A 288358-nucleotide genomic window follows, 5' to 3' on the forward strand; every position below is an offset into this window, starting at 1 on the left:
ATCGGTATGTGTATACCTGAAACTAACACCATATTGTAAATCAACTATACTTAATTAAAACAATTAAATTTAATTAACTTAAAAATAAAAATTGATTGTTTCTCGTATTTAAAAAGTTAATAGATTTTATTTCTTAGAGCATTTTTAGGTTTACAGAAAAATTGAACAGAATTCATAGACAGTTCCCTTACTTCCTCCCCTCATGCCCAGTTTCCCCTATTATAAACATCTTGTATTGGTGCATTGATGTGGTACATTTGTTATAATTGATGAACCAAGCAATGGCACCCCACTCCAGTGTTCTTGCCTGGAGAATCCCAGGGGCAGGGGAGCCTGGTGGGCTGCTGTCCATGGGGTTGCTAAGAGTCGGACATGACTGAGCGACTTCACTTTCACTTTTCACTTTCATGCATTGGAGAAGGAAATGGCAGCCCACTCCAGTGTTCTTGCCTGGAGAATCCCAGGGACGGGGGAGCCTGGTGGGCTGCCGTCTATGGGGTCGCACTGAGTCGGACCCGACTGAAGCGACTTAGCAGCAGCAGTAGCAATGATGTATTAGTATTAACTAAAGCTCATAGTCTACCTTAGGGTTCACTCTTAGTACTGTGCAGGTCTATGGGTTTTGCCAAATGTATGTCATATATCCACTGTTGCAGTATCATGTAGAGTAATTTATCTGCCCTAAAAGTCCCTTGTGCTCTATACATCTCTTCCTCCCTGCTCTCTCCCAAGTCTTGGTAACCAATGATCTTTTTATTGTTTCCAGAATTTTTCCTTTTTCATATAGTTGGAATCATATAGTATGCAGCCTCTTCATCCTGGCTACTTTCACTTAGCGATAAGCATTCACACATTTAAGGTTCCTTCATGTCTTTTTATGACTTGATAATGTATTTCTTTGTATTGGTGAATACCATTGCATTGTATGGCTTTGTTTATCCATTTACCTATTGAAGGAGATCTTGGACATCTTGCTTCCAAGTGTTTGTAATTATGCATAAAGCTGCTGTATATTATTACATGCAGGTTTTCGTGTGGACTGAAGTTTTCTACTCATTTGGGTAAATACCTCAGAGCATGATTGTTGGATCACATGGTAAGATGTGATTTAGTTTTGTAAGAAAGCACAGAACAACAGAAAACCCTCTAAAATGGCTGCACCATTCTACACCGTCACCAGCACTAAACAGGAGTTCCAGTTGTTTCACATCCTTCACAGCGTTTGGTGGTGTCTGGAGTGTCCTGGAGTTTCGTCATTCTAATAGGTGTGTAGTGTTGTCTCGTTGTTTAGATTTGCAGCTCTTTAAGGACATATGAGGTTGAGCATTCCAAGTCTCTTTTCACCTGTAATAGCTTTATACCTTTCTGTTCCCCTTGCCATGCCATTTACCTGTTAAAGAAACCAGGCCATTTATTTTGTAGAATTTTCACATTCTGACAGATTCATGATGTATAAAGTACATGCTTTTTGACAGAAGTTTAGTATCATCTTCATGTTTGAAAGAGAACACACAAGTAAGAACCTATTGGATGGAAAGACCTTAAGATACTACTGTGCTTAGTTGCTCAGTCATATCTGACTCTTTGCAACCCCATGGACTGCAGCCCACCAGGCTCCTCTGTCCATGGGATTCTCCAGGCAAGAATACTGGAGTGGGTTGCCATTTCCTTCTCCAGGGGATCTCCCTGATCCAGGGATCAAACCTGTGTATCTTGCATCTCCTGTGTTGGCAGGCGAATTCTTTACCACTGGGCCTATATTATACTCTATTTTATATTATTGACAGTTCAATTTAGTATTTTAAAATATATTGCCTACAAGGGATAGACAGGCATTATGTTCTTTTGGAATTCCTCACACATTTCAGATGACAGATTTGTTTCTCTTTTTTGTAAATTTGTCTGATTTCACATTAACTGATAGGGTTAAAAAACCTCTGGCCAATGTGGAGTTTTAAGTCTTTTTAGTTCTTTTCAATAGACTTTTAGTGCACATTAAAAAAAATGTTGAAAATATAACTTTCTAAAATTGCTTTAGGCTAAGTATACATTTTGGAGAAGCCATGTTGTAACTCCCTTCAGGAATAATGAGAGCACAAAGGAAATGCCTGATTTACAATCAGTTCAAGGGGGTTCTATCAGTGCATCTTACTTTCTCATTTACAGTTGATATCTTGGCCATGATAGCTTCTGTTCCTTGAGGCAGTAATTTCTCTTGACAAATAGTTTTTTTTCTAAATGAAGGCTCTACTACTCTATAGTTTATTACTCTTTAATTTCTGCGTTTTAAATGGTAATGTGGAAAGTATTGTCGGTGTTGTTGGTGACCCATGGGCTGATGCACAGACAGATTGAAAATTGAGTTATTAAGCAGACCTCTTTTCTTTTTTTTAAAAAAGATTTATTTATTTATTTTTGGCTGTGCTCGGTCTTCGTTGCTGTGTGTGGACTTTCTCTAGTTGCTGTGCTTGAGCTTCTCATTGTGGTGGCTTCTCGTTGTGGAACACGGGCTCTAGGCGCTTGGGCTTCAGTCGTGGTACGTGGGTTTAATTGCTTCATGGCATCTGCAGTCTTTCTGGAGCAGGTGTCAAACTCGTGTCCCCTACATTGGCATGCAGATTCTCAACCCCTGGACCATCAGGGAAGCCCAAGAAGCAGACTTTTTGAGTTTTTTTTTTAATACACATCTTATCTGTTTGGAAGCAACAAACTACTATAAAAAAATAGGATTTCCTTTAGTGAAGACCTTAAAATATAACGTATATTGTTATCACTAAAGTTCCCATGTCATATATATTTTTGGGGATTGATGATTTTTTATTGAGATGTCTAGTATTTGTATGGAAACTGTCCTTCAGTCTAGGCAGCCCTGCCAGTGGTGCAGTTCAGACCCATTCCTACACAGAAGGGGTCTCTCATTTTTCTGTATAATTTAATTTATTTATTCGCTTTTGGCTGTGCTGGGTCTTTGTTGCTGTGTGGGCTTTTCTCTAGTGAGCAGGGGCTAATCTCTAGATGCAGAGCTCGGACTATTCATTGTGGTGGCTTCTCTAATTGCAGAACACAGGCTCAAGAGTGCAGGCTCAGCAGTTGTGGTGCACGGGCCCAGTTTCCCCACGGCATGTGGAATCCTCCCAGACCAGGGGTCGAACCCACGTCCCCTGCACTGGCGAGTGGATTCTTAACCACTGGACCACCAGGGAAGTCCATGTCATGGAGTTTTGAGTTGATGGTGCCTTTTGACTGCGTATACGCTAGAGGTGAAGCTGTGAATGGGCCATGAGAGGTCCCTGTGATAGATGGCTTTGCTGTACAACAGCGGTCGCCCACCTTTTTGGCACTAGGAACCAGTTTCGTGGAAGATAGTTTCCCACAGACTGGGTTGGGAGGGTGGTTTTGGGGTGATGTAAATGCACTGCACTTATTGTGTGCTTTATTCATATTATTATTACATCAGCTCCACCCCAGATCATCAGGTATTAGATCCTAGACGTTGGGGATCCCTGATGTATTTGACTTCAGATTTAAAGCCTGGGCCCAATATTGTCACTCAACACTACTCCAGGGTCTGCCTCGTGGCTGGCTGCTTCTGGAGATGCCCGACGTTGGGAGATCCCTCAAGTCTGCTCCGAGAATTGTGGTGTGGCCTCATGGCAACCTCTTTTCACAGCGAAGTTCTCAGGACAATGGAAGCTGCATAGAATAAGTAACGTAGTCCTACTTTTGGGTCTTGGAGAGTCTGTTCTCCAGGAGTACAAGGAGAAGGTATTTTTGGCACTAAGCTGAGGTCACCTCCAATTTTTAGTTAGGGAAATTGAAATTCTTTTGTCCATGGTGTTGTCTATAGTGATGGATACAAGGCTATCCACCATCTGGGTGGAAATCTTAAAATCCCTGTGGTCTTGTACTCCTGTGCTTCCTCACATTTCACGTGACTAACTGGTGTAAGTAGAGGCTGTTGATGGTCCATTTCACTAAATGTTGAAGCAGGTGACATTAAAACGCTTGTCTTAGGTAGACTCCTAATTATAGAACAAATGTAAGAATTATACTTATCATCTAAGAATTTTTTTTCTTCTAAGAGTTTTTATCAGTAATTATTTTGTCATTGTCATATTGTTACAGGAATGTTTACTTCTCTCTCCTCCTTGGTTTGACCCAGGAAGCATTTATTCCCAGGCACAGAAAAAGATGAGGTTATACTGTCTGGATCCTGTGGAGACACCAGTAACGTGTTGCATTTATTGTTATGACCAGTAGGTGGCAGGCTGATGCAGAACGACAGTGCCCTGGGAAACTGGACAGTATTCAGCTTCTGGATTATTCTCTGGTCAGAGGGGCAAGCAGGTTTTTCCAAGATTCAGAATGCAAGCTGGACGAATTCAACCTTCTGTCACCTTATTGACCTGTCACCCAGTTACCTTTTCCTCCTTATATCTTCTTTAGACCTTCAAACACAAAGGACTAAGCATCCTATTCCAGGTAATAGAGTTATTTCCATACTATTGTAATGTGACCCAAGGGCCCCCTTATATAGATGCCTAGAACTCAGAGGGGTCACACTCTAAAAGTTTGAGTCCTGTAATGAAAGTTAAAAAAAACATCAAAGAACCCAGAAGTGAGTGTTGGGAATTTATAAAAAGAAGGGTTTATTAACCAACTAGATGGACATGAGTTTGAGTGAACTCCGGGAGTTGGTGATAGACAGGGAGGCCTGGCGTGCTGTGATTCATGGGGTCGCGAAGAGTCGGACACGACTAAGCGACTGAACTGAACTGAACTGAACTGAATCCTTAGAGAGACAATATAGCTTCACAAAATTACCTCCTTTTTTAGTGTTTATGAGAAGTCAAAAAGTTTCAGTCTAAATTGGCTTCCAGGAGTCCACTGCTGGTGGGGAGCCAGGTCTTTTCTCTTTCACTGTATTTTTTTTTTCCCTGCACTGAAGTGGTAGCGCCTACCAGCACTCGGTGTCTCATCAAAACAGAGCCACTCTGTCCCCATTTTTCTTCAGATTGGACAAAGTCTAGTTTTTGTTCAAACCCATCTGCGTTAAATAACTTCCGTGGGAGTGGAGGTGCCTCTGATGCCTGAATCACTCCTGACCCTAGGCTACCTTCTCCTCCTTGCCCCAGCTCTGTATTTCGGGTCCTGTCTGCGGGTCCAGTGCTAGCTTGTGTCCTTGTTCAGAATTCCAGCTCTTCCTTGTTAGTTCTGTCACCATGTTACTGATTGGGCTCTACTACTGCTACCTAAACTTCTTGCCTATTCTTAATCTGTTTCAAGACTCTGATGCTGTCACCATCAAGTCAGTTAAACTTTTTCATGTCACTAGGGTTGCTCGATGGAAACTAATTATAATTGTCTCTCAGTGTCCACGGGGGATTGGTTCCAGATGCCCCATGTAAAAATCTAGGGATGTCCTTATATAAAATGGACACATATATAAAATGGACATTTATATAAAATTTGCATATAATCTATGTATATCCTTCCTTACATATGTTAAAGTACCTTTAGACTACTTACAATATCTAATATTATGTATATACTATGTAAATAGTTGTAGTGAAAGTGTTAGTCATTCATTCATGTCTGACTCTTTGCCACCCTATGGACTGGAGCCCACCAGGCTCCTCTGTTCATGGAATTCTCCAGGCAAGAGTACTGGAGTGGGTAGCTATTCCCTTCTTCAGGGGATCTTCCAATGCAGGGATCAAACCCAGTTCTCCTGCATGGCAGGTAGATTCTTTACAGTCTGAACCACCAGGTAAGCCCTAAATAGTTCTAAGTACCAATATAATTCCTATGTAAGTAGTTGCCAGTTCCTGGTAAACTCATGTTTTGCTCTTTGGAACTTTCTGGAAAATTCTTTTCAAGTATTTTCAATCTGTGGTTGGTTAAATATGTGGGTACAGAACTTGCAGATATGGAGGACCAACTTTAAAAAATTTTTAACTGAAACGTACTTGATTTACAATGTTGTGTTAGTTTCAGGTGTATGAAGGACAAACTTTTAATAGAAAATTCAAGAGATTATACAGATAAACTCTTGGAACTAATAAGAGTTCAGCAGGAATGGTGACTACAAGATCAACATGCAAAAATTAATTGTATTCTTTATACTATCAATAACCCCTTAGGTGGGGCTTCTCTGGTGGCTCAGTGGTAAAGAATCTGCTTACCAATGCAGGAAGTGCAGGTTCGATCCCTGAGTCAGGAAGATCCCCTGGAGAAAGAAATGGCAAACTGCTCCAGTATTCTTGCCTGGGAAATCCCATGGACAGGGGAGACGGTTGGGCTACAGTCCATGGGGTCACAAGGAGTCTGACACAACTGAGTGACTAAACAACTACAATACAATCCCTTAGGTAATGCAATTTAAAAATATCATTTGTAATAATATCAAGGACTATAAATCTGACAAATGATATGCAGACCTTTATTGAGAAAAAGTATAAAATGTCATTGTAGCAAAATAATAACATAGATGCAGAGTTATATCATGCCCATATGATCTCTGAGAGACAACAGTGAGCAGTCTCGAAGCAGAATCTTGTTTCCCTGCCCAGGAATTAAACCTGAGTATCCTGGATGAAAACCAGGAATCCTAACCACTAGTCCTATCAGGGGTTAGAGGCTAGAAGCAAATTCACCCTTGCTTTTGCCCCCATTTGAAAGCATGGATGTTTCGAGGGGGCAAAAAGTATAAAAACAGATCTAAAGTTTGTTATTAGAGATGGAGCACAATATGTGGGAGAGCACACAGAAAAGCAGTTTATTTATTTAAGACAGGAGCAAGGCTTCCCAGGTGGCACAGTGGTAAAGAATCCGCCTGCCAGTGCAGGAGATGCAAGAGAGATGCCGGTTCCATCTCTGGGGCGGAAATGGCCCCCCATCCCAGTATTCTTGCCTGAAAATCCCATGGACAGAGGAGCCTGGTGGGCTACCATTGATGGGGCTGCAAAGAGTTGGATGGAACTTAGCATTTATCTTTTTCAAAAAATAATTTTATTTATTTATGTTTGGCTGTGCTGGGTCTCCATTGCTGTGTGGGCTTTTCTCTAGTTGTGAAGAGTTGGGGCTTCTCTCTAGGTGTGGTTTGAGGGCTTCTTATTGCAGAAGCTTCTCTGGAGCACAGGCTCTCAGGTGCACAGGCTTCAGTAACTGTGGCACATGGACTTGGTAGTTGTGGCTCCCGGCTCTAGAGCATAGGCTTAATGGTTGTGGCACACGGGCTTGGCTGCTCTGAGGCACGTGGGATCCTCCTGGGTCAGGGATCGAACCTGTGTCTCCTGCATTGGTAGATGGACTCTTTACACTGAGCCACCATGGAAGCCCCTTGACTTATATATTTTTATACACTGTGTGGCCTACTTTTCTAAACTCAACTAATGGTTCAGGATGGCTTCTGCAGCTCCAACCAGAAAGTCTACAAGCAGCATTCTGCAAGCAGGAAAGAGGTTAAGGAATGGAAAAGGAATGCTTCCTCTGTTTGAGGACATTTCCAGAAGGTTGCACATATTACTTCCACTAACAACTCATTGGCCAGGACATGGCCACACCAGCTGCAAGTAAGACTGGGAAATGTCATTAATTCTGGTTGCCAATGTTTCCAGCTAAATCCTGCTACAGGTGGCAATACAAATCAATGGAAGAAAGATTCCTTATTTATTATATGTGTCAGGACAGTAGATTCATGAGAAAAAGTAAAAAGTTTTGATGAATTAAAAACCTAAATGTGAAAAATAAAACTTTAAGAGTACTTGAAGAAAATATAGATTATCTTTATGGTTGCAGTAGAAAGATTGTTTAACAGGAGATATGAAAAGCACAACCCACTAAGTATGTCTGACTGATTTGCACACATTGTAATGAGAAGCTTCTATACCTCAAAAGGCAATAAACAAAAAGAGAGGCTAAGAAGGGTATTTGTAATTTATATATAAGATAACATTTTAGCATCCAGATTGTATGTAGTACAATAAATCTGTAAGAAAAAGGCAACCTAATACAAATTGGACAAAGGACTTCATGAGGCGGTTTCCAGAAGATGAAAACAGAATGCACCTAACTGTACCAAATACCCTTCTACCGAGAAAAAGGTTAAAGAGAATTTATTAAAAAAAAAAACACACAATGATTTATTTCTTTATCTGTGGCCGCGCAGGGCCTTGGTTGCTGCCCTCAGGCTTTCATTAGTTGCGGCGAGCTGAGGTTACTCTAGTTGTGGCACGTGGGCTTCTCATTACCGCGGCTTCGCTTATCACAGAGCACAGGCCCTAGGGTGTGCAGGCTTCAGCAGCTGTAGTGTGCAGGCTTAGTTGCCCTGAGGCATGTGGAATCTTCCCTGACCAGAGACTGAGCCCATGTCCCCTGCACTGGCAGGCAGACTCTTAACCACTGGACCATCAGAGAAGTCCTAAAGAGAATTTACTTACCAACAAGTAAAATAAAATAGAAAGGCGATTAATATGTGAAAATATATTCAACCTCACTAGTAAGAGTACTGCATGGAAGAATGCATTCTAAGTTACAGTGATGCTTGCTTCTGGACAGATCAGATCAAATATCTGGTGAGGGAGAGGAATAGGACTGGAGAAGGGAACAAAAGGGGAGTTTAATTTGTTATATAACTCCTAGCCTTAAGTTAAAAAAAAAAAAGAGAGAGAGAAATAAGGAACAAAACCACGCCACAGAGCCTCTCAGACTTTTCTTGGCTTCATGGGCACACTCTTGGGTGGGGCCTGCTGAGGTCTGCAGGACGGAGGGTAGAGGGGGGTGTTGGAGTTACTGCACTTTCTCTCTGCTTTTGTGCTGGCCTTCCTGGCACCATGGCTGAGGAGTGTGGGCCACCTTTTCTGCAGAAGCCCTGTGGCTCCGGTTCTGTTTGCTGCTCATTCTCTGATCTTGCCAATGAAGAGCACACCCTTTTCTCTGACATCTTCAGTCAGCTTCTGCTGCTGTCTGACTCCTGGGGACGTACCGGGTACCGGAGTCACTTTGTTCTCTCTCCCTTGGCAGTCTGTCCTTCAGGCTAAAGCCCAGGAATTCTAACAAAGTACCTGATGATCCCTGATCCATGGGTGGTGCCTAGATAATTATTTGGAAAAAAGGTTAAAGGAGGGGGAAAAAAAGGGCAGTATCCAAAAATAGATTATTTCAGTAGTTGAAAGAGGCATCTGAAATTAAAATATTAGTTGCTCAGCTGTGTCTGACTCTCAGGGACCCCGTGGACTGTAGCCCGTCAGGGTCCTCTGTCCATGGAATTCTCCAAGCAGGAATACTGGAGTGGGTAGCCATTCCCTTCTCCAGGAGATCTTCCTGACCCAGGGACTGAACCCCAGTCTTCCTCGTTGCAGGCAGATTCTTTACTGTCCGAGCCAAATTATTTCAGTAATTGAAAGAAACATCTGAAATGAAATCCTTATTAATATCTGATTTCTTTACATATCTAAACTGAAATCATGGTCCTTCTGGGAGAGCCCACACACAAGACTAGTTTGGCAGTGGCAGTGGTGGGGTCATCTAGGAGTCAAAGTGTGTATCTGGTGCCTGTAAAAGTCAGGAGCTGAGAACAGCAACTGTGAGTCTTTTGGGGGTGAGCTGAGCCCAGGAGGGGAGCAGAGCCAAAATGATCAAGCGTGCATGAACGAACACAGGCTCAGGGTGAGCCTCGAGGTGGGGACTGCATGGTGGAGCAAGCGAAGCCAAGGTGGATGAAATATCAGAGCTGAGTCTGAGGTCGGGAGGCAGGTAGCCACAGAGGAAAACTGGGAACCGCAAACTCAGGGATACCGGTGGAATCACGATTCTGCTTTGTCTGTTTCCATTTCAAGTCATTTTTATTTTTGAATGCTGATTAAGTGGTTTGCATTCTAAATTTATTAGATACAGATTTATGTGTGGAATTCCCTGGTGGCTCAGCGGCAAAATAATTCACTTGCAATGCTGGAAATGTGGGTTTGATCCCTGGGTTGGGAAGATCCCCTGGAGAAGGAAATGGCAACCCACTCCAGTATTCTTGCCTGGGAAAGCCCATGTACAGAGGAGCCTGCGGGTCTACAGTCTGTGGGGCTGCAAGAGTCAGACACAACTGAACTAAACCACCACCACCACCACGTAGATTTATGTAATTATATTTATATAATTTAAAATTTCTTTTTCCTTTATACATTTTCCTTTTGCGAAAATCAGTGATGTGACAGTTAACTTTTGGTGTGTGTATAATATTGACCAGTTTTAAAAATCCTGACACAGTGTATTGGCTCTGCCTCCTTTAAAAAATACAGACAATATAAAAGTTAAGTTCAGTGTTTAAAAAACCACATTTGCATGAAGTTTAAAGACTAAAATAGTTCTACAAGACTTAGAGGAAAAACAAAAGAAAAGCCAGCAGCCCCCTTTACCTATGTTGTTTGTTTCCAGAGGAAACCATTTTATTTTTATTGTTTATATTATCATTTACTTTTTATAGTGTTTATTATTTACTACTATACTACTGAGTGGAGTTGATGTACAATATTACATAAGTTGCAGATGTATGAAATAGCAGTTCACAATTTTTAAAGGTTATACTCCATTCAGAAGAAGCTACTTTAGTATTTTTGGCCACGCAGCACAGCTTACAGGATCTTACTTCCCTGACCAGGGATTGAACCCGCACCCTCAGCAGTGAAACTGTGGCACTCTAACCACTGAACTGCCAGGGAATTCCCCAGTGAAAGCCATTTTAAATGGGAAATTTTCCTTCATGACATTTCTAGCTCAGTTTCCATCTTTTCTGCTGGCTTTCCATATCCTTATTGAGATCTTAACTAGATAGTTTTCTTAGGCTGTGGTAATTTTGGGGACAAAATTTTTGGTTATAATGTTCATGTCCTCTGTTATTACATTATTCTGGTAAGAATTATTAGCCATTTTTCTGTTTTTATTTTTTAGTTTAAAGTGAATTCTCTTGTATCTTTGTATAAATCTTGTTTTGGTACAAGAATATTTTCATTATGGAAAATGTCAACATGGAAGTAGAAAGAAGAGTGCATTGAATCCCCACATATCTCTCACCCGCCTCAGCAACCCTCAACTAATTCCATAGAATTCCACCTGGCCCAACCTGCTTGTCCGCTCTTGTGTTATTATTATTTATAGTAAAATATGTATAACATATTAGGCAGTTGGTAAAGAATCTGCCTGCAAAGCTGGAGACCCTGGTTGGATTCCTGGATAGGGAAGTTCCCCTGGAGAAGGGATAGTCTACCCACTCCAGTATTCTTGGGCTTTCCTTGTGGCTCATCTGGTAAAGAATCCACCTGCAATGTGGGAGACCTGGGTTTGATCCCTGGGTTGGGAAGATTCCCCTGGAGAAGCGAAAGGCTACCCACTCCAGTATTCTGGCCTGGAGAATTCCATGGGCTGTTTAGACAGAGTTGGACACGACTGAGCAACTTTCACTTTCATATAAAACATAAAATTTGCCACTTTAACCACGTTTACAGTTCTGTGGCATTAAATACTTTCACACTGATTTGTAACCTTCACCACCATCTATCTCTAGAACTTTTTATCCTTCCTAAACTGACTCACTGGAAAAGAGTCTGATGCTAGGAGGGATTGGGGGTGGGAGGAGACGGGGACGACAGAGAATGAGATGGCTGGATGGCATCACCGACTTGATGGACATGAGTTTGAGTGAACTCCGGGAGTTGGTGATGGACAGGGAGGCCTGGCGTGCTGTGATTCATGGGGTCGCAGAGAGTCGGACACAACTGAGCGACTGAACTGAACTGAACTGAAACTGAAACTGCCTACCCATTAAGCAATAATTCTCCATGCCCCACTCTCCCTAGCCCCTGGCAACCACCAATAGAATGTTATTTTCTATCTCTATGAATTTGACTACTCTGGGGGTATGTGTTCAGTCACTCAGTCATGTCTGACAACCCCATGGACTGTAGCCTGCCAACTCCTCTGTCCATGGATATAAATGAAATCTTGCAATAGTTGTCCTGTTGTGACTTATTTATTTCACTTAGCATAATGCCACCAAGGTTCAAACATGTTGCAGCATGTGCCAGAATTTCTTTTCTGAATAATATCCCACTGTATGAATAAGTCACATTTTTAATCTGTTAATTCATCAAGGAACACCTGTGTTGAGTTCACCCCTTGGCTATTGTGAACAGAGTTTCTGTGAACAAGTGTGTATAAATATATGTTTTGAGTTACTGCTTTCATTACTTTTGGATGTATACCCCAAAGTGGAGTTACTGAATCTTATGGTAATTCTATGTTTAATTCTTTTAAGGAACTGCCATGCAGTTTTTCACCATGGCTGCACTTTAACTTTCCTACCAGCAATGCACAAGGATTTCAGTTTCTCCACACCCTTTCCAATGCTTGTTATTTTCTGTGGTTTATTTATTTATTTGAAAATAACCATCCTAAAGTGTGTGAGTTCTAAAACTAGTTATAGAACTAACACCCAAAAAAGATGTCCTTTTCATTATAGGGGACTGGAATGCAAAAGTAGGAAGTCAAGAAATACCTGGAGTAACAGGCAAATTTGGCCTTGGAGCACGGAATGAAGCAGGGCAAAGGCTGATAGAGTTTTGCCAAGAGAACGCACTGGTCATAGCAAACATCCTCTTTCAACAACACAAGAGAAGACTCTACATATGGACATCACCAGATGGTCAACACCGAAATGAGATTGATTATATTCTTTGCAGCCAAAGATGGAGAAGCTCTATACAGTCAGCAAAAACAAGACCAGGAGCTGACTGTGGCTCAGATCATGAACTCCTTATTGCCAAATTCAGACTGAAATTGAAGAAAGTAGGGAAAACCACTAGACCATTCAGATATGACCTGAATCAAATCCCTTATGATTATACAGTGGAAGTGAGAAATAGATTTAAGGGACTAGATCTGATAGAGTACCTGATGAACTCTGGACGGAGGTTCATGATATTGTACAGGAGACAGGGATCAAGACAACCCCCATGGAAAAGAAATGCAAAAAAGCAAAATGGCTGTCTGGGGAGGCCTTACAAATAGCTGTGAAAAGAAGAGAAGTGATAAGCAAAGGAGAAAAGGAAAGATATAAGCATCTGAATGCAGAGTTTCAAAGAATAGCAAGGAGAGATAAGAAAGCCTTCCTCAGTGATCAATGCAAAGAAATAGAGGATAACAACAGAATAGGAAAGACAAGAGATCTCTTCAAGAAAATTAGAGATACCAAGGGAACATTTCATGCAAAGATGGGCTCGAAAAAGGACAGAAATGGTATGGACCTAACAGAAGCAGAAGATATTAAGAAGAGGTGGCAAGAATACACAGAAGAACTGTACAAAAAAGATCTTCATGACCAAGATAATCCTGATGTTGTGATCACTAACCTAGAGCCAGATATCTTGGAATGTGAAGTCAAGTGGGCCTTAGAAAGCATCACTACGAACAAAGCTAGTGGAGGTGATGGAATTCCAGTTGAGCTATTTCAAATCCTGAAAGAGGATGCTGTGAAAGTGCTGCACTCAATATGCCAGCAAATTTGGAAAACTCAGCAGTGGCCACAAGACTGGAAAAGGTCAGTCTTCATCCCAATCCCAAAGAAAGGCAATGCCAAAGAATGCTCAAACTACTGTACAGTTGCACTCATCTCACACGCTAGTAAAGTCATGCTCAAAATTCTCCAAGCCAGGCTTCAGCAATACGTGAACCGTGAACTCCCAGATGTTCAAATTGGTTTTAGAAAAAGTAGAGGCACCAGAGGTCAAATTGCCAACATCCGCTGGATCATGGAAAAAGCAAGAGAGTTCCAGAAAAACATCTACTTCTGCTTCATTGACTATGCCAAAGCCTTTGACTGTGTGGATCACAATAAACTGTGGAAAATTCTGAAAGAGATGGGAATACCAGACAACCTGACCTGCCTCTTGGGAAACCTGTATGCAGGTCAGGAAGCAACAGTTACATGGAACAACAGACTGGTTCCAAATAGGAAAAGGAGTATGTCAAGGTTGCTTATTTAACTTATATGCAGAGTACATCATGAGGAACGCTGGGCTGGAAGAAGCACAGCTGGAATCAAGATTGCTGAGAGAAATATAAAAAACCTCAGATATGCAGATGGCACCACCCTTATGGCAGAAAGTGAGGAGGAACTAAAAAGCCTCTTGATGAAAGTGAAAGAGGAGAGTGAAAAAGTTGGCTGAAAGCTCAACATTCAGAAAATGAAGATCATGGCATCTGGTCCCATCACTTCATGGGAAATAGATGGGGAAACAGTGTCAGACTTTATATTTTTGGGCTCCAAAATCACTGAGGATGCTGATTGCAGCCATGAAATAAAAGATGCTTACTCCTTGGAAGGAAAGTTATGACCAACCTAGATAGCATATTAAAAAGCAGAGACATTACTTTGCCAACCAAGGTCCGTCTAGTCAAGGCTATGGTTTTTCCAGTGGTCATGTATGGATGTGAGATTTGGACTGTGAAGAAAGCTGATCGCCGAAGAATTGATGCTTTTGAACTGTGGTGTTGGAGAAGACTCTTGAGAGTCCCTTTCACTGCAAGGAGATCCAACCAGTCCATCCTAAAGGAGATCAGTCCTGGGTGTTCATTGGAAGGACTGATGCTAAAGCTGAAACTCCAATACTTTGGCCACCTCACGTGACAAGTTGACTCACTGGAAAAGACTCTGATGCTGGGAGGGATTGGGGGCAGGAGGAGAAGGGGACGACAGAGAATGAGATGGCTGAATGGCATCACCGACTCGATGGACATGAGTTTGAGTGAACTCTGGGAGTTGGTGATGGACAGGGAGGCCTGATGTGCTGTGATTTATGGGATCACAGAAAGTTGGACACGACTGAGCAACTGAATTGAACTGAACTGAATGTGTGTGAATTGGTTTCTGAAGCAAATCCCAGATATCACAAATTTCACTCACAATTATTTCAGGAAGTATTTATTTTTTTCAATATATATTTCTAGAAGATAAAAACACTTTTAAAATTATCAGTTCAGTTCAATTGCTCAGTCATATCCAACTCTTTGCAACCCCATGAACTGCAGCATGGCAGGCTTCCCTGTCCATCACCAAGTCCCAGAGCTTGATCAGACTCATGTCCATCAAGTTGGTGATGCCATCCAACCATCTCATCCTCTGTCGGCCCCTTTTCCTCCTGCCTTTAATCTTTCCCAGCATCAGGGTCATTTCAAGTGAGTCAGTTCTTCGCATCAGGTGGCCATAGTATTGGAGTTTCAGCTTCAGCACCAGTTCTTCTAGTGAATATTCAGGACTGATTTCCTTATCCATTGACTGGTTTGATGATCTTGCAGTCCAAGGGACTCTCAAGAGTCTTCTCCAACACCACAGTTCAAAACCATCAATTCTTCTGCGATCAGCTTTCTTTATAGTCCAAACTTTCACATCCATACATGACTACTGGAAAAACCATAGCTTTGACTAGATGGACCTTTGTTGGCAAAGTGATGTCTATGCTTTTCAATATGCTGTCTAGGTTGGTCATAGCTTTTCTTTCAAGGAGCAGGCATCTTTTAATTTCATGGCTGCAGTCAGCATCTTCAGTGATTTTGGAGCTCCCCAAAATAAAATCTCTCACTGTTACCGTTGTTTCCCCATCTATTTGCCATGAAGTGATGGGACCAGATGCCATGATCTTAGTTTTTTGAATGTTGAGTTTTAAGCCAAATTTTTCACTCTTCTCTTTCACTTTCATCAAGAGGCTCTTTAGTTCTTCTTCTCTTTCTGCCATAAGGGTGGTGTATCTGTATGTCTGAGGTTATTGATATTTCCCCCAGCAATCTTGATTCTAGCTTGTGCTTCATCCAGCCCAGCATTTTTCATGATGTACTCTGCATATAAGTTAAATACAAGGTGACAATATACAGCCTTGACTTACTCCTTTCCCAATTTGGAACCATCTGTTGTTCTGTGTCCAGTTCCAACTATTGTTTCTTGACCTGCATACAGATTTCTCAGGAGGCATCTAAGGTGGTCTGGTATTCCCATCTTTTTAAGAATTTTTCAGTTTGTTGTGGTCCACACAGTCAAAGGCTTTGGCGTACTCAATAAAACAGAAATAGCTGTTTTTCTGGAACTCTACTTAAGACTATATTTCCAGCCTGAAGAATTAATAACAGGTCTTTAATACCTAGTCACTATGCAAAATTTCAACTGTTTCAAAATGGAATAATTATTTTACCAGTGTTCTGTTTGGATCTGGAGCCAAATAATATTCGTACATTGTCATTAATGTTGTCTTTTAAGTCTCTTTAAACCTATAGTTTCTTTCGGTTATCTTTATTTTTCCTTAAAATTTATTTGTTGAAAAAATTAGATTGTTTGATAAAACATCCCACAGCCTAGATTTTGCTAATACATCCCTGAGGTATTTTCCCCTTCATGGATCACAGCCTTGTGACCAAAACCACCCCAAAATAAAAAGAAATATAAGAAGGCGAAGTGGTTGTCTGAAGAGGCTTTACAGATAGCTGAGGAAAGAGGAGAAGCAAAAGGCAAGGGAGAAAGGGAAAGATGAGCCCAACTGAATGCAGGGTTCCAGAGAATAGCAAGGAGAGATAAGAAAGCCTTCTTAAGTGAATGATACAAAGAAATAGAGAACAATAGAATGGGAAAGACTAGAGATCTCCTCAAGAAAATTGGAGATAGCAAGGGAACATTTCATGCAAAGATAGGTACAATAAAGGACAGAAAAGGTAAGGACCTAACAGAAACAGAAGATATTAAGAAGAGGTGGCAAGAATACACAGGAGAACTGTACAAAAAATGTCTTAATGACCTGGATAACCACAGTGGTGTGGTCACTCACCTAGAGCCAGACATCCTGGAATGTGAAGTCAAGTGGGCCTTAAGAGGCATTACCATGAACAAAGCAAGTAGGAGTGATGGAATTCTAGCTGAGCTATTTAAAATCCTAAAAGATGATGCTGTTAAAGTGTTGTACTCAATATGTCAGCAATTTTGGAAAACTTGGCAGTGGGCACAGGACTGGAAAAGGCCATTTTCATTTCAATCCTAAAGAAAAGCAATGCCAAAGGACGTTCAAATTACCGCACAGTTGTGCTCATTTCACATGCTAGCAAGGTTCTGCTCAAAATGCTTCAAGTTAGGCATCAGTGGTACATGAATAGAGAACTTGCACATGTTCAGGTTGGATTTAGAAAAGGCAGAGGAACAAGAGATCAAATTCCCAATATCTGTTGGATCATAGAAAAAGCAAGAGAATTCTAGAAAAAACATCTGCTTCATTGACTATGCTAAAGCGTTTGTGTGGATCACAGCAAACTGTGGAAAATTATTAAAGAGATGAGAATATCAGACCACCTTACCTGTCTCCCAAGAAACCTGCATGCAAGTCAAGAAACAGCAGAACTGAACGTGGAACAAAGGACAGTTCAAAACTGGGAAAGGAGCACGTCAAGGCTGTGTATTGTCACCCTGCTTATTTACCTTAGATGCAGAGTACGTCATGAGAAATCCCTGGCTGTGTGAGTCACAAGGTGGAATCAAGATTGCCAGGAGAAATATCAACAGCCTCAAATATGCAGATGATAACACTCTAATAGCAGAAAGTGAAGAGGAACTAAAAAGCCTCTTGAAGAGGGTGAAAGAGGAGAGTGGAAAAGCTGGCTTAAAACTCAGCATTAAAAAAACTGAGATCATGGCATCCAGCTCCATCACTTCATGGAGAATAGAAGGGGAAAAATTGGAAGCAGTGACAGATTTTCTTTTCTTGGGCTCCAAAATCACTGTGGACAGTGACTGCGGACTTGAAATTAAAAGACACTTGCTCCTTTAAAGGAAAGCTATGACAAACCTAGACAGCATATTAGAAAACAGGGACATCACTTTGCCAACAAAGGTCTGTCTAGTCAAAGCTATATGGTTTTCCAGTAGTCATGTATGGATGTGAGAGAGTTGACCTATAAAGAAAGCTGAGTGTCAGAGAACTCATGCTTTCAAACTGTGGTGTTGGAGAAGACTCTTGAGAGCCTCTTGGACAGCAAGGAGATCAAACTGCTGCTGCTGCTAAGTTGCTTCAGTCATGTCCGACTCTGTGCAACCCCGTAGATGGAAGCCCACCAGGCCTCCCTGTCCCTGGGATTCTCCAGGCAAGAACACTGGAGTGGGTTGCCATTTCCTTCTCCAGTGCATGAAAGTGAAAAGTGAAAGTGAAGTTGCTCAGTCGTGTCCAACTCTTAGCGACCCCATGGATTGCAGCCTACCAGGCTCCTCCATCTATGGGATTTTCCAGGCAAGAGTACTGGAGAAGGAGATCAAACTAGTTAATCATAAAGGAAATCAACCCTGAATATTCATTGGAAGGACTAACGCTGAAGCTGAAGCTCCAGTACTTTGGCCACCTGAGGTCAAGAGCCGACTCATTGGAAAACACTGACTCAATGGACATGATTCTGAGCAAACTCTGGGAAATAGTGAAGGACAGGGAAGCCTGGCTTGCTGCAGCCTATGGGGTCACAAAGAGCCAGACAGGACTTGGTGACTAAATAACAACAACTCTGAGGTATTTAATATGTTCCCCTATATTTCTTTGCAAATTGGAATGAGATTCAGGTTCAGTCTTTTGACAAGACCACTTAGATGGTTCTAGGTTCTTCTGTAGGGAGACAGGGTATCTGGATATATCCTGTAGCAGCCCTTTATCGTTATGGTTTAGGCCCACATGATCCAATAGAGAAGTCACATGTTGCTTGCTTTTTAAATTTAAATTAATTAAAATGAAATAAAAATCTCAGTGTCTTGGGAATGCCAACCACATGTCCAGTGCTCAGTAGCCTCATGTTGCTCATGGCTACAGTACTGAGGTGGATATGGAACATTTCCATCCTCACTGAAGATTCTATTGTATAGCACTGGTCTGAGTGAGTGAAGTCATTCAGTCGTGTCTGACTCTTTGCGACCCCATGGACTGTAGCCTACCAGGCTTCACAGTCCATGGGATTTTCCAGGCAAGAGTACTGGAGTGGGTTGTCATTTCCTTCTCCAGGGGATCTTCCCGACCCAGGGATCGAACCCGGGTCTCCCACATTGTAGGCAGACGCTTTACCCTCTGAGTCACCAGGGCTCTGATCTAGATCTATTAATTCACCAAGGGCTGTGATATGGTGCTAATTCTAACATACGTTTTATGTTTTACTGGCTGGAAAACTTTTGAAACGAGAGATTTTCCCGTGTCTCCTATTTGGTTACCAGTGATAGAGTTCATGTAGGGAAAGCAGGATAGAGTTTAATACCTCCCCTTTCACAGGATTGATTCTAAGTTATAAATAAGTAAACCATACATAACTTTATGTAATTCTTGTTCACTACAGACCCAACTAATGAATTATGGTTACACTTCCTTTTGTATCTAGTTTTTTTTTTCTTTTCCCTAGAGTTTCTGAGTTTCCTTCCCATCGTTACACAGTTTTACATTATCATAGCCTCAGTTTTCTCCCCAGTTTCCCATCACATTTATCTATTCTATTCAGGTCCCTTTTACCCTCGAGGCCTTATTCTTGGAATTTTACTTTTTGTTGGAACTTCTCTGGTCATTGCTCTCTGGGGTTATATATACTTTTTCCTGATTCTCATGTCTTCCTTTTTCTTGGCTTCTATCATTGGTTTGCTAAATAGGTCCTCCTAAAGTAACTTCCTAAAAAGAGTTTACTGAAGCAAAGTTCCAAAGCCATTCCATTTCTGAAAATGTTTTCATTCTTTCTCCACTCTTGTTTGATAATTTGGTGGTACACAAAATTCTAATTTTAAATTTTGAAATCTCCCAAAGAAAGTTAAGAACAAGCCTCATTATTATTATTCCTAGTTAATTTCAATATCATTTCTTGTCTTCCAGTGGACCAGAATTTCCTCTTCTGCTTTGAGTTAGAAAGATTCTGGTATTCTGTGGAGGATTCTATCTAAATAGTTCTCAAAGAGAAGATAAATGTAAGTAAACATTCATTTCATACATAATATTTCTTAAATGTTATACAGTTTGAACGTGTAAAAATCAGCAACAGACTTGAGGATGTACACTATGCTGTAAATCAGTAACTAATGTTTCTTTCAATGTTTCTCCCGAAACCAGCCTCACTGGTATGAGAACAGAGGGTGGAAATGAGAGTGGCTCCTCTATTACCCCTAGTGACCACTGCTGAAATTTTTGCTTCTTATTTCCACATCAGACTCTGCCGGTTTAGAGTTCTGAGTTCCCAAGAGAGGAATGTTTCCACTGGGTGACACTGCAGCAGTTCGGTTAAACTGGCAGCTGAGCCTGGCCACTTGGGGCTCCTCATGCCAGTAAAACAGTGGCCACACAAGTGGTCGCTTTACCGGCTGGAGTGACTGAATGCTCTTGATTGTCGAGGAGTTGCCATTACACAGTGGAAGTAAGGAGTATTTCTGGAATGCAGAAGATATACTGGGGCATCTCTCAGTCTCCCCAGGTCCTGTGGTTAAAAATCAATAGAAAACAACAACATAATATGTAGAGGACTGAAATGGTTCAGACCCTTCAGGAGTGAAGATCTAGGTCACTCCACCATGCAGAGAGCCGTGCCAGCCTAGGTGATTACTGAGAGCAGAGGTATAGGTAGTAGAAGGTAGTTGTAAATACAAGCTTGTGACGAGTAGCAGAAATAGACTGTAATAGCTACTTGCAGTTCTTTCTTGTTTTGATATACATGTATATATTCTTATATATATCAAAGTATATATATACATGGGCTTCCCTGGTGGCTCAGAGGTTAAAGCGTCTGCCTCCAATGCGGGAGACCCGGGTTCGATCCCTGGGTCGGGAAGATCCCCTGGGGAAGGAAACGGTAACCCACTCCAGTATTCTTGCCTAGAGAATCCCATGGACGGAGAAGCCTGGTAGGCTACAGTCCATGGGGTCGCATAGAGTCGGACACGACTGAGCGACGGAACGGAACGGATATATATACATATTTTCCTTGTGATTCAGCTGGTAAAGAATCTGCCTGCAGTGCGGGAGACCTTGGGTTGGATACCTGGGTTAGGAAGATTCCCCTGGAAAAGGGAAAGGCTACCCACTTCAGTATTCTGGCCTGGAGAATTCCACGGACTGTTTAGTGCATGGGATCACAAAGAGTCGGACACAACTGAGTCACTTTCGCTTTCATATATATGTATGTATATATTATATATATACATACACACTTCATTTCTGAGGCATGAGCTTAACTGCTTTTAACACACATTAGATGGTAGAGAAATGAGAGGGGGAAGGAAAAATATTGGTTAATATATATTAACCAATATTTAAATATCTTATATTTATATATAATATATATTACTATTTAGGGGCTAAAATTACCAGGTGGCTCAGTGGTAGAGAATTTGCCTGCTAAGCAGGAGATGCGGGTTCAATTCCTGTGACAGGAAGATCCCCAGAAAAGGAAATAGCAACCCACTCCAATATTCTTGCCTGGGAAACTCCATGGACAGAGGAACCTGGTGGGCTGCAGTCCCTGGGGTTGTAAAGAGTCGGACAGTACTTAGTGACTGACCATGCAAAATTATATTATAAATATAATATATAGAATATTTTTATTATCATTAGCATTTATAATAATATATAGTATTATAACATTACTAATATAGTAATATATAATAAAATAAATATTACTATGGTATCAATATATCAATCAATTATATAGTATGTATTAATATATTATCACTGTATATTGCATTAATATTAATAATTAATATTACCATATTAATCTATATATTATATGCTATATATGTATTATATAAATATTACTTATAATATAATATTAATATTGTATATATAAACTAATATTTTTCTTCCCCTTCTCAATTTTCTACCATCTAATATATATTAATAGCAGTTAATCTTAAACCTTGGGGAAACAGTGGAAACAGTGTCAGACTTTATTTTTTGGGCTCCAAAATCACTGCAGATGCTGATTGCAGCCATGAAATTAAAAGACGCTTACTCCTTGGAAGGAAAGTTATGACCAACCTAGATAGCATATTAAAAAGCAGAGACATTACTTTGCCAACAAAGGTCCGTCTAGTCAAGGCTATGATTTTTCCCGTGGTCATGTATGGATGTGAGAGTTGGACTGTGAAGAAAGCTGATTGCTGAAGAATTGATGCTTTTGAACTGTGGTGCTAGAGAAGACTCTTGAGAGTCCCTTGGACTGCAAGGAGATCCAACCAGTCCAACCAACCAATATAATATTGTAAAATAATTAGCCACCAATAAAAAAAAAGTTAAAAAAAAAATAAAGGAGATCAATCCTGGGTGTTCATTGGAAGGACTGATGCTAATGCTGAAACTCCAATACTTTGGCCACCTCATGCGACGAGTTGACTCACTGGAAAAGTCTCTGATGCTAGGAAGGATTGGGGGCAGGAAGAGAAGGGGACGACAGAGAATGAGATGGCTGGATGGCATCACCGACTCGATGGACATGAGTTTGAGTGAACTCCGGGAGTTGGTGATAGACAGGGAGGCCTGGCGTGCTGTGATTCATGGGGTCGCAAAGAGTCGGACACGACTGAACTGAACTGAACTGAATCTTAAACCTTAGGTTTAAAGTTACAGGCTCTCAAAGGGAGAATGTGATTCAGCTAGAAAAGGCACCGATAATGTCCAAAAACAGTTGAGGACTTTGTATACTCTTTTGGCGAGAAGGTCTTTTATGGTTCTGTGAGGGATAGTTGCATCATGTTGGGGGAAAGCATGAATTTTCCGTCTCTTGTTGAAGTTAAATATGGTTAAAATGGGTATATTCAGAAGCCAAGCTGATGAGGCATGGACTTTGGTAGCTTCGTACTGTGCCAGATTATCTAAGATGAAGCTAAATTTCTCAGAATTCCCCTCCCTGTATGGTTATAAGTTGGTGTTGGCCACAAGAGACACTTTATGTGAATTTGGAAGCCAGCTTGAAGCAGAAGTCATATTTTTCACTCTGACGGTCGGTGCAGGGCGCTAGGCATTGGCCACCAGCCCAGACTGTTACTGCTGTGTTAACTGACTTGGCGGGTGTGGGGCGGCAGTAGGGCCCAAGGTCCTCTGCTTCTCAGGGGGTCTTCTCCTTGAGCTTTTCTGAATTCTGGGCCAAGTACATATTTAGCTGGCTTCTCCTGCAGTTTGCCCGTGACATCAGAGTTGGAGGTGTTAATAGACACGTGCGTTCCAGTTCACCCTCATGTTTCCTTGTTGTGTTTCACATGTAGCTTTTTTTCCCTGGCTGACTGAGAGTGACTTCCAATCAATACTAGATGCAGAATCAACAGCTGCTCCACAAGCTCCCATAATTGCGTAGGATTTGTCTCCTATTGATTCTGCTTTTCTCAATGAACCACGTGCTAAAGACATGTCGGGGGGACATGGGAACAGCGTGAGGTTCTTATGCCAAAGGCCATTCAGTTTTCATGGGAGAAACATACATAGGTTTTTTGTGTCAAGATTAATGAATTTTATTCCAAAGAGTTTCTAAGATGCTCCCTTAAAGACTACTTACTAAAACAATACCATTTTTATTGTTTTATTTTTAAAAGTTATATATATTTATATACGTAGAGTGTTTGGCAGGTCCAGGTAATTGCCTGGATATGGATAACATTTTGATGAATATCCTTCAAATCTTTCTTCAGTGCATATATATATAATGTATGTGTGTGTGCATGCTAAGTTGCTTTAGTCGTGTCTGACTGTTTGTGACCCCATAGGCTGTAGCCCTCCAGGTTCCTCTGTTCGTGGGATTCTCCAGGCAAGGATACTGGAGTGGGTTGCTGTGCCTGCCTCCAGGGGATCTTCCCAATCCAGGGATTGAACCTGTGTCTCTTATGTCTCCTGTTTTGGCAGATGGGTTCTTTACCATTAGTGCCACCTGGGAAGCCCAGTCTGTGCCTCATTTGTGCAAATCTACATGGCCAAATTTCTGCATGGTTAAGCTTCTTGTGTGTATTGTGAGAAGGAAGGCATCAGCAGGGAGGTTACATCAATTTAAAATATGCACAGACTTCATTTTATAAAACAGCAAGGTGGTTCTAAACTTTTCTCAACATCTTCTGGGGATGCAACATTATCAACTAATTTTTTGGAGTCCTTCTTGTATCTGCCTGCCTCTAGAATGAACCTGAATAGATTGATCCATCTTCTGAAGTGAAGCTTGGAAAGAATTTTCTCCAGTTTCCCAGTTTCCGTTTCTCATCAAAGACTGAGTCTATCTGTAGATCCTCTGTGACCCACAGTATGCTAAAATGAAGTAGAATTTCAGTCTGTATCCCAGACCTGCTGCATCAGGATTTGCATTTTACTGTGATTCTCACGCACATTAGAGCTTGAGGAGCACTGATATAGACTGGGACAGAGCCCACACTCACCCCTACAGGGGTGAGGAGACCAAACAGGCGTTAACAGCCATGTCAGGGACAGCGTGTGTACCCACTGATCCACTTCAACCCTTTTCACTTTACCCAACCCTGGCTGCACAGGAAGTCAGCCACTAAAGATAGGAGCGTGGAGGAGCCATGAGGACACAGGGACTTCTGCAAGCCGCTCAGCAGGGTGAAAAAGGGCGGAACAGGAAAGGGAGGCAAGCAAGTTCCTGGACTCCCAAACCACAGTTTGTCTAGGTGCTACTTTCCCTTATTTAGCACGGAGATCTGTGAAGAGACAACCTTCCGATGACCTCTTTTCTTTTTGCATTCTGCCCTGAATTAAACTGTCACCAGCTGAAACTTTTCTCCATGAATTAGAAACTTGAAGTTGTCAGGGACTGAATGTGCCCGTTTTCCAACGGTTTCTGGCAGTTCCCCGCTTTTATGGTGTAGTCATGGTGAAACCTGAGTCATCCGAAGATGGTGAGAGTGCCAAGGAGTCGGGAAGGAGCTGCAGCCAAGCCAGGACCCAGGAGCTGGGGCTCAGGAGCTGCGGGCCACCCCTGGGCCACGGGCCTGCCTTTGGGGACAGGAGAGCCGCCCTAACCTTATGTTTAAACAAATTGCTCCAAGCTTCACGGTGCTAATGAATACCTTCTGTAGCCGAAGTGTTCCGCGGCAGCCCAGAGTATGGAGCATCTCCCCACACAGCTGCTTCTCAGAGCTTCAAGGAGCAGCACTTCACTCTCACACGTGCCAGAATTTTCTTCCCATTTTTTTTAAACCGAGAAACCCACATTTTCCTGGAGAGGCAAACAGTATACGTGACTTTTTGTTTCAAGCGGGGAGAAAAGTTTTCTCCCGGGCTTATTGATTCATATACATCCAACGGCTACCAGAAAATACACCCCTGTTTGGCGTGTGTTTGCCATTTTCTCTCAGATCCTGACTCACAGTCTGGAGGACAGTGACTGGTTTTTCCCACCTCCCAGGGCGGCCGTGCATTTTCTCCGCACAAGGAGGGGCCTGTTTACGCCCCCCGGGCACCGCCGGCGGAGCGCTCGTGTAAACAGCCCGCGGAGCCGGGGGGCGGAGCGGGGCGGCCGCGCCAGCTCGGGCGGGCCTCGCGCCTCCCGCCTCCAGCCCGGGTCTGCGGTGTCGGCCGGGGCGCCGAGGAGCGCCGCGCCGATGCGGCGGGAGGGGTGGAGCCGCCGCGCCCCGGCCCGGCTTGGAGCCCTCGCCCGGCCGGCGGGCGCGCCCAGCGCTCACTGCTGAGCCGGGAGTCTGGGCGCAGCCGGGAGGCGGTGGCAGGCCACACCCCGCGCGGCCCGCGTATTTCCTCGGGAGCCCGCGGCCGCCGCGCAGACAGCGCCGAGATGCTGGGCCCCCGGCTCCTGACCGCCGCCCGCCTCTTCTGCGTGTGGAGCGCGGCGCTGGCCGCCGTCCCCGGGTAGGAGCGCGGGGCGCGCGGGGCGGGCGGGGAGCGGGGGTCCGCAGCCGGACCTCGGCCTGGAGATTTGAGCCTGCATCGCTTCAGCTCGGTCCTCCCGGGGACAGTTAACTTTCTCCACCCACGAGGTTGTTTAAGCGTCTCCGGCCAGGACTGCTTTCTGAAGACTTTTTATTTTCAGTCCACGCTCCCTCTGAGCTTGTTTCGACTTTTTGCGCCCCCCCCCCCCCCCGTAATGTGCCTTCTTTTAAAGACATGCATGCATATTTTTTCTAAACAAGCTGTCTCATCTTTAGCAATGATAAGGTGTGGCCGAGGTGGTTAAGTATGGGTTCAGGTGCAGACTTTGTAGGAAGATAACCCGTGAGACACTTAAGTAATGGAATACACTTCCTTCCCCCTCAGAGGGTTTTGCCCTGTAGCCCTAATCCCTGGTTTGGGCAGAGAAAGTGCTCTTCTAGCAATTTTTTGTGCTCTGATCCACCTGGAAATGTCACCGCCGACAGTTTAGTTTCAGATGGTATATTTTAATCAGTGATGTTGATTAGATGATATTTTCTTGGGTAGATGCCCAAACATAAAGGTTTGAATAAGAAACAAGCAAAATCCATGTGTGTGTGTCTCTGTGTGTGTGTATTTAAGCCAAGAAAAAATAATTACCCTGGGATGATGTCTTCTATAAAGTTTAGAGGCTTGTACTTTGCCAATAACTTCTACATGTCTCAGTGTAAGCTATCCTGTGCTATTTGAGGTTTATAAAATGGAAATACTAACACAGGCCATCCTCTAGCAGTGCATGCATTACTGCATTAAAATTGATTTATGGGAATGTACAACATGATAAATATAATTAACACTGTTGTATGTTATAAATGAACGTTATGAAGTGAGTAAATCCTTAGTGTTCTGATCACAAGGAAAAAATAAGTATTTTTTCTATTTCTTTAATTTCTTATGTGAGGTGATGATTGTTCACTGAATTTATTGTGATAATCATCTCATAACATGTGTAAGTCAAATTGTTATCTGTACACCTTAAACTTGTACAGTGCTGTATGTCAGTTTTATCTCAATAAAACAGGACAAAGATTGATTTAAGGGAATGATTGTTTTTCCAACAGGCTTTCAGTGCAGTTGCTAAGTGGAGCAGTGGGGCCACATTAATTGAAACAGTTACAGTTGAGACTGTATAGGGAATCTATCTCACCATCTGTGAAATTTGAGGATCTCAAAAGAATGAAGATGTGAGGATAAGAAACTTCATTTTTCTCTTGTTGTTGGAAACTCTCTAGGCCCAGGTTTCTGGTGACAGTCCCTGGGATCATCAGGCCGGGAGGAAATGTGACCATTGGGGTGGAGCTTCTGGAACACAGCCCCTCACAGGTCACCGTGAAGGCGGAACTGATGAAGACGGCAGCGAACCGCACGGTCTCTGTCCTGGAAGCAGAAGGAGTCTTTGAAAAAGGTAAGATACACAGCAGAGCTCCTTCTGCGGTAATAATTGTTGTTCAGTTGCTCAGTGATGTCTGACTCTTTGCGACCCCATGTACTGCAGCATGCTGGGCTTCCCTGCCCTTCACTATCTCCCACAGTTTGCTCAAACTCAGGTCCATTGAGTTGGTGATGCCATCCAACCATCTCATCCTCTGCTGTCCCCTTCTCCTGCCTTCAGTCTTTCCCAGCATCAGGGTCTTTTCCTTTGAGTCGGCTCTTCGCATCAGGTGGCCAAAGTATCGGAGCTTCAGCTTCAGCAGCAGTCCTTCCAATGAGTGTCAGAATTGATTTCCTTTAGGATTGACTGGTTTGATCTCCTTGCTGTCAAAGGGACTCTCAAGAGTCTTCTCCAACACCACAGTTCAAAAGCATCAATTCTTTGGCATTTGGCATTCTTTATGGTCCAAATCTCACATCTGTATATCTGCATTAATAATTGGAGTTGCTAATAAAGCCATGTGCTAGTTAGGGTCATGAAGAAGCCCCACATTTTCAGTGGCTTACACAATACACTTTTGTTTTTTACGCATGTAGAGTCCAAAGTGATGTTCCTGGGATGCTCTTCTAGGGGGAGGTTCTGAGGCCCAGGTTCCTTCCTCTTTGTGGCTCTGTCATCATCAGTATGTGGCTTCCAAGTCTGCAGGGCAGGAACGTGGAGTTCTTCCTGTGGGAGGTCCTTGTGGGCCAGGCCTGGACATGGCTCATATCACCCCTCCTCTTGTGACCACGCTGAGCTTCACAGGAGTCTAGGACAGTGTGTGCCCAGAAGAGGGAATGGGCATAGTTAAAGGTCTGACACAAGACCATATTTGCATATGGTTTATATAAACCATGTGTAACCATATGTCTTTATTGGGTACAGAGGATTTTACTAAGTAGGCCCATGGGAAGTAGAAGAACTGTAGTTAAAATCTAGTTTTATAGAATATGTTTTAATTTTTTAAGTGACAAGAAAAAAAAAAGAAAAATAATGTAAAAGTCGGAGCCATTTGTAAAAGAACCCACATCTTTTATTTTAAATTTGGGTTCTAACTAGGCCCAGGATTAAATTGGGTCAATGAATATCTTCTTTTTCAATACTAAGGGCAAAATAATTTTGAGGGGTAAATAGTTAAATATATAAATTCAATTTTCCACAATGAAACGAACACTTAATTTTTTCTAATTAAAAGAGTAATATATGCCCAGTGCTGGTAACCTGGCAAACACTGTAAGTAAAGAAAATAAACCAAAATCACCTGTATTCCTACCATCCACCTGTAAACACTGTTAACTAGAAGCATGATTACAGGTTTAGTCATAGGCCAGAAACTGAGGCATAAATTCCTATAATGTTGAGAGTTGTCTTTTAAGAGGATAATTTAAGGGCACAGAATGAAGGGTGGGTGAGATTCCACAGTATCTCATTATATAAATGTTTACCCTTTACCAGCAGAGAGAAATTAATACCATCATGAAGTAAGATAAAATCAGTTTACCTGCATTTGAGATTCTTTCTGCATTGGGAAGTTGACTGACTGGGTAGGTAAATTTGGAGCTGGAAGAGGTGATGCGTGCAGGGGCCAGGTCACTTGGTGTTTTGCAGTAGGAAAGACAGGAAAGTGGAAGGCCTTGTCCCTGGAGAGGAAATGTTAGTGCTTAAGAGACAAGATTGAGTCTTAGCACTAGCTGTGTGATCTTAGGCCGGTTACTTAAATGCTCTTAGCCTCAGTGTCCTCATGTATAAAATGGGGATAGTGTAAAGTTAAAATCAGTATCTAGTACCTGTTAGACACTCAGTAAACAAGAGCTCGGAGAAGGCAATGGCAAGCCACTCCAGTACTATTGCCTAGAAAGTCCCATGGATGGAGGAACCTGGTAGGCTGCAGTCCATGGGGTCGCTAAGGGTCGGACATGACTGAGCGACTTCACTTTTCACTTTCACACATTGGAGAAGGAAATGGCAACCCACTCCAGTGTTCTTGCCTGGAGAATCCCAGGGACGGGGGAGCCTGGTGGGCTTCCGTCTATGGGGTCACACAGAGTCGGACACGACTGAAGTGACTTAGCAGCAGCGGCAAACAAGAGCTGTGAATATTGTGAGTAGAAATACTATTGAAGAAGAAGATGCCAGAAGCATCATTTCATATTTACATGGGGGCCAATCTCTTCTTGCATTATTGAATATTTATTCTGAAAATGGATGAAATCTTGGCCTTAGGATAATGGCTAAAGAAAATACTGAAATACCAAGTCACAGCAGGCAACACAAGGCTAAAGAGAGGCAGACAACACTATGCTGGGAGCTTAATGGGTAAATAAAAGAGAAAATGCACTACTTTCAGGGGCTGTTTCATTGAAAATACCATTGCAAGCATGCTCCCTCTTTCAAAGGAGAATGTTAACTTTGTTATCAGGGGTTGTGAGTCATTGCTCTCAGAACAGATGCTTCCTGTAAGGTTAGGACTTAAGGATCAAGACATTTCTCCCTCTCTGTCTTCACATCCTTTGCTTTATCTGATTTCTCCAGTTGTAACAATATGTAGATCAAGAAGGACTTTCTAAATTAATGGGGCCTGAATCTTCCTAGGATTCTTTTTATTCCTTGCAATCTAAACACAAGCAATTAAATACATTTTAGGCCTGCTTATTTCATCATTTTCTCATGGAGGCCTCCAAGAGGTTACTGCCAAGAAAAGATTGAGCTTCCCTGGTGGCTCAGATGGTAAACAATCGGCCTACAATGAAGGAGATACGGGTTTGATCCCTGAGTTGGAAAGATAACCTTGGAGAAGGGAATGGCTCCCCTCTCCAGCATTTTTGCCTGGAGAATCCCATGGACAGAGGAGCCTGGCGGGTTGCAGTCCCCATGGGGTCCCAAAGAGTTATACACAATTGAGTGACTAACACTTTCACTTTCACCTTCTAGCAGAGATGGGTAAGGAGGGGGACTGTTTCTGAGTGGCTGTTTCTAGCAGTTGGGCTGTTCTTAGAAATTTCTTGGGTAGGGCAGTGTTTCACCTTAAGAAGAATGCATTTGAATCGCAGCATATACCTTAATGGGCTTCCCAGGTGGTGCTAGTCCTAAAGAACCCACCTGCCTACGCGGGAGATGATGGTTTGATCCCTGGGTTGGGAAGATCCCCTGGAGGAGGGGGCTGTGGCAACCCACTCCAGTATTCTTGCCTGGAGAATCCCATGGACAGGAGCCTGGTGGGTTACAGTCCATGGGGTCACAAAGAGTCGGACACAACTGAGTGACTCAGCACAGCACAAACCTTAAAAAGTCAGAAAAGTATGGCTTGTTCTCAAGGAAAAGCTCACTTATTTGTTTGGCAGTTATGGGGAGAATTTTGTTTACATTTTCATCCTTGAGGCCAGTAGCATGGACTACATTACCGTTAGTTTATTCATTTGTAAATATATCAGTTTTTTATTTATAGGGGATCAATTATGTTTATGTATTTATTTTTTGGTGAACAACAGCCCTTGAGAAAAAAGTGCTTCTAATAAACTTTGAGGAGTTCTAAGAGAACAGACATGGAAGTGTACTTGTTATTACAACCACCACCATCATCATCATTTCTATGGTGAGTGGTATAAAACAACTAGTTGAGTAAATATAATTGATAAAATTCAGTGGGAAGTAGTTACCAGAGGAGAGAAGATGGAGCAGCTATGGAGGTTTGAAATCAAATCAGACTATCTGTTGGTTGGAGAGTGAGTCTGTCCCCTTATTTCTTACCTTCCGGCCTTTTACCTCTTCCTCTATTGTGTTGTTGCCCAGGAGTTTCACAGCAAATCAAGAAAAAAAAATGTTAAGAACATTTGAATTCACATGTCATAAATGAGAACCAACTCTTTTTTTTTTTTTTTTGTGGTTGTACCTTGTTTTTATTTCTATAATAATTTCTATAATAATTAGCATTGTTGAGCAGTTTTTCAAACACCTGTTGGCCATCTGTATGTCTCCTGTGAAAAGTGTCGGTTGAGGTCCTCTGCCCGCTTTTTTGATTTGCTTTTTGATGTTGAATTGTATGAGCTGCTTCTATGTTTTGGATATCAGCCCTTTGTTGGTCATATCATTTGCAAACATTTTCTCCCATTCAGTAAGTTGTCCTTCCATTTTGTCATTGTTTCCCTTTGCTGTACAAAAGCTTTTATGTTTACTTAGGTCCCATTTGTCTTCGCTTTTATTTCTTTTGCCTTAGAAGACAGTCAATAAAATACTGCTACGATTTATGTCAAAGCATGTTCTGCCTGTATTTTCTTCTAAGAGCTTTATAGTTTCTGGTCTTGGCTTTAGATCTTTTATGCATTTTGAATTTATCATTTTTTATGGTGTGAAGAAATATTCTAATCTCATTCTTTTACATGTAGCTGTCCAGTTTTCATAGCACCATTTGTTGAAGAGACTGTCTTTTCTCCATCATATATCGTTACCTTCTTTGTTGTAGGTTAATTGACCATAGGTTGTGGGTTTATTTCTGGACTCTGTATCCTGTTCCATTGATCAATGTGTCTGATTTTATGCTGCTGCTGCTGCTGCTGCTACTGCTAAGTCACTTCAGTCGTGACCGACTCTATGTGACCTCACAGACGGATTTTATGCTAGTACTTTGCTATTCAGATTACTATAGATTTTAGGTACAGTCTGAAATCTGGGTGTGTGATACCTCCAGCTTTGGAGAACCAACTCTTAAAGCATGTAAAGTAATTGAATTATTTTTGATGTCCTTAAAAACCGTAATTTCTATTTTATTTCCCGTTCTCTTTTTACAGTATGAAATGTTCATTTGTAAACTTTAATTGTTTTTCCTGAATAAGATTTACCTCAAATAATGAAGAATATACCCTTTTCCTCCACTAATGAATTGTCACTGGTTTCACATACCCCTGATAAAAGATTAAAAAAAAACGTAAGGAATCTCCATACTGTTTTCCATTAGTGGCTGCTCCAGTTTACTTCCCATCAGAAGTGTAGGAGAGCTCTGTTTTCTCCACACCGTCTCCAGCATTTATTGTCTGTAGACTTTTTGACAGCACAGGGAACTCTGCTCAATATTCTGCAATAACCTAAATGGGAAAAGAATTTGAAAAAGAATAGATACCTGTATATGTATAACCAAATCACTTTGCTATACACCTGAAACTAACATAACATTGCTTATAAATGATACTTCAATATAAAATAAAATTAAAAACAAATTAATAAAATTTATTTTCTGTCCCTCTTCCCCCAAAAAAAAGAGGAAAGAAAAAAAAAAAACTACTAAACAGAAAATCTTGACTAAACAGAAAAACTTGAGTTGAGTGCTCAGGAGGGCATCTCCTGGCCTGGAGGCACTGCTTATTTAATTACGACACCGAGCCTGCTTCCATCTTCCCACGGAAGGGTTCGGGTGAGGTGGACTCTATGTGTACGTCTGTATCCTTTAATAACTTGCCTTGTCTTCTTGCCCTAAAATCTTGGAGAGTTAATGGGATGTTTATCTCCTATTTTTTAAGGATGACATATTCTTCTTTGTCTTCTCCCATCGACTCTGGGCTTTTTTGTTTTCTATATTGATCCACTGGGATGGGAAATCAATATTTAAAATTTAAGATGTTAGCTGAAGAACTTAAAAAATCATTCAGTTCAGTTTGGATGGCTTTCTGGTGGAAACAAAGCTCCCGAACTTACATTTCATGGCTGGTGGATCACAATCAGTGCCGTGGTTTTTATGAGCATAGATGAATTAGTGTGCTATGTGGGCAGGTCTCCTAGGGAAGGTTTTCACAGGCAGTGTGCCAGTAGAGCTCAGCTTGAACTTGTGGCGACATGAGAATTATTTTTAAAGGGTGTGGGTTCTTCATTCACATGTCTTTGGTATTGTGTGTTACGTGTATACACAGTGCAGGACCAGAGTGTGGTCACAGTGAGCTTGAGCTCTGCAGCCAGGCTACCTGATGCCCTCCCGTCGGTGACTGTGTGTCTGTGGGCTTCGGTTTTATCATCTGAAGAGCTGTGGTTTCTGCTTTGTCCAGTTACCCAGTTATTGTGAGGAAGAAACGAGGTAAACACGTTTAGAGCACTTAAACACCGAGGACCTATTCAAGGAGCTGGTACCTGCTGTTATTGGAAGATGGTGGCAGCAATCATGTCAGAGGCAATTCTTGGTCTTATGTTGGGACGATCTTGAACTGGGAACTCTATAAAAGACACTCACTAGTAAGGGGTGGGACGGGATGTAACATATTAAGTACTGAGTTTCCTTATAGTGTGGAGATTAATGCACAATCTTAACTTCAATAACCCTAGGAGGAAGGCACTATTATCTTCATTTTAGAGATGAGAAGACTGAGGCTGAGAGAGAATAATTTTCCTGGATTAACACAGTAAATGGTATATATCGCCTGAATGTGAAGGTGATGGTTCTGTTGGTTCTGAATTTGAAGGTTTTCCACCCCCTGGAAGAACATGGGATAAGTTTTGCTTGTTCCACTTTGGAATATTGATGCAATATGGTATCAGTCTTCTGTGAAAAACATTTTTCTCGTTTGCTTGTGGTAGTTCAGAGTTGGATCTCATGAAATCTAATCTGGATCTAAGAGTTGCAAGCTGCAGTGCCAGCTCTCTCCCGATTTAGTCTGAGCTCCGTAGAATTTGGGGGAGATGAGCCAAGTCAGTCGCCTAGTTCATGGCTGAGGAGACTGAGGGGTGGTGTCTGGTGACTTGCCCAAGGTGAAATGCCTTTTGGTGGCAGAAACTGGAAACAGATCACAGGCCCCCAAATTTACATCCAGTGCTTTTTCCATTATATTCTAGGAAACTGTCCTGACATATGGGGAACTGTGTGTGACTTAGGATATATTTGCAAATGTTGCTTTATCTGATACAAACAAAATATGGCTAACTAAGAAGTTGAAAAATGCTTACCTGCATTTTTGCGTTAGTTTCGTATTTCAGCTGAAGGTGGAGTTGCTCTTTATGGACTAATGGTTCTGTGTGGGTTGGGGGCCAGGCTAGTTTTAGAAATTCTATTGCTGTGATTCTCAAAATGTGAGTCATACTTATTCAAAAAGCAGATTCATGGTCATCCTCTCAAGACATGGGTGATGTCTGGGAATCTGAACTTTATTTTGAGCAACCACCACAAGTGAGTCTCAGCTGTGCTAAAATGAGAACAACTGCACTTCAGTTAAAACGATTCTCATGGATTGTTAGCAACCAAGTACCGGGAAGCCTGAGAGTGAGAGGCAAGCCTTCGCAAGTCTGTGATGATTCAAGGCAGCGCAAGGCCCCGCCCAGACTTCCCTGTGTGCCTTTCAGGCGGCCTCCAGCCCTCAACCTTGGTGTTAATTTAATGCAATGGAAAAACATGTCTTGGCATTTGATTATGAATCGGTGATGGAGTGACGTTGAAAGTGAACAGACTGATTCTTTACACTCCAAGTTAAACACATTCTGCTCTTCTTCTTCTGACACGGAATGAGTCAGTGAGGGCTTGTGGTGGAAACAGAAATCAGATCCTGTAAGAATTTGGGCGGGGTTGCTGTTTGATCCATTATGCTGTTAAGAAGACTTTACAATGTTGGAACCCCTTGTTTTCCCAGTAATATTTCCCCCTGCTAATTTATTATTTATTGCGTTGGAGACCTGGGTTTGATCTCTGGGTTTGGAAGATCCCCTGGAGGAGGAAATGGTAACCCACTCCAGTATGCTTTCATGGAGAATTCCATGGGCAGAGGAGCCTGACAGGCTTCAGTCCATAGGGTTGCAAAGAGTTGGACAGGACTGAGTGACTGACACATGGATTATTTGCTGTATGTGAAACGAGAATGAGTGGGGCGGGCAGGGCAGAAGGAAGGAAGTTTCAGAGGTGGCAGAAGGAAAAGTGTAATATTAAAAGTGCAGAGGCTGCATTTTTTAAAAAATTTCTTATTTCTTTAGAAAGTTCAGTGTGGTTGGTTAAGTAGTGCTTCTTGTGTGTGACCCTCTGCCTGGTTCTGTTACATTTTTTTACGTGCAGAACTGTACAGATGTCCATTCATGAGCATTCCACCTCTGCTGATATATTTGGCACTTTGTGGGAACAGTTACTTCACAGATGAGAGAAGGGTGTGCCAGAGGAAAGCGCCCGCCTGGGGCTGGGAGTGGCAGGACTGAGGAGACAGAGCTTTGTGTGTATGTTTTCTGAAAAGATGTTACTCTCTGCTTTAGATGAGTGTGGGGAAACACCCTGGCGGAGAGGCCCAGCAGATAGTTTTGAAACTGTAACTAGGGAGAGAGTTGAAGGCATTGTTTTCATAGAGGCAGATCATATTCCACATGTTGGTGGGAAGGTGTGGCATGCCCAAGAGATAACGCTTATGGAAAGAACCAGCCCGGTGACTGGAGCTTGGGAGGCGGAAGAGAAGTCAGTGAAATGGCTGGACAGTGAGCAGCCAAGACAGGGATGGGTTGGAGATGCTGAAATGTCTCAGATGGCAAGGGAAGAAAAAGTACCGAGAAGGAAGTTTTTATTAACTTCCTTTTATTAACTGTGAAGTGTACTAGAAGGTCGGAGAAGAAAAGAACAGAGAGAAAGGCATTGGTGAGCCTCCAGTGAATGAATGCTTTTAAGTTGATGGTTGGGAGCAAAAGCAAGTTTTTAGTAATAAATGGGTGGTGGGGAAATGTAGAACCACTCTTCTTTTAGAAAAGTGATTGCAGTAGCCTCCTTGATTGTTTTCCCCCGCTCCCTGCTGCCCTCACTGATGGCTCTATGGGGCTTCCCAGGTGGCTCAGTGGTAAAGAATTCGCCTGCCAAAGAAGGAGACTAGGGTTCGATCCCTGGGTTGAGAAGATCCCTTGGAGTAGAAAGTGGCTACCCGCTCCAGTGTTCTTGCCTGGAAAATCCCTTGAACAGAGGAACCTGGTGGGCTTACAGTCCAAGGGGGTCACAGAGTCGGACATGACCGAGCACACATGCATGCATCCACACATATCGCCCTGGAGTCTGTTCTCAGGCTAGTGGCCAGGAAGCAGGCCAGATTTTGTCACTCCCCATCTCTGCATTAGCTTACCTCCAGCCTGCTCATGGCCTGCAAACCCTACACCATCTGTCTGATCTCATTTCACACCCGCGCGCCCCCCCCCCACCCCGCCCCGCTCTGCAGCCTCTCAGGCCTTCATGCAGGTCCTGCAGCACAGCAAGAGTGCCCCCACCTCAGGGCCCTGCACTTACTCACCTCTGGCCCCGTGATGCACTCTGCCAGACGTCTTCATGACTCAGCTGCTTCAGGTTTTGATTCAAATATCACCTTTGTAGTACACCACCGGGAAGACCAAATGTCCCTCGTGTAGAAATTTGACGGTTGAAAGGCGAGAGGTGGATTGTCTCTTTAAAAACACAGCAGAGGTGCTTCCCTGGTGGTCCAGTGGTTAAGACTCCACCTTACAATGCAAGGGACACTGGTTTGATCCCTGGTCTGGGAAGATCCCACATGAAAAGTGAAAGTGAAAATTGCACAGTGGTGTCTGACTCTTTGTGATCCCGTGGGACTGTAGCCTGCCCAGCTCCTGTGTCCATGGAATTCTCCAGGTAAGAGTACTGGAGTGGGTTGCCATTCCCTTCTCCAGGGGATCTTCCTGACCCGGGGATTGAACTCAGGTCTCCTGCATTGCAGGCAGATTCCTTACCAACTGAGCCACCAGGGAAACCCTAGTGCAGGTGAGCCTGTGTGCCACAGCTGCTGAGACCTTCGAGCCCTGGAGTCCACGCTTTATAACAGGAGAACCCCTAGCACCACAGCTGGAGGTAACCTGCGCTCAGCCTCAGAGACCTATCACAGCCCCCAATACGTAAACACATAAATATTAAAAAGACCCCCCACAGCACTGAGGTAAAGGCCAGGGGTAGATAACTTAGCATAAGAAGTGGAGTCATGGTCAGGAGCACGGGGGAGTGGGTTATAGTTAAAAGGGTACGTTTTCCTTTGATATAAGAAAGAAATAGAAGAGAGAAATGTTTTGAAGTATCAGCTTGAGATGAATAAAACTGAAATACTGCTTTAGAAAACCTTGCCATAATTACCTCTAAATTGTGCAGATCCGTCATCTCTTTATAGAAAGAGGGGATAAACGTTAAAAGTAGAGGCTCCCTGAGGAGAGAAACACAGCACTGGAGGTATTCCCTGGTGCTGCCCTAACCGGGGTCCCTGCTGGACTGTGAGCTACGGGATGCAAGAAGGGCGGATACCAGTCCTGGCCTCAGGGGAGGGTGTACAGGAGAACAGAGACGAGAGGGAGCTGTTTGTGTGAAGTGTGCCTCACCTGGGGCTTCCCAGGTGACACTAGAGGTAAAGAACCCACCTGCCAGTGCAGGAGACCTGGGTTCAGTCCCTGGGTCGATCCCCTGGAGGAGGGCATGGCAACCCACCCCAGTGTTCTTGCCTGGAGAATCCCGTGGGCCGGGGAGTCTGGCGGGCTACAGTCCATAGGGTCGCAGAGAGTCGGATACGACTGAAGCGACTTGGCACATACGCATGCCTCGTTTGAAGCTTGAGGGGATGGGTAGGGCGTTTTGTTTTCCCTGTGGTTGTAAGTGTGAGACGTGGGCTTGCGGCTCCTCACGTCCTGGTCTAGGCTAAGAGGACCTCATGCCAAAGGTGCAGTGACAGAACTGGAAGAGACGGAATGATCGTGGGTCCTCGACCGGCTGCGTCTCTTCTGCCCTCGTTCCCCTTAGGCGAATCCAGGAGTTGCCTCGCTTCCTTTGCAAGAGTGGGATTGAAGAAGCTGATCAGAAAGGATTTGGTGGAGGTGGAGGAGTAGGGAGCTGGTGGCTGGTCTGTGGGTCTCTAGTTCTGAAGAAATGATTCATGAATCAAAATCTGAAAACCAGAGAGGTTAAGTGCTTGGAAACAAACAAGGAGGGAAGTGTTTTACGAGCGCCTGGTAGCTTCTTCTGGCAGCGTGATGTTAGAAGTTTACGTTTATGAAAATGTAACAGGGAGAAATGATTTAGTATCATAAATTTAACTTTTGCTGAAATAATGTTTTAAAGCTCCTCAGGAATATAGTGAAGACAGGGCATTTACTATTTTGCGAACTCCATTCATTCATTAGGCACCAAATTGTGTACGGCACAAAATTGGTGGCATGATGTTTGGTGACTGCACAAAGTTCCGGTTCTCTCATGCTCCTCACACGGAAGCAAAGCAGGTTTCACGTCACGTGCCAACTCAGGTCGGTGGCAGAGGCCACTCGGAGTACCGCCATGTTGTTGCTTTCAAATAATGTGTGGGTTTGCTGAAGTAGAGACCAGGTGGGTTAGCTGTGTCTGCCATGCAGGGGAGCCAGGAATGTGGTGTGAATGTTGCAAGTGAGCCTGTTGGTTTGAAGATGGATGGTCATCTGGAGGGCTACATAGGGACTTGATCCGAAAACACATGGATAAGAGAAAATATGGAAGAGTGGGTGTGTCAGGATACTAACTTGGGAGTGCAGTAAGCTGCAGAGGCATGACAGGGAAGGAGCATGAGGCTTTTTGGACTGATATTTTAGAAGAACCAGTTGGGTCTGTCCCATGCAGTTTGGGAGACACAGTGGGTCCGAATGGGGACTCCTTAGACACATTGCAGTTCCTGATAGCTCATTGGTAAAGAATCTGCCTGCAATGTGGGAGACCTGGGTTTGATGCCTGGGTTGGGAAGATCCCCTGGAGAAGGGAAAGGCTACCTACTCCAGTATTCTGGCCTAGAGAATTCTGTGGACTGTATAGTCCATGAGGTCACAAAGAGTCGGACACGACTGAGCGACTTTCACTTCTTCACCAGACACATTGGAACTGGGCCCTTACACTGCTTCTTACTACCTCTGTGGCCTTGGGAAGGTCATTCATCTCATCTAGTCTCAGTTTCTTCATCTGCATAAAGGCAACAATAAAGTACCTACCTCAAACTCTGTTGTGAGGGTTAAAGGAGATGATGCCTTAGAGCCGCCCTGTCCATTTTGGGAGCCACTAGCCACATGTGGTTTTTGAGCTTGAAATGTGACTTGTGCATGTAAAGATGAGCTGTGAGTATAAAATACACACTGGATTTTGAATACTTTTAGTGCCAAAAAGTGTAGCAAAAATCGATAGTTTGTTTTGGGAATGGTGGGATAATAATTATTTCAATAGTTTGGTGGGAATATAAATTGTTAACAGCCACTGTGGAAGATGGTAGGGAGATTCCTTAAAAAACTAGGAATAAAACCACCGTATGACCCAGCAATCCCTCTCCTAGGCATATACCCTGAAGAAACCAAAATTGAAAAAGACACATGTATCCCATTGTTCACTGCAGCACTATTTACAATAGCTAGAACGTGGAAGCAACCTGGATGTCCATCAACAGATGAATGGATAAAGAAGTTATTGAACGTGTACACAATGGAATATTACTCAGACATAAAAAGGAATGCATTTGAGTCAGTTCTGATGAGGTGGATGAACCTAGAACCTATTATACAGAGTGAAGTGAATCAGAAAGAGAAAGATAAGTATTGTATTCTAATGCACATAAACAGAATCTAGAAAAATGGTGCTCAAGAATTTACTTACAGGGCAGCAGTGGAGAAACAGACATAGAGAATAGACTTATGGACCTGGGGAGAGGGGAGGAGAGGGTGAGATGTATGGAAGGAGTAACCTGGAAAATTACATTACCATATGTAAAATAGAGAGCCAAGGGGAATTTGCTGTATGGCTCAGGAAACTCAAACAGGGGCTCTGTATCAACCTAGAGGGATGGGATGGGGAGGGAGACGGGAGGGAGGTTTAAGAGGGAGGGATATATGTATACCTATGGCTGATTCATGTTGAGGTTTGACAGAAAACAGCAAAATTCTGTAAAGCAGTTATCCTTCAATAAAAAATGAATTAAAAAACTCATTTTAAAAATATTGATTACACATTTATTGGTCATATTTTGGTTATATGGGCCTTCCCAGTAGCTCACATGGTAAAGAATCTGCCCGTTTGGTACCTGGGTCAGGAAGATCCATTGGAGAAGGGAATGGCAACTCACTCCAGTATTCTTGCGTGGAGAATTCCACGGACAGAGGAGCCTGGTTGATTATAGTCCATGGGTCGCAAAGACTGAACATGACTGAGTGAATAAAATGTTGTTAAAATTAATTTCACCCTACTCTTTTTCCTTTTTTTGGTTTGTTTTAAAATTTTTTATTCTTTTCCATTTTCTGTGGTATACTGCTTTAGGACGTTCACCACGGTGCCTGGCACAGAGTAAACACTTGGGAATGTCAGCTATGTTGTACCGAGCACCTCCCAGCATGCACACTGCCCTGGTGCCTCCCTTGTGAGCGCAGGCCTGTGGCGTGAGGCCAGGTGTGTCTGTATTTTTTTTTTTAATTGCCAGGTGTCTCTGTTGATGGCTTTTTGATTCTGGCTGGAGTGGGCCTTCAGCCTCACTCCTCACCCCTTGAGGAAGGAGAATATATATCTTCCTAAAAAGAACACCGTACTATAGGGGGCAGTAAACTTTTTTCTATAAAGGGCTGATGGTCAGCACAGTAGGTTTTGCTGGCCTGTGGTCTTGGTTGCAGCTGCTTGGCCATTGTAGTATGCAAGCAGCCATAGATGGTGTGAAACAGGAGCGTGCTCGTGTGCCAACAGAAATTTATCTGTGGACCCTGAATTTGGAGTTCGTATAATTTCCGTGTGTCACAAAACATTGTTCTTTTTAAAATTTTTCCCAGCTATTTAAAATGCAAACTATTTTTAGTTCATGAACTGTACAAAAACGGGCATGGGCCAGACTTGGCCTGTGGGCTATAGATTGCTGACCTTGACATGATGAATGGCCTGTATATTTAGCAGCCCAGAGCTTGGCTTAAATGGTTTTTCATTTGTATAGCACCTAACAATTAGTTTATATTGTACCATTTTATTTATTTTTAGTGGGCTTTCATTTGACCTATTTTACACTTTATCAGTCTAAATGGAACAAAACATTGTATATGAAACTCTTATTAAGAAATTTGTAGAGCTTCTGTGGTGGCTCAGTGGTAAAGAATCCACCTGCCAATGCAGGACACGCAGGTTCGATCCCTGATCCAGGGAGATCCCACATGCTTCAGAGCAGCTAAGCCTGTGTGCCAGAGCCAGGAGCCGCAACTACTGAAGCCCTTGTGCCCTTGAGCTGGTTACTTTGCAGAAAGAGAAGCCGTTGCAACGAGAAGCCTGCGTGCCACAACTAGAGAAAAGCCTGCGCAACAGCAAAGCCCCAGTGTAGCCAATAAATAAATAAATAACTAAAATTGTAAAATTCTTTAAAAAGAAAAGAAATTTGTAAGCAAGGAGAAGCAGGAGAGAAGGAAGTATGTAAGGGACCAGAGGACATTTTTTTGTCTTGTTTTGCTTGAAGTACTTCTGTTTTCTGTCTAGAATGAGTTAGTTCACTGAGGAGTTCCTTGGCTTAAAAATGACATTAAATCATGGAGCAGGATCATATTTTAAGGTTTTGCCTTCCATAAATTTGTGGTGGAAACCCCATTTACCACTTTTTCCATTTGTAATCAAAGAAAATGCTGAATAATGAGGGTACTGATGAGAGAATATTTAATAACTTGGTAAAGAGGTCAAATTTTTTAGATAAAAAGGTGATTTCCTTAAGTTCTTTATTGTATATTACTGAACAGCAGAGAGCTGTCGAAAGTAATTTACCAGTAAATACTAAGTCAGGCACATACATGGTAGAAAAATCCTTTTTTTCCTGTAGAGAATATTTCTGGTCCTGGTTGGATTTCCAATTACACACTCTCCTTTCCTTCAACGATTTTCTGCAGAGCTGTTTGGTGAGCACAGATGTCAGAACAGGCAGCCTATGGCATAATGGAGTGTGTTTAAAAAGTTAAGGAAAGGTTAGTTTTTGAGTATGCTTATTACACGATTTAAAAATAGCTTTGACTCTATTTGTAAATCAAATGACGGCCAGCTCTCAGGCCTGTGCCAAGTGTGAAGCTTTAAAACAAGGTTTCTTTTGAGTGGTTTTGGTGGCTCTGGGAAGGCCAAAGCACTGGAGGATGTTCAGATTGACTTTCTGTGGTGGTAACACAAAAATGATCTGAGTTTTACAGAGTTATCTGCAATAACATTGAGAAGGGCTTCACAGAACAGAATGTATGTTTAGTCAGTGATTAAGAATGACATGCAGCTTTTTGGGAGGTGGTTACTATTTCCTGTGTCCGAGTCTCAGCAAAAGGCCCCAGCAAAAGGGAGAGAAAATGCTCACAACAATTTGCAGATACCATCTATTTCATCTTCAACCTGGAATCCCCAGAGAAAGATGACTATTTCTCATTGGCACTCTTACCACGCTGCTCCGAATTTTATGTTTTGCTGCTGTAAATTATTGCTAGAATGTTAGGACTTTCAAATAAGACTTACCCAGTGCCTGGGAGATTCCAAGCTGCCCTTGTAAATTTAGAGGGAAGACAGTAAGTTAAAAAAATGTCAAGTACTTCAAGTTGAGCTTTTAATAAGGACACATGGAACAAGTGAGAGGGCTTTAAGTTGGATCTCTTTGCACATTCTTCAAGTCACTTCCTGAATCCAGCAAGATTTAGGGGTAGGCAGACCTCCCTCCTTCTGCACCCCAGCTTTTGGGGGCAGCTGTGTGTTTCTTGGGTCTGTGGTGGACATGGTCACCTGTCAGAGCAGTGCGACCCAGACTTACAGTCCACCCTCTCTTCCAATTTCTCTCTGATGAGAAAATCCCTCAAAACTTTGACTCTATGAAGAGCTGCATTAAAATTTGCTGTGTGACTCAGGGAACTCAAACAGGGGCTCTGTATCAACCTAGAGGGGTGGGATGGGGAGGGAAGTTCAAGAGGGAGGGGGCACATGTGTACCTGTGACTGATTTATATTGATGTTTGACAGAAAACAACAAAATTCTGTAAAGCAATTATCTTCAGTTAAAAAGTTAATAAATTCTATGAATGGGATTTCCTGCACTTCAAATCTGGGTAGCTGGCTTTGAATTGCTGAAATGCTTGACCTCCTATTAATCAACCTGCTGGATTTATTTGGATTGTAGACTCGAAGCTGCTTTTTTATTTTCTCCTTGCTTAGTGTCATGTAGATAAAAATAAATTATTCCCTGTCCCCTGCCCCCAACACACACACACATACACTCACACACACTCACAGTCTTTAGTCTTTGTGAGTTTGCCAGTGATGGGAGGTAACTCGCTTGTCAGGCCCTGGTGGAAAGGAAGCACATTGTTTCCTTCAGTCATGGGGCTGACAAAATAGGCAACCCTGATGGTTTATCTTAAAGATGTGAAAAATCAGTGACTCTCTATAATCATGCCTACTGGTTTGCTGGGGGAAGAGCTCCTTGCAGTTTAATATTTTTGATTTTATTCCACTGTGGGACACTGTGGTGGGGTGCCATGGTCTCCCTCCCAGAATCAGAGCATCAGGGATGAAGACTTATTCTCTGAAAGCACTGGGGGATGTTGCAGCCCACTGTCTTCTAAACTGACTCCTTGGGGACTGCACCCACTAGGGACATTTGCCCTGCACCCTCCTTGGGGGAGGCCCAGCTTCCCCTCCAGCCCTACTCGGGACAGTTCTCAGGGGTCAGACTGGCTTCTGAGGGCTCCCAATGGATGTGTCTGGAGCCTGCGTTGCATCTCCTCCTCCCCCGTCCTGCCTCCACAACCCCCGCTTCTCCAGGGGCTGGTCCCAGGCGCACGCCCTGCTTTTTCATCACCATCTCAGAATCAGCTTCCCAGGGAACCCAGCCTTAGACACATGTGGTTGTTTCCTTCCAAGGTGAATTTTTCTGATCTTGAAGTTAACTTCAAATGTAGCAAGACTGTGTAGTGTGAACAGGTGATAAAAAGAGCTGAGAAATTGTCCAGTTTGTATCTCTTTTTCAGAAGGTTCTTGTATTACATGAATTGTTTAATGAGCTCCACTACTGCAGCTCCTCTAAGGGCGGGGAGAAACATCATGGAAGTGTCTGGGTTCCCGGTGATGATTAACGTAGAGTCGAGGGGAGCAGGGAGTCCAAGAAGACTGTGATTTTGAACCTGTCTGACTGAGGGAGTAAGGAGTATACACAAAGAGGCTACCCAGGATGTGCAGCTTTTGTGTAATCAAAGGTGGGTAGAATACAAGAACAAAAGTACAACTGCTGGTGGAAACAGAGGCAGTGCTTAGAATCTTGGAATGTATATGTATAACAGAATCTCTTTGCTCTACAGGAGAAATTAACATAACATTGTAAATCAACTATCCTTCAATAAAATTAATTAAAAACAGTAAAAAAAGAATAACTTTTTCTTCTGCCTCATTTAAATTACATACCAGCACAAATTCATAGATGGTTATTTTATTCTGTAGGTTATACTCCATTATTTATTTGAATGTTCCAGTTATCTCACCATTATCATCATAATATTCAATCTGAACATTCACAGAAATGAGAAATTAGTTTTGCAGATTTCCCATATTATTGCTGACACCATGCATGCCTGCTGCTGCTGCCTAGCTTTCCCTATTATCAATATTGCTCATAAGAATGGTACATTATTTTTGTTACCAAGGATGAACCCGTGTTGTTACTTCATAATCTCCCAAATTTCATAGTTTACATGTTTACATTAAGATTCAGTCTTGATGTTGTAAATTCTATGGGTTTTGTTGAATGTATAATGACATTTGTCCATCATTATAATATCATACAGAGTATTTTTACTGCCCTAAAATCCTTTTTTTTTTCTGTCAAAGATAAGTTGATTACCTAGAGTAATGAAATTAGAAGCAAAAATAAACAAATGGGACCTAATTAAACTTAAAAGCTTTTGAAAAGGAAAGAATAAACAAAAGGAAAAGACAACCCTCAGAATTGGAGAAAATATTTTAAAATAAACCAACTGACAAGGGATTAATCTTTAAGATATATAAACAGCTCATGTAGCTCAATATCAAAGAAACAACCCAATCAAAAAATGGGCAGAAAATCTAAACAGACATTTCTCCAAAGAAGACATTCAGATGGCCCACAAGCAGATGAAAATGTATTCAACATCATTAATTATTAGAGAAATGCAAATAGAAACTACAGTGAGGTGTCACTTTACACCAGTCAGAATGGCCGTCATCAAAAATCTACAAACAATAAATGCTGGAGAGGGTGTACTGAAAGGCGAACCCTCCTGCACTGTTGCTGGGGGTGTAAGTTGGTTACTGCCACTATGGAGAACAGCATGGAGGTTCCTCAAAAACCTGAAAATAGAGCTACCCTATGATCCAGGCAATCCCACTCCTGAGCATATATCCAGAGAAAACCATAGTTCAGAAAGCTAGATCCACCTTGAAGTTCATTGCAGCACTATTTACCATAGCCAGGACATGGAAGCAACCTAAGTGTCCATCAGCAGAGGTATGGTAAAGATGTGGTACAGATGTACGATAGAATATTACCAGACTGTAAAAGGGAATGAAATAGTGCCATTTGCAGAGATGTGGATGGACCTGGAGACTGTCACACAGAGTGAAGTAAGTCAGAAAGAGAAAAACAGTTGTCACCTAAAACTGCCTGTAGGTGGAATCTAGAAAAATGGTACAGGTGAACTTATTTGCAAAGCAGAAATAGAGTCACCGATACAGTGAACAAACTTATGGTTACTTGGGGCAGGGGGAATGGTATGAATTGGGAAATTGGGACTGACATATGTACACTGCTGTGTATGAAACAGTGACTGATGAGAACCTGCTGTGTAGCTCAGGAAGCTCTACTCAGTTCTGTGTGTGTGCTAAATCGATTCAGTTGTGCCCGACTCTTTGCCACCCTGTGGAATGTAGCCCCCCAGACTCCTCTGTCCATGGGATTCTCCAGGCAAGAATACTGGAGCGGGTTGTCCTCATCCAGACTCAGTGCTCTATGGTGGCCTAAATGGGAAGGAAATCTAGAACAGAGAAGATACATGTCTAGGTTTAACTGGCTTGCTTTGCCATACAGCAGACACGAACACAACATTGGCGAGCAACTATACTCCAGTAACAAGTAATAAAAAAAATGTCTATTTCTTAGGCTCTCTATTCTGTTCCATCGATCTGTCTGTTCTTTCGCTAGTATCACATGGTCTTGATTACTGCAGCTTTATAGTAAGTCTTGAAGTCAGGCAGCATTATTCTCCACCTTTATTCTTTACTACAGTTAGCTAGTCTGCGTTTTTTGCTTTTCCATGTAAACTTCAGAATCAGTTTGTTGATATCCATAAAATCACTTGCTGGGATTTTGATTAGGGTTGTGTTGACTGTAAAGATCAAGTTGCGAAGAATTGATGTCTTGATAATTGAGTTGTTGACTCACTGGAAAAGAGTCTGATGCTGGGAGGGATTGGGGGTAGGAGGAGACGGGGACGACAGAGAATGAGATGGCTGGAGGGCATCACCGACTCGATGGACATGAGTTTGAGTGAACTCCGGGAGTTGGTGATGGACAGGGAGGCCTGGCGTGCTGTGGTTCATGGGGTCGCAAAGAGTGGGACACGACTGAGCGACTGAACTGAACTGAACTGATTTATGAATATTGAACGTCTCTCCATTTATTTAGCTCTTTGATTTCAAAGATTTTTTATAAAAGTATTTATTTTTAAAATTTTGCTGCATTGGGTCCTAGTTACAACATTATGGTTTTCCCTGCAGCTTGTGGGGTCTTAGCTCCCGACCAGGGATTGAACCCGCATTCCCTGTGTTGCAAGGCCGACTCAGCCACTGGACTAGCAGGGAAGCCTGTGGATAAAAAAATTGAACCTGGAGAATTAGGTAACATGTCAAGGACAGGGCTAGTGGTCTGATTGCAGAAGCCACCGGCCTGACCCCTGCTGCATGCTATGCCTGTCTGTTCCCACAGGGTAGATGCCTGTGGCCTCCAGGAGGAGAGGGACTGTGTCTGTCTTATTTACTGGGTTACCCTTAATAAGTGTTTCTTAAATGGATGAAGACATTGAGGGCCTGTTACCACCTATAAATTCATGTCACTTAGATGGGAACTTCGAATAAGTACGCTTTTATTTTTAACTTGGAACATTCTTCCCTAGCAGTAAATAGATTTGATGAGAAGTTGGCATGAGTTAAATTAGCAGTCTTTGTTTAGTAACTTACATGAAAAAAATCTGCATTGTTTTAATACTGATGGGTCAGTTAGGAGTCCCAGCTCACCCCTGATGTGACTAATGCCTTCCTTTTTTCTGTCTGTCATGAGTATATGAGAAGTGCTCTTTAGAAATGAACCTCAGCTTCCTTTATACACTGTATGAAGTGTCCCTCAAACATGTTTAACCGTAAAACAGCAAGAGGAGTGGCAGCAACACCATCACCAAAAATGAACGTGGAAAAGAGAAGCAGAACTTAGTTTTTGGGAAGAGGTTCACCCACTGATAGCCTTTAAGATCTTAACTCCTTGGCACAAGGATATGTAATAATCTCTCAGGGGTTCTGGGCTTTAGTAAAATTGTTTTGGCTTGGCTAAATAAATTTGTGATTTAGTAAGTTTATGATCGGAGAAGGCAATGGCAAGCCACTCCAGTATTCTTGCCTAGAATATCCCATGGATGGAGGAGCCTGGTAGGCTGCAGTCCATGGGGTCGCTATGGGTGGGACACAACTGCGTGACTTCACTTTCACTTTTCACTTTCACACATTGGAGAAGGAAATAGCAACCCACTCCGGTGTTCTTGCCTGGAGAATCCCAGGGACGGGGGAGCCTGGTGGGCTTCCGTCTATGGGGTCACACAGAGTCGGACACAACTGAAGTGACTTAGCAGCAGCAGCAAGTTTATGATACCCTATGTATTTGAAAGAATATTAGGAGACTCTTAATGAGTTTTATGTTATATCATCATATTCAAAATATGACTGTTTTCTTCCCTGTTTTCCTTTTTAGGCTCTTTCAAGATGCTTATTCTTCCATCAGTAAGTATTTATTTTAAAAATTTGGTTTCATAAATATACATTGTGTCTGTGAAGTGAATTTCCAATTTTATTGACTTTCATATTGATTTACGTGCTTTGTGAGTTTGGCTTGAGTTCAGTTCTACCTTCAGCTTATTTAAGAATAATATTACCCCAGGGAGATTGGTTATTAGCCTTTTCAGACTCATAGTGGAGATTTTCCTCTTGTAAAATAGAGAACTTCATGAGGGGAACTGGCCTGGACTATTCACACAGGGACCTGGGTAGGTTTGGTCCTGCTTCTGCCCTAATAAGCACAACAGTCTTGAGTGTGTTATTATTGCTCCCTCCCAGTTTCTTTGTCCTGGGAAAGGGCAGTGCCTCGCTGAGCAGAATTACTACTTGAGGCAAAACAAACAAAAATCAGTATTGATACTGATCCTATCTTTGATTAAAATTTTGATTTTTTTTGTTTCATTATTTTGTATTGCTTTTGCTATTTATTATTGAGTTTTTTGCTATTATTATTGAGTTACTTGATTATTGAGTTTTTTGGCACACTCTTAAATTTTGCAGTAGAGGCAAGTGCCTGGCTCACCTCACCCTGGTCCCAGCCCTGGAGAAGGGGATAAAAGTGTAGTCTGTTTCATAGGGGCTGCCTTGGAGGTGAAATGAGATGTGGATGTGCTGTGGCTTCTGCTGTAGAAGTGGGAAGAGTTATTCTTTTGTTGAGAGAGTCATGAAACCTGGTTATTCAGTGTTGCTTGTGAACTAGTCCTGCTTCTCATAGCTTTGATTTGGAAGTCTGTCCCTTATAACTGTTTTCTTTTGGAGCTTCACACGTTTATAGCTAAACACAGCATCCAGCAAGAGGATACTTTGGTGTGCTTTTCTGGGACTAGATGAGTAATGGCCTTGACATATTACACACTTACGTAGGGTCAGCATCTCCCGATAAGCCAGGTTCCCCATCACCTCCTGAAGGTTGCTTATCAAGCATGTTCAGAAACCACATTCATTTTGAGGGGGAGTTCTTAGAGATTGGGCTTCCCTGGTGGGTCGGTGATAAAGAATCTGCCTGCAGTGCAGGAGACCTCGGTTCAATCCCTGGGTCAGGAAGATCCCTTGGAGAAGGGAATGGCTATCCACTCCAGTATTCTTGCCTGGAGAATCCCACGGACAGGGGAGCCTTGGGGGTGGGGGAGGTGGGGGGAGGGGCTAGAGTCAGTGGGATCACAAAGAGTGGGGCATGACCGAGTGACTAACACTTTCACACTTTTCACACTCTTAGAGGATATAGTGCTCCCAAACAGTTCTTTCCCCCTGGAGTAGGAAATGGCAGCCTGCTCCAGTATTCTTGCCTGGAAAACTCCATGGACAGAGGTGTCTGGTGGGCTACAGTCCATGGAGTTGCAAAGAGTCAGACACGACTGAGTGACTGAGCGCAAACAATCCGTAATAAAAAGTCCTTGATGCTGTTCAGTCTCTAAGTTCTATCTGTCTCTTTGCCACCCCATGGCCTGCAACATTCCAGGCTTCCCTGTCCTTCACTGTCGTGGAGTTTGCTTAAATTCATGTCCACTGAGTCAGTATTGCTATTTAATCATCTCATCCTCTGCCACCCCCTTCTCCTTTTGCTTTCAATTTTTCCCAGTGTCAGGGTCTTTTCCAGTGAGTTGGCTCTTTGCATCAGGTGGCCAAAGTATTGGAGCTTCAGCTTCAGCATCAATCCTTTCAATGAATATTCAGGTTGATATCCTTTAGGATTGACTGGTTTGATCTCTTTGCAGTTCAAGGAACTCTTAGAATCTCCAGCACCACAGTTTGAAAGCATCAGTTCTTCAGTGCTCAGCCTTTTTTATGGTTCACCTCTCTGTACATGACTCTCTGTACAAGTCATCTGTGCAAGACTACAGGAAAAACCATAGCTTTGTCTCTACAGACCTTTGTCATCAGTGTGATGTCTCTGCTTTTTAATACACTTTCTAGATTTGTCATAGCTTTTCTTCCAAGGAGCAAGTGTCTTTTAATTTCATGGTTGCAATCACTGTTAAAATCATGGCTGCAGTGATTTTGGAGCCCCTAAAAATAAAATCTGTCACTGTTTCCATTTTCCCACCATCTATTTGCCATAAAGTGATGGGACCATGAGCTTAGTTTTTTGAATGTTGAGTTTTAAGCCAGCTTTTTCACTCTATTCTTTCACCCTCATCAAGAGGCTCTTTAGTTTCTCTTTGCTTTCTGCCATTAGACTGGTATCATCTGCGTATCTGAGATTGTCAGTATTTCTCCCGACAATCTTGATTCCACCTTGGCATTTCATATCATGTACTCTGCATATAAGTTAAATAAGCAGTGTGACAATATCCAACCTTGACATGCTCCTCTCATAACTATTGTATTTCTTTCCTATTATGTTTGCACTTGCCTTACTAAGAAATATACTGCTGTAATAGTAGAAAGTAGGGGCAGGGAAGTGGAGGCAAAAGTAGGCAGAGTGGGGTTAAAAAAACCCCCAAACTTAATGACAATAAGATATTAGACTGCATTAATACGACCTCAGACATTAGGTGCTGGCTCCTCATGCCTGTATCCTTACTCTGTTGAAAGAGTATTACAATGAGAAGATTAAAATAAATCCTGTGTGATTTAATTGTCTGATAGCGGAAGGGGGTGAGATTTAAGTTCAGGAAGAACAGCTTGAAGCTCAGTAACTGTTTTCCTCAAAGAAGTCCACAGCTGCACTGGCTGGAGGGTGGAAAGACTGGCAGGAGTAGGCGTGTGGGTGGGACCAGAGGCTGGGATTCCAGGAACCCCCCTCTAAAGTGTACTCGTCCCGTTTATCATGAGCTGCAAATTTCACTACTGTTACTCTTTAAATTAAAAAAAAAATTAAGTCTATTTTTGGCAGCACTGGGTGTTTGTTGCTGCACGTGGGCTTTCTCTCGTGGTAGCGAGCGAGGGCTGCTCTCTAGACAGGGTTCCAGGCGTGTCATCGCAGTGGCTTCTCTTGTTGGGGAGCACAGGCTCGAGAGCGTAGGCTCAGTAGCTGCGGCACAGAGGTTTAGTTGCACACAGGCATGTGGCATCTTCCTGGACCAGGGGTCGAACCTGTGTCCCCCGCATTGGCAGGTGGTTTCTTAATCACCATACCACCAGGGAAGCCCTACTTTATTATTCTTTAAAGGCTTAACTATATGAAATACTCACCCCAATACCTCATATTTGTCTTTAACATTATTTTTGTTGTACATAGATATGGCAATCTGTTGAAAACTTTACTAGAGCTTATATTTAGGACTAAATCCTTTTTTAGTAAAACAGAACTTTAAAGATTTAGTCATAAAGTGGCTGGGAAAATTTGATAATGCTTGGCAAAAATAGAAGGTTCTGCATTTTTATGAGTTTTCAATGAAAACAGACCCATCTTTAAAAGCATACTTGCATTCTTATGTTTGCAAATATAATATTTAAAATTAGTTTTTAAGGTCCTCATGAATTTTTGCTTTAAAATATGAATATTTTGGCTGTATTAAAACAAATGTGTTTTTAATATCTGATTGGCTCATTGTTTCTGCTTCTGATATAGTAAAGTCAGCCTTGAATAAGAAGTAAATAAAAAAAACAATTTATGCTTAACACCAAGGTTGTTTTTTGTATAAAATTTGCTAGAAAAAGTTTCTGTTATTCTCTTTGTAAATAAAACTTAAAATGAGGGAGTGGCTTTTAAAATTAAAATTAAAAAATTTTTAAATTTGATATTGGAGTATAGTTGATTTACAGTACTGTGTTAGTTTCGGTGTACAGCAAAGTGAATCGTATGCATATACATACATCTATTCTTCTTTGGATCTTTTCCCATATAAATTATTACAGAATATTGAGTATAGTTCCCTCTGTTATACAGTAGGTCCTTGTTGATTATCTGTCTTACATATGAAAGTGAAAGTTGCACAGTTCAGTTCAGTTCAGTCGCTCAGTCGTGTCCGACTCTTAGCGACCCCATGAACCACAGCACGCCAGGCCTTCCTGTCCATCACCAACTCCCGGAGTTCACTCAAACTCACGTCCATCGAGTTGGTGATGCCATTGCACAGTTATATCCAAATCTTTGTGATCTCATGGACCGTAGCCTGTAGCCTCTGTCCATGGAATTCTCCAGGCGTGAATACTGGAGTGGGTTGCCATTTCCTTCTCCAGGTCTTCCCAACCCAGGGATTGAATCCAGGTCTTCTGCATTGCAGGCAGATTCTATACCAACCAAGCCACTCGGGAAGCCCCATCTTACATATAATAGTATGTATATGTTAATCCCAACCTCCTAATAAAATTAGAATGCTTTTACTAGAAACTATCATCTTAAAGTTTCTCAATTTTATTTAGAAAGTTATTTGAAATTGGCATTACTTTTGGTAACCGGAGTTATTAGTGAAGTAAAGTAGTATTAAATACTCTTGTGTTGTCTCAGTTTCCTTAAGACAGTTAATCTTTCAGAGAAGGTGAGATGGTTTTAGATGGGCAGGATTAGAATCAGGAATCTGTTGTCACTTTGTACTTTATTGTCCATCAGGGACTTTTCCGAGCATCCCTCTGTCATGTGTTCTGGGTGGAGAGCTGTCATCCACCTGGAGGGTTTGTGTTTATGTCCCCAGAACAGACTTAGCATAACTGAGAATCAGCAGTGCTCAGCTCAGGTGCTGGTTGATATTTTGTTGATCTGAGTCCTGGGGAGTGTACACCCTCAGCCTCTTGTCCTGCTGTCAGACAGTGTCTGTCTGTGGGAACCATGTCTTTCCCCAGCCCCGTGACTTTAGCTGAACACATAGGATCCAAACTGTCTGTAGGTGAGTAATTGGTTCTTGTATAAGAGATAAGGAACCCATTTATTACCCGTTCTGGGAACTCTTTTCAGTTATTGAGGGAGAAGGTGGGAGGCAGTTTACCAGCAGAGATTCAGGAGATTTACACCTTTGATCCTCACCACCGTCGGAGCAGGTTACAACTGACTGTGCGGGTCCGGCACAGGGGGACTCTTTCATGAGGATTGCTAACATCCCCAGTATTTTCTCCAGCCTCCTTCTCACTATGTCCCTCCACCGTTACCAGTGGATGGCCAAGGTCTGTCCTGACATCAAGAGTGACAGTGACAGGTGACAGACACCCTGAGCCGTGCAGGGATGCCCCCCGGTTCATGGGGACATCCCCGGTCCACTCTGACAAGTCCATATCTTTGACTTTCCAGCCCTAGGATCAGCCCCAAGGCTTTGAGGATCCTAAATCGCCCAAGTTTTACATATGATGAGGTGGGATTTCCACCAGGGGAGGGTTGAAAAAGAGAATTAGGGAAACTGAAAGGAGGAGAGAGTCGGTACTGTCTCCTCTTGTGTGTCAGCTCCCTGGAGGAGGATGGAGTAGGAGACAGGAAAAGGCCTTGGACACCTTCGTGTCACTTCTAATTCTTCTAACTCTTTGACTGTTCGTGGTTAATAAGTCTTTAGTTGCAGGCCTCTGCATCAGTAATTTGGTATAAGTCTTTAATCTACTGGGGCTTTCCTGGTGGCTCAAATGGCAAAGAATCTGCCTGCAATGCAGAGACCTGGGTTTGATCCCAGGCTTGGGAAGATCATCTGGAGAAGGGAATGGCAATCCATTCCAGTATTCTTACCTGGAGAATTCCATGGACAGAGAAGCCTGGTGAGCTACAGTCCGTGGGGTTGCCAAGAGTTGGACACGACTGAGCAACTAATACTACTTTAATCTACTGTCTGTTCTAGGGCCTCTGTGCCATTAAAAATGATACCCAAATCATGGAGAGACATTCCATCTGATCCCATCTTTTTAAAGCATGAGCTGTTTATAAATCTGTGGCATATGCAAGCCAATGACATGCTGGTTCCTGGCATATATATCTTTCTGCCTACCTTCCTCTGTGGCTCAGCTGGTAAAGAATCTGCCTGCAATGTGGGAGACGTGGGTTCGATCACTGGGTTGGGAAGATCCCCTGGAGGAGGGAACGACTACCCACTCCAGTGTTCTGGCCTGGAGAATTCCATGGACCTGATAGTCCAGGGGGTCACAAAGAGTCGGACACGACTGAGCCACTTTCACGTGCACTCGTGTGTACATGCTTACAGTATTGAACGCTCCTTTTAAACGAATCTGAGGACTGGAGCAGCATTTGAGAGAAGAGACTAGGAGGTTGCAAGTGCTAGGCTGGGTTCTAGCCCTCGAGGGTGTACATCTTTGGTTCGCGTTGGATTCCAAGCTCGAAGGTCCTTGGTGAATGTTCATTAAAGGAAAGCAAAAATCAGTACTAGAGGTCATTTGAAGGTGATATGACTGTTTCTCCTACCAGTTTATTATGAAAATATCAAGTATCCAAAAACCCTGAAAGGGTTCATAGTAAACAGTCTTGTAGCTACCACTGAGAATCTACTGTTAACGTTTTACCGTACTTGGTTTATCACATGTTTAGTCCATCTGCTCATCTCTCCACCCATGAATTCATCTTATTTTTAAAATGCTTTTCCGTGTAAATTGCAAGCATCAGTACTTTTCTCCCTGTTGTGTTGGCAGTTCATCATGTTTCTTTCATATTCTTATCTATATTATTGGCTTTTTGGTGGCTGCTATTGCTGGAAAGTCTCCTCAGAGCCCTCTGTGGGCAAATCTTTTCCCAAAGGAGGCAGAACGTCGTTTCAGAGTCTCGGGTTTAGGAATATGAAAATGAACTAAACGTCCAGTGTGCTACTTATCTATTGCTGTGTAACCTATGGTTCCCAAACGCTGGTGTGAAACAATCAGAGAATTTTATTACTTCACAGTTTCTGTGGGTTGGGAAGCTGGGGGCTGGGTAGCTGAGCAGGTCTGATGTGGCGTCTCAGGAGACGGCGCTTCCCGTGTCCTAGCTGTTGACCTCTGCAGGCGTCGCCGGGCCTGGGGGTCCCCAGGAAGGTCGCTGTTCACGCGGCTGGCAGGTGGACTCTGCTGTTGGCCTCTGTCCCTCCCCACATGGCCTCTCACTGGCCTCTTGAGTGTCCTCATTGCATGGCAGCTGACTTCCCCCAGAGCCTCGGATCCGAGAAAGAGAGAACCAGGCAGAAGGTATCTGGGTAACGACGCAGCCTCATTCTACTCCTGAGGAGCAGGTCACTGGAGATTTAGTCTCCCCCTTTTGCAAGGAGGAGGGTCAAAGAATATTTGGACATGTTTTGTTTTAAAAAACTTTTTATTTTATGTTGGGCTGTAGCCGATTAACAACCTTGTGACAGCTTCAGGTGAACAGGAAAGGGACTCAGCCATACATACACATGTTGGATACGTGAATGGATTTCTCCCCCAAACTCCCCTCCAGATCAGGCTGCCTCATAACAGTGAGCAGAGTTCCATGTGCTGGACAGTAGCAGGTCCCTTTTGGGTATCTGTGTTAAATATAGCAGTGTGGAGGTATTTTAAAACCACCACATGAAGGCTCTCGTTAGACTATATAGCTCATCCCGGGTCTGAATCTCAGCCAGTGACCTGGAGCAACTTCTTCCACTCTTCCAAGCCCCCAGGTTCCTGGTTTGTAACCTGGCACTTGTTAGAGCACCCCCACTAGTGACAGAAACAGTATCAGTGCCATCAGACGTACCAGGACTACGACACGATGCACACGGCTGGGCAAGAGAGTGCATCTTGGCACAAGTGAGAGATCCTGGAGAGAGAATGGCAAGAAAACCGGTCTTGTGCAAATGTGCCTTTGGGCTGCCTCAGACAGGGCAAGGCTCGGAAGCGCATGCTGAAGGGTGTTCTGACTCACAGTGACTGTACGTGCAGAAGAGTTTGTACTTGGAATAGGAAGTGACAAGGTGACTGCTGACAGGGCTGTGGGGCAAGGCTCCTGCAGTCTGGGAACTTGAGATTTAACTAGAGAGCAAATCCCAGGGTGTTGAAAGAGGGAAAACAAATTTTTTAATTGTGGTGCCTAGGAGTGGCACATTTTTCAACGTTGCAATTACTTTTGATAATACTGTATATTTAAAACTTCAATTCTAACTTACAATTAAAAACATTTTTGAGGTAAAACGATGAGACCTTGATACATCTGATGTCTTTTTTTTTTCCCCTAGCTACCTCTGAACAGTGCCGATGAGATGTATGAGCTCCGTGTCACCGGACGTGCCCAGGATGAGATTTTATTCTCAAATAGAACGCGCTTATCATTTGAGACCAAGAGAATGACTGTTTTCATTCAAACAGACAAGCCCCTGTATAAACCAAAGCAGGAAGTGAAGTTTCGTGTTGTTACACTCTTCTCTGATTTTAAGCCTTACAAAACCTTTTTAAACATTCTAATTAAGGTGAGTGCCAGGTGGAAATGAAACTGGGGCTTCAAGCCAGCTCATGGAGCTCTCTTGGAAGTTCTGCTGACATTGTTGGTCTTGGGATGTCTTAGGATTCACGTGGCTAAACTTCCCTCCTGACGTGGGATGGTTTCCCTAGGAAGGGGATGGTAGAGCAGGGGTTAAGAGCTCAGGCTCCAGAGTCAGCCTGCTTGGGTTTTGGTCCCGGCTTCATCATTGATTAATTCATTTGTCAAACATGTTAAACCTCTGTGTCCTTGATACAGAGGGTGAGTCATTGCTCACATTGATGTTGTATCCCGGTGGGTAGTGGACAAATAATAAACATACAAATATATATATATAAAAGAATAAGTGTATGTATGTGTGAAAGAGAGGGAAAGAGCATGTGTTTGCTGTTTTCAACAGGGTTGTTAGAGAAGTCTTATTGAAACAGAGACCTACAGGAAATAGTAGACTCTGCAAACAGAGGGAATGGCATATGCAAAGGTCCTGTGGTAGGAACTTGTTAGGGCCATTGGGGGAGTAAACTAGCAGTGCACTGGTGCCCAGAAAGTGAGTAGACAATATCAGGAGATAAGTCAGGTATAAGTAGGTTGACTGGAGGAGGGGCTGTACAGGATTTTCTTGGCTAGCATATGGACCTTGGATTTTACTGTGAGGGAAATGAGAATTCACTGGAGAATTCTAAGGAGAGGCAAGATATGATTTGATTTAAGATTTTAGAAGGATCACTCTATGCTCTAAGAAGTGCTTAGAGGTGCTAGCTCTATGACCTTGAGGAAATGAATCAACATCTCTGAGCCTTGGTTTCCTTATTTGTAAAATGCGTAAAAATAATAATAGCTTTGTGAGGATTATGTGAGGTAGTTCAAGTAGAGCATTTAGAACTGTGCCTAGTACATAGAACATGCTCACTAAACATTAGCTGTAGGAACCGCTTCTGGCAGGAAGTCTTTGGCCTCTGCTGCTGGAACACTCCAAGCTCTGAAAGCAGTGTGGTTAGTGGACCGAGTGCTTTCTTGTGAGAACCAAGCTGAAGATGGCCGAGATCCAGGTGGACCTGGTTTTCTACATGTAAGCTGAGGAGAGTATTAGACATTTGATCAATGACATAGAAATAGGGTGAGCAACTCATCCTGGTTTGCTGGGACTCTTTTGAAAAATCCCCTCAGTCCCAGGACATTGGTTACCCTAAACGTTCTGATGAATAACAGGCTGGAAGGTAAATTTAGGCTTTTTATTTCAGTTTCTTCCTATTTTTAGTAGTAGTAGTTGTTGTTATAAGTTAAACACAGAAATCTAGCAAATAAACATGTATACATATAGCTTCAAGCCAAGATGTGTTTGTAGCAAATACCACATGGGTTGGCATGTTCAATGCATATTTCTTGAATGGCACTGGTCTCATTTCAGAGTTTGCAGCTTGGTGAATTTCTGCCTTTTCTGTGTTGGAATAAAGCAGGTTGCCATAGTGAACAGCATTTCTAAATTCATATAACTCTTTGAATGGTGTTTATGGATGCCTTCCATACTGTCCGTCATCCTTTGTCTGCAAATACTGAATGCTCTGTGTAAAAGGAGGATTCAGAAGTGAATGTTGGTCTGTGTCTGGCTGTTCGCATTAGATCTGCCTGTTTTCTGTCTCAGTTGAGTAAAAGTCAGCCCTGGATAAATGGTCTGTTCTAGACGTTAACCCAGAAGGAACCCTGCTGATTCTGTTTTGTGGACTCGTTGGGCTCCTTCAGATTTTGCACTTGGCCTGACACGTTTGTCTTTCCTGGAAGTGCTTGGAGAGATCTTCCTCTTGCTGCTTCTGGTTCCGAGGGATCCTGCTGGCCTGGCTGATGGGTGGCCCCCTTGGTCAAGTGAAGTGAAAGTTGCTCAGTCGTGTCCGACTCTTTGCGACCCCATGGACTATACAGTCCATGGAATTCTCCAGGCCAGAATACTGGAGTGGGTAGCCTTTCCCTCCTCGAGGGGATCTTCCCAACCCTGGGATCGAGCCCAGGTCTCCTGCATTGCAGGTGGATTCTTTACCAGCTGAGCCACAGGGGAAGCCCCGGGGAGGAGAATTTAGACTGAAATTCTACCAGGAACCCACGGTGTTTGGGATCCTGCCCTCCTCCCTCTGAAAACAGTCCTTTGGGCCCAGTTCATCAGACTGTGATATTTCCTACATCTTTCTTGGAAAAATTTCCCAGAAAAAAGTAGGTCTTTAGTGTAGTGAGAGCCCCTGATGTGAACAAAGTTGTACTTGCTAGCACAGCACACCCTGCAGGCGAGTGTGGAGAATGCATCTTGGATCTACATGAGGCCAACTGTTGGGGGCCCATGTTTCCCAGCCAAGAATGACTCGCTGTAGGATGTACCTAAAATATTGACCATCGTAGCATATTCAGGCACTTCGGTGTTTTCCTGAGATCATTGGTTATTTCCCTTGATCTAATGACTGGCTTTCTCAGGAAGCAAAGGGGCTTCAGGGGTAGTATGTTTATGGTAATATAAGCTTCTTTCTCCTAATTCTGGCCGCCTGGAGCTACTTTGTCCTACACAATGGAAATATAAGTGTTTCAACAGTGTCACGGGGGGCTTCCCAGGTGGCTCAGTGGATAAAGAATCCGCCTGCAATACAGAAGACACAGGAGACGTGGGTTTGATCTCTGGGTTGGTAAGATCCGCCGGAGAAGGGAATGGCTACCCACTCCAGTATTCTTGCCTGGAGAATTCCATAGACAGAGCTCTGAGCCTAGAGGGCTACAGTCCATGGGGTCTCAAAGAGTCGGACATGACTCAGGCGACTGAGCATGACAGTGTGATGGTCACCGGCTCGCTGTTTTCTACCCTGCTGCCCTTCCTCATGAGGTTGTTGCTTCTGATACAGGTGGATGGTCTTGTGGGCACAGTAGCTGGCCTGGGGTCCATCCTGTCTGTGGCTGTGCTCTGACACTTTGTCCTGGAGCAGTGGTGGCAAACCCAGAACCTCATCCTTTGCCAGAGGAGGGGCCACCACATTTCAGTGACTTGTTTAATTCTACATGCTAAAATGGCAACCCACTCCAGTGTTCTTGCCTGGAGAATCCCAGGAACGGGGGAGCCTGGTGGGCTTCCGTCTATGGGGTCACACAGAGTCGGACACGACTGAAGTGACTCAGCAGCAGCAGCAGCAGACACTTAATGTGTGTGCGCTGTGCTCAGTCATGTCCCACTCATTGTGACCCCATGGACTGTAGTCTGCCAGGCTCCTCTGTCCATGGGGTTTTCCAGGCAAGAATTCCGTAGTGGGTTGGGTTGCCATTTCCTTCTCCAGGGGATCTTCCCGGCCCAGGGATCGAACCTTTGTCTCCTTCACTGGAAGGCGGATCCTTCGCCACTGAGCCACCTTGTGCGTAACCCAGGACTCCGGAGAGTGGCAGAGATCCTTGCCTCCTCTAGCCAGGGTTAGCTTATTGCTCGAGAGGGCGTGGCGCAGGCAGCAGGCTCTGTGCTGTGCAGAGGAAGCTGACGGAGAGCCCGAGCCGCTCGAGCCGCTCGGAGGTGAGGCAGAGAGCGCGGGGGCCACGTTCCCGAGTCTCCAGGCACGTGACTGTTCCATCTGCGACAGGGCACTGCTCACATCACACTTCGCTGTGCTGTGTGCGTCCCAGCAGGAGGTGACCACAGGCAAATACTCTGCTGTGGTGCACCTGTTCAGGTCCTCGTGCGCCCTGGAAGGACCTCTGGCCTTTCTCTGTTCTCCGTGTCTTCCTGGTTGGTGACATGCCCAGGTCCTGTACCAGCCTGGGACATGAGAGGGATTTACCTCACTCACACCCAACCCCCTAGGTCTTCTAGGTCATCAAAGCCTTCAGTGTGGGTTTCCTTTGTTTGTAGGGCTGTGGGAAGAATGGGTACCTTCACCAAAAGAATACATCAGTGGACTGTGCGCGTTTCTTTGCCTACATTTTAAGCAGCCCTGGGGATTATTTTTTCTTTTTGTCAGTGTGACAGAAGAAAAATGGCCTTTCATTGTTTTCACTTGCATTTCCTCGATTATTCGACAGCGTGTATTTATTATCTTTTTGTATTAGCTTTTCATTTCTGATCCTTTGAGCTCTGGGTGTCACGCCTTGGCAGTGGACGGGAGAGCCAGCTCTGATTGCAGTGCCTGCTCCAGGGCTTGCCAAGCATGGTGACCTTCTGATTCTTGACCTGCTTGTGGTCTTTGGTTTTAACAGTTGGTTTCTGCCTTACTAGACCACTTACTCAGTGGTCAGCATTGTTTTCACCCTGACTTTCATACTCTCTCCTGCTGGAGGAGAGAGATTTCTTCTGACCCAAACGCCACCTCGAGTCAGAGGATACAAATTAAGAATGGAGAAATATTTGATCCCTACTGCCAGGAGTTCATAGTCCAGGGAACAAAGAAACACCAACCCCAAAGCAACAATGGCAAAAGCACCAAAAAGTCTAGATAAGAATGAGAGCCTTGAGCGCTAATAACATGTCAAGAGGGGTGAACTCCGGACGTCCTGAGGTTTCTCCAGGAAGTGATGGCTTCTGCCTGTTGGAAGCGTGTGGAGAAGGAAGAATTTGGAGCTCATTTCAGCAGCTGAACAAGGAAGGGAGGGCCTTCCATGCAGCAATTGTAGAGGCTTAGGTACACTGACGTTTGGAACAAATTACAATCAAATCTATGTGTTGGGAGGAAGATGTGCCTAGAACAGTAGAGGGGTCAGCTTACTGAGCCTGTAAACTGTGCAAGGGCTTCCCTGGCCAAGCGGGAGGTTCATGTTCAGTCCCTGGGTCAGAGAGATCCCCTGGAGGAGGAAATGGCAACCTGCTCCAGTTCTCTTGGCTGGGAAACCGCATGGACAGAGGAGCCTGGTGGGCTACGGTCCATGAGGTTACAGATCAGCTGGACATGAGTTAGCGACTACACAACAGCAAACTATGCAAAGGAGTGTGGCTCTGACTCTGCAGGCAAACAGGAGTCGTCCTTACTCGGTCTGGTGTTATGATCATAGCCAGTGTTTGTTCATCGTTACGTGCTGGCCACCGTGCCGCAGTCTCAGGTCTGTGTTTGGCAGCGGGGAAGGTGCACTGAGGGGCAAGCCTGGGGGAGAGAGACGAGCTGCAGTCGTTGGAAAATGCTAGCTGAACGTGAGGATGGAGAGGAGACAGACGGCAGAGATGTTAAAGGGAGGGGCTGGGATTGGGTTGGATGGATGCTGCACACGGGGACGTGGTCTGGGAGAGCCTGGGAAGACTCAGGTGTTTTTCATGCACCTTCATGACATACCTTTGTTGAATCAAAAGACACATAGGTTCGAAGCCTCAATTTCATCATGTGCTGGTGCCTTGATATTAGACCAGCTGTTTGCGGTTGAGGGCTTATCTAACCTCTCTGGGGGCTGCTTTTCTCAGCTATCATGTGAGGGTAATCCGACTCTGGAGGAGAATCATAGTGATTGAATGATGTGTGAGTAGTTGTGAGAAGGCTGAGTGCCAGACACACGGGGCCTCTTATCCCCACAATGGGGTTTTCTTCTACAGCAAGAGCAGTGGCATGGGTTTGGAGATGGATGTTATAGTGTTTCATGTGGAAGGAAATACGGTGCCAAGAATTAAAAGGTAGAGCAGAATAAAATTAATTCTCAGGAGAATATGATGAAATAATTAACTTTTATTTGCCTTTTTTGGTAGTATTTTTGTTGCTAAGTTGTGGCCGACTCTTTGCAACCCCACGGACTATAGCACACCAGGCTTCCCGGGTCCCTCACCGTCTCCCGGAGTTTGCCCAATGTAGAGCTGACATTTTCCAAGAGCTCCCCCATTTTGCATGTGCCTGGGGGTACTGCGGGACCTTATTCATAACCAGGTAGGATCCACATGTCCATGGCGGGTTTTATATAGTTAACATGCACGGTTTTCGTTGTAGGATCCAAAGTCAAATTTGATCCAGCAGTGGTTGTCAGAAAAAAGTGATCTTGGCGTCGTTTCCAAAACTTTCCAGTTATCTTCCCATCCAATACTTGGTGACTGGTCCATCCAAGTTCAAGTGAATGTGAGTATACATACATTTTGTAGGTGGGGGAGGGGAAGGTTAAAATGTTTAAAATAAATCTGGTGGGGAGAAGATCTCTAAAGTCATTTATTTCAGTGAACAGAAAAAATATTAATATGAGTATCTAGATGATGTAAGTGATTTGTTTTAAATTTGCTGTTGTTATCAGTGGGTTAGCCTGTCTTGTAACATTTTGGAGTTTTAATCATGTTCTTTTTATGTAACATTTGAAGGTTAAAACATTTCACATTTTAGTATAAAGCTGATTCAGTTCAGTTCAGTTCAGTCGCTCAGTCGTGTCCGACTCTCCGCGACCCCATGAATCACAGCACGCCAGGCCTCCCTGTCCATCACCAACTCCCGGAGTACACCCAAACTCATGTCCACAGAGTCGGTGATGCCATCCAGCCATCTCATTCTCCGTCGTCCCCTTCTCCTCCCGCCCCCAACCTTTCCCAGCATCAGAGTCTTTTCCAGTGAGTCAACTCGTCTCATGAGGTGGCCAAAGTATTGGAGTTTCAGCTTTAGCATCAGACCCTCCAATGAACATCCAGGATTGATCTCCTTTAGAATGGACTGGTTGGATCTCCTTGCAGTATAAGGGACTCTCAAGAGTCTTCTCCAACACCACAGTTCAAAAGCATCGATTCTTCGGCGATCAGCTTTCTTCACAGTCCAACTCTCACATCCATACATGACCACGGGAAAAACCATTGCCTTGACTAGACGGACCTTGGTCGGCAAAGTAATGTCTCTGCTTTTTAATATACTATCAAGGTTGGTCATAACTTTCCTTCCAAGGAGCAAGCGTCTTTTAATTTCATGGCTGCAATCAGCATCTGCAGTGATTTTGGAGCCCAAAAAAACAAAGTCTGACACTGTTTCCACTGTTTTTCCATCTATTTCCCATAAAGCTGATTAAATGCTGTTTATTGTACTTAGTTATTGCACGTATTTGAGTATTTTAAAACTAAGTAATGAATGCATAGCTATGATTTGGCAAATCTTATGTCAGAATGATGACTCCTGATGAGAGATTGATCTAACCTACTTTATCTTTGTTTTAAAAACGCCATTGACCTGAGACTTAGAGAATGAACTTATGGTTTCTGGAGTGGGGAAGGATGGGGGGAAGGGATAGTTAAGGAGTTTGGGATGGACATGTACACACTGCTGTATTTAAAATGGAAAACCAATAAGGACCTACTGTATAGCGCAGGGAACTCTGCTCAATGTTATGTGGCAGCCTGGATGGGAGGGGAGTTTGAGGGAGAATGGATACATATGCATGTATGGCTGAGTCCCTTCACTGTTCACGTGAAGCTATCACAACATTTTTAATCAACTAGTGTTGTTGTTCAGTTGCTAAGTTGTGTCTGTTTCTGCGACTCCATGGACTGCAGCACGCCAGGCTTTCTTGTCCTTCACTATCTCCTGGGGTTTTCCCAAATTCATGTCTATCAAGTAAGTGATGCCATCCATCCATCTCAGCCTCTGTCGTCCCCTTCTCCTCCCACCTTCAATCTTTCCCAGCATCAGAGTCTTTTCCAGTGAGTCAATTCTTCACATCAGGTGGCAAAATATTGGAGCTTCAGCTTCAGCATCAGTCCTTCCAATGAATATTAAGGATTGATTTCCTTTAGGATGGACTGGTTGGATCTCCATGCTGCACAAGGGACTCTCAAGAATCTTCTCCAGCACCACAGTTTGAAAGCATCAGTTCTTTGGCGCTAAGCCTTCTTTATGGTCCAACTGTCACATCTGTACATGAGTACTGGAAAGAACATAGCTTTGACTATATGGACCTTTGTTGGAAAAGTGAAGTCTCTGCTTTTTAATACGTTGTCTAGGTTTGTCATAGCTTTACCCCAATGCAAAATTAAAAATTAAAAAAAAATCTCCAGTGACCTTAGACAGCCACATCAATCTTCTGTTCCCCACTGTTCTTTCTGCCCGGCTCCTGCACCTGCTTCCTGTCTTTTCTGCCAGCTCCCCTGCCCTGAGATCTGCAGCACAGGGGCACTAGAACGCCGTCCGTGTCTCTGCCTCAGGTTTTCTCTGGAGCATCACTCTGTGGTGTTTGAAAAGTCATTGAATATTTTCTGATTTTTTTTGAGTTTATTAAAATATATATAAATTCACAAATAGGAGCTTTAAAAAATAATCCTGTTAGAGCTTTTCACTTTTGACGTTACGGTAAAAAATTCCTTGTTGCGAAGCTGGCTTGTGCACTGTTGGACGTTTAGCAGCATCTCTGATCTGTACCTGCTAACTGCCTGTAGCTTCTCCCCACTCCACAGCGTGACAACCAGAGATGTCTACAGACAAGTGTCCCTTTTGAAGAATACCCTCTCCCTTCTCCTTTGGAGAGGGGTTCCGTGGTGGCTCAGATGGTAAAGAATCTGCCTGCAGTGCGGGAGATGCAGGTTCAATCCCTGGGTTGGAAAGATTCCCTGGAGGAGGGAAAGGCTGCCCACTGCAGTATTCTTGCCTGGAGAATTCCATGGACAGAGGAGCCTGGCAGGCTACAGTCCTTGGGGTCACAAAGAGTCGGATACAAGTGAGTTACTAACACACACACACACACATTCTCCATTCGAGAACCACTTTATTAGAAGGAATAACCATTCATTAGCATGCGAGCTGAGGGAGAAGTACCAAGTACTTAATAAATTTAAAATGAGAACAGATTTCCTTTAATTGGCAGGTTTTGGGGGCCATGTCTGGAAAGCAGAACTAAGTCCCCTTAGCCAGCACATGGTTTTGGAGCGTCTGCGTGGGGATGGAGTGCACCCTTGGCCCGAGGCAAGGCTGTGCCGCAGAGGAAACGAGAAAGCCTGCAAGGAGTTACGGGCAGAGAGCGGGGCGGTGAGCTCTGGGTGGCACAGACGCCGAACTTGAAGAGAAGGTCAGGGGAGGTGTTTCATGAAACCTGGGTTCCTGTAGAGGGTGGGAGGGGGAGAAGAGCCCCGGGGCCTGGGGGCTGGGGAGAGCAGAGGGACTCGAGCAGGTCCAGGAGGACGGGAGCTGAGGGTTAGGAAGCATGGTGTGAGTTTTAGGGCGTTAGGACTTTATTCTCTGTCCCCTCTGTTGGGTTTCACTACGGTTTTCCCAGGAGCCTGCCATTTGTCCATCCGTCTGTCTGTCCGTCCGTCCATCCATCCATCCATCCATCCGTTGTTCATCAAATACATGTTGAGAGCTTCCAGTGCTGTGGTGTGAAACTGGGAAGCTAACCAGCTGATCTTTGTCTTCAAAGACTATTATGGGGGAGACGACCAATACGATAAAAGTTAAGTGACCTGAGGGTGATGGAAGAACTTGAGGTTACACAGCCGCAGAGGACGCGTGAGGCGCTCAGTGAGGCCCATCGGGGTCCTGCAGAGGGCGTCTCGCTCAGGCCTCCAGGGGGCAGAGAGGGTGGTGTCTGCAGTCAGCTGAGCGCCGTGCTTTGGGGCCAGCGGCCCCCGCTGTCCCTGAGTCACCTCATTCCCCTTGCTCTTCTCATCCTCTCTGGTCTCGGCCTGGGCTGAGCATGTTCACTCAGCCTAGTAACCATCATCCTCAGGGTCCTGCAGTCAAGCCTCTGCACGGGTGCTGGCAGCGTATGGGTGGGTCACGGGGTCATGTCCATCTCTGGCCCGTTCAGAAGCCACCTCTGCACAGTGGTTGGATGGGACCATCTCAACCTTGTGGTAGCAGCCTCTGAGGGGTTGATTGTTCAGTGAGTGGTGCACAGAATATGCTCCGGAGGAGAAAGGAGACTAGAAGAGTGGAGAAAGGCTGAGACTACAGGGTGAAAGAATGACCGGATTTCCCATCCAGTAGTATTTTTTTGTGGACTTGACCCGTGTTATTGATTTAATAGCCCCCCCAAAAGATAAATGTTCTTAATGAAATTTAAGTGCTTGAAAAATTAGAAAACATTCACAAAATCTTGTCCTTGCCTACCTCTTTGGCCTTGTTAAGGGCTGCTCTCACTCTTGAACGCTGTGCTTCAGACGTCTTATCCCCTAAGTTTCCTGAACTGGCCAGTCTGTCCTGTCCCAGAGCCTCCCTGCTCCCTCTGCCTGGAAAGCCACTTTTCTGCTGTTTTGCTGGCTCCTGGTGTTTATCCTCAGGTGGCGTCTATGATGGCCTGGCCCCTCTGGCCCTTTGTGTAGTGCGCTGTGCGTTTCTTGGTCCGTTCCTGTCACTCGGTTGGCAGGACCTGACAGGCAGAGGCTTGTTTCCCTGTATCTTTGAGACCTGGCACAGTGCTTTTGCACAAGGTGGAAGTCAATGTGTGCTTGTTATGTGATTGCATGAAAACTGTATGACAGTCATTGGTCTTGAACTAATAATGTTCAAGACATTACTAAATGTAATGTCCCCTTTCCACATTCTATAAGCATCTTTATCCTTCTGAAGACGGGCATATTCATTAGGAGCTTGTTATTGGTGTTAAGATGTTTTTTCCTTCTAGCGTTATTGAGATATAAATAAAATTGTAGAATATTTAGTGTACAGTGTGATGAGTTAATATGCATAGACATTGTGAAAGGATTTCCCTAGGTGATAACAATGTTAAGGCACACAAAATGTTTAGTCTCTAAGTCATGACCCACTCTTTTGCAACCCCATGATGTGTAGCCTGCCAAGTTCACCAAATCCTCTGTGGGATTTCCCAGACAAGAACACTGGAGTGGGTTGTGATTTGCTTCTTCAGGTGATCTTCCCGATCCAGAGATCTAACCTGTGTCTCTTGCATTGGCAGGCGAATTCTTTACCACTGAGCTACCAGGAAAACCCAGGGGTAAATAGACCGCTTTATTAAACAAAGTTGCTCAGTCCAGTCCAATTCAGTCCAAAAAAAAAAAAAGAGTCCTCCAATGGCCACCAGAGGTCAGTATAGTCAAAGAAATGTTAGGGGAAGCAACCCAACCCAAGCTTTGGTCTCTGGTTTTTTTATCTTTCCTTGACTCCTGCACAGCATTCAAAGACTCTGTTGCTTATTATTAAATTCTTTTCCTTTTAGCTGTAAATAATGATTATAGAGTAAATATATTTATTATTTAAACAAAATTTTTTCAAGGCAGTGACCATTCTTGGTATAAATCTTTGGGAGGAGAAAATACCTGTTTTTGGGAGAGTGTTTTGAAATCCCATTTTTGTCTCTAGAAAAAAATATGGCATTATTTTAGTATTACTACTGAAGGACAGTGTATTAAAAATACAGGACTTCCCAGAGCTTTGATTTGTAGTGATGTGCAGATAATCAAAGTGGCAGTATTGTAAAGCAAGTCTTGACAATTATTATTTTTAAAAATGGCAACCCACTCCAGTATCCTTGCCTGGAAAATCCCATGGACAGAAGAGCCTGGCAGGCTGTATAGTTCATGGGGTCACAAAGAGTCAGACACGACTGAGCGACTAACACACAAAGTTAGTAAGATTTAGTTAGAAAGCTGACTTTGTTGCCTGATATTTATGCTATACTTCATTTGCATGGTTGCATTGGATGAGAGTAGTTCTTGGCCGCCTTGGGGACTGTACTGCTCCTGAAAACAATCCCCGTCCTGCCCCGCTGTCCAACGCTTTGCTCCCTTCCCTCTCTCCTGGCCCCTTTCTATCAGGTCTCCCTTAGCTTCGTGGAGCACTGGGCTCTCCCCTCAGAGATGCTCCTGCCAGGTGTAACACCCCTTGCTGGTGACATACACATGTATCCATTCTCCCCCAAAGTCCCCTCCCACCCAGGCTGCCATGTAACATTGAGTAGAGTTCGCTGTCCTGTACAATAGGACCTTGTGGGTCCTACTTTTTAAATATAGCGGCCTGTATATGTCTGTCCCAAACTCCCTAACTATCCGGAGAAGATAATTTGTTTTAAAAGTTAGATAGTGCTTGTACTTGAATTTTTTGTAGTATTTCTCTAATTGCTTTATCTTTTGACTGGTATCCTTAGTTCTCCCAAGTGGTTGCAAAATTTTTTATTTGTTCCCGATTTGTGTGTGTGTGTATGTGTGCAGTAAAATATATATAACAGGAGATTTACTGTCTTAAGTATTTTTAGTGTACAGTTCAGTGGTATTAAATACATTCACAGTGTTGTGCAACTGTCACCACCATCTGTCTCCAGAAGTTTATTCATCTTGCAAAACTGAAACTCAGTACATATTAACCAGTAACTGCCCATCTCCCCCCTCTCAGCCCCAGGCACCCACCGTTCCTCTTCCTGTCTCTATGATTTTGACTCCTCTAAGTACCTCTTATAAGTGGACTCATGCAGTATTTGTCTTTTTGTGACTTTAACCCACTTAATTTAATGTTTTCAAAGTTCATCCGTGTTATACTGTGTGTCAGAATTTCCTTTTTAATGATGAATAACCTTCTGTTGTATGTATATTCCAGATTTAGAGGCCAATTTTCTGACATCTGTGATTGTAAATTGTTATTCCAGGTTACTAGAAGGCAGTTTTAGAGCTTTCTCTTCTTCTTCTTTTAATACATTTGAGAGACCAGGAGATGCCTCCTCTGCTTTAAAAATTTTTTTTATTGATTTGGCTGTGCCAGGTCTTAGTTGGCATATGGGGTCTAGTTCCCTGACCTGGGGTTGAACCTGACCCCCTGCACTGGGCGCATGGAGTGTCAGCCACTGGACCATCAGGAAAGTCCCTGTAAGGCAGTATTAGAGGTTTTTTTGCAGAAGGCAATGGCAACCCACTCCAGTGTTCTTGCCTGGAGAATCCCAGGGACAGAGAAGCCTGGTGGGCTGCCGTCTATGAGGTCGCACAGAGTCAGACATGACTGAAGCGACTTAGCAGCAGCAGCAGAGGTTCTTTAAAAGAGAGGCTGGCATTGGTGTCTGAACGCCAAGCTCTTAGGAGGCAGGAGGGATCTTGCCAAGCAGCCTTCTCCCTGTACTCAGCCTAGAGTTCCTGTACTGGCCCAGATCCAGGTATCGGTGACAGTCCTCTGAAGACCTGAAGGAAGGGCAGAGTCACAGAGAGAGCCCCGCTACTGGATGTCAGCTCTGTGCCCTCTTTCCTTGGGGAAAGGGGAGACAACCTGTCTTTCCTCCCAGACAGGTTGGTGTGACTCCTGCTGCTGAAACTTAGCAGTGGTTCCCGAGCGCTCGCATGTCTAAGAATCCGCAGACGGCAGCTCTTGTTCAGGTTATACAACCCAGGCCCCACCCGTAGATCGCTAGGCAGTTCTGCTGGCAGGGACCTAGGGATCTGCATTTTAGACACGGGTTCAATCCCTGAGTTGGGAAGATCCCCTAGAGGAGGAAACAGCAACCCACTACAGTATTCTTGCCTGGGAAATCCCATGGACAGAGGAGCCTGGCGGGCTACAGTCCATGGGGTCACAAAGAGTCGGACATGACTGAGTGACTAAGCAGCAGCAGCATTAGCACTCTAGGAAATCCTGTCTGTTTTCAGGGCTGCGGTTTGAGGAGTGCTGCTCCACGTGCACAGCTTGGCCTCCTCAGTTTCTGTCTTCCAACGGGAGGCAGTATGAGGTCGTGGGGAAGGCCAGCCCCTGACTTATTCTTTGAGCGCCCTGGTGGTGAGACTCACCCTGCAGGTGAGTAGCTCTGCACAGCCCTCTGGCAGCCTAGACTTCCTAACGCGGGTCTGAGGGACACACTCGGTTTCTGCAACAGCCTCCCTGGAGATTTGGAGGTGCAGCTGGCACTGGAACCTCTGAGCCAGATGACCTCCTAATCTCTTTGGTCTGTAGCCGGCTGCAGTTTCTCAAGCCCTTGTTTTGATCTTAGGCCAGCGCTGGGCCAGCGGACAAGACACAGAAAGCACGGTAGTCCCGAGGCCTGAGATCACTTTTTTGGAGCCCTGTGTGCTACTCTGTGGGTGTAAAGTTGTTGTGTAATTCCAAAGCAGCCTGCGCGGAATCGTTCGTTTGTTGGTAACAGTGATATCTCCTTTCTCCTGAGCTGGCTGCTCTGGAAGGTCAGTAACAGGGCACTGCCTGGCTTACAGTCTTTCAGGCTCTCCTTCTCTTTCCACCTCTGCTTATCTTTCTGCTCAACTGTTCCCTGGTGAGTTTGCTTCTGCTCTCAAGGTTTTTCTGGAGCCATTGTCCTTTGCGAAAAAGCACATCTTTGTTTGAACACTTGCTGAACTCGAAACACTCTATAAGTAGTGTCTGGTGACCCCCTCTGGCTGGCGATGACGAATGAACAGGGCACAGACCCCCTGTGATAGGTCACCTGATAGTATATTCTCTCTGGATTGTGGGTGTGGCTTCCCAAATCCTTTTGCCAGCTCTGCTTGAAAGAAGGCTGCTTTTGTGGGGGAGAAGATCTTAAGTTATTGCTTGCATGCGCAGTGAAAAAAGGAAGGGAGTCGGTTTTAGAATTTTGATATTTTAGAGTATCAGCTGGCGAAGGGAAGCACTTCATTCTCCATTCTTCCCTGGGTGCTTTTACACAGCATCTATACTGCAGCACTTACTCATGTAGTTTTCTCTCTCTCTTTTTTTTTTTTTGTGGTAAGGTGTTGATAATATAAAATCTGCTCTTTTAGCCATTTTAAGTGTATGGTTCAGTAGCATCAAGTATCAAGTACATTCACATCATTGTGAAAACATCACCATCAATTTCCACAATTTGTTTCATCCTTCCAAGCTTTGATCAGTGTAGTTTTACAAAATATGACGGCTTTATTTAATAGACTGTGAGTCACAGTTTAGTAACTGTGAGCTCCTTGAAGACTCAAGTTCTTTTTCTTTAATTGAAGTATAGTTGATTTATGATATGTTAATTTCATATGTATATGGCATAGTGATTTGTCTTTTTTCAGATTATATTCCATTACAGGTTATTACAAGATACTGGGTAAAATTTCCTGTTATAAATCCTTGCAGCTTGTCTGTTTGTGTGTAGTGTTGATAGTTTGTATCTCTTAATCCCATGTTCCTAATTTGTCTCCTACCCTTTCCCTCTCTCCTTTGGTAGTTTGTTTTCTGTTTGTGAGTGTGTTTCTGTTTTGTATATAGATTAACTTGTATTATTATTGATTCCACATACAGTATATCATAGTATTTATCTTTCTCTGACCTATTTAACTAATTGTAAAATTCCCTACATTTATTCATGTTATTGGAAATGGCAGTATTTCGTTCTTTTTTATGGCTGAATAATATTCCATCATATATATATATATATATAAAGCTGAAACTCCAGTACTTTGGCCACCTCATGAGACGAGTTGACTCACTGGAAAAGACTCTGATGCTGGGAAAGGTTGGGGGCGGGAGGAGAAGGGGACGACGGAGAATGAGATGGCTGGATGGCATCACCGATTCTGTGGACATGAGTTTGAGTGCACTCCGGGAGTTGGTGATGGACAGGGAGGCCTGGCGTGCTGTGATTCATGGGGTCGCGGAGAGTCGGACACGACTGAGCGACTGAACTGAACTGAACTGATATATATATATATACACACACACACACACACACACACACACACACACACATATGTCTATCTCATATCTTCCTAAGCCAGTCATCTGTTAATGGGCACTTGGGTTGCTTCCAGACGACAGGAGATCCATATGATTAATTTTCACTTCTATTCTGTCCTGCTGTAGGAGCTCATTTATGCTTGTAGGGTGACAGAATGAATGAATGGAGTGATTGAACAGTTTCTCCTAGACTGTTGCTACTGGTCATTATCCTTTGTGAAGTTCTTTGACTTTTAGCCCCACTCTTCTGTATGAGACTACAACTTAGTGGAGATATGTTCGTATATGTTCATTTTGAGGGTATGTACATAATTACTGTATTTGATGCACCTACAGGCCAGTAGGAAACAGGCCTTTTGGATTAATATTCTGTACTTTGTGATTTGAAGATTAAAAAAGATTTCAGTCAAGAGCTGAATATCCTGGTGTGAAATTCAAGATGCACACACACAAGTTTTGTGCTGTTTTATTCCTGTGACTTTATTGGGTCATCTGATCTGCTATTGTCAGTCCTTGGGGGTGCGCATTTTGTTAAATTCTGGCTCCAGGCTCTTGGTGTGAGGAGTTCCTTGTCTCATTCTTTCTCTGGAAGCTACTCTCACGTGGTCTCTTACCGACCACTCTCTTCAGTCAGAAAACTTTGGGGTCAGATTTTTCCATGTCCTGATCCTCAATGAAATGGAGGTCTGAGAAGCCCATCAGCACATCTCGCAGGGCTCTAGTGCTGGAGAGGATCTTACTGAGCCCCTTACTCGGACCTATCTCCTCTTTTGATGGAGGAAGAATCTAAGTGACTTAATTGAATTCAGGTGGTATTATGACAGGGGCAGGACTAGAAGCGAGGTTCCCTGATACTTTCAGTTCTGTAACAGTCAGCTGTTTAATATGTGCAGCAATTGCTGTTTTGAGATGGTCGTCTTTTTGTTTGAATGCAGATGCCAACGGGGATGGCTGGGATTTCCCTGGTGGTCCACTGTGGCTAAGACTCCATGCTCCCGATGTAGGGGACCTGGGTTCGATTCCTGGTCGGGGAACTGGATCCCATGTTCTGCAGTTAAGACCAGGAGAAGCCAAATAGATAAATAAAAAATAACTATTTAAAAAATCAGGGCTGGCTGGATGCAGTGGTGGGGTGGATGCCCACCTCTCTCACATGATTTTCGAGTCACATGTGTCACTTCCTCGTAAGTTGGGTTGTTTCCAAAAGGTCTCAGATTCCGACCACTGCAGGGAGGGCTTTGTGCTTTGGATCAAGGGTTTGGGTCCAGGAGACTCATGTTACAGCATATAGGTTGCCTGGTAGGGACTATGTAATATCTATTAGTGTATTTATTGAGGATTAGTTTGCTGTCACCTAGCAGACTTAGGCTTGGTGTTATGAGCCATAAGATTAATTTTTTTTTTTTTAGTTCTGTGGCGTTAATTTCTTTATGAATTACATCTCTTTATTTAAAATGGAAATAGAACTGATTTACTGTGTTAATTTCAGATGTTAGCATGGTGATTCAGTTATACACACATATATTTATTTTTTTTCAGATTCCTTTTTATTATAGGTTATTACAAAATATTGAATATAGTTCCCTGAGCTGTACAGTAGGTCCTTGTTGCTTATCTATCATATATAGAGTAGTGTATATCTGTTGATTCTGAACTCCGAATTTATCCACTGCCTCCTTCCCCTTTGGTAACCGTAGGTTTGCTTTCTACGTCTGTGAATCTATAAGAAGATTAATTAATTAATTAGGCTGCATTGGTTCTTTGTTGTTGCTCGTAAGATCTTCATTGCTTCATGTGGGATCTTGTGTTGCTGTGGACGGTGTTTGCAGAAAAGTTTATTGCAGGGCTCTAAGTAATGGAGTGGGGGGACCAGCCACTCCAGCTGGGTCTGTGAATTGGGGCGTTTCTAAAGTAAAAGAACAAAGACGCTGAGATTAATGGTCACCTTGTGATGTTTCTTCATTTGCACTCTTGAGGGTCAGGATGTCTCTGGTTTACAGTTCTCTGGCCAGGTGGTCCATGGCTCAGGCATCTGTAAGCTCGTCTTGCCTGGGAGAGACAGCCTGCGTTTGTGTGTTAATGACGATGTCCATAACAGCAGTTTAAGTACAGCAATGATGTTATCAACAACCACTGTGATTTTCGTCGTCTGATTCTGGTTGATTAGTGTTCAGCTCGCACAGGCTTGAGGTCAGAGGGGACAAGAAAGGGAATAAGTTTCGGATTGAGATTGATTAATCATAAGCTCAGTAAGGGAGCTCACTTCTTGCAGCACTGGGTTTCACACCCACGAGGCTCCTGCCCCACGGGGCCTGCCACCAACTTTGCAGCCTGTCCCCTAGCTCTCATCCTCGGTCCACCCCCATCCACTCCACTGGCTCCCTCTCAGCCCTGCAGCCACTCCACCTCCATCCAGTTGACACGTGGAGTTTTAAGGTATGAAGAGGCTTGCAAGTTCTCTGATCAAAATCCTCTACTTTATAGCTGAAGGAACTGGAATTTATAGTTAGAATGGCTTGCCACAGTCTCATGACTCCTCAGTCTAGAGTTTTTTGCATTCATTCTTTTTTAAAAAAAGTTTATTTATTTATTGACTGCGCTGGGTCTTCATTGCTGCCCATGGGCTCTCTCTAGTTGCAGAGGGAGGGGGCTTCTCTCTGGTTGCAGTGGGTGGGCTTCTCATTGCCTGGCTTCTCTTGTGGCAGGGCATAGGCTCTAGGGCATGCAGGCTCAGTAGCTATGGTGCATGGGCTTCGTTGCTCTGTGGCATGTGGGATCTTCCAGGATCAGGGATTGAACCTGTGTTCCCCGGGTTGGCAGGTGGATTCTTGACCACTGGACCACCAGGGAAGCCTGAGCTCTTTGCAACCTTAAATGAAGCTTTCCTTGACTGTAAGCTTCCCTGACCCTATTTGAAAGTAGGAACTGTGTCTTATCATCTTTTGATGTTTACTGACTTGTGTTTTTCCCCACCTAATATTTACAACAGGAAATTTCTATATTTTTAGCTTTATTCGGATCCCTACTAGTATTCCTAATGATGATGATGTTGCTAAGTTGCTTCATTCATGTCTGACTCTTTGTGACCCCATGGACTGTAGCCTGCCAGGCTTCTCTGTTCATGGTAAAGAATTACCACTGGAGCCACCTGGGAAGACCTTAGCCTTAATAACCTGCTACTGCTACTGCTAAGTCACTTCAGTCGTGTCCGACTCTGTGTGACCCCATAGACGGAAGCCCACCAGGCTCCCCCTTCCCTGGGATTCTCCAGGCAAGAACACTGGAGTGGGTTGCCATGCCCTCCTCCAGGGGATCTTCCCGACCCAAGGATCAAACCTGAGTCTCTTAGATCTCCTGCATTGGCAGGTGGGTTCTTCACCACTAGTGTCACCTGGGCAGCCTGATATTTATTCGATAAAAAGTTTAATATGGTTTAAAGTACTAGTGTCGTCAGCTGGTATCAGAGCTTTCTGGGCTTGGCAGGCATTTAAAATGAACACCTTTTCTTCCTAGAGCTCTTTTGTGGGTTCTTTGGACCCCCCTACCATTGCTGGGAAGTCTCTCATCCAAACTGTCTTCCGTGCTTTTGACTATCTCCTCCAGCTGGCTCTGTCCTAACAGCTCCATCCTCAGCTCCTGGCTGTCTGCATTACACCTCCGGCTGCATCTCCTGAGGTTGCCTTAGGCCTCTGGAGGCTGGTTTTGATCGGGAGAGAAGCAGCCTCATGCTGCTCTCTTTTTTTGCACATTCAGTTCAGTTCAGTTGCTCAGTGTGTCCGACTCTTGCGACCCCATGAATCACAGCACGCCAGGCCTCCCTGTCTATCACCAACTCCCGGAGCTTGCTCAAACTCCTGTCCATTGCATCAGTGATGCCATCCAACCATCTCATCCTCTGTCATCCCCTTCTCCTCCCGCCTTCAGTCTTTCCCGGCATCAGGGTCTTTTCAAATGAGCCAATTCAGTTGAGGGGAAAAGCTTCTGTTTTCTTTGCTCTCTGAAACTCTTCATGCTCAGCCTTCTGTGCAGAGGGTCAGCAGCAGTATTTTTCTCTCTAGGATTTTTGGGCATGTCAAGTGCCTGACCACTGCAGCTTGAGGTTGCTCCCGGGGGCAGGCATCCAGCTCTTGGGTTGTCCAACTGAAGCCCTTTTCCTTAGGCTTGAAGTGAGGGGCAAGCAATTCCCACCTGATCCCTGGGGGTAGGGTGTGTGAGACTCCTAGCACATCAGAAACTTTCTCTTAAAATTCCTTTCGGGTTGATTTTCTTTTGGTGAAGAGCTGCAAAACCAGTTTTTGGAGCCCTCCTTTGCAAGTCCTGCCTGCTAGTCTTGCACATTCCTGGGCTTGGGAATGTGACTGTATTTGGCCTCTGCCGTCTTGGCAGGCAGAGCCAAAACTGAGTCTGAAATAGTTCCATTTTAGCAACCTGTTATGTGTGGATGTAAAAACTTCTAGTGCCTTTCTTAATTTTTAAATAAAAATTAAATCCAGACACTGGACATCAATGCTAAAGCAGATTTTTGCGAAGTTAACATGTTCATAAGTGAACATAAATGTGCAACAAAAAGGAGTCCATCCAATCCTTTAATTCTGTTTCTGGCTTTTCTTTTTATTCCAGCAGTGAGAGTTGAAAGAAGCTGACCCACAGTTTTAAAAATATACATCTTTAAGCAGGCAGGTAGTGTGCCATATTTTTTGAGGTTTGTTAAAAAATAAAAGCCCTCTTATAGCAGTTGGATGGCTTCATGGTTAGAGAAGGGAAATCAGTGACTGGAATAGCAGGTTTTAGTAATTCATGTGTCTCCAATTTGCTCTGTAGTCATAGCAGATTTTTTAGGAAGGTAGTAAAAATAGTCTGTTTTCTGTCTTTCCCCTTTCATTTGATTGATTTCCATAATATGCACCATCACCATGAACTATTGATGTAGGGATAAAGGGATTATCCAAGAGCACCTCTGGGTTCTTCTTTTCCATTCTGCTAAATTGTTTAGAAATCAAACTGAGACGGGCTCACATGTGATACAGATGAACATGTGTGCCGAAGAGCAGGTTTCCTAAGGGAGTGCTTTCTCACTGGAAACAGTGACCGTATTAAGGAAAGCAGAGCTCCGAAGACCTCGATGAGTTCTATTTTTTTTTTTTCCTGGAAAGGTGTTTGCTTAGAAAATATGCTGCCCAAGTATTTAAGCCTTCAGGTCAGCTTCTGTCTCTGGTTGCTGGTAGAGTGAATGAGCACAAGCTGTTTCACGAGCTAGAATATATATTAAAAACTCATTTTGAAGCAGATTATTGCTTTGAAGGGGTCCCAGGTGGTGCTAATGGTAAAGAATCCACCTGCCAATGCTGGAGACATGAGAGATGCGAGTTTCATCCCTGGGCTGGGAAGATCCCCTGGAGGAGGGCATGGCAGTCCACTCCAGGATTGTTGCCTGAAGAATCCCATGGACAGAAAAGTCTGGTGGGCTACAGTCCATGGGGTCACAAAGAGTTGGACACAACTGCTTTGAAAGTGAAGGAGAGTTTAGTAAATGGAACTTTACCTCCTACAAAAGGCCTAGGGTTGTTGTTTTGCTTCATGGTTTTAGTTTGATTTAGTCAAATTTAGTTGAGTTCAGCTAGATGGAACAAAATGGAAATAAATTTTAGTTTTTAGACCAGGGGTCAGCAAACCCTGGCCTAAAGACTGAATGCAGCCCAACACCTGTTTCTGTAAATAAAGTTTTGTGGGCACGCAGCCAGTCTCATTTGTTTGTGCTGTCTCTGGCTGTTTTGCATTGTACCAGCAGGGTTGAGAAGTTGTAAGGGGGACCATATGGCTTGCAAGGGCTAAAATATTTACTGCTTTGCCTTTTATAGAAAAAGTTTGCAAAACCTTTTCTGGACTAATGAAAGTATTCCTGTGGTTATCTTCATTATCTATGGCATAAATGGCTACTGATTCTCTGAATTACTATTCATTTAAAGTATTTCAGAATCTTCTGTATTCTTGATTGTATATTTTGTAAAAACATTTTATAAAAAAATACTAAACTTGTGAAAATTGGTATGGCCCGATTACCTAATGACCACATGTTGAGAATGCCAAAACTTATTTCTGCTTTTAAAACCCCTGGAACAGTAAAATAATTTCCTTCTAGATTTGCATGTCACGTCTTATAAACATCCTGGGAAAACCTCATCTGGTACAAAGTACACTATCACCACTCAGTTACTAGAAGATTTATTGATTTATTGGAACAATTTAAATGACAATGGAAAGGAGCCCTTTTCTCCCACATTTTCTTCAGTTTTCTGTGATGACTGTTTTCTTCCACTCCCAGATGTTCATATTTCTTCCAAATGCAGCGCAGAGAGTTAAGGTTACTTCATGGGTCATTTGGCTGATGGCTGTGCCGCCTCAAGGTAGTCTGAAGGCTCTGAATTTCTTGCAGGAGATGCTGTGAGATAACTGAGGCTAATCTGATGAGCCCCCAGTAAGAACCAGCCTGGGGGCAAAAATTAATGTGTTCATTCATTAATATGTATATTCATTCAACAGACCTTGAATGGATGCTGAATCAAGTGCAGTACCCCCAGTGGCTTCATAGTCTGTTCCAGGTGATGAACACAAAGCAGATGGTTATAGTATGTTAAGTAAAATGACTGAGTTATACACAGGATAATTGGGAGAGAAGGGCATCTAATCCAACATGGGGAGAGGTGATCAAGAAAAGCTCCCTGGTGGAGACTAACTCCAGATAAAGGAGTCCAAGACATTTAAAAAATTATTTATTTTATTTTTGGCTATGCTGAGTCTTCATTGCTGAGCACGGGCCTTCTCTAGTTTTGGCCAGCAGGGGCTACTCTGTACTTGTGGTGAGTGGGCTTCTTATTACAGTGGCTTCCCTTGTTGGGAAGCATGGGTCCTAGGGCACATGGGCCTCATTTTTTGTAGCACATGGGCTTAGTTGCCCCGAGGCATATGGAATCTTCCTGGACCAGGGATTGAACCTGTGTCCCCGGCATTACCAGACCAACTTACCTGCCTCCTGAGAAATCTGTATGCAGATCAAGAAGCAACAGTTAGAACCGGACATGGAACAATGGACTGGTTCAGAATTGGCAAAGGAGTACGTCAAAGCTGTATATTGTCACCCTGCTTATTTAAATTATATGCAGAATACATCATGCGAAATGCCAGGTTGGATGAATCGTATGTTGGAATCAATATTGCAGGGAGAAATATCAATAACCTCAAATATGCAGATGACACCACCGTTATGGCAGAAAGCGAAGAGGAACTCTAGAGCCTCTTGATGAAAGTGAAAGAGGAGAGTGAAAAAATTGGCTTAAAACTCAACATTCAGAAAACTGAGATCATGGCATCCAGTCCCATCACTTCATGGCAAATAGATGGGAAACAATGGAAACAGTGAGAGACTTTATTGTCGTGGGCACCAAAATCACTGCAGATGGTGACTGCAGCCATGAGATTAAAAGACGCTTGCTTCTTGGAAGCTATGACCAACCTAGACGGCATATTAAAAAGCAGAGACATTACTTTGCCAACAAAGGTCTGTCTAGTCAAAGCTATGGTTTTTCCTGTAGTCATGTATGGATGTGAGAGTTGGACCATAAAGAAAGCTGAGCACTGAAAAATTGATGCTTTTGAATGTGGTGTTGGAGAAGACTCTTACAAGTTCCTTGGACTGCAAGGAGACCAAACCAGTCCATCCTAAAGGAAATCAATCCTGAATATTCATTAGAAGGACTGATGCTGAAGCTCCAATACTTTGGCCACCTGATGTGAAGAACTGATTCGTTGGAAAAAATCCTGATGCTGGGAAAGATTGAAGGTGGGAGGAGAAGGGGACAGCAGAGGATGGGATGGTTGGATGGCATCACTGACTCGATGGACATGAGTTTGAACAAGGCTTGGGAGTTGGTGAAGGCCAGGTAAGCCTGGTGTTCTGCGATCCATAGGATCGCAAAGAGTAGGACAAGACTGAGTGACTGAACTGAACTGAACCCCTGCATTGGCAAGTGGATTCTTAACCACTGAACCACCAAGGAAATCCAGAAGTCCAGAACATTCTCTAGATCATTCAGGTGGAGGTGTCCTGAAGATGTATTTGAGTCTAAATCTCCAGCTAAAGATTTAGAAGTGTTTACTGTAGAGATGGCAGTTAACACCATGAGAGTTGATGAATTAACTTATGGGAAGAGCATGGGGCTCAGGATGGGAAGGACCAATGTTTCAAGATCAGAAAGGACCATTGAGGAAACAAGGAATCATTCGGAAACATACTCAAGAGTACCAGGAGAACAGAAGATGTAACAATGTCTGTAGACAGAGTGAAGGGGAGGAGACAGTAAACAGAGAGATGGAAAATCCAGGTACTGTCAGGGATGATTGGTAATGTAGGAGGCAGGAAGGGAGACTTCATTTCAAATGTAATCTAGTGTAACGACTTGTGTTAAATAATTGCCTTAGTGTTGATTTCAAGGCTGTTTAAAGGAGGCCCAAATAAATTTTCTACATTTGTCAAAACTAGCACTTTTATTCAATATAAAACATGTTACTTTGAGAACTTTTTTTGTATCAGACACTCTTTTAAGTTGACATGTCAAGGGATAAACTTTGAAGGGTAAAAACATGATCCAACATGGACCTGGCCATAAAGGAACTTGCAGCAAGGGAAGCAATGTACCTAAATATTTAGGATACCAGGTAAAAGTGATGAAGAAAGGCTGAAGTGCAAGGAGGCAGAGAGATTACTTTTATTTTACTTTCATTATTTTTTTTTTCAAACCTTAAACTCTTTATTTTGTATTGGGGTGAAACCATTTACCTCAGGTTGGGACTTGAACCCACGTGGCTGGGACTCGAGCCCAGCCAAAACCCACGGTGACTGGTTTCAGGACCTAATGAAGCTCAGGTTCTTGATGTCGCATCACAGAAAGAATTCAGTGAGAGACAAAGTGATAGGTGAGAAGTGGATTTGTTTAGATTCAGAGAGAAGCGCACTCCATGGACAGAGTGTGGGCCATCACAGAGGGTGAGTGCTGGCTGTGAAATGTGGGGTGGCTAGTTTTTATAGGATGAGTGATTTCACTGCAGCTAGTTTTGGAAAGGGGTGAGATTTCCAGGGACTGGGCCACCGCCACTCCTTGGTCTTTTGACGGTGCCTTGGAACTGTCATGGCACCTCTGGTTGTGTCATTTAGCTTGCTCATTGAGGGTCACAGTCTAATCAAAGTCGACTTGTCTGTCATGTTGGACTCACTTGATTTTGACTGGTTTATGTTGTGTCCTTGGGCTGTGTCATTCTTTCAAAAGTTGTGCCCGGGCCCTTTTCCTCCTGTTACAGGCGTGTAGCCAATTAACAATGTGGTGGTAGTTTCACGTGCACAGTGAAGGGATTCAGCCACACACATACATGTATCTGTGTGTGTGTTGAGTCACTTCAGTCATGTCTGACTGTGTGCTGCCCATGGACTTGCAGCTTCCCAGGCTCCTCTGTCCATGGGATTCTCCAGGCAAGAATACTGGAGTGGGTTGCCGTGTCCTCCTCCAGGGGATCTTCCCGACCCAGGGATTGAACCCGCGTCTCTTATTCCTAACCTGCATTGGTAGCGCCACCTGGGAAGCCCCTGTGTTCATTCTCCCCTAAGCTCTGCCCTCATCCAGGCTGGCACATAACGTTGAGTAAAGTTCCATGTGCTGTACAGTAGGTCTTTGTTGGTTATCCATTTTGAATATAGCAGTGTGTACATGACCTTCCCAAACTCCCTAACTGTCCCTTCCCCCGGCAACCGTGAGTTTGTTTTCTAAGTCTGTGAGTCTCCTTCTGTTTTGTAAGTAAGTTAGTTTATATCATTTCTTTTTAGATTCCACATATAAGGGATGTCATACGATATTAAAGAGATTACTTTTTGATTGGGGATCCAGGGAAGCACATGCTATTTGATCTAGGTCCTGGCAGGAGATTAGAGGTGGAAGTGTGTGTAAGTCAAGCGTAGGGAGCTGAGAGCAGAGGCACAGTGCATGAAAGTCTAGGGTACTGTCTGCCTTGCAGAATTGCTCTGGACTGTGTCTGCGCCATCCTGAGACTGACCCTCTGATGCTGAGGGCTGTAGTTTACCTTTACAGAGCTTCATGCCATGTTTTACATGTAATACTCACTTGGCGTTTGCTATATGAACTTAACTTGAGCAGCAGACATCGTCATTGTTAAATTGCTTGTTCACAGCCTTACCAGTTGTAAAGCAATAAGCAATTTAAAGACTAGAATTCTCACATTATCAGTAAAATGGGTATTACAGGTAGATTACCTTCTTGATTTGATTTTTGAGGATAGCAAATCAGAACTTATGAATGAATCAAAAACATGTAATTTATACCATTCCTATATGTGACATGAAAACACTTTAGGATAGAAGGGACGAATGTGAGATTCTTAAAGACTGATCAACGCAGTTTCTTTGGGATCTACTTTCAATGACCACATTGAAGCCAAGCTTTAGACAATTATTTTGTTGACGTGTAACTAGTTACATTTGTCTTATACTTTGAAATGAACTGTATCCTTTAAGGATTAAAAAATAATTGCTGGTGTGCACTTTATTAAAATTTTATTTTTTATTGAGGTATAGTTGATTTACTATCATATTAGTTTAGGAGATATAGAGTTACTTTAGATTAAACAAATAATGATTTTTTAAAAATGTTATTTATTTGCTTTGATAAATTTAGGGAATCAGAATTGGAATACACATTTCTTTAGTGGAATTTCTTAGCTATTTTGAAGTGGTTCTGTTTAATGTGTTAACTATGATTAGGAATGGACAGATAGAAACATGAGGAGTTGGGAAAAAAAGATAATCTAGGCCACACGTTTTCTTTTTTATTATTGTTGTTTACTTTGGGGAAAGCTCTCTGTTTAAAACAAAGTTTTTTTTTAAACTTTCACTTTGTGTTGGGGTGTAGCTGATTAACAATGTAGTGATAGTTTCAGGGGGACAGAAAAGGGATTCAGCCATGCATATGCATGTATCCACTCTCCCCCAAATTCCCCTCCCATCCAGGCCGCCGCATAGCATTGAGCAGAGTCCTAAGTGCTGTACAGTAGGTCCTTGTTATCCATTTTAAATACAGCGGTGTGTACATGGCTGTCCTAAACTCCCTAACTATCCCTCTGACCATCCCCCGAACCCTGCAACTGGAAGTTCCTCATCTAAGTCTGTGAGTCTGTTTCTGTTTTGTAAATAAGTTCTTTTGTATCATGTCTTTATAGATTCCACAAATAAGGGGTGTTGCATTCTCTTTCTATGACAGGTCACACATTTTCTCATTGATCTTGGAAAAAGAAGTGATAGCTGTTAAAATAGGGTACAGTATATTGACTTAAGGATTATAGTAGACAATGTGATGTGAAGTCACTCAGTCGTGTCCGACTCTTTGCGACCCCATAGACTGTAGCCTACCAGGTTCCTCTGTCTGTGGGATTTTCCAGGCAATAGTACTGGAGTGGATTGCCATTTCCTTCTGCAGGTGATCTTCCCAACCCAGGGCTCGAACCTGGGTTTCCCGCATTGTAGACAGATGCTTAACCGTCTGAGCCACCAGGGAAGTCATAGTAGTAGACAATACTTCAAGCAATTAGGAAGATAAAGGGTGTTGGTCCATGATGATTTTGTATCCTCGACTATTTTACATATTCGAATAGTGTGTAATTTTATTTTCTTCATTGGTTAGCTTTGATAGGGATATACAAACCAAATTTGAAGTCATTTCTTGTTAGTTTGCCATGCTTCATAAATTCATAAATTATCTGATTTAATTTTGTTCTAATTTCACAAATGAGGAAAGTCAGGTTAAGCAGTTTATTTCAATGACCCGCAGTGAATTAAAGAGACAGGTCACCTTTTCATGTTAGTGAATTGTTAAGAAAAGCTCATGAAATTCACAGACTTCATGTTGCAGATGATTAAAAATAAAGTTTTGTAAAGTTGAAATAAATTGTTTTGTTCATCAAATAATTATAAATGTTATTTAAAGTTTTTTCTAAATATTTTTGTGAGGTGAGTAAACAGATGAAGTAATTAAATAGAAACTCATTTATTTTCTTGTCTTTTTTTTCTTTCTCCCAATAGGACCAGACATATTATCAATCATTTCAGGTTTCAGAATATGGTAAGAATTCTTCAACTTATTCTGAAGGAATACACATTTGTTCCTTTCCGCAGGGAAAAGATAAATTTCTAAGAGGTGTATTATTTAAAGTAAAAACCCCAATGGAGGTAAAATCCTGGTATTTCTGTAGGTCTGAACATTTTTTCTCTGTAAAAGATCATTATAAAGAGTGAAGTGGGAGTGAGGTTGCCTGTAGTCCCATGATTCTAGTCTTTCTCTTATGCACAGTGATTCTGTTTTTATATTTTGCTCTATCCTAACATATTTGATTTTTTTTTTATTAAAAGCACAGCCTCAGTGCTTTCCTGGTCTTCCCGTGTTTCACTTGGTCAACACTAGTGAAGATGGGTTTAGCTTGGGTAAATCCTCCTCCTGCGGGAGCCACTTTTGTGATACCGTAGTTGGAGACACGTCATTGTAAGTGATGCGGGACCCATCGGCTTTTTGTCGGTGCATGGAGAGGAAGAAAAGATCCCAGTATTAGTTATACTTTGAACAACTATTCTGAGGTTACACACAAGCTCTGTTGTCTGATCTGTGTTAGTTTTTGGGAGTGTGTCTCATCTGGGCATTAGAGATTCTGGAAAGTCATCTACTTGCACATTTGTGGCTCCAGTCCACATGTCTCTCACAGCATTGTCACAGCTCAGTTTCATGACCGGCTGGAACAGGGAGCAGCAGAACTTTTTCCTATAAATGGCCAGATAGGAAAACTTTATGCTCTGTGGCTCCCATGGCTCTGTGTTAACTACTCAGCTTTGCCACCGTAGCACACAGCAGCTGTAGACAATATGTAAGTGGAAGTGGCTGTGATCCAGCACAATTTTATTTATGGACATGGAAATTTCGATTTCACATGATTTCACATGATTTTCACATGTTATGAAATACTTTTCTTGTGATTTTTTTTTTCCAACCATTTGGAAATGCACAAACCATTCTTAGCTCTTGCTGGTCTTTGTTTACTGATCTCTGGTCTGGAACTGTTTTGTCCAGTTCAGGGGTCACTCAGCACATTGCATACTTGAAATGTGGCTGATCCATGTGGAGATGTGCTCTCAGCATGTAAAATACCCAATTTTGAAGATGGTATAAATAAAAATAGCTCATTAATCATTAAATTATTGATTACATGTTGCAATGATATTTTGGATATATGCGGTTATATAAAATGTTGCAAAAATTAATTTCACCTGATTTTTTTTATTCCTTTTTAAATGTGGGTGCTGGACATATGAAATGACACCAGGTGGCTCACATTTTGTTTCTTTTGGACAGCCCCGATCTCGAGGAATAAGTCAGAGTGGCTGTGACTCTCATAGGCTGTTTTTATGTCACATAGGAGTGGTGCTGAGTGGTTGCATGTTGTTGGAGGAGGTGTGTCGTGGAGGCAGAATGGATCGCCAACCTGTGATGTCTGAGGAGGGGACATTCTGATTTCCTTGTTCTGAGGAAGTTCCACCCCTGGGCGGCCTCGACTTTTGTGCTGGTGCAGAGTCCTGGACTGGTCTTGGACTTGGAGTGTCCGGGCCCTCCAGGGTCTTTCACCTGGAACTGGAGGCTCTCCTGTCCTGCCAATTACTTGGTCGTCTTGTTTCATCTCTGTTACTAATTGTTATGAGATGAATCTATTTCATTGGTCAGTGAAGTTAAAGAAGAGAGTTATGTCTATAGACTTGTTTAGATTGGTAGAAAACATTTTCTTTTAACTCCGGTGAAGTGCTTTGTATTAAGTAATATTACTATTTATAAAATATTTCACAACTTAATTATATTTGTTGTTGTTCAGTCACTAAGTCATGTCTGACTCTCTGTGACCCCATGACCTGCGGCACGACAGGCTTCCCTGTCCTTCACAATCTCCTGGAGTTTGCTCAAACTCATGTCCATTGAGTTGGTGGTGCCATCCAGCCAGATTGCATTAAATAATATTGCTATTTATAAAATATTTCATAGCTGAATTATATAAAGCCAGCCAAAGTAGGGGTTTCTAATTTTGGGATTACCTTTAGGAACCAGTACCTGTTGCACAAGAAAAGCATCATTACTTGTAGCCATATTTTAGTAATTAACTAGAAATCCTAGTACACAACTTTCTCTTTATGGCATTCCATTGTGTTAGACTGTCACAAGATTTGCCTTTGATGGTCCAAAGGGTGCAGATTCTCTGTGAGTGCATGTTTGTCAGCATGCCGAAGGAGAGTCTTAGGGCCTCAAGATGTGCTTTTAGAAACCAAATTGGAACAAAGTCCGCAGAAGTAGCTGTTTATCAAATAATATGGAAATACTTTAACAGGTAGTAAGTGCACCCTAGTGGAGGGCAGTGAATGGAAAGCCAGGTCTTCCGGCACTCAGATGGCTTTGCCCCTAGGGTTCTGGATGCAATTTATTTTTAGTTTAGTTTTTTCTATTAAACTTTTTATTTTGTATTCGAGTACAGTCGATTAACAGTGTTGTGATCGTTTCAGGTGAACAGTGAAGGGACTCAGCCATGCATGTACATGTATCCATTCTCTCCCAAAGTCCGTCCCACCCAGGCTTCCACATAACATTGAGAAGAGCTTCCTCTGCTATGCAGTACATCCTTGTTAGTTATCTAGATTCAGTTAGATTCTGCCAGTGGGAGGCTTCAAAGACATGAGTGTCCACAGCAGCCCTGCCCTTTCAGTGTCTCGTCACCAGCCTTATAGGGTTTCGGATTTTGAGTGACGTACTTTCATCTGTGTGTTAATGTGTATTTGGAGGCTAATGAATTTAAGTTTAAATAATACCAACCCCTTTAGGACAGTTCTGTTCTCTAGTTTGTTAAACTGTAAAATGAGAGGAAAATGGGCTGTTTAAAATATTCTTGCTTTTCTTTTCCAGTATTACCAAAGTTTGAAGTTGCTTTGCAGACACCATTATATTGTTCTTTAAATTCTAAGAGTTTAAATGGTACCGTCACAGCAAAGTAAGTATCATATTGCTTTTTATGACTATAAACTGTTGTGAAACTGCATGACAGAGAGCTCATTATATACTCCAGAACATGAGCGCAACATGTTGCTTGTTAAAATACCCCAATGGACAGGAAGCAAGTTTATAATAAATAATTAGGCATGGAACATGTCTGCACAGGTCTTTGCACCCATTTCTCTGCTTCTAAGCTGATCCAATCATAAAATATTCCCCATAGGCTAGTGTCTTTCCAAGACTAGTCAAGAGATTTACCTTATAGATTCTGCAGGATTGGAAAAAAAAAAGCTTTATCGTTATTTATTTCTCGTTCAGCTGACATGGGTTAAGGCAACTTACTCTTTTAAATGCTAATTATTTTCTCTGTCAATAATGGATGTTGAGACTTTGAGGAGGGGTTTGGTTCTCTTGGGGCTTCCCTGGTGGCTCAGATGGTGAAGAATTTGCCTGCAATGTGGAAGACCCAGGTTTGAGCCCTGGGTCAGGAAGATCCCCTGGAGAAGGGAATGGCTACCCACTCCACTTTCTTGCCTGGAGAATTCCTCGGACAGAGGAACCTGGCAGGCTACAGTCCATGTGGTTGCAAAGAGTCAGATGTGACTGAGCGACTAACACTTTGATTGTTTTCACTTGATTCCCTTATTGCAATTGGCAGATGAATCAGTAGTTCACATTCATCATCCATTTCAGCATGTGTACTCAGAGACTTCCAACCCCCGGCTGTGTAACTTCTGTGGCTTTCATGATTTCATAATTTTGATCCACTGGCTTGAAGAGCACAGCATTTTGTTTGGCTGAGGCAAAAAGCATACCCGAATTTCCAGACCAGTGACTCTTTAAAGTAGAGGGTGAACTTGCCCTCCAGTAAATCCAGCACTGATTACTTGTAGCATTTAAGAATTTTAATTTTTAAAAATTTAGTTTAAAAATTTTTTGTCCCTCCCCATTTCCCAGGGTTTGCAAGGACCTGGCTGGGGCGACACCTGTGACATGGGTCCCTCCTTGGCTACCTGTCAGTGGGCTGGAGTTGGCCTGGGTGGCTAAGGCCTCCTCGGGAGAGCAGCCTGTGGGCTGGGGTCCCACCTAATCCTCTGAGGACCTGGGACCTGATGGAGCATTGCAGTACCCTTTCCTGTTCAGTTGTCCCTCCTCTGTGTCACTTGCATCTCCGCTCCCAGACCAGAGAGCGGTCCCAGTAAACCTCAGCAGACTCCTGGTGACCTCTGCAGCTCTTTTGGAGAGGTACTTGCTTTTCCTTCCCAAGAAAGGCTGTGCTGTGCAGCATTTATTTTGTGTGTGTGTGTGTGTGTCAGTCGCTCAGTCGTGTCTGACTCTTTAAGACCCCATGGACTGTGGCCCGCTAGGCCCCTCTGTCCATGGAATTCTCCAGGCAATAATAGTGGACTGGGTTGCCATTCCCTTATTCAGGGGATCTTCCTGACCCAGGGATTGAACCTGGGTCTCCTGGATTGGAGTCAGATTCTATAACCTCTGAGCCACCAGGGTTTACATTTATTTATTTCATTTTGGATTGTGTTGAGTCTTTGTTGCGGCAAGAGGCCTTTCTCTAGTTGTGGCGAGCAGGGGCTACTCTTCATTGCGGTGCGTGGGCTTTTCATTGTGGCGACCTCGTTGCAGAGCACAGGCTCTAGGCGCGCGGGCTTCAGTACTTGCACTACACGGCTCGGTAGTTGTGGTGCACTTTTGCACGTGGGATCTTCCCGGACTGGGGATGGAACCTGTGTCCCCTGCATTGACAGGCAGATTCTTGTCCACCAGACCACCAGGGAAGTCCTAGCATTTATTTTTCCTGTGTCAATGTCTGTACTCAGGTTTGTGAAGCTTACTTAGTTTCAGAATTTATTTGTAATAGCTGGTAACAACTGTGCCCCATGTAGCACTGTCTCCTCACAATATTCCTCTCTTGTTGGGGGTCTGCAGCAGGGGCAAGCGTGGGCAGTGAGTTCACATACTGAAACATCTGAGGACTCCTGTTTTAGATTCTTCTTGCAAACCAATCATGTGAATCCATGTGACATAAAGGCAAAAATGTGTCTATGATTTGTATACCAAGCTAGTTCAACTAACAGGTAGCTTCCAGTGTGAATGTGGGCACTGTGGCTGGATTTATGGTTTAGAAAACACATAAATGCCTGCTTTTTCATATTATTATCCTGCTCTTGATCTTGGCTACAGGTCAAGCATTCTGTCTGGGTTTTATCTGGAATTCTTTGACTAACACATATAAAACTTAGTGACTGCAAATCCGCATAAACCGTCTTTGGGTACATGGATTAAGCTGAAAGTGGATAGCTTCTTTTTTTTTCTGTTTTTAGTTTTCAGGCAGGTGCCAGGGATTTAAACACAGCTAGTTAAAACAGTGGTTCTTAAACTCTGGTAACTGTCTAGAAAATTCATTATACACTTTTCAGGGAGGGTGAATCCCTTGAAGCCACAACACTGACAGCCTCTTCCTCATGCCAAGCAGAGCCTTGGGGATCTCCTGGCTAGAGGCCTTTCTGTCCCCCATTTCTTGTAGGCAAGATTCCAGGCTCCATGACCTTTCCTGAGTTCCAAAGGGCAGACTTTGGAGGACTTCCCTGGTGGTCCAGTGGTTAAGAAACCACCTGCTAATATAGGGGACATGGTTTGATTCCTGGTCTGGGAAGATTCCACATGCCATGGGCAACTAAGCTCATTCCCACAACTACTGAGCATGCACTCTGTAGAGCCTGTGAGTGGCGAGTGCTGAAGCCCTTGTGCTCCAGAGCCCATACTCTGCGACAAGAGAAGCCACCCCAACGAGAAACCTGCACCCTGCATCTAGAGATAAGTCCCCACTGAGAGCAACTAGAGAAAGCCTGGGTGGAGCAACAAAGCGCCAGGGCGGCCAAAAATAAATAAATACAAAGGGCAGATGGGAACAGTTGTGGGGCAGATTCTTTACCATCTGAGCCACCAGGGAAGCCTGACTATATAACTGCTTCCTATTCACCAGGGAGAAGGGGCACAGTTCTCGAGGTACTGTGCTCCCCTTTTGTCTGGCCAAGAAGTAAAGCCACATTTCCTTTTCCTCCGCACTCTGTCTGCATACCTCTGTTTGACCCTGGCTCACAGAGAGCCAAGGTTTTGGCAGCATGTTCCTTCAGTGCAGGGATCTCCTGATGTCAGGTGATGATGGGCGAACTGGGACCTTACCTGGAAAGAAGAGTGCCTCATCAGGTAGTTAACATCTTCCGTTCAGTGGGGGTTTTAGTTCTGCAGAGACTTTCCTGGTGGCTCAGACGGTAAAGCATCTGCCTACAATGCAGGAGACCTGGGTTCAATCCCTGGGTCAGGAAGATCTTCTGGAGAAGGAAGTGGCAACCCACTCCAGTACTCTTGCCTGGAAAATCCCATCGACAGAGGAGCCTGGTAGGCTACAGTTCATGGGGTCGCAAAGAGTCGGACACGACTGAGCGACTTCACTTAGTTCTGCAGAAGAGCTCAAAGACACTGTTCTGTGTATCCCTTGAGGTGGAACCAGGACCCTGCCCCGAGGCTGCAGTGTTGTTTCTTGACTGCTTCTCCCTTGTCTCTGCATCCTCTCCCTTTCCTGATTAACAGCTGCTTGAACATGTCCTTTGGAAGTCAGGAAAGGGGGACACAGAAAGGTTTTTGTGCCCAGGACCCCCACAGGGTCCCATTTGGTTTCAATTGCATTATGTCTAAAACAACCTCATGCGACGAGTTGACTCACTGGAAAAGTCTCTGATGCTGGGAAAGGTTGGGGGCAGGAGAAGGGTCCGACCGAGAATGAGATGGCTGGATGGCATCACCGACTCTGTGGACATGAGTTTGAGTGAACTCTGGGAGTTGGTGATGGACAGGGAGGCCTGGCGTGCTGTGATTCATGGGGTCGCGGAGAGTCAGACATGACTGAGCGACTGAACTGAACCTTGATTAAAAAGTGCTTTATTCTTAAAGAAGAGTAACCATCATCCGAGCCTTCGGTGAATTGTAATGTGTTTGCAGTAGTGAAATCGATCTCTGATCACAGATCACCACAACAAATATAATAGTGATGAAATAGTCAGGAAGATCCCCTAGGAGAAGGAAATGGCAACTCATTCCAGTATTCTTGCCTGGGAAATCCCATGGGGAAATCCCAGGGGAGCCTGGCGGGCTCCAGTCTGTGGGATCCCAGAGTCCAGCATGACTTACTGACTCAACAACAGCAACAACAACAAAATCCGTCTCTCCAGCCTACATTTCTAGCATGACAGTCAGATCCTATGTCTCACTGCTCTCTGGACATTGTCCGCTGGATGTCCCACAGATGCTTGAAGCAGGTTGTCTTCCCCAGCCCTGGTGCTCTGCGTCCTCCCTTGGTGGACTGCACCTCCTCTCTCTAGCTGCCCAGGTCAGCTGTACTCCTCCGACTCCCTCAGTTCCCACAGCCAGTCAACATCCAGTGCTGGTGGTTCTGTCTCCTTGTGAAAGTCTCTCAGTCGTGTCCGACTCTTTGCGACCCCGTGGACTATACAGCCCATGGAATTCTCGAGGCCAGAACACTGGAGTGGGTAGACTTTCCCTTCTCCAGGGGATCTTCCCAACCCAGAGATTGAACCCAGGTCTCTTGCGTTGCAGGCAGATTCTTTACCAGCTGAGCCACAAGGGAAGCCCTCTCTCTCCTTAATATCTCTCAAATAATCCATCCCCTTTTCTCCACTGGCACTTCCTTCATTCAGGCCGATGTCATCTTTCTTTCTAAAACTGCTGTTATAGTTTCTTAAAAGTGTTTCTTGTCTCCATTTTTTGCGACGTTTAGTCTTTTCTCTACTTTGCATCCAGACTTCTTGTTTCCTGTTCTTTTCCTCCTCTCTCTCTCCTCCTCCTCCTCTCCCCCACAATCCCTACCACTTCTGCCTTCTTTTTTGACTAACAAGACAAAGCTAATTCTATTGCCCTTTTGCATGAAAGTTTTCAGACCACTGCCTTGAGGGTGAAGTTCAGAATTTTTAGTGTTTCTTTCAGTTCAGTTCAGTTCAGTCACTCAGTCGTGTCTGACTCTCTGAGACACCATGGACTGCAGCACGCCAGCCCTCCCTGTCCATCACCAACTCCTGGAGTCTACCCAAACTCATGTCCATTGAGTCGGTGATGCCATCCAACCATCTCATCCTCCGCCGTCCCCTTCTCCTCCTGCCCTCAAACTTTCCCAGCATCAGGGTCTTTTCCAATGAGTCACATCAGGTGGCCAAAGTATTGGGGTTTCAGCTTCAACATCAGTCCTTCCAGTGAACACCCAGGACCGATCTCCTTTAGGATGGACTAGTTGGATCTCCTTGCAGTCCAAGGGACTCTCAAGAGTCTTCTCCAACACCACAGTTCAAAAGCATCAATTCTTTGGTGCTCAGCTTTCTTCACAGTCCAACTCTCACATCCATACATGACCACGGGAAAAACCATAGCCTTGACTAGACGGACCTTTGTTGGCAAAGTAATGTCTCTGCTTATTATGCTGTCTAGGTTGGTCATAACTTTCCTTCCAAGGAGTAAACGTCTTTTAATTTCATGGCTGCAGTCGCCACCTGCAGTGATTTTGGAGCCCAAGAAAATAAAGTCAGCCACTGTTTCCCCATCTGTTTGCCATGAAGTGATGGTACTGGATGCCATGATCTTAGTTTTCTGAATGTTGAGCTTTAAGCCAACTTTGTCACTCTCCTCTAGAGTTTCTTACTGAATTCTTTTCTAGTTTCAAGTGTTTTGAAACATCTCACCCAGCCCCTCATCTCCCCTCCCGAAGTCTCCTCCCAAATTTTACCTGTGCGTCCAAGAATGCACAGTGCTTTTTCTGACCAAGACCCCTTTACATAGGCAATTTCAGTGTGTGGCTTCTTGCCCCTAAGCTTCTGTTCTTGGATCATGTGGCTAGATCACCTCTTTGAGGGTGGGTCTGTGCATGGAGTGGACTTCCAATAAATGCCTATTGAAAGAATAAATAGATAAAACAGTGTGACTCCTGAGATTTCAGTTTCAAGCTGTGTGTAGCACAGCAGAGGCCTCTATACCTAACCAAAAGCCTCTTATTTTGAGTGAACTAAATTAAGGTGTATGGGCAATAGTTTTGGTTTTGTCACCGAATTAGAGAGTAAAGAGTAGGACTTGAAATCTAGTTGTCTCTTGTGTGTACTTTGAAAAATGATTTTTGTTGTCTTACCACTTGGAGAGTTGTTATTAAGTTACAGATATTATTTTAAATATTTCATATTAGCTGTTATAGTCATATTTATGAGTGGATGATAACAGTTTTGGTTACTTTTGCTAGTAGCCATCTGTCCCATCAAAGTATAGCTGATGTGCAGAGGGTTACTGGAAATTTCTTGGAGAAGGTTAACACTCTCTTTTAGTTTAAAAATTTTTAGCTGAGATGAATAAAAACCTGCATTTGTTTATTAGCTTTGATGTGAACATCTGCTCACTATTCCTACCTCATTAAAATAAATAATAGATTCTTCTTCTCATCATAGTAGGTTTAAGAGGATTGTAAAGAAAATAACATGGCATACATCTAGTTACTTCCATAATCCTTGTGGACAGTAGAACTTAAAAAATATTATTTTTATAATCTAAGGCTTATTAAAATATAGTTATTATTTGATGAGTTATTTGTATCCTAGAAATGATATGGAAAAAATGGTGGGGAGAAATATGAATTATAATGATAGGTTCACTGTTTTTAGGTATTATTTTGTAAACCTATTGTGCTGTGGTTGTTTTCTGGAAAAAAAAAAATCCTTGTTTGGTTAATGATATCATAGAATATCTTTGACTTACCTTTTAAAAGTTGTTGAAATGTTACTTTCTGAATGATTAGTTTATTCCCCAAAGTATCTAGATTCTGTTTAGCACAATAAATCAGCTTGGGACTTGGAAGGCTAAATCCATATCACATTTAAATCAAAATTAAAAATATTTGTGTCTGAGAATACTTTAAATAATGTATGAATTCTCAGCTCCCTGTACTAGCATGTGATATAACTTTTAAAATATGATGTTTTGGTGTTCTAGTTATGCATTTATTTAATTTCTAACAAGATACACACAGAGTTAGGTTTTGCAGACTCTTTTGAATGTGTGAATTTGATGCTGACATTGCTATCTGGGGTTTCCACTGACTTTATTGTTTTTGTTTGGAAGGGTGGTACATTTGAAGATGGACTGCTTTATTTTTTTAAATTTTGGAATATGCTATATTTTATTACCAGTTTTTGAGTTGAGTGGATCCAGACAAGGGGATGTTTTCTGTGATCCAGATGAGGGATTCAGGAAGCAGGAGTTAACAGTCACATTTTTAGAGTGCAAAATAAAATTAGCTTTCATGTTTGGCTGAGCATTTCGTAATAGAAATGGAAGGAACCAAGGAAATGCATTTATGGAAGGCTTTCTGACAGTAAAATGATTTACCAAAGACTGCCTCTCCTTTACACGAAGAGACTATCCCATTATGAGAGAGGATACAGTTAAAAAGTAGAATGCAAATCAGCAAGAGAGATATCTTCTTGACTCAAGAAGATAATTTTGGTCGTATGGATAAAAAAAATTGCTCTTGTTTTAAATTTCCTTTCAAAAAGTGAATTTTAAATAGCTATGAGCACATTTGGTGCCCTGGTGTGTTGGTCTAATAAACCCTGATGGTTAATATTGAAACATGCAGGAATGGGCCACAGTGAAATGCAGTCTCAGCTAACATTTTAAAATGTTCAAAAGTTACAAAGTCTCCTGGGCATGCAGTTAATGGGCCAGTCCAGATTTCTAAGAATAAAAGATTTTCATAATCTTTTAAGAAATCTTTCAACAGGAAACTGTCACTTCTAGTTATGATCAGATTTTCTCCAGAAGGCTGGGTAAAGTGTATGTGTTGTGAACTGTTTTGAGGTATTGTAATAAAATAATCTTCCCATTTTGGAGACTGGTATCAAGGATCACCATTTATTAAGCACATTCCTATGTTTTGGTTTTAAAAATTTGCAGTAAGAGCATGTTTTTTAATAGAATTCTTTTAAGTTAGGTCCTGTTTATTATTTTTCAGGTATACATATGGGAAGCCTGTGAAAGGAAACCTAACACTTACATTTTTACCTTTATCCTTCTGGGGTGTGAAGAAAAATATTACAAAAACATTGAAGGTAACTTCTGCAGATATCTTTTAACTTGTAATGGGGAAAAACTATGTGTACATTCCCCAGTAATAAGATTTTATACCAAATTAACAAAAAGTTGAGCATGAGAAAATCAAGAGCTTTCTATCATTGGACAAATGAGAATTTGCCTATTTATTAAAATAATTAAAGTGGAAATAAGACCTTTGTATTTTTGTGACTTAGTTTGAATTTTATTTCTAAAATTTGAAGTGCTAAAGTGAAGAATGAAATTGAAAATTTTTTAACAAAACAGATAAATGGATCTGCAAACTTCTCTTTTAATGATGAAGAGATGAAAAAGGTAATGGATTTTTCGGATGGACCCTCCGAACACATGTACCTGTCTTCTCCTGGGCCGGTAGAGATTATAGCCACAGTGACAGAATCACTTACAGGTTTGTAGACTTTGAAGCATAGGCAAAGCTCTGTATGATGTGCCGCTCTGTCATCTCTTATTATAGTTAGCATTTTCATTGGAGGGCATTATTGCCTAAAGATGCTATTTAATGCTGAAATTGTCATAAATATTAGTCTGACTTGCAGAATGTTTTCATAATGAAGGGGAAACTTATTTTCTTTGAACAACTGTGCTTCAACCACCTGTGATAGGTATTCACAATTTTTCCATCTCTACTATTTTTTTCAACCTGAAAACTACTTGGAAGAGCTACCTTTTCAACTGACTAGCCATCCTCCTTTTACTTTTTTAAAATATTATCCTCTGAAATCTCACCTGCTCCTAGATCATTTTCTCTTTTAATAATAAAGGTTAATTACTTGGATCTTTCTGTTGCTATTGTAATGGCTTTCATCAATCCCCAGAAGTACAAAAAGACTATTCTGTCAGTGGCCTGAACTTGGGTGCACATGTCATTGATAGGGGGCTCTGAAGGCGCTCAGAAGGGATCCACAGAGGACATGATAGAACTGATGTTACAGAGGCTTCTGTGCTCTGATATCCTAGCCCTTTGGGGAGTAGCTCAGATGGAGAAATGTGGTGGATTGAAGCTGATGGTTATATATTACTTTTACTGTCTAAATGGTGCAATTTCCAAAACAGGTATCTCAAGAAATGCAAGCTCCAATGTATTTTTCAAGCAACACGATTACATCATTGAATTCTTTGACTATGCTACTGTCTTGAAGCCATCTCTAAACTTCACAGCCACTGTAAGTTGGCATGCTTAATAATGGTCTAAATCTGTAAGTTCAGTGTAGTGAAACAAGATGGGAGAGAGTACTTTTAGTAATAGTACTTTTAGTACTTTTCAAAAAATTTAAGCCCAAAGTAGATAAATTACTTTTCCCCTTTAGATATATGAGGCACACAGAATTGTTTCCAAATGACCTTTAATTTATTTTTAAAAAGTAGTTTCCAAAATATATTTTCTTCAAAGTATATTTGGTAAGTAATGTAAGTTAGATATTTAGAAATTAATTGAAGGGTTTAGATGCTAGTCAAAAAATTTCAATTTCAAAATTTCAAATTTGAAATTTCAATTTGATTTTTTATGACTAATTTTAGTTCTGTCTAAGATGTAGCATTGAAGATGATCATCTAGCCTGGGACTTAACTCTGCCTTCTAGTGCAGGGGCGTGGGTTCAGTCTCTGACTGGGAAACTGAGGTTCCCCATGCTGCAGGCTGTCCTCAAAAGTTAAAAAATTATCAATTCTATCTCAGTTTTTTGAGAGAATATTGCATTAACATTTATTGGCCAAGTGAATTTTGACAGTCTGCAAGGCGTGCTGCTGGGTGGGGCTCACTGACAGAAGAAGACCCAGGTCTCAGTCCTGGAGTCACAGTATTTGTGATGGTGACAGGAGAATCCACACAGCTGTAGTTCAAGGCAGGATGAATGTGTCATGAACACATTTCTATAGGGATTTAAAACTGGCAAACTTTTCCTGTAAAGGGCGAGATAGTAAATATTTTCAGCTTTGCAGGCCACATGGTCTCAGTCACAGCTGTGCAACTCTGACATTGTAACGTGAAAGTAGCCGGAGCCACTCGGTAACCAAGGGAGATGGCCATGTTCCAGTAAAACCTTATGTCAGAGAGACTGGATTTGGTCTTCCTGCCTGCCATAGTTTGCTAGCCCCTGGTTTAAAGAGAAAAGGGTCAGTTCTTGTTGAGCAGATCAAGACAAGTTTTAGAGTTTCCAGGTTGGTGACTATGGAGATTTGGAGGAAAGAGTGTGCTCAGAGAGGGTTTCCTGGTACCTTGCCCTGAACATCGATCCTCTTCATTTTGCTCAGTATCCGTTTACAATAAACTGGTGATCTAGTGAGAAAAAAAAAGTTTTAGATAGCTCCTAATTTTAACAATCTTATAATTCAGACAGTTTGAAAGGATAGTTAAAAAGAAATCTGCAGAAATGGTCACCCGGGAATCTGCACATGGTAACATCCAAATGAACAGAGGGACAAAGAGAGCCCAGGGAAGAAGAGCTGGCTGGGGGATGGGGCGGGGTCATTGGAAGGGGAAGATTTAGGCTCTTGGTTACAAGATCAGCAGCATTTTCAGTGTTTGGGTGTGTGGGTAGGGAGCGGGGAACAAGATGAGCTGAGACACGCAAGGTGAGAGCTTTGGGTGGCAAGTCAGGGTGCAGTCAGGTGTCCGTGACTGGACCCCGGCGGTGGCTGCAGAGAGCTCATGTCCGGGAGCGGACAGAGAGGAAACAAGAGGTGAAGCTTGGGGATTGCAGAGGGTCCTCCGTGTCCCCCATGCTCCACGGGGATTGCAGAGGGTCCTCCGTGTCCCCCGTGCTCCACGGGGATCGCAGAGGGTCCTCCACGTCCCCTGTGCTCCACGGGGTTGCAGAGGGTCCTCCACGTCCCCCATGCTCCACGGGGATCCCAGAGGGTCCTCTGTGTCCCCCGTGCTCCACAGGGATCGCAGAGGGTCCTCCACGTCTCAGGTGCTCTACACAGTGAAGAGTTGGAGCCTCATGAACGTGGGAGGGATGTTGGCAAAAGCTGGGTTCCAGGGTGACTAGTGGGGTCTGTGTGTGGGAGGAGGGCGGCAGCCCTGGCATGAGGCCATCAGGAGCCCCATGCTGGTGGATGTGGGTGGAGAGCTTATAAAAGACTTTAGGACTTGATAGGCATCGGATTCGGAAGGTGGGTAGAGGAATGGGCAATGCACGGGTATTAAGTATGGGACAACTGTGATATTAGTACAAACAGGAAAGGCAGGATGGTTTCCCAGTCTTAGATGTGTTGAATTTGAGACAACAGGGATGTGCAGGTAGAAATTTCCTTGAGGGCTTGGAGGTACTGAGTGTGAATTCCAGAGCCAGGTCAGGATGGCAGCAGGAGTGCTGAGACCTTTGAGGGTAAATGATAAGAAGGCTTTGACAAATTCCGACAATTCGAAAGAGGGAAGGGGAACAAAAAAGGACACTGATACGATGTAGAAACAGGGGTATGGAGTGAAGGAGGTTATTGTAGAGCCGTGGAAGGCGAAAGAAGTGGAGTGGAGGCTGCCTGGAGAGACCCTTGAACCTGGAAGTTAGGGGACTGCCGATGACTTTTGAGAGTTCAGGTTCATGGGAACAGACGGAAACTGGATTCAATTAAAATTAAATTCTTTGCTTCTGTTGTTTACCTGATTTCACAGTGTTTTCTTTTGACAATTAGGTGAAGGTCACCCGTTCTGATGGTCATCAGCTGACTCCTGAAGAAAGAAAAAATAATGTAGTCTTAATGGTGACTCAGAGAAACTATACTGAGTACTGGAGCAGATGGGACACTAGGAATCAGGAAGGAGGGGCTGTCCAGATCATAAATCATACCGTCCCCACAAACGGAATTTTCAAGATCGAATTCCCAATCCTGGATGATTCCAGCGAGCTACAAGTGAAGGTGCCATCTGTTTCCCATCTTTATGTTACTGCAAAAACAACATTCAAATTGCAGACTGGTGGTGGGCACTCAACTTGTTGGGAGGTTAAAGTGCACAGGAAGTGGACACATTTTTATTTAAAAGAGCAGGAGAAAGGATCACAAGGGATTTAATGGCGGTGGCTGAGGTAGACTGAATGCTTCCTTGTAAATTCATTTTGAAGAGCACAGTAAAATAGTGACCTGAAGATATGATGGAGAAGCACCCCCAACTCCCAGGCTAGGTGATTTTCAATCATTTGGAATTGTATTTTGGCAGGAGCTGAAAATGAAAGGGGAATATATTGTTTTTACATTTATACTCCGTTGCTGAACTGAGACTCCTCAGCCATTCCCCCTCCCTCTCTCTGGGTTGCTTGGCCCTGCCCCAGTGTGGCCTCTCTGAGTTTTCCTCTCCCCAGTGGTAGACTGAATGAGCTGATTCAGTTTCTTGCTGTGTTGTGGGGAGAAGAAAGGATTCCTTTTCCTTTTCCTTCTCTCCTCTCACAGTGTTTCCTGAGAATACACCTTTGTTTTGGAAATAAGTTAGGGTTGTGCGTTTTCCTCTTAGATGATGATGGTGAAGACCATCTAACACATTTTACAGCTATCAGTTTCTTTACGGTATAAGCTATAAAATGATGAAGATCCAGTGTCTGGGGAGTATATTGTTTGCTGTGTGACGGAAAGTGAAAGTGAATTTGCCTTTCAGTGATTGTCCAGCCAGGTCACATTCCTTATCCTGAGGCTACTAAAGATGAAACTTTACGGCTCCCTTTTCTTTTGTTATAGGCCTCTTTTCTCGATAGTGTGAGTAACATGGCAGTTCATGGTATGTTTAAGTCTCCTAGTAAAACCTACATCCAGCTGAAAGCAAAAGATGAAAATATAAAGGTAATGCTTACAATCATTTGTTAATTATAATATAATTGAATTGTTTTGACAGTGATATGTATATATTAATTAAATTTTTTTTTTAGGTGGGATCACCATTTGAGTTGGTGGTTACTGGCAACAAGCAATTGAAGGAGTTAAGTTATATGGTAATCTCTTCTTAAAAATCACTTCCTTTATTTTTAAATTGGTTTTTGACTGTGCTGGGTCTTTGTTGCCGTGAGGGCCTTTCTCTAGTTGCAGAGAGCAGGGGCTCTTTATTGCATTGGCTTCTCCTGTTGCTCGGCACAGGCTCTAGGGTGCACGGACATCGGTAGTTGCGGCTCCCAGATTCTGGAGCACAGGCTCAGTAGTTGGGGTTGACGGGCTCAGTTGCTCCACAGGATGCAGAATGTTCCCTGACCAGGGATCGAACCCATGTTTCCTGCATTGGCAGGTGGATTCTTTACTACTGAGCCTCCAGGGAAGCCCTGGTAATCTCTTACACAATCTAAATTTATGATCTGTTGTAGAATCATCTGAAATAGTGTATATCTTATGTTTAAACTGAGCTTACTGATTTTTAAAATTCAGCCTCACACTTAAAAAAACGTATCTTAATACATATTATACATGTGTAGGCTGTAATATTTCTATACATTCTTACAGAGTTTTCTATATCTAAGTTGTATGTAAATTTACTTTGCAAAACTTTCCATTTTATTCCTTTTCCATAATGGAGTGTTATAGGATGTTGAGTATAGCTCCCTGTGCTATAGGGTAGGTCCTGGTTGTTTATTCATCTTATGTATAATGATTTGCAACCCAGCCTCCCAGCCCATCTCTCTTCCACCTTCCCTCCCCCTTGGCAGCCTCAGGACTGTTCTCTGTGTCTGTGAGTCTGTTTCTGTTTCTTTAAAAAATTTTTAAAAAAATTTTTTATTTTCGGCTGTGCTGGGTGTTTGTTGCTGTAAGGGCTTTCTGTAGTTCCAGTGAGAGGGGGCTGCTGTTCCTTGCAGTTCCTGGGCTTTTCATTATGGTGGCCTTTCTTGTTGTAGAGCCCCGGCTCTAGGTGTGTGGGCTCAGTAGTTGCAGCTCGGGCTTAGTTGCTCTTTGGCATGGGGAATCTTCCCAGACCAGGGATCAAACCTGCATCCCTTGCATTGGAAGGCAGATTCTTAACTCTGGACCACCAGGGTAGTCCTTTGTGTCATATTTTGGATTCCACATGGAAGAGATAGCACATGGTTTTCGTCTTGCTCTTTTTGACGTATTTCACTTATTATACTAGGTGCATCTATGTTGCTGTAAATCAGCCTCATTCCTTTTTAAGCTGCCCATTTTATACTGAAATCAAACTATCTTTTTTCTTTCTTTACCTATATTTGTATTTCCAACTTAAGATGAATAATGAAACTACTTTGCATTATGTTTAAAATTTATATTTTTATGAGGTAAGCCACCTATGTTCATTGTGTGTGTGTGTGTGTGTGTGTGTGTGTTAGTTGCTCAGTCATGTCTGACTCTTTGTGACCCCATGGACTGTACCCCAGAGCCAGGCTCCTTTGTTCATGGGATTCTCTAGGTAAGAATACTGGAGTGGGTTGCCATTCCCTCCTCCAGGGAATCTTCCCGACCCAGGGATTGAACCTGGGTCTCCTGCATTGCAGGCAGATTCTTTACTGTCTGAGCCATCAGGAAGCCCTGTGTTCATTATAGAAAATTATAAAATGTAAGAAAAAAAGCAAACAAAAATTGCTCCCCACAGCCTTGTAATTTTGCTAATCCAGCTCTCTCAGTGGTGCTCTGCATTCCTTAAACTCAGGAATAGATTCTTGTCTGTCAAGTTGTTGTTGCCTCAGTTATGGTTACTTTATCTTATCCTTTTCTAATGACCAGCTTATACTCCCTGTGTTAGTCAGGAAAGTTTATTTGTGGGTGTGTGTATTCAAAAAGGATTTGATGTTGGCTTAAGTCGAGAATTTGTATGTAGGCTTAAAATTATGAAAACATAGCTGATATTGAGATTCTCATTCTCTTTAGCATAAAATGAAACTCATGGACTCTCTTTTCAGGTGGTGTCCAGGGGACAGTTGGTGGCTGTAGGCAAGCAAAATTCAACAACCTTTTCCTTAACACCAGAAAATTCTTGGGCCCCAAAAGCGTGTATCATTGTGTATTATATTGAAGATGATGGGGAAATTATAAATGATGTTCTGAAAATTCCTGTTCAGCTCGTTTTTAAAAATAAGGTAAGATTTAAGGTAATGATGTTAAAAAGAAAACTTCATAAAGTCTGCAAATGTAATATTTCTTTAGAAAAATATCATTAAAACAAATTGGTTAGAAATGTATATTTTTTCTAGAACTATAGATAAAACTCTTCATATTTAATTATTATATATCTATTTTCACATGTGGAATGATTGGACAATGTGGATCTTCTGTGTATATTATTATTCTTGGCTTTAAGACTTTAATTCAAATCCACGAAGCCCTCTCAGGATTTTCCAAACAGTGGACTTGGTGTTGCTCTGGCACAGAGTTGTGTGGCCATGTAGAATGTGTGTGGTGTTCATACTGGTGTGGCAGTGAAGTGAGGGCTGCAGAAGGAAGTGTGGCCATCTGCATTGTTGCGGGGAAGCAGAGCTGGGCTTTGGTTTATCCATTTCACCAGCCTGGAAACTAACCCAGGACAAATTTTCAATAAGCTTGGCTACTTTGCATGTGGAGATCTCTGTGGAGTTTGGTCTCCAAACACAGCAGTGATTTTTTTTTCCCCTACATCCCAGAAATGATATTTTAAAATATTTCTCTATTCCTCTATTCTCATCTCACCTTTGAGAACTCTAATTAGTCTTAGATATATCAGGCACACAGCAGAAGCGACTTAGCATGCATGCATGCATTGGAGAAGGAAATGGCAACCCACTCCAGTACTCTTGCTGGAAAAATCCCATGGACGGAGGAGCCTGGTAGGCTGCAGTCCATGGGGTCGCTAAGAGTTGGACACAACTGAGTGACTTCACTTTCACTTTTCACTTTCATGCATTGGAGAAGGCAATGACAACCACTCCGATGTTCTTGCCTGGAGAATCCCAGGGACGGGGGAGCCTGGTGGGCTGCCGTCTATGGGGTCACACAGAGTTGGACCCGACTGAAGCGACTTAACAGCAGCAGCAGCAGTGCTTTTTTATAACCTAAGGTGTATAGCTTGTATCAGAAAACCCCCTGGCCCCCAACCCTGAGAAGTAACCTGTCAGTAAGACTGACAGGTGGAGTTCAGTTATCTCATGCATATTTAAATGGGCCATTGTTCTCACTAAAGGCTGCTGCCTTCTCAGCACCTCTGAAGCAAAATTAATCATTATTTTAAAGTAATGATTTGCAGAGTACACTTTTCTGGTAGCATCTTCTCCCTTAATTTTTAAAAATTTTGAGAAATGTAAGTTGTGATCCATGCCTTTTTTATTGAGAACTATTGACTCTAATTTTTACTGTCAAATAGAATACAAACTTATTTTCTGTCTTATGAAAAGAATTTTTAAAAAACAGTATTGTATTCTGTTAGTTTCAGAGACTCCATTAATCTCCCGAGAAAGGCAAATTTTAAAGTAGGAGTAAGGCTTAAACCTGGAGGCATTCATCTCTGAAGGTGAGAGCAGGTTCTAAAAAATGTTGCTGTGTAAGAGGCTTTGAGGAAACAGAGCGTATACATAGCATACTTCCAAGAAACTTCTTAGATATGAGCGGTAAAAAATTAGTTTTGGTTGTGTTTGCAAAGATAATTCTTCAATTTTTATATGATAATGTTTACCAAATTTACTCCAAAAGAAATTATATATATGGAAATTAAATGTTTAAACACAAGAAAATTAATGAAGCTTGGTGGACGTTCAGTAATGACTGTGGAATAAATGAGTGGGATGTAGAGGGCAAGAGTTATAGTTTTAGAAACTGTCTGCACAGAAGTGCAGTTTGGAGCTATGGAGTCACTGAGGTGCAGAGTAGAGTGAGAAGTGCAAAGTTTGCGTATTATAAGTTCCCGTTTCACCTTATTTAAGATATGAGTGGAGAAGAGGAAACCTGACACAGTGGCTCAAGAGGCATGTGAAAAAAGATTGTTAAACAGGCAAGGAAGGCTTTATTTAAGACTATTGCAATAGGGGAGAGAGACAACTCAACTCCACTGAAACAGACGGCAGGGAGGTTTTTAAATACTGGGATGAGTTAATGGAAAAGTACTGGAGGATATTGGGGGGAGGGATTGGTCAATATGAGCAGACCATCTGTGAGTTTGTAAGTTAGGCTCCTATTCACCCACAGAGACTGGGAGATCAATCAAGGCTCTTTCTTGATGATTAACACTTCAAAGTGAAAAAGCTGGCTTAAAACTCAGCATTCAGAAAACTAAGATCATGGCAACCAGTCCCATCACTTCATGGCAAATAGATGGGGAAACAATGGAAACAGCAACAGACTTGATTTTCTTGGGCTCCAAAATCACTGCAGATGGTGACTGCAGCCATGAGATTTAAAGACGCTTGTTCATTGGAAGAAAAGCTATGACAAAACTCGACAGCATATTAAAAAGCAGAGACATTTCTTTATTAACAAAGGTCCATAAAGTCAAAGTTATGGTTTTCCCAGTAGTCATGTACGGATGTGAGAGTGTTTGCTCAGTCATGTCTGATTCTTTGTGACCATGAACTGTAGCCCACCATTCTCCTCTATCCATGGGATTCTCCAGGCAAGAATACTAGATTGGGTTGCCATGTCCTCCAGGGGATCTTCCCAACTGAGGGATCAAACCCAAGTCTCCCACATTGCAGGTGGATTCTTTACTGTCTGAACCACCTGGGAAGTTGGTATATGGTCCAATGGATGTGAGAGTTGAACCATAAAAAATTCTGAGCACCAAAGAATTGATGCTTACAAACTGGTGTTGGAGAAGATTTTTGAGAGTCCCTTGAACTGCAAGGAGATCAAACCAGCCAATCCTAAAGGAAATCAACCCTAAATATTCTTTGGAAGGACTGACGCTGAAGCTGAAGCTCCAATACTTTGGCCACTTGATGCAAAGAGCGAACTTATTGGAAAAGATCCTGATGCTGGGAAGGATTGAGGGCAGGAGGAGAAGGGGACAACAGAGGATGAAATGGTTGGATGGCATCACCGACTCAATGGATATAAGTGTGAGTAAGCTCAGGGAGATGGTGTAGGACAGGGAAGCCCGGTGTGCTGCAGTCCGTGGGCTTGCAGAGGGTCGGACACGACTGAGTGAATGACGACACTTCAAAAGGATGGCTCTCAGATCTTTGAGAAAGACATTTCTGTTGGTAAAACTAGCAGGAAGCTGGGAGAAGGTTTCCATCTCAAAGGAGCAGAGAAAACATTTACAGTTGCAGATTTTCTAAGGAAAGGGAAAGCAGGTGGTTAATGTCAGGTAGAACCGTGTCTAACATTCAGGTAAGCTGAGGGGTTCATTCAGTTCAGTCCAGTTCAGTCGCTCAGTCGTGTCCAACTCTTTGCGACCCCATGAATCACAGCACGCCAGACCGCCCTGTCCATCACCAACTCCCAGAGTTCACTCAAACTCACGTCCATCGAGTCGGTGATGCCATCCAGCCATCTCATTCTCTGTTGTCCCCTTCTCCTTCTGCCCCCAATCCCTCCCAGCATCAGAGTCTTTTCCAGTGAGTCAAAAGGCCATGTTAATCAGGTGGTACAGCCACTGGGGCATGGGACTGTTGGAATAGAGCTGGGCAAGATGAACATTGCTAGGAAGAAGAGGCCTTCTGACAAAGCCATTAGGTCCAGCCATGGGTGAGAGGATTGATGCTCTTTAAGAAGTACCATTAGAACCATGCTTTGCTGAGGGTTAATGACAGCAAGTTGAGGGAGCCATCGAGGCACAGAGCAGTGGGCCTGACTGGTGTTTGGTCTGAGGGCCTCCTCCTGGGGAAAGGCACCCCCATACAGTGCAGGCAGTTCTGTGTGTCCCCAGGGGCTTTTACTAGCAGGCGCTCACTTCTGAGTCCAGGTGGCCAACGTGCAGGCACGTTCCTGTCCTCGCGCGTGGATGCTGACTCTCCCCAGGCATGTAAGATGCTGTCTTCTCTTCAGTGCCAACTAGCAGCTGTGGGGTGGGAGGTGGAGAAAGGGAAGGTGAAGGTTAGAGAAGTGAAGGAACACTTTGATATATGCCCCAGTGAGAGGGTCCATGACTTGAGAACACTGTGGGAGTGAAGTTTGTTTTTACTTCTTTCCCTGGAGAAGACTTGTGTATGGTTTTGGAATGTCCCTGAGCCAACACAAGTGTAGACTCTTCGCTAGATTTTGTCATTGATTTGCTATTGATAAGACATATGAAATGCTTTAAAAACGTGTATTATATCAATACTATTTTTTCACTTTCATAGATACAGCTATTTTGGAGTAAAGACAATGCTGAACCATCTGAGAAAGTCTCTCTCAGGATCTCTGTGACACAGCCAGACTCAATAGTTGGTATCGTAGCTGTCGACAAGAGTGTGAATCTGATGAATGTCTCAAATGATATTACAATGGAAAATGTGAGTTTAGCCATTTTTTTTTATTACAAAAATGCACATTGAAAGAGAGAAGAAAAGAAACTTTACTGTGTTACTTCCAAGTTTTAAAGGAAATTTCATTTTCAAGTATAAGTCAGTAATAGTAAAGCTTCTGAATGAAAGGGATCTGCATTCCAATTGTCATGTTGGAAAGTCTATTGTGGTCAACTGTCTTTGCTGTCTTACATGAAAATTGTCACCTAGAGTTTCCCCTCATTTTCAAACTTTATTTTAACTGAAGACATTTGAGAAAGTACTAGGAATTGGACTTGCACATTTATGAATGACACTGGAGAGAGCTTTAGGTAATTGTAAAATACTTTCTATTTTGGTTATACGTGATAGTTATAAATAATTACAGTCCTCACTGAATCAGGAATTTGCAGTATGTTGAGGGAGTGAAATCATGTTAATCTTCAGAAAACGTGCAAGAAATATATGAGCATCTAGTGTTACATAAGCTAATCCCCTATTCATTAGTTATTTAATTTTTATTTGTAAGTCCTTTATAGATCCTTGGCAGTGGAAATGTAGACTGTGTGAACTATACCCATTGATTGGTTAACTGTAGTGATTAACAACACTTCAGGAAGAAAGATATATGTGTATAGGCTAACTTGGGCATATTGATGTAAAATCAGTCCATTTGAGAAAAATTATCTATTTTTCTTCATTCTATCCAGCAATTTTTTCTCATTTTCTTAAAAAAAAAAAAAAAGTAATCCTTTAAAACCCGTTGGTCACTTTTTTCTCTTGACTTTACTTAAATTCATTCATTCTAAAAAATCTATAGCATTTTGCACTTGATTTAACTGATGATAGTATCTTTCATTTTACAACTTGCTAAATATCTTAATAAATACATTATTTCATTTTTTCTTCCTTATATATGTGTACACACAGAAGTACACACATGTGCTCTCCCTGCGTCTCTGTCTCTGTATCTCACTGTGCATTTATAATAAATTCTGTCATATGTAAGATTGCTATCCCAGCTTTGTTTTGGTTCACACCTGACTGATATGTTTTTCCATCTTTTTATTTTCAGCCTTTTGTAAGTTTTTGAGTATATCTTGCAGACAGTGTATTATTGTATTTAGCTTTTGTTTTTTTAAAACTAATCTGACAGTATCTTTAATAAGCTTACTTAACCCATTTACAGATTAGTACTTGTTCTAATTAGGACTTATTTCTGCTTTTTTATTTGATAATTTAGACTGCTTCCTTTTTGTTTCTTTCATTCTTCTTTCCGTGGTTTTGGAAGTTATGCATTCTATTTTTGATCCCATGATAGATGTCCTTATCTCATGAATTGTGCTCATGTTTGTTTATCCTTTTGATTTTCTTTTGTATCTTTATCTGACAAGTCAAATGTTTTGGTGTGCCCTCATATTCTTAGGATCCTTTTTGTCTCTCCCTGTCCCCATCTCCTTCCCCAATCCTGGCCAGATCATGTTGCTATTGTATAGCATTTTAGTTCTTTGTCATGATTGCCTCTTCAGGCTGTGTTGTCCCTTAATTTTTTGATTCTGGAAATTGTTTCTTCCTGTAGTTCCTCTTCTTTCCATTTCTTCTCCTTTTCAGAGATTGGCAGAGATTAGCATGTTGACTTTTTTCCTCCATATTTCTTAGCTTTTTATTTTATATTTTTTTGTCTCTTTCATCTGTCTTCTCTGTATTTCTTTGGGTGAGTTCCTCAATTGACTCTTTCAGTTCGTAGATAATCCTAGTTTTATGTCGGCTATTATATTGTTAATGTCTATTATTTTCATTGTTTTTTTCCTTGTTTTATATTGCTAATATTTTCTCTATCTATATTTACTATGTTTATTTTAAATTCTTGAGCTGACTTTTCAGTATTCAGCTCACATGCTGTATGTTGTCTGGTTGGATGTCTTTTATGGAAACTATACTTGTTGGATATCTAGTTGATTAGGCAGCTGTTCTGTCTGTTGGGGAAGGCTGAACAATAGGCTCCAATCCATGTAATTCTTGTCAGTTTAAAGAGAGGGGACGGGTTGAGCTTCAGGGACTATAGAACTACTCTTGATTCTCCCTGTGTGCCGCCCCCTTCCACTCGGTGGTTCATTTTTAAGCTGCTAGGGAAAAGCAGCCCAGGAAGAGGTAGTCTCCTGAGGGGGTGACCCGCCAACTCGGAGGGGTGGGAGGAGTGGGGAGGGAAAGTGAATGCTTGAAGGCCAGGGGTCTGTGTAAATGTTTCCTGGTTCTTTCACACCAGAAGGGCAGAGGTGCTCACCTGGTGTTATCCTGGCCATTATTATCCTGCTGGTTTGGGCAGTGAATTGCTGGGGATGTCCTAAGGCTGCCTCCAGAAGAGAAGCACAAGTAGAATTTAAGAGCCTCTTCCAGCCTGCTGCGTGATTCAGCTTTCTACCATCTGCTTCCTCCAGCACCCAAACTGGAGATACCCTTTGCTCTTCTGAGAGTTTTCTTGTTCTATTTATATAAGTTTCTTGCTTGCTTTTCTTATTTCTCCAGTATAGGCTCTAGAGGAAGGAATCAGGAGCCTATGATAATGGACCATTTTCCTTTCTGTCATTTTTGTTAAATTTATAGATGCTGTCCAGAGACTTGTGAATGCCTTGGAATAATTTAAGTGTCCTAGATCTTCCAGGACTAATCTGCAGATCGCAGACTTCCCTTGCTGCAGCTTTCTCTCTGAACCAGTGAGAAAAAGAGCATCTCTCTTCCTTATGCAGGAGATGCTTCTTCCTAGATAATTCCGTTGATTCACACCTGCACTGCACATATAGGTCTTCTGTGGCAGAGTTTGAGTTATGGAAGAAAAACTTTGCTCTCCATCCTGTCTGGCTCTGGCTTCATTGTCCATAGTTGGGCTAACTGTATTGGCCAGCTTGTTGAGGTATTATGGAATTTTCTGTTTTCTCCTTCTTGATGCCTGTTCTAGCATCATGTTTCCTTACCATGGGTGTAGCAGTGCTGTTGTTAGTAAAGCAGAAGCAGTGGTTTGGGTGTTTAATGTTAAACTTGATATGTTTTTAAACTTAGAATCTTCCATAATTCTTTTCCCTGTCTTAATTTCCCAATCTTAATGCTAATGTAATTGAGGTAAATGTATCAAAATAGTTACCAAAAGGGTATAGCATCCTAACTTTTTTTTTGCCATAGTAAAATATATATAACATGAAATTTTCCATTTTAGCCATTTTTAAAAGTATAGTTCAGTGGCATTAATTATTCATCATATTGTACAACCATCATCACTGTTTATTTCCAAAATTTTCATCGCTTTAGAGAGAGACTCTGTGACCATGAAGCAATAACTCTTTATTACCTCCTTCCCTTTGCAATACCTCTAATCAAATTCTGATCTTATGAATTTGCTTATTTTAGATATTTCACGTGAGTGGAATCATGCAATATTTGTCCTTTAGTATCTGCTTTATCTCACTTAGCAAAATGTTTTTTTAATTTATTTTTAGTTGAAGGGTAATTGTTTTACAATGTTGTGTTGGTTTCTGCTTTATAACAGCGTGAATCAGCCATACGTGTACATGTGTCCCCTCCCTCTTGAACCTCCCTCCCACCGCATCCCCCGTTCGCCCCTCTAGGTCATTACAGAGCACTTGGTTAAGCTTCCTGTGTTACACAGCGACTTCCCACTAGCTGTCTGTTTTACACATGGTTATGTGTGTGTTTGAATGCTACTCTTTCAGTTTATCCCACCCTCACCTTTCCCTTCTGTGTCCGCAAATCTGTTTTCTGTGTCTGTATCTCTACTCCTGCTTTGCAGATGGGTTCATCAGTAGCATTTTTCTAGATTTCATAAATGCGCATTAATTAATTTTTCTCTTTCTGACTTCACTCTGTATAACTGGCTCTAGGCTCATCCACCTTGCTAGAACTGACTCAGATTCTTAACTGATATTTTTTAAGGTCTTATGTTAACCATCACGTTAACCCTATTTATCTTTGTCAAAAATATGAGTCATTTTTAATGCTGATCTCTATGTGTTGGCTTTGTTAACAAGCCCACACTTCTTAGGAACTCTTGATTACTGAACAGAATAAAAATAAGTTTAAAGAAGAAGTGTAGTTTTGGCTGATTGAATTATGAACATGGCATCGACATATTCATTATTCCTCCGTTTGTGTCATTTTCAGATTTGATAAGCATATGGTCTGTTTGATGTAGTACATTTGATAAGCATGTGTACCTGTCAGCTATTAGGGTACATGTCAGAAATATTGAGAGGGCAGAACACACTGATATGGATGCTTTCATTCTGTATATTTTATCTTCTTCTTAGGTGGTCCATGAATTGGAACTTTATAACACAGGATATTATTTAGGCATGTTCATGAATTCTTTTGCAGTCTTTCAGGTATGGTTAGTTTGCTATATAATTTGAAAAGATATTAATGTATTTACTGCTGCAAAACTAATTTCAGAATTAATGATCTGAATTATGAAATGTTAACATCTTAAATGTGTTGCTAAAGTGCAGTGTGTTATATAAGTGTAATTTGAAATTGAAAGATGGTCATCCTTCTAGTCTTAAAAGCAAATAAGTTATTTCATCATTAGAGAAATAATGGAATTACCATTAAACAAGTAATTTCTTTCTTTTATATCACTTTCCTTGACTTTGAAATAGCTCTTTCTGCATGTGAGAGTGTTTGTTTGTGTGCTTGTGTATGTGTCTTGTGAGAGACTGTATACTCATGTATGTATTTAAACTCTCAAAAATGAGCAAGAGTTAAAAAAGCAAAGGGAGAGATTTTCACATGTGACACAAAAACAAAACAGCAAGAGTGAATTAGGGGTATAGGCAACTGACAATTTAGAGGGAGTTTAAACTTTTATTTTAAAAGAAAATTAAAATGATTCTTTCTAGGAGTGTGGCCTCTGGGTATTGACGGATGCAAACCTTGTGAAGGATTACATTGACGGTGTTTGTAAGTGAAATCTGGCAAAGTGCTTTTTAAGTAATTAAGTCTTTCATCTCAGGTATTTATAGTTACTTATGTAAGTATGAATACATTCTGGTTGAATATGGATATTGTGATTTTCATTTTCTGTTCTCTTATCCTATAGTGTTTGGAGTTTAGTGTACTTGGAAGTACATCTGGGCCATGACATGGAGTGTTCTTCAGCTCCTGTTTAGATCTTTCTAATGATTACTTTCCATTTTCTCTCTGTAACTTTTTGACATGGTTATATTTCTGGACATATTGAAAGATCTTATGCCTCCAATTTGTATTGTAAACTGCGATGTTACTTTGGAATTAGTTAAAAGGAGGCAACATGTTTTTGAAACATTTCTGTTCTCTAGCTTTTTATTGTTCACCTAGAAAATAGCCCAGATGCTGTGAAGTATGCTGTACACACACACACACACAGATGCCGTGAAGTATGCTGTCCACACACACACACACAGATGCCGTGAAGTATGCTGTACACACACACACACACACAGATGCCGTGAAGTATGCTGTACACACACACACACACACAGATGCCGTGAAGTATGCTGTACACACACACACACACACACACAACTTGCACACACACTTGCACACTCACGTCTCAGTCTGCGTTCTTCCCAGGCAGGATCACATCGCACATCCCTGTTCCCTGGATTGCGAAGTAGAGTTGACCACCCAACTAATTAAAGGATGTGCTTTAAGGAAAATTCATAAAGCGTTTTACTTGAATTGTTCATTTTAACTTCTTTTAAAAAATTAACTGATTGATTAGACTGTGTCGGGTCTTAGTTGCAGTACGTGGGGTCTTCGTCACGACATATGGGATCCTTTGTGTGATGCAGGGACTCTCTAGTTGTGGCGCGTGGACTTGGTAGTTGCCATGTGAGGGCTTAGTTGCTTCATAGCATGTGCGATCTTAGTCCTGGACCAGGGATCGAACTCCTGTCCCCTGCATAGCAAGGTGGATTCTTAGCCACTGGACCACTGGGGAGGTCTCCATAAAATATTTTGACTGAAGGAAATGTATAAATGACTTCTTTGAGGTAAAATGATACGAAATCATCTTGAAAGACTTCAGAACTATCATAGAGTCTATCCACAAATCCCCTGATTTCTACCCATGTTCCCCCACTAAACTCCAGACTCTCCATTTTGGGGTTGGTTCTTGACACTGTAGGACACCTGAGCCTCTGTCCTGAAGTTTTATAAGAACAGTTTTATAGTCTTTAAGATTTTATGAAGTCGGTATGATCTCTGTGTGTTAAAGACACATGGCACTTTTAGCTTTCTTCATACAATCATTTATCCTAGGCAGCCTTTCAGCCAATCTGATTTTCCATACTCGCTCTGTTGGTCTCAGCTTTTACCCATCTTTGTTTATGTTTACTTATCAAATCCTGGTGCCCACTATCATACTCATTCTATTGTTAGTAACACTCATTGTAATCTTTACCTTTTCTGAGGACCTTCTACCTTTTCACTGTAACAGAAGAAACCTGATACTTTTACTGGTATATTATGTTTCTGGAAACCTTCAAGTAATTGACATTAATTTTTCTGCCTCTCCTCTGGTTCACGGTCTGAAGGTGCTTGTTGTTGTTTAGTCGCTAAGGCTGAGTCTTTTGGGACCCCATGGACTATAGCCTGCCAGGCTCCTCTGAGCATGGAATTTCCCAGGCAAGGAGACTGGAGGGGGTTGCCATTTCCTCCACCAGGGGATCTTCCTGACCCAGGGATCGAACCCACATCCATCTCCTGCATTGGCAGGTGAATTCTTTACCATTGAGCCACCAGGGAAGCCCCCAGTAGATGTATAGAGTTCAGTATTTTCTTGGCTACTTCAAGACCATTGTTCAGCAGTCCTCAGTTAAAAGCCCCCTATCATATGAAGCTCAAACATTTCAATCACATATCCTTTAATCAGCATTCAGCCACCTACTTTCCCTTTCCCTCTCTCTATGTTAATGACTCTCACGGAAGATGCAGAGTCTGACTGCCTTGTCTCCTTGGGGGATTTGAATGTGTGGGTGGCCCGGCTACTGTGCAGTCATGTGACCATCACCATGGCAACAGCAGTCATAAGGCCATGTCATCATCTACCGTGGATCTGCCCCTGACATTCCAAATGCCCGTCCTTCTACTTTGTATGTGTCCTCACTCCCCTAATTCTGTTAAGTGTCTTCTTTGGTTTTGACCTTTCCTGGTTATTTTTGGTCACTGACTCCTTCTGCCCATATTTGCCCCTAGTACCTGGACCATGGACTTCCCAGGTGGCTCAGTGGTAAAGAAACTGCCTGCCAATGCAGGAGATGCAGGTTTGATCCCTGGGTAGGGAAGATACCCTGGAGAAGGAAATGGCAACCCATTCCAGTATTCTGGCCTGGGAAACCCCATGGAGAGAGGAGCCTGGTGGGCTACGGTCCACGGGGTTTCCAAAGAGCTGGAACACGACTAAACAGCAATGCAACAGCAACAACCTGGACCACGTGGTCAGTCAGTTTGGTGGAATTCTTCCCTCGTCCCTGGTCCTTCCATGATATCTTCCCCATTAAATTCAACTCTGGAACAACTTGATTGTTTATCTTACGCCTCCTGATTCTGCACCCTGATGCCCCACAGACATCTTGAATTCTACATGTTATAAACCATTGCTCTTCCCTAATATGATTGGACTGATATATGAGCCCTTGAGTTGATACGATTCCATATATCTGTTAATGAAACTGTCATCTACCCACATCAGAAACCCGAAACTCATCCTTGATTCTCTCCTCTCTGCCAGATGCAGAACAGCATAGTGATTAAGAAAGGAATTTGCCAAGAAATACTTTTGACTTTCAACCCTGGCTTTATGACACCGAGAAAATTCATTAAGCTCCCTAAACCTCAGGTTTCTCCTTGAATTATAAGCACTAGTAATATTGCCTCTATTATAGGGTTGTTAGGAGTTTAAATCCAGAAGCATGCAAAGTGCCTTGCACTTGTTTGGTACTCAGAAATCTGCAACTACCTATTATCAGTAGATGATATTAATATGTGCCTGGCATGCAGGAGGCAATGGAAGTTCAAGCTTGGTCTAGTAGGGCAAGCCAACACACAGGTAGAAGAGTGTGCTGAGGGGTGTGATGGGGAGGGGAAAGTGCAGTGGGCACGCACAGCTTATCCAACTGGGGGGCCGAGCAGAGTTATCTCAAGGCTGTCCTTCCTCTCCTCTGCTGGGCCCCAGCTCCTGGGCAGTGTGGGAACCTTCTGTTTCTCCTGTGTCCATTCCCCCATTGCTAAACCACTGTTCTCACTGAAGCCAGAGTTACCATTATAAAACATGGAATAGATCACGTTTCTAATTTATTTTAAAACCTTCAGTACGTCATCAGTGCTTAAAGGATCAAGCCCAAATCCTTCAGCATGGGATAACTGACATTTTAAAATCTGGACCCATGTGCTCTTTCTGTTCTCATTTTATGCCACTCTTCCCTAATAAGCACTGCCATATTCTGGACGTGCCTTTGCACTTAGCTTCCTTTTTTACCCCTCGTGTGTGGGATACTTTTTATCTGAAGACATAAGGAAAATGTAATGCGATAAACAACACAAGGTGGATTTTTTTTCCCTAGCCATACCCTCTTCATTATTCAGATTCTATGTACAATCAGCTGTTCTCTGCATGGCAGACATTTCGCCTGAGTGGACTATCACTCATGTATTTGTTTGCCTTCTCCGTAGACAGTGGGTAGAGCTCATTTAGCAACTTCTTCAGTATAATTTTATTTTTAACGTCTTGTTTTGAAATAGTTTTAGGCTTATAGAAAAGCTGAAAGAATAGAGATAGGTGATCCAGTATCTGTGTGTCAGTGTGACTGTTTTGTAAGAAAAAAAGCTAATAAGCTGGAGTTTTGTAGCATCTTGTGGTAGGTATAGCCAAAGGCATTCAGCACTAGGAATCTAAGAAGAGGAGAATAGCAGAATTTGAGGTAACATTTAAAAATGGGATTTAACGTATTTTTTTGCAGCTGAACTGCAAGTGGTTTTTTAGGTGTTGGTTGTAGGGCCAGAGAACTTTTTTTCCCAGCTCTGCCATAAGTGATCATGTGGCTTGGGGTAAGTCACGTGACTTCTATGGGTCTCGGGTGTCAAATGAGAAGGATTGGAGAAGATAAACTGTGAAGGCCTAGTCAGCTGAGAGATGCTGTAATTCTGTGGACTAGGTTTATGAACATTATCTACCATGACTTTCCCCTAACAGTTGTCAATGTTTATTTTTAGATGACAGCGTAGAATTGGCTGAGAGGTTTGTGGATGAAAATGAAGGCTACTTGGTAGATCTTCATGACTTTTCTCTGGGTAGCAGTCCACGTGTGCGAAAGCATTTTCCAGAGACTTGGATTTGGCTAGACACCAGCATGGGGTACAGATTAAAGTTCTTTGTCTGAATATATTTTGTTTGGTCTTAGTTTTGAGTAAGTTTTGCCCTCTTTCTAATGATTCAGTATAAACATAGTGTGATAAAGAACTAAATAGACCAAGAGTTTTTAAAGAATATTAATTGTTAACTAACTAAATATAGTATTTAATTGGAGAAGGACATGGCAGCCCACTCCAATATTCTTGCCTGGAAAATCCTTTGGATGGAGGAGCCTGGTGGGCTATATATAGTCTGTGGGGTCACAGAGAGTTGAACACAGCTGAGCAACTGAACACTCACATGAATAGTATTTAATAAAGCTGTATGCAAATTGTGACAGTAAGATATCATCAAGGAGAAGACAGGTTTTTTCTAAAGAAGGATGATTTTAATTTCCCTGAAGTCACATGGTTCTCACTGGGGGAAGAGTGCCGGGAGTTCCTTTGTTGCTTGGGGTGGGAAGCGCTCATGATTGTTCCTTCTGCCTTGTGGTGCCCCATTAAACATCCCCATGAGCCACAGGCAGAAGAGGTATGGGCACTGAAAAGAATTCAGCTTAGCTAACAAACGCTGTGCTACCTGGCGTGATGACTCAACAAGTAAATCATGAAATCTGCATATATTGTGAGTCAGCTCTTTATGGAAACTTGAAATAAGACGAGTCACACCTCCATAAACAAATGACAGCATTGAATACAGCAAGAATACAGAGGGAAACTTTTATGCATATTCAGAGAGACAAATGGGAGTTAAATTTGGAAAAGGGTGTTTTATTATCTATATAAAATTTTTGAAACTGATGTTTGTCGAAGATATAAATATGGTAGAAAGATTTTTACTGGAATATAGATCAGTTTGCGGTATTATGACCTTATTATGACCTGTTCCTTGAGAACTTGGGATGTATTATTTTATACTTAAAAAAATTTTAGATACACATATTATTTGGAAAAATAAAATTTCCTAAAACATGGAAATTCTTCCAAAACATGGTTTAGGTTATGTTGGCCTATTTTGAAGTGTGTCTGTTCTTGGTTTTGTGACTTTTATGTTTATCTTGACTTCAGTTCCAGGATTTACCAAGAATTCGAAGTTACTGTGCCTGATTCTATCACTTCTTGGGTTGCAACTGCTTTTGTGATCTCTGAGGATTTAGGTCTTGGACTAACAGCTGCTCCAGTGGAGGTAGTGTACTAAAGAGCTGCTTATAGATGGTACAATGCCACGAAGCAAAGAGAGTGTCAACTCTTCAGTGGATTTAAAAAAAGTGATTGCTTATGATGTTGATCATAGTTTGGAGATTTCTTGGTGTTTCCTCTTTGTTTTTCATCTGTTTTACATTTTCAAGTGTAAACTGTATTAAACTGTTAACTGTGCTAGCTCTGTATTGAGATTTGGATAGTAAGTTTATTATTGACTGAGTCCAGTCACTTCCAAAGGCCAGAAGAGAGAGAATGTCCTGTTTAAAGACGAGCAGAACTCAGAATGTCTCCTAGCAAACATTCCTATACAACTCTTTGGTCAAGTTATATCCCATGTCACTTCCTAACAGTCATTGACAGAGGGATATAATGACTGATTGGTCTTAGGCCAGTAGCTTTCAGCTCTGTCATATCTGAAGCCGGTTTTTAAAAATAGGTATTTTGTTTTGTCCCTCAACCATCTATTCAAATGAAATGCATAGAAAATTTAATATACCTTCATACTCAATTGCAATAGTCAGTAAGATGTCCTAAGTGAAATACCAAGGAGAAATAAAAGGAAAGTAATGTATAATAAAATACTATACTTTTTAGTATGTTAGTGGCCAGGCATAGTTACATGAGAAAGCCTAGTAACATATTTGAATATTTATGCAGTACATAATCACCTTGTGTGCAGCAGCAGCAAAATGCAATTTGATATACATGTATTTTAGCAATGCAAGAACCTTGAGTGGTGCTGCCTGTGGTGATGTAAAGTTTTGAGATAGTGAAGAAGTTTTGGTAAAGTTACAAAACAAAGGGCAGTTTCCTCTTGATTTACAAAATAGTTGTGTATTGATAGATGCTTTGGGTTTATATATGTGTTTTCACTAGGTTTTAAGTCCAGGTTATTATAACCAGGTGCTTTATCTACATGAAAGGACATTTAAGAATCATGAGGAACACAGGACAATTCTTCATTGTCTGGGACTGTCCAGAGCATGCCGACTGTCCCCTGCTAAGTGCCAAGAGCACTCATTGTGACAATCTGAGACTGCCACAGATTTCCAAATAAACTTCTAAGAGAATTAACTGCTGCCAGTGAGAAGCTTGGCCAACACTCTCAGAGTTTGGGTGACCAACATATATGTATGTGTTTATCTGTTGGGCTTCCCTGGTAGTTCAGACAGTAAAGAATCTGCCTGCACTGCGGGAGACCCCAGTTTGATCCCTGGGTCGGGAATATCTCCTGGAGAAGGGAATGGCTACCCACTCCAGTGTTCTTGCCTGGAGAATCCCATGGACAGAGGAGCCTGGTGGGCTAGGGTAGTAGGCAAAAGATCATTTACTTTTCACAGGAATCTAAGACAGACGCTGTTTCATTTGGGCAGTGGCCTTAAAAGCAGAATGATGGAACAGGCATGGCGGAGTAGTAGGAGAGGAGCTTGGCTGTGGCCTCAGACATGCCGGGATCCAGTTCTGGCTCTTGCACTTGCCAGCAGTGTGCTCTTGTACCAGTTACAGAGGCGGCTGAGCTTCAGGTTTCTCTTCTGTAAAATATGACCATAACACCTGCCTGCGTAGGTGTGATGAAGTAATTTGTATAACGTCCCTGGTTCCTGGTAGGAGCATCAAAGAACGTAGTGATTACTGTGTTATAAATCACAGCAGTATGCCCCTGTTTATTTAGGATAGGCTGCTGTTTTCTGTTGGTAGGCAAGAGGACATTTCTGTGTGAAGCTACTAATAAGTGTCGTAGGTTTTGTGAGATTTAAGTGTATAAAGTGTGACGCTCTGGACTTAAATGAAATCTGTATTCATTGTGTTCTTTCCAGCTCCAAGCCTTCCAGCCATTTTTCATTTTTTTGAATCTTCCATACTCTGTCATCAGAGGTGAAGAATTTGCTTTGGAAGTAACCATATTCAATTATTTGAAAGATGCCACTGAGGTAATGTGCTAAAAGGTTTGTTCATCATTTACATGTTAGGAAAAAATGAAGAAAACATGCTGGCATTGGGTTATGTAGTGTTTGGGCATCCAAAAATTGTATGCATTTCTGGAATATTGAAAATAGCCATACTTTGCCCACCATTTCTTCAGCTTATTAATGTTGAAGGATATTGCTGGCATGTCTGGGTGTTTTCCCCTTAATTTCTAGTGCGAGTTCTCTGCTTTAGTCCCACAACTTCGTTTCTTGACATCTTTTTCTCTTTCCTGCCCCTTTCTCCCTACATTTGCCCCCTACTCTACTCCCACACGGAGAATGTCTTGCCACTTCACACTGCCATTCAGTGCCCACTGCTACTGGCAAGAATTTATTCCTTTCACGGACTGGTTTGGAACTAAGCTGTCTTCCTTGAGGGATCTACTCATGCTGTCAGGCTTGCGGTCCCCATATTTGTACAGGATTTTCTGTTTTTTTTTAACCTATTTTTAACTGGAGGATAATTGCCTTACAATGTTGCGTTGGTTTCTGCCATACATCAGCATGAATCAGCCACAGGTACACACATGTCCCCTCTCTCTTGGACCCTCCCCATCCCCAGCATCCCACCCCTCTAGGTTATGGCAGGGCACTGGTTGAGCTCCCTGTGTTAATGTATTCTGTTTCCAAGGCTTTGATTTTTGAGTCATGGTCTGGTGTTCCCTCAGCCAATCAGTTCCCTGTCAGGCAGGGGTAGGCCCACTGTTTGTATTCGTGCCCATAGTGGTGCTAATGAAATGATTCCCACCCCACCCCCACCCCCAGACTAGGGATTGTAATTAACCTTGCTACCCGAAAATGCCATCGTCTCTTTAAGCAGTCTGTCTAGAGAATTAACTGGTTCTTATTTTCTAATTTTACTTTTTAATTTTCTCAACATAGAATAGTATAAGGAGCAAAAGATCTGGAGTCAGAAGGCCCAGATTCGGTATCCAGCTTGTCCACTTAACGACAAATAACTTAACTGCAGTTTACGCATCTGTTAGATAAGAAATGTTTTGAGAAACAGATGAGAAAATAAGTGGGAAAAATAATTCATAAAGCCTAAGATCCAGAGAAATGCTCTTCTTGATGAGCCTGGCAACTTTGATGTACTCTACAAAAGTTTACAACCAACATGTGCTTGAGGACTAGTGTCTGAGTCATACTTTTCTTGGAATAATTTTAGCAGAGATTCTCAATGAGTGTAATAACATTTCATCCTGTTTGCCTCAGGTTTTTCTAATGGGACTAGTGTCCCAGGATGACACAGGTGAGTCAGGCTGGTGGTAGTACCATGACATGAAATAACTCAGCTTTCAGAAAATGAGAGAATTTAGTGTTAGTGGGAGTTTAGTGTTAGACTTGAAGAATGCCATTTCCCCACTTGTCTTGAGGTAGGTGGAGAAAGCATGGGAAAGAACTAGGTTTTTCCTGTTACCTCTATACCATCTTCTTGGCTGAACCTTTCTGTCTCATTTTTCTCTAGTCTTGGGCCTCACAGATTTAACCACACTTAAAAGGGCATGGCGACCCACTCCAGTATTCTTGCCTGCAGAATCCCATGGACAGAGGAGCCTGGAGGGCTGCAGTCCATAGGATTGCAGAGTCGACTGAAGCGACTTAGCATGTATGCACAAAGCAGCATTTTACTGAGGAGCAGTTTATTATACAGAACCTTTGCTGACTTTTTTTTTTCCTTCCAGGTTAAGGTAATCATTGAGAAAAGTGACGCATTTGATATTCTAATGGCTTCGAACGAAATAAATGCCACAGGACACCAACAGACCATTCTGGTTCCCAGTGAGGATGGGGCAACTGTTCTTTTCCCGGTGAGGCCAACACGTCTGGGGGAAGTGCCCATCACGGTTACAGCTGTTTCACCTGCTGCTTCTGATGCCATCACCCAGAGGATTTTAGTGAAGGTAAATACCTGAAGTCTAAAGTGAAATGGAAATACATAATTGAAAAGGAAGCTGAAGATAGTTTTCTCATGGTTAAATTTGTTTTCAAGACCTAGTAGGACATCTCCACCCTCCAGGAATGTCTGATGTTTTTCTCATCTAAATATAAAAATATATCATGCAATTGGAGATAATTGCCAATGTCTTATTTAAATTTATAGCATGATTTTAAAGCAGGTTACATTTATACTCTGTGTTACATTGGAATCCTGTTATATTGTGCCAAGTTGATATATAGATTTTGAATTTTGGAATTCTTAGTACAGGAGGAAGAGGTTTTGTAGGTTTTTTTTTTGGAGAAGACATTATGCACAAAAAGGCAACTCAGCATAGTGGATAAGCACTTGTATTCTGGAGGGAGGCAGCCCTGGGTTTCATCCCAGCTCTGTCAAGGGTGCCTTTGGACAAGGTATTTAATCTCTGTCTTTGAAAAATAAGAGGACCTATTGCAGAGAGTTTCTCATCGCCTTTTCATCTTCTCCTTTATCATTTCCATTGCCATTCCATGAACTATTTCTCTAATTTAAAGAGAAAGTAAACATTTATTAACGGGTTTGAACCAAGAATCAAGACCTTGTAGGTACTTATCTAACCATACACAGGCCAGACGCTTAACTCATTATCTGCCGATAGTTTTCTCTAAACAGAGGAACAAAGACCATGTTAATTGTGTTACTTTTTATCCACAGGCTGAAGGAATAGAAAAATCGTATTCACAGTCCATCTTGCTAGATTTGACTGACAGCATGCTACAAACTACCCTGAAAACACTGAGTTTCTCCTTTCCTCCTCATACAGTGAGTGGCAGTGAGAGGGTTCAGATCACTGCAATCGGTAAGAACGGAGTATATCACCCTCATTACTGGTTTATTTGTATATAATAATACACATTTCTCATTTATTTGTACATGCATTTTCTTTTTTAATGAATTATTTAAATTGAAGTACAGTTGATTGACAGTGTTTTTGGGGAACAGTAAAGTGATTCAGTTATACATATAAATATATATATATATTTTCAGATCCTGTTCCATTATAGTTTATTACAAGAGATTGAATATAGTTCCCTGTACTATTCAGTAGGTCCTTTTTAGGTATATTTTCTTATTTAATCCTAATTAAATAAGAAGGAGTTGTAGAAAGTTTTAGTTGCTGCCAACCGCTGATTGCAGTAGAAAGGCAAGTGAGATGTGTGTTCTGGACCCGTTCTTCTCAGTCTTCAAGGTGTACATGAATCTTCCGGGGACCCTATGTGAAGGCAGATTCTGGCTCAGTAGGCGTGGGGTGGGCCCTGGATCTGCATTTCTAACAGGCTCCCGAGTGTTGCTGATGTTTCTGGTGTGCAGTCCACTCTTTTGAGTAGCCAGGCCACAATATTGTGTGGCTGGAGGGAGGAGTTGTTCTGCCTTTGTGGCTCTCAATCACTGGTGAATATCACAGCCTTCTGTGGAGCTTTGAAAATACGCAAATATCTGGGTTCCACTCGCAGTCTACTCAGTGAGACTCCCTTGGGCTATGGCCAGGATATGCATGTTTTGAAAAGGTTCTGCTAGTGCTTCTGACAACCAGAAGTTGAGGACCACTGCCTTGAACGGTTCTCTGTGCAGAACGCAAGTACCCTGTACAGTTGGAAGCTACCCACTGACTTAGTCACCTTCTCCTAGTTGCCTTGGTAAGCCCAAAGGACTTTCAACTATTAGAACTTCCACAGAAATGGCTTGTTTGTATAGTTATGCTTTGCAAATAACTGAAAGAAATGTTTAGATTTTGCTGTTGTTCATTCGCTCAGTCAAGTCCAACTTTGCGACCCATCTCATGGACTGCAGCACGCCAGACTTCCTTGTCCTTCCTGGAGTTTGCTCAAACTTGAGCTGATGATGCTATCCAACCATCTCATCCTCTGTCGTCCCCTTCTCCTCCTGCCCTTAATCTTTCCCAGCATCAGGGTCTCTTCCAATGAGTCGGCTCTTTGCATCAGGTAGCCCAAGTATTGGAAATGTTTCGATTAATGACATCTAAATAATTTGTTAGGTCTTTGAGGTGTCAAGACCTAAGGCACTTTTTCAGAGGTTCTTTTGAATCTCACTTGCAGGTGTAGTGCTTTTTATTATTACTGCAAACAACCAGTCCCTCTAGAGAGGTCTTTTTGGGGAGACTTAGATGTAATTCTTAAAAAGAAATAAACTCTCTGTTGAGGAAAATACATTCTGCTTAAGCACCTCCCACAGTGGTTGGGTTCTGGGAGATGGTATGGCGTGTGTGCACACATACAGAGGGAAGAGCCTTGAAGTTTTTTCTTTTTAAGCTTTTTATTTTGTATTAGGGTAAAGGCTACCACAGGACTGGAAAAGGTCAATTTTCATTCCAATCCCAAAGAAAGGCAATGCCAAAGAATGCTTAAACTACCGCACAATTGCACTCGTCTCACATGCTAGTAAAGTCATGCTCAAAATTTTCCAAACCAGGCTTCAGCAATACGTGAACCGTGAACTTCCAGATGTTCAAGCTGGTTTTAGAAAAAGGCAGAGGAGCCAGAGATCAAATTTCCAACATCTGCTGGATCATAGAAAAAGCAAGAGAGTTCCAGAAAAGCATCTATTTCTGCTTCATTGACTATGCCAAAGCCTTTGACTATGTGGATCACAACAAACTGTGGAAAATTCTGAAAGAGATGGGAATACCAGACCACCTGACCTGCCTCTTGAGAAACCTATATGCAGGTCAGGAAGCAACAGTTAGAACTGGATATGGAACCATAGACTGGTTCCAAACAGGAAAAGGAGTATGTCAAGTCTGAATATTGTCACCTTGCTTATTTAACTTATATGCAGAGTACATCATGAGGAACACTGAGCTGGAAGAAGCACAAGCTGGAATCAAGATTGCTGGGAGAAATATCAATAACCTCAGATATGCAGATGACACCACCCTTATGGCGGAAAGTGAAGATGAACTAAAGAGCCTCTTGATGAAAGTGAAAGAGGAGAGTGCAAAAGTTGGCTTAAAGCTCAACATTCAAAAAACTAAGATCATGGCATCTGGTCCCATCACTTCATGGGAAATGGATGGGGAAACAGTGGAAACAGTGTCAGACTTTATTTTTTGGGCTCCAAAATCACTGCGGATGCTGATTGCAGCCATGAAATTAAAAGACACTTGCTCCTTGGAAGGAGAGTTATGACCAACCTAGATAGCATATTAAAAAGCAGAGACATCACTTTGCCAACCAAGGTCCATCTAGTCAAGGCTATGGTGTTTCCAGTGGTCATGTATGGATGTGAGAGTTGGACTGTGAAGAAAGCTGAGTGCCGAAGAATTGATACTTTTGAACTATGGTGTTGGAGAAAACTCTTGAGTGTCCCTTGGACTGCAAGGAAATCCAATCAGTCCATTCTAAAGGAGATCAGTCCTGGTTGTCCATTGGAAGGACTGATGATAAAGCTGAAACTGCAATACTTTGGCCACCTCATGCGAAGAGTTGACTCTCTGGAAAAGACTCTGATGCTGGGAGGGATTGGGGGCAGGAGGAGAAGGGGACGACAGAGGATGAGATGGCTGGATGGCATCACCGACTCAATGGACGTGAGTTTGAGTGAACTCTGGGAGTTGGTGATGGACAGGGAGGCCTGGCGTGCTGTGATTCATGGGGTCGCAAAGAATTGGACACGACTGAGCGACTAAACTGAACTGAACTGAAAGGCTACCCACTCCAGTATTCTGGCCTGGAGAATTCCATAGACTGTACAGTCCATGGTGTCGGAAAGAGTCAGACATGACTGATAGCTTAAGGTGAACGGTGTCGGGTTTGTCATCTCCGAAGAAGATTTAACTTCGGGACCAGGGACCAGGCTTGATCTCTCAAGAACTTTTGTGTAGCTGAGTTTTATTAAAGTGAAAAGGAACAGGGAAAGCTTCTGACATAGACATCGGAAGGGGAATGGAGAATGTCCCCCTTGCTAGCGTTGGTAAGGGAGTTAAATACTTTTTAAATTGGTTATTACAGTAAATCAAAAGAATGTCTCAAGGTTGTAAACATCTTACTAGACTCACTCCCACAGTATACATTTTAAGATAACAGGATTGGTCAGAAGATTTTCAGGAAGGAGAAACATGTCCTCAAGCAGGATACATTATTGTTATATCATCCTTACTAAGGAATGTAGGAGAAAACGTTTGTCCTTTCCTCCTTGAGAATTTCAGACCCCTATCTCCTCCTTGAGAGCCCCAGACCCCTTTCTTCTCCTCAGGGACCCTGGACTTCTTATCAGCCTGCCTAGGAATTGATTCTCTCATGAGCGACTTTCACTTTCTTTCATAGCCAGTTAACAATGTTGTGATGGTTCCGGGTGAACAGTGAAGGGACTCAGCCACACACACACATGTATCCATTCTCTCCCAAAATCCCCTCCCATCCAGGCTGCTACATAACACTGAGCAGAGTTCATGTGCTACACAGTAGGTCCCTGCTGGTTATCCATTTATAATACAGCAGTGTATATATGTTCATCCCGAACTGCTTAACTATCCCTTCCCCCCAAGAGCCTTGATGTTTGAGTGTGTACCATCTTTCCTTATGTTGGAATGAGTCTGCCTGTGGTTGTTGAATATTCTGAAGTTTAATTGTAAAGTTTGATTTAAAATAATGTTTTTTTCAAGTTTTATTTTTATATAGTATTTATTTTAAAAACTCTGGTTTTTCATTTTCTATTAAAAAACCTATGTGTGTTTTATTTGGACTATTAAAAGTCCAAGTTTAAAAAAAAAGTCCAAGTTTATGTTCACCTTGAATATTAAAAGCATAATGTGCAGTAGTGGTAATAAGAAGAAACAAAACCTGCAGTGGTATTTACTTCTCTGAGTTAATGTCTAAAGTTTAAGACATGGTATGCTAGCATGACTGCAGCCTACTTACATGAAAGTCTTCCTCTCTTTATTTGGATTCCTTTTTTTAGGAGCAAGTTTTCAATAGGTATTTGGACTTGGAATGGTGAAATTTTTAAAGTAAACCACACTGACAAATGTTCTTCTCTATACAGTTCAACCATAGTGAAGTCAAAATTAGAACTCAGCCTTTACATTTCTGACTTTTTACTTATTTTCTTGAGTCATGGTGTTATAATGTGGGTAGAGGAATGTGGGTACACGTGTGTTTTGTTTGATTTTATGTTACTAACTTTGAAGAATACTTTTAACCCGTTTTGATCCTGAGATTCATTGAAACATATATACCAGTTAGTTCTACTTTGTTGTTGATAAATAGAGCACATTGAAAAATGCCACAAGCCCTGCCTGTAGAACATCATTTCTTAAGAATTTATAGTGTATTAGTAAGGAAGTAAAAATAAAGTTCTATTTATGTGAAGAATACTAATAGTAAAACTTTTCTTCCCTTTATAAGAATGATGACTTCCTATTGCAAATCCTGACATTTTGGTTAGAAATTTTAAAAAGCTTACAGTTTGCTTGTAAGTGCTGTATCTTTGAGCTAAAAGTCTCCTAATTTGTCACATAATCTACAAGTTCAGTACCATTGTATTATCATTTTTTTGACCAATTTTCCTAAAAGCATGATGTAAAGTTACTGCTGTGTTCCTGGCAGTGGAACAGTGATAGTGTTTCAATGTTGGGCGCCTTCTGCTGTCTTTGCTACTAGGAGGTATGGTTACTGGGGATTTTCTGACCTTGATAAATATCTTGTGCTTTCAGGAGATATTCTTGGTTCTTCCATCAATGGCTTAGCCTCCCTGATTCGGATGCCTTATGGCTGTGGTGAACAGAACATGATAAATTTTGCTCCAAATATTTATGTTTTGGATTATCTGACTAAAAAGAAACAACTGACTGAGAATTTAAAAGAAAAAGCCCTTTCTTTTATGAGGCAAGGTAAGGATTTTAGAAATATACTTTTTTTTTGGTAAAAATACATTTGTTTCTGTTTTTGGTTTGTTTTTGGTCAGAGTTGACTCTAGACTGTATTTCAAAATGGACAGATTTTGTCTTTGCTGTATGATTGTGACAAGAGATTGTGTGGAATGTGCTAGAAGTGTTAACAGCTGTCACTACTTGTCCTCAGCTCCAGGCTCACTGACTGCTACTAAGATAAAGGAATTTGATCCTGGAGGGGCTTATATTTTCATAAGGGATTGGTAATTTAAAGCCACTTAAAAATCTGATGGTGAAGGACAGGCAAGGCTGGTGTGCTACAATTCATGGGGTCACAAAGAGTTGGACACGACTTAGTGACTGAACAACAACCAAATCTGAAGGAATGAGTATTTCACTGAGTCATTCCACATTTCTGGAGTGTCTCTTAGGGACCAGGGTCAGTTCCCGTGAGGAGGCAGCAGGAAGTCAAGCCTTTCCTCCCAGGGAAGTCTGTGTTCAGTGGAGAAAGTCTATATGTAGTGAACACGTGTGGCATCACGTGGTGGGGGCTTTAAACATTTCAAGTAGCTGGAGGCTAGGAGGGAAGAGTGAGTATGGGGGGCCCCTTCTGGCCACATGGAAAACATGATAACTCTGCCCTGATGCCCTGGGGAGGCTGATGCTGTTTGCAGACACACAGATGCTCTGTGTCTGCAAGTTGCTAATAACAATAATTAACATCGGTTGATGCTTACAAATGTGGCAGGCAGTGTTCTAAGCACCTTACATAATATTTTAGTTACTGGTCACAGTCAGTATGGTTATTGTCCTTCTCTTTTTACAGATAAAAGTCTGTAAAAATCTGGCACAGAAAAATTGCCTAACTTGTTAGGTCACATAGCAGGTGAGTGGCAGAGCTGGGGTCTGAACTCACTGTCTTGCCCGAGAATCCATACTCTTAATGTCCATACTTAGGAGAAAATGGAAAGTTGTGAGACATTTTTAACAATAATAATGTAAACTTGATTTTTTCCTCAATACTCTAAAAGCTAGCCACCCAGAGTCACAGTTTCAGCTTTGCGCTTCCATTAGAGGACCTCTAGCAAGATCTTGGTGGCTCAGTGGTAAAGAATCCGCCTGCCAATACAGGAGATGCTGGTTTAATCCCTGGGTCAGAAAGATGCACTGGAGAAGGAAATGGCAACCCACTCCAGTATACTTGCCTAGAGAATCCCATGCACAGAGGAGCCTGGTGAGCTACAGTCCATGGGCTCACAGAACAGCTGGACATGATTTAGTGACCAAACAACAAAAAGTAACATCTCGTGTGGCTAAGTTTATCATTCTGCACAGTTTGGGGTACCTGTTGTCCATCAAACTGATGAGGAAATTGGTCAAAATTATAGGAAAATGCTTGTTCAGTATAATCTACAAATTGAATGAACACTTTCCATCCTACCTTTTTTAAAACAATGAATGGGTTAAATGCCAATAGAAGCAAGCTTGTTAGTGATTTGGCTAACTTTTCCACAGTTAAGAATTAGAAAACTCAGTAAAGACGTTATTTTAATGTGAGTTTTTCTTCCAGGTTCCCTCATTATGAAGGGGCATGTTTATCCTAAACTAACTGCTGTGTAATAATGATAATAACTTACCCTGTTTTACAAATATTTTAATTTAATTTTTGCAAAAGCCCTTGGAGATAGGAGTACTGTTATTGCTTCCATTTTGCAAATGAGAAAACCGAGGTACGGGAGGCTAAATAACTTCCCTATTGTTCCCCTGGATGGCCTTGCTCCCAGGTCCATGCTCAGAGTGCCAAGAGATTGCGTTACTTTGCAACATTCTTAGGTTGTTGGAAGCAATAGGAGAGGATGGAGGAGGATCAGGAATTGGGCCAAAACTTCAGTATGACCAGTGTGCAAGAGGTCTCAATGGGAGTTGTGAAAAAATAGGAAGGGAGGCCCACAGCCCCTGTAGGGAAAGAGAGGCCAGAGGTTAGAATCTCGGGTGTCAGGTTAGACCAGAGTGAGTTGTGAGATGTTAGATCCAAGAAGCTGAGCTGCAGTCAGTTTCCTGAGTGCCCCCTGGGCTAGATGGGCAGACACAGGCTGAGTGCAAGTCTGGGGGCTGTGTCGGAGGACAGACTTAAGGGAGGCCGGGGATTGGGATCAGGGCTGGGTGTGACCTGACTTCTGCCCTGAAGGAGATAGTGGTAGAATTTCCATCAAATTAGAGCCAGGTGTTTCAGGCATTTAGGCTTTCCTGGTGGCTCAGATGGTAAAGAATCTGCAATGTAGGAGACCCAGTTTCGATTGCTGGGTCCGAAAGATCCCCTGGAGAAGGAAATGACAACCCATTCCAGTATTCTTGCCTGGAAAATTCCATGGACAGAAGAGCCTGGAGGGCCATTGTCCTTGAGGTCACAAAGAGCTGGACATGACTGAGCGACTGATACTTGGCAGGAATTTATGACATGTCATGCCCAGGTCCTTAAGTCCTCTAGGAAATTCTCAAAGATGTAGCAATTGGTACTTTCTGTACTGAGCTGCTTAAAAATTATTCTCCTTTCTGCATATGTTTGTGAATCAGCCATGTTTTTTTCAGTTTAACTATTAATTTATTTAAAGAAAATGGTAAAAATATCAAATGTTCTATCATATATGCAGAAAACACACCTTATTAATGTTTCAAGAAAAATGGTACTTGTATACTAAGACATTTCCTCTGTGATTTCCAAGTACTTATGGTCTTCATGTAATGCATCTTTGCATGTCCTCTGCCTGGACGGGCCTTCATGATCTATGAACTACGCTTGCTTGATAAAATCCACTGATTTTTAAAGTGATTCAGTCATATTTTAAATATATAAATATAGGAGCTGCTTTTTTCCAAGAGGCAAGCTTATTGGAAACAAGGTAACAGGTCTAGTTATTGTCATTATTACACAGAAATTAGTTTATGATAAACGTGTCCCTTCATAATGAGGGAACCTGGAAGAAAAGCTCACATTAAAATAATGTCTTTACTGAGTTTTCTAATTCTTAACTGTGGAAAAGTTAGCCAAATCAATAACAAGCTTGCCTTAAACTTAAAATTAAGTTTAAGCAGTGGTACCAGGGACTCTTGGTATAGTGTTCAGTTCAGTCGCTCAATCGTGTCCGACTCTTTGCGACCCCAAGAACCTCAGCACGCCAGGCCTCCCTGTCCATCACCAACTCCCGGAGTCCACCCAAACCCATGTCCACCAAGTCGGTGATCCATCCAACCATCTCATCCTCTGTCATCCCTTTTTCCTCCTCTTAATCTTTCCCAGAATCAGGGTCTTTTCCAGTGAGTCAGCTCTTCTCATCAGGTGGCCAAAGTGTTGAATTTTCAGCTTCAACATCAGTCCTTCTAATGAACACCCAGGACTGATCTCCTTTAGGATGGACAGGTTGGGTCTCCTTGCAGTCCAAGGGACTCTTGAGTCTTCTCCAACACCACAGTTCAAAAACATCAATTCTTCAGTGCTCAGCCTTCTTTATAGTCTGACTCTCACATCCATACATGACTGCTGGAAAAACTATAGCCTTGACTAGATAGACCTTTGTTGGCAAAGTAATGTCTTTGCTTTTTAATATGCTGTCTAGGTTGGTCATAACTTTCCTTCCAAGGAGCAAGTGTCTTTTAATTTCATGGCTGCAATCACCATCTGCAGTGATTTTTGGAGCCAAGAAAAGTGAAGTCAGCCAGTTTCCCCATCTATTTGCCATGAAGTGATAGGACCGGATGTCATGATCTTAGTTTTCTGAATGTTGAGCTTCAAGCCAACTTATTCACTCTCCTCTTTCACTTTCATCAAGAGGCTTTTTAGTTCCTCTTCACTTCTGCCATAAGGGTGGTGTCATTTGCATATATTTCTCCCAGCAATCTTGATTCCAGCTTGTGCTTCCTCCAGCCCAGCATTTCTCATGATGTACTCTGCATATAAGTTAAATAAGCAGGGTGACAGTATACAGCCTTGACGTACTCCTTTTCCTGTTTGGAACCAGTCTGTGGTTCCATGTCCAGTTCTAACTGTTGCTTCCTGACCTGCATATAGATTTCTCAAGAGGCAGGTCAGGTGGTCTGTTATTCCCTTCTCTTTCAGAATTTTCCACAGTTTATTGTGATCCACACAGTCAAAGGCTTTGGCATAGTGTATGCCACACTAAAATCAGGTGAGAAGTTGGTATAGTGCCATAATAGTTATAGTTAAGGAGATGAGTAAAAACTATTTTTCATAACTCTGCCTCTTTTAAAGACAAGATTCTGACTTGTATTTGAAATTTAGTTTGGCTGGTTTCAAGTAGAGAGTATGTAGGCACTAGACTGGTGCTTTATAACTTGATGTATTACATTCTCTGAGATATTCTTTGATATATTACATTCTTTGAGAGAGTGTAGAGAACAGAGGAGCCTGGCATGTTGTAGTCCATATGGTCACAAAGAGTAGGACATGACTTAGTGACTGAACAACAACAAATAAAATAAAGTGAAATATTTTAGAAAATGCCACTGATTGCATATTTTATATGTTTCTGGAATGTTGGTCATTCAAATATCAATGCTTTAAAGAGACAGAATAAGTTTTCCAGCGTGAACCATTTGGAGTGAAAGTTGCTCAGTCATATCTGACTCTTTGCGACCCCATGGACTATACAGTCCATGGGATTCTCCAGGCCAGAATACTGGAGTGGGTAGCCTTTCCCTTCTCCAAGGAATCTTCCCAACCCAGTGATCGAACCCAGGTCTTCCACATTGCAGGCAGATTCTTTACCAGCTGAGCCACAAGGGAAGCCCATTAAGGAACAATAATTTATGCCTTAAGAATTTGAGTTTCTGTCCTAGCCACTTTGCTGTGGGTTAGTATTGACAGATGCCCTAAAAAATGAACACTCCAAATCTTCAGTATCCTTTTTTTTGTTCTAAAAGGAGTTCTGGTTCCCTAGGCCTGTCCCAGCAAGGTAGGTGCCAGACTCCTGTTCCAAAGCAGCCCTGCATTGCATCTGCTGGTTGTTAGAGGGCGCAGAGCCGCCAGAGGGCAGAATGAAGAGCCCTGGAGCTGGGAGGTGGGCGTGTCCCCTGCTGCGGGAGGTGGAGCCATGGTTCTGGCCTTGGTGGTGGCTGTCAGCCCTGGGCTCTGAACCGTGCCTCCTGCTCTGGGCTGGTCCAGAGCCTTCTTTTTCCACCTGTAAGATATGGGTAAATGAGTACCCACTTCTTAGGGCTGTTTTGAAGACTGAATGAAGTATTTTAACACATAGTAGATGCCCAGGAGCTGTCAGCTGTAATATACTTAGCTGCATCTAAACTAGGAGATAGGGTCTCAGGTCAGCAAGTAAATTCTGTCTGTTCTGCCTCTAAAAACAAGCGTGACATTCCTCCACTGTCTCCATCCCAGGCTGGTGGCTTTATTCTGACACGTTGTTGCTCCCCAGCTCCTCCAGTGGCTTCCTCACTAACACTCTTTGCCAATGTGTGCACCTTCCTTTAATACAGTTTCTGTATATTTTATAATAAAAAGGATCTTTGGATGACGTCAAGATCATGAGACTTTCTTAAATTCTCCTGAGATTCCTGGCCTGGGCCTGCAGGCCCTGAGTGCACACCGGACCCTTCTTTCACTTCTGTACCTGCCCTGTCAGGACTCTGTCCCGCTTTGTCTGTGTGCTCCCAGGTCCACAGTGCTCAGGGTCTGTCTACCTGTCCGCCTTCTCCTGGGGTGCTCTCCCTGCAGAGCTTTCCAGGGCTGGCTCTTTCTGGTCATCCAGGTGGTGTTTTCCTCAAAATGGCCTTCCCTGGCCTGTTAGTAGCTCTGACTTAAATTATGCCATTTAATATATTCTTAAATTATGCCACTTAGTATATTCTTAAATTATGCCACTTAGTATATTCTTAAATTATGCCACTTAGTATATTCTTAAATTATGCCACTTAGTATATTCTTAAATTATGCCACTTAGTATATTCTTAAATTATGCCACTTAGTATATTCTTAAATTATGCCACTTAGTATATTCTTCATCACACTTGACATTATTTAGAATGTTATTGTTTTTCCCTTATCTGACTGTCTCCTGCTCTAGAAGGAAAGCTCCCTGGCAGTGGGGACTGCTTGAATCTCTTCTCCACGGGGTCACCATTTGGGCCCCTCAGTACATGCAGAATGGGTGAAGGCATTTGCATCAGCATTAACTTCGTTGGGCTTTAGGTTGATCATCCTAATGTGGAGGTTGAGTCTAGAAGATCTCTCAGGTGTTTCCACAATGCATGGTTATTTCTAAACAGTACAGGGTCTACCTGGCTCTGGCAGGTTTTTATGAACTAGGAAATGTGACTAGGGATTTGAACCTGTTACCTTTTGAGCTGGTGAAGTGGCTGATGGGAATCAGTCCTGCTGTTGTTCATTCGCTCAGTCGTGTCTGACTCTTCGTGGCTCCATGGAGTGCAGCACGCCAGGCCTCCCTGTCCTTCACTGTCTCCTGGAGCTTGCTCAAACCCATGTCTACTGAGTTGGTGATGCCATCCAACCATCTCATCCTCTGTCGTCCCCTTCTCCTCCTGCCTTTAATCTTTCCCAGCATCAGGGTCTTTTCAAATGAGTCAGCTCTTCGCATCAGGTGGCCAAAGTATTGGAGTTTCAGCTTCAGCATCAGTCCTTCCAGTGAATGTTCAGGATTGATTTGCTTTCGGATGGACTGGTGTGATCTCCTTGTAGTCCAAGGGACTCTCTAGAGTCTTCTCCAGTGAGCTCCTCAAAAATGCATCTTTTCACATGATGGACGAAATTATATTAGTTTTAAAGTAGTGGACAAAAACTTCCTGGTGTCATGATTTGCATTATGAGATCAGTGCTTCATTTCAGAGACTCTGTTTTTCCTTTTGCTATCATGTTTGCCAAAGTTTTAAAAAATATGCCATAGTTGTTTTAATTTTTATAAGGGATTAAACTGGCTTTGACACAAGTCATGATTATGTTATTCAATATCATTTGTGAACAGTGCATGGTTTTCCTTAAATCATGCTTGGCCCAGGAGCCCTGTGACCTAACCCTGTATTTTTTTTTTTTTTTTGGTCTAAACAATAGCTACATCATTGAATGAAGTATCTTTTACTGTCAAAAAGAAAAATAGAATCATAAAATGAAAACTTGCTCAAATATTTAAATTGTAGTTCCTGCAACTCAGTTTTTCAAGTAAGACTCAGACCAAACTTAGTTGAAAACACATTATATTTTCTCTGTTGAAATAAAGACAGGGAATAATAGGTTTCAGAACTCTGATGCTGCATTTGGCCTTCACAAGAACGGCTAGAGGCAATAGTGAAGATGCTGAAAAGAAAACGTTGGTGAAGTTCTCACTGTCCATTTCATGTCAGAAAGAGTAAGGAAGTTGATAACAAATACTTTTCTTTTAGTATAGAGAATATTTTAATCAGTTTTTTATATTTTGGCCAGAGAAAGATATTGATACAGCCACAAACAGCTGATGTTACTTCTTTTATTTGTATGTAATTGTGACACTTGTGATAAACTAAGACAAATTATGTTTAGAACTTTTCTATGTGCTTCTGTGAGTGGTACTTTCCTCTTTATTATGATAAACTGTAAATATTTTACATTCATGACTATTGCAAAGAAAATTCATGACCCACAATGTATGTATCTTGTCCGACCCTTTATAAACAACAGATCATGCATCATTAAATTTTAGAAGCGTCTGTTAATTCTGATTATATATTACTTTTTAATACAAGAGCTATTCATAAAACTATGAACTTAAAGGCAACACTCTTATTTCCTCCTAAACTTTTGGAGAAAACCATGTTTTTTCCTTTCACCTGGAGATGAAAAGCTTCCGATTTAGGTGACTACCCTGGAACGCTGAATTACTATACTAACAATAAAGCTTGCAGCCAAGCAAGCGGTCTGTTTCTCTTATGTCACTGGATGGCCTGGAGGCCAGGTAGCCGTGGGTTCTCTCATGAAGCGTGGGTGGCTTCCGATGGGGAAGGATGCCTCGCCGGAGATCCACGTGGTTCTAGTTCCGTCTTTTGCCCAGGAAGCAGAGCTGGAGGTTTGGAGCCTCAGTTCAGTTCAGTTCAGTTCAGTCGCTCAGTCGTGTCCGACTCTCCGCGACCCCATGAATCACAGCACGCCAGGCCTCCCTGTCCATCACCAACTCCCGGAGTACACTCAAACTCATGTCCACAGAGTCAGTGATGCCATCCAGCCATCTCATTCTCTGTCGTCCCCTTCTCCTCCCGCCCCCAACCTTTCCCAGCATCAGAGTCTTTTCCAGTGAGTCAACTCGTCGCATGAGGTGGCCAAAGTATTGGAGTTTCAGCTTTAGCATCAGTCCCTCCAATGAACATCCAGGATTGATCTCCTTTAGAATGGACTGGTTGGATCTCCTTGCAGTATAAGGGACTCTCAAGAGTCTTCTCCAACACCACAGTTCAAAAGCATCGATTCTTCGGCGATCAGCTTTCTTCACAGTCCAACTCTCACATCCATACATGACCACGGGAAAAACCATTGCCTTGACTAGACGGACCTTGGTTGGCAAAGTAATGTCTCTGCTTTTTAATATACTATCAAGGTTGGTCATAACTTTCCTTCCAAGGAGCAAGCGTCTTTTAATTTCATGGCTGCAATCAGCATCTGCGGTGATTTTGGAGCCCAAAAAAACAAAGTCTGACACTGTTTCCACTGTTTTTCCATCTATTTCCCATGAAGTGATGGGACCAGATGCCATGATCTTTGTTTTCTGAATGTTGAGCTTCAAGCCAACCTTTTCACTCTCCTCTTTCACTTTCATCAAGAGGCCTTTGAGTTCCTCTTCACTTTCTGCCATAAGGGTGGTATCATCTGCATATCTGAGGTTATTGATATTTCTCCCGGCAATCTTGATTCCAGCTTGTGCTTCTTCCAGCCCAGCGTTCCTCATGATGTACTCTGCATATAAGTTAAATAAGCAAGGTGACAATATACAACCTTGACGTACACCTTTTCCTATTTGGAACCAGTCTGTTGTTCCATGTCCAGTTCTGACTGTTGCTTCCTGACCTGCATACAGGTTTCTCAAGAGGCAGGTCAGGTGGTCTGGGATTCCCATCTCTTTCAGAATGTTCCACAGTTTATTGTGATCAACACAGTCAAAGGCTTTGGCATAGTCAATGAAGCAGAAATAGATGTTTTTCTGAAACTCTCTTGCTTTCTCCATGATCCAGCGGATGTTGGCAATTTGATCTCTGGTGCCTCTGCCTTTTCTAAAACCTGCTTGAACATCTGGGAGTTCACGGTTTACATACTGCTGAAGCCTGGCTTGGAGAATTTTGAGCATGACTTTACTAGCGTGTGAGATGAGTGCAATTGTGCGGTAGTTTGAGCATTCTTTGGCATTGCCTTTCTTTGGGATTGGAATGAAGACTGACCTCTTCCAGTCCTGTGGCCACTGCTGAGTTTTCCAAATCTGCTGGCATATTGAGTGCAGCACTTTCACAGCATCATCTTTCAAGACTTGAAATAGCTCCACTGGAATTCCATCACCTCCACTAGCTTTGTTCGTAGTGATGCTTTCTAAGGCCCACTTGACTTCACATTCCAAGATGTCTGGCTCTAGGTCGGTGATCACATTATCGTGACTATCTTGGTCGTGAAGATCTTTTTTGTACAGTTCTTCTGTGTATTCCTGCCACCTCTTCTTAATATCTTCTGCTTCTGTTAGGTACATACCATTTCTGTCCTTTATCGCGCCCATCTTTGCATGAAATGTTCCCTTGGAATCTCTAATTTTCTTGAAGAGGTCTCTTGTTTTTCCTATTCTGTTGTTTTCCTCTATTTCTTTGCATTGATCACTGAGGAAGGCTTTCTTATCTCTCCTTGCTATTCTTTGGAACTCTGCATTCAGATGCTTATATCTTTCCTTTTCTCCTTTGCTTTTTGCCTCTCTTCTTTTTACAGCTATTTGTAAGGCCTCCTCAGACAGCCATTTCGCTCTTTTGCATTTCTTTTCCATGGGGATGGTCTTGGTCCCTGTCTCCTGTACAATGTCACGAACCTCCGTCCAGAGTTCATCAGGCACTCTATCAATCAGATCTAGTCCCTTAAATCTATTTCTCACTTCCACTGTATAATCATAAGGGATTTGATTGAGGTCATATCTGAATGGTCTAGTGGTTTTCCCTACTTTCTTCAATTTAAGTCTGAACTTCGCAATAAGGAGTTCATGATCTGAGCCACAGTCAGCTCCTGGTCTTGTTTTCGCTAACTGTATACAGCTTCTCCATCTTTGGTTGCAAAGAATATAATCAATCTGATTTCGGTGTTGACCATCTGGTGATGTCCATGTGTAGAGTCTTCTCTTGTGTTGTTGGAAGAGGGTGTTTGCTATGACCAGTGCATTCTCTTGACAAAACTCTATTAGCCTTTGCCCTGCTTCATTCCGTGCTCCAAGGCCAAATTTGCCAGTTACTCCAGGTGTTTCTTGACTTCCTACTTTTGCATTCCAGTCCCCTAGAATGAAAAGGACATCTTTTTTGGGTGTTAGTTCTAAAAGGTCTTGTGGAGCCTCAGTCTCACCTAAACCAGCTCAGGAGATGTGCTTCATGCCTGGAGACTATCTGCGAGTCAGCCCCGCCTCTGGGCTGGCTGCTTCTGGCAAAAGAGCTGTGCCAGTTGTTGCTATTAATGGCGATGGTCGGCGGTCAGCCGCCTGAGGGGTAATTTCCCTAAGCGCCGATCTCATCTCTCCGGAGGGTTCACAGGAACCCATCCTGGAACTGCCGCTGATGTGACTCAGGCGAGGCACTTGGTCCTTCCCTCAGGTTGCTCCATCTTCCCACAGAAGCACCTCCTCTAGTGCTGGAGGGACCCGGAGCATCCCTTCCCTTTTTCCCCCTTTCTTTCTGTGATAGTTTCAGGCAAACAGGGAAGAGACTCAGCCATACATATACATGTATACATTCTCCCTGGAACTCCACTCCCATCCAGGCCGCCATGTAACAGTGAGCAGAGTTCCATGTGCTATGCAGTAGGTCCTTGTCGGTTGTTATACTGGGCGAAGTAAGTCAGACAAAGAAAGAGAAATAGCATATGACATCCCTTATATGTGGAATCTAAAAAGAAATGATACAAACGAACTTATTTACAAAGCAGGAACAGACTTATAGAGAACGAACTTATGGTCCCTGGGGGGAGGGGTGGCAGGAAAGGACTTTTCATATATTAATTATTGAAAAAGCTCAGTGAATTAGTAGCAAGCAGCAGCTTTGGAAACAGATTAACCTTGGCTAGTGCCTAACTTCAGTGCCTACCAGTGTGTGACCTTGCACATTACCTATTCTGAGTTCCTGTCTCTTCGTCTCTAAAAACTGGGATAATCATAGAGTTGTGGGAGTACCAGAGTAATACCTGTAAAGGGCTTTGACCAGTTCCTGACACACAGTCAGTGTTGGATAACTTACTTATCATAATATTTCGTATTAAGTTGGGCTTCCCTGGTGTCTCAGACAGTAAAGAATCCGCGTGCAATGAGGGAGACCTAGGTTCAGTCCCTGGGTCGGCAAAATCCCCTGGAGAAGGGAATGGCAACCCACTCCAATATTCTTGCCTGGAGAATACCATGGACAGAGGAGCCTGGTGGGCTACAGTCCATGGGGTCGCAAAGAGTTGGACATGACTGAAGCAGCTTAGCGTACAAGCATTGAAACCATTGTAGTTAACGCCAGACTTAAATATTCCACTTTTTAATTTACTTGCTTTATTTTTTTAAAAAAATATTTATTTATTTATTTGACTGTACTAAGTCTTTGTTGCGGCGTGTGGGATCTAGTTCCCTGATCAGGAAAGGATCACTCCCTCTGCACTGGGAGTGCAGAGTCTTAGCTGATGGAGCACCAGGAGAGTCCCTAATTTACTTGCTTTCGAATGGCTAGAAATATTGGCTGTGTTAATGGTATTCTGACTTTACTCCAGTTTGAGGCTATCTCAGTTCTTAATTGTACATTCTACTTGGAAAGTCCTGATGTTCTTAACCTCCCACAGTACATAATATGGAAAATATTCAGCGTTATTTGATTTCATATCTTCTTTCCCATTGTCTGCCCATGACTCCTCAATATGAAGTCATGGTTAGAAGCTTCCATTCCTTGCGTAACTTGATTACGCTGATGATCTGTTTTGTTGTCTTCAGGTTACCAGAGAGAACTGCTCTATCAGAGGGAAGATGGCTCTTTCAGTGCTTTCGGGAATGATGACCCTTCTGGAAGCACTTGGTAGGTGTTTCTGCTAGTGGAACAAGTCCATGTCACGGAATGGACTCTTACTAGGTCATGATGGCCATGCAACTGACAGATGAATCTCTGTATCTCCTTGGAGCCTGTGTTTTCCAGAGCCTGAATTTAAAAGAGATTCTCTCTTTCAAATATGGCTTTAAAACACTAATAAATCAGATACTTTTATTTAGAAAAGATAAGCCATAAATTCTTTCTTTTCTCTTTTTGGTGGGAAAAGCAGCAATAAAATAGTTTATGATGATGGTGCAGCTGGCAAGAAAAATTGCTTAGAAATACAGGGTATTGGGACATAGTTCTTTTAAGATTTTTTTAAAGATCAGTTTTAAAAATTCTTTATTTATTTATTTATTGGCCTCACTGCACGGAATGTGGGATCTTTTTTCCCCGACCGGAGATTGAACCCATACGCCTTGCAGTGGATGCTCAGAGTTTTAACCACTGGACCACTTGGGGAGTCCAGTTTTTTATTTGTTTTTAATCATAGACAATTCAACATGAATTTTGTGGTAATACAGTGAATGTAGTTTCTTAAGGTTATTTTCTTGTGAAAAAAAAGTGAAGTGGTTAAATAATGAACATTCAGAGTTTCCTCCAGAATGAAAACTCTGTGTGGCTGATTTTGAATGATTGCTCTCTTCTTGAACTATCTTCAACTTCGTTTACATTCAGCAAAAGACAGGCTAATTGTATCAGTAGAGTTAGTTAAAGTGTGCTGTGGTAAAGACCTCCTAAATCTCAGTAGTTGATTAGCAAACGTTGTGCGCATGCTGCATTTCCACTGTGGGTCGCCAGGGGGCTCTGCATCTTTGTTTCAGCCACTATCTCCCTGTCTCACCCAGAGCCTCCAGGCTTGCTGCAGTCTGGGGACAAAAGGCTGGGATATCCAGTACTGGCAGTTAAAAGCTTCAGCCTATGTGTAAGATTTCTTATCACTTTATCGTGATCAGAGCTGGTCCTGGGGCCATGCCTAACTTCATGGGGGCCTGGAAGTGAATTCTTCTGCATACCCAAAGTTAAAGAGAACTGCATCATATTGAATATTAGTAATATTTACCACACTAAATCTCTTATAGGATAAAACGGATCTGCTTCAGATTTTCTTTTGGCATGAGTCAGGATGTAGATCCATTAATAGAAAAGTTTCAGTGTTTTATTGCTTGATGTTCTTTTCACCTCAATATTTAGTGTTCTGTAGCGAGACTGGCATACTTTTTCTTTAAAGGGTCAGATAGTAAATATGCTAGGCATTGTCGGCTACATAGAACCTCAGTTGCATGTTTTTTCTTCTTCCCTTCACCCTCTCTTCCTTTCTCCTTAAAAAAAAGACTGTTTCAGGTGGAGGGTAGGGGTGGGAAGCGGAGAAGGCAATGGCAAGCCACTCCAGTACTCTTGCCTAGAAAATCCCGTGGATGGAGGAGCCTGGTAGGCTGCAGTCCATGGGCTCGCTACGAGTCGGACACGACTGAGTGACTTCACTTTCACTTTTCACTTGCACACATTGGAGAAGGAAATGGCAACCCACTCCAGTGTTCTTGTCTGCAGAATCCCAGGGACGGGGGAGCCTGGTGGGCTGCCGTCTATGGGGTCACACAGAGTTGGACACGACTGAAGTGACTTAGCAGCAGGGGTGGAAAGAAGTACATATAAGAAGTCTGGACTGTATTTGGCCCAGACAGTATTGGCCCATAGACTGTAATTTGCTGATTCCTGTCCTGTAGGATAGAAATATCCATTTGCTCTACTTAAAAGTACTACGGTTTGACTGTGGATTAAGCATACTTCATCCATTGCTTTAGGGTTGAACCAAATGTGCAATGAGATCTTCCTAGGTAAATACCCAGAACAGTCCACAGGTGAATAACCTTGGACAGTTTATTTAACTCTCTCCGAGTTTCAGATTCTCAGTCTATAAAATAATTAGGTGGGATGAGATGATTTCCAGGTTCTTTACCAACTCTGTTATTTTGTGAGTTGACCTGGAATTTCCCTGCCACACTTATGGGAAACTATGCCCACTGCCTGGCTGAGTTACTTTGTGTCTCTTGGTTGTTTTCTGTCCATTTGTTGCTTTTTCAGTGATTGGCCCTTTGAAGAATCTTTTGATGGGGGAAAAGTGTTATTGTTGGTGTTTTCTTGCTTGGTATAATTTGGAGGACTTTATAAAGTGTATTTTATGTAATTTTCCCCCCCTTTTCATGAAGGTTGTCAGCTTTTGTTTTAAGATGTTTCCTTGAAGCTGATCCTTACATAGACATTGATCAGAATGTGTTACACAGAACATATACTTGGCTCAAAGGACATCAGAAATCCAACGGTGAATTTTGGGAGCCAGGAAGAGTGATCCACAGTGAGATTCAAGGTGGCAATAAAGGTCCTATAACTCTTACGGCTTATATTGTGACTTCTCTCCTGGGATATAAAAAGTATCAGGTATTTAATCTTTAATAAATAATGGGTGGGAAATCACAAGATAGGTAGGTCTTGATGGGTCAGATACATGTCTGGAAATGTAAAGAATTTCACAATATTCCATCACATTTGAAGTCTTGAACTGGAGTACTCTTTTGCTTTGCATTTGTGGACACATTCCAACAGCTGAGAATGAAAATATCAACCCACTCTTTTGAGTAAACTAAGAGAATTCTAAAAATGCTTTGTAATATTAAGTGTTCTTATTATTGGTAAGATAAGTCAATACATATTTTATCATTGGAAAGTTAATTTTTTAGAGGACAGAAAGTTCTTCAGAATTTGGAAATGTGTTCTAGCAAACTTAGATTGTAAATGATTTTTATTTCTAAAATACCCTGGAGCAATTATAATGTCTATTAATTTAGTAAAAAGTACAGGCATGTGTGCTAAGTAGCTTCAGTCTTGTCTGGCTCTTTGTGACCCCATGGATTATAACCCATTAGGCTTCTCTGTCCATGGGATTCTCCAGACAGGAATACTGGAGTGGGTTGCTATGCCCTCCTCCAGGGGATCTCCCCGCCCAGGGATCGGATTTGCATGTCTTATGTCTCCTGTATTGGCAGGCGGGTTCTTTATTACTAGTGCCACCTGGGAAGCCCCAGTAAAAAGTACACCCACACTCTGAAAAACATGTTAAGTGGGCATGGATGTCTGGGTGAGGATGGGTGTGCCCCAAAAGCTATGCAAATCAGCTTAATTTTGCTCCAGAGCTGTCTCAGTGATTGATGCCTTTTACTGCTTATTGCCAACTGCAAATGATCAAAAGCAGCCATTCTCAATATTAAGCTCCTGCAGTTTTCCTAGCCTCGTACTAGGCATGTAGGATATAACCTTTCCTCTCAATTTAGAGCTTCAGCACCTGAGATCACATATGTGAAGTATCTTTCTCAGGATACATTTTATGTCCTTGTCTTAGTTTATGATAGTCAACGGGAGAAACACAGGCAAAAGCACCACTTCTTAATTTTTATTCCCTTTACAGAATGGTGCCTGTTTGCTTGTAAAACCTGAAAAGTGGTATTATTTTCAAAATACATGGCAGATCTTTAATTGTCAGTGATCAGGGGTGATTTCCATTGTCTAGGACAAAGTCAGGTGCTTAATAGACACTGAAATTGTTTTTGAATGAATGTTTGAAAATACTTTTTATATAAATATGTGTGTGGTGACAGATTATGTTCAATAGTAAAATGTGTATTTTCTTTCCAGCCTAATATTGATGTGCAGGAGTCTATCAACTTTTTGGAGTCTGAATTCGATAGGGGAATTTCTGACAATTACACCCTGGCACTTGTAACTTATGCACTGTCATCTGGGAGGAGCCCTAAAGCCAAGGAAGCTTTGGATATGCTGACTTGGAGAGCAGAACAAGAAGGTAAAGTGTGTAACTCCTGTGCATTGTGAAATGTGTGCATGATATGAAAAAGTTTTGTACACCAGATATGAAGGTGATTACACTTACATCTGAATGGGATAAAAATGAGATGCAGGTAAAATCATGATGGGTTGACACGGTCACCCTGCTAGGGTTTTCTAGAGAGTTTCGTGCCTTGGGTGTTTCCTTCTTTTAGACATGTTCTGCCATGTGTCTGTTACGCGTCGAGTTGTCTGATGCCATTTCTGGTTTTGTGGCCTTGAGTGATCATTAAGGCTATGGTTTTTGGAAAGACCTGGGCTCAAATTCTGGTTACCTTTCTGAGCTTCAGTTTCCCTGTCTGTCAGAGGGGAATAACACCTCAAGATTGGTGTGAGGATTAAATGAGATAATGTGCAGGTCTTACCACGTAGCAAGTGTTCAAAAATGTGAATTAAAACACTAATAGAAATGCAAATATCAGAAATGCCATTAGCAAGCTGTGTGTGTGATCTTTTAACAGTTTTGGAATGAGCATTGCTTGTGGGCTACAACAGGACAAAAAGCACACATGCTATTACTTCCCAAATGGCCTCTATAGTCAGGGATGTGTTGTATGTGTGTGTGTGTGGTGAAGGGGATGGGGTGGGCAAAAATAATTTTAGGTGATGTTGACTGATTTTGAATCTCTTTGAATTCAAAACAGGCTAATTATGGAAAGTGCTTTAGCAGCTTCTGAGACTGTGAAAAATATTGTGTTATTATTAGCTGTGTGTGTGTCCTCAATCGTGTCTGACTCTTGGTGACCCCATGGACTGTAGCCTTCCCAGGCTCTTCTGTCCATGGGATTTCCCGAGCAAGAATACTGGAGCAGGTTGTCGTTTCCTCCTCCAGGGGATCTTTCCAACCCAGGGATCGAACCCAAGTCGTTAGCAGTAATTTAGGTTAAATCCTGATTACCTATTGCAGTGCTGGGGACTAGATGATTTATTGCATAGCGGCTGAAGTAGTCCTTGACATTTCTGCTTCTCTGCTTGTCTAAGTGATTACCTTCCACTCAAATGTAATCGTCATCTAAATGGTAATATTTGAGAGAAGAGGGAGTGGGTACTAAGTAGGATGTTTCTCCTGGGGGCTAGCAGGACTATCTCTAGGAAGATTGTTGAGCTGACCAGGGTCTCTCATTTTTTTCTTGGGGTCTTGGATTTTGAACTTACAACACTAACTTTCAGATAATGGAAAAAGGATTGTTTCCCAGAATGTTAGAGCTGCTTAATGGCAGATTCCCAGAATAAGTTTTTTTCCAATGTGTCCGAAAATATTTTGGGATGGTCTGGAGTATACTAGGGTTTTTTCAAAAAATTTGTAGCTGTTTAGTCTTGAGCCAAACATATGGAATTTATCTTGGGAAAATATTTTCATCAAAATGTCCTCAAATATAAGTAATAGGAAAAAGGATGAAAATTTATAAATTTTAATAAGTTTAAGAAGAGACATATTTATTTGTGTGTGTGTGTGTGTGATTATACATATATTTGCTTGGCAGAAAAATAAACATGTATAGAAATATGTGTACTTTTATGCTAGTCAAGGAGAACTTGGACCAGTGTAGGAATGTTCAGTGGTATTGAGTGTAATTTTTCTGTAGCTGGCCTGACTGTCACTGCTTTTCTCCTGCAGGAGGTCTGCAATTCTGGGTGTCATTGGTGTCCAGATTGTCTGAGTCCTGGCAGCCACGCTCGCTGGATATTGAAGTTGCAGCCTATGCACTGCTCTCACATTTCTTGCAGCATCAGGTTCCTGAGGGAATTCCGATTATGAGGTGGCTGAGCAGGCAGAGAAATAGCTTGGGAGGTTTTGCGTCTACGCAGGTGAGTGATGATCGCTTTCAATTTCTTTAGCTATCTGTCTCTATAAATATAAACTACATATATGTAAAACTGACTCTGCTCTGCTGTGGTTAGTCATGCCTGATCCTTTGCAACCCCATGGACTGTAGCCTGCCAAGCTCCTCTATCCATGGGGATTCTCCAAGCAAGAATACTGGAGTGGGTTGTCATGGCCTCCTCCAGGGTATCTTCCCAACCAGGGATCAAACCCAGGTCTCCTGCATTGCAGGCAGATTCTTTACCATCTGAGCCACAAGGGAAGTCCAAAAATACTGGAGTGGGTAGCCTATCCCTTCTCTAGGGGAACTTCCTGACCCAGGAATTGAACCAGGGCCTCCTGCGTTGTAGGCGGATTCTTTACCAGCTGAGCTATCAGGGAAGCCCAAAACTAATTATATACAAAATTAAATGTATATGTTGTTCAGCTGTTCAGTCATGTCTGACTCTTTGTGAGCCCATGGACTGCAGCATGCTAGGCCTCCCTGTCCCTCACTATCTCCCGAAGTTGGCCCAAGTTCATGTCCATTGAATCGGTGATGCCATCCAACCATCTCACCCTCTGCTGCTCTCTTTTCCTTTTGCCTTCAATCTTTCCCAGCATCAGGGTCTTTTCCAGTGAATTGACTCTTCACATCAGTTGGCCAGAGTACTGGAGCTTCAGTATCAGCATTAGTCTTTCCAATGAGTGTTCAGGGTTGATTTATTTTAGGATTGACTGGTTTGATATATATGTATATTTTTTTACTGTATATATATACACACACTATATGTGGTTCCTTTTTTTTCATGACTTCATAAAATATATGGCAGTTTAAAAGTTTAGTAACTTTAAAGGCTTAAGTTGTTAATTTTTTCCCATCATTGATACAGGCAGCATATCTGATGCTCATATAGGATAAATTAGTTCCCTGTCGTAGTAGCCATTCTCCACCTGTGGTATCTGGCACAGTAGGATCTCCGCTGTAGTCAGCAGATGTTTTCTGAGTCTTTCCTGTATCCAGGTCAACCAAATTCAAAGGTGGACCTAGGCGAGCTCCTCACCCAAGAAAGGTGGATGAGTATGTAATGGTATCCTAAACATTACTGAAATTTACTTTTTGGAAGCCTTAATATATGCTTATGTGCACAAATCTCTTTTACCCCGCAACAGGACACCATTGTGGCCTTGAAGGCCCTCTCTGAATTTGCAGCTTTAATGAATGTAGAAGAGACAAATATCCAAGTGACTGTAGAGGGGCCCAGTTCACCGAGTCCTGTGACATTTGTGATCGACACACAGAAGCGCTTTCTCCTCCAGATGGCAGAGGTGTGGACGAGGGGCTGGTTATCTGACTATCGGTGTAGATGATCCCTTCTGCTAATGATTTCCTTTCTGTTGACTTCAACAAAGACTTGTTCCTAGAGCTCTGTCCTGACAGGAAGGAGTACCCTCCTGTGGTTGAATTTGCTGAGCGGGGAAGGGAGAAAGGGATGAGAACTTTGCAAAGATTTGGAAAAGGTGAAAGCATGGGTCCTGTCGCATTGGGAGGTGAATGGATACCCTTTGAGCTCCTACTCTTTGCAGACCCTGTGCCAGCTTTATGTGTGCTATATTGTATTTACTTTTCAAACCAAGACTAAGAAGCAAGTACTTTTATCCCCACTGTACATATTATAAAACTGAGGCTAAGGGAGTTTAAGTTACTTGCCCACAATCATGTTGCTAGTAACATTAGAGCTAAAATTTGACCCCATTGTTTCAAAGACCATGTTCCTTTTGGTTGGACCACATTCCTCTTAGGAGTTGATCGAACCAGTAGTAGAATTTTTTCCTTAAAAATGGGATAAAGGACTGTGCTAGACCCTAACTTTATCCCCTTGGCTAACCTTGCAGGAAGTTGAGGGTAATGGAGGAAAGCAGTAACTTCAAGACTAGAACCTGAGGGAGAAAGGGTGAAGGAAAGGAAAAGGAAGGAATAGTGTTGGCCCAGGTCAGTGATGGCATGCCACTGTGTTCAGAAAGGCCAGGGACTTGGATGCCAAGGGAGGCTTGAGGAGGAAGGGATGACTCTGTTGCTTGTCTTTCTTGATTCAGCCCCTACAGAAGGGCTTCCATAGCACTAACGTGCACTCCCTCTGCCTTCCCCTCTTTTACCTTCTTTACCCATAACTTTTGACTTGTGGGGCTGTGTAAAGTTCTTTTTATTTTTTTTACTTATACCCCAAAATACACTTTGTTAATCTTGTATCAGTACTGGACTGTTCTCAACTTCTTGCTTTTAATCTCCTACCATGCCTGATCCAGGTCTAAAGAAAATACTTATTTACTGTTTAACATTTGTGGGAGGAAGTAAGTGAGTGGGGAAGGAAGGAGGATTTTATTGACTTGAAAAATAATTGTGTGAAGCCTTCTGTTACACACAAGATGAAGCAGCAATTTGATTCATGTGAACTTTTGATTAAATAGGGTAGAGGAAAAAACACAGAGTCTGTTTAGGCATTATGGAGAGTAATTGTTTGAACTGTATTTTTCTTTATTGAATATGTATTTTTTATTTGTTGAACGATAACATTTCAGGCTATGGAATGCTTAATTTCCATGATGCTAATTAAAACCAGCACATATATATTTAAGTGATTTGTCTAGACAAAGAAATAGACAAGCTGCTATCTGTTCTTTTTTAATGGAATAATCAGTTCTCTTCAGTTTAAAAAAAAAGAAAAAGAATTGCTTACAGCTTGCTAATAATCATTATTATTTTATGGATTCTTGTTTATCTAATTTTCATATGTCTGAAGGTAATTTAAACTATGAACAGAAATTAGTAACGTTTTTAAAGACATTGATCATGATTCTGTATATTTACATATCAATGAAATTACTTGTAGAAAAGTATTTTTAACTGTCAAACATATATAAGGTATTTTGTCATAGTAATTATTATTTATCATCATCAAAATTGATCTTCATAGTGACCTGTGTAAAAGAAGTCCTTTTTTTAAATTAAATTTTTTAAAGACTTTTTATTGGAGTATAATTGCTTTACAATGCTATGTTAGTTTCTGTTGTACAACAAAGTGAATTAGCTACATGGGTACATATATCCCCTCCCTCTTGAGCTTCTCCCTGCAGCAATCTCACTCTAGGTTATCACAGACCTAGCTGGGCTTCCTGTGCTGTGCAGCAGCTTCCTACTAGCTGTGTATTTTCCATGTAAAGTTGCTAGAGCTTTAGCGTGCAGACAGCTCACACTCCTGATGAGGGAAGACAGTGGTCTGTGCTGGTTGGGAGGGCCTGGATATGGATACTTAGCCTTATTTACTTTTTTCCCACTTTTATTCAGCTTGCTGTAGTACAGCCAACTGCAGTTAATATTTCTGCAAATGGTTTTGGATATGCTATTTGTCAGGTATGTAATAATGTTTATTTATTTTTTTGTTAAATATGACTTGCTGTAATAATTCTTTGGTTTGAGGCACTGATAAATCTTTAACTTAGATGACAAAATTATTAAAGATTTATTTCCATGACAGCAAAATAAATCACTATCTTTAATAAAAAGTATTAGAGCTGTTACTAGCTAGTGAGTAGACTAGCAACTCTATGACTTGATAATTGTCAGAAGAATATTTCTTGAGTATTAAATACTTTTTGAGGTGAGGGCTAAAATCCTCAGGAAATGTGTCCCTTTGATGTAAAATTTTATATTATTGTAAGTAAAACAATTAGAGCATAATATGTTCAGTGTTCTACTATAGGAAGAAAGTTCAAAGAAATCTACCCTTTATGGTGTAACTGGGATACAGTTAAATGGAGGTGGTATATAAAATACTGAATGGAAGTTATTTTACTTAATAATACATGAAAATCATGGGACTTTAAATCTATTTTGCATCCCAATAACATGGTTTTAAGTCCCCATGATTTTCATATATTACGTACTTGGTTAGAAAAAACAAACCGAACAAACCCTGACAAATTTTCTGAGAGAGCTGTTGTTTCCTCACTGAGTCTTGCCCGACTCTTTTACAACCCCCACGGACTGTAGTCTGCCAGCCTTCTCTGTCCAGGTGGGATTTCCCAGGGATATCTTCCCAATCCAGGGATTGAACCCATGTCTCCTGCGTTGGCAGGTGGATTCTTTACCACTGAGCCACCAGGGAAGCCCTGAGAAAGTTTTTTAAAATGACTGTTAAAGAGAAAAGATACTTTTTCAAAAACCTGTACAGCTATCCTGGTTGAGAGAACAGATGCTTTTGCCAAGACACAATGCTTAGGGCACATGGTCAGGTATAATTTGGAAACTTAAAAATAATGTGAAGATTATTTTGTACAATACTCAAAATACAGTAAATTTTTTCTTTTAATCAGTGGGAAAAATCACAATTAAAAGGAACATTATTCAATGAAAAGGATAGAAAGAGGAAAGAGTGAATAGCTTGTATTGGTCTTTACCAACAAAGACCATGTGAAAATACTCATTCTCAAGCTATCTTTTGATGTGAATAATAAATCCAAAAGTAAATAACAGGAGATTTTAGATAAGCTTGAAAAATTATACATACTTAAACCACAAAATTGGTTTGAATTCATTCTTGATAAACCAAATATAGATAAATTACTATATAGATAAAAGTAAAATGATTTTTATATGAGGTCTGAGGACACAGCCATGGCAGGCCACTCCAGTACTATTGCCTAGAAAATACCATGGATGGAGGAGCCTGGTAGGCTGCATTCCGTGGGGTCGCTGAGGGTTGGACATGACTGAGCGACTTCACTTTCACTTTTCACTTTCACACATTGGAGAAGGAAATGGCAACCCACTCCAGTGTTCTTGCCTGGAGAATCCCAGGGACGGGGGAGCCTGGTGGGCTAACATCTATGGGGTCACACAGAGTCGGACACGACTGAAGTGACTTAGCAGCAGCAGCAGCAGCAGAGGACACAGCAGTAAATTTGGTACCTACTGGTCGGAATGTTCACCAGTTGTGTGTCTGTATCAACATGAAGAAAACAAAAGGTAGGACCAATAGGTACTTCTTGTAATGGAGAAGAAAATGCCAAAAAAGCTGGTTACCCAGAAATAGGTATTGACATTTCCTTTAGTTAATGGTTTTGAAAGTGCTCTGGAAAAAGGGCAAGGAAGACTCTCAGGTTTGCAGTCATGTTGACCTCTTTTGAGTGATAAAAAGCAAAGCTGTTTTTTGGAAATAAACTGCAAGATTTTTTTTTGTATTTAAAGACCCACTTAGCTTGAAATCCATCATTTATTTCATCATCTTTGTAAAACATTGTGTGATCAAAAAGAAGCCTTAGCAGTTGAATAGGTTTCTGTTCCACCAAGGCTTTTGGATAAAGATATTTTGATTTATCTTACCAATAGTTTCAGTTTGTGAAAAATGACTCCAGCTGGGCAACAGAGCTTAGAAATTAGTAGATACTTTCAAGAAACTTGGCAATAGTTTAGCTTGTTCCCTCATGGGAATGTTTTACAGTATTTGAAAAAAAACAATATCTCTGAATATTGTCCACAATGATCTATGAAATTTTGAATATTCCCTAACAATTTTTCTCAATTTTAAAAATCATTGTTTATTATAATTATATTTGTAAATAATTATACTTTGCTAGCTAGTAAAACTAAGATATTTTTAGATTGAAAATTACAAATTTAGTTGAGTTTATCCCAGAGAATCATTACTTAATTTTTAGAATATATAATTAAACCAGTTTATTGCTATTGACTTATTACTTATGCTTCTTTGTTATTTATTGCAGCTTAATGTTATTTATAATGTGAAAAATTCCAGATCTTCTATAAGCCGAAGATCTATCCAAGATCAGGAATCATTTGACTTAGATGTTGCTGTAAAAGATAATAAAGATGATGTCAATCACTTGGATTTGAATGTGTGCACAAGGTTGGTATCTAAGTCCCCCTTCTTTCTCCTTAAAAAATAGATTTGAATATTTAATTAAGTATATATGACTATTTATGGAGATTGGAGAAGGAAATGGCAACCCACTCTAGTATTCTTGCGTGGAGAATCCCATGGACAGAGGAGCCTGGTGAGTTGCCATCTATGGGGTCGCACAGAGTCGTACACGACTGAAGCGACTTAGCAGCAGTAGCATGGAGATTGAAATGTCAACCCACTCCAGTATTCTTGCTTGGAGAATTCCACAGACAGAGGAGCCTGGTGGGCTCAGTCCATGGGGTCACAAAGAGTCAGATATGACTAAAGTGACTTAGCAGCAGCATATGACTGTTTATATATTTAATTATATAACTATATAGTTATCTAACTGTATCACTATTAGGAGTTATATTTAGCAAATATTTCAGTTATACAATACACTTCTGATTACAAACTAGAATGCTAATTGTATTTAAGCCTTTCTCCACATGCCAAAATTATCAATATTTGCAAGTTTTTCTTGTATTTATAATAAGCTTTAATAGAAAAGTTTAATAAAACTCAGGTTTAATTTATAAAAGCTTTAATTGTTGTCTAGTCACTCAATCATGTCTGATTCTCTGCAACCCCATGGACTGCAGCACACCAGGCTTCCCTGTCCATCACCAGCTCCCAGAGTTTGCTCAAACTCATGTCCATTGAATCGGTGATGTTGTCCAACCATCTCATCCTCTGTCCTCCCCTTCTCTTTCTACCTTCAATTTTCCCCAGCATCAGGGTCTTTTCCAGTGAGTTGGATCTTCGCATTAGGTAGCCAAAGTATTGGAGCTTCAGCTTCAGCATCAGTCCTTCCAATGACTATTTAGTGTTGACTTCCTTTAGGATTGACTGGTTTGATCTCACTGCTGTCCAAGGGACCCTCAAGAGTCTTCTCCAGCACCATAGTTCAAAAGCATCAGGTCTTCGGCACTCAGCCTTCTTTATGGTCCAACTCTCATATCTGTACATGGCTACTGGAAAAACCATAGCTTTGACTAGATGGATCTTTGTTGGCAAAGCGATATTGCTGCTCTAATACGCTGTCTAGATTTGTCATAGCTTTTCTTCCAAGGAGCAAGTGTGTTTTAATTTTGTGGCTACAGTTACCATCTGCAGTGATTTTGGAGCCCAAGAAAATAAGGTCTGCCACTGTTTGCATTCAAAAACCTTAATGATTCATGATTAATACTCCAAAATAGATTATTTCTTTTTGTTGGTCATTTTTCTGTTAAGCAATTATTCCAGGTTCACCTTTAACTTTTTGTGTTATGCACTTAACTCAGAACTTCATAAAAGTGTGCAAGTTCAATGAAGAGCCTAGATTTTTTTAGACACAGTGAAATAATTCTGATTTAGAAGATCTTCGCATTGGATATTTAGGCACTTAAAGCTTCTGGGAGCATTTAATAAAGGTGACTATTAAATTTGGTCTGTGTCCAGAGCATCTGAAGATCTTGTTAAGCAAAAAGTATCCACTTCAAGACTACTGACTTCACAGATTCAGGGTCTATGAAGCCACCTTCAGCCTTCTTGCTTATTCTGATGCATACAGCAGTTTGAGAAAAACTCCTTCAGAAAGTTCTCGAATCAAGGGGCTTTATAGTTTCTTCTTTGTCAATCTACTGTGGTTAAGCTGGGTGTTACTCTATTATGCACTGATCTTGACGAGCTGCTGCCTGCCCTTTTTAAATATCCCATAGTGTCTGATTGGGCTTTCCTGGTGGCTCGGACAGTAAAGAATCTGCCTGCAATGCAGGGGACTTGGGTTTCATCACTGGGTTGAGAAGATCCCTTGGAGAAGGGAATGGCTACTCACGTCAGTACCCTTGCCTGGAGAATTACATGGACAGAGGAGCCTGGCAGGAGTTGTCCATGGGGTTGCGAAGAGTCAGACATGACTGAAGAGTCAGACATGACTATACTTACTGTAGCATCTGATTGACCTCAGACTCTTGGTGGGCTGGATGTCACTGATGTGATACTGAACCTCCAGGTCCTCCAAAGGTCATCTCTAGGTGTTCCTCCAGGCAGTCAGTCTTCTTAGCCATTGCCTGAACCCAATCTTCTTCATTACTGCTACCACCCCTACTATCTTGGGTCTCCTTGTTCCTGATTTTAGTATAAATTGCCACATGTGTTTGCCCTCTTCCTCACCTATTTGGGCATTTTGAACCAGCAGCACAGGGATATCAGAATCTCTGCAGTGGCTTCCTTTTTACCTGAGGAAGTAGGACTCCCATTATACTTCACTAAGATTGAAACTGGGCTCTGTTCCAGAATCACAACATCAAGTTATTTAAACAACACCCACCTGCTTTTGGGTTTCCCCAGTAGCTCAGGCAGTAAAGAATCCGCCTGCAATGCAGGAGACCTGGCTTTGATCCCTGGGTTGGGAAGATCCCCTGGAGGAGGGCATGGCAGCCCACTCCAGTATTCTGGCGTGGAGAATCCCTGTGGACAGAGGAGACAGAGGAGCCTGGTAGGCTAGTGTCCATGGTGTAGCAAAGAGTTGGACACAACTGAGTGACTAAGCACAGCACAGTATCTGCATTTATCACAAACTTACATGCTAGGCATTGCACCATGACTTGCACATGGCACTCATTTAATCCTTAGTGTTATTCTGTAAAGTTGGTGCCATTATTATCCCTGCTTTTCTCATTCACTCCTTCAGTCATTCATTCACTCAGTAAATACTGGCCGAGTTTCCATTATGTAGTGTCAGGATCTGGTATATTACGGTTAGCCAAAAAGATATAGCCTTATCTTCACATTTGAAAGAGGAGAAAAAAATTAATAAAAATGATTCCTGAAAACAATGTTACTGAACTCAGGATTTGGCTGCTGGCTGTTTAGAAATCAATACCCAAGAGACAGTTGCTGGTGGAAAGGAAAATGCTTTAATAAGAAAAACTGGCAGTCTGGGGAGAAGGTGGACTCACGTCCTGAGACCATCTCCGAGGATTCTGCTAGGTAGTCATGGTTTTTAAAGGGAAACTGGGAAAACAGCCTCAGTCCGCCACTGGGATGGGGGTCAGAGCCATCACCACCGTGCCCTGCATGCAGGCTTGTTGACTTCTTATGGTTTTCCTCTAGATGCTGTCTTGTTCACACAGTTTGTTCATGAGATTTCTAAAGGGGAAACTAGGGAAGAGGTCTGGGCATCTGTTAATTATTATTAATTAATTAATTATTATTAATTATTTATTCTTCGTTTGTACTCCTTTGATCTATGGAAAGAACCAACAGGTTAGGCAAGTTACTGTGTGATCAAAAGATTTGAGAAGTGTGCTTGGGCCAGAGGTGAGCAGAACCTGGGGGTGCCTGGTTTAAGGTTAGTTACAATGCGGCTTTGCTAAAATGACAAGAAAAGAGCTTGCCTGAGGAGGGTGGTTTCCTGCCAAGAGCTGCTTAGAGCAAGTCAATAAAATTCTAGTTTTGAAAAGGGCAGATTGCTCTTATGGGGCAATGAGATGGATTTTACCTCTTAGGGAGGTCAAGAGAAGACACAGAAGAGGAAAATGGAGTGAAACTGAGGTTCAGACCATGATGGGGCTTCGCTATAAGGGGCTCATGTAAAGATGCAGGATTCCAAATCTTACTCCAGCATAGGAGTCAGATGGGCAATACACTTTGCTGTGTAGAGGACATCTGTATCTTTTGTGTGTGTGTGTGTGTGTGTGTGTGGAGGACCTGGAGAACGTAAGTGGTGTTTTAATCAGGGTTGGGGGCTTTATAAAAAGGATCTAAACGCTGCAACTAGTTTTCTGAGAAAAATCTGCTATGAAATACAAATAGCATTCTAAATGAATTCTTCCAGTGACACTTTACAAAAAGAAAAACTGGTGTTTCAGGCACTTTATTCTCATCTATAAGGTCCAAGCTCTTACTCACCTCAGACAGGGTTTCTCTGTGGCATGGCAATTTAACAAGTTCTGCCCCTGGCTGGTGGAAAGACCAGGTCAGCTACGGCACTTCTGATGATACACTGCAGTCGTCAAATCTAGGCAAGTTGGCTGTTTTTCTCGTCTCTAAAAACCTTCCAATTTTAATGCCCATATTGGTTTTCAACAGCATCTCTTCTTGAGCACATTTCCAGCAGATGGTTTTGACTGCCTGGGGTTGCCGGCCAATCACAGTCAGCACTTGTACTGTATGGCTTTTCAATCAGTCATGTTTGGCAGGCATCAGTTAGCTGCTTTGAAAAGCAAGATTTTCTACTGGCTCTTCTTGCTCTTGCCATTTAAAGGACAACAGGAACTTAACGATGCTGAGACTTCCATCTTGGAGACAAACTCCTTTCCATAATGATACTGGGCTCCTTCAGATCCAAAGTAAAAGCTCTTGCCACCTGGTCTTTTTCAGAAAAATATTTATTTTAATGGAGACAAAATGTTGTTGGTGCCCAGATGCTTTGGTGCTCACGATGTGTACAGCAGGGTTAGAAAACAAGCAGTGTAATAAAACTTCCCTAGGCTTGTCATTGTCCTAAGGCGACCAAAGAAAATTCAAAATTTGCTCCAAGTATGTGGGAGAAGAAAGGGAAGGACCTTCTCTACTGGGTCTTCTTTTTCTAAAACCAGATGAAGAAAAGGTTGTTGAAGACTTGGCTGCCATCTCCTGCTAACTGGTCAAGGGATGCCTCTTTTTCAGTTCCTAGCCTTGAGCCGGAGAACTTAGTGCCATCAAGTTTTGAGAAAATGAAAAATGCAATGTGGTTTGGAATCAACCACTGGAAAACAGAGTTGTCTGCAGAAGGGGCAAAGTTTGCCCTCATTAGCCCAGGGACCTAAGCCATCTGCGCTGTAGGCATTTCATGCTGGCTGACAGGTGGACCCACTGTTCTTGTCCTCATGTGGTTGAAAGTTATAGGAATTTCAGACCTGTAAAGAAAGGCTTACCTTTTTACAGTTTTCTACAGTAACTTATTTCAACAAAACAGTAAATATTTGGAGTAACACTTGGCAGTTTTAATTTCTATATGAAGATAGTTTGCCAACAACTGTAGGTTTTTCCTAAAGGGTTTATGACAGTTGGTGCTGTCATCCTTGATTTAGGTTTCTGGGCCCAGCCAGAAGCGGCATGGCCCTTATGGAAGTCAACCTGCTCAGTGGTTTTACTGTGTCCTCAGATGCCATTCCCCTGAGTGATACTGTGAAAAAAGTAGAACACGACCATGGGAAACTCAACCTCTACTTAGACTCTGTAAGTAATGAAACCTAAGTTTCACCTTGGTAACCACTGACAGCACCACTCTACTGTGTTCAGAAGTACCTTTACTTTACATGTTTTCTTTACGTCATTATTTTGGCTTTCTGTGTCCTTGAATGACTGTCACATGGCAACCATCTCTTGTCAACACTAATAAGACATTATCATAAAATTAGTTTAAAGAGAATTACTATTAATGAAAGTCTTGATAATGAAATTATTATTTCATACCAGATGTTCAACACAGAAATTGTTGTGATATGTTTTCCAAAATAGAGTACAGATCTCAAGAAGAGAACGCCTGTGCTTCAAGGAATTGCTGAACATATTTATTTAAATGCTGCTGATGGTGAAAGCTTTAATTACATGTTTTAAAACACTCATGAGGGACTTCCCTGGTGGTTCAGTGGTTAAGAATCCTCCTGCCAATGCAAGGGACCCGGGTTCCATCCCTGGTCTGGAATGCCACGGGGCAATATGTGCCACAGTTTCTGAGCCCACGTTCTGGAGCCCATAAGCTGCCACTGGAGAGAAGCCTGAGCACCCAGAGTTGGTGCTCCGCAACAAGAGATGCCACTGCAATGAGAAGCCTGCTCACTGCAACTAGAGAGTAGCCCTTGCTCGCCATGGCTCGAGAAGGCCCCCAGGCAGCAGTGAAGACCTGGTGCAGGGTGCTTTCATGAGAGAAAAAGCATTTAATGCATCCCAGAGGGTTAACGTTCCTGCACTGAAAAGTTAGGTGCTTGAATCATAGAATATTCTCAGAGGTTTGGTCTTTACACAAAATCATTATATAATATAATTACATAATTTTCATGTACTCTTCCCATTGCTGTATGAAAATTACTGATTCAGGAATAAGGTGCATAAAATATTGTGAGAAAGATTAGTGTGGAATTCAAGACTCGTTACGTCTCAAAACTGCTGGCATGTAAGTTTATTTTTCTGACATCTACATGAAATTTATATGTGGAGTTGAAATTGAGTTTTAAGTGTTCTTAGGATTTCATGTTATGAGGAGGGAATACGTATGTTTCTTATTCCAGTTTTGCAAAGTGTGAATCAGAATTATAATGCTTTAGCAGTGACTCTACTTTTAAAAAGCTAGTTCCTAAATACTCCCCTTGTTTTAAGACTTTGGAAACCACTTTGGTTAAAAAGCTGTTAAAAAGAATTCAAAGTCTCTAGATTCTTTTGCTGTTCAGTAATTTCCATATATTAAATACTGCTTGACAGTCATGTGCCTAATTTAGTGTTTGAAAAATGCATTTAATGTTTATATATTTAATAATGTAATTAGGTTTAGAGTTTGTCCTGTGTCTGTGATGTTCTTGTTAATGGCTATTTTTAGTGTCCATTACATTTTGACTGATTAAATTTGACTTTTTGCTTACTGCTAATTGGTATGTAATGAAATGTTTGAAGGAATTTATGAATTTCAGATTCCTTAACCAGTATTTTTTGCCAGATTGGCATTAAGTACCTTTCTTGGAGGCAAAGAGGCTGGCCTTTTGTAACCCGTCTTGGTCAGTTACTGGTTGGAGGCTGCAGGCCCCTGACTCTGAGGTTACTTCACTTAGTGGGTGAGGTGGCTTCTATGAGCTGAGGGTGATTCTCCAGAGAGGGAGACTGGGGTGAGTCAGTAGCAGCAACCAGGATGGGGTGCAAGGCTGAGAGAGGGGTTTTGGTGAAGCACCAAGGCCAGGGGCGTGCACCTTGGGCTCCTGCATCCTTAGCCACTCTAATTCTCAGTATCTGTTTCGGTAAAATGGAAGTAAGAATCATACTGATCATGCAAAGATTGTTTTACAAAATAAGTGATGTAATTTATGTAAAGTACTTACCATAGTACTGGGTGTATAGAAATGCTCCCTAAATGTTAATTTCTATAACTGTTTGATAAATGATAAGAGAAAAAAGTGTCTTTTATCATGAATACAGTCTGCCACCCCTTTAAAAGTCTTCTGTATTTTTCAAGGTAAACGAAACCCAGTTTTGTGTTGATATTCCTGCTGTGAGAAGCTTTAGAGTGTCAAATACACAAGATGCTTCAGTGTCCATAGTGGACTACTATGAACCAAGTAAGTGTGTTCTGGAGTTCCCAGTACTTTAGGAGTTAAGCCAGGCATTCATTCATTCATTCAAAGTGGCCATCTATTGAATTAGCTTTGTGGGGGAGGGTGTAGTTGGGGGTAGTGAAGGAGGTGGTGCAGCAGGAGGTGAGCTTTCCATTTAAAAGAAGACAATGGATAATTTACAAAATATAATCACAAGATAGCATTTTGCACATATTAAAATGATGTTTTTGCTCATAGTATTTTAGGTTTTCAACTCACAGTTAAAATTAAAAAAAAAAATAAACCAACAACAACAAAACTGACACAGAGAGTCCAGTTATGTTCAGTTTCCAAGGTTCTTTTCTTGTTCCAAGCACCCACTCCATCTGGTTCTGGATTTAAAACAAGACCTCTTCAGGGGAGAACGTGAACACCATCCATGTTGGCAAACCTCAGTGGGGTTTAGCTGTTTCTTCACTGAGGGAGCCTTGTTTTGCTAAAATGTATTTATTATGACAGATTTATTTTTATCATTTCAAGAAAAATACAGTCTAGAGAATAACTTGAGCTTCTTTGATTTTACTGGTAACTTTTACTTTATAAAATATTAGAAATTTAGAATGTGAAAGTAGAGATCTGGTTTGGAGATCATCTAGGCAGATCAGGACAAGTCTCCGTTCAGTCAGGGAGTGAGTTTTTGTCAGTGTGAGACCTGCAGGCCAATGTTTCTGCTTGTAATCACATTCGTCCTGAATAAGCACTCCTAGCAGCTCAGAATCATCAGAATGCATGAGAATTGTGAACATTTTCATGTCCCAGGCAGTTGTTGATAATTACACTTTAGAGTACGAGGAACCTGTCTGCAAGGTTGGGAGTCTTTGCAGGGTATTCAAGAGGTCGCACCACCTTGCTCTCCTCCTAAGTCAACAAGCCAGTTCCTCTCATCTTTTATTCCTATTGGAGTTGGGGTAGAGCATTCACCCAGTTCTTGTGGGACACATATGTTGGGGACAAACTGATGCAGCATTTTTTTTTTTTTCTGGTGAAAGGATGAAAGACTCAGGTAGAGACTCGGTGACAAAATAACGAATTTATCCAAATTTGTTATTTAATAACCTAGTTGAAAGATTCTCCAGTTGATATTTCTCAGGTGTACGGAGAACATTTTAAACATTTAAGAAGCAAAAAAGATTCAGTCTCCGTAAAGTTTTTTGTGGAAAATGACTTATGTATTGGGGGGGCATTTAAAATGAAAACATGGATAAGATCAGGATAATAAAACCCATTTTGAAAAACCCTAGAGTCAGAAAGCATATTTATAAAATTTAAAACAATGAAAAACCATGAAGGAATTTGAAAATAGAAAGTTTCTTAAAAACTGTAAAAATAAAATCGTTTATGCTTTATAGTAAGTTTATTATAATGCTAGTGGTGCTTTATCTAGTTTTTTAAAATATCAGCTTGTACTATAAAATTTACTCAAGTAGTTTACAAGTTCAGTAGTTTTAGAGACTATGTGCTTAACATTTTAAGACCCTGAAGCAAGGCATGACACAGAGTTCTTTTCATATTTTTGCATTTTAAAATAAAGTCCACGTAAATATTTCTCCTCAGTAGTTCTAATGATTAGAACTTTCCTTGAAGGCATAGAAAATGTCATCCAAAAATGAAGTCTCAAGGAGGTTAAAACATTCTCAAGGTACAGCCTTTCCCTTTCCAGGAAGGGTTTCAGGTTGCGTTTGACCTGAGCTGTGCAGCTGGGGTCTGTTTTTCTCTCTTTTAATGCCGGCCAGCTGCTTGTGGTACAGAAACGGGACTTGAAAGCACTGTTTCTCTCTTGGACTTGCTTCGCAGTTTGGGCTCCTTCTGAGCAGTTTTGCTCTTTTTCTTGTAAAGAAAAATAAAATTATGTGAAGAACGGAAAACTCAGAAAAGTGTATCGAAAGGCTCTTAAGTTTTGGCAGAGTACCCGTTTCCAAATGCAGGAGGCCTCTAAAGCTACTTCTGCCTCTTTGAACAGGGCGGCGAGCCGTGAGAAGCTACAACTCCAGAGCGCAGCTGACCTCCTGTGAGCTCTGCGGGGACGCGCGCGCCTGCGGCCCCTGCGACGGCGCGGCCCCGGCCCGCCTCCCACGCCTGGCCGCCCGCCTCCTCCTCCTCTGCCCCGCGCTTCTGCTCTCCTTGCAGCACTGGCCGTGATTTGTTTCCTAAAGACTCCATGAAACACTTGCATTTCCAAAAGCCACATGTGACTGTCTTGTCTTCATAATCAGATATTACCTCTGTTTGGAAAAATCAGTGTTTTTCTTTTTATGAGTTGGGAGAGGGGTAGAAGTGGGGGAAATGTATTAAGAACAACAGATCCTTGTATGTGTAGCTGCATAGATTTTTTCCCCCCCCGACTTCTGTGTGGAACAAAAAAATAAGAATTACTGCAGCTATATTATTTCCCCCTCTTAAAATCTTTTAGGAGTTTTTTGGAGCTGTTGTTTTCTTCAGAATAAATGCATTATTTTAGATGATTCTTTTCATTTTCTAGAAGAAATGAGTGAGCCTGGATTCTTAAGCACTGCTATATGTCAGTCTCTGCTTTAGTAGTAACCGTGAAACAAGCCCAAGGGAAGAGCTTGTTCTGTGCCTTCTGTATCTACCCCAAACCCCTGCCCACCTCAGAGGTCTCAGTGCTGTGCTCTGCTGTGCTAAGTCACTTCAGTCCTGTCCGACTCTTTTTGATCCTATGAACCCGCCAGGCTCCTCTGTCCATGGGATTCTCCAGGCAAGAATACTGGAGTGGGCTGCCATGCCCTCCTCCAGGGGGTCTTCCAGGGATTGAACCCGCATCTCCTGCATTGGCAGATAGGTTCTTTCCAACTAGTGCCCCCTGGGAAGTCTGTGGTCTCAGTACATCTTTCTTGATCAGATATAGTGTTTTTCTTTAGGAATGGAGGTGGTGATTTTTTTTTTTAAGGAAAATGGTGTTCCACTCCAGTGTAGTCGCATACCCCATCCCTTGCTTTTCGCCTGTTTTTCCTCTGGAGAGAAGCAGAGAGACGGGGCTTTGCTGTGCTGCCCAAGGCTCAGAGGTTGCTGGGAAGCGATCAGAGGAGCCCTGGGTGTTCTTCTCTGTGTACCCAACCCCACACGCAGGCTTTGTTCAGGCTGAGGGTCAGAGAGCATTGATTGCCACATGTGCCTTATGGGACGTGGACAAGAAGATCCTAGACCAGGAGGCACATGTGAGTCATGAGGAAGGCTCAGTTGGAAAGTGAAAGTGTTACTCACTTAGTTGTGTCTGACTCTTTACGACCCCATGGACTGTAACCCACCAGGCTCCTCTGTCCATGGAATTCTCCCCAAGAATGCTGGAGTGGGTTGCCATTCCATTCTCCCGGGGATTTTCCCAACCTAGGGATTGAAGCCAGGTCTCCTGCATTGCAGGCAGATTCTTTACCATCTGAGACACCAGGGGGACACAACCAAATCCTGTATGAGATGCAGCAGACTGACCTCCCTGTGGTCTGGGAAAGAAGCTGGGGTTTGATGGGGGTCAGAGAGATGTGAAGTACTGTACACTGTTGGCCCGGATCCTGTGGGACCTTCTAGATTCAGGTGTCTGAGCATCAGACCACCAGCTGTCCAGTGACATCTAATGCTTGCTCTGAACCTTATGAATTTCCAGCATCTGGCTCATTGGTTACCTGGTATTCAAAAGGATAGTGCTCATTCCTTTCTTCTCCCTTTCCTGTTTGTCCTCTTTTCTTCTTTCTTTTTTCATTCTTCCTTTCCTTCTCTTCTTTATTTCTTCTTTCCATCTGAAAAGTATTGAAATACTTTAAATACATCAAAACACGTGAAGATCTTTTACTAAAGCCAAAAAGTGATTTAATTTTACTCCTGAACTCAGCATTTATCTCAAGGGGATGTAGAAATGTAATTGTCATGGGCTCCAAAGAAACTGCATTATACTATTTTCAGCTGTTTAAAAATAAATCCCAAATTAAAATATACAAATAATATATTTTAAAGTGAATTTTGAAAAGAATGTTTTTATTTTAGTGAATTTAAAGAAATTACAGTGGAGTGGATATTCATGGATTGCTTATGAATATTTTGGACACGAAGGTAGGAATTACTAATACTCAGGTTTTTAAAACTTGAATATTGAATGTAGAAAATAGATCCTTAGAGGGTGGTCTATGGAGAGAGAGCAGTTAAATAACAAATATATAATTTTCTTGTATATACTTTCAAGTGGGGAAAAGTTTTTAGTTGTGTTACCCCTTTGAAACAGTCTGATCTGAAAAAGACACTTGGGTTTGGGCCTTCCTGTGTGGGATGTTTGGCTTTTAAATGTTAGGACTTCTTTGGAGGTGAAAATATCTTAAAATGAACTTGGAGGAGGGTTGGCGAAGGATCCCGCTTCCCCAGCCCTACTGCCTAGAGAAACTCTGACTACCTACCCATCAACAGCTTTCTATTTTGTACCTTCTATACTGTTCATCCCAGACTTCAAGTATAGAATCTTAGGGAACACAAGAATGGAAAGCCATTGGAAGACGGTGTAGCTTTTTAAAAATGTATTTCCTCATTTAAATACTAGAAATCTGATTTTTTTGGTGAATTATTTCAGAGTTTCAGCTTGAACACTCACCTTGTAGCTAATATTTTAATGTATTAAAATACATTATAGATGTATTAAAATGTTTCAAAAGTGAGGAGGAGGATGGGACTGAGGAGGAAGAGCAGGAGCGGAGGGAGTGGGGAGAGGGCGGTCTGTGGTTGGAGGCGGCGGGCAGTGGGGATGCCTGCATCTTCCTCCATCAGGCCTCTTGGAGGCAGGCCCTGTGACAGCCTGGGCTGGGATGAAAAGGATCCAAAAAAGCCACAGGCGTCTGGGTTAAAGGAGAGCAGTAGTAGCAGGAATTGACATTATTAACTCTTTTCTTCACATGCTATGAGTAACAATACTAAAAACCTTGTTTTGCCTTTTACTTTCCTGATGGTGGCACTTCTCCAGTGCCCTCAATTTCATCTACTGATATAAATGTGCAGTCTCTCCTTCTTTCCTGCTGAGTGGGAACCTCATTTTTAAGACACCAGCATATGTCACTTCCAGTTTTGACTGGCCAGGGGTTCCAGACACGGAATGTTGGGAATAACTAGTAGCCACATAAATTCAAGGACAGATCAACGCTATTATATTTGGTTTCAGCATGTTACTGCCTTCAGTTATAATTCTAAAAGAGTAATTAAAACACATTAAAATATGTTGAGTCAATGAAAAGATTCCTTTTATTGTATTGTCCTATTACACTTTATGTTTTTAAAAATATTCTAACAGTAACTTTGGTTTAGTATTTTGGTTATATTGTAATCTATGGAACATTGTGTTAAAATCCAGATACATGCTTATTGCCTAACAGTTTGTTACTTACATATGCAATGCTATATTCTACATGTGGGAATTTTCAGAATTGTACATAGCATAATTCTCCTTGCTTCCATTTTTTGAGCCTGAGTGTAATAATTTTTTTAAAAAGGTTATATTTACCATAATTTCTTTTTATGTTAGTTACAAATATTCTGGCAACAGAATGCTAGTAATCTTTATTTTGATTATTTTGATCCAATTCAATTATTTTGATATTCACTTTGATATCATTCAACATTTCTGACCATCCGGTTTTAAAAATTGGAGCTATGATTTTTCTTTATCATTCTTTAAAGGAGCCATTTTATTAGTCTTCCGGCATGTAATCTGGAGTTTTTTGTAATAACCTCACTTCTAATTGGCTTTATTGAAGTTTAATACTGATTTTTATAAAAATATGTTATAAGTACCTCCCTGACAAGGTTCTTTATCATAAAGACAGTACTTACTTGGGTTCATCAAGTAGCTCCCATGGGTCCAGGCACCATTACTTATTCTTGGGTGCATCATTTTCTTGCATTTTGTAAATTTGAGACAGTTAGTGGACTGACTCTTGGAGAAGCTTCAGAACCTTAAGTATATATACCCTTATATACCCTAAGAGGCTTCCATTAGAAGAATATTCTATTTTTTGTTTTCAAATTCCAGCAAAGCATAGCACATTTAAGAACTTAAAAATTTCCTGTCATCTGCTCAATTGATATTCATTGTAATGTTAAATATCTTAAGTTGTATTGGGAGTAATTTGAGGTGCAGTTATTTTTATCACTACTTTCTTCAGGAAACTAAGCAATGAATATACATTTTTAATGAATATGTCAGTTGTGAGTAGGCTTGTTTCAAAACTATTTCTAGCCATTGAGTTGTGTTTTCATGTGCCTCATCATAAGACAATGCCGCGTGCATCATTCCATAAAATGTTGCCATTTCATTTCAGTAGTTATAATACAGGAAAATAGATATTTCCTGGGTGGTTTCTGAGTTTCTCACTTCGTAGGACATTTACACATTGGTATGTGTGTATCTTTGTATTAAAGATGATATTGGTACATATTTAAGAAAAATTCTGTGTCATGAGGCCGTGATTTACCACTCTTCTGTCAGAGTTTTCAATCAGTGGTAGAGGATAGTTCCATGTTCCACTTACAGATCTTTAAGATTTATCTTTGATAGACTTAATAGAATGTGGCTCTATTCTGGTCCTTCAAACCTTTATGTTTTGGATTTTTACTGAGGTGCAGTTGATGTGGTAGAGTCAATTTCTTTTGTACACAGTAGGCTTTATAAAATTTTATTCATAAATCTATTTTAAGACCCTGTTTGCATATAAGAAGGATACTATTGAAATAAAACATTTTCACAGAAACTAAAGCTTTATATATTGAACCAGGGTGATTCTGAAAGTTTAAATTTTAAATGTTAGAGTGTTGTTATATTGTTAATTGTACTTGATGATGTATTCAATAGGAAATCATAGTTTATCAATAAAAATGAAAAATTCCATCGGTTTATTACCAGTGCTGTTTTTATTTTATATCGTGTATATCGCACATCTCTTTTACCTAAATCTATTTAATGGCGAGGAATGGGAGGTCTGAGAGTAGATTTGAGGGGTGATTATTGTGTTAGATTTTGACATAATGAGAGACACTTGGCCACCAGCTGCCTTCACCTCCCTCCTCATTCTTTGCACTTGCTGTTGGAGTGGGATGTGTGAAGAGGTAAGTGATGCACAAACGTAAGATGTGAGGTGAGGACTCACTTAGCTTCTGGAAATTATGCAGAAATACAGAATGCACGGGCTTCCCAGGTGACGCTAGTGGTAAAGAATCTGCCTACTGATGCAGGAGACGCGAGAGATGCAGTTTCGATCCCTGGGTTGAGAAGATCCCCTGGAGTAGTAAATGGCAACCGACTTCAGTGTTCTTGCCTGGAAAATCCCGTGGACAGAGGAGCCTGGTGGGCTACAGTCCATGGGGCCGCGGATTCGAACACGACTGTGTGAGCGCATAGAATCCACAGTTCGTATACCCAGGAAAATGGAGGCATGGACTCTTGCATCCACAAACATTTCAGGTATATTTTCTTGATTTCTCCTTGGTGTTAACAGTTTTCTTGCCACAAATTTTCTAGGCTTCTGTGAAATGTTAAAGATAGAATGCATGCCTGCACAGTCTGACTCTTTGGGACCGCATGGACTGTGGCCCTCCAGGCTCTTCTGTCCATGGAATTTTCCAAGTAAGAATACTGGAGCCAGCTGGTATTTCCTACTCCAGGAGCTCTTCCTGACCCCGGGATTAATCCCACGTCTTCTGCATCTCCTGCACTGGTAGGCAGGTTCTTTACCACTGAGCCACCTGGGAAGTCCCCTAAAGACAATACAGTGGTTCTCAACTGGGAATGATTTTGACCCTGGGTGACACTTGGCAATGACTGGAGATGGGTTTTTTTTTTTTTCGGTCACAACTGAAGATAGTGCTACTGGCATCTATTGGGTAGAGATCAAGGATACTGTTAGACATCCTGCAGTGCCCGACCCCACGACAAAGGGCAAATATCAAGAGAGGCAAATATCAGTAGTTCTATGGTTGAGAAAATTCTTAGGTAAATGATGCTGGGAACTTCTAGATCACTGAGTCAATTTAATGACTCGAGTTAATTAATGTCTCAATTCAATGTCAATTAATGAATGCCTTAAGTCATTGGAATCACTGAAAAGATGAATAAATTAATATTTAGATTAACAAATCTGTATCTCAACCCTAGAAAACTTAGGTTGGAGACTGGGGAGTCCCTTGGACTGCAAGGAGATCAACCAGTGCATCCTAAAGGAAATCAGTCCTGAATATTCATTGGAAGGATTGATGCTGAAGCTAAAACTCCAATACTTTGGCCACCTGATGTGAAGAACTGACTCATATGAAAAGATCCTGATGCTGGTAAAGATTGAGGGCAGGAGGAGAAGGGGACAACAGAGGATGAGATGGTTGGATGGCATCACCGACTCAATGGACATGAGTTTAAGTGAGCTCTGGGAGTTGGTGATGGTCAGGGAGGCCTGGCATGCTGCAGTCCATGGAGTCGCCAAGAGTCAAACATGACTGAGCAACTGAATTGATGTACATAAGTTTGGGTAGAAGGTAAAGGAATTCTCCCATTTTCTAGTTGTGTTGTTCCTTCTGGGTGGGTCCCTTTGAAGCTCACAACCTGCTCTGATGTCATCCCTGATACAGTGGACGAGATGGGGTGCTCTGCTGGGGTGGATGGGTTCTCTTCTCCTTCCTACTCCTGGCAGGTCATCTTCTCTGCTAAGGTGATCCAAAATGGGTCCTTGAAGAAGGTTCAAGTAACGGTGTATTCAAGGTTGTTGCTGTTGTTTTAGTCGCTTAGTCCTGTCTGACTCTTTGTGACCCCATCGACTGTAGCTCACCAGGCTCCTCTGTCCATGGGATTCTCCAGGCAAGAATACTGCAGTGGGTTGCCATTCCCTTCTCCAGGGGATCTTCCTGACCCAGGGATCGAACCCACGTCTCCTGCATTGGCAGGTGGATCCTTTACCACTGAGCCACCTGGGAAGCCTGTGTTCAAGGAATTCAGATTATGGAGGTCCAGATATGGGGCTATTGTGCCCCTTGATCTAGTTTTTTTTTTTTTTTTCACTTTTATTTGCATTTATTTTTTGCAGCATTTATTCCCGGGCCATAAGTTTTTGTTTCTTCAGTTTCTTCTGGGATATCTTTTTCTTCTGTGCAACCTCCTCTTCTGGTTTAGGAACAATCTGTTCTTTTTCAGTAAGGATCATCTCAGTGTGGCAGGGAGAGCTCATGTAGGGGTTGATCCGACCGTGAGCTCTGTAAGTCCTGCGCCGCATCTTGGGGGCTTTGTTCACTTGGATGTGCTCAATGACCAGAGAATCCACATCTAAGCCCTTAAGTTCAGCATTACTCTCTGCATTTTTGAGCATGTGTAGTAAAAATTCAGCACTCTTTTTGGGCCACCGACCCTGCGTCCAGCCCCACTGTTTGGCCTGTGCACACCTACCAACTCCACCATTGTAACGACGGAACGGCACACATTGCTTCTTTAAAGTGACATCCTTCAGATACTTGGTGGCTTTTCGGATATGCATACCCTTTATGGCCTGGGCAGTTTCACGAGTGTTCTTAAAGTGAACACGAAGATTTGAACCTCTTGATTTGCATGATTTTGTGGGGTTTTCTGGGTCAAGTGAATAGCGCACCATTTTTAGGGTTCACCTCAGGCCGCTTACCGGAAAAGGAAGTGATCTAGTTTTGTTGATCCCACCGACTGTTTTAGGAATGTGAGGCGTCGCCTCCCAGACTCTGCAGCGTCCCTGCGTGGACCCCTCCTGTGCTGGCAGAGCACCTCGTGGGTGCGTCCCTGAGGCTGTCTGAGCCATCGCCCTCTTCTTCCGGGGTCTGCCATCTCTGTTTTGCGTTCTGAAGTTCCCGTCACTTTCACTCTGTCTGTCAGTGACTCCCTCTCAGGCAAGTGCTGTGTCTCCCCTTTTGCCTTCAGCTGCTTCTTCACGTCCCATGAGCTGGGAGCCAGAGCCTTCTCTCTTCTGGCTCTTCTCCGGTGAGGTCACATCTCCAGGGAGGAGGAATAGTGACAGGACTTTGGAAGATTCTTTGCTCTGATCAATAGAGACTTTTACTCTCTTCGATTTTCTCGAAGTTTGGAGAACTGTGTGTGTTCAGGATGAGGGGGACATCAACTGGCAGAACACACAGAAGACCGGATGGCTTTTTTCCGAGTCGGTGACAAGAGAGCAAATGCCTCCAGTTTCTCAACAAGGGACGTGATTCATTTCAGTGTCCCCTGCGCGTTTCAGGGTGTTTTGCCTGGTGACTAATATCACAGTTTAAGAAGGAAGACCAACTGGAGTTCATATGGGACAGAGCAGTCATAATGGTATCAGAAGGGACATGAAAGATGAAGAGACTTGGGGACACTGAGCTGGTGAAAGAAACCATGTGGACTCAGACACTTTCCTTCAACTATCCCAGAGGCTGCCACCTGCAAGCTCACATTGCAGAATTGTTACCAGTGGGCCGATTTGGGCACGATATCAGGGGGAATCAGTTTCAGGTGCTGGTAACTACATGGTCCCTAGAGTTGTTAAGCAGAGGCATACTTTGGCCACCTCATGCGTCGAGTTGACTCACTGGAAAATAGTCTGATGCTGGGAAGGATTGTGGGTGGGAGGAGACAGGGACAACAGAGAAGGAGATGGCTGGATGGCATCCCGACTCGATGGACATGAGTTTGAGTAAACTCCGGGAGTTGGTGATGGACAGGGAGGCCTGGCGTGCTGTGATTCATGGGGTCGCAAAGAGTCGGACAGGACTGAGAGACTGAACTGAACTATCATTGGGGGCTGATGCTTTTTAAATGGGTATCTTATCATTGCATTTTTTTTTGCATTATTAAAAAGGGAGGGGTGAAGAGGTTTTCTGGTTGAGCCCTGGTTACGGATTGAATCATGTTCTCCAAAAGTCATGTGGAAGTCCTCACCCTTGGTACTCCAGAATGTGACCTTATTTGGAAATAGGATAGTTGCGTTATAAAAGAAGATGGCTGCATGAAGACAGAGAGCCAGAGGGAGAATGCCACATCACGACAAAGGAAGAGATTTATGAGGCTTCTAGTCTAGAAATGCCAAAGAGCGCCCAAAGAAAAGAAGTTGGAGAGAGGAAAGGAAGCATCCGTCTGCAGGTTTCAGGATGCTCCTTTTTAGGAGCAAGGTCTTTTTGACATTTTGGATTCAGACTCCCAGCTTCAGAACTGTGAGACAATACTTTACTGTGATTTTAAGCCACCCAGTTTGTGGTAGTTTGACATGGCAGTCCTAAGAAACTAATACAGCTCCCCAGCGAGGTTAAGTGCTGGGTACAAGTTCTACAACTTCTTTTTTTGGTTTCGCAATTTAAGAGGAAAATCGGGACTTCTGCCTGGCAAGTACCAGGCATTCAGTAACAGCAGTTGACCAAGCACTGATGGCTAAGCACCCACATTTATCCTTTGCTCTCGGCATCCCTGCCTCCACCCCTTCACTGCCAGGCACGAGGACTGGAACTGCATTCCATTCGAGATAGTGATGGCAAATAGAGCTCTCTTGAATACTAGCTGGAGTCATTTGATAAATGATGGACTAGAGGGGTTCTGCCGGGGATTTTGAGGCCGCTATCCAGGTGGTGCTTATGGTAAAGAATCTGCCTGCCAGTGCAGGAGATGCAGGTTTGATCCCTGGGTTGGGAAGATCCCGTGGAGGAGGAAATGACAACCCACTCCAGTATTCTTGCCTAGAAAATTTCCATGGACAGAGAAGCCTGGTGGGCTATGGTCCGTGGGGTCATGGTGAGTCCGACGCGACAGTGCACATACAACCGGGACCCACTGATGAGAGGTAGAACCTCTTGAGCATAAGAGCCAGAGTCAGCTGTGAATGTCTGTGTTGGGGAGGCAGGGCCAGGTAGTAGCTCCTGAGCTGGGAATTTACCATGCCAGATTTAGGGTCTCAGTGCACAATTTAGCTTTTAAATATTAATACATTGCCTTGGACTTGAACTAATTGTTTTTATTGGTGTTAGTGGCTTCCCCAGTGGTGCTAGTGGTAAAGAACCTGCCTGCCAATGCAGGAGACATTATAGAGGTGGGTTCGATCCTTGGGTTGGGAGCATCCCCTGGAGGAGGGCATGAAAACCCACTCCCATATTCTTGCCTGGAGAATCCCATGGACAGAGGAGCCTGGTGGGCTGCAGTCCATGGGGTCTCACAGAGCTGGACACGACTGAAGTAACTCAGCTTGCTGTCCTGGTTCACATACCACATTTTGAGCCAATGCTGTCATCCTATACCACAGACTTTCTCTCTCTGTTTCCATATTTATGGTAAATGCTATCTTTGTCATGTACCCAGAGTAGTCTGTAGGTTCTGAACTGTAGACTTACAAATAATAAGAAAATAATAATAATAATAAAGATATGTGCTAGAGGCCCTGGCATGCTTCTAAACCACAATATTGCAGATACTAATTGCTCTGTTATCACACTCATGTTTCATCTCTTGCAGCCCCTAACACGACCTCTAACTCACTAGATATTCAGAAATGTTTAACTGATTGACAGAATTTGAAGTAACTGCAATTAAGAATGTATCCACATGAATAAATAAACTATCAGACTGGAGTTACAGGAAGTAAGGGGGAAAGGGTAGAAAGAAGGAAGTGCAGAAGATGGAGAAATATGGACTAGTTCTGAGCATAACCATCATGTGCCTTATTAAATTTCAGTTATGGTTATTTGGAGAATTTCAGCTGATTCTTACTATCAGTTCAGTTCAGTTCAGTCACTCAGTCGTGTCTGACTCTCTGCGACCCCATGAATCATAGCATGCCAGGCCTCCCTGTCCATCACCAACTCCCGGAGTTCACTCAAACTCATGTCCACAGAGTCGGTGATGCCATCCAGCCATCTCATTCTCCGTCGTCCCCTTCTCCTCCCGCCCCCAACCTTTCCCAGCATCAGAGTCTTTTCCAGTGAGTCAACTCGTCTCATGAGGTGGCCAAAGTATTGGAGTTTCAGCTTTAGCATCAGTCCCTCCAATGAACATCCAGGATTGATCTCCTTTAGAATGGACTGGTTGGATCTCCTTGCAGTATAAGGGAGTATTATTCAGCCATTAAAAAGAATACATTTGAATCAGTTCTAATGAGGTGGATGAAACTGGAGCCTATTATACAGAGTGAAGTAAGTCAGAAAGAAAAACACCAATACTAACGCATGTATATGGAATTTAGAAAGATGCAAATGATAACCCTGTATACGAGACAGCAAAAGAGACACAGATGTATAGAACAGTCTTTGGGACTCTGTGGGAGAGGGTGAGGGTGGGATGGTTTGGGAGAATGGCATTGAAACATGTATGTTGTCATATGTGAAACGAATCACTAGTTCAGGGTCGATGCATGTTACAGGATGCTTGGGGCTGGCATGCAGGGATGACCCAGAGGGAGGATAAAGGGAGGAGGGAGGTGGGAGGGGGGTTCAGGAGAGGGAACTTATGTAAACCTGGGGCTAATTCATGTCAATGTATGGCAAAACCAACCAATATAATATTGTAAAATAATTTGCCTCCAATAAAAAATAAATTAATTACAAAACAAAATCAATACAAAAAAAGAAGTTTCTTAATCACATTTTCAACTTCAGTACTTGTGGCTGTTCTTAATATTTCTACCTGGTTCAGTCTTGAAAGCTTATGTCTTTCTAAGAATTTGTCCATTTCACCTAAGTTTGTCCGTTTCATTGGTGTAAAATTGTTTGTAGTAGTCTCTTATTATACTTTACATTTCTGTGGTGACAGTTGTAACTTCCCTTTTTTCATATCTGATTTTATTGATTTGAGCCCTCTCCCTTTTTTCTTGGTGACTCTTGCTAAAGGTTTACAGTTTTGTTTATTTTTCCAAAGAACTAGTTTTTAGTTTCATTCATTTTTATTGTTATTTTCTTTATTTTCATTTATTTCTGCTCTGATCTTTATGATTTCTTTCCTTTTACTAACTCTACACATTGTTTTTTCTTCTTTCTCTAGTTGCTTTAGGTATTAGGTTGTGTGTGTGCATGCTAAGTCACTTCAGTCATGTCTGTCTCTTTACGACCCTAGGGACCATAGTCCCTCAGGATCCTCTGTCCATGGGATTCTCTAGGCAAGAATACTGAAGCAGGTTTTTGTGCCCTGCTCCAGGGGATCTTCTCAACCCAGTGATCGAACCTGCGCCTCTTATATCTCCATCATTGACAGGCAGGTTTTTACCATTATTGCCACCTGGGAAGCCCAGGTGTAAGGTTTGTTTGTTTATTTGAGATTTATCTTGTTTCCTGAGGGAAGACTGTATTGCTATAAACTTCCATCTCAGAACTGTTTTTGCCATGTCCCTTAGGTTTTGCTGTTTCGTGTTTTTTTTTTTTTTTTGTCATTTGTGTCTAGGTATTTCATGATTTCCTCTTTGATTTCTTCAGTGATCCCTTGGTTATTTAGTAATGTATTGTTTAGCCTCCACGTGTTTCTGTTTTTTACACTTTTTTCTGTCATTGATTTCTAATCTCATCGTGTTGTTGTTGGAAAAGATGATATGATTTCAATATTCTTAAATTTACCAAAGCTTGATTTATAATATATCCTGGAGAATGTTCTGTGTTCAGCTGAGAAGAAAGTGCATTCTGCTGCTTTTGGATGAAATGCTCTATAAATAACAATTAAGTCCAATTGGCCTAACATGTCATTTAGGGCTTGTGTTTCCTTACTGATTTTCTGTCTGGGTGACCTGTTCACTGGTGTAAGTGGGGTGTTTAAGGATCCCCACTATTACTGTGTCACTGTTGATTTCCCCCTTTGGACTGTTAGCATTTGCCTTATATATTGAGGTGCTCCAATATTGGGAGGCATATATATTTATAATTGTTATATCTTCTTCTTTGATTTATCCCTTGATCATTATGCCGTGTTCTTCCCTGTCTCTTGTAACATTGTTTACTTTAAAGTCTATTTTGTCTAATGTGAGAATTGCTATCCAGCTTTCTTTTGACTTCAAGTTGCATGGAATATCTTTTTCCATCCCTTCGCTCTCAGTCTCTGTGTCCCTAGGTCCGAAGTGGTCTCTTATAGACAGTGTATGTATGGGTCTTGTTTTTGTATTCATGCAGCCAGTCTGTCTTTTCGTTGGAGCGTATAATCCATTTACATTTAGGGTAATTATTGATACGTATGTTCCTATTGCCATTTTTCTTGAATGTTTTGGGTTTATTTCTGTAGGTCTTTGTTCTTCCCTTCCTCTTTGTTTTCTTCTCTTGTGGTTTGATTTCCATCTTTAGTGTTGTGTTTGGATTGCTTTTTCTTTTTTTATGTTTGCGTCTATTGTAGGTTTTTGGTTTGTATTTCCCATGAGAATTTTTTCACTTGCTATTTAAAATGTATTGAGCACAGACAGTGTGTCATTGAAGTACTTTACTAAAAATTTACAGTCTTTGCCTTTGAGTTTTACATTCTTTACATAATGTACATTTTAAAAAACATAGTATAGTACATGGCATCATAAAAAGATTATGTAAACCTAGACTGAGTCCCTTTATGGTGAAATTTTGTAGGATTCACTGTGTTTTATTTACATCATGGTAACTGATGACTAAAAGTCTGGATGAAAATGGAGGACTTTATGTGAAAACAAAATGGAAACCAATATGTCAAATTATGTGTGTAATCCTTCAACTTTTGACCTCTGTAGGCTGATTTCTATAATAATAGCCATCTCATGACCACTGGGATCAATTACAAGTACATTGTCTTGGAATTACAATGCCCTCATTTTTCACAATGATGTAAGGAAACAATAACACAGGATTGACATGTATACACTACCATGTATAAAATAGATGGCTGCTGCTGCTGCTGCTGCTAAGTCGCTTCAGTCGTGTCTGACTCTGTGCGACCCCAGAGACGGCAGCCCACCAGGCTCCCCCGTCCCTGGGATTCTCCAGGCAAGAACACTGGAGTGGGTTGCCATTTCCTTCTCCAAAATGGATGGCTAGTAGGAACCTTAAAACTCAGCATTCGAAAAACTAAATCATGTCATCCAGTTCCATCATTTCATGGCAAATAGATGGGGAAACAATAGAAACAGTGACAGACAATTTTCTTGGGCTCCAGAAATACTGTGGATGGTGACTGCAACCATGAAATTAAAAGATGCTTGCTCCTTGGAAGAAAAGCTATGACAAATCTAAACAGCACATTCAAAAGCAGAGACATCACTTTGCCAACAAAGGTCCATATAGTCAAAGCTATGGTTTTTCCAGTAGTCTTGTATGGATGTGAGAGTTAGACCATAAAGAAGGCTGAGCCGAAGAAGTGGCTGAAGAATTGATGTTTTCAAACTGTGGTGCTGGAGAAGACTCTTGAGAGTCCCTTGGACTGCAGTGAGATAAAACAAGTCAGTCCTAAAGGAAACCAACCCTGAGTATTCATTGGAAGGACTGATGCTGAAGCTGAAGCTCCAATACTTTGGCCACCTGTACCAACTCATTGGAAAAGACCCCTATGCTGGGAAAGATTGAGGGCAAGAGGAGAAGGAGGAGACAGAGGTTGAGATTGTTGGGTGGCATCACTGATTCAATGGATGTGAGTTTGAGCAAACTCCAGGAAATAGTGAAGGACAGTGAAGACTGGCATGCTGCAGTCCATGTGGTTGCAAGGAGTCAGGCATGACTGAGTGACTGAACAACAATTGGGAGCCTGTTATAAAGTTCAGGAAGTTCAGCTCTGTGTTCTGTGATGCCGTACAGTTGTGGGATGGGGATATGTGGGAGGGAAGCTCAAGAGGGACCCCTTGAGCTGTGCACAAATAGCTGATTCACTTTGTTTTCCAGCAGAAACTAACAGAGCATTGTGAAGCAATTATACTCCGTTTAAAAAATTTATCCTTCAATACCCACAGTAAGTGGATTTTTCAAAGTTTATTTAACAATATGGGTAACCTCGTTCAAAAGATTTAAAACTGCCTCCCTTTTTGCTTTAGCCAAACTAAAACAGTGAAGAAAACATACTTCCAGAAATATTTCAACAAGTATTCCCATGAGATTTGATCAAGTTATATGTATGTATGTATATGTGTGTGTTTGCAGTCACTGATGTCTTAATTTCAGTTCCATTCCCTGTGTTTGTAGTGTTTTCTTCTCGTGGTTGCTGGTTTTGATATCGTATTTGTATGGGTGATCTCCTGCTTTTGCTGTATGTTTGCCGTTGCCAGTGAGCTTTCCCATTTGTTATTTCTTGTTTCTAGTTTTGGCTTCTTTTTCTCCCTGCTGCCTCGAGAAGTTTCTTTAGCATCCATTGCAAAGCTGGTCTGATGGTGGTAGATTTTCTTAGCTTTTGCTCATCAATATAGCTTTTGATTTCTCTGTCAAATCTGAAGGAGAGCCTTGCTGAGTAGAATGTTCTTGGTTGTCTGTTCTCCCTGTTCATCAGTTTAAATATAATATACCACTTCCTTCTGGCCTGCAGAGTTTCTGCTAAAAAAATCAGCTGATAACCTTATGGGGAATCCCCCATATATTGTTTGTTGTTTTTTTTTTCTTGTTGTTTTTAATATTTTTCTCTGTATTTATTTTTTGTTAGTTTGATTACTACATGTCTCAGTGTGTTCCTACTTGGGTTTATCCTGTATGGGACTCTGCTTTTCCTGGACATGAGTGACTATTTCCTTGCCCAATCTAGGGGAGTTTATGACTATCATCTCTTCAACTATTTTCTGAGGCCCTGCCTCTTTTTTCTTCTTCTCCTGAGATCCCTATAACTGGAATGTGGGCACATTTAATGTTGTCCCTGAGGTCTCTTAGACTGTCCTTTCTTTTTGTTCTACTTTCTTTATTCTATTCTGTGTCAGTGATTTCTACCAGTCTGTCTGTGAGCATACTTATCTGCACTTCTGCCTCAATTATTCTGCTATTTATTCCTTCTAGTATATTTTCATTTCAGTTATTGTATAGTTCACGTCTTTTTTTTGTTCTTTAGTTCTCCTGGGTCATTGTTAAACATTTCTTATATCCTCTTGATCCATGCCTCTATTATTTTTTAGACATCTTGGATCACCTTTACTATTGTTACTCTAAATCCTTTTTCAGGTAGGTTGCCTGTCTCCTCTTCATTCACTTGTCCTTTGTAGGTTTTTACCTTGCTCCTTCCTCTGCAGCAACTTGTTGTCTCATTCTGTCTAGCTACTGTGCTTGTGGTCTCCTTCCTGCAGGCTGCAGGATCGTAGTTCCTCTTACTTCTGGTGTCTGCTTCCTGGTGGGTAAGGTTGGTCCAGAGGCTTGTGCCATTATTCCCTTGGTAGGGGGTGTTGACTGGTGTTGTGACCAGAGCCTGCCCTGGGTATTGAGTGGGGCCTTCTTTTGCTCTGTGGTTCACACTGTCCTTTCAGAGGTGGGGTCTGTTCCCTGGCTGTTGGAGCAGACGTCCCCAGATTTGTTTCTTAGATGTGATTCTGATCTGTGGTGTGAGGCAGGTGGGATTGGAGTGCTCCCATTGGGAGAGAAGCCACTGAGTATTCCTCCTGTGGAGCTGCTCCCCTGTGAATGTGCTCTGTTGTGTCCCTCTGGCCTGTTGTATGGGTTCACAGAGTACCCTGTTGTTGGCACTGCTCCTGGTCTCACCTTCCCCAGGGGAATGCTGGCAATTGACCCTGGTGACTCTCAGGCGTTTTTTCACCAGCCCGCCAGTGCAGAGTCACTGAGTCAGGTCCCAGGGCTGCTGCAGTCATGCACCTGGATCTGCTATGGGAACTGTGGAGGCAGCTCAGACTCTACCCTGCCCATCCCCCATGTGTACGTGCCGACAAAGCCCACAGCTGCTAGAGTCAGGCCTTTCCCAGCTGCAGGAGCACTTGTTGTCCTTTCAGATGTTTCACAAGCACTAAATTTAGGAAGCCTTCAGCGGAGGTGTAGCTCCACAGTTGACACAGCTGTGAGGAGAGATTTCAGCTCTTCTTTTTCAGTTGCATGGCCCCTGGGGCCCAGCTGTGGTTTCAGCCCCACCTCTGAGTGTGGACCATCCCTCAGAGTCTGCTCTAGAGGTTGCTGGAGTGCAGAAGCCCATTGGGCAGGAAGGAGCCAAGTTGACAATTGGGGTGGGAGGGCTGCCCAGGTGGGAGGGTGCTGGGCTAGCAACTGGAACGCCAAAGCCTGCAGTTGGGGATCAGAGTGAGCAGGGACAGGGTGGAGGAAGCGATGGAGGGGGACCACAGGTCAGCTCCAGTGGGAGCCGTCCCATGAGCCCAAGGAGGCAAGGGCCGGTGCATGAGGAGAGCCCCGCCCTTTGGATATCACTCACTAAGGCACTTTGCTTCTACGGAGGTCCAGGCTTCCTCCATGAGCACTTCTGCTTGTGGGGCTCCTCACTCCCGTCTCCTCAGGCTGTCTCCTCATGGTCAACAGCAGTCCCCTTCCCCGGGTTGCTCTCCAAACCCCACATTCCAGCACCCAGCCCCTCCCTTCCCCCCCAACCCCCCCCATCAGTGCTGGTGGACACCCATCTTAGGCTGGTGCACAGGGCTGTGGCAGGGGCCGTTTGCGTAGGCCTCACTCTGTCCTGCTGCATTCCCCTCACGCCCAAATTTCCCCTTCTGACCCACCTCACATCCCTGCTTGTGAGGGGGCTTCCCCAGACGTAGGACCCTCTTCTCACCTTCGGCTCCCTGCTGAGGGCGCAGGTCCCATCCAGCTTCCTCTCTTCTTTCTTTTGTTATACCTGTTATGTGGGGATCTTGTTCTTTAAGGTGTCTGACATCTGCTAGTGTTCAACAGTGCTCTGTGAGACATGTTCCGTTTGTAGATGTTTTCCTGATGTGTTTGTGGAGACAGACAAGCTCCACGTCCTCCTACTCCTCCACCATCTTGGAAAGTCCTGTTTACTTTCAACTGACACTTTCAGAGTTATGAATAACTAAATATATTTTGGAGTATTAAAATAATTATAAAGCAAAAGCTATTGTGAAATAAAGTAATTATGAGTCTTTACCAGGAGAATTTAAAAAAATCTTGAGGCTTGCATATAGTAAAAACTTTGTGTCCCTGTCAGCCATTGCTATCTCTTCTTCCTTCAGAGTCAAACTTTTTGATAGAATTTTCTGTATTTATTATGTATCCTCCCTCACTTCTCATCTGTTCTTCAAACCACTGAAGCCTGGACTTCCTCTGTGAAGGCCACTCTGAATAAAGTGGTGAGCTCCTTTCTTTCTCTGTGTGACTAGAGGACTGTCTCCTTGCTCTCTTCCTGGCATCTTGATAGCTTTTGATGCTGCGGCCACTCTCCTATCTGAGTCTTCTTCCTTCAACTTCTGTGTCTGCACACTCTCTTGATTTTTCTCCTACCTGTCAGATGCACTGTCTCAGTCTCTTTGAAATCTTATTTCCCATTCTCTATTTTTAAAATTCAGATGAGGTAGTTTGGGAGTGTTATCAGGAAGACTTCAGAGTAGATTAGCTGTAGGAAGTGAGGAAAAGAGGAGTAAAAAACTAGGGTGGGGGGAGAGAAGTTAGGGGTTAGGAATTAACATATGCACACAACTATATATAAAATAGATAAACAACAAGGACCTGCTGTATAGCACAGGGACTATTTTCAGTGTCTTGTGATATATATAGGTGTCTCTCTCTCTCTCTGTATATATATAGATGTCTCTCTCTCTATATATATATGAATCACTTTGCTGTACACCTGAAGCATTATAAATAAACTATACTTCGGTACAAATTAAAAATTAAAGAAAAGTCTAGGAAATGAAAGAGAGGCGTTTTGTGAGACAAAGAGGAAAGACTAGAGAAAGTGTATGTGTGTGTATCAGGTATTCCCTTTTGGGTTGTTTTATCTCACTGAATTCCCAGTGAAGAGAAACAATATATAGTATCGAGGCAGAAATTATACTATTGAGGTAGAAATTATTGAGGCAGTGAGTGTAGAACTCTGTTGCCTTGGTCTTATTTTCAATAAACACCCTTCTCCATTGTCTTGAATTCCTGGAATGTGTCTTTAGTCTGATAAATTATCAGCACTCAGATCCAGGCAAGAGCAGTAATTAAATTCTGCTCCATATGCATCAGGGAAAAAACAGCTTGTGATCATTAATCTTAAGCCCTTACATCTGATAAAATGGCTGGGGGGCCATGAAAAAAGGGTAGTGACTTAATCCAAGGATCAAAGAAGCCATAAAGATGTTAAGTACTTGAACTTTAAATTGATTGGTTAGAGAGAATGTGAATATAAAACTGCTGCAAGTCCCGCCTTGGGGGGGCTTTTTACCCCCTCTCAGTATCTGTGCTGAGAGCTTTGTACTTTCCTCCTCTTCAATAAATCCTATTTGCTTGCGACCATGAGTGTCTGTGTGTTCGTGGATTCTATTCTTTGGCTCCGCAGACAAGAACTCGGATTCCCGTTTCAGTGTGACCCTAGAGGAATCACCAATGCAAAGAATAGCAACAATATGTTATCTAATTATTCCTTTACAGTGCTCTACTCTTGTTTTTTTTTTTTTTTTTTTTGTAATCTAGAGGAAATTAGAAAACTCCAAGGGAATTTTTGGGGAGAAAGAAATTTTCCTCTACCATTCTAGATTCTTCTGTATGGTCTAAGAATTTATTGACATGAAACAGATTAACAGGAGAAAGTGAAACAAAGGCTTAATGTCATGTACACATGGGCAAGACCCAGGAAAATTCATTAACTCAACAAAATGGCTGAAGCCCTCACCTTAAATACCATTCTCAGTTCAGTTCAGTTCAGTCGCTCAGTCATGTCCGACTCTTTGCGACCCCATGAATCACAGCACGCCAGGCCTCCCTGTCCATCACCAACTCCCGGAGTTCACTCAAACTCTTGTCCATCGAGTCGGTGATGCCATCCAGCCATCTCATTCTCTGTTGTTCCCGTCTCCTCCCACCCCCAATCCTTCCTAGCATCAGACTCTTTTCCAGTGAGTCAACTCGACTCATGAGGTGGCCAAAGTATTGGAGTTTCAGCTTTAACATCAGTCCTTCCAATGAACACCCAGGATTGATCTCCTTTAGAATGGACTGGTTGGGTCTCCTTGCAGTCCAAGGGACTCTCAAGAGTCTTCTCCAGCACCACAGTTCAAAAGCATCAGTTCTTTGGCACTCAGCTTTCTTCACAGTCCAACTCTCACATCCATACATGACCACGGGAAAAATCATAGCCTTGACTAGACGGACTTTTGTTGGCAAAGTAATGTCTCTGCTTTTTAATATGCTATCTAGATTGATCATAACTTTCCTTCCAAGGAGTAAGCGTCTTTTAATTTCCTGGCTGCAATCAGCATCTGCCGTGATTTTGGAGCCCAAAAAAATAAAGTCTGACACTGTTTCCCAATACCATCCTCAGCTAAAGACAAAAGAGGATGTTGAGGATGGGGGCAGTTATAGGAGGTCACCTGGAAAAGCACGGTAAGCAAGGATAAGGTTGTGATGCAGATTTGAATCAGTTTCCTTCTCCATTGATAAGTGTTCTGGAGACTTGGCCATCTTCCTCTTTCTGGTACAGAGGTACCAGATAAAGATTTCTCTTGTAAATGCAAGCATTTCTTACAAAAATGTAACTCATTCTTTGTTATCAGGGTCTGCCCATGTTTACTGTTTCTTAGAAAATAAACAACTGAAAATAATGTGCAAAAGAGACACATTTTGGGGTGTCCAATTCTATTCTCTTGTAGAATTTATATAGCAAAATCCTTGGTGTGGAGTTTGATTAAAAAACTTTTTATTTTGAAATAATTATAGGCGCACAAGACATTGTGAAATCGTACACAGAGGCCTTCTGTGTGTCTCTGCTGGCTTCCTCAGTGACCACGGTGCAGTGTGGAAGCCACGGTGGCACAGTGCAACTCACTAGATACAGACTGTGTTTTCATGATCTTTTCGCATGCATTCATTTCCTTATGTCTCTGTGTATAATTCCAGGATGTTTTATCACATGTGCATGGTCTAAATGTGTCCCCACAGAATTCTTATTATGAAACCTAACCCCTAAGATATTTGTAAGTAGGGCCTGGGGGAGGCCATTAGTCATAAGGGATGAGTGCCCTGTCACAGAGGTCCAAGAGATTCCCATACCCTCATCCCTCTGTGAAGTTGTAGAGAAAAACCTGCCAACTGTGAACCAGGAAGCAGGCTCTAACTGAGGCAGTGGGTCGATGGCCCCCCACCAGTAGATTCATTCCTTGTGGACAAAACCCCCTAGAACAGCTGGACAATTAAGAGGTGAGGTTTGGCTATACTCAGACCACATATTTCTCATTCTCAAAGTCAGAGACCTCTTTGAAAGTGCAGAACGTCTCTTTGGACGTCAAAGGGGAGTGATGTCAAGAGACGCTCTACCCATAGGCCTCTGCAGTAGAATCTATCTTGCCTAAGAGATGAGTGCCCACACATGGGAGGATCCTGAATAACAAATACAGACTGTGAACCAGCCAAATCAAAATGATCGGAAAAAGAAACCTGGAAGAAATGTCCATGTAAGTGATTTAAACTGCCACGAGCGTGCGACTCAGGGACTCTCCCTCTGAGTTTGCTCATGAGTCCATCCACACATACTGTACCCTTTTTCCTGCTAATAAACACTTTACGTTTCACTGCTTTCTGTCTTTGTGGGGATTTCTTTTCTGCAAAGCCAAATGGCCAGGGACTTGGCACTGACCACTGGTCTAATGGTTAGGATTTGGTGCTCTAACCTCTGCAACCTGGATTCAATCTCTGGTGGGGAACTGAAGCCCCACTTCAAGCTGCTGCGGGCCAAGGCCACCCACGATCACTGTGTGTGTCCAGTGTGTCTTTTTGGAAGATTTCTTTGGTGTGGTGTATATGCTCAATTTTGTCTGACTCTTTGTGACCCGATGGACTTTAGCCTGCCAGGCTCCTCTGTCCATGGAATTTTCCAGGCAAGAATTCTGAAGCGGGTTGCTGTTTTCTACTCAAAGAGATCTTCCTGATTCAGGAATCGAACCAGCATCTCCTGCATTGATAGGCAGATTCTTGACCACTGAGCCACCTGGGAAGTCTGGAGATCATTACCAGCCACCAGATCTACTGGTGCCTTGATCTTGGAACTTCTAGCCTCCAGAACTATGAAAAACAAATGCCGTTTATAAGCCCCTCCGTCAGGGGTGTTTTGTTAGAGCAGCCCAAATGGATTAATACATGTAGATCTGAATAGCTACTATTACAAGCAAAATACAAGTCCTTTTTATCACCACAAAGGCACTCCTCCCCGTTTTATTGCCACAGCTTTTGTCTCCTCCCTTGTGCTAAGTCACTTCAGTTGTGTCCGACATTTCACAACTCCATGGACTATAATCCACCAGGCTTCGGTTCATGGGATTCTCCAGGCAAGAACACTGGAGTGGGTTGCCATTTCCTTCTCTAGGGATCTCCCCAACCCAGGGATCAAACCTGCATCTCCTATGTCTCCTGCCCTGGAAGGCGGATTCTTTATCATTAGTGCCACCTGGGAAGTTCTCCTCCCTTCATCCCTGGCAACCACTTATCTGTCTTCATCTCTATAATTGTCATCTTGAGAATGTAATGCAAACGGAATCATACATAATGTGGCCTCCCCACCCCGCATTCAGTATAATGCCCTTAAGACCATCTGTGTTGTCCTGTGTATGTTTGATCCCTCTTACTGCTGATTGGTGTTCCAAGATTTGATCTTGAGAGCCTGCTGCAGTCCTAGGTGTGGAGTGTGCATCAGCTTGGCAACCTGATGTCAAGTACTCAAGTGAAACAACTGAAGTTAATACCGTGGGGAATAATCAGTGTGATAAAGGAGGAAGAATAACAGGGAAGGAGATTCTTAGCCATTCTCAGGAGAAAACAACGGGCTGGAAACAAAACATACATGCTGACATTTCCCAAGGTGAGTTTATTGGAAACCAGTAAGTCTAACATAAAAAGAGTGTTTAACGTAATCACAGAAACTGTCACTGCTGTGGGACTGATCTTTAACATGATGATGCATATTTAGAATTCTAGAAGAGGACATGATATTCTCTGCTTTCCAAACCTTTAGACCAGCACATTGACATCCTTTTCCTAGAATAGTTCTCTGGGAGTTTTCCAGGGAAAATATTTGAGGTAGAGATATTGTAAGTTAATACACAATATTTAAATTCTAAAACGATCATGCAATTTATTACACAGTCAAATGTGTTTATCAAGTTGATTTTAAGGTTTATAATAGGCATTATATACCAAGCTAACTCTAGTGCTGCTAAGTTGCTTCAGTCGTGTCCGACTCTGTGCGACCCCATAGACGGCAGCCCACCAGGCTCCCCTGTGCCTGGGACTCTCCAGACAAGAACACTAGAGTGGGTTGCCATTTCCTTCTCCAACGCATGAAAGTGAAAAGTGAAAGTGAAGTTGCTCAGTCGTGTCCGACTCCCAGCGACCCCTTGGACTGCAGCCCACCAGGCTCCTCCGTCCATGGGATTTTCCAGGCAAGAATACTGGAGTGGGGTGCCATTGCCTTCTCCGGAGCTAACTCTACAGAGCTACATAAAACAGAGCTACTCTACTCTGGTGGTGGAAATATAACAATGAAATATTCCTAAAGGCAAGCCCCTTCCCCCAAACCTCAAAAAACACAGCTAATAGCACCAGAGAATATAACAGTGGTTTCCAGCGGGTGGGGGTAAGAAAATGGGGAGATGCTGGTCAAAGAGCACAAACTTTCAGTTTGTAAGATAAATAGTTTCTGGGAGTCTAATACACAGAAAGATGACTATAGTCAATACTGAACTGTATACTGGAAGTTTGTGTATATTGTATACAAACCAAATATACTTTATGTTGTATACAAAGTGTCCTTTATATTGTATACTGTATACTTTGAAGGGTAAATCTTGTGTTCCCATCGCACCAAAATCAAGGTGATCATGTTAAGTTGGCTTTGGTAATCACAGTGTATACATAAACCATCAGATTGCATGTGTTAAATATTGATACATGCAGTTTTTAATCTATCCGTGCCTCAATAAAGCTGGAACAAAATTACATAAAATATATCGCCACTAGGGGGCAGAAGAGGATTAGAGGAAAGGGAAATCTCCCAATTGTTGCCTAATTAAAAATGTGTACCTTAATGAAATGAGATCTGAGAATCTTTTTTCTCCTTTCCGTGCAAACAATAAAGTTATTAAAATATTCTTTATATTTATTACCATACAGCAATGCTTATTTTGCAATGTACATAAGTTATAAATAACATTTTTTTGTTTTTAGAGTAAAAGATATATCCAGGCTGGGAGATGCTGTTTGATTTTATAAATATAAATCCTGATTTTCCAAACCTGAGAGCTCATTAACCTTCAGACAGTTTAGAAAGAAATACTGTTACCATATTCTGTTATCATTCTCCCAGCTTGTTTTGGTTAGGGAATAAGTTACAGCAAGTCAAGTTTGACTTGGAATTTGTGGAATTTTAATTTTCTGATGGAATCAAAGAGTCTCTATTAATCTTCTAACATATATTAATTACTCTATTTTCCCACCGACTTTTGCTTTGTCCTTGAAGTATATTTTTTCCTCTTAATGTTTCTTCTTTTGTAATCACAACTGGAGAAGAACAAACATAACTGGAAAGATAGCCAAATGGACTGATCAGTGGCAGTCTGGTTGCCCGGTGAGCTTCTCAAAGCCTGTGTTCGCTCACTTCACCAGGCCCACCACCCCTCACCCCACCCCAGCCCTACCCTGTCCCACCCTTCTTCATCCTGGACAAACTTATTTGTATAAGAATGTTTTATGAGATTCCAGGAAACCCCTCTCATTTAGGAGGATTGTCTAATAGGAAAGCTTGAGAGTGTAATGGAGAGACACCCCCTCCATGGATCCCAATTCTTCCTTTCTCTACACAGCAATTAAAAAGAATACATTTGAATCAGTTCTAATGAGGTGGATGAAACTGGAGCCTATTATACTTCATATATTATATGTTATTATATATATATAATATATACTTCACATATATATATACTTCATATATTATATGAAGTAAGCCAGAAAGAAAAGGACCAATACAGTATACTAACGCGTATATATGGAATTTAGAAAGATGATAACGATAAACTTGTATACGAGACAGCAAAAGAGACGCAGATGTATAGAACAGTCTTTTGGACTCTGTGGGAGACGGCGAGGGTGGGATGATTGGGAGAATGGCATTGAAACATATATATTATCATATGTGAAAAGAATCATCAATCCAGGTTCGATGCATGATACAGGATGCTCGGGGCTGGTGCACTGGGATGACCCAGAAGGATGGGATGGGGAGGGAGGTGGGAGGGGGGTTCAAGATGGGGAACACATGTACACCCGGGGCAGGTTCGTGTCAATGTATGGCAAAACCGATACAATAATGTAAAGTAATTAGCTTTCAATTAAAATAAATAAATTAAAAAAAATAAAGTGAATGCTTGTCTGCGATAGTTTTCCTGGTGAGTGAAGTTCCAGACAGGGCTTGTTGTTGAATCACTTCGTTGTGTCTGACTCTGTGACCCTGCGGACTGTAGCCCGCCAGGCTCCTCTGTCCATGGGATTTTCCAGGCAAGGATCCTGGAATGGGTTGCCATTTCTTCTCCAGGGACTCTCTTCCTGACTCAGGGATGGAACCCATGTCTCCTGCATTGGCAGGTAGATTCTTTATGACTAAGCCTCCAGGGAAGCGGTTGCGTCTCTTCAAAGGTGGCCGTCATTCCCTGGGGGCAGGTTGTGGGTCCTCAGACAGGAAGACAGAAATCGGGAGGTGGCAGCTCCTGCCTTTCTTTTGCTGGTGGTCTCTTGGGGCTGGTCTCTTAGGGGTGTTTAGACGTGCTTGATGGTCCTCCCAGAGTGGAAGGGAAGGCTGGGATGCAAGCAGGAGGCCGAAGATGAGGGAATCACAGCATATACGCTGAGTGAATGCTTAGTTGCCCATTTATTCTCCTCCTGTTCTCCCTTAGATGTTTGTGGTTTATAAATGCTTCGGCCTTACTTACTTCAGTTGAAGGGAATTTAAGGAAGAGTTAAACTTCCAGATGAGAACAATGCCTCCTTGTGAAGCAGTTTGGAAGTGGTAGCTTTCACATACAAGACACTGAAAGCAGGACTTTGCATGTCAGGGTCACAGGTCCAGCCCTCTGCCTCCACCAGAGTGCTTGTTCGTTGCCACTGTGAAGGCCAATTGGGTCCTCTCAGATACTCAGAACAGGACATGTGGAAAGAGGGGATGGTGATGCTTCCTTCCCACACAAAATGCTGCAGAGAGCTACCCTCAGAGTGTCTTCCTTGGAAAAGTTCTTTCAAATCTCAGGTATTAGGATGAGGAGATCATGTAGGTGATTTATCTTTGTTTATTATTAACTCAGAATTGACTCCCTCATCCAAATAGTTGAGGAATCCAAAAACTGGTCTGAGAGATCAAGTGATGCCCCTAAAGTCACAGGGTTGAAGTCAGGGTGGGGCTAAAGCTCAGGTTTCCAGGCTCCAAGTTGTTCTGACACTGCCCATGGTAGGGAGGTTTCCACTTACTTGGCCAAGTGTTCCTCTGCCATGAGACAGAATTTGCAGGACACAGTCAACAGCTATTTGGGCTTCCCAGGTGGCACTACTCATAAAGAACCCACCTGCCAATGTGTTTGATCTGTGAGTCAGGAACATCCCCTGGAGGAGAGCATGATGACCCACTCCAGTGTTCTGACCTGGAGAATCCCATGGACAGAGGAGCCTGGTGGGCTATGGTCCATGGGGTCCAAAGAGCCAGACATGACTGAAGTGACTTGGCACGCACGCACCAGCTCTTTATTTCTACTCAGGATGGTGCTAAGCAATATTAGACATTAATTGTGGTCTGCAGTCCTGTGTGGAAAGAGGAATTCTTTCAAGGACTTGGGGACCCTCAGCTGTGTGGGTCATTGGTTGAGGGGATTGACATAGATTTTCCTGCTGGCCCCACAGTCAAGCCTGGGGGTCTGAGAAAGTGAATGCTTTAGAGGGACTCTGTGTGTGTGTGTGTATTTGTATGAGGAGTATGTGTGTGTGTGAGAGAGAGTCCTTTCATTGCCATCAAGAAATGGTGGGCTGGGGGACATCAAATCCTTATTCCCTCTCTTGGGACAGTACTCTGAAGGGCAAAATCCTCTCTGTTGTTAGTTAGACATGAAAGAAGGACGTCATCTCAATTCCAAACAAAAGGGCACTGAGCAGGGATAGCTAGACGTCCCATTTTCTCCTCCTTGGTGTACTTTATTTCCTGGGAAAGATGTTGATGACCATTACTTAATGATCACATATTATTGACACCATGTGTTTCTGTGAAAAGGAAAACCATTGTGTGGTACTGTCTGTGTTCCCAGACTCGCTCCAGCAGGGAGCCCCCTGGGGCAGCCTGTGTCCCTGAGCCGCAGCTGACATTGATCACTGCCTACAATGTGTCAGCATCACTTTAGATTCTTCACATGTTTTATGGCAGGTAAACCTTCCATGTGCCTTGTAAGACAGGTGCAATCGACAGATACAGATGCTGATGAGGTTGTGTGTTCATCACACGGTAGGGGGTAGAGAGCCTGGTTCACGCCCCAGCAGCCTGGTTCCAGAGTGCAGGCTCCTAACCCCTCCACAACTCCTTCCCCTACTAGCACCCACCTGACTTCCACAGAGCCCTATGGACCTAGATTAAATCCTGCAAATTGTATTCACAATCCTTTAGGTTCTGGTGTGATCACATACATGCAAGTGACTGGTTTGGGGAGAGCAACCATAGAGTAAGAACTGGGGATGAGAAAAAGATCACTCTGATACATGCTCAAGAAGAGTGTGAACTTCGGTGTCAAATTTATTTGACTCATTAATACTATTTTCAAATAATGAAGCTAATGATTATTTAAATATTATTTAGTACTTAACTAAATGTGAGAAGTCCTTTACATAGATCACCTCTTGATCCATCCAGCAGTCAGATGAATGTACTATTAGGGTCCTGAGCTTAAAGATGAATTTAGAGTTATTGATGTTAATACAGCTGTTATAGAACGTTATAGAGCTTCTTCAAAGGCAACACTGTCTCCAGTGCCCGCATTCTTAGCCGCTGAGTTATATCAGTGCCCTTGTTGGCTGGTCTGCAGTTCAGGGTGGACATCTTTCCAGTTAGTTAGCTTTCCTGAAAACTTGGGAGCAGGATACATTTGGTCTCTGTGTTCCTGGATTTTGTTTGGCTGATCCTGTTCTGCTCTTGAACCATCTGTGTACCATTCTTTCTTTCTTTAGTACTTAGCTTTCACCATCTGGCTCTGATTTGCTCAAACTCTCTCCTCTGTGAAATTTGTATTGTTTTGGTTTCTTTTTCTATGGAAACCATTTTTTTTTTGGTAGTTAATTTAATAATAGATATTTAACTACTTTGAAGTCTTATTCTTTCACTATAATAACATAATTTATATAGGACTATGGTAGATGGTTTCAGTAAGAATTATTTTTACATATGTAATTTTAAATTTATACATTTTTTTTTGGGCCCTACAAGTATCTTTGTGAATTGTTTGTTGAACTCCCTTGCCAACGTCACTTTTTCCACATGGCACGATTTGAGGGGTATAGAAAAGTGATTGCCTTATATACTTGTTAATGGCATAGAGAAATAAAGTATTATATCCAGAAATGCCTCTGACACAATGTCATCCCTGAAGGACCATGTACTAACTTACAGTGTTGTAACAGCCAAACAAGTTGCTTCAAGTTGCAGAGGGTGAGGCAGCACCCTTGGTAAAAGAGGTCTGAGACAGGTAAATTCATCCCAGGGCAGAGCACTTTACTTAAGGCCTGCATCATCCCAGGGCAGAGCACTTTACTTAAGGCCTGCATCATCCCAGGGCAGAGCACTTTACTTAAGGCCTGCATCATCCCAGGGCAGAGCACTTTACTTAAGGCCTGCATCATCCCAGGGCAGAGCACTTTACTTAAGGCCTGCATCATCCCAGGGCAGAGCACTTTACTTAAGGCCTGCATCATCCCAGGGCAGAGCACTTTACTTAAGGCCTGCATCATCCCAGGGCAGAGCACTTTACTTAAGGCCTGCATCATCCCAGGGCAGAGCACTTTACTTAAGGCCTGCATGTGGATCAGAGAGCATGGCAGGTCTGGGAGTCTTGAAGAAAGTGGGTTGCAGCAGGAGCAAGGGGTGCAAAGAGAAGAAGAGGAAGTTGAGAAGGCGAAAGAAGTTACATCTCTTTGTGGACTTGTGGGGCACATCCCCATGCTCAGCTCACAGTTCTTCTATTTTGATAAACTTTCATCCCTCCCCCGGTCTCCCTGCCGACACCCCAGCCCAAGTGATAGTGGGAATAGCCAAGTTTGCACCGCATGTCTTTGCTTTCACAGCTGATGGGGCAAATATGGGCCAATATGTTCCTTCTCAAATCTCTGAGCCCAAGATATTCTAGACAGTTGGCTTTTCTCCCAAACAGAGGAGATATAAATCAGGACTTCACTGAAGAGGAAGAATGAGGGAGACCCTGGGGATGGAATTCTTGGTTCTCTCCAGTGCTCTAGTTGCGATTTGGTCTAATCCATTTCACAGGACCATTGGTAACTCTGCCCTTGGCATTGGTCCTCTGCTTTTTTGCTTAATTGATTGAACTTCTTATCATTTGTAACTGGTCACATTTTTATGTGTCAGTTTATATAACATAAAGTTTACCTTTTTAATGGGTTCAGTCAATGTCATTAAGCTCATTCACATTGTTGTGTGATCATTGCCAGCATCCATCTCCAGGACTTTTTTCATCTTCCTAAACAGAAACTCTGTACCCGTTAAACAGCTCCCCATTCTCCTCTGCCCCCAACCCCTGGCAACCACTATCCTACTTTCTGTCTTTAGATGACTCTATGTACATCATGTAAGTGAAACCAACAGTATTTGTCCTTTTGTGACTGGCTTATTTCCCTTAGCATAGTGTCTTCAAAGTTCATCCACATTGTAGCATGTGTCAAGGCTTCCTTCCTTTTTAAGGCTGAGCAATATTTCCTTAATTGCATATACCACATTTGGCTTATTTATTCATCCATTGAAGGACCCTTGAATTGCTTCCACATATTGGCTGTTGTGTATCATGCTGCTACAAACTTGATTCTTTTGGTATATACCCAGAAGTGGAATTGCCAGATCATATGAGAATTCTGGTGCTGGAGAAGACTCTTGAGAGTCCCTTGTACCGCAAGGAGATCCAACCAGTCCATTCTAAGGGACATCGATCCTGGGTGTTCATTGGAAGGACTGATGCTAAAGCTGAAACTCCAATACTTTGGCCACCTCATGCAAAGAGTTGACTCACTGGAAAAGACTCTGATGCTGGGAGGGATTGGGGGTGGGAGGAGAAGGGGACGACAGAGAATGAGATGGCTGGATGGCATCACCGACTCTGTGGACATGAGTTTGAGTGTACTCCGGGAGTTGGTGATGGACAGGGAGGCCTGGCGTGCTGTGATTCATGGGGTCGCAAAGAGTCAGTCACGACTGAGTGACTGAAATGAACTGAACTGAACTGATGAGAATTCTAGGTTTAGTTTTTTGAGAAACTGCCATATTGTTTTTCCACAGCAACTTCAACATTTTACATTCCCACCAGAAATATCCAAGGGGTCCAATTTCTTCGCATCTTTGCCAACACTTACTGTTTTATGTTATTTTTACAAAAGCCATCCAAATGGATGTGAAGTAGGATCACATTGGGTTTTGATTTACAGATCCCTAGTGATTTGTGATGTTAAGCATATTTTCATGAGTTTATTATTGTCTTATAGTATATCTCCTTTGGAGAAATGCTTATTCAATTATTCGTTTAAACGTTGTTGTTGCTCTCTTTGAGCCCTTCATATACTCTAGATGTCAACCCTTTATCAGATATGTGATCTGCAAACATTTTACCCCATTCTGCGTGCTACCTTTCCACACTGTTGACAGTGTCCTTTGATACAAAAAAAGTTAAAATTTTGATGTAGCCTATATTATCTTCTTTTGCTTCTGTTAATGTGCTTTTGGCATCATAGTCAAGAAATCATTGCCAAATCCAGCATCACGAAACTTTCTTCCTTATTTTTTTTTTTAATAGTTTTAGCTTTTTTGTTGAAGTCTTCGGTTCATTTTGAGTTAGTTTTTGTGTTTGGTGTTGAGGTAAGAGCCCAGGGTCATTCCTTTGATGTGGATGCTCGGCTTATTCAAAATTGTTTGTTGAAGACTCCTTCTGTCATTGAGTGATCTTGATGCAATGGTGGAAAGCTATTTGACCATATATGTAAGGGTTTATTTCTGGGCTCCTTGTTTTATTCCACTGGTCTAAATGTCTGTGTTTATGCTAGTATCATAGTTTTAAAGTTTGAAATCAGAACGTGTGGACTTCCAGCTTTGATCTTCTGTTTCAAGATGGTTTTGGCTATTCAGGGTCCCTTGCAAGTCCATATAAATTCTAAGTTTCTGCAAAACACATTTTTGAAATTTTAGTAAGGATCATCTTGCTTGAACTCTTGCATCTTTGCTTTGAGCTTCTATTTTACAGAAGTAATTATCTTGTTAAGTTTTAAAATTTGCTTTTATTTGTTGCATGAGTATTCTTTGCCATTTGTTTCCCCAGTCTCTCCTTCCTCCCTAGCCCACAAACATTTTGGTTGTATTTAGTGATGTTTATTCAACGATTCCTTTTTATTTCTTCTTTGCATGCTTGTGTGCTAAGTCACTTCAGTTGTATCTGACTCTTTGCGGCTGTGGACTGCAGCCTGAGAGGCTCCTCTGTCCATGGGATTCTCCAGGTGAGAATACTGGAGTGGATTGCTATGCCCTCCTCCAGGGGATCTTCCCAACCCAAATATTGAACCTGCATCTCTTATGTTTCCTGCATTGGCAGTGGGTTCTTTACCACTCATACCACCTGAGAAACCCTATTTCTTCTTTATTCAACCTTAAATGAGTAGAGTTGTTTCTGCATCATATATTATAGAAGGTTCAAGCTTGTAGAAATTTTGCACTACAAGTTCTTTATGATACAGGGTTGTGTGGGTAAATTCTTTGAGATTTGCTTTTCTCCCAGCTACTTGAGATTGTCAACCACATCGCTATCCATAATGTATTCTACTCTGTCCTACCTTTTGAAAACTTCCTAAAAATCTGAGTAATTCCTCCTTTACCCCTACCTTCCCTTCTCCTCCTTGACCCAGGCTTCACACCCTCTAAGGTTGTCCCACTGGCCCTGGAGACCTGTGCTCTGACGGCTTTGTTTGAGATTTCTAGCTAAATACTTCCTTGCTGGGTGTCTTCCCATACCTCTGTTAGACTTTCAATATATTTGGCAGCCGATTTTCATGTACTTGTGTTTTGGAATTATAAAAGTCCCTGAATTTTATTAAACGTGGAGCTTAACTCTCTGTTATTCATTTTTCTAGGATTTTTTTTTGGGTGATTTCCTGAAGGAGGAGAGGCTAGCCTTATAATTTCCAGCAATGAATCTTGGAGGCAGAACTTTGGCTTGTTGAAATAACAATCATAGAAGGTTGACTTTCAAGAGCAAGAAACGTGAGGAGAATGGGTAATATCAGAATACCAAACAATTTTTTTAAGGTAAACTCTAGTTAAGTGAAGACACCTGTGAGATCTGCATGAATGACAGCACATGGAATGCAGAAGTGGTGTGCATTAGCTGTCATTGGCTTTCATAGTCAACTTTAGGGTACTCTGTATATCTCTGCTCTAGGCTTATGCCTATTTCTGATTTTGTTTTCCAATCTAGTATTGTCATTTGGTGTTTCCAAGTCTAAAATTCCTGGCTTAAATGCTTTCCATATTCTTCCTTTCAATCCATTGAATCCATTGACTGTACTTTCCTTTTATCCTTCTACCTACCCCCAATCAACTAGTTTCTGCTTAGCAGGTTGGGTGAGTTTCTGTTTTCAAGGTAATATGAATGTGACAGGGCAATAGGTAGTTTACTCTTCATTTCCATTAAGGCTTCTAAAAGCTGGAATTATAAAGAGGATATGGGACGTCTACCTTACATTCAGGATGTGAGCAGAAGCTGGAATCAAGTATGAATAAGGGAGGTTATGATTTCCCCATGAGATTGGAAATGTTTAGATAATAAGAGTGTTTAGCCCACCAAGGAGAGATATCCTAAGGGAGTTTGTGTGACAGAGAAGTTTAGATGAAGGTTTGTTTCCTTTATAGTAGGCACCTGTAGGAATATTATCTAGGACAAAGTGCTCATTAAGGCACATTAATGAGTAGTAGTACAGTGGAGTGGTGGCGGAGGGGAGTGGTTGAGTAGAGATTCAGTGAAGCAGTGGATTTTTATAGATGTTGTCATAAAATACTCCATTAAGCATGTGTGGGAATTCCCCTTTCCTTTTCCAACTCTGCCCTTCTCTCATGCTTCTCCTTGTTTTTCATTTTTCCTTCTAGTTTGCCCTAAGTATTCATTTTGCCTTGTATAGGATTGTGAGATATGGTAGATGACTGAAGAGACTAGTCAGTTCAGACTTGCAGAGGTTACCCTTATTGTATCATGTAGATTCCATAATATTATAACAGCACATAGGACTATTCAACTATGGTCATAAAACGAGCTTTTGAAATACTGGAAATAGAATACTTACCTTGTTTTCAAATTTTAAATTGGAAGATAATTGCTTTACAATATTGTGTTAGTTTCTGCCATATATCAACGTGAACCAGCCACAGATATACATATGTCCCCTCCCTCTTGAACCTGCCTCCCACCTCCCACCCCATCCTACCCTTTAGGTTGTCACAGAGCACTGGGCTTGAGCTTCCTGTGTCATACAGCCAGTGGAAATTTGCTGTTTTATATATGGTAACATATGTGTTTCCGTGTTGCTCCTTCAACTGGTCCCTCCCGCTCCTTCCCCCACTTTGTCCACAAGTTTGCTCTCTATGTCTGCGTTTCTATTGCTGCTCTGCAAATAGGTTCATCTTTCTAGGTCCATATATATGCATTAATATACGATATTTATTTTTCTCTTTCTGACTTGGTTCACTTTATATAATAGGCTCTAGGTTCATTTACCTCATTAGAATGGACTCAAATGAATTCCCTTCTATGGTTGAGTAATATTGCAATGTATATATGTACCAAAACTTCTCTATCCATTCAAAAGTTCGTAGAAGAAAAGAAATCATGAAGATCAGAGCAGAAGTAAGTGAAAAGGAAACAAAAGCAAAGATCAATAAAACTAAAAGTTGGTTCTTTGAGAAGATAAACAAAATTGACAAATCATTAGCCGGACTCATCAAGAAAAAAAGGGAGAAGATTCAAGTCAATAAAGTTAGAAATGAAAAAGAAGTTACAACAGACAATGCAGAAATACAAAGGATCATGAGATTACTATATGCCAATAAAATGGACAACCTCAAAGAAATGGACAAATCCTTAGAAAAGTATTACCTTCCAGAACTGAACCAGGAAGAAATAGAAAATATGAACAGACCAATCACAAGCACAGAAACAAAAACTGTAATAAAAAAGTCTTCCAACAAACAAAAGCTCAAGGTCAGATGGTTTCTCAGGTGAATTCTACCAAAAGTTTAGAGAAGAGCTAACATCTGTACTGCTCAAAGTCCTCTTGAAAACTGCAGAGGAAGGAAAACTCCCAAAATCATTCTGCAAGGCCACCGTCACCCTGATGCCAAAGCCATACAAGAAAGAAAATCACAGGCCAATATCACTCATGAACATAGATGCAAAAATCCTCAACAAAATGCTAGTAAACAGAATCCAACAACACACAAAAAGGATCATACCTCATGATCAAGCGGGCTTTATCCCAGGGATGCAAGGATTCTTCAACAGCCATTTATGTAAAAACTCTCCACAAAGTAGGTATAGAAGGATCATACCTCAGCATATGACGCTGGGAAAGATTGATGCTGAGAAAGATTTCCTGATGCTGGGAAAGATTGAAGGTGGGAGGAGAAAGGGGTGACAGAAGATGAGATGATGGGGTGGCATCACGGACTCTATGGACATGAGTTTGAATAAACTCCAGGAGTTGGTGATGGACAGGGAGGCCTGGAGTGCTGCTGTTCGTGGGGTCTCACAGAGTCAGACACAACTGAGCGACTGAACTGAACTGACCTCAACATAATGAAGGCCGTATATGACAAACCAACAGCAAACATTATTTTCAATGGTGAAAAACTACTGAAAGCCTTTCTTCTAAGATCAGGAACAAGACAAGGGTGCCCATTCTCACCACTATTATTCAACATAGTTTTGGAAGTCCTAGCCACAGCAATCAGACAAGAAAAAGAAATTAAAAGAATCCAGATGGGAAAGAACAAGTAACTCTCAGTATTTGCAGATGACATGATACCATATATAGAAAACCCTAAAGATGCCACCAGAAAGTTACTAGCATTAATCCATGAATATAGTAAAGTCACAGGATATAAAATTAATACTTAGAAATCCCATGCATTCCTATATACTAACAATAAAAAATAAGAAAGAGAAATTAAGGAAACAACCCATTCACCATTGCAACAAAAAGAGTAAAGTGCCTAGGAATAAACCTACCTAGAGAGGTGAAAGACCTGTCTGCAGAAAGCAATAAGACATCAGTGAAAGAAATCAAAGACAACACAAAACAAATGAAGAGATATACCATGTTCTTGGACTGGAAGAATCAATGTGAAAATAATTATACTACCGAAAGCAATCTACAGATTAAATGCAATCTCTATCAAACTACCAACAGTATTTTTCACAGGAATAGAACAAAAAATTTCACAATTTGTGTGGAAACACAAAAGACCCTAGATAGGCAAAGCAGTCTTGAGGAAGAAAAACAGAGCTGGCTTCAGACTATACTACAATGCTACAGTCATCAAGACACTATGGCACTGGCACAAAAACAGAAATACAGATCAATGGAACAAGATAGAAAGCCCAGATATAAATCCACACATTGATAGACACATTATCTTTGACAAAGAAGGCAAGAATACACAATGGAGAAAAGACAGCCTCTTCAATGAGTGGTGCTGCAGAAACTGGAGGAGTACTTATCTTTTAAAGCATGGTTACAATCCTATAGTAATTATGTTAAAGCATATTGCATCTAGATGTTACTTCTAGAGACAAATAATGTGCCTCATATTTCCATGTATTAAGGAGAAAAAGGATGCATAAGTTGTTATCAAGGCAAACATTATCAGGTGCATATTTTCCAAATTCTATTTTTAATTCTTTAAATTTTTCATGAAGAGGATTTCTGTAATATGCAAGTCATTGTCCATTAGCATACTGACCATTATACAGTTTTCAAATGAGTTCAATTTTTAAAAGGTTTAAGTTGAGATAAAATCAAGAGTTCTAACCAAGTTCTCTCCCTCTAAAGGATAATATCAGTTATATCAGAATAAGTAAGGGAGAAATCATATACATATTTTTTAAATGAAATAATATGGTGTCACATTCTTTAAAACTTAATTAAATTCTCTCACATGCTGTATCTCTTGAATTGATCTCATTTTTCTCCGGCTATGTCTCATTTTATTGTACTGAATGTATGTTTTTCAAGTTCCAGGAAAAATTCTTTGTCAAATTTATATTTGGCCTTTTTAATCCCCAGAGCTTGAAAATGATATCAGAATGGGAAATATTGTGAATTATTCTAAATAATTGGAACTTTGGAAATGAAATTTGTTCTCCAATGCAAGTAAAATAATTGTTTTTGCCTGGAGTGCATTAATTCTAATTTTATTACCCATCTACTTTATGAAGTTTCTCTACTTTTTATGTGGAAAAAGTAAGAAATAGAATTGCTATACACATTTCAATTATGAGAAACTCTATAGTATCATAAGCCAAAATTAAAGAATGTCTTCCATTTTATAAAAATTATTTCCATCTTTATTATATAGAAAAGCGAATCTTTCAGTCCCATTTCCCAAATGAGTTACGCTTTTCTAAATAGCACATGCTATAATAGTTGGATGATGGACCCAGATTTCAGAGGATTAGTTCAACTTTTCAAATGTTCAAGGTGAGATGAAATTCAGAGTTCTAATCAAGTTCTCTTCCTCCTAAAGGGGAAACATAATGCCTCTATTTTTCCTTCTCATAACATAGAATCTTAGAGTTGGCAAGGGTCCCGAAATGTTATTTTTTTCCAAGCTATTTGATCCAAGAATGATGGACTTCTTCCTGATTGTTTAAATTTGTACATTTTGGGGTCTGATTCAGAAGTTAGGAAGTCCTAAATTGGTCAAGGATTGCCAAACTATAACATCAAAGAATTAAGCCTAGTTACAAAAATAAAAACTGTGAATTCTGATTGAGTGCTAAACTTGGCAAATATCTTTGGAGAAATCATCTGCCTTCCATAAAGTGGGTTTGCTACATCTCTAGGAAATGATGTCCATTAACTTTTTTTTTTAAAACAAATACTAGACATTTATTAATATAATAGTATGAAAAGAAGAAAGAGTATTAGGGTCACAGCCTTAAATTTCTTTCAAATGCTTGAGATATTTGTTCCACAACATCTTATTTCTTTCTCAAATAGTGAGCACTTGATAATGAATTTTTGGTAGTCAGGACCTACAAGGCTCTTTGTCTTCCAGATGCTATTAAGAATGTACTGAAGCAGTCATGTAGTTATTTGTATTTAATGCCCTAAAATTGGAAAATAACTGCACATGTAATTTTATTAGTGCAGATAATAGATCTGTATATCTATTTTTGGTTTGTTTTTTAAAATTAATTAATTAATTTTAATTGAAGGCTAATACTTTACAATGTTGTGGTGGTCTTTGCCATACATTGACATGAATCAGCCACTGGTGTACATGTGTCCTCCCATCCCGAACCCTCCTCCCACCACCCTCCCCATCCCATCCCTCTGGGTTGTCCCAGTGCACCGACTTGATTGCTCTGTTTCCTGCATTGCACTTGGACTGGTCATGTTTCACATATGGTAATATATATGTTTCAATGCTATTCTCTCAAATCATCCCACCCTCGCCTTCTCCCACAGAGTCCAAAAGTCTGTTTTTTCACATCTGTGTCTTTTGCTGTCTTGCATATTGGGTCATTGTTACCATCTTTCTAAATTCCATACATATGTGCTAATATACCGTATTGGTATTTTTCTTTCTGACTTCACTCTGTATAACAGGCTCCAGTTTCATCCACCTTATTAGAATTGACTCAAATGTGTTTTTTTTCAATAGCTGAGTAATATTCAATTGTGTATATGTACCACAGCTTTCTTATCCATTCGTCTGCTGATGGACATCTAGGTTGCTTCCATGTCCTAGCTATCATAAACTGTGCTGTGATGAACATTGGGGTACATGTGTCTCTTTCAATTCTGGTTTCCTCAGTATGTATGCCCAGTAGTGGGATTGCTGGGTTGTCTGGCAGTTCTATTTTGTTTTTTAAGACATCTCCACACTGTTCTCCATAGTGGCTGTACTAGTTTGCATTCCCACCAGCAGTGTAAGAGGGTTCCCTTTTCTCCACACCTTCTCCAGCATTTATTGTTTGTAGACTTTTTGATGACAGTCATTCTGAGCAGCATGAGATGGTACCTCATTGTGGTCTTGTTTTGCATTTCTCTGATAATGATTGATGTTGAGCATCTTTTCATGTGTTTATTAGCCATCTGTGTCTTCTTTGGAGAAATGTCTGTTTAGTTCTTTGGCCCATTTTTTGATTGGGTCGTTTATTTTTCTGATATTGAGCTGCATGAGCTGTTTGTTTATATTGGAGATTAATTCTTTGTCAGTTGTTTCATTTGCTATTATTGTCTCCCATTCTGAAGATTGTCTTTTCATCTTGCTTATAGTTTCCTTCGTTGTGCAAAAGCTTTTAATTAGGTTCCATTTGTTTATTTTTGCTTTTTTTTCCATTACTCTGGGAGGGGGTCATAGAGGATCTTGTTTTGATTTATGTCAGAGAGTGTTCTGCCTATGTTTTCCTCTAGGAGTTTTATGTTTTCTGGGATTACATTTAGATCTTTAATCCATTTTGAATTTATTTTTGTGTATGGTGTTAGGGAGTGTTTTGGTTTCATTCTTGTACAGGTGATTGATTAGCTTTCCCAGCACTTGTTAAAGAGATTGTCTTTTCTCCAGTGTATATTTTTGCCTCCTTTGTCAAAGATAAGGTGTCCATAGGTGTGTGAATTCATCTCTGGGCTTTCCATTTTGTTCCATTGATCTCTATTTCTTCCTTTGTGCCAGTACCATACTGTCTTGATGACTGTAGCTTTGTAGTATAGTCTGAAGACAGGCAGGTTGATCCTCCAGTTCCATTCTTCTTTCTTAAGATTGCTTTGGCTATTCTATTTTTTTATGTTTCCATACAAATTGTGAAATTATTTGTTCTAGTTCTCTGAAAAATACTGTTGGTAGCTTGATAGGGATTGCATTGAATCTATAATTGCTCTGGGTAGTATACTCATTTTCACTATATTGATTCTTCTGATCCATGAACATGGTATATTTCTCCATCTATCTGTGTCATCTTTGATTTCTTTCATCAGTGTTTTATAGATTTCTATATATAGGTCTTTTGTTTCTTTAGGTAGATATATCCCTAAGTATTTTATTCTTTTTATTGCAATGGTGAGTGGGATTATTTTTTTTTTAAATTTAATAACAGAATAGGAAAAACAAGAGATCTTTTCAAGAAAATTAGAGATGTCAAGGGAATATTTCATGCAAATATGGGCTTGATAAATGACAGAAATGGTATGGACCTAACAGAAGCTGAAGATATTAAGAAGAGTTGGCAAGAATATACAGAAGAACTTTACAAAAAAGATCTTCACGACGAAGATAATCACGATGGCATGGTCACTCACCTGGAGCCAGACATCTTGGAATGTGAAGTCAAGTGGGCCTTAGAGAGCATCACTATGAACAAAGCTAGTGGAAGTGATGGAATTCCAATTGAGCTATTTCAAATCCTGAAAGATGATGCTGTGAAAGTGCTGCACTCAATATGCCAGCAAATTTGGAAAACTCAGAAATGGCCACAGGATTGGAAAAGGTCAGTCTTCATCCCAATCCCAAAGAAAGGCAATGCCAAAGAATGCTCAAACTACCGCACAATTGCACTCATCTCACACGCTTTTAAAGTCATGCTCAAAATTCTCCAAGCCAGGCTTCAGCAATATGTGAACTGTGAACTCCCAGATGTTCAAGCAGGTTTTAGAAAAGGCAGAGGCACCAGAGATCAAATTGCCAACATCCGCTGGATCGTGGAGAAAGCAAGAGAGTTCCAGAAAAACATTTATTTCTGCTTCATTGACTAAGCCAAAGCCTTTGACTGTGGATCGCAATAAACTGTGGAACATTCTGAAAGAGATGGGAATCCCAGACCACCTGACCTGCCTCTTGAGAAACCTGTATGCAGGTCAGGAAGCAACAGTTAAAACTGGACATGGAACAACAGACTGGTTCCAAATAGGAAAAGGAGTACGTCAAGGTTGTATATTGTCACCCTGCTTATTTAACTTATATGCAGAGTACATCATGAGGAACGCTGGGCTGGAAGAAGCACAAGCTGGAATCAAGATTGCTGGGAGAAATATCAATAACCTCAGATATGCAGATGACACCACCCTTATGGCAGAAAGTGAAGAGGAACTCAAAGGCCTCTTGATGAAAGTGAACAAGGAGAGTGAAAAGTTTGGCTTAAAGCTCAACATTCAGAAAATGAAGATCATGGCATCTGTTCCCATCACTTCATGAGAAATAGATAGGGAAACAGTGGAAACAGTGTAAGACTTTATTTTTTTGGGCTCCAAAATCACTGCAGATGCTGATTGCAGCCATGAAATTAAAAGATGCTTACTCCTTGGAAGGAAAGTTATGACCAACCTAGACAGTATATTAAAAAGCAGAGACATTACTTTGCCAACCAAGGTCCGTCTAGTCAAGGCAATGGTTTTTCCCGTGGTCATGTATGGATGTGAGAGTTGGGCTGTGAAGAAAGCTGATCGCCGAAGAATGGATGCTTTTGAACTGTGGTGTTGGAGAAGACTCTTGAGAGTTCCTTTGACTGCAAGGAGATCCAACCAGTCCATTCTAAAGGAGATCAATCCTGGGTGTTCATTGGAAGGACTGATGCTAAAGCTGAAATTCATTCATATAGTAATTTTCTGGTGGTGTCTTTAAGGTTTTCTATGTAGAGGATCATATCATCTGAAAACTGTGAGAGTTTTACTTCTTCTTTTCCAATCTGGATTCTTTTTATCTTGTTTTCTTCTCTGTTTGCTGTGGCTAAAACTTCCATAACTATGCTGACTAGTAGTGGTGAGAGTGGGCACCCTTGAGGATAATGTTTGCTGTGGGTTTATCATATATGGTTTCTATTATGTTGAGTTATGTTCCTTCAATGCCTGCTTTCTGGGTAGGTTTTATCATAAATGGGTGTTGAATGTTGTCAAAGGCTTTCTCTGCATCTATTGAAATTATCATATGGTTTTTATTTTTTAGTTTGTTAATGTGATCCCAAAGAAAGGCAATGCCAAAGAATGCTCAAACTACCGCACAATTGCACTCATCTCACATGCTAGTAAAGTCATGCTCAAAATTCTCCAAGCCAGGCTTCAGCAGTATGTAAACCGTGAACTCCCAGATGTTCAAGCAGGTTTTAGAAAAGGCAGAGGCACCAGAGATCAAATTGCCAACATCCGCTGGATCATGGAGAAAGCAAGAGAGTTTCAGAAAAACATCTATTTCTGCTTCATTGACTATGCTAAAGCCTTTGACTGTGTGGATCACAATAAACTGTGGAACATTCTGAAAGAGATGGGAATCCCAGACCACCTGACCTGCCTCTTGAGAAACCTGTATGCAGGTCAGGAAGCAACAGTTAGAACCGGTCATGGATCAACAGACTGGTTCCAAATAGGAAAAGGTGTACGTCAAGGTTGTATATTGTCACCTTGCTTATTTAACTTATATGCAGAGTACATCATGAGGAACGCTGGGTTGGAAGAAGCACAAGCTGGAATCAAGATTGCTGGGAGAAATATCAATAACCTCAGATATGCAGATGACACTACCCTTATGGCAGAAAGTGAAGAGGAACTCAAAAGCCTCTTGATGAAAGTGAAAGAGGAGAGTGAAAAGGTTGGCTTGAAGCTCAACATTCAGAAAACAAAGATCATGGCATCTGGTCCCATCACTTCATGGGAAATAGATGGAAAAACAGTGGAAACAGTGTCAGACTTTGTTTTTTTGGGCTCCAAAATCACTGCAGATGCTGATTGCAGCCATGAAATTAAAAGACGCTTGCTCCTTGTAAGGAAAGTTATGACCAACCTTGATAGTATATTAAAAAGCAGAGACATTAGTTTGCCGACCAAGGTCCGTCTAGTCAAGGCAATGGTTTTTCCCGTGGTCATGTATGGATGTGACAGTTGGACTGTGAAGAAAGCTGATCGCCGAAGAATGGATGCTTTTGAACTGTGGTGTTGGAGAAGACTCTTGAGAGTCCCTTATACTGCAAGGAGATCCAACCAGTCCATTCTAAAGGAGATCAATCCTGGATGTTCATTGGAGGGACTGATGCTAAAGCTGAAACTCCAATACTTTGGCCACCTCATGAGACGAGTTGACTCACTGGAAAAGACTCTGATGCTGGGAAAGGTTGGGGGCGGGAGGAGAAGGGGACGACGGAGAATGAGATGGCTGGATGGCATCACCGACTCTGTGGACATGAGTTTGAGTGTACTCCGGGAGTTGGTGATGGACAGGGAGGCCTGGCGTGCTGTGATTCATGTGGTCGCGGAGAGTCGGACACGACTGAGCGACTGAACTGAACTGAACTGAATGTGATATATCACACTGATTGATCTGTGAATATTGAAGAATCTTTGCATCCCTGGTATAAAGCCCACTTGGTCATGATGGATGATCTTTGGAATATATTGTTGGATTTATGTTTGCTAGAATTTTGTTGTGAATTTTTGCATCTATGTTCATCAGTGATATTGGCCTGTAGTTTTCCTTTTTGTGTGTGGCATCTTTGTCTGGTTTTGGTATTAGGGTGATGGTGGTCTCATAGAATGAGTTTGGGAGTTTACCTTCCTCTCAATTTTATGGGAGAGTTTGAGTAGTATAGGTGTTAGCTTTTCTCTAAATTTTTGGTAGAACTCACCTGTGAGGCCGTCTGGTCCTGGGCTTTTGTTTGTTGGAAGATTTTTGATTATAGTTTCTATTTCTATCCTTGTGATGGGCCTGTTAATATTTTCTATTTCTTCCTGGTTCAGTTTTGAAAGGTTATACTTTTCTAAGAATTCGTCCATTTCTCCCAAGTTGTCCATCTTATTGGCACATAGTTGCTGATAGTGGTCTTTTAATGTTCATTGGAGGGACTGAGGCTAAAGCTGAAACTCCAATACTTTGGCCACCTCATGCGACGAGTTGTTTCACTGGAAAAGACTGATGCTGGGAAGGATTGGGGGCGGGAGGGGAAGGGGACGACAGAGAATGAGATGGCTGGATGGCATCACTGACTCAATGGACATGAGTTTGAGTGAACTCTGGGAATTGGTGATGGACAGGGAGGCCTGGCGTGCTGTGATTCATGGGGTGGCAAAGAGTCGGACATGACTGAGCGACTGAACTGAACCGAATGATTCTTTATATTTTTGTGTTGTTTGTTGTGATTTCTCTATTTTAATTTCTAATTTTATTGATCTGATTCTTCTCCCTTTTTTTCCTTGATGAGTCTGGTTAATGGTTTGTCTATTTTATTTATCTTCTCAAATAGCTAGCTTTTAGTTTTGTTGTTTTTTTGGCTGTAGTCTCCTTTGTTTCTTTTTCATTTATTAATGCTCTGATTTTTATGATTTCTTTCCTTTTACTAACTTTGGGGTTCTTAATTTCTTCTTTTTCTAGTTGCTTTAGGTGGAAAGTTAGATTATTTATCTGATATTACTCTTGTTTCTTGAGGTACACTTGTGTTCTATGAACTTTCCTCTTATACTGCTTTTACTGAATCCCATAGGGTTTGGGTTGCCATGTTTTCATTTTCATTTGTTTCTATGCATATTTTGATTTCCTTTTTGATTTCTTCCATGATTTGTTGGTTAGTCAGAAGCGTATTGTTTAGCCTCCGTATGTTTGTATTTTTAATAGTTTTTTTTCCTGTAGTTGATTTCTAATCTAACTGCTTTGTGATCAGAAAAGATGCTTGAAATGATCTCAGTTTTAAAAAATTTACTAAGGCTAGATTTATGGCCCAGAATGTGATCTATCCTGGAGAATGTTCTATGTGCACTTGAGAAAAAGGTGAAATTCATTGTTTTGTGGTGAAATGCCCTATAGATATCAGTTAGGGCCATCTGGTCCATTGTATCATTTAAAGCTTGTGTTTCCATGCTAATTTTCTGTTTGGTTGATCTACCCATAGGTGTGAGTGGAGTATTAAAGTCTCCCACTATTTTTGTGTTACTGTTAATATCCTCTTTCATACTTGTTAGCATTTGCCTTACCTATTGTGGTGCTCCTATGTTGGGTGCCTATATATTTATAATTGTTATATCTTCTTGGATTGATCCTTTGATCATTATATAGTGTCCTTCTTTGTATCTTTTCATGGTCTTTATTTCAAAGTCTATTTTATCTGATATGAGTATTGATACTCCTGCTTTCTTTTGGTCTCCATTTGCATGAAATATCTTTTTCCAGTCCTTCACTTTCAGTCTGTATGTGTCCCTTGGTTTGAGGTGGGTCCCTTGTAGACAGCATATACAGGGGTCTTGTTTTTGTATCCATTCAGCCAGTCTTTGTCTTTTGGTTGGGGCATTCAACCCATTTACACTTAAGGTAATTATTGATAAGCATGATCCCGTTGCCATTTACTTTGTTGTTTTGGGTTCGAGTTTATACACCCTTTCTGTGTTTCCTGTCTAGAGAAGGTCCTTTAGGACTTGTTGAAGAGGTGGTTTGGTGGTGCTATATTCTTTCAGCTTTTGCTTGTCTATAAAACTTTTGATTTTTCCTTCATTTCTGAATGAGATGCTTGCTGGGTATAGTAATCTTGGTTGTAGGTTTTTCTCTTTCATCACTTTAAGTATGTCCTGCCATTCCTTTCTGACCTGAAGAGTTTCTATTGAAAGATCAGCTGTTATCCTGATGGGGATCCCCTTGTGTGTTATTTGTTGCTTTTTCCTTGTTGCTTTCAATTTTTTCTCTTTGTTTTTGATCTTCATTAAGTTGATTAATATATGTCTTGGGGTGTTTCACCTTGGGTTTATCCTGTTTGGAACTCTCCGGGTTTCTTGGACTTAGGTGGCTATTTCTTTCCTCATTTTAGGGAAGTTTTCAACTATTATCTCCTCAAGTATTTTCTCATGCCCTTTCTTTTTTTCTTCTTCTGGGACACCTATGAGTTAAATGTTGAGTTGTTTAACCTCAGAGGTTTCTGAGGTTGTCCTCATTTCTTTTAATTCTTTTTTCCTCTCTGCTTCTTTCATATCCACCATTCTATTTTCCACTTCACTAATACTCTCTTTTGCCTCAGTTATTCTCCTGTTGGTTCCCTCCAGAGTGCTTTTGATCTCAGTCATTGCGTTATTCATTATTGATTGACTCTTCTTTATTTCTTCTAGGTCCTTGTTAAACATTTCTTGCATCTTTCTCAATCCTTGTTTCTGGTCTTTATCTGTAACTCCATTTTGTTTTCAAGATTTTGGACCATCTTTACTATAATTATTCTGAATTCCTTTTTGGGTAGACTCCCTATCTTCTCCTCTTTTGTTTGGTGTGGTGGGTATTTATCATGTTCCTTTACGTGCTGAATATTTCTCTGCATTTTCATTTTGTTTACATTGCTGTGTTTTGGGTGCCCTTTCTGTAGGCTAGAAGTCTACAGAAAGAGAGAATGGTTCCTCTTTATTTTGGAGTCTGCTCCCTGTGGGTGGGGTTGGACTGGTGACTTGTCAAGGTTTCCTGTTTGGGGGAGCTTGTGTCTGTGTTCTGGTAGGTGGAGCTGGATCTCTTCTCTCTGGAGTGCAATGAAGTGTCCACTAGTGAGTTTTTGGGTGTCTATGGGTTTGGCATGGCTTTGGGCAGCCTGTTTTTCAATGCTCAGCCTTGTGTTCCTGCTTTGCTGGAGAATTACCAAATTGTATGTCTTGCACTGGAACTTGTTGGCTCTTGGGTGGAGCTTGGTTTCAGTGTAGGTATGGAGACTTTTGGGTAAGCTCTTGTCTATTAATGTTCCCTGGAATCAGGAGTTCTCTGATGTTCTCAAATTTTAGAGTTAAGCCTCCCGCCTCTGGCTTTTAATCCTTCTCTTACAGTAGCCTTAAGACTTCTCCATCCATATAGCACAGATAATAAAACATCTAGGTTAATGGTGAAACAATTCTCCACAGTGAGGGACACCCAGAGAGAGTCACAGAGTTACACAGAGAAGAGAAGAGAGAGGTAGAGGTGACCAGGAGGAGAAGAGGGGCAGTCCGAAAGGGAGAGAGCAATCTGGCCAGTAATCAAGTCTCTAAGTGCTCTCCACAGCCCAGAACATCCTGAGAGAGTCACAGGGTTACACAGAGAAGAGGAGAGAGAGTAGAGGTGATTCGGAGGAAAAGAGGGGGAGTCAAAAGGGGAAAGAACAAGCTAGCCAGTAATCAGTTCCCTAAATGTTCTCCACAGCCCAGAACACCCAGGGAGCCTCACAGAGTTAAGCAGAGAAGAGAAGGGGGAAGAAGGACATAAAGGTGAGGTGGGGGAGAAAAGGGAGAGTCAAAAGGGGAGAGAGCAGTCAAGACAGTAATCACACCCCTAAGTGAAAACGGATACTGAAGATTAGATTCTTAAAGGTACAAAATTGATAACAAATACCAAAATGCAAAGATTAAAAATCTGGAATAGAGGTTTGACTCAAAAATACAATATAAAAAGTACAAAACAAAATCAATCACAAAGATTTAAAAATATATGAAATTTGTTTTAAAAATAGGGTCTTTTTTGGCAAGGTAATACTAGGTTATAAAAATGAAAATTAAAGGAGTAATAAAGAACTTAAATATTTTTAAAAAATTAAAAAGTGATAGTAAAAATATATCTAGGAATTTCTTTGGAGCTGTTGTGGGCAGTGTGGGGTCAGTTCAGTTTCAGATAGTTCCTTGTTCCAGCTTGTACTTGTTCTCAAGGTCTATAGACCCCCTCCAATGCAGTCAATATTAACTGCAGAGTTTTAATCTGTTGTACTTGTCACTTCCAGAGCAGTTCCCTCTTCTTTGTTTATTTTGGCTTTCTCTGTTTGCAAGTCTCTTCAGTGTCTAATTTCTGCCCTGACACAAGGGGTCAAAGGTGGTCACTTATTTAGGCTCACTTGTTTAGCTGTGTTGTGGGGAGGGAGGGACACTGCAAACAAATTTTGCTGTTGTGTGTGGGGAGTGCTCGCAGTGCCTGGCCCACACTGGGTTTGCCCCAGCCCAAGGCTATGTGTGCTTCCCAGGTCTACACTGGTCAGGCTCCTGCCTGCTCTGAAGGGCCACTGTCCCAACTGGGCCCGGAATTTTGTGCATTTCCCAGGTCTAAGCCATTCAGGTTCTCGGGTACTCAGTAAGGGCACAGACCTGGTTGGGCTGTGTGTTTTTTCCCCTTTCCAGGTCCAAGCAGCTCAGGTGGTCAGGTGCTTGGCAAATGCACTATCCCAGGTGGACCGTGCGTCTTAATCACCTTCCCAGTACTGTCCTGGGTGCGCCGCGAGAGCATCGTCTCAGGCATGCCATGTATCTCTTCTGGGGAGCTGATCTCAGGCTGTGACACTCCTGGCAGGTGTCAACCATCCAGGATCCCAGGAAGATGTAGTTAGCAACTGGGAGTCTGCTCACAGTTTGGTGGAAGTGCCGTCTCTGTGGCCAAGATTGCAGAAGCCCCTTGCCTTTCAGCTCTGGCTGTCACAGGCCTTCCTCCCTGCCTCCGGGGTGGGGGTGGGGGATTATATGCATCCATCTAGCTCTCCTTTAGTATTTGCTCAATCCTTTGTCCTGTGAGCACACTGGGCTGCATGTTAGAGCCTTTCGTGGGAAAGATTTGTTTTTTCGGTCTCTCTGGTGATCTCATGGTTTGGGTTGCTATCTCACCTTAGCTTCTTCAGATTGTCTTCAGGGCATTCAGGCCTGGTCTTTACCCTAAGGACCAATGATGCAGCCTGTGCCTCCCTGCCTAGTCCCCGCTTGCTGGTGGCAGACACTAGCATCTGGGCTACTTCTCTACTGGCAGTTGCAATTAGGTATGTATTCTGTGGGTTTTTTTTTTTTCTTTCTTTCTTGGTTATGTTGCCCTCTGAGATTCCAAAACTCCCCACAGACCCACCTGTGAGAGGGTTTCCTACTGTGTGGAAACTTCTCCTTCACGACTTCCTCCCCAGGATGGGTCTCCATCCCTAACTCTTTTGTCTCTCTTTTTGTCTTTCATATTTTGTCCTACCTCCTTTTGAGGAGAATGGGCTGCCTTTCTGGGTGCCTGGTGTCCTCTGCCAGCATTCAGAAGCTGTTTTGTGGAAATTGCTCAACATTCAAATGATCTTTTGATGAATTTGTGGGGGAGAAAGTGGTCTTCCCATCCTATTTCTCCACCATCTTGGGGCCACCTCACCCATTAACTTTTAAGATTGACTAGATGTAGTTCTAGTAGAGCTGGCATTTTCATTAAGCATTTGTAACTTAACTATTAATATTGACAGCCTGGACTGTGACATATAGGAGAAGTGAATATAACAAGATGAATCTATTTATTGTTAAGTATTGTTAAGCATTATGTAATCAGAAACATTTAAGGTCATAAAAGTTCCCTTTTATATGCATGTTATAGGGAGTGAGTGAGTGAAGTTGCTCAGTCGTGTCCGATTCTTTGTGACCCTGTGGACTGTAGCCTACCAGGCTCCTCTGTCCATGGGATTCTCCAGGAAAGAATACTGGAGTGGGTTGCCATTTCCCCCTCCACGGTATCGTCCTGACCCAGGGATCGAACCTGGGTCTTCCACATTGCAGGCAGACGCTTTATCCTCTGAGCCACCTGGGAAGCCTTTAAAAAGCACAATCTATCATATAAATATAAATTTACAGCAGTAGGTTTATAAACGTCTAATAAATATTGTAAAAGCAAGCTTAAAAATTTCACCGAAAGCCTATATATAGAGTGATGTCAGAAAGAGAAAAACAAAATAATGTATTAAAACATATGTATGGAATTTAGAAAAATGATACGGATGAACCTATTTGGAGAGCAGGAATCGATATGAGATACAGATGCTGAGAATGGACTTGTGGACACAGTGGGGGAAAGAAAGGAGGAGACAAATTGAGAGAGTAGCATTGACATATATTCACTACCGTGTGTAAAATAGCTAGCTAGCAGGAAGCTGATGTATTAGCACAGGGAGCTAATTAGCTAACAGGGAGTTTGGTGCTCTGTGATGACCTAGAGGCATGGAATGGGAGTGTGTGAGGAAGGCTCAGGAAGCAGGGCATATATGTATACATATGGCTGATTCACAATGTTGTACAGCAAAAACTCGCACAACATTGTAAAGCAATTATATTCCAATTTAAAAAAAGAGAAAAAATTCACATTCTTGTTATATCAGAATCTTCTAAAAATGAAATATACATAAAGTAATGCAATGATTGCAAAACTTATGAATACCAGGACTTAATCCACCCCTTCAAATTAATGTCATGTGATTGATTAATTTCTTGATCATCTCTGTAATTATTTTTATCTCTTGATGGAATTGCAGCACTTCTTACACAACTCAGAAGAAATAAGAGCCACTTTAGGCTGAAAAATTACTGCTTTGGGGATTTGGAATTGAAAATGATACCTGAGGGCCCCTTCTAGGATGAGTTGATCAAGCAGGTGCTTTTTAGGATAAGCCTAGAAAGATAGGTTGGTGTGAAATTGTGTGGAGTCTCAAATGCAAGGCTAGGAATGTAAACTTATTCTGTTAGAAACTATTGCTTTTTTTAATTAGGGGAAGTATAGAATGAGGGTTGTGCTTTAGGAATATTGTAAAGCTTCAAATTGTTTTCATTTGCTTCAGTGTACAAATTCTACTTTGAATAATTGTAGAGATTTCACTTCTGTTCTGAAAAATTTCCCCCATATTTATTGAGGGGTGGTTGATAAACAAAAACTCTGATAAATATATAAATACACATTTGAAGTAATAAATGTATATATTTAAAGGTGTACAATGGCTTAAAGCTCAACATTCAGAAAACTAAGATCATGGCATCTGGTCCCATCACTTCATGGCAAATAGATGGGGAAACAGTGGAAACAGTGTCAGACTTTATTTTTTTGGGCTCCAAAATCACTGCATATGCTGATTGCAGCCATGAAATTAAAAGACGCTTACTCCTTGGAAGGAAAGTTATGACCAACCTAGACAGCATATTAAAAAGCAGAGACATTACTTTGCCAACCAAGGTCCGTCTAGTCAAGGCTGTGGTTTTTCCCATGGTCATGTATGGATGTGAGTGTTGGACTGTGAAGAAAGCTGATCACTGAAGAATTGATGCTTTTGAACTGTGGTGTTGGAGAAGACTCTTGAGAGTCCCTTTGACTGCAAGGAGATCCAACCAGTCCATCCTAAAGGAGATCAGTCCTGGGTGTTCCCTGGAAGGACTGATGCTAAAGCTGAAACTCCAATACTTTGGCCACCTCATGTGAAGTGTTGACTCACTGGAAAAGACTGATGCTGGGAGGGATTGGGGGCAGGAGGAGAAGGGGACGACAGAGAATGAGATGGCTGGATGGCATCACCTACTCGATGGACATGAGTTTGAGTGAACTCTGGGAGTTGGTGATGGACAGGGAGGCCTGGCATGCTGCGATTCATGGGGTTGCAAAGAGCTGGACACAACTGAGTGACTGAACTGACCTGAACTGAACTGAATGCTATATTTTCAAGGTGATGTTTTGATATGCATATACATTATGAAATGATCACACAGTCAAGCTCATTAATATACTATCACTTCACAGAGCTGTTCTTTTTTGCGGTGAGAGCACTTGAGATATACTCTCTTGGCAAATTTCAAGTCTGCATTACATTGTGTTTTTCGAAAAATCTCTTTACAATTTATTCTTTATTTGTCTGTTTATTGGGGGTATAGTTGCTTTACAATGTCTTGTTAGTTTCTGCTGTACAACAAAGTGAACCAGCTGTGTGTATACATACAATCTCCTCCCTCTTGGGCCTCCCTTCTGTTTCTCTATCCCACCCATCTAAGTCATCGCAGAGCCCCGAGCTGAACTCCCTGTGTTCTACAGCAAGTTCCCACTAGTTATCTGTATTATACATGGTAGTATATATATGTAAATCCCAATCTTCCAATTCATCCCACCCTCCCTTCCCACTCCCGCCATGTCCATGTGTCTACTCTCTGTCCGCATCTTTTTCCTGCCCTGCAAATAGGTTCATCTGTACCATTTTCTTAGATTCTTACATACATGTGTTAATATACAATATTTGTTTTTCTCTTTCTGACTTACTTCAGAAAAAGTAAGTATGACCAGACTCTAGGTCCATCCATGTCTCTGCAAATGACCCAACTTTGTCCATTTTTTTGGTTGAGTAATATTTTATTGTTTATTTTATTTTGAAATGAAAAATATTAGGATATTTAATAGATAAAATGATGAACACTGTAGAATTAGCAAACACGTGTCTCTCTTTTCTTTTTTGTTAGTCAATCTAATACCATCGGTTCTCAAATGGGGTGATTTTTGCCTTTCTCTCCAGAGGATACTTGACAGTGTCTGGAGACATTTTTGGTTGTCATGACTAGGGAAGGGTGGAGAGATGTGCTACTGGTATCTAGTAGGGAAAGGCCAGGGATGCTGCTAAACATCCTATAACATATTGGACAGTCCTCTATAGTAAAGAATTTTCTGGCCCCAAATATCCACAGTGCTGAGGTGGAGAAGCCCTTGTGTGCACACGTGGAGGGTATACCCTGGGCAAATCCATGAACTAAGTTTGTGACTCCCAGTGCTGAGTCTGTTTGAAAGACTTGAATGATTATTTGAATTTTCTTTTGCACCTATAACATCTCATGAGGTTATTATATAGAATTTCCTTTGAAGTTAAATTTTCATTACATTATGGTATCAGAAGTATCTGTTTATCTTTATCTAGATATATTAAAAAATCTTTTTTGTCTTTATCTAGATATACTTTTGTTTTTGTCATAATTCCTGAGTGTACTGGAGAACCATTTGTTGATTAGCCCAAATCACAAGGATAACCAGGATCCTACAAAACCAGAGCTATAAATTTTGAATTTTGGAAGAATAGTCTAAAGATTACATGGTATTTGCTCTAAACAATAGTATTATAATTTTATTTTTAATATTTTAGTATTATATTTAACATTATAATTTTATTATAAAATAATGTTTCTTCGAGGTAAAGTTTTAAACCTGATGCAAAGAACTGACTCATTAGAAAAGACCCTGTTGCTGGGAAAGATTGAAGTCAGGAGGAGAAGGGGATGACAGAGGGTGAGATGGTCGGATGGCATCACCAACTCAATGGACATGAGTTTGAGCAAGCTCTGGGAGTTGGTGATGTGTAGGGAAGCCTGGCATGCTGCAGTCCATGGGGTTGCAAAGAGTCAGACATGACTGAGTGACTGAGCTGAACTGAAAAAGAAAAGATAAACAAAACTGATAAACCTCTGGCCAGGCTCACCAAGAAGATAAGAGAGAAGATCCAAACAAATAAAAATAAGAAATGAAAAATGAGAAATCCCAACTGATAGTACAGCAACAAAAAACCATAAAAGAATACCATGAACAATTATATGCCAACAAATTTGCCAACCTAGCAGAAATGGACTTTCTAGAAACATATAGATCACCAAAACTAAACCAAGAAAAAATATATAATTTGAATAGACTGATCACTGGAAGTGAAATAGAATCTGTAATAAAAAACTTCATACAAGCAAAAGTCTGGGACCAGATGGCATCACAAATTCGACCCAAAATACAAAGATCTTATACAGATTCTTCTCAAACTCTTCCGAAAGATTGAAGAGGAGGGAACACTGTCAAAAAAATTCTATGAAGCCACCTCACCCTGATACCAAAATCAGACAAAGATACCACCAACATAAAATATTACAAGAAAGTTTTTTTGATGAATATAGGTGCAAAAATTCTCAACAAAACATTAGCAAACCAAATCCAACAACACATAGATGATATACCACAAACAAATGGGATTCATCCCAGGTTCACAAGGATGGTTCAACATATGCAAATCAATCAATGTAATACACTACATTAACAACAAGAAAAGTAAAAAAAAAAACATGATCATATCAATAGATGCAAAAAAAGCATTGGAAAAAATTCAAGATTCATTCATGATAAAAACTTTTACCAAAATGGGAATAGAGGAAACATATCTCAACATAACAAAAGCTATTTACAAGAAACCCACAACCAATATAATACTCAACAATGAAAAGTTGAAAACCTTTCCACTAAAATCTGGAATAGTATAAGGATGCCCACTCCCATCACTTCACTTCAAAATAATATTGGAAGTTTTAGCCACAGCAATAAGACAAGAAAAAGAAATTAAAATTGGAAAGGAAGAGGTAAAGTTGTCACTATATGTAGATGATATGACACTATATAGAAAAACTCTAAGGACTCCACACCAAAACTACTAGATCTAATAAATGAATTCAGCAAAGTAGCAGGATACAAGATTAACATTCAGAAATTGGTTGCATTCCTTTATACTAGCAATGAATTATCAGAAAAAGAATGTAAAAAAATACCTTTTAAAATTGCAAGAAAAATAAAATAGGAATAAAACTGACCAAGGACTTATATGCTGAGAACAATAAAATATCAATAAAGAAACAAAAGAGGATTCAAAGAAATACTCTTGGATTGGAAGAGTTAGCATTGTTAAAATAGCAATACTATTGAAAGCAATCTACAAGTTTAATGTGATCCCTATCAAATTACCCATGATATTTTTCACAGAACTAGAATAAATAATCTAAAAATTTATATGAAATAATATCATGCAAGGATGGGCATGACAAAAGACAAAAATGTAAGGACCTAACAGAAACAGAAGAGGTTAAAAAAGGTGGCAAGTATACATGAAGAACTATACAAAAAATATCTTAATGACCCAGATAACCATGATGGTGTGGTCACTCACCTAGAGACTGACATTTTGGATTCCAAAGCCAAGTGGGCCTTAGGAAGCATTACCATGAACAAGGCTAGTAGAGGTGATGGAATTCCCACTGAGCTATTTCAAATCCTAAAAGATGATGCTGTTAAAGTGCTGCACTCAGTATGCCAGCAAATTTGGAAAACACAGGAGTGCTCACAAGACTGGAAAGGTCAGTTTTCATTCCAATCCCAAAGAAAGGCAATACCAAAGAGTGTTCAAACTACCACACAATTGCATCCATTTCACATGCTAGTAAAGGAATGCTCAAAATCCTTCAATCTAGGCTTAAACAGTACATGAACTGAGAGCTTTTGGAAGTACAAGCTGGATTGAGAAAAGGCAGAGGGGCCAGAGATCAAATTGCCAACATCTGTTGGATCATAGAAAAAGCAAGGAAATTCCAGAAAAACATCTACTTATGCTTCATTGACTATGCTAAAGTCTTTAACTCTGTGGATCACAATAAACTGTGGAAAATTCTTAAAGAGAAGGGAATACCAGACCACCTTCCTGCCTCCTGAGAAATTTGTATGCAGGTCAAGAAGCAACAGTTGGAACTGGATGTGGAACAATGGACTGGTTCCAAATTGGGAGAAGAGTTCATCAAGGCTATATATTGTCACCCTGCTTGTTTAACTTATATGCAGATTACATCATGTGAAATGCTGGGCTGGATTAATCACAAGATGAAAACAATTTTGCTGGGAGAAATATCAATAACCTCAGATATGCAGATGATACCACTCTAATGGCAGAAATTGAAGAGGAACTAAAGAGCCTCTTGATGAAGGTTAAAGAGGAAAGTGAAAAAGCTGGCTTAAAACTCAACATTCAAAAAACTAAGATTATGGCATCTGGTCCCATTACTTCATGGCAAATGGAAAGGGAAGAAGTGGAAGCAGTGACAAATTTTCTTTTCTTGGGCTTGAAAATCACTGCAGATGGTGATTGCAGCCATGAAATTAAAAGACACTTGCTCCTTGGAAGGAAAGCTATGACAAACCTAGACAGCATATTCAAAAGCAAAAACACCACTTTTCAGACAAAGGATAAATCACACCAATGTTTCTTAGATCAGTATCTTAAGACAATAGAAATAAAAACAAAAATAAAAAAATGGAACCTAATCAAACTCACAAGCTTTTGCATAGCAAAGGAAACCATTAAAAAAAGGCAAAAAGAAAACCTACAGAATGGGAGAAAATATTTGCAAATGATGTGACAGATAAAGTCTTAATCTCCAAAATATACAAACAATTCATACAACTCAAGAAAAATAAAAAAACAAATAACCCAGTTGAAAAATGGGGAGAAGACCTTAATAGACATTTCTTTAAAAAAAGATATAGCCAGTAGGCACATGAAGAGATGCTCAACATCACTAATTATTAGAGAAATGCAAATCAAAACTATAATGAGGGGCCACCTCACACTGGTCAGAATGGTCATCATTAAAAAGCCTGTAAATAACAAATACTGGAGAGGATGTGGAGAAAATGGAACCATCCTATGTTGTTGGTGCGAATTTAAGTTGGTAGAGCCACTGTGGAAAACAGTATGCAGGTTCCTCAGGAAACTAAAAATAGAATTACCATATGATCCAACAATCCCACTCTTGAAATATACCCAGATAAAACTGTAATTAATAACAATAATGCAGCCCTATGCTCATAGCAGTACTGTTCACCATAGCCAAAACTTGGAAACGACCTAAATGTTCACTGACATAAAGAAGGTGTATAAATATATAATGGAATACTGCTGCTGCTAAGTCACTTCAGTCGTGTCAGACTCTGTGTAACCCCATAGACAGCAGCCCACCAGGCTCCCCCGTCCCTGGGATTCTCCAGGAAAGAACACTGGAGTAGGTTGCCATTTCCTTCTCCAATGGAATACTATTCAGCCATCAAAGAATGAAATAAGTCCATTTGTATCAACATGAGTGCAACTAGAGATTCTCATACGAAGTAAGTTGGAAAGAGAAAGACAAATATTATAGGATATCACTTATATATGGAGTTTAAAATACAGCATAAATGAACCTATCTACAAAGCAGAAAAGCTCAACTGGAATTCCATCACCTCCACTAGCTTTGTTCGTAGTGATGCTTTCTAAGACCCACTTGACTTCACATTCAAAGATGTCTGGCTCTAGGTGAGTGATCACACCATGGTGATTATCTGGGTCGTGAAGATCTTTTTTGTACAGTTCTTCTGTGTATTCTTGTCACCTCTTCTTAATATCTTCTGCTTCTGTTAGGTCCATACCATTTCTGTCTTTTATTGAGCCCATCTTTGCATGAAATATTCCCTTGGTATCTCTAATTTTCTTGAAGAGATCTCTTGTCTTTCCTATTCTGTTGTTTTCCTCTATTTCTTTGCATTGATTGCTGAGGAAGGCTTTCTTATCTCTCCTTGCTATTCTTTGGCACTCTGCATTCAGATGCTTATATCTTTCCTTTTCTCCTTTGCTTTTCACTTCTCTTCTTTTCACAGCTATTTGTAAGGCCTTCTCAGACAGCCATTTTGCTTTTTTGCATTTCTTTTCCATGGGGATGATCTTGGTCCCTGTCTCCTGTACAATGTCACGAACCTCCGTCCATAGTTCCTCAGGCACTCTATCTATCAGATCTAGTCCCTTAAATCTATTTCTCACTTCCACTGCATAATCATAAGGGATTTGATTGAGGTCATATCTGAATGGTCTAGTGGTTTTCCCTACTTTCTTCAATTTAAGTCTGAATTTGGCAATAAGGAGTTCATGATCTGAACCACAGTCAGCTCCTGGTCTTGTTTTTGCTAACTGTATACAGCTTCTCCATCTTTGGCTGCAAAGAATATGATCAGTCTGATTTCAGTGTTGACCATCTGGTGATGTCCATATGTAGAGTCTTCTCTTGTGTTGTTGAAAGAAGGTGTTTGCTATGACCAGTGCATTCTGTTGGCAAAACTTTATTAGCCTTTGCCCTGCTTCATTCCGTGCTCCAAGGCCAAATTTGCCAGTTACTCCAGGTGTTTCTTGACTTCCTACTTTTGCATTCCAGTCCCCTATAATAAAAAGGACATCTTTTTTGGGTGTTAGTTCTAAAAGGTCTTGTAGGCCTTCATGGAACCGTTCAACTTCGGCTTCTTCAGTGTTACTGGTTGGGGCCAATATAATCATGATGGTGTGATCACTCACCTAGAGCCAGACATCCTGGAACGTGAAGTCAAGTGGGCTTTAGAAAGCATCACTATGAACAAAGCTAGTGGAGGGGATGGAATTCCAGTTGAGCTATTTCAAACCCTGAAAGATGATGCTGTGGAATTGCTGCACTCAATATGCCAGCAAGTTTGGAAAACTCAGCCACAGGACTGGAAAAGGTCAGTCTTCATCCCAATCCCAAAGAAAGGCAATGCCAAAGAATGCTCAAACTACCGCACAATTGCACTCACCTCACACGCTAGTAAAGTCATGCTCAAAATTCTCCAAGCTAGGCTTCAGCAATATGTGAACTGTGAACTTCCAGATGTTAAAACTGGTTTTAGAAAAGGCAGAGGCACTAGAGATCAAATTGCCAACATCCGCTGGATCGTAGAGAAAGCAAGAGAGTTTCAGAAAAACATCTATTTCTGTTCATTGACTATGCCAAAGCCTTTGACTGCGTGGATCACAATAAACTGTGGAACATTCTGAAAGAGATGGGAATAGCAGACCACCTGACCTGCCTCTCGAGAAACCTGTATGCAGGTCAGGAAGCAACAGTCAGAACTGGACATGGAACAACAGACTGGTTCCAAATAGGAAAAGGAATACGTCAAGGTTGTATATTATCACCTTGCTTATTTAACTTATATGCAGAGTACATCATGAGAAACACTGGGCTGGAGGAAGCACAAGCTGGAATCAAGATTGCCGGGAGAAATATCAATAACCTCAGATATGCAGATGACACCACCTTATGGCAGAAAGTGAAGAGGAACTAAAAAGCCTCTCGAGGAAAGTGAAAGAGGAGAGTGAAAAAGTCGGCTTAAAGCTCAACATTCAGAAAACTAAGATCATGGCATCTGGTCCCATCACTTCTTGGGAAATAGATAGGGAAACAGTGGAAACAGTGTCAGACTTTATTTTTTTGTGCTCCAAAATCACTGCGGATGCTGATTGCAGCCATGAAATTAAAAGACACTTACTCTTTGGAAGGAAAGTTATGACAAACCTAGATAGCATATTAGAGACATTACTTTGCCGATCACGGTCCGTCTAGTCAAGGCTATGGTTTTTCCAGTGGTCATGTATGGATGTGAGAGTTGGACTGTGAAGAAAGCTGATCGCCGAAGAATTGATGCTTTTGAACTGTGGTATTGGAGAAGACTCTTGAGAGTCCCTTGGATTGCAAGGAGATCCAATCAGTCCATTATAAAGGAGATCAATCCTGGGTGTTCATTGGAAGGACTGATGCAAAAGCTGAAACTTCAATACTTTGGCCACCTCATGGGAAGAGCTGACTCACTGGAAAAGACTCTGATGCTGGGAGGGATTGGGGGCAGGAGGAGAAGGGGACGACAGAGAATGAGATGGCTGGATGTCATCACCGACTCTGTGGACATGAGTTTGAGTGAACTCTGGGAGTTGATGATGGACATGAGACCTGGCCTGCTCTGATTCGTGGGGTCACAAAGAGTTGGACACGACTGAGCGCCTGAACTGAACTGACAAAGCAGAAACATACTCATAGGCATAGGGAACAGACTTGTGGTTGCCAATATTGGAGGAGGGAGAGGGGTGGACGGGGAGTTTGGGGTTGGTAGATGCAAACAATTACATTTAGAATGGATAAACAAGAAGGTCCTAATGTATGTCACAGGAAACCATATTGAATATCCTGTGATAAATCATAGTGGAAAATAATTTTAAAAAGAATTGTATGTATGTGTATAACTGAGTCACTCTGCAGTACAGTTGAGATTGGCACAACATTGTAAATCAATCATACTTCAATAAAGAAGAAGGAACAACCAGTGGTGATCATATTCTTAAAATGCTGTTAGAAAGTCCATCTCAAGATGTACCAATTTTGACGTCATAATTTAGAAATGAGAAGCTTGGTCTTGCATTAAGATTTGTGACATTGTTGTCAGATTTTATAATTTTAAACTTTTTTTTTCTCTTTTAGAGGTATTTCAATTTATTTAAATTGCTAGGTAGAATATGAAACCAAATTTGTAGTTAGTACCATTTAATGGACTTCACTGGGGTTTAAAGAGAACTGTTTCTACACAGACTCACGAAAGACTTACAGTAAAAGGGGTAAAGCCCTAATTTTAAGCAAATAGAATTCATGTTTCAAACAGACTAGGCAAAAGTTGATTTATACCCCAGTTCCCCCACACTTTTTTTGATCTTCAGAAAGTACAGATTTAACAAAAGGTAGCCATGTCCTTTGTGTGTACAATGCAGATGATAATTGTGCAAACAACAAAACTGTCAGTCTATTACCCCCAAATTCCAGTGTTTGGGGCCAGGTTATTTTGAAAAAATTTCAAACCTTGCAAGAGTATAAAAATGAATTCATGCAAAATGTTCACCTAAATTCACCATTTCTTAACACTTCGCCCGTTTTCTTTCTTTCTTCTCTCAATGTGTATGCATCTACATGTTTTATGTTTACTTATTTTCTTTGCTCCTAAAAACAAGATTATATATATATATATATATATATTTGGTTACTCTGTGCAGCTCACAGAATCTTAGTTTCCTGGCCGGGGATTGATCCCTGGCCCTTGGCAGATGGAACTTTGAGCCCTAACTATTGGACCACCAGAGAATTCCCAGAACATGGAATTCTTCACATAACCTTAATCACCATATGAGAACCAATGGTGTAGATTGACTAAAAGAAAAGTAATAAAGAAAGAAAAGAAGAAAGGAAAACAAACGTTTGTTGATTTTGTTATTTTCTTGTTTTTATTTTTCTGTTAAATATTCTAATTAAAAAATTTCAAAACAGAATGTATTATATAGACTTGAAATTTTCTAGGAGAGTATATCTCAAGTGTTGTCACCACAGAAAATTATGTTAACTGTGTGAGGTGAGGGATATGTTAATTATCTTGATAATGTAATTATTACACAATATATATTTGCATATAATCATTTGCATAAAGCTCAGGTTTTATTCTGTACTTCCTCCTAAAGTCAATAGTTCCTAAAAATAAGTATAATCAAATTGAGAAAAGTTAAAATCATTATATTATCTAAATATAGCCCTTATTCAAAATTTGCCACTGTGCCAGCATTAACATTTATAGCATGCTATATCTATCAAATCTTCTTTAATCTGGAATATTTTCTGCTTTTTTGGGGGCATTTATGACTAACATTTCAGGAGAAGACAGACCAGTTATTTCGCAGAATACCCTCCAGTTTGGGTTTGCCTGACCTGCATTTTTGTTCCGGATATGCATCTTTAGCAGCATTACTACTATGGAAGTGGTAGTGTGTCCTCACTGAATTATACAGGAAGTACCTAATGTCAGCTTGTCATATTATTATCTTACATTATTAAATTATTCAAAAATTAATTAATTTTAATTAAAAGTAATAAAATTTAAAATTAATTAAATTAATTAATTAAAATTTTGGAAGTATAATTGATTAAAAACGTGTTAGCTTCTGGTATACCGCGAAGAGATTCAGTTATACATAAATATATTTTCTTTTTCATATTATTTTACATTATGTTTTATTATTAATGATATTTGACTAAGCCAGGGTGGTTTCCTCCATATTTCTTCTTTGCATTTTTTGCAATTAATAAATTGCATCCAGCATTCAGTGATGGATTACTTGAAACAATTGTTGGTATAACGATTGAAAACAGTAACATTCTAGCTTTAAATTCCCTGTAGATTTATTAGTTGACTTTCTACTTTAAAGAACATTTTCTCTTAATTAATTTGTTGCTTGTTTTGGTAGAAGTATGAAGTCATGCATTATTTGTACTCAATGTGCTATAATCTGTAGTTTTCAAGATTCATGTTGGTGCTACAATCACCACAAGTTTGGGCACTGGGAGCACTCTCAGGTAGGCTCCTGTGTCCTTTTTATTTTTATTTATTTTTAATTTTTTAAAATTTTTATTTAATAAATAGTACAAAGCACAATGCCAAAAACATTAACAGTTAAAATTTCACCAAATGAAAAAATACTATAGAATACACAATTGTAAAAAGCTATTTTAAGTTATTTTACAACTGCCTCAAGCTGCAAAAAGAAAAAAAAACCCAATACCATACCTAAGTTATCCCTCTCTCAAAATAATGCCATTTATGTTATAAACCATGAGCACCCATCAAAAGATGAGAACTGCTTTTGTTAATTCATATATATATATATATGACTGTATTACTTTGCTATACACCTGAAACAAACACAACACTGTAAATAAAATATAGTACAATATAAAATAAAAATAAGTAACAGACCTTTGGGGCTTTACACTGAGTGAGAGTTCCTATTAGAGGGATAACAGCACCACAGTCGTACTGAATTCTCATGAAGGAGGCACACGAATGACTGGATTACAAGAGTTACAGGAATGAGAGCTGCTCACTTCCCAGAAACTACAGCTCACAAAAGTTCTCATCAGTTTTTGCACTTCTTTATCTTGAGGATGGTCTTGATCACTGTCTCCTGTATGATGTCACGAACCTCTGTCCATAGTTCTTCAGGTTCTCTATCAGATCTAATCCCTTGAATCAATTTGTCATTTCCACTGTACAATCGAAAGGGATTCGATTTAGGTCATACCTGAATGGCCTAGAGGTTTTTCCCTAATTTCTTCAATTTAAGTCTGAATTTGGCAATTAGGAGTTCATGATCTGAGCCACAGTCATCTCCCAGTCTTGTTTTTGCTGACTGTATAGAGCTTCTCCATCTATGACTGCAAAGAATATAATCAATCTGATTTTTGGTATTGACCATCTGTTGATATCCACGTGTAGAGTCTTCTCTTGTGTTGTTGGAAGAGGGTGATTGCTATGACCAGTGCATTCTCTTGGCAAAACTCTTTTAGCCTTTGCTCTTCTTATTTTTGTACTCCAAGGCCAAATTTTCCTATTTCTCCAGGTGTCTCTTGACTTCCTACTTTTGCATTCCAGTCCCCTATGATGAAAAGGACATGTTTTGTGGGTGTTAGTTCTAGAAGGTCTTGTAGGTCTTCATAGAACCGTTCAACTTCGGTTTCTTCAGCGTTACTGGTTGAGGCATAGACTTGGGTTATTCTGATATTGAATGGTTTGCCTTGGAAATGAACAGAGATCATTCTATTGTTTTTGAGATTGCATCCAAGTACTGAATTTCCAACTCTTTTGTTGACTATGAGGGCTACTCCATTTTTTCTAAGGGATTCTTGCCCACAGTAGTAGATTTAATAGTCATCTGAATTAAATTCACCGATTCCAGTCCATTTTAGTTCACTGATTCCTAAAATGTCGATGTTCACTCTTGCCATCTCCTGTTTGACCACTTTAAGTTTACCTTGATCATGCACCTAACACTCCAGGTTCCTATGCAATATTGTTCTTTACAGCATTGGACTTTACCAGTCACATCCACACTGAGTGCTGTTTTCGCTTTGGCTCCATCTCTTCATTCTTTCTTCTCCACTAGTATATTGGGCACCTACCGACCTGGGGAGTTCATCTTCCAATGTCATATATTTTTGCCTTTTCATGCTGAGAAAGACTAGGGGTCTCTTCAAGAAAATTAGAGATACCAAGGGAACATTTCATGCAAAGATGGGCACAATAAAGGACAGAAATGGTAGGGACCTAACAGAAGCAGAAGATATTAAGAAGAGGTGGTAAGAATACACAGAACTATACAAAAAAAATCTTCATGACTCAGATAAACACAGTGGTGTGATCACTCACCTAGAGTCAGACATCCTGGGGTCCGAAGTAAAGTGGGCCTGACAAAGCATCATTATGGACAAAGTTAGTGGAGGGTGATAGAATTCGAGTTGAGCTATTTTGCTGCACTCAATATGCCCACAAATTTGGAAAACTCAGCAGTGGCCACAGGACTGGAAAAAGTCAGTTTTCATTCCAATCCCAAAGAAAGGCAGTGCCAAAGAATATTCAAACTATTTCACACTTGCACTCATCTCACACACTAGCAAAGTAATGCTCAAAATTTTCCAAGCCAGGCTTCAACAGTACATGAACTGTGAACTTCCAGAGGTTCAAACTGGTTTTGGAAAAGGCAGAGGAACCAGCAATTAAATTGCCAACATCCTTTGGATCATTGAAAAAGAAAAGAGTTCCAGAAAAACATCTACTTCTGCTTCATTGACTATGCGAAAGGCTTTTCTTATTTTTTTTTATGCCAAAGCCTTTGACTGTGGAGATCACAACGAACTGTGGAAAATTAAAAAAATGGGAATACCTGACCACCTTACCTGCCTCCTGAGAAATCTGTATTCAGTTCAAGAAGCAATGTTAGAACCAGATGTGGAACAACAGACTGGTTCCAAATTGGGAAAGGAGTAGTACATCAAGGCTGTATATTGTCAACCTGCTTATTTAACTTATATGCAGAGTACATCATGTAAAATGCTATGAAGAAGCACAAGCTGGAATCAAGATTGCTGGCAAAAATATCAATAACCTCAGATACACAGATGACCCCACCTTTATGGGAGAAAGTGAAGAAGAACTAAAGAGCCTCTTGATGAAAGTGAAAGAGGAGAGTGAAAAAGTTGGTTCAAAGCTCAACGTTAAAAAACTAAGATCATGGCATCCAGTCCCATTACTTTATAGCAAATAAATGGGGAAACAATGGAAACAGTGAGAGACTTTTTTTTTTTTTTTGGGCTCCAGAATCACTGCAGATGGTGACTGCAGTCATGAAATTAAAAGATGCTTTCACCTTGGAAGAAAAGCTATGGCCAACAAAGGTCTGTCTAGTCAAAGCTATTATTTTTCCATTAGTCATGTATGGATGTGAGAATTGGACTATAAAGAAAGCTGAGCGCCAAAGAATTTATGCTTTTGAACTATGGTGTTGGAGAAGACTCTTGAGAGTCCCTTGGACTGCAAGGAGACCCAACCAGTCCATTCTATAGGAAATCAGTCCTGAATATTTATTGGAAGGACTGATGTTGAAGCTGAAACTCCAATACTTTGGCCACCTGGTGGGAAGAGCTGACTCATTTGAAAAGACTCTGATGCTGGGAAAGATTGAAGGCAGGAGGAGAAGAGGATGACAGAGGATGAGATGGTTGGATGGCATCACTGACTCAATGGACATGAGTTTCAGTGAACTCCGGGAGTTGGTGATGGACAGGGAAGACTGGCATGCTGCAGTCCATTGGGTCACAAAGAGTTGGATGCAACTGAGCGACTGAACTGACTAACTGATCAGTTTTTGAACCCTACCTTGCTTGCTGACACAATAATATAATTCAGATTCAAGTTACACTTTCCCTGGAATCAGCCTCTCTCCTTTTAATTAGAAATGGCATTTGGAAAACAAGATCTGGGTATCAGGGGTGCCCACTGCTTTTGGGTTGACTTTGCTTCTATACCTTTTTAGTAGCCAAGGTTAGAATGAATTTCTATCTTTCTTTAATTTATAAATTATTAATTTATAGTTAACATGGTCATGTGGTCAAATACACATGATATTTACCACTTTAACTATTTTTAAGTGTACAATTGAGTAGTATTGAGCATATTCACATTTTTGAGCAAGCAATCTCCAGAACTCTTTCATTTTGCAAGAATACAAGTATCCATTAAATAAGGACTCCCCATTCCTCTATTTGTCTACTGCCTGGAAACCACTATTCTTGTCTCTTTCTGTGAATACGACTGCTCTTGGTACCTCATGCAGGTGGAATCATTAGGTCTTTGTCTTTTTGTGAGTGGCTTATTCTAATTTAGATTTCTTTTTAAATCACAAATTCAGTATGAGTATTTTTGAAGCATTATGTCATGGACTTTTACTAAAGTTCAAACTTTTTTGACAAATGCCATTTTAGAAATAGAAATAGTTAATACTTAACTTATAGTTAAGTATTGATCAAGTAATTGGTATCTAAAAATATCTGTCAGTCTCACTAAATAATAAATACTTGGCCTTGGTAATTAATGAATCTCATCTATTTCTCCTAAATACACTTATGAATGTATAGTACTTAGGAAAGAGAATTTATTTAAAATCTATCTCTCTTAAAATAGAAAAGGATAAATGGATTTGTAAGTAGTTGGTAAAACTATCCCAGATAAGCATGATTTTCATGTCATATTTTTCTAACTGGAGCTCTAAAAAGTCACTTAATCATTTTAAAAGAAATATCACATATATCTACATAGCTATGTAGAGGTGTGAAATATCTAACTTTCTAAGGGAGTGTTCCAAATGTATGAGGTGATGCTTTTAATAATTGAACAGAGATGCCAAAAATTACTGAAGACTATAAAAGACAAACAATTTGGAAGTGCATGTGATTCAGAAGATTTTTTGGATGAATTCCCAAAGTCTACACTAGGCAGAGTGTTTGAACAAATTTGGATTTGATTTGTGAAAAGTTTTCTTAACATATTATTCAGTTATGTATTTATCATGTAATAGTGAAAGTTGCTTGAACACTGGTTTAATATGAGGAAGATGTGCTAAGCATCCCCATTCTCTTTATACAGCTAAAACTTTCAGTTCTACCACAGTGTACTAGTTCTTTATTTTATTAAAGTATAGTTGATTTATAATGTCATGTTAGTTTGAGGTTATAGCATGGTGATCCAGTTATATATATATATATATACACACATTGATTCTTTTCTCTTATAAGTTATTGTGATATATTGAGTACAGTTCTCTCTGCTATACAGTAAGTCCTTATTGATTGTCTATTTTATATATAGTGGTTCAGTTCAGGTCAGTTCAGTTCAGTCGCTCAGTCATGTCCAACTCTTCGCGACCCCATGAATCACAGCACGCCAGGCCTCCCTGTCCATCACCAACTCCTGGAGTTCACTCAAACTCATGTCCACAGAGTCGGTGATGCCATCCAGCCATTTCATTCCCTGTCGTCCCCTTCTCCTCCTGCCCCCAACCTTTCCCAGCATCAGAGTCTTTTCCAGTGAGTCAACTCTTCGCATGAGGTGGCCAAAGTATTGCAGTTTCAGCTTTAGCATTAGTCTTTCCAATGAACACCCAGGATTGATCTCCTTTAGAATGGACTGGTTGGATCTCCTTGTAGTCCAAGGGACTCTCAAGAGTCTTCTCCAACACCACAGTTCAAAAGCATCAATTCTTCGGTGATCAGCTTTCTTCACAGTCCAACTCTCACATCCATACATGACCATGGGAAAAACCATAGCCTTGACTAGACGGACCTTGGTTGGCAAAGTAATGTCTCTGCTTTTTAATATACTATCAAGGTTGGTCATAACTTTCCTTCCAAGGAGTAAGCGTCTTTTAATTTCATGGCTTCAATCACCATCTGCATTGATTTTGGAGCCCCCCAAAATAAAGTCTGACACTGTTTCCACTGTTTCCCTATCTATTTCCCATGAAGTGATGGGACCAGATGCCGTGATCTTTGTTTTCTGACTGTTGAGCTTCAAGCCAACCTTTTCTATATATAGTGGTGTGTATATGTTAATCCCAAACTCCTAATTTATCCCCCCCCCCTTTCTTATTTGATAACCATAAGAGGTTATGGTCTATGTCTGTGGGTCTATTTCTGTTTTTGGATTGGTTTTTAAAGTGGTATAAATTAGCATTATTTTTTGGATTTGGACTGAAGAACTCTGATGAAATCCACTGTGAAGTATGGGACCAGGTAGTGGGGAGTGGGAATTGGTTCCCTGCAATAAGTTTTTCATTAAGCCACTTAATCACTAGGCTAGAAGGCTTCTGGTACTTTAAAGATCACCTAACCCCAAATTCTTTACCTCTGTCTTACAAAGATTGCCAAACCTACATGCTCATCCTTACTTAAGGCTTATCTTTCCATCTTAGAAAACTCTTGACTTCTAGAAAAGGACCTCCTTATAGTTTTCACCCCCTTATCCTGGTCCAATTTATTGGAACCATAGAGAAGTGTCTTGTCTCTAATTGTGACCAGATTTTAAATATTTAAAGACAGGAGGGAGGTGGGAGGGGGATTCAAGATGGGGAACACATGTACACCCGGGGTGGATTCATGTCAATGTATGGCAAAACCAATACAATAATGTAAAGTAATTAGCCTCCAATTAAATAAATTAAAAAAAAGTGAAAAAAAATAAAGACAATATGACTTCATTTTCATCAACTGGAATCTTTCATCATTGTTACCCAGAGCTCAGCTCAAAGGACACAGCAGTTGTAGAAAAGGAAAACAAAGAGAAGTGGCAGAATTTAGGATCTGTTCTCTCCTGCTGTAATTCAGAACAGGGTGTGTTAGTTGGGTCAGCCAGGTGTAGTTCCCCACCCTACTGCTTCCGTGCAGCCCAACCCCTATTGTCAGTCAGCCCAGTGCAGATGTGTTCCAAATTCCATGGCCAACCTCTCACAGTGCTTTGTTGCTTTTAATGGGATAAAGCTGGCACTCATGGATAAATAAAATATATACTTTCCATGTGGCAATTCAGGGATGAGCATAATATACCATTTCACAACTAAGCAGAACACTGGTAATTATCATTCTTGACCATACAGGAGGGACTAAGCGTGAAGAAGCATTTTTCAAGCTGTCATGGTGATGAGAGATGCTCTGGAATTTAGACAATGAAGACCAGGGATGTTAAATGGACTGCAACGCATGAAAGTCCCACAAAAGTATTATCCTACCAAAAATGCCTTAAGTATACTCCTTCCACCTTTTTGTGTGATTGGAACATTGATTTTCCTAACATGTATCATGTTTGAAGTGCTGATTGATACAAAGTCATGTGAAATCTCTGCAAGACATGATGTGTAAGAGCTCATCAAGAAAGAATACCTAGAATTTGCTTCCAAATTCCAATTCTTCTCTTAACTATGTCACTTGCTTTCACTGCAAAGCAGGAACTAAAGGTGCTTCTCACACAGCAGAACACCGGTGTCCTTGAAGGATCCAGCCACCACAGGATTATGCGCCTCGGCAAAGGCAGGACCCATATCCAGCTCAGGGTCCAATGTTGGTGATCTTCAAAGGTGAGTGGCGGATGTATTAGGCATTATTGGTAGGTTAATTCTTTATTTTGTGGGACTATTTCATGCATTGCAAGGCATTTAACATTCCTGATCTTCATTGTCTAAATCACCTCCCATCACCATGATGAATAAAAATGCTCCCAAATATATCTAGATGCCCTTTGTGAGCAGGGGTGGAGGAGAGATGTTAGAGGGTGTGATGACGAGGTGGGTATCGGTAGTCTCCCGTGACAACCATCAGTCAAGTGCAATCACAGTGGCCTGTTTCCTCTTGCTAGTGATTGCTGTAGGCAGGGTATTGGATACAATTCTGGCCAATGAGATGAGAGGGAATCTGCGGGAGTGCTTCTGGGAAAAGTTTAACACATTGATAAAATGAGAAGAAACAGTTTCCAGTCTGTCTGGCCATTGTGATAAAAATACAGTGCCTAGAAACTGGTTTCCATTTGCTTGTGGCTGAAGTGAATCTGCTGAAGATAGCTGAACAAAAAAGGGGAAGGAGCCTGAATCTTTATGGTGCCAATGAACTGCTAAATCAATCAGTCCTGGAACTGTTTTGTATTTTGACTTTTTACTATGTGAGATAATAAATTCCTTATTGATTAAATCAACTGAGCCAAAGTTTTTAGTTGAAAGCATATTGAATGATGCAAAAGGCATATTGAAAGCCTTATCCTCTTTCTTCCTCCCACCCCCAATCTTAAGACCACCTTATTGAAACAAATAAAATTATTAAAAATTAAAAGTGAACACAAATTTAAAATATTCACACCTGAGGCAAATACCAATGCTCTTTGAAAGACAAAGCTGGGTGTGTCTTCTACATTATTCATTTGTCAGATTGAAATATGTCAAAATAATAAAAGCTGTGACTTAACTCCAACCAATGATTCAAAACCAGAACTAATTCTATGAGTTTCCTTTTAAAAATTTACTAGTATTTGACTAATATTTATATGACATCATGTCATGTCACAATATTCAGTCATGGTGGCCTTTTCCTTTTATCTCTGCATTCTTATTTGAATCTAACATTAATTTTTGATGGCTTTTTTCCAGCTGGTGTTTCCTAATTTGACCATGGATTTTGCCAGAAAATAAACACATGCTTGAAAACTAAGGGCAGTGTCTTATGAATGAATCTATTAGTGGTGACCTTAACTCTTACTTTAAAAAGGGTTAAAGTTTTTCACAGATCTGGGGAATTTTAGTGCTTGGGTGGATATCAGAGACAATCTAGCTGTATAAATCCCTTTGAATCCTTAATGAGAAGAGGAGCTTGGATGGTAATATGGTTTTTGAAGTTGGTATAGATTCTTTAAGGGATAGCATGCCATACAAGTCACATGTATTGGGATCAGAACACTGGTACTTCAGTTCTCATCCCAGTTTTGGCATTTTTGGATGTGTGATACTAGACCAACTATTCACTTCTGTTTCTTTCTCTGTTTTAAAATGTTAGCTTTGCTTGTTTTGAGGGGCTGTTGTGACAATTAAATGGAAGAATGTGTTCATCAGTTCAGTTCAGTTCAGTTCAGTTGCTCAGTCATGTCCGACTCTCCGCGACCCCATGAATAACAGGTATTAAAAACAGCCACAGCAACCCCAGCAACAGTATCCTGTTAGGTGATTTTTTATTTTTTCCAACTAAGAGCCACTGTAGATTTAAAAAAAAAAAAGGAGAGAAAAAAAAAACCTCCATTGATTGCTAGAACTACTTTTCCCCTTTTGTCATTCAATTAACTCGTTGTGCATTATCAACCTCTTCTCAGATATGACTTTACCCCAGAAGACTCTCAGCTTCTCCTGAAAAGCAGTCTAGATCAGTCCTGGGTTCATAACCCCATCACAGTACTTACTCATCTCCATCTTGCTCTTTGGCAGTGGTTCTCAGGGTGCCTGAGAACATCTGGGGACCTCAGAAAGTAGTTACTGGGCCCACTCCAGGAAATCCTGATCCAGCAAAACCTGATACCTGGGAGTCTGAGTGTTTTACAACAAGGATTAAAAAAATTAATTTGGCTATGCTGGGTCTTAATTGCAACATGTGGGATGTTTGGTTATAACTTTGAACTCTTAGTTATGGCATGTGGGATCTAGTTTCCTGACCAGGGGTTTGAACTCAGTTCCCTTGCCTTGGGAGCTTGAAGTTTTAGCCTCTGGACTACCAGGGAAGTCCCAGCCGAGGGTTCTGATGAGACATCTTTAGGCTACACTTCGAGATCTCAACTCCCTGAGGGCCAGGCTCTAATTTTCTTCTTTGTATCTCCTTTACTTGGGGGTAGGTACTCAGTAGGTGCTAGTTGACAAGTACTAAATGAACACCAACATTTTTCTGACGGTCAGTTTGTAGAAATATATAATTGGATTTTCCACACACAATTTATACATAGTACAAAGGGCAATACACTCCTAAGCAATTTTGCCTTCTGTAGCCCAAACATTCAGATTTCTGAAATGATTGTATTCTGTTAAAACAGAAAGGAAACCTCTCAGCCTTTTTGGGATGTCAGAGAATTGAAGAGAAAGTACTCATCTATTAAAAATAATTTATCAAGTGCTTCCAACATGCATACATTATGTTGGGTGCCACAAAGATGGAGGAATTACAATAAATATAAGCAGGATTTCAATTGCTCAGGAACTAGACATCCTGGAAAAATAAGATAAAGCCATGTGAAATAGGTCTGCATTAATAGGAATGCTGGAGCAGCCACTGGGGGGTGGTGCTGGGGGTAGGGATGTGTAGGAAGGGGTCTGTGGAGCTGCTGAGTCTTGAACTGGAGAATGAGAGGGGACTCAATAGCAGGCCTGACTTTAGCAGACGGGGTACGTTAGAGCAGTTGTGAGGTCTTGGCAAACAGTGCTGCCACCACCCTCCCTTAGTGCTGAACAAATGGAAATAAACAAAGGAGTAACAGGGGAGAAACCAAGGTACCATCTTCATTTCCAGTAATGACTGGATCTGAGATTCTAGCTTAGTGTGAGAGCCTAAAGCTCCGCTAACCTATTCCTGTAGGAGTAGCACAGTGGTTGATGTCCACAGGTGGCTTAATTTTTAGGAAGAGGAAAGGACTAAAGTGGGCATGCTCCCGTGCATTGCCATAAGTCACTGCATCTCCCTTACGTTGAGAAAGGGAAGGGGCCACGGAGGGTCAGAAGTGTCAGCCCAGTGATGTACCCTTCACTTAGGAGGAAACAAGATTGTGGAGAAATATTCCTTCTAATTTTCCTCTTCTTTGTGTTCCCCTGATCAGTAGGTTTAACCGTTAAGCTCAGGGTCCATTGGGAGCATAGCTGTCCCCCTTAACTGAGACTCTCTGCCCTCTTTCAGGACAGTCCTCATACCACTTTCACAGAGCCACCCCTCATGACCAACTGCTGCTCTTTAAGGCTTTATTCTGGGACCGGTGGTGGGCAATAGAGAAATGTGACCCGGAATATACAGAAGTCGGTTAAAAATATATATTAGCTAAATAAAAAGAAACTTTGTGTCCAAGAGTGAAAATCATTTTCTCTTCTTATTCCCATTCTAACCTTTATCCAGCTGTGTGTCATCCTCATCTATTGATGTTTCAGGGAGATTAAATAAGACTTTTAAATAAATCCAATAATAAAACCCAGCAGAGATCCTTTGCTTCTAAAGCAGGTCTTAATTTTCTTCTTTCTACAACAATATAGAGATGTCCAAAATCTGAATTTAAATTCGTGCAATTATAAAATTCCCTGAAATTAAAGACCCATATTGAAAGATGTTAAGGTCCCAAATTAGATTATCTTGGCTTTGTGAGTTAAAAGTATAAAGATACTACGGTCCTTCCCATTTCTCAGTTGACTCCGTCTCAGAAGTTCTTGGCCCCTGTGTAGACACCTAGACCTTATGTGTCACTCACATGAATGAGTACAATTGGTTCAAGCTTCAGAAACACTGATGCCAACTCTCTGACAAACCTCCTTTTAGAAACAAGTCCAATGGGTCAATAGAGCCCCATAGCACTGCTCCCAATATGGAAGAAACCCAATAGTATCTGAAGCAAGGAGACTAGATGGAACAAAACAATACCAGCTAACCAACCAACCAAAAAACAGGAACAAAAACTTGGTTTTAGTTTCTCCGGGATACCAATTAATACCAGTTGTCCAAAAACAGCAATGAATGAATTTAAGGTCAACTGGTAGAAATTGCTCACCCATGTTGTTTGGAGGAAAAATCCACCTTGTTTCCACTCATAGAAAGTGGTACCTGAGACATTTCTGTCTTCTTGCAAAGTTAAGAAATTTTCAGTGATGGCAGCCCTTCCACTCTCTCTTGTGTGCAGACATTTTGGTCCTGTGCCCCAGTGGCTATTTCCTACCTCTTCATGTGGAATTGCTTCAACTTGCAAAATCTCTCTCCTGGGGAAAGCTTCTCTTGCATGTGTGGGTACGTGCATGCTCAGTTGCTTCAGTTCTGTCTAAGTCTTTGCTACCCCATGGACTGTAGCCTGCTAGGCTCCTCTCTTCAGATAAGTGGGTTAAATACTGAAGTGGGTTGAATACTGGGCAAGAATACTGGAGTGGGTTGCCATGCCCTCCTCCAGGGGATCTTCCCAACCCAGGGATCAAACCCAGGTCTCCCGCATTGCAGGTGGATTCTTTACTGCTGAGGCACCGGGAAAAACTCTCATGTGTGATTCATTACATTTAAAATCCACTTGCCAGCCCTTGCTAGTGGGTGACTGCAGACATTGACAAACTGGTTGGTTTTGCTACAGCTCCCTTCTTTGAATCGCATAATGACTTTCTGTGCAGCCTGTCCCATGCTGCTTACCTAGTTCTGGTACTAAAGAATCTAGAACTTGAGAATTCTCAGCAGCATGTGTAGAACTCTGCTGCTTTGCAGACCTGGTTGAGACATAGCAGGCTAAAGCAATGTGTGAGAATCTGTTCGAACCTACGACTGAATCCTCACCCCATTCTGCCTTGGAAGCTCATTAGCTTCTGCTGGAGCACTAACCGCCTCTTTCCGCTGCAACTTCCTTCAGATGGGCAAGTTTAAGGTTCAGCTCTGCAGCTGTGCTTGAGGCTGTCTCTGTGCCTTGAGGCCTCTCGTTTGGCTCAGCCCATCCCCATATCTCATTCATCCTTTGATTCAAGTTGGAGCCCCACATTCCTGCCTGGACAGCACATAGCCTTACTCAGGCTGCTTCCTATTTGCCTCTCATTTTCCTCAAGGCCGGGCTTTCTGGAGACCCTCACCTTCGCTGAGGCAATAGCCCACCAATGCTTAAAGAGACCCAATCCCACTTCAGGTGGTCCAGGAGATCCCATTTGCCTGAAGAGACCCAATCCCACTTTAGGTGGTCCAGGCAGTCCCATTTGCCTGAAGAGACCCAATCCCACTTTAGGTGGTCCAGGCAGTCCCATTTGCTAAAAGAGACCCAATTCCAATCCCACTGTGTCTGTGTTCAGCTACATCGAGGTGAGTTCTGTGTTCCAGTCATAGCCTCTTGTGGGCAGGCATTTAGGAGACAGGGTGGGCTTGACTGGGCGTTGTGGTGAGGCACTTGGACTTTACAGGTAGTGTTTTGTCTGTCTATTTATTTAGTTAATACCTTATTTATTATTGAGATGGACAGTGTTGAAGTAAACTGTGTAAACTTTTTTCTTTTTATAAATAAAGGTACAAGTGGTATGTGAGTTGATTTGGAGTAGATATAGAACTTTTATGAGGCTCTTCCAATAATCCTGGCCAAGGAGGTAGCAGGACAAAGAACATGTTTTTGAGACATTTCCAGTAATTAAAATGAATAGGTGCCAGGGTCAGTGGCATGCAAAAATCCCACAGAGCAGTAGATGTAAGAGACACAGTTTCGATCCCTGCGTTGGAAAAATCCCCTGGAGAAGGGCATGGCAATCCACTCCAGTTTTCTTGCCTGGAGAATCCTGTGGACAGAGGAACCTGGCGGGCTATCGTCCATAGGGTTGCACAGAGTTGAACACAACTGAAGCAGCTGAGCATGCACACACAATCACAAATGCATTGTGGGATTTTTGCATCCCACTGACCCTGCTGTCTATCCATTTTTATTCGTGATTGTAGATGTAGGAATACTTTTCATCTCCTTCTCTCTGCATTTATGGCTGCTGATGGGAGAGGGCACATCACCTGTGAGGTCAAAGGACAAACATTTATTAGGTGACAGTGGAGTGGTTATAGCAGATGTCGTGGAAGATTGTTAACATGCCTGAGCTGTTCTGACACAGAACATTGGAATGCATGTCTGTTTTTCCCTCATGGTAGTTGAAAGATGCCCTTCTGGCCTGAGATCTGATCCATCCCGCAGGTAGCTCTAGACATCTGGTGCTATGACAGCGCTCTTGACAAATAGCTAACGTTTTAAATAAAGGAAAATATTACATCAGGGGATTCCACTTATTTCTTAAAACCAAATGGCACCAAAGCCACTAGCTTTGTCATTGTTAAATGGTTTTGTGGACTCCAGGGAGGTGATAGTAATGAAGAGAATCTTGCAACTTCTCCAACTTTCTAAGCCCTGATTTAAAGAGCATTTCCTGACAGGCTCATCCTCTGCCTCTCTGTGAAGGGAGAGATGTTACTTTTTATCCAATGAATATTTGGCTCTCATGTTAATGATGTCCACCTGTTTTCTACAGACACAGGCTGTTTTCTTTCATTCCAGGAGAGCTGGGCATGAAGTGTCTCACCCACTGTCAGCACTTGGCTTTGAGAACCTGACCAGAATCCAGATTGACATAAATTCTCAGCCATCTCCTAATGAAATGCAGCCTTACAGTCCATAAGCGATGTGAAGTATCTCGACTAAAACTGGGCCGTGTGTAGTTCACTCCAGGAGAAGTGGGGATGGGATATTTTTGTCTCAAGAGAGCTTCCCACTTCTGTCCCCAGGGTCATTTGTAACCCATCACCGAGTATTTTAGTTAATATCTTGATTTACTAAGTTCCTCGTTAGAAGGGGAGTATCTGGAGGAAAACAAGAGTCAATTTTTACATAATTTAAAGGAAAGTGTCACTTGATAGTTACCATGAAAGTGGATCTGAGCTGTGCTTACAGATAAGGCATTGGTCTAATGCTGAACACAACACAGGCATGAAGAGGACCTAGTTCCTGCCCAAAGGAGATTCACAGAATCGCTGGCACTTGCCATTGGCTGGAACTTTAGGATGCGATCCCCTCGACTGGCTGCCTATCCCCACAGACTTCAGTGGAGACCCTTTCTGTATATCCTGTGCCTCAGTCTCCCTAAGACCCATGAAACTAGCTTTCTGCAACCTTATTAATGGGTCCAGGCAATTTGAAAAAGGGAATAAAACAAAGGAAGGGGGAAATAAAGTAATGTACTTAATGAAAGTGAAAGTGTAGCTGCTCAGTCATGTCCAACTCTTTGTGACCCCATGAACTGTAGCTCGCCAGACTCCTCTTGTCCGTGGAATTCCCTGGAGTGGAATATTCCCTGGAATACTGGAATGGATTGCCATTTCCTTCTCCAAGGGATCTTCCCAACCCAGGGATTGAACCTGGGTCTCCTGCATTGAAGGCAGATTCTTTACCATCTGATTTTCTTGGAGTTCAAAGGGCAGGTAGTTAGAAAGAAGTTAAGGTTTTCTTCTCCTGAAGGTTTGACGCCTGAGTCTCTCTCAGCAGGCTGAGAGTGAGTGGGGAGCCCCTTTTTTCCAGGCTTGTGTCCTTTGTGATGGGTGATGGGTAGGCAGTGGGCTGATTTTTCTCCCCATTACTCCTGTGAAACCCAGCAAGTACTCAGGGATCTCCCATGATTAAGCTTTAATTCTCAGGCACTGGATAGTCTAAACTCCTAAAGAAAACAAAGTTATTATTATTTTTGTCTCAGAATATGCAGGCTGTTTTGTCTTTATGTACAGGATAGAATTATTTTTATTCCTGTTTCCAGATCAATATACTTTAGGGGCTGAAGGAATAGGAAAGAACATGCTCTTTTCTGTTCTTTCTTTGCAAACACCAGGGCAATCTGTGAGGTGACGATTTCAACAAAGACTTTTCTTGGTCAACAAGTTTATTCTGTTTTCATCTGAGGAAGGGAAGAAGAGGGCCACTAGTCCAGTGACATCATTTCTAATCTTGTCAATGAACCTAAATATCTTAATTATTTAATTAGCCTTTTTTGGATTGATAATGAAGTTGAACACATTCCCATACATTTGTCTGCCCAGTTGTATTTCTTTAGAAATTGCTGTTTGAGTATCTTCCCATGTAAGCATCATATTTTCCCTCATGATGTGTAAAAGTCTGCATTTTTGATAGTGCATGCCATCATGCAAAGTGAATGTGTCTTTTTCCTCCTTAATGTATAATAACTACTGTGTCCTGAGAAACTTAGGCCCTGCCAGATAAAGCCCTTCCAATTCTGGTCATGGTAGAATGTCTTAATTGCCAAGAATTGGATGGAGAGTCTGTATTGAGTAAGAATTACAGTAACTTATTTATATACTGTTTTACAATTTAAAAAGATTTTTATCCAGACAATCACATTTGGAACCAAATGAGGTGTTCTCTGAGTTCTTAAACTGAAAGGAATGAAGTCTCTTCATATATCTCACAAGAATGTGAGCTGCAGTGGATTGCTATTGTTTGTATTTCGTGAGACGCTAACCTCTTTGGCCCTGGGCCCTGCGTGGGATGAGCTGCTAGAACTATACGCCTGGTCAGTGCTGAGTGACCAAGACAATGGAGCCTGTTCTTTGGCTCTGAGGTTCAATTTGATAGATTCAGGATTAGGCTGAGATTTAATGTGTCTTAGTTGGAGAAGCCACTGCATTTTTAATTATTTTTAATTGCAGTGACATATATGTGGCATAAATTTACTGTGTTAACTATTTACAAGTTTACAGCTCAGTGGTAGTAAATACATTCACATGGGGGTGTACATGTCACCACTGCCCGCCTCCCGGACTCTTCATCCTGCAAAACTGAAACTCCGTACCTTTCACTAATAACTTCTTATTCTCCTGTATTGTTACTCCCTGGCAACCACCATTCTGCTTTCTGTCGCCATGGGTTTAACTACTCTCGGCATCTCATATAAGTGGACTCATAAGTATTTGTCTTTTTGTGGCTGGTTTAGCTTACTCAGGACATTGGCATTTTGGGCAGAGCAATTCTTGGTTGTGTGCAACTATCCCCTGCATGATATTTGGCTCCTTGTGGGACCCTGGGATACTAGGACCCTGGAACACTTATGGAGACACCACTGCCTTGTGACAGTCAGAACTGAAGGGTGTGAGTGCTTCCTTGGCGGGGGCTTCAAATAAAACCTCCAAACCATCTGAAGTTGATTCTTTTGAAAGCAAATATGTATTTGAGATGTAAATTGCTCCTTATCCCAATCTGTGTAAACAAACCCCAGATACCATGCTCTCAGACCTGAGAAAGTCAAGCCAAGTTTCATCAAAGTCTCTCTCAAAGTCCAGTTCCTTACCAGGCACTTGTAAACAAGTTTCAATTCTCTGCTCAGAGTGCGTAGTTCACATGGATCATGCTGGGCTGTTTAGAGTCCTTGACTTCTTGCAGAGAAAGCGGCTACATCATCAGCATCTCTTCCTCCTCAGCCTCTTCCCCAACCAGCCAGATTCAATAGTTTCACTTAATGCTCTCCATATGAACAGTTTATTACCAGTTTATTGGACTTAACAGGTGGTGCTAGTGGTAAAGAACCTGACTGCCAGTGCAGGAGACATAAGAGACTCAGGTTTGATCCCTGGGTTGGGAATATCCCCTGGAGGAGGGCATGGCAAATCACTCCAGTGTTCCTGCCTGGAGAATCCCAAGGAGAGAGGAGCCTGGTGGTCTGTAGTCCAAAGGGTTGCAAAGAGTTGGGCACAACTGAAGTGACTTAGCAAACACGTACCAGTTTATTAATTGTTTCATTTTTCAAACAAAGCTATATGAGATATTTTGGTTTTATATATATTATATATTTATATATATATTATATATTTATATATAATTGCACTCATCTCACACGCTAGTAAAGTCATGCTCAAAATTCTCCAAGCTAGGCTTCAGCAATATGTGAATCATGAACTTCCAGATGTTCAAGCAGGTTTTAGAAAAGGCAGAGGCAACAGAGATCAAATTGCCAACATCCGCTGGATTATGGAGAAAGCAAGAGAGTTCCAGAAAAACATCTATTTCTGCTTCATTGACTATGCCAAGGCCTTTGACTGTGTGGATCACAATAAACTGTGGAACATTCTGAAAGAGATGGGAATACCAGACCACCTGACCTGCCTCTTGAGAAACCTGTATGCAGGTCAGGAAGCAACATTTAGAACTGGACATGGAACAACAGACTGGTTCCAAATAGGAAAAGGAGTACGTCAAGGTTGTATATTGTCACCCTGCTTATTTAACTTATATGCAGAGTACATCATGAGGAACGCTGGGCTGGAAGAAGCACAAGCTGGAATCAAGATTGCTGGGAGAAATAACAATAACCTCAGATATGCAGATGACACCACCCTTATGGCAGAAAGTGAAGAGGAACTCAAAGGCCTATTGATGAAAGTGAAAGAGGAGAGTGAAAAGGTTGGCTTGAAGCTTAACATTCAGAAAACGAAGATCATGGCATCTGGTCCCATCACTTCATGGGAAATAGATGGGGAAACAGTGGAAACAGTGTCAGACTTTATTTTATTGGGCTCCAAAATCACTGCAGATGCTGATTGCAGCCATGAAATTAAAAGACGCTTACACCTTGGAAGGAAAGTTATGACCAGCCTAGATAGCATATTAAAAAGCAGAGACATTACTTTGCCAACCAAGGTCCATCTAGTCAAGGCTATGGTTTTTCCAGTGGTCATGTATGGATGTGAGAGTTGGACTGTGAAGAAAGCTGATCGCCGAAGAATTGATGCTTTTGAAGTGTGGTGCTGGAGAAGACTCTTGAGAGTCCCTTGGACTGCAAGGAGATCCAACCAGTCCATTCTAGAGGAGATCAATCCTGGGTGTTCATTGGAAGGACTGATGCTAAAGCTGAAACTCCAATACTTTGGCCACCTCATGCGACGAGTTGACTCACTGGAAAAGACTCTGATGCTGGGAGCGATTGGGGGTAGGAGGTGCTTGGGACGACAGAGAATGAGGTGGCTGGATGGCATCACCGACTCGATGGACATGAGCTTGAGTGAACTCTGGGAGTTAGTGATGGACAGGGAGGTCTGGCGTGCTGTGGTTCATGGGGTCGCTAAGAGTCGGACACGACTGAGCGACTGAACTGAACTGATATATATATATATTAATATATAATATCTATATTATATTATGTATATAAAACCAAAATATCTCATATAGCTTTGAAATTGAGAAATTGAGAAAAAAGCTTATCTTAGAGGCCAGAGTGGACATGGACTTGAGATGAACAGCCTTCCTGGTAAAAAAGGGCACCTCCCATGACTCTGGGCTTTCATTAGTCTCAAAGAACAACTGAACTTGGGGATATTATTATTGTCACAAGTTATCATAACTAAGCCTTTCTTTTTAAAAACATGTTTGTATTATAAAAGTAATGTGGCTATTATTAAAACAGAAAATAAAGAAAATTATGAAGAGAAAGAATAAGGAAAAGGAAAAGTAGATTATGCATAATCCTAGCATCTCAAGTATTTATGGATCACTTATTGGCTTATTGACTTCTGGTACATTTAATGCATTTGAAAAACACAGAAACACAGTTCCCATTTATTTTATACCTTTCTTTTCTTACACTTTTATTTATTTATTTTTGGCTGTGTTGGGTCTTCATTGCTGTGCAGGCTTCTCATTTCCATGGCCCATCTTGCTGCAGAGCACAGGGTCTAGAGTGTATGGGCTTCAGTAGTGTGGCTTGCTGATTCTAGAGTGAGGGCTCAGCAGTTTTGGTGCATGGGCTCAGTTGCATGTGGGATCTTCCTGGACCAGTAATCCAACTTGGGATCAAACCAGTGTCTCCTGCATTGTCAGGCAGTTTCTTTACTATAGAACCCTCAGGGAAGCCCCTCTACTTTTCTTTTCAAATGGAACTTTCTTGCATTCAGTTGTGCAAAACTGACTGACCATACAATTGTGGAGATAGAATTGAATTAATTGATCAGACAGTCCACCTTACACATCCTGTAATGAAATTCTGGAAGCAGTTAAGTGTCATGTTAGAGGTTATACTTCTCATTTTAGCTATGATTGGTAGCCCTTCAGTTTATGGGTGATAATTTCAATGTTGTTTGAAAATAAGTTGGAGTTGCTTATATATATTTGAGATTAATTCTTTGTCCATTGCTTCATTTGCTATTATTTTCTCCCATTCTGAAGTCTGTCTTTTCACTTTGCTTATAGTTTCCTTTGTTGTGCAGAAGCTTTTAATTTTAATTAGGTCCCATTTGTTTATTTTTGCTTTTATTTCCAATATTCCGAGAGGTGGGTCATAGAGGATCCTGCTGTGGTTTGTCAGAGAGTGTTTTGCCTATATTTTCCTCTAGGAGTTTAATAGTTTCTGGTCTTATGTTTAGATCTTTAATCCATTTTGAATTTATTTTTGTGTATGGTGTTAGAAAGTGTTCTAGTTTCATTCTTTTACAAGTGGTTGACCAGTTTTCCCAGCACCATTTGTTAAAGAGATTGTCTTTTCTCCATTTGATATTCTTGCCTCCCTTGTCAGAGATAAGGTGTCCATAGTTGCGTGGATTTATCTCTGGGCTTTCTATTTCTGTCTTTATGCCAGTACCATACTGTCTTGATGACTGTGGCTTTGTAGTAGAGACTGAAGTCAGCCAGGTTGATTCCTCCAGTTCCATTCTTCTTTCTCAAGATTGCTTTGGGTATTCAAGGTCTTTTGTATTTCCATACAAATTGTGAAATTATTGGTTCTAGTTCTCTGAAAAATACTGTTGGTAGCTTGATAGAAATTGCATTGAATCTATAGATTGCTTTCAGTAGTATATTCATTTTCACTATATTGATTCTTCCAATCCATGAACGTGGTGTATTTCTCCATCTATCTGTGTCCTCTTTGATTTCTTTCACCAGTGTTTTATAGTTTTCTACATATAGGTCTTTTGTTTCTTTAGATATATTTCTAAGTATTTTATTCTTTTCGTTGCAATGGTGAATGGAATTGTTTCCTTAATTTCTCTTTCTGTTTACTCATTATTAGAGTATAGTAATGCAAGGGATTTCTCTGTGTTAATTTTATATCCTGCAACTTTACTATATTCATTGATTAGCTCTAGTAACTTTCTGTTGGAATCTTTAGGGTTTTCTGTGTAGAGGGTCATGTCTTCTGCAAACAGTGAGAGTTTTACTTCTTTTCCAATCTGGATTCCTTTTATTTCTTTTTCTGCTCTGATTGCTGTGGCCATAACTTCCAAAACTATGTTGAATAGTAGTGGTAAGAGTGGGCACCCTTGTCGTATTCCTGACTTTAGGATAAATGCTTTCAGTTTTTCACCATTGAGGATAATGTTTGCTGAGGGTTTGTCATATATAGCTTTTATTATGTTGAGATATGTTCCTTCTATTCCTGATTTCTGGAGGTTTTTTTTTTTATCATAAATAGATGTTGAATTTTGTCAAAGGCTTTCTCTGCATCTATTGAGATAATCATATGGTTTTTATATTTCAATTTGTTAATGTGGTGTATTACATTGATTGATTTGCAGATATTGAAGAATCCTTGCATCCCTGGGATAAAGCCCACTTGGTCTTGATGTATGATCTTTTTAATATGTTGTTGGATTCTGATTGCTTGAATTTTGTTAAGGATTTTTGCATCTATGTTCATCAGTGATATTGGCCTGTAGTTTTCTTTTTTTGTGGCATCTTTGTCAGGTTTTGGTATTAGGGTGATGGTGGCCTCACAGAATGAGTTTGGAAGTTTGCATTCTTCTGAAATTTTCTGGAAGAGCATGAGTAGGTTAGGTGTTAGTTCTCTAAATTTTTGGTAGAATTCAGCTGTGAAGCCGTCTGGACCTGGGCTTTTGTTTGCCGGAAGATTTCTGATTACAGTTTCAATTTCCATGCTTGTGATGGGTCTGTTAAGATTTTCTTTTTCTTCCTGGTTCAATTTTGGAAAGTGAGAGTTTTCTAAGAATTTGTCCATTTCTTCCAAGTTGTCCATTTTATTGCATATAGTTGCTGATAATAGTCTCTTATGATCCTTTGTATTTCTGTGTTGTCTGTTCTCTCCATTTTCATTTCTAATTTTGTTGATTTGATTTTTCTCCCTTTGTTTCTTGATGAGTCTGGCTAGTGGTTTGTCAATTTTATTTACCCTATCAAAGAACCAGCTTTTGGTTTTGTTGATTTTTGCTATGGTCTCTTTTGTTTCTTTTGCATTTATTTCTGCCCTAATTTTTAAGATTTATTTCCTTTTACTGACCCTGGGGCTCTTCATTTTTTCCTTTTCTAGTTGCTTTAGGTATAGAGTTAGGTTATTTAGTTGACTTTTTTCTTGTTTCTTGAGGTATGCCTGTATTGCTATGAACCTTCCCCTTAGCACTGCTTTTACAGTGACCCACAGGTTTTGGGTTGTTGTGTTTTCATTTTCATTTGTTTCTATGCATATGTTGATTTCTTCTATGATTTGTTGGTTATTAAGCAGCATGTTGTTCAGCCTCGATATGTTGGAATTTTTAGTAGTTATTCTCCTGTAATTGAGATAAAATCTTACTGCCTTATGGTCAGAAAAGATGCTTGGAATGATTTCAATTTTTTTGAATTTACCAAGGCTAGATTTATGGCCCAGAATGTGATCTATCCTGGAGAAGTTTCTGTGTGTGCTTGAGAAAAAGGTGAAATTCATTATTTTGGGGTGAAATGTCCTATAGATAAATAAAAGAACCAATCAAAAAGTGGGCCAAAGAACTAAACAGACATTTCTCCAAAGATAACATATAGATGGCTAATAAACATATGAAAAGATGCTCAACATCACTCATTATCAGAGAAAGGCAAATCAAAACCACAGTGAGGAACCATTTCACATCAGTCAGAATGGCTGCTATCCAAAAGTCTACAAGCAATAAATGCTGGAGAGGGTGTGGAGAGAAGGGAACCCTCTTACACTGTTGGTGGGAATGCAAACTAGTACAGCCACTATGGAGAACAGTGTGGAGATTCCTTGAAAAGCTGGAAATAGAACTCCTCTATGACCCAACAATCCCACTGCTGGGCATACACACCGAGGAAACCAGAATTGAGAGACACATGTACCCCAATGTTCATTGCAACACTGTTTATAGTAGCCAGGACATGGAAGCAACCTAGATGTCCATCAGCAGACAAATGGATAAGAAAGCTTTGGTACATATACACGATGGAGTATTACTCAGCAATTAAAAAGAATACATTTGAATCAGTTCTAATGCGGTGGATATAACTGGAGCCTATTATACAGAGTGAAGTAAGCCAGAAAGAAAAACATCAATACAGTATACTAACACATATATATAAAATTTAGAAAGATGGTAACGATAACCTTGTATACGAGACAGCAAAAGAGACACAGGTGTATAGAACAGTCTTTGGGACTCTGTGGGATAGGGCGAGGGCGGGATGGTATGGGAGAATGGCATTGAAACATGTATATTATCATATGTGAAACGAATCACCAGTCCAGGTTTGATACTTGATACAGGATGCCCGGGGCTGGTGCACCAGGATGACCCAGAGGGATGGGATGCGGAGGGAGATGGGAGGGGGGTTCAGGATGGGGAATACATGTATACTCATGACAGATTCATATGTTATGAACTGTGTATGCTGTCTGCCAGTCTTCATAGCTCTGACTCTCTGCCTCTGAAGTCTCATTCTAATTCTTCTTGGTTAGATCTTATAAAGCATTTGCCCCTACTCATCATTAACAACTGTTTCTTAAGGTTATCTGATGTTATGCCAACATTGCATATATTATATCTAGAAAAATAAATTGCAAACAGTCATGCTTCAGTTTGGTGTAAAAGACAAACTCAAAAAAATAAAATCCAAGTCTGCCTTTATCTTAGACAGTCATGGGATTTCTCTAAGTCTTAGTTCCTGTCTCTGTAAAATGGGATATAATGATAATGAGATAATAAGGTCATGTATGGCTCTTACATGAAACTGATGAAGTTATTGGATAACCTGATTATGATAGCAGGTTAGAGTTTTTCTCAAAATTATCTAGTTAGTAAGACATAGCCTCCAAGGTGTTTAACATGGTAAAAGGAGCTTAAAATTATAGAAAAATATTAGATGTGATTCTAATCTTTGAGGAAGGAAAGAAAAACTGAAAAATACATGATCAAAATAATATGTCTAAGTTAATACAGCCACTATCTACCTGTGATGATGCTCCGTTTTTAGGGAGCTCCTATTAATGTGACTTAACCATGTTGTGGGTCTCTATTACATTGTTAAGGAATATCTTCCTGAGATTCTCTGGTGGTTGCCTGTACATAGAGCCTTCCTGGTTAGATTTAAATTTCTGGAGAGCCAGATCTATTTATTATATTTTTCACATCTGCCTTGAAGGACACAGTACAGACCAAGGCATGTGCAGAGCCCTATGCATGGGGTTCATGCCCCTCAGCAGTGGGGTTTTCACTGGAGTAGTTTGAAAAGCTCTGGATCTCAGTGTAACTTTACCTGCAGGGCTTGCTGGTTGGTGGGAAGAGAAAGGTGATGATGAGTGATTTGGGGATACAGCCTTAGGAATCAATAAAGGGTAGGTAGAAGGACTTCAAAAGGGTGGGTAAAGGATGCTAGACTCCAGTGACAAATTTTGCCTACATCTAGTTTTGCCCAGAAGCAGGCCTGGAGGCAGAGAGTTTGCTTCACATCCAGCTGTTTGGAGAGGAGCTATGTAGAAAGAAGGGCATGTGTGCCATCTCATAGGTCACTCCACTTTGCTTCCTCAGCTGCTCATCCTGCCTGCCTTTTGTCATTCAGGCCTAGGCTCAAGGTAATTTCTCTGAAAGACTTTCCCTGTCTATTCAATCTAAAGTTGTCCCATCCTCCACATCTCTAAAGCAATCACTTTCTGTTGCATTGTTGCTTAGGTGGTCTTTGTCATTAGTTGAAAAGATACAAATTCCTCAATTAATTTACTTATGTCAGTGACCTACTTTCCTGTTCATGGTAATGTTGCCAGTTCCTAGAACACTACCTGGTGCTCAGAAAGTTGTGGGTTGAGTAAATAAATGAATTACATGCAATCGCAATTAACTGTAAGGAGACAGTCAAATATTTTGTTGAGTTAAAACTTTATTATTAAATATTTCTTTAGAACTGGACCATTTGGTTAAGAGCTGGAACTGCTTAAGTATAATTTCTTGTAGGGTAATGAAACTTGAGCTGTTTTTATTATGGTACCTATTACGTTACTGCTGGATGATCACAACTTATTGTGGTTTGTAATGAGAATGGGCAAAAGCAATATAATGTTGGGAAATAAAAAATGGACCAAATTTAAGACTCTATCCCAGTTTTCTTAACAGTCAAGTGGCATAATTGGGTGACTGGTGGTCTCAAGGGGCCTCTGTAATTCTGTGAGCTCTTTGTAAGAGGAAACAAGGAAGAACAGAGAGAATATAGTATGTGCATGTAAACAGACATGTTAAAACATTACTTTAGACAAAATAGGACATCCTTTTAAGCCATTGTGAAGCATGTCAATTGATTAGCTGATTATGGCTCAGTCATTTATAGGTAAAGCTTACAGGGAATATGAGATAGGAGATAATTTCCAACAGCTTTCATTATTGAATAGACAGCTGTCTCGTCAATATAGAAATTTTCCTTTAATTTAAACCCTCGTTGATGACATAGGTTGGCAAATCCAAGCATACTGGGAAATTTGTGGCCAAACTTGAAGATTTCTTTAAATCATTTGTTTTAATCAGAACTCATGCTTCTAAGTCAAATAATACATTGATTCTGCTCTTCTTCCCAGCTGCAGGCCATTGTTTTCCTTTTTATCTGTTTATTATCTTGGCACAGACACTAGGTTTGGTAAGTGTGCTCACAGAAGAATTCACAATAGAAGAGCGTGGAAGGCTGATGCTTCATTTGTAGATGCAGTCAGTTTACCCTTCCTTCTCTCGTTTAAAACCACCACAATGAATAAACAGAACAATGACGCTGCTTAGTGAACAAAGTTGCTGTCAAAACACTTACAGTGGCATCAGTGTGAACTTTGATAGCAGCATGACAAATGAAGATGGGATATGACGTCTAATTCAGATGGAGGGTCTCTGGACATAGGCAATCACGTTTATTAGATAAGAGGTCTTTTCTACTTTCTCTATAACATATACCTTCAATATTTAAGAAAATGAATTTTCACCTTTCTTAGCTTCTCCTTGTTAAGAAACATTAAACTGATTTTTTTTTCTAAATACATGGAAAAAATTGATTTATACAGTACAAATCCAAGGCAGGAAATTCTGATTAATTTCATTTATTCCTGCTGTGTTTATTTAAGTAAAGCTGTAAATACCACTGATGGTTTTACAGGGAGACACAGATGTGTTCTATTAAATAATTGCTCAGGAAAATTATTTGGTTGTGAATGAAAACATGATGATTTTAATGAGATTTCCTTTAAAAATTATCTTCAAAATATTTGTATGCATCATTATCAGAAAAGCAACATAGTAGAGTGGAAACTATTCTGGACTGGTGGTCAGAACATGTGGGTTCAAGTCCTGGCCATGCCCCTCAAAATGGGAACTTCTTATTTGTAAAATTTCCTGATTTGGATTTCTTCCTGCCAAATAAATGTATGGGTTTTAAGATTTATGTAAAAATTGTATTGATTTTTGTAAAAACAACTTTGAGGAAATGAGAATGCAGTTGATCTTAAGATTGACATTGACTCATTGCTGCTGCTGCTGCTAAGTCGCTTCAGTCGTGTCCGACTCTGTGTGACCCCATAGACGGCAGCCCACCAGGCTCCCCCGTCCCTGGGATTCCCCAGGCAAGAACACTGGAGTGGGTTGCCATTTCCATCTCCAATGCATGAAAGTAAAAAGTGAAAGTGAAGACGCTCAGTCATGTCGGACTCTTAGCGACCCCATGGACTGCAGCCTACCAGGCTCCTCCGTCCATGAGATTTTCCAGGCAAAAGCACTGGAGGGGGGTGCCATTGCCTTCTCCAATTGACTCTTTAGGATTTCCTAATTTTTGCATCATCTTTTTTACAAGGGAGCACAAACTCCCTATAAGCTTTAGGGAAAAATGTATTTTGTTCCCCACCCAGGTGAGGGATAGAGTTGATTTGTCCTGGCAGTGACAGTGAGAAACATCATCCAGCTAAAGAGTGCTCTTCTTTTGGCCTCCAACGGAAAGGCAGAAAGAAACTAGAATAAACTAGAAAATCCTGGGATGTGGTTTGGCATTCCCAAACCTTGGTGCCTTCCGGGCTCTGTGCTGTGTGACTTGGGGACTGTGCCAGCAGCATGTTCTGGTACAGCCTTCTTAATGGACTGGTGTGTGTGTGTGTGTTTGTGTATGTGGGTGTGTATCTGTAGAGGGTGGGTCAGGAATTCATCTTTGTATGCCTGGCAGGATATATTGGTTTTGGCCTTTTAACTTGAAGAATTAGCTTCATTAGGTTTTCTAATTACTCCCTCTAAATGGATAAATGAATGACTCTTTTCCAAAGAGTTATCGTTTGGTGCCAGTGATCAAGCATTACTCCATACCACTCCATGTGACACAGGATGTGGTCTGATATTTAATCTAAGTACAGGCTCCACTTTTTTTCTGGGTAGAGTGAATGGACTTATAAAGCTTCTTTGTTATGGAATGACTTCTTAGCAAACTGCCTTCTCTTTTACTTAGAAACCAAATTACTAGGATAAAAAGAAAAAAGTCCAGACATTATATACTTCCTGGTCTCCCTCAGCCATTTTGGTAGAAGGTAATGAATGTGTTTTAGTGGATTAATATTTCTGGAATGTGAGCAGTATCAGTCCACAGCAGAGTGAGCAAGATTGTCACTCCAGGGACCTAGTCAGGACTGCTGACCTCTATATAACATTCAGCCTGGAAACAAACCCTGCACCTCTCAATTGCCCTTACATATTTCATTTCCTTGGATCTTACCCAATTAAAAGTGGGTAGAGTTGGAATAAGTGGAATGAGCATAACAAGCCAATCTTTTCATTTATCTATGTTAGCTGTACACTACCCTTCTATATAATAACATGTCTAAAGTTAGTAATTGCACTTACCCAGGCTTCAGCAATACGTGAACGGTGAACTTCCAGATGTTCAAGCAGGTTTTAGAAAAGGCAGAGGAACCAGAGATCAAATTGCCAAATTCTGCTGGATCATGGAAAAAGCAAGAGAGTTCCAGAAAAACATCTATTTCTGCTTTATGACTAGGACAAAGCCTTACCTCTGTGGATCATAATAAACTATGAAAATTCTGAAAGAGATGGGAATACCAGACCACCTGACCTGCCTATTGAGAAACCTGTATGCAGGTCAGGAAGCAACAGTTAGAACTGGACATGGAACAACAGACTGTTCCAAATAGGAAAAGGAGTAGGTCAAGGCTTAATATTGTCACCCTGCTTTTTAAACTTATATGCAGAGTACATCATGAGAAATGCTGGGCTGGATGAAGCACAAGCTGGAATCAAGATTACCAGGAGAAATATCAATAACCTCAGATATGCAGACGACATCACCCTTATGGCAGAAAGTGAAGAAGAACTAAAGAGCCTCTTCATGAAGATGAAAGAGGAGAATGACAAAGTGGGCTTAAAGCTTAACATTCAGAAAACAAAGATCATGGCATCTGGTCCCATCACTTCATGGGAAATATATGGGGAAAACAGTGGAAACAGTGTCAGACTTTATTTTTGGGGGGTTCCAAAATCACTGCAGATGGTGATTGCAGCCATGAAATTAAAAGATGCTTACTCCTTGGAAGGAAAGTTATGACCAACCTAGATAGTATATTAAAAAGCAGAGACATTACTTTGCCAACCAAGGTCCGTCTACTCAAGGCTATGGTTTTTCCCGTGGTCATGTATTATGTGACAGTTGGACTGTGAAGAAAGCTGATCGCAGAAGAATTGATGCTTTTGAACTGTGGTGTTGGAGAAGACTCTTGGGAGTCCCTTGGACTGCAAGGAGATCCAACCACTCCATTCTAAAGGAGATCAATCCTAGGTGTTCTTTGGAAGGACTGATGCTAAATCTGAAACTCCAATACTTTGGCCAACTGATGCGAAGAGTTGACTCATTGGAAAAGACTCTGATGCTGGGATGGATTGGGGGCAGGAGGAGAAGGGGACGACAGAGGATGAGATGGCTGGATGGTATCACCGACTTGATGGACATGAGTTTGAGTGAACTCCGGGAGCTGGTGATGGACAGGGAGGCCTGGCATGCTGTGATTCACGGGGTTGCAAAGAGTCGGACATGACTGAGTGACTGAACTGAACTGAACTAAGAATTACACATCACTTAGATGGCAAATAGATGGAGAAACGATGGAAACCATGACAGACATTATTTTCTTGGGCTCCAAAATCACTGAAGATGGTGACTGCAGCCATGAAATTAAAAGACGCTAGCTCCTTGGAAGAAAAGCTCTGACAAACCTGCTGCTGCTAGTTCACTTCAGTCATGTCCAACTCTGTGCGACCCCATAGACAGCAGCCCACCTGGCTCCGCTGTCCCTAGGATTCTCCAGGCAAGAGTACTGGAGTGGGTTGCCATTGCCTTCTCCACTGACAAGCCTAGGCAGTGTATTAAAAAGCAGAGACATTATTTTGCCAATAAAGGTCTGTATAGTCAAAGCTATGTTTTTGCCAGTAGTCATGTATGGATGTGAGAGTTGGACCATAGAGAAGGCTGAGTGCTGAAGAACTGATGATTTTGAACTGTGGTGCTGGGGAAAACTCTTGAGAGTCCCTTGGACTGCAAGGAGATGAAACCAGTCAATATTCATTGGAATATTCATTGGAAGGACTGATGCTGAAGCTCCAATACTTTGGTCACCTGTTGCAAAGAGCAGATTCATTGGAAAAGATCCTGATGCTGGGAAAGGTTGAAGGCAGGAACAGAAAGGGACAACAGAGGATGAGGTGGTTGGATGGCATCAGTGACTAAATGGATATGAGTTTGAGCAAGCTCTGGTAGATGGTAAAGGACAGGGAAACCTGGCAGTCCTGGTCCATGGGGTCACAAAAAGTTGGACATGAGTGAGTGACTGAACAAGAATTGCACAGTTGTTGAAGAGATTGGTTCAGTTCAGTCGCTTAGTTGTGTCCAACTCTTTGGGATCTCATGGACTGCAGCACACCAGGCCTCCCTGTCCATCACCAATTTCCGGAGTTTACCCAAACTCATGTTCATTGAGTCGGTGATGCCATCCAACCATCTCATCCTCTGTCTCCCCTTCTCCTCCTGCCCTCAATCTTTCCCAGCACCAGGGTCTTTTGAGTCAGTTATTCCTATCAGCTGGCCAAAGTACTGGAATTTCAGATTTAGCATCAGTCCTTCCAATGAACACCCAGGATTGATCTTCTTTAGGATGGACTGGTTGGATCTCCTTGCAGTCCAAGAGACTCTCAAGAGTCTTCTCCAACACCACAGTTCAAAAGCATCAATTCTTCGGTGCTCAGCTTTCTTCACAGTCCAACTCTCACATCCATACATGACCACTGGAAAAACCATAGCCTTGACTAGACAGAGCTTTGTTGGCAAAATAGTCTCTGCTTTTTAACATGCTGTCTAGGTTGGTCATAATTTTCTTGCAAGGAGTAAGCGTCTTTTAATTTCATGGCTGCAATCAGCATCTGCAGTGATTTTGGAGCCCTCCAAAATAAAGTCTCTCAGTGTTTCCACTGTTTCCCCGTCTATTTCCCATGAAGTGATGGGACAAGATGTTAGTTTTCTGAATGTTGAGCTTTAAGCCAACTTTGTCATTCTCCTCTTTCATCTTCATCAAGAGGCTCTTTAGTTCTTCTTCACTTTCTGCCATGAGGGTGGTGTCATCTGCATATCTGAGGTTATTGATATTTCTCCCGGCAATCTTGATTCCAACTTGTGTTTCATCCAGTCCAGCATTTCTCATGATGTACTCTGCATATAAGTTAAATAAGCAGGGTGACAATATTAAGCCTTGACGTACTCCTTTTCCTATTTGGAACCAGTCTGTTGTTCCATGTCCAGTTCTAACTGTTGCTTCCTGATCTGCCTATAGATTTCTTAAGAGGCAGGTCAAGTGGTCTGGTATTCCCATCTCTTTCAGAATTTTCCACAGTTTATTGTGATCCACAGAGTTAAAGGCTTTGTCATAGTCAATAAAGCAGAAATAGATGTTTTTCTGGAACTCTCTTGCTTTTTCGATGGTCCAGTGGATTTTCGCAATTTGATTTCTGGTTCCCTTGCCTTTTCTAAATCTAGTTTGAACATCTGGAAGCTCACAGTTCACATATTGCTGAAGCCTGGCTTGGAGAATTACTTTGCTAACGTGAGAGATGAGTGCAATTGTGAGGTAGTTTGAGCATTCTTTGGCATTGCCTTTCTTTGGGATTGGAATGAAAACTGACCTTTTCCATTCCTGTGGTCATTGCTGAGTTTTCCAAATTTGCTGGCATATTGAGTGCAGCACTTTCCCAGTATCATCTTTCAGGATTTGAAATAGCTCAACTGGAATTCCATAACCTCCACTAGCTTTGTTCATAGTGATGCTTCCTAATGCCCACTTAACTTCACATTCCAGGATGTCTGGCTAGAGGTGAGTGATCACACCATCATGATTATCTGGGTCATGAAGATCTTTTTTGTATAGTTCTTCTGTGTATTCCTGCCACCTCTTCTTAATATCTTTTGCTTCTCTCATGTCCATACCATTTCTGTCCTTTATTGTGCTCTTTGCATGAAATGTTCCCTTGGTATCTTTCATTTTCTTGAAGAGATCTCTAGTCTTTCCCATTCTATTGTTTTCCTCTACTTCTTTGCACTGATCACTGAGGAAAGCTTTCTTATCACTCTTGCTATTCTTTGGAACTCTGCATTCAAATGGGTATATCTTTCCTTTTCTCCTTTGCTTTTCACTTCTCTTCTTTTCACAGCTATTTGTAAGTCCTCCTCAGACAGCCATTTTGCTTTTTTGCATTTCTTTTTCTTGGGGTGGTCTTGATTTCTGTTTCCTGTACAATGTCACGAACCTCTGTCCATAGTTCATCAAGTACTCTGTCTATCAGCTCGAGTCCCTTGAATCTATTTGTCACTTCCACTGTAAAATCATAAAGGATTTGATTTAGGTCATACCTGAATGGTCTAGTGGTTATCCCCACTTTCTTCAATTTAAGTTTGAATTTTGCAATAAGGAGCTCATGATCTGAGCCACAGTCAGCTCCCAGTCTTGTTTTTGCTGACTGTGTTGAAGAGTTAGCTTTTATATAAAGCCATTAAAATACCCATCAAATTAAAACAGTATAGCTGTATGATTTGCTACAGGCAATAATGGCTGCTGGTATTTTCAATAATTTTATGGTATTCCTAATGAAACATAGACCATTAGCAAAAGAGTAGAATAGGTGATCTTCAACTTGAGTTGCTTTCACAGAAAGATGAACTAGCAACAGTCCATGGACAAGATACTTCTGTGCAAATCTCACAGCCCAGGGATGAGACTTAAGTATGATGGACCATGGAAACCAAGGCCTGCATTAGAAGAGCAGTAGACACATCTCTCACTTTGACTACCTCGTTCCTCCTGCAGGATGGCACAGCTCCACATGGAGAAGCCCCCCAATCCCCCAACTCCCCCCACCCCGTGGACCCATGGTTTCTCAGGGGCTACAAGGATCCTAAAGTAGACATCCAGTTTCTTCTGTGCTTCCCAGGAAACCCATTTTGGTCTGGCCTCATAGGGACCATGGGGGAACTGGTGGGGCTGGACCCCTACAAAGAAAAAAAAGCAGCAAGGAGGGGACTCTAGCAATCAGCCTATAGATCGTGGTGAATTACATTCCTGCTGGCAGTGGTACCTGAGCATTGATCACTGCCAGTGGCTCTGTCCATCTATAGAGCTGAGATGGTGGCCCTGTCTGTCCAAGGAGCTTGATCAGCAGTTCTGCCCTTTTTTGGATACCAGACAACGAGCCATACTGGCTGTGGAGCCCATTCTATGCTCCCACCTGAAGAAAGAAGCAAGTCAGCAGCCCCTTCCAACTGCTGAGCATAGTTAGTTAGTTAGTTAGTTCAGTCGCTCAGTCGTGTCCGACTCTTTGCGACCCCATGAATCACAGCACGCCAGGCCTCCCTGTCCATCACCAACTCCTGGAGTTCACTCAAACTCATGTCCATCGAGTTGGTGATGCCATCCAGACATCTCATTCTCTGTCGTTCCCATCTCCTCCCACCCCCAATCCCTCCCAGCATCAGACTCTTTTCCAGTGAGTCAACTCGTCGCATGAGGAGGCCAAAGTATTGCAGTTTCAGCTTTAGCATCAGTCCTGCCAATGAACACCCAGGATTGCTCTCTTTTAGAATGGACTGGTTGGACCTCCTTGCAGTCCAAGGGACTCTCAAGAGTCTTCTCCAGCACCACAGTTCAAAAGTATCAATTATTCGGGGATCAGCTTTCTTCACAGTCCAACTCTCACATCCATACATGACCACGGGAAAAACCAGAGCCTTGACTAGACGGATCTTTGTTGGCAAAGTAATGTCTCTGCTTTTTAATATGCTATCTAGGTTGATCATAACTTTCCTTCCAAGGAGTAAGTGTCTTTTAATTTCCTGGCTGCAGTCAGCATCTGCAGTGATTTTGGAGCCCAAAAAAGTAAAGTCTGACACTGTTTCGACTGTTTCCCCATCTATTTCCCATGAAGTGATGGGACCAGATGCCATGATCTTTGTTTTCTGAATGTTGAGCTTCAAGCCAACCTTTTCACTCTCCTCTTTCACTTTCATCAAGAGGCTTTTGAGTTCCTCTTCACTTTCTGCCATAAGGGTAGTGTCATCTGCATATCTGAGGTTATTGTTATTTCTCCCAGCAATCTTGATTCCAGCTTGTGCTTCTTCCAGCCCAGCGTTCCTCATGACGTACTCTGCATATAAGTTAAATAAGCAGGGTGACAATATACAACCCTCAGCATTTGTTATTTTTCTTCAGAGATGCAGCCCCACCAGTTCCCCACAAGTTTTTTTCCTAGGTCTCTGTCTCTATTCTTGCCCTGAAAATAGGTTCATTAGTATGCATGTATTTGTTAATATATGATATCTGTTTTTCTCTTTCTGACTTACTCTACTCTGTATAACAGGCTCTAGGTTCATCCACCTCACTACAGCTGACTCAAATTCATATCCTCTATGGCTAATATTCCATTGCATGTATATATTAATACTACAACTTCTTTATCCATTCATCTGTCAGTGGACATCTAGCTTGCTTCTGTGTCCTGGCTATTGCAAATAGTGCTACAATGAACATTGGAGTACATGTATCTTTTTGAATTAAGGTTTCCTCAGGGTATATGCCCAGTAGTGGATTTGCTGGGTCATATGGTAGTTCTATTCCTAGTTTTTTCAGGAGTCTCCACACTGTTTTCCATAGTGGCTGTCTCAGTTTCCTCTACCCTCTCAGTGTAGAGGGTTCCCTTTTCTCCACATCCCCTCCAGTATTTATTGTTCATAGATTTTTAATGATGGCCATTCTGACTGGTGTGAGGTAATACCTTATTGTAATTTTGTTTTGCATTTCTCTAATAGTGAGAGATGTTGAGTATGTTTTCATATGTTTGTTGGCCATCTGTAAGTCTTCTTTGGAGAAATGTCTGTTTAGGTTTTCCACTCATTTTTTGATCAGGTTGTTTGTTTTTCTGATATTGAGCTGCATGGACTTCTTGTATATAGTGCTTCATTTACAATTATTTTCCCCCATTCTGAGGGTTGTTTTTCATCTTGTTTATAGTTTCCTTTGCTGTGCAAAGGCTTTTAAGTTTAATTAGGTCCCATTTATTTATTTTTGTTTCTATTTCCATTACTTTAGGAGGTGGGTCAAAGAGAATCTTGCTTTGATTCACGTCAAAGAATAATCTGCCTATGTTTCCCTCCAAGAATCTTATTGTTCCTGGCCTTACATTTAGGTTTTTAATGCATTTTGGGTTTATTTGTGTGTACAGTTTTAGAAAGTGCTCTAATTTTATTTTATTTTTTGCATGTCACTGTCCGGTTTTCCAGTACTACTTATTGAAGAGGCTGTCTTTTCTCTATTGTATATTCTTGCCTGCTTTGTTAAAGATAAGGTGCCCATAGGTGCATGCATTTATCTCTGGGATTTATATCTTGTTCCATTGATCTATAGTTCTGTTATAGTTCTGTTTTTAATTACTGTAGCTTTGTAAGTATTGTCTGAAGTCAGAAAGGTTGATTCTCCCAGCTCTTTTTTGTTTCTCAAGATTGCTTTGGCTATTTAGGGCCTTTTGTGTTTCTATACACATCCTAACTTTTTTTGCTCTAGTTCTATGAAAAATGACATTGGTAATTTGATAGAGATTACACTGAATCTGTAGATTGCTTTGGGTAGTAGTCATTCTCACAATACTGATTCTTCCAATCTAAGAATATGATATGTTTCTTCATCTGTTCGTGCCTTTCTTTGCTTTCGTTCATTAGTGTCTTACATTTTTTGGCACTTAGGTAATTTGTCTCCTTAGGTAGGTTTATTACCAGGTATTTTATTCTTTTTGCTGCAATGGTGAATAGCATTGTTTCCTTAATTTCTCTTTCTGATTTTTCATTGTTATTGTATAGCAAGGCAAGGTATTTCTGTATATTAATTTTGTATCCTGTGACTTTACTAAATTCATTGATTAGCTCTAGTAATTTTCTGGTGGCATCTTCAGTGTTTTCTATGTATAGTATCATTTCATCTGCAAACTGTGAAAGTTTCATTTCTTTTCCAATCTAGATTCTTTTTACTTCTTTTTCTTCTCTCATTTCCATGACTAGGACTTTCAACACTATATTGAATAGTGGTGAGAATGGGCACCCTTGTTTTATTCCTGATCTTAGAGGAAATGTTTTCAGTTTTTCACCACTGAGAATAGTGTTTGCTGTGGGTTTGTTACATACGACCTTTGTTATGTTGAGGTATGTTTCCTCTATGCCCACTTTTTGGAAAGCTTTTTTCATAAAGGGGTCTTGAAATTTTTTGATTTAATATGGAATGCTTCACAAAAGTGCATGTCATCCTTGCACATGGGGCCATGCTAATCTTCTCTGTTTCATTTCAATTTTACTATATGTGCTGCTAGAGCCAGCACTGGGTATTGAATTTTATCTAAAGCTTTTCCTGCATCTCCTTTCAAGACTCTTTATGTGGATATTACTAATTATGCTTTAGTCTTCACAGCTCTAAGCTTTTCACATTTTATCCTTTCTGCTGCCTTTTGGGGAATTGCTTTATCTCAGTTTTCTTACAATTCATCTTTAAAGTATCTGCCTGTTATTACCCTGATCCACTATGGTCTTTATTTTGACTGCTTTATCTTCATGTCTAATATTTCGACTGGGCTATTTAAAATTTTTTTTCTGTCCTTGTTTCATTTTATTCCTTATCTCCTAAAGAATATCTATCATGCCCAATTTAAAACATTTTTGTTTGTTCCAATAATTCTTTTTCAAATGGTGTATGTTTTCCAGTTTGTTCACTTAAAAAAAACAGATGTTATACTCCTCAGATGCCTTGTTTATCACTTTGAGCTTGTGCGTTCTTGCTACTCTGGGGTTACCAGCTGCTCTTTATGGTAATGAACACTGGAGAGGGGATGAAGGCAAGTCCCTGGTCAGTGCCAGTAGCAGCAGACTAGGAAGGGGAAAGGGGAGGAGCCCAGGAACCATAGAGCCCTCACTGATAATTCCTGCTTGCTCCATCCTCTGGGATTGCCTTGGTGGCTGAGAAGGTAAAGAATCTGCCTGCAATGAAGGAGACCTGGGTTCAAATCAGGGAGATCCTCCAGAGAAGGGAATGGCAACCCATTCCAGTATTCTTGCCTGGAGAGATCCAAGGACAGAGGAGACTGGTGGGCTACAGTCCACAGGGTCACAAAGAGTAGGACACTGAGCGACTGATGCTTCCACATACTTCCTGTTTTGAAACATCTTATGCAAGGGGTTATTATCTTGCCTGGCCAAGGTGGGTGCTTTCAGTCAGTTCAGTTCAGTAGCTCAGTTGTGTCCAACTCTTTGCAACTACATGGACTGCAGTATGCCAGGGCTCCCTGTCCATCACCAACTCCCAGAGCTTACTCAAACTCTTGTCCATTGAGTCAGTGATGCCATCTAACCATCTCATCCTCTGTCATCCCCTCTTCCTCCTGCCTTCAATCTTTCCCAGCATCAGGGTCTTTTCAGCTGTCAGTTCTTCCCAGCAGGTGGCCAGAGTATTGGAGTTTCAGCTTCAGCATCAGTCCTTCAAATGAATATTCAGGATTAATTTCGTTTAGGATTGACTGGTTGGATCTCTTTGCAGTCCAAGGGACTCTCAAGAATCTTCTACAATACCATAGTTCAAAACCATCGATTCCTGGGTGCTCAGCTTTCTTTATTGTCCAACTCTCACATCCATACATGACCTCTGGAAAAACCATAGCTTGGACTAGATGGACCTCTATTGGCAAAGTAATGTCTCTGCTTTTAAATACACTGTCAAGGTTGAGCATACCTTTTCTTCCAAGGAGCAAGTGTCTTTTAATTTCATGGCTGCAATTACTATCTGCAGTGATTTTGGAGCCCCCCAAAATAAAGTCCCTCACTGTTTCCATTGTTTCCCCATCTATTTGCCATGAAGTGATGGGATCGGATACCATGATCTTAGTTTTCTGAATGTTGAGTTTTAAGCCAACTTTTTCACTCTTCGCTTTCACTTTCATCAAGAGACTCTTTAGTTCTTCTTCACTTTCTGCCTTAAGGGTGGTGTTATCTGCATATCTGAGGTTACTGATATTTCTCCCAGCAATCTTGATTCCAGCTTGTGCTTCATCCAGCCCAGCGTTTCTCATGATGTACTCTGCATATAAGTTAAATATGCAGGGTGACAATATGCAACCTTGACATTTTCCTTTCCCAATTTGGAACCAGTCTGTTGTTCCATGTCCAGTTCTAACTGTTGCTTCTTGACCTGCATACAGATTTCTCAGAAGGCAGGTCAAGTGGTCTGGCATTCCCATCTCTTGAAGAATTTTCCACAGTTTGTTTTGATTCACACAGTCAAAGGCTTTGGCGAAGTCAATAAAGCAGAAATAGATGTTTTTCTGGAACTCTCTTGCTTTTTCTATGATCCAGCGGATGTTGACAATTTGATCTGGTTCCTTTGCCTTTTCTAAATCCAGATTGACCATCTGGAAGTTTATGGTTCACCCTGTTATCCACTATCTTGAATCCCTTGTAGTATCAGAGAAGACAGCCTCCAGGATTATAATCCACAGACCTGTACTTTGAAGTGTTGAGGGTGGGTGGTGCTATCTCTTTTCCAAATTTCTCTAACCTAGCTGGGTTTGTACACTGCTCTGACATTTCCTCTTGATGATCACATATGGCCTCAGTGATTGCTACTGATAACTGTGATATACAGTCAAGAAAAGAATCTCTAAGGACAAATTGAGCTGAGGCAAGAACAGAATTTAAAAGGCTTTCCTAAAATCTATTCTCAATACATCCCAGGTGGCTCAGATGGTAAAGAATCCGCCTGCAGTGCAGAATTGGGTTTGATTCCTGGGTTGGGAAGATCCTGGGTTGAGAAAGGAATGGCAACCCACTCCAGTAAATCAAGTAAATCAAATTATCCTGCCTGGAGAATTCCATGGACAGAGAAGTCTGTTGGGCTATGGTTCATGGGATCTCAAAGAATCGGACAGAACTTAGCAACTAATGTATGTATTCTCTCACTTCTCATTCCTGGGCTTTAGCTACCCAACTCTCACTCGAGTCTGTTTATGGTGGACATCAGACCCTGGGTTTATCTTATCTTTTTTATGTTATTGAGTCATGCAATCTGTGTTCTCCTCAAGCATCTGTAGTTTTTCTAGAGCTGATTTTGGAGGATGGAGCCAGCATCTTGTCCTGTATTAATTCTTGGCAGGGGCCAGGTCTGTCTTGCTGTTTCTTCTGCCATAGCCCTGCCTCCATTAAAAGCTGTTCAGAGAGTAGGCAAATGTTTGGGAGCAGATTCAAGAAGCCAACTTGTGTTCATTCTGTGAAAAACAAATCATTCAGGCAGCTGGGAAACCCTGTTCATTCTCTTAGTAGGGACCAGGAACCTCAATTTGACAGTGGCATTTAGTAGGAAAACCTCCATCGTTTTAAAATTTTCCAAAAAGACATCTAGGAAATACATTTAAAAATGGATGAAAGTTAAGCAACACTGTTGGGACAAGAGCCACTTTTGGGCAATGAAGTGTAGGGTTCAGTTTGGTTCAGTTGCTCAGTCGTGTCCGACTCTTTGCAACCCCATGAACCACAGCACGCCAGGCCTCCCTGTCCATCACCACCTCCCGGAGTCCACCCAAACCCATTCTTACAGTTGCTGCTGCTGCTACTGCTGCTGCTGCTAAGTCACTTCAAGACACCATAAATTGTGTATTCTATTAACTGCAGTCAGATAGATTCCTAATGAAACCAAGTCTATCTAATAAGTAAATTAAAGCATGTTCCTTCAATCCCCATCTTGATTTAATATGCTTAGTAAGTTTTAATCGCAAATAAAATGTCAACTGGTCATCACAAGTCCAAATACATGAACTTTTAACTTTTCATGATATTTTCATTTTTCCTTTGGATACTCCATTTTGCTGTAGGCAGGACTGGTTTTGTGGGAAAATGTTTTGGGCAATATTCTAGAACTTCTGTCTCAGAACAATGCAAGTCAGAATGGTGTTCCAAAATCTTACTTTAATCACACTGAAGTTGCTGACATAAAAAAATATCATGGTAAAATGCATAATAAAACATGTATTTGTATCATTATCTTTACTAATAAGACGAATTGTATTTTCCTCTGACATGTTTTCAGAATTTGGTATGCAGCATCTAATGCTTTTCTTCACTGGGGTCTGGTTGATTTTATTTTATTATTTATTTATTTTTTATTGGAGGCTAATTATTTTACAATATTATATTGGTTGGTTTTGCCATACATTGACATGAGTCCGCCCCGGGTGTATATGAGTTCCCCCTCCCGAACCCTCCTCCCACCTCCCTCCTCCCTTTATCCTCCCTCTGGGTCATCCCCGCACACCAGCCCCAAGCATCCTGTAACATACATCGACCCTGAACTGGTGATTCGTTTCACATATGACAACATACATGTTTCAATGCCATTCTCCCAAATCATCCCACCCTCACCTTCTCCCACAGAGTCCCAAAGGCTGTTCTATACATCTGTGGCTCTTTTGCTGTCCCATGGAAAAGAAATGCAAAAGAGCGAAATGGCTGTCTGAGGAGGCCTTACAAATAGCTGTGAAAAGAGAGGCGAAAAGCAAAGGAGAAAAGGAAAGATATAAGCATCTGAATGCAGAGTTCCAAAGAATAGCAAGGAGAGATAAGAAAGACTTCCTCAGTGATCAATGCAAAGAAATAGAGGAAAACAACAGAATAGGAAAAACAAGAGACCTCTTCAAGAAAATTAGAGATTCCAAGGGAACATTTCATGCAAAGATGGGCTTGATAAAGGACAGAAATGGTATGGACCTAACAGAAGCAGAAGATATTAAGAAGAGGTGGCAAGAATACACAGAAGAACTGTACAAAAAAGATCTTCACGACCAAGATAGTCATGATAACGTGATCACTGACCTAGAGCCAGACATCTTGGAATGTGAGGTCAAGTGGGCCTTAGAAAGCATCACGACGAACAAAGCTAGTGGAGGTGATGGAATTCCAGTGGAGCTATTTTAAGTCTTGAAAGATGATGCTGTGAAAGTGCTGCACTCAATATGCAAGCAGATTTGGAAAACTCAGCCGTGGCCACAGGACTGGAAGAGGTCAGTCTTCATTCCAATCCCAAAGAAAGGCAATGCCAAAGTATGCTCAAACTACTGCACAATTGCACTCATCTCACACGCTAGTAAAGTCATGCTCAAAATTCTCCAAGCCAGGCTTCAGCAGTATGTGAACAGTGAACTCCCGGATGTTCAAGCAGGTTTTAGAAAAGGCAGAGGCACCAGAGATCAAATTGCCAACATCCGCTGGATCATGGAGAAAGCAAGAGAGTTTCAGAAAAACATCTATTTCTGCTTCATTGACTATGCCAAAGCCTTTGACTGTGTGGATCACAATAAACTGTGGAACATTCTGAAAGAGATGGGAATCCCAGACCACCTGACCTGCCTCTTGAGAAACCTGTATGCAGGTCAGGAAGCAACAGTCAGAACTGTACATGGAACAACAGACTGGTTCCAAATAAGAAAAGGTGTACGTCAAGGTTGTATATTGTCACCTTGCTTATTTAACTTATATGCAGAGTACATCATGAGGAACGCTGGGTTGGAAGAAGCACAAGCTGGAATCAAGATTGCTGGGAGAAATATCAATAACCTCAGATATGCAGATGACACTACCCTTATGGCAGAAAGTGAAGAGGAACTCGAAAGCCTCTTGATGAAAGTGAAAGAGTAGAGTGAAAAGGTTGGCTTGAAGCTCAACATTCAGAAAACGAGGATCATGGCATCTGGTCCCATCACTTCATGGGAAATAGATGGAAAAACAGTGGAGACAGTGTCAGACTTTATTTTTTTGGGCTCCAAAATCACTGCAGATGCTGATTGCAGCCATGAAATTAAAAGACGCTTACTCCTTGGAAGGAAAGTTATGACCAGCCTAGATAGTATATTAAAAAGCAGAGACATTACTTTGCCAACCAAGGTCTGTCTAGTCAAGGCTATGGTTTTTCCCATGGTCATGTATGGATGTGAGAGTTGGACTGTGAAGAAAGCTGATCGCCGAAGAATCGATGCTTTTGAACTGTGGTGTTGGCGAAGACTCTTGAGAGTCTCTTATACTGCAAGGAGATTCAACCAGTCCATTCTAAAGGAGATCAATCTTGGGTGTTCATTGGAAGGACTGATGCTGAAGCTGAAACTGCAATACTTTGGCCACCTCATGCAATGAGTTGACTCACTGGAAAAGACTCTGATGCTCGGAAAGGTTGGGGGTGGGAGGAGAAGGGGACGACCGAGAATGAGATGGCTGGATGGCATCACCGACTCTGTGGACATGAGTTTGAGTGAACTCTGGGAGTTGGTGATGGACAGGGAGGCCTGGCGTGCTGTAATTCATGGGGTTGCAGAGAGTCGGACACGACTGAGGGACTGAACTGAACTGATACAGGGTTATCATTTGCTTCTTTCTAAATTCCATATATATGCATTAGTATACTGTACTGGTGTTTTTCTTTCTGGCTTACTTCACTCTGTATAATAGGCTCCAGTTTCATCCACTGCATTAGAACTGATTCAAATGCATTCTTTTTAATGGCTGAGTAATACTCCATTGTGAATATGTACCAAAGCTTTCTTATTCATTTATCTGCAGATGGACATCTAGGTTGCTCCCATGTCCTGGCTATTATAAACAGTGCTGCAATGAACATTGGAGTACATGTGTCTCTTTCAATTCTGGTTTCCTTGGTGTGTATGCCCAGGAGTGCGATTACTGGATCATATGGCAGTACTATTTCCAGTTTCTTGAGGAATCTCCACACTGTTCTCCATAGTGGCTGTACTAGTTTGCATTCCCACCAACAGTATAACAGGGTTCCCTGCTCTCCACACCCTCTCTAGCATTTATTGCATGTAGACTTTTGGATAGCAGCCCTTCTGACTGGTGTGAAATGGTATCTCATTGTGGTTTTGATTTGCATTTCTCTGATTATGAGGGATGTTGAGCATTTTTTCATGTGTTTGTTAGCCATCTTTATGTCTTCTTTAGAGAAATGTCTGTTTAATTCTTTGGCCCATTTTTTGATGGGGTCATTTATTTTTTGGAATTGAGCTGCAGGAGCTGCTTGTATATGTTAGAGATTAATCCTTTATCAGTTGCTTCATTTGCTATTATTTTCTCCCATTCTGAAGACTCTTTTCACCTTACTTGCAGTTTCCTTTGCTGTGCAGAAGCTTTTGATTTTAATTAGGTTCCATTTGTTTATTTTTGCTTTTATTTCTAATATTCTGGGAGGTGTGTCTTGGAGGATCCTGCTGTGATTCATGTTGGAGAGTGTTTTGCTTACGTTCTCCTCTAGGAGTTTTATAGTTTCTGGTCTTACATTTAGCTCTCTAATCCATTTTCAGTTTATTTTGGTGTATGGTGTTAGGAAGTGTTCTAGTTTCATTCTTTTAGAAGTGGCTGACCAGTTTTCCCAGCACTACTTTTTAAAGAGACTGTCTTTTCTCCATTTTATATTCTTGCCTCCTTTGTCAAAGATAAGGTGTCAATAGGTGCATGGATTTATCTCTGGGCTTTCTATTTTGTTCCATTGATCTATATTTCTGTCTTTATGCCAGTACCATACCGTCTTGATGACTGTGGCTTTGTAGTAGAGCCTGAAGTCCGCCAGGTTAATTCCCCCAGTTCTATTCTTCTTCCTCAAGATTGCTTTGGCTATTCGAGGTTTTTTTTGTATTTCCATAGAAATTGTGAGATTATTTGTTTTAGTTCTGTGAAAAATATCTTTGGTAGCTTGATAGGGATTGCATTGAATGTATAAATTACTTTGGGTAGTATACTCATTTTTACAATATTTATTCTTCCAATCCACCAACACGGTATATTTCTCCATCTATTAATGTCCTCTTTGATTGCTTTCAGTAGTGTTTTATAGTTTTCTACGTACAAGTCTTTTATTTCCTTAGGTAGATATATTCCTAAGTATTTAATTCTTTTCGTTGCAACAGTGAATGGAATAGTTTCCTTATTTTCTCTTTCTATTTTCTCATTATTAGTGTATAGAAATGCAAGGGATTTCTGTGTGTTGATTTTGTATCCTGCAACTTTACTGTAATCATTGATTAGCTCTAGTAGTTTCCTGGTAAAGTCTTTAGGGTTTTCTGTGTAGAGGATCATGTCATCAGCGAACAGCAAAAGTTTTGCTTCTTCTTTTCCAATTTGGATTCCTTTTATGTCTTTTTCTGCTCTGATTGCTATAGCCAAAACTTCCAGAACTATGTTGAATAGTAGTGGTGTGAGTGGGCACCCTTGTCTTGTTCCTGACTTTGGGGGAAATGCTTTCAGTTTTTCTCCGTTGAGGATAATGTTTGCTGTGGGTTTGTCATATATAGCTTTTATTATGTTGAGATATGTCCCTTCTAGTCCCACTTTCTGGAGGGTTTTTATCATAAATGGATGTTGTATTTTGTCGAAGGCTTTCTCTGCATCTATTGAGATAATCATATGATTTTTATTTTTCAGTTTGTTAATGTGGTGTATTGCGTTGATTGATTTGCCGATATTGAAGAATCCTTGTATTCCTCCAACAAAGCCCACTTGGTAATGATGTATGATCTTCTTAATGTGTTGTTGGATTCTGATTGCTAGAATTTTGTTCAGGATTTTTGCATCTATGCTCATCAGTGATATTGGCCTGTAGTGTTCTTTTTTTGTGGGATCTTTACCAGGTTTTGGGATTAGGGTGATGGTGGCCTCATAGAATGAGATTGGAAGTTTCCCTTCCTCAGCAATTTTCTGGAATACTTTGAGTAGAACAGGTGTTAGCTCTTCTCTAAATTTCTGGTAGAATTCAGCTGTGAAGCCATCTGGGCTTTTGTTTGCTGGAAGATTTCTGATTACAGCCTCTAGTTCCGTGCTTGTGATGGGTCTGTTCAGATTTTCTTTCTTCCTGGTTCAGTTTTGGAAAGTTGTACTTCTCTAGGGATTTGTCCATTTCTTCCAGGTTATTCATTTTATTGCCATATAATTGCTGATAGTATTCTCTAATAATCTTTTGTATTTCTGTGTTGTCGGTTGTGATGTCTCCATTTTCATTTCTAATTTTATTGATTTGGTTCTTCTCCCTTTGTTTCTTGATGAGTCTGGCTAGTGGTTTGTCAATTTTATTTACCTTCTCAAAGAACCAGCTTTTGGGTTTGTTGATTTTTGCTATGGTTGCTTTTGTTTCTTTTGCATTTATCTCTGCCCTAATTTTTATGATTTCTTTCCTTCTACTGACCTTGGGGTTCTTCATTTCTTCCTTTTCTAGTTGCTTTAGATGTAGAGTTAGGTTATTTAGTTGACTTTTTTCTTGTTTCTTGAGGTGTGCCTGTATTGCTATGAACTTCCCCCTTAGCACTGCTTTTACAGTGTCCCAGAGGTTTTGGGTTGTTGTGTTTTCATTTTCATTCATTTCTATGCATATTTTGATTTCTCTTTTGATTTCTTCTATGATTTGTTCATTATTCAGCAGCATGTTGTTCAATCTCTATATGTTGGCATTTTTAATAGTTTTTCTCCCGTAATTGAGATCTAATCTTACTGCATTGTGGTCAGAAAAGATGCTTGGAATGATTTCAATGTTTTTGAATTTACCAAGGCTAGATTTATGGCCCAGGATGTGATCTATCCTGGAAAAGGTTCTGTGTGCGCTTGAGAAAAAGGTGAAATTCATTGTTTTGGGGTGAAATGTCCTATAGATATATATTAGGTCTAACTGGTCTATTGTATCTTTTAAAGTTTGTGTTTCCTTGTTAATTTTCTGTTTAGTGGATCTATCCATAGATGTAAGTGGGGTATTAAAATTTCCTACTATTATTGCATTGTTGTTAACTTCCCCTTTCATACTTGTTAGTAATTGTCTTACATATTGTGGTGCTCCTATGTTGGGTGCATCAATATTTATAATTGTTATATCTTCATCTTGGATTGATCCTTTGATCATTATGTAGTTTCCTTCTTTGTCTCTTTTCAAAGCCTTTGTTTTAAAGTCTATTTTATCTGATATGAGTATTGCTACTCCTGCTTTCTTTTGGTCTCTTTTTGCATGGAATATGTTTTTCCAGCCCTTCACTTTCAGTCTGTATGTGTCCCTCGTTTTGAGGTGGGTCTCTTGTAGACAACATATATGGAGTTCTTGTTTTTGTATCCATTCAGCCAGCCTTGTCTTTTGGTTGGGGCATTCAACCAATTTATGTTTAAGGTAATTATTGATAAGTACGATCCCATAGCCATTTTCTTTATTGCTTTGGGTTCGAGTTTATACACCCTTTCTGTGTTTCCTTTCTAGAGAAGGTCCTATAGCATTTTTGGAGAGCTGGTTTGGTGATGCTGAATTCTCTCAGCTTTTGCTTATCTGTAAAGCTTTTGATTTCTCCTTCATATTTGAATGAGATCCTTGTTGGGTACAGTAACCTGGGCTGTAGGTTACTTTCTTTCATCACTGTAAGTATGTCTTGCCATTCCCTCCTGGCCTGAAGAGTTTCTGTTGAAAGATCAGCTGTTATCCTTATGGGAATCCCCTTGTGTATTATTTGCTGCTTTTCCCTTGCTGCATTTAATATTTGTTCTTTGTGTTTGATCTTTGTTAATTTGATTAATATGTGTCTTGGAGTATTTCGTCTTGGGTTTCTCCTGTTTGGGACTCTCTGGGTTTCTTGGACTTGGGTGATTATTTCTTTCCCCATTTTAGGGAAGTTTTCAACTATTATCTCCTCAAGTATTCTCTCATGGTCTTTCTTTTTGTCTTCTTCTTCTGGGACGTCTATGATTCGAATGTTGGAGCGTTTAACATTGTCCCAGAGGTCTCTAATATTGTCCTCATTTCTTTTAATTCATTTTTCTTGTTTCCTCTCTGTTTCATTTATTTCTACAATTCTATCTTCTAGCTCGCTTATCCTGTCTTCTGCCTCTGTTATTCTACTGTTGGTTCCCTCCAGAGTGTTTCTGATCTCATCTATTGCATTATTCATTGTATATTGACTCTTTTTTATTTCCTCTAAGTCCTTATTAAACCTTTCTTCCATCTTCTCAATCCTTTTCTCCAGGTTATTTATCTGTAACTCCATTTTCCTTTCAAGATTTTGAATCATTTTCGCCATCAAAATTCGAAATTCTTTATCAAGTAGATTCCCTATATCTTCCTCTTTTGTGTTGGTGGGCATTTATCTTGTTTCTTTACTTGCTGGGTATTTCTCTGCCTCTTCATCTTGCTTATATTGCTTTGCTTGGGGTGGCCTTTCCCTCTTCTGGCTGTTTGTGGAGTTCTCTTTATTATGTAGTTTCCTCGCTGTGTGTGTGGTTGGATGGGTGACTTGTCAAGGTTCCCTGGTTAGGGAAGCTTGTGTCAGTGTTCTGGTGAGTGGAGCTGGATTTCTTCTCTCTGGAGTGCAATGATGTGTCCAGTAATGAGTTATGAGATGTCAGTAGGTTTGGAGTGACTTTGGGCAGCCTGTATATTGAAACTCAGGGCTATTTTCCTGTGTTGCTGGAGAATTTGCATGGTATGTCTTGCTCTGGAACTTGTTGACCCTTGGGTTGTGCTTGGTTTCAGTGTAGGTATGGAGACATTTGATGAGCTCCTATCAATTAATGTTCCCTGGAGTCAGGAGTTCTCTGGTGTTCTCAGGATTCGGGCTTAAGCCTCTTGCCTCTGGTTTTTGGTCTTATTCTTGAAGAGTCTCTAGACTTCTCTTTCTGTCATTTCCAAGGTGGTTCCCTCTGTTTTAGCTTCTGTTTGCTGGTCTCTTCAGTGTCTAATTTCCGCCCTGACACTAGGGGGTGGGTGGACACTTTCTAAAGGCTCAGTTGTTCAGTCCTGTTCTGGGAAGGGAGGAATGCTGCAGACAAATATCTCTGGCATCTGTGGGGAGTGCTCGCAGCGTCTCGGCCACACTGGGTTTGCCCCCGCTCACAGCGCATGTGCTGTCCCAGTCTACACTGCACAGGCTCTAGGTTGCTCTGCCGGGAACTGTCCGAGGCCGGCGCTGGGTTGTATGCACTTCCCAGGTCTGAGAGGCTCAAGTTCAGGTTCTTGGGTACTCCACAAAAGTGCAGACTTGGTTGGGCCTGCGTTTTGTGCCTTCCCTGGTCTGAGCAGCTCAGATGACCAGGTGTTTGGCGAGCGTGGTCGCTGCAACTTATTGCCTTCCCAGTCCCTGCCACTTGGTTTTCTGGGTGTACAACTGGCGCACCTTCTCAGGCGGATATCGACCGGCCTGAGCCCAAGAAGTCTTGATTAGCAACAAAGCCTGCCTGCAGTTTGGTATCAGATGCCTTTCTGGGGCCGCAGTTGCCCCCTCTGGCTCTGGCTGCCCTCCCTGCCTGTCTCGGCAGGGGATGGGGGATGGGCCGACTGCAGCCGGCTCGCTCTGCTCAGTCCTTTGTTCTGTGAGCGGGGCTGGTGGAGTCTTAGGTTAGAGCTTTCCGCCTTTTCATGGGGAAGCTATCCCAGTCTGCTTTGCTATCCCCAGTTTTCTCAGATTGTTCTCGCGGCATTCAAGCCCAGTCCTCTCTCTAAGCAGTTCAGCCGGCTCCTCCCTGCCCAGCCCCCGCTGCTAATGGCGTATGCAGGCGTCTGCGCTGCTTCTCCGCTGGGAGTTACTGTTTGGCAGGTAATCTCCTTTCGAAGACAATGGGTTGCTTTCCTGCGTGCCTGATGTCCTCTGAAAGCATTCAGAAGTTGTTTTGTGGACTTTACTCCATGTTCAAATGTTGTTTTGATGAATTTGTGGGGGAGAGAGTGGTCTTGCCATCCTATTCCTCCGCTATCTTGTTCCTTCCCCTGCCATCTTGTTCCTTCCCCTGGTTGATTTTAATATTGTATAACTTTCTTGGATACAATAGAGTGATTCAAAGTTTTAAAGGTTATATTCCTTTAACAGTTGGTATAAAGTATTGAATATATTCCCCGTGTTGCACTATATATCCTTGTAGCTTATTTATTTTATACATAATAGCTTGTACCTCTTAATCCTCTCCCTCACCTTGGCCCTCCTCCATTTCCTCTCTTCACTGGCAAATGTGAATTTGTTTTCAAAATATCTGTGAGTCTGTTTCTTTTTTGTTACATTCACTAGTTTGATATATATTTTAGATTTCATATGTAAATGATATCATACACTGTATGTCTTTGTCTACCTGACTTATTTCAGTTAGCATAATGCCCTCCAAGTCCATTCATGTCGTTGCAAATGGCAAAGTTTCATCTTTTTTTCTGACTGAGTAATATTCTCTTCTTATGTATACCACATTTTCTTTACTCATTCATATGTCAGTGGACCACTAGTTTGCTTCTGTATCTTGTGTATTATAATAGTGCTACCATGAATGCTGGGGTGCATGTCTCTTTTTGAATTAACTTTTGAGTGGGTTTTTTTCTAGATAAATACCCAGGAGTGGAATTGCTAGGTCATATCGTAATTCTAGTCATATGGCATCTTTGACTCAATGGATATGAGTTTGAGCAAACTGTAGGAGACCGTGAAGGATGGGGAAGCCTGGAGTGCTTCAGTTTGTGGGGTCACACAGAGTCAGACAAGAATTAGTGACTGAACAATGACAACAATAATAGTTCTCTTTTTAGTGTTTGAAGAAAGCTCCATACTATTTTCCACAGTGGCTGTGCCAATTTACATTCCCACCAGTAGTGTACAAAGCGTTCCCTTTCCTCCACATCTTTGCCAACATTTGTCATTTGCAGCACCTTATACTTTTTCTCACTCTGATGTAAGATGCTTGTTTCAAAGTTCAAATTATAGGGCTTGTACTTATTGGCTTTGAGTTCCAAGACAGCTAAGCCTCTACTTTCAAATTCTGAGTATGTTGGGGCCTTGGGTGGGAAGAAGAGGTCTAGAATCTGGAAGAAGGAATTTTGAACCAGCAGTATCAAAAGACTGTTTAATTGACAACTTTGATGTGGGATTTCATTGATCAAGAGATCGTATAGAAACTCACTGTGAATAACAAATATTTATTGCCATATATAAGAAATTTATCATAGATAATGTATGAATTCATAAAAGATTGTTTCCTGTCATAGTAAACTCTTTTTAAGTTACTCTAGATGTTCTTAGTCTCATGATGATTGACTTTGTTTTCTATTTAAACTTATGCGAAAGTTATATCTCAGTATTTTTTTTAGTGGAAAAAAAAACTTTCTCCCTAGTTTCATACTCTTATTTTTCCTGGGTTTTGTAACTTAATATAACTTATTTCTCTGAAAATATTACTTTTCCCCAAGTTATATTTTAGACAAAAACCATCAGAGTACCAACCTAATGATAGATTTCCAGGTAAGTTTGAACAACTGAAACATGTTAGTTTTTAGAAGCATTTTGCACACTTCTTTGGTGTTGAATTTATGGCTTTTGATACCTTTTCCTCATTGCTTATATATCTAAAATAAAGTGCCACTAATGCCATAAAACTGTCCAAGAAGAAACCTTGAAACTAAAAAGAAACCTTGAGTGACATACTACGTGTAGTGTTTAGTTGCTCAGTTGTACCCAACTCTTTGAAACCCCATGGACTGTAGCCCACCAGGCTCCTCTGTCCATGGGGATTCTCCAGGCAAGAATACTGGAGTAGGTTGCCATGCTCTCCTCCAGGATCTTCCCAAACCAGGGATTGAACCCATGTCTTCAGCATTGCGTGTGGACTTTTTTTTTTTTTTTTTACCATCCAAGCCACCTGGGCTTCCTACTCAGGAAGCCTTGAGTGACATGGTAGGCAGAATTCTAAGATGACCACCCCGCCCTGCCCCCCACCATGAGGCCCCTTACTCTTGTACAGGCATCAGTTCAGTTCAGTTCAGTAGCTCAGTCATGTCTTACTCTTTGTGACCCCATGGACTGCAGCACGCCAGGCTTCCTGTCCATCACCAACTTCCAGGAGCTTCCTCAAACTCATGCCCATCGAGCCTGTGATGCCATCCAACCATCTCATCCTCTGTCGTCCCCTTCTCCCGCCTTCAATCTTTCCCAGCATCAGGATCTTTTCCAATGAGTCAGTTCTTCACATCAGGTGACCAAAGTATTAGAATTTCATCTCCAGCAAAACTCCTTCCAATGAATATTCAGGATTGATTTCCTTCAGGATTGACAGGTTGGATCTCCTTGCAGTCCAAGGGACTCTCAAGAGTCTTCTCCAACACCACAGTTCAAAAGCATCAATTGTTTGGTGCTCAACTTTCTTCACAGTCCAACTCTCACATCCATACATGACTACTGGAAAAACCATAATTTTAACTAGATAGACCTTTGTAGACGAAGTAATGTCTCAGCTGTTTAATATGCAGTCTAGGTTTGCCATAGTTTTTCTTTCAAGGAGCAAGTATCTTTTAATTTCATGGCTACAGTCACCATCTGCAGTGATTTTGGAACCCAAAACAATAAAGTCTGTCACTGTTTCCATTGTTTCCCCATCTATTTGCCATAAAGTGATTTTTTCCAGTGGTCATGTATGGATGTGAGAGTTGGACTGTGAAGAAAGCTGATTGCCGAAGAATTGATACTTTTGAACTATGGTGTTGGAGAAGACTCTTGGAGTCCCGTGGACTGCAAGGAGATCCAACCAGTCCATTCTAAAGGAGATCAGTTCTGGATGTTCATTGGAAGGACTGATGTTAAAGCTGAAACTCCAATACTTTGGCCACCTCATGTGACGAGTTGACTCACTGGAAAAGACTCTGATGTTGGGAGGGATTGGGGGCAGGAGGAGAAGGGGACGACAGAGAATGAGATGGCTGGATGGCATCACCGACTCATTGGAGGTGAGTTTGAGTAAACTCCGGGATTTGGTGATGGCCAGGGAGGACTGGCGTGCTATGATTCATGGGATCGCAAAGAGTTGGGCATGACTGAGCGACTGAACTGAACTGATGGGACGGGATGCCATGATCTTAGTTTTCTGAATGTTGAGTTTTAAGCCAACCTTTCCACTCTCCTCTTTCACTTTAATCAAGAAACTCTTTAGTTCTTCTTCACTTTCTGCCTTAAGGGTGGTGTCATCTGCATATCTGAGGTTACTGATATTTCTCCTGGCAATCTTGATTTCAGCTTGTGCTTCATCCAGCCTGGCATTTTGCACGATGTACTCTGCATGTAAGTTAAATAATCAGGGTGGCAATATACAACCTTGGCATACTCCTTTCCCAATTTGGAACTAGTCTGTTGTTCCATGCTGGTTCTAACTGTTGCTTCTTGACTTGCATGCAGATTTCTCAGGAGAGAGGTAAGATGGTCTGGTATTCCCATATCTTGAAGAATTTTCCACAGTTTGTTGGGGTCTATACAGTAAAAGGCTTTGGTGTAATCAATAAAGCAGAAGTAGAAGTTTTTCTGGAGTTTTTGCCTTTTCTAAGATCCAAAGGATGTTGGCAATTTGATCTCTGGTTCCTCTCCCTTTTCTAAAACCAGCTTGAACATCTGGAAGTTCACAGTTCACATTATGTTGAAGCCTGGCTTGGAGAATTTTTAGCATTGCTTTGCTAGCATGTGAAATGAGTGCAGTTGTGGGAGAGTTTGAACATTCTTTGGCATTGCCCTTCTTTGGGATTGGAATGAAAACTGACATTTTCCCGTCCAGTGGCCACTGCTGAGTTTTCCAGATTTGCTGGCATATTGAGTGTGTCACTTTCACAGCATCATCTTTTAGGATTTGAAATAGCTCAAGTGGAATTCCATCACCTCCACTAGCTTTTTTCATAGTCATGCTTCCTACAGCACACTTGACTTCACATTCCAGGATGTCTGGCTCTAGGTGAGTGATCACACCATCGTGGTTATCTGAGTCATGAAGATAGTTTTTGTATAGTTCTTTGTATTCTTGCCACATCTTCTTAACATCTGCTTCTGTTCCATACCATTTATGTCCTTTATTGTGCCCATCTTTGCATGAAATGTTCCCTTGGTATCTCTAATTTTCTTGAAGAGATCTCTAGTATTTCCCATTCTATTGTTTTCCTCTATTTCTTGCATTGATCACTGAGGAAGGTGTTCTTATCTCTCATTGCTATTCTTTGGAACTCTGCATTCAAATGGACTTATCTTTCCTTTTCTCTTTTGCCTTTCACATCTCTTCTTTTTGCAGCTATTTGTAAGGCCTCGCCAGATAACCATTTTGCCTTTTCGCATTTCTTTTTCTTGGAGATGGTCTTGATCCATGCCTCCTGTACAATGTCATGAACTTCTGTCCATAGTGCTTCAGGCACTCTATCAGACCTAATCCCTTGAATCTTATTTCTCAGTTCCACTGTATAATCATAAGGAATTTGATTTAGGTCATATATGAATAGTCTATTGGTTTTCCCTACTTTCTTCAACTGAAGTCTGACTTTGGCAATAAGGAGTTCATGATCTGAGCCACAATCATCTCCCAGTCTTGTTTTTGCTGACTGTGTAGAGCTTCTCCATCTTTGAATGCAAAGAATATAATCAGTCTGATATTGGTATTGACCATCTGGTGATGTCCATGTGTGGAATTTTCTCTTGTGTTGTTGGGAGAGGGTGTTTGCTATGACCAGTTGTTCTCTTGACAAAGCTCTGTTAGCCTTTGACCTGGTTCATTCTATACTCTGTGCCCAAACTTGCCTGTTTCTTCAGATATCTTCTGAATTCAAGGACTTTTGTGTTCCAGTCCCCTATGATGATAAGGATATATATTTTGGGTGTTAGTTCTAGAATGTCTTGTAGGTCTTCATAGAAACATTCAACTTCAGCTTCTTCAGTGTTACTGGTTGGGGCATAGATTTGGATTACTGTGATATTGAATGGTTTGCCTGGGAAACTAACAGAGATCATTCTATTGTTTTTGAGATTAGACCCAGTACTGCATTTTAGACTCTTTCATTGACTATGAGGGCTACTTCATTTCTTCTAAGGGATTCTTGCCCACACTAGTAGATATAATGATCATCTGAGCTAAACTGACCCATTCCAGTCCAATTTAATTTACTGATTGCTAAAATGTCGACGTTCACTCTTGCTATCTTCTGTTTGACCACTTCTAATTTGCCTTGCTAACTGTATAGAGCTTTTCCATCTTTGGCTGCAAAGAATATAATCAATCTGATTTCGGTGTTGACCATCTGGTGATGTCCATGTGTAGAGTCTTCTCTTGTGTTGTTGGAAGAGGCTGTTTGCTATGACCAGTGCATTCTCTTGGCAAAACTCTATTAACCTTTGCCCTGCTTCATTCTGTGCTCCAAGGCCAAATTTGCCTGTTACTCCAGGTGTTTCTTGACTTCCTACTTTTGCATTCCTGTCCCCTATAATGAAAAGGACATCTTTTTTGGATGTTAGTTCTAAAAGGTCTTGTAGGTCTTCATAGAACCATTCAACTTTGGCTTCTTCAGCGTTACTGAAGAAGCATAGGCCTGGATTACTGTAATATTGAATGGTTTGCTTAGGAAACGAACAGAAATCATTCTGTCTATTTTAAGATTGCATCCAAGTACTGCATTTTGGACTCTTTTGTTGACCATGATGGCTACTCCATTTCTTCTAAGGGATTCCTGCCCACAGTAGTAAATATAATGGTCATCTGAGTTAAATTCACCCATTCCAGTCCATTTTAGTTCACTGATTTGACCACTTCCAATTTGTCTTGGTTCATGGACATAACAGTCCAGGTTCCTATGCACTATTGCTGTTTAGATCATTGGACCTTGCTTCTATCACCAGTCACATCCACAACTGGGTATTGGTTTTGCTTTGGCAACATCCCTTCATTCCTTCTAGAGTTATTTCTCCACTGATCACCAGTAGCATGCTGGGCACCTACTGACCTGCGGAATTCCTCTTTCAGTATCCTATCATTTTGCCCTTTGATACTCTTCATGGGATTCTCAAGGCAGGTATACTGAAGTGGTTTGCTATTCCCTTCTCCAGTGGACCACATTCGGCTGTGGTCCATGTGATCAGATCGACTAGTTTCCTGTGATTATTATTTCAGTGTGTCTGCCCTCTGATGCCCCCTCGCAATACCTACCATCTTATTTGGGTTTCTCTTACCTTGGGCATGGGATATCTCTTCACAGCTGCTCCAGCAAAGCGCAGCCGCTGTACCTTACCTTGGATGAGCGGTATCTCCTCAAGGCTGCTCCTCCTGACCTTGAATGTAGAGTAGCTCCTCTCGGTCCTCCCGCCCCCATGCAGCTACCGCCTATTCGACGTGGGGTAGCTCCTCTCGGCCGCTGGCCCTGGCCTCAGGTGTGGGGTAGCTTTGCAGCCAAAGATGGAGAAGCTCTATACAGTTAGCAAAAACAAGACCAGGAGCTGACTGTGGCTCAGATCATGAACTCCTTATTGCCAAATTCAGACTTAAATTGAAGAAAGTAGGGAAAACCACTAGACCATTCAGATATGACCTACATCAAATCCCTTATGATTATACAGTGGAAGTGAGAAATAGATTTAAGGGACTAGAACTGATAGAGTGCCTGATGAACTCTGGACGGAGGTTCGTGACATTGTACAGGAGACAGGGACCAAGACCATCCCCATGGAAAAGAAACGCAAAAAAGCAAAATGGCTGTCTGAGGAGGCCTTACAGATAGCTGTGAAAAGAAGAGAAGCAAAAAGCAAAGGAGAAAAGGAAAGATATAAGCATCTGAATGCAGAGTTCCAAACAATAGCAAGGAGAGATTAGAAAGCTTTCCTCAGCGATCAATGCAAAGAAATAGAGGAAAACAACAGAATAGGAAAAACAAGAGATCTCTTCAAGAAAATTAGAGATTCCAAGGGAACATTTTATGCAAAGATGGGCTTGATAAAGGACAGAAATGGACCTAACAGAAGCAGAAGATATTAAGAAGAGGTGGCAAGAATACACAGAAGAACAGTACAAAAAAGATCTTCATGACCAAGATAATCATGATAACGTGATCACTGACCTAGAGCCAGACATCTTGGAATGTGAAGTCAAGTGGGCCTTAGAAAGCATCACGACGAACAAAGCTAGTGGAAGTGATGGAATTCCAGTTGAGCTATTTCAAATCCTGAAAGATGATGTGTGAAAGTGCTGCACTCAATATGCCAGCAAATTTGGAAAACTCAGCAGTGCCACAGGACTGGAAAAGGTCAATCTTCATTCCAATCCCAAAGAAAGGGAATGCCAAAGAATGCTCAAACTACTGCACAATTGCACTCATCTCACACACTAGTAAAGTGATGCTCAAAATTCTCCAAGCCAGGGTTCAGCAATATGTGAACCATGAACTCCCAGATGTTCAAGCAGGTTTTAGAAAAGGCAAAGCCACCAGAGATCAAATTGCCAACATCCGCTGGATCATGGAGAAAGCAAGAGAGTTCCGGAAAAACATCTATTTCTGCTTCATTGACTATGCCAAAGCCTTTGACTGTGTGGATCACAATAAACTGTGGAAAATTCTGAAAGAGATGGGAATCCCAGACCACCTGACCTGCCTCTTGAGAAATCTGTATGCAGGTCAGGAAGCAACAGTCAGAAGTGAACATGGAACAACAGACTGGTTCCAAATAGGAAAAGGAGTGTGTCAAGGTTGTATATTTTCACCCTGCTTATTTAACTTATATGCAGAGTACATCATGAGGAACACTGGGCTGGAAGAAGCACAAGCTGGAATCAAGATTGCTGGGAGAAATATCGATAACCTCTGATATGCAGATGACACCACCCTTATGGCAGAAAGTGAAGAGGAACTCGAAAGCCTCTTGATGAAAGTGAAAGAGGAGAGTGAAAAGGTTGGCTTGAAGCTCAACATTCAGAAAACAAAGATCATGGCATCTGGTCCCATCAATTCGTGGGAAATAGTTGAAAAAACAGTGGAAACAGTGTCAGACTTTATTTTTTTGAGGTTCAAAATCACTGCGGATGCTGATTGCAGCCATGAAGTTAAAAGACACTTACTCCTTGGAAGGAAAGTTATGACCAACCTAGACAGTATCTTAAAAAGCAGAGACATTACTTTGCCAACCAAGGTCCGTCTAGTCAAGGCTATGGATTTTCCAGTGGTCATGTATGGATGTGAGAGTTGGACTGTGAAGTATGCTGATCGCTGAAGAATTGATGCTTTTGAACTGTGGTGCTGGGGAAGACTCTTTAGTGTCCCTTGGACTGCACGGAAATCCAACCAGTCCATTTTAAAGGAGATCAATCCTGAGTGTTCATTGGAAGGACTGATGCTAAAGCTGAAACTCCAATACTTTGGCCACCTCATGCGATGAGTTGACTCACTGGAAAAGACTCTGATGCTGGGAAGTATTTGGGGCGGGAGGAGAAGGGGACGACAGAGAATGAGATGGCTGGATGGCATCACCGACTCGATGGACATGAGTTTGAGTGAACTCCGGGAGTTGGTGATGGACAGGGAGGCCTGGCGTGCTGTGATTCATGGGGTCGCAAAGAGTCAGACACGACTGAGCGACTGAACTGGACTGAACTGAATTTGCCTTGATTCATGGACCTAACATTCTAGGTTCCTTTGCAGTATTACTCTTTATAGCATTGGACTTTACTTCCATCACCAGTCACATTCACAACTGGGTGTTATTTTTGCTTTGGCTCTGTCTCTTCATTTTTTCTGGAGTTATTTCTCCACTCTTTTTCTAGTTGCATATTGGGCACCTACCTACCTGGGGAGTTCATCTTTTAGTCATATCTTTTTGCCTTTTCATACTGTTCATGGGGTACTCAAGGCAAGAATACTGAAGTGGTTTGCCATTCCCTTCTCCAGTGGACCACATTTTGTCAGAATTTTCCCATGACCCATCCATCTTGGGTGGCCCTACATGACATGGCTAATAGTTTCATTGATTTAGACAAGGCTTTGGTCCATGTGATCAGTTTGATTAGTTTTTTGTGATTGTGGTTTTCATCCTATTTGCCCTCTAATGGATAAGGACAAGAGTCTTATGGAAGCTTCCTGATGGGAGAGACTGACAGAGTGGGAAACTGGGTCTTGTTCTGATGGACAGGGCCATGCTCAGTAAATCTTTAATCCAATTTTCTGTTGATGGGCAGGGCTGTGTTTCTTCCCTATAATTTGACCTGAGGCCAGATTATGGTGGAGTTAATGAAGATAATGGAAATGTCCTTCGAAAGTTCCTGTCCATGCAGCTGCACTCAGTGCCCCTGACCCTGCAGCAGAGCACTACCAACCTCTGCCTCCACTGGAGACTCCTGGACACTCACAGGCAAGTCTGAGTCAGTCTCTTGTGGGGTCCCTGCTCCTTTCGCCTGGGTCCTGGTGCACACAATTTTTTGATTGTGCCCTGCAAGTGTCTGTTTCCCCTGTCCTGTGCAAGTTCTGTAATCAAATCCTACTGCCCTCCAAAGTCAAATTCTCTGGGGGTTCTCAGTCTCTATCCTAGTTTTCCAGGTTGGGAAATCTGTTGTGGGACATTGAACTTTCTTGACAGTGAGATAATTACTTTGGCACAGGCATACCCTTGAGGTATTATAGGTTCAGGACCAGACCACCATAATAAAGGAAATACCACAATAAAGTGAGTCACATGATTTTTTTGATTTTTCTGTGCAAGGGTTTTATATATATATTACACTTCCATCTTGAAAAAAGAGCCTAGAAAGAGCAGTGCATGCCTGCCCAGTCACTCACTCTTGTCTGACTCTTTGTGACTCCATGGACTGTAGCCTGCCTGACTCCTCTATCCATGGAATTTTCTAGGCAAGAATGCTGGAGTGGGTTGCCATTTCCTACTCCAGGGGATCTTCCTGAGCCAGGAATTCAACCTGTGTCTCCTGTGGCTCGTGTATTGGCAGGGAGAATCTATACCACTGCACCATCTGGGAAGCCCTATACTTTGGTCTGTTAGGTGTGAAATAGCATTATGTTTAAAATGCAATGTACATACCTTAATGCAAAATATTAGTGCTTTATTGTTTAACAGTGCTAACAGTCTTCTGAAACTTCAGTGAGTTATAATCTTTTTGCTGGTGGAGAGTCTTGCCTCAGTGTTAATGGTTGCTGACTGATCAGGGTGGTGGTAGCTGAAGGTTGCTGGGGGGGCGTGCTGTGATAATTTCTTTCTTTCTTTTAAATTGAGGTATAGTTTATTTACCATATTATATTAGTGTCAGTCACACAACTCAATGATTCAAAATGATATCTTAAAATAAGAAAACAATGAAATTTTCTGCATTGATTGATCTTTTCTTTCACGAATGATTTCTCTGTAGCATGTAGTGCTGTTTAATAAGCATTTGCCCATAGAAGAAATTCTTTCAAAACTGGAGTCTGTCCTCTCAAACCCTTGTGCTACTTTATAAACTAAGTTTATGTCTAAATCCTTCATTGTCATTTCAATAATCTTATAGCATCTTCACCAGAAATAGATTCCATCTCAAGAAACAAATTCCTTTGTTTGTCTAAAAGAAGCAACTCCTCACACATTAAAGTTTAATGCTGACATTGCACACATTTTCAGTCACTCCTAATTCCAGCCCTCTTGCTATTTTCACCACATCTACAGTTACTTCCTCCAATGAAGTCTTGAATCAAAATCGTCTGTGAGAAATCAACTTCTTCCAAACTCCTAGTTAATGTTGATATTTGCACCTTTTCTCATGAATCATGAATGTTTTAATGGTAACTACAATGGTGAATATTTCCAGAAGGATTTTAATTGACTTGGCTCAGATTTATCAGAGGAATCACTGTCTATGGTAGCTATAGTCTTATGAAATATATTTCTTAAATAATAAGACTTGTACATGGAAATTACTTCTAGATTTATGGGCTGTAGAATGGATGTTGTGTTAACAGGCATGAAAACAACATTAATCTCACTGTATATCTCCAGTAGAGTTCTTGGGGCCAAGTGCATTGTCAATGAACAGTAATATTTTTAAAGAAATCTTTTTTTCTGAGAAGTAGGTTTCAACAGTGGGCTTAACATATTCAGTAAACCATGTTGTAAACAGATGTGCTGTCATCCAGTCTTTGTTGTTCATTTATAGAGCATAGGCAGAGTAGATTTAGCACAACTGTTAAGGGCCCCAGGATTTTTGGAATGGTGAATGAGCATTGGTTCCAACTCAAAGTTATGAGCTGCATTGACTATGCCAAAGCCTTTGACTGTGTGGATCACAATAAACTGTGGAAAATTCTGAAAGAGATGGGAATCCCAGACCACCTGACCTGCCTCTTGAGAAACCTGTACGCAGGTCAGGAAGCAACAGAACTGTACATGGAGCAACAGACTGCTTCTAAATAGGAAAAGGAGTACGTCAAGGTTGTATATTGTCACCCTGTTTATTTAACTTCTATGCAGAGTACATCATGAGGAACGCTGGGCTGGAAGAAGCACAGCTGGAATCAAGATTGCTGGAAGAAATATCAATAACTTCAGATATGCAGATGACACTACCCTTATGGCAGAAAGTGAAGAGGAACTCAAAAGCCTTTTGATGAAAGTGAAAGAGGAGAGTGAAAAGGTTGGCTTGAAGCTCAACATTCAGAAAACAAAGATCGTGGCATCTGGTCCCATCACTTCATGGGAAATAGATGGGGAAACAGTGGAAACAGTGTCAGACTTTATTTTTTTGTGCTCCAAAATCACTGCGGATGCTGATTGCAGCCATGAAATTAAAAGACGCTTCCTCCTTGGAAGGAAAGTTATGACCAACCTAGATAGCATATTAAAAAGCAGAGACATTACTTTGCCAACCAAGGTCTGTCTAGTCAAGGCAATGGTTTTTCCCGTGGTCATGTATGGATGTGAGAGTTGGACTGTGAAGAAAGCTGATCGCCAAAGAATTGATACTTTTGAACTGTGGTTCTGGAGAGGACTCTTGAGAGTCCCTTGGACTGCAAGGAGATCCAACCAGTCCATTCTGAATGAGATCACTCCTGGGTGTTCATTGGAAGAACTGATGTTAAAGCTGAAACTCCAATACTTTGGCCATCTCATGTGAAGAGTTGACTCATTGGAAAAGACTGAAGCTGGGAGGGATTGGGGGCAGGAGGAGAAGGGGATGACAGAGAATGAGATGGCTGGATGGCATCACCGACTCGATGGACAAGAGTTTGAGTGAACTCCGGGAGTTGGTGATGGCCAGGGAGGCCTGGCGTGCTGTTATTCATGAGGTCACAAAAATTTGGACACGACTGAGTGACTGAACTGAACTGAACTGAACCTCTAATCAAGGAGTCAGATTGTCTTTTGAAGCTTTGAAGTCAGGCATTGACTTCTCCTAACTATGAAAGTCCTACATGGCATCTTCTTCCAATAGAAGGCTATTTCATTTGCATTGAAAATCTGTTGTTTAGTTTAGCCATCTTCATGAATTATCTTAGCTAGATCTGGACAACTTGCTGCAGTTTCTATATCAGCATTTGCTGCTTCACCCTGCACTTTTGTGTTATGAAGACAGCTTCCTTCCTTAAACCTCATGAACCATCCTGTTAGCTTCAGAGTTTTCTTCTGAAGTTTCCTAACCTCTCTCAATCTGGAGAGAAAATTGGAGAGAATTTGAGCTTGAAATAGTTTCAGCTTTAGCTTAAGGGAATGTTGTGACTGTTTTGATCTATCCAGACTTCTGAAACTTTCTCCATATCAGCAGAAGGCTATTTTTCTTTCTTATTGTTTATGAGTTCATTGGAGTAAAACTTTTAATTTTCTTCAAGAACTAACTCTTCCTTTGCCTTCATGAATTGGTTGTTTGACATGAGAGGCCTAGTTTTTCCACCTGTCTCAGCTTTTGATGTGCCTTCTTCACTAAGCGTAATCTTTTTTAGCTTTTGATTTTTTTTTTTTGCCAATGAAGAACCAAGTCTTTTATTTGCCCAATGCCAGCTCTGGACTGGGCCCCAAGATTTCCACAAGGGATGGAGGGAGGAGGGCCAAGCCATCCTGCCTACTAGGTGCTGCCTGCCCTCCTCCTGCTTCCTACAGGAGGTAGGAGAGGAGATAAATTATACATTTGTGCCATCAAGGGTCTACCCAATTTTAAGAAGAAGACCTACAGAAAACAAACCCAAGACAACTAAGAAAATGGTAGTAGGATCATACACATCAATAATTACCTTAAATGTAAATGAAATAAAAGCATGAACCAAAACGTACAGACTGGCTGGGTGGATGAAAACGTGCATGTATGCACTTCCACTTACCACATTACTCTGTTTGACTTCCCGAATTGTATGTAATTATTTTATATTGTTATGTTAATCATGTTTCCATTATGGCTTGCAATTGTAATTTTCTTTTTTGTCTGAGTATTGATTGTGAAAATTGATAAACCTTTTTTATCATTGTTAAAAACAGTCTCTCCAGTTTTCAGATACTATAAAAATTTAGTTGTTGAAAAGACCTCTGTATAGAAAACTATAAAACACTGATGAAAGAAATCAAACAAATAGATGGATATATATATACCATGTTTGTGGATTGGAAAAATAAATATAGTGAAAATGAGTATACTACCCAAAATAATCTATAAATTCATCGCAATCCCTCTCAAGCTACCAATAGTGTTTTTCACAGAACTAGAACAAATAATTTCACAATTTGTATGGAAACACAAAAAATCCTTAAATAGCCAAAGAAATCTTGAGAAAAAAGAATGCAACTGGAGGAATCAACCTTCCTGATTTCAGACTATACTACAAAGCTACAGTCACCAAGACAATATGGTATTGGCACAAAGACAGAAATATAGATCAATGGAACAAAATAGAAAGCCCAGAGATAAATCCACGCACCTATGAATACCTTATCTTTGACAAAGGAGGCAAAAATATAAAATGGATAAAAGACAATCTCTTTAACAAATGTGCTGGGGAAAGTGGTCAAACACATGTAAAAGAATGAAACTAGAGCACTTTCTAACATCATCCATAAAACAAAACAATTGACAAAGAATTAATCTCCAAAATACATGAGCAGCTCATGCAGCTCCATACCAGAAAAATGAACAACCCAATCAAAAAGTGGGCCAAAGAACTAAGCAGAAATGTCTCCAAAGAAGACATACAGATGGCTAATAAAAACATGAAAAGATGCTAAACATCATTCATTATCAGAAAAATGAAAATCAAAACCACAATGAGGTATCATTTCAAGCCAGTCAGAATGGCTGCCATCAAAATGTCTATTAACAATAAATATTGGAGAAGGTGTGGAGAAAAGGGAACCCTCTTACACTGTTGGTGGGAATGCAACTGGTAGAGCCACTATGGAGAACAGTGTTGAGATTCTTTAAAAAACTGGAAATGAAACTGCCATATGACCCAGCAATCCCACTACTGGGCATACACACCGAGGAAAACAGAATTGAAAGAGACACATGTACCCTAATGTTCATTGCAGCACTGTTTACAATACACAGGACATGGAAGCAACCTAAATGTCCATTGGCAGATGAATGGATAAGGAAGTTGTGGTACATATACACAATGGAATATTAATTAACTATAAAAAAGAATGCATTTGAGTCAGTTCTAATGAGGTGGATGAGACTGGAGCCTATTATACTGAGTGAAGTAAGCCAGAAAGAGAAACATCAATACAAAATATTAATGCATATATATGGAATTTAGTCCAGTGGCTGCGGTGGTGCAGAAGCAGGCCAAGAGGAGCTACCCCACATCCAAAGTCAGGAGTGGCTGCCGCTTTTCTGGAGCAGCAGTGAAGAGATACCCCACATCCAAGGTAAGAGAAACCCAAGTAAGACGGTAGGCACTGAGAGAGGGCATCAGAGGGCAGACAGACTGAAACCACAATCACAGACCACTAGCCAATCTGATCACACGGACCACAGCTTGTCTAAATCAATGAACCTAAGCCATGCCGTGTGGGGACACCCAAGATGGATGAGTCATGGTGGAGAGGTCTGACAAAATGTGGTCCACTGAAGAAGAGAATGGCAAACCACTTCAGTATTCTTGCCTTGAGAATGCCATGAACAGTATGAAAAAGCAAAAAGATAGGACACTGAAAGATGAACTCCCAAGGTCGGTAGGTGCCCAATATGCTAGTGGAGATCAGTGGAGAAATAACTCCAGAAAGAATGAAGGGATGGAGCCAAAGCAAAAACAACACCCAGTTGTGGATGGGACTGATGATAAAAGCAAGGTCTATGCTGTAAAGAGCAAAATTGCATTGGAATGTGGAATGTTAGGTCCATGAATCAAGGCAAATTGGAAGTGGTCAAACAGATGACAGGAGTAAACATTGACTTTCTAGGAATCAGCGAACTAAGATGGATTGGAATGGGTGAATTCAACTCAGTTCAGTTCAGTTCAGTTCAGGTCAGTCGCTCAGTCGTGTCCGACTCTCTGCGACCACATGAATCATAGCACGCCAGGCCTCCCTGTTCATCACCAACTCCCGGAGGTTACTCAAACTCATGTCCATCGAGTCGGTGATGCCATCCAGCCATCTCATTCTCTGTCGTCCCCGTCTCCTCCCACCCCCAACCTTTCCCAGCATCAGAGTCTTTTCCAGTGAGTCAATTCATGAGGTGGCCAAAGTATTGCAGTTTCAGCTTTAGCATCAGTCCTTCCAATGAACACCCAGGATTGATCTCATTCAGAATGGACTGGTTGGATCTCCTTGCAGTCCAAGGGACTCTCAAGAGTCTTCTCCAGCATCACAGTTCAAAAGCATCAATTCTTCGGCGATCAGCCTTCTTCACAGTCCAACTCTCACATCCATACATGACCACGGGAAAAACCATAGCCTGACTAGACGGACCTTGGTTGGCAAAGTAATGTCTCTGCTTTTTAAGATACTATCTAGGTTGGTCATAACTTTCCTTCCAAGGAGTAAGCGTCTTTTAATTTCATGGCTGCAATCAGCATCCGCAGTGATTTTGGAGCCCCAAAAAATAAAGTCTGACACTGTTTCCACTGTTTTTCCATCTATTTCCCATGAAGTGATAGGACCAGATGCCATGATCTTAGTTTTCTGAATGTTGAGCTTCAAGCCAACCTTTTCACTCTCCTCTTTCACTTTCATCAAGGGGCTTTTGAGTTCCTCTTCACTTTCTGCCATAAGGGTAGTGTCATCTGCATATCTGAGGTTATTGATATTTCTCCTGGAAATCTTGATTCCAGCTTGTGCTTCTTCCAACCCAGCGTTCCTCATGATGTACTCTTCATAGAAGTTAAATAAGGAGGGTGACAATATACAGCCTTGACGTACTTCTTTTCCTATTTGGAACCAGTCTGTTGTTCCATGTCCAGTTCTGACTATTGCTTCCTGACCTGCATACAGGTTTCTCAAGAGGCAGGTCAGGTGGTCTGGGATTCCCATCTCTTTCAGAATGTTCCACAGTTTATTGTGATCGACACAGTCAAAGGCTTTGGCATAGTCAATGAAGCAGAAATAGATGTTTTTCTGGAACTCTCTTGCTTTCTCCATGATCCAGCGGATGTTGGCAAATTGATCTCTGGTGCCTCTGCCTTTTCTAAAACCTGCTTGAACATCTGGGAGTTCATGGTTCACATATTGCTGAAGCCTGGCTTGGAGAATTTTGAGCATCACTTTACTAGTGTGTGAGATGAGTGCAATTGTGCGGTAGTTTGAGCATTCTTTGGCATTCCCTTTCTTTGGGATTGGAATGAAAACTGACCTATTCCAGTGCTGCCCACAGTAGTAGATATAATGGTCATCTGAGTTAAATTCACCCATTCCAGTCCATTTTAGTTCGCTGATTCCTAGAATGTCTACATTCACTCTTGTCATCTCCATTTAATTCAGATGACCATTATTCTACAATTGTGGGCAGGAATCCCTTAGAAGAAATGGAGTAGCCATTATGGTCAACAAAAGAGTCCAAAATGCAGTACTTGGATGCAATCTCAAAAATGACAGAATGATCTCTGTTCATTTCAAAGGACAACCATTCAATATCACAGTAATCCAAGTCTATGCCCCGACCTGTAACACTGAAGAAGCTGAAGTTGAACGGTTCTGTGAAGACCTATAAGACCTTTTAGAACTAACACCCAAAAAGATGTCCTTTTCTTTATAGGGGACAGGAATGTAAAAGTAGGAAGTCAAGAAACACCTGGAGTAACAGGCAAATTTGGCCTTGGAGTATGAAATGAAGCAGGGCAAAGGCTAATAGAGTTTTGCCAAAAGAATGCACTGGTCATAGCAAACAGCCTCTTCCAACAACACAAGAGAAGACTCTACACATGGACATCACCAGATCATCGACACCGAAATCAGATTGATTATATTCCTTGCAGCCGAAATTGGAGAACCTCTATAGACTCAGCAAAAACAAGACCGGAAGGTGACTGTGGCTCAGATCATGAACTCCTTATTACCAAATTCAGATTTAAATTGAAGAAAGTGGAGAAAACCACTATACCATTCTGATATGACCTAAATCAAATCCCATATGACTATACAGTGAAAGTGAGAAATAGATTTAAGGGAGTAGATCTGAGAGACAGAGTGCCTGATGAACTATGGACAGAGGTTTGTGACATTGTGCAGGAGACTGGAATCAAGACCATCTCAAGAAAAACAAATGCAAAAAAGCAAAATGGCTGTCTGAGGAGTCCTTACAAATAGCTGTGAAAAGAAGAGAAGTGCAAATCAAAGGAGAAAAGGAAAGATATACCCATTTCAATGCAGAGGTCCATAGAATAGCAAGGAGCGATAAGAAAGCCTTCTTCAGCGATAAATGCAAAGAATAGAAGAAAGCAATAGAATGGGAATGACTAGAGATCTCTTCAAGAAAATTAGAGATACCAAGGGAACATTTCATGGAAAGATGGGCTTAGTAAAGGACAGATATGGTAGGGACCTAACAGAAGCAGACAATGTTAAGAAGAGGTGGCAGGAATACACAGAAGAACTGTGCAAAAAAGATCTTCATGACCCAGATAATCACGATGGTATGATCACTCACCTAGAGCCAGACATCCTGGAATGTGAGGTCAAGTTGGCCTTAGGAAGCATCACTATGAACAAAGCTACTGGAGGTGATGGAATTCCAGTTCAGTTCAGTTCAGTCGCTCAGTCGTGTCCGACTCTCTGCAACTCCATGAATCACAGCATGCCAGGCCTCCCTGTCCATCACCAACTCCCAGAATTCACTCAAACTCATGTCCATCGAGTCGGTGATGCCATCCAGCCATCTCATTCTCTGTCGTCCCCTTCTCCCCCCGCCCCCAATCCTTCCCAGCACCAGAGTCTTTTCCAGTGAGTCAATTCGTCGCATGAGGTGGCCAAAGTATTGGAGTTTCAGCTTTAGCGTCAGTCCTTCCAATGAACACCCAGGATTGATCTCCTTTAGAATGGACTTGTTGGATCTCCTTGCAGTCCAAGGGACTCTCAAGAGTCTTCTCCAGCACCACAGTTCAAAAGCATCAATTCTTCGGCGATCAGCTTTCTTCACAGTCCAACTCTCACATCCATACATGACCACTTGAAAAACCATAGCCTTGACTAGATGAACCTTTGTTGGCAAAGGAATTCCAGTTGAGCTATTTCAAATCCTGAGAGATGATGCTGTGAAAGTGCTGCACTCAATATGCCAGAAA

General features: G+C 41.5%; 1 protein-coding gene and 1 non-coding gene across 3 annotated transcripts; one reads left to right on the forward strand and one right to left on the reverse strand.

Annotated features, from left to right (window-relative positions):
- The first annotated feature begins 1150 nt into the window (after positions 1–1150).
- Positions 1151–165344, forward strand: CD109 (CD109 molecule). 2 transcript variants are annotated; one of them, XM_055433780.2, is made up of 34 exons: positions 1151–1265; positions 19902–19993; positions 27167–27339; positions 48284–48312; positions 56403–56633; positions 62557–62682; positions 84287–84326; positions 87192–87276; positions 95356–95452; positions 95721–95862; positions 96528–96637; positions 99108–99332; positions 100143–100244; positions 100331–100393; positions 102299–102475; positions 106646–106798; positions 111109–111183; positions 111697–111757; positions 116051–116192; positions 117257–117374; positions 119209–119322; positions 121044–121262; positions 121991–122135; positions 127008–127184; positions 139385–139466; positions 141689–141917; positions 143169–143334; positions 144994–145184; positions 146353–146508; positions 148526–148591; positions 150964–151106; positions 156200–156347; positions 158332–158434; positions 160431–165344. In XM_055433780.2, coding segments are annotated over exons 2-34 (4269 nt in total). In that variant the 5' UTR covers positions 1151–1265; positions 19902–19991; the 3' UTR covers positions 160610–165344. The 2 variants fall into 2 exon arrangements, with proteins under 2 accessions (XP_055289755.2, XP_055289754.2); XM_055433779.2 differs by lacking the exons at positions 1151–1265; positions 19902–19993 and adding an exon at positions 25573–25874.
- A 91746-nt stretch (positions 165345–257090) lies between these two features.
- Positions 257091–257198, reverse strand: LOC129561366 (U6 spliceosomal RNA). Its single transcript, XR_008686984.1, has one exon. It is a non-coding gene; the product is annotated as a U6 spliceosomal RNA (small nuclear RNA).
- Positions 257199–288358: the final 31160 nt, after the last annotated feature.

This window comes from Moschus berezovskii, chromosome 10 (assembly GCF_049115385.1).
Source record: "Moschus berezovskii isolate FMDL1 chromosome 10, NW_MosBer_1.0, whole genome shotgun sequence".
NCBI classification, from domain to species: Eukaryota; Metazoa; Chordata; class Mammalia; order Artiodactyla; family Moschidae; genus Moschus; species Moschus berezovskii.

What these genes read in the sequence shown, in the direction of transcription:
- CD109 (XM_055433779.2), top strand. Translation starts at nt 25,801, where the DNA reads ATGCTGGGCCCCCGGCTCCTGACCGCCGCCCGCCTCTTCTGCGTGTGG. An exon ending in ATTCTTTTGCAGTCTTTCAG is followed by an intron (nt 111,184 to 111,696) that starts GTATGGTTAGTT and finishes GATTCTTTCTAG; the next exon opens with GAGTGTGGCCTCTGGGTATT. An exon ending in TAACAGCTGCTCCAGTGGAG is followed by an intron (nt 117,375 to 119,208) that starts GTAGTGTACTAA and finishes TGTTCTTTCCAG; the next exon opens with CTCCAAGCCTTCCAGCCATT.